The sequence below is a fragment of the Tauraco erythrolophus genome, chromosome 2, assembly GCF_009769465.1.
Source record: "Tauraco erythrolophus isolate bTauEry1 chromosome 2, bTauEry1.pri, whole genome shotgun sequence".
Lineage (NCBI taxonomy): Eukaryota > Metazoa > Chordata > Aves > Musophagiformes > Musophagidae > Tauraco > Tauraco erythrolophus.
In genome coordinates, this window is record NC_141466.1 from 131,990,154 (window position 1) to 132,268,091 (window position 277,938).

Below are 277,938 nucleotides of genomic sequence, written 5' to 3' on the forward strand. Positions count from 1 at the left end.
GAACTGAAGGGGAGGGAAGGGGCTGCTGGGGGTGAGATGATTTTTTCTCTGCTCATGGCCCCTAAAATCAAGGCAGAGCCCGGCGATGTGCGAGGCGAGCCCCGGGGTTCTGGTGTGCCTGGGCTTCAAAAAAGCCTCCGCCCGCCGCCGCTGCAAAGGTTAAGCAGTTTTCCTACCGAAACCCCGAGTGTGGGCTGTGAAAGAACACGGTAATGAAGAAAATTTCCCCAGGGCTGCTCTTTTATTATCACCAAAGCCATCGAGTTTCAGTTTGAGTTATTTGTATTTATTTATAAAAACAAAGATTAAATAAGCAGCACGAAAACAAAAAACCTCATCCTAATTTCTGAGCCAACCTCGATTTTATTCGAACAAAGAGTTTCTCGCCCTCCACCGCCAAAGCCTTCCCCTTCGCTTTGAGAAAAAAATGCGTGTGTTTAAGGTTAAGAAAAGCCAAATTCAACCATTCAGCTGCCCCCGTTGGCTGCAAAAATGAAGATTTAAAGGCAGCAGGATGGAGGGGGGTGACGGTGCCGCCGGCCGGGGCAGGCGCAGGTTCGGCCGGTGGGTTTGGGCCACGGTTTGGTGAAGGATCATCTGGTTGAAGGGAGGAGGGAGGGCAAAAAAAAATAAAAATAAGAATAATAAAAAAAAAAAAGGCATTCTCTTGGTCGTGTGTTTTCATTTCCATTGCGAGAGAACAGGTTAAAAAGGGAAAACAAACCCAAAACACACGCACGAAAAAAGCCCTTCAGTGGTCTCGTAGCCTTTACGGTGTTGTTTTTCTACATATTTTATGTTGTTGGCTTTTGTTATCAGCCTCATCTGCAATTTGTGGCCAATTCTGTCGTGCTTTACGCAGACATCTTGTTCCCAAAACTGTTTGCAACCTTTCAGCCGCGGGTACGAGCCTCGGCGACGGGCGCAGAAAAGCCACAGCACAACGAGAAAAAGGGCACATTTAACCCCAAAACGATCCTTTGCCCGGATTCGTGCCCCCAAGGCAGGGACGAGGCCCTGGGCAGCCGGGAGCTCATCCCAGCCCACCCCCCCCGGCCCAACACCCCACTTTAATTCCAATTATTTCCATCGCCCCGTCCCAGGAGAAGCCCAACTCATCCCTACAGAACCCCTGGGATTTTTCCCGGTGCCCGATGGCGTTTCCCGCCGTATTTTCCCGGCGGTTGGCACGAAGCCATCCCGGCCGAGCCCCCTTTTTCGGAGCACGGAGTGGATTCAATCACTTGAGCTGCTCTTTTACCACCGAAAACAAACGCCGCCGATCCGGCACCTCTTCGATATTAATAGCGAAACCAAAAAAAGCAAATTAATACCGCAGGATCGAAGGCGATTTTATTTTTTTTTAATTTTTTTTTTTTCTTTTCTTCGAATAGATAAAACGAAAGTCAGCTGAGCGCCCGACGGACTCGGCGAGCGACGCCGGAGCGCGGGAGCCCGTTTTGGCCACCGCCAGCCCTCGTGGGCTATCAGGGCAGCTTAAATTGGGAATTTTTTTTTTTGGGGGGGGTGGTTAAATTGAAAGGCAAGGCTGGCAGAGCCGTTCCCCCTGCCCATGTGCACGGGGCAGCGCGCCGCTTTCCCCGGGGATGCCGGCGAGGGAAGCGATGCTCGCCGTCCCCGCCCGAAACCCCCACCCCGCCTTCGAAATAACCAATTTTTGGGGTTTTTTCAGCGAAGCGGCGCCGCGCGGCGGGGGCAGCCCGGCCGGGGGAGGAATGAGCCATTGTGAAACCCAGCTCCTTTTCCTGAGGCTGCCGCCGCCGGCAGCGCCCCAGCCCCGGCCCTGCCCGCAATAAAGCTCCCAACGGTTTCCCGGAGCGGAGGTGCCCGCGGGGCGCTCGCCCCTCGCCGCCACCTCCCACAATTTCGGCCTCCCCGCCGCGGGGGACGGCCACCGGATGCCCCCCTGCCAAGGGCTGCCTTCCTCTGCCAGACCACCGCAGCCCCGGGATGCTCGGGAAGGGGGTCCCGCCACCCCGCTCCCCCCCCCCCCCCCCGGCCAAATTCACCCCCTTTTTACGACGTCCGCGGATACGTCGTGTTTTGGGGGCCGGAATAGATCTCTAAATATATATATTTTAAAGTCAATCTCACAGGGCTCTCCCAACGCTCTCTCCACTTCCTGTGACAAAACAAAACACGCCGCGCTCGAGACTTATTCTTCCTCTATTTCGCGCCGAGAAAAATGACCAAAAGAGCCCAAAATATGAAAAAAATTCCGCCCCGCGCCCGGCCGTCCCGTCCTGGCATCCAGCAGGAAAAGAATCACCGCTGGAGATATTTCATTTCAAATCCAAGGGCTGGATGTGGAGCCCAAGGTGAATTCCCACCGCGCTATTTTCGTCCCCTCCCCTCTTAAAACCGGAATGAAAAAGTGGCGAAAATAAGTGCGGTTCTGAGAAATTCCCAGTTTGACTCAGCCGTTTCCCAGCGGCGCCATCCGACACGCCGGCGGGGCGCGGGAATATTCACCGCTCGGCGAAGGGGAGCGTTCACCCCCCCAACATATACCCCCTCGTGAGATTGAGAGAAGAAGAGAAAAAAAAAAAAATATTCATTTTTTGACTCATGTGGAAAGAGGTGAACCACAGAGAGTGCCCCGAAATCGGCTTTTCCCTCCCCGCGCGCGCAGAAACCGGAATATTGGACAATTTCGGGCTGTGATTTAATCTCCACGAACGTGTTTGAGCAGCGGGTGAAAGAAATGGGGGAAAAAAAAATGAATTTGTGGCCCGTCCCGTTTGGCTCCGTTGGAATTTTTCACGCGCCGCTCGGTGTGTTTTGGGGAGGGGGCGGATGTCGGAGATGGGGTTTTAACCCGCCGTTGGTAGAACAGGTGACAGCTGCCCTGAAAAAATGAAACCCACCTGGAAAAATCCTACGGGGACCTATGGGTGGGTTGGGGATTTGTCTCCCTGGGAATTCATTAAAAAAAAAAAATTATAATCTGGGGGAAAAAAGAATTAATCTAGAAAAAAAAATTAATCTAGGAAAAAAAAGGAATTAATCTAGAAAAAATTAATCTAGAAAAAATTAATCTAGGAAAAAAATTAATCTAGAAAAAAAAGAATTAATAAATGAGCCTCGAGAGGAAATTTTGGGGTTGGGTGATGCCCAAGCCTGGAGGGCAGAACGTGGGGGTTTTCCTGAGCCCCCGGCGAGGCGGATGCCATGGGAAACCCGCTCCCCGCTCCGGCGGGATGAGTGTGGAGCACTGGGGGAGCGGTTCCCGCGGCGTGCCCGGCGCATCGCCCGGCTCAGCCTGTCGCCGCCGCCCGAGCCCGGAGATGCCAATCTCTTCATCAAAGCTGGCTGAAAACAAAACTGAGAAACACCTTGTGGTTTGAGAAGAATGTATTTACATAAAAATATCTATTTTTTTTTTGTCAGAAAAAACCAACCAGGCAGCCTTTGGGGCCGGGGAGAGAAGGCGCTGGCGGTGTTTGCGCCGTCCCTGACATTTCAGCGCGGCCCCCACGTGTCACCCACGCCGAGCCCCACGTGGCAGCTGCCACCAAACCTCCTCCTCCTCCTCCTCCTCCGGCCCCGCTTCGATTCAGAAAAGCTTTTGCCTGTCTCCTCGTCCCATCCAGGACAAACGGGCATGGGGGGCAGCAAGGGATGGGCTCCCAGGCGTGCAGGAGATCCGTTTCCTTACATTCCAGCCCCAAAAAAAGCCAACCCCACCAAACCAACCCAAAGCTGCAGTTTTGGCTGCTCGCCTGCTTGGCACTGCCATGGTTACTGCAATGGTGCACGTCAAATACAGGTGTATGTGTGTTCGTTTGCCAGGCTGGCATCTGGTTGCAATGCTTTGATTTGTTTGCAATCCTTGTTTTTGTTTGTAATGCATGGATTTTGCAATTCTTGTGAGTGTTTGCAGTGCATGGATTTGTTTGCAATGCATGGATTTGTTTGCAATATTTGTGTTTGTTTGCAATGCATGGATTTGTTGCAATACTTGAGTGTGTTTGCAATGCATGGATTTGTTTCCAATATTTGTGTTGTTTGCAATGCATGGATTTGTTTGCAATACTTGGGTTTGTTTGCAGTGCATGGATTGTTTGCAATGCCTGTGTGTGTTTGCAATGCATGGATTTGTTTGCAAACTTTATTTGCAATGCATGGATTTGTTTGCAATATTGTGTTTGTTTGCAGTGCATGGACTTGTTTGCAATACTTGTGAGTGTTTGCATGCATGGATTGTTTTGCAGTGCATGGATTCGTTCCAAATACTTGCATTTGTTTGCAGTGTGCGCATTTATTGCAACACTTGTGTTTGTTTGCAAAGTTTGCGTCTGTTCCCAAAGTTTGTGTTTTTTGCAAAGTTTGCGTTTTTTTCCAAAGTTTGCCTTAGTTTGCCGTGCCTGTATTTGCCTGCCAGCATCAAATCCTTCGCTTTCCAGAAAAAAAAAACAACCAGAGGGTGAGAAGGCGGTGCCCAAACCCGGCGAGGTGGGCAGAGGCCGGCGCGGTGCCCGCTGCCCATCCGCTGGCGGGAGCCCCGGGCGAGCCCTGCCCCGGCTCCGGGTTCTCCCGGCGAGCGATTCCCTCTTTTCTGAGTCATTCGAGATCACGCCACGTCTCCAGCGCGTGGGCAGCAAACTCCGCGCTCTCCGAGTGCCACGTGGCAGAGCCAGCTGTGTGGCGGCACGTGCCGGTGGTGGCACCCCTCCGGCACTCCCAGTGTCCCTTCTTCACCTCCAACATCCCTCCTGCACCCCACAGTGTCCCTTCTTCACCTCCAACATCCCTCCTGCACCCCGGCACCTCTCCGGCACTGGGAGTTGCGGGAAGTGTGTGACGCTGCTCCCAGAGCTGCCGCTCCATCCCCCAGGGACCCGGCTCCGGTGGGCATCGGGGGTGCGAGCTGGGGGGAACGGGCCATGAGCCGGGGTGTCACCGCCACCATTCTCAGTGGAGCATCGCTCCGGAGCGGTGAGCGTGCCGATGGCGCGGCTCACATGTGCCCGGCCAACAGCCCACCTGCCCTCCAGCAGCGAGCACCCAACGCCCACCCCCATGCCAAACCCTACGGAGACGCCAACGTTGAGGCTGGGCGCAGTGGCATTGGCGGCTCCGGCAAGCACCCGACACCCATCCAATGCCAAACCCTACGGAGACGCCAACGATGAGGCTTGGCGTGGTGGCATTGGCAGCGCCAGCGATGAGCGCCCAACGCCCATCCAATGCCAAACCCTACGGAGACGCCAACGATGAGGCTTGGGCGTGGTGGCATTGGCAGCGCCAGCGAGCGCCCAACGCCCATCCAATGCCAAACCCTACAGAGACGCCAACATTGAGGCCTTGGCACGGTGGCATTGGCCGGTGCCAGCCAGGCGCCCGACGCCCATCCAATGCCAAACCCTACGGAGACACCAACGTTGAGGCCTCGGCATGGTGGCATTGGCGGTGCCAGCCAGCGCCTGACGCCCATCCAATGCCAAAACCCTACGGAGACACCAACGTTTGAGGCCTTGGCGCAGGCGGCATCAGCCGGTGCCAGCGATGCGCCCAACACCCATCCAATGCCAAACCCTACAGAGACGCCAACGTTGAGACCTTGGCGTGGTGGCATTGGCAGCGCCAGCAAGCGCCCGACACCCATCCAATGCCAAACCCTACGGAGACGCCAACGTTGAGACCTTGGCGCGGGTGGTATTGGCAGCGCCAGCGAGCGCCCAACGCCCATCCAATGCCAAACCCTATGAGACGCCAACGTTGAGGCCTTGGCACGGTGGCATCGGTGGCGCACGGGAACCGGACGGCAGCAGGATGGGCTGTGGGCATTGGCGGCTCAATCGGGCGCATCCCACCTCCCATCGCCCAATTTTAGGGGGATTTTCGGCAGCCACGAGGAAAAGATGGAGAAGGGGGAAAAAAATGGGAAAGATGGAAAACGTTAAAATATGTTGAAAGCGTTGGATATGTTAAAAATATTAAAAATCTGTTGAAAATGTTGACAAGGTAGGTGTTGAAAATGTTTAAAAAGATTAAAAATCTGTTGAAAGCGCTGAAAATGTTAAAAATGTGAAGAGGAATAAAAGATATTTTGAAAATGTCAAAAATGTAGAAGCTGTTGAAAATGTTGAAAATATTACAGATATTCAAAATATCTACAAATACCTTGAAAATGTTAAAGGTTTAAAATTATTAAAAATGTTGACAATCTTAAAGATTTTAAAAATATGTTGGAAAATATTGAAAATATTAAAAATATTTTGAAAATGTCAGGAATAGTAAATATATTAAAATATTTGTAAAGTGTTGAAAATGTTGAAAAAATGAACAATATGAGAAATATAAAGACAAAAATATTTTGAAGATGTCGCTGATATTAAAGAGATGTTGAAAGTGCTACAAATATTAAGACATTAAAATATGAAACCTCTTTTGAGAAACGTTATAAAGATGGTGAAAATGGTGAAAAAAGTAAAAAGATTTTTAAATATTTAAATGGTGAAAAAATTTCCTTCCTACCAACCCCCCCTGCAGCCCTCGGCGGGAACTGCCCCCGCGCACGAACCGCAGGAAACACAAGTTTCCAAAACCGGACCCCAAAACCAGGAAATAAACCCAAAGCAGCTTTCCCCATTTTTTTTTTTCCATTGTCAAATAATATATTTTTTTTTCCATCATCAAAATAATCCTTTTTTTTCATTGTCAAAATAATTTTTTTTTCTATTGACAAAATAATTTTTTTCCCATTCTCAAATAAATTTTTTTTTCCCATTCTCAAAATATTTTTTTTTTCCCATTCCCAAAATTACATTTTATTTCTTTTTCTAAATATATATATATATTTTTAATTATAAACCCCACCTGGCTTAATTTACACACCTGTTTATAAGGATGTAGGGTACCTTGGCACTAAAAAAAAACCCTTAATGAGCTGGTTTAATTAAGACAGCACTGGAGCAGACGTTGCGATATAAGATGGGGCTGACGAAGCCACAACTTTATACAGGAATAAATGAAATTTTTCCAATATTTTTTCAGCTCATTTTTTCCCCGAGCTGCCCTTATTTCAAGTCTCTCCAGGAGAAAAATCGGTCGGAGTAGTTGTGCGTAACCAACAGCAATGGGGGAAAAAAAGAAAATAAAATCTGACAGTCTGGTACGAGTGAGGCGAACCAGGAAAACGCATCCAAAGAAGATCCCTGCGTCCCGTAAAATCGATATTATGGATCAAAAATAGGTGTGTCGGGACATGCCCTGATGGAACGCGTTGAGCGAGGAAAACGGAGGGACTCATCCAGCCCAGCACGTAAATCGATAAAAAAGCCATAAACTCTCCTATAGGAAATAAAAAAAATAATAAACAAAATGAAATAATAAAAATAAAATAAAAAAACAAAAACAAAATAATAAAATAAAATAAATAAAATAAAATAAAATAAAATAAAATAAAATAAAATAGAATAATAAAATAAAATAAAATAAAATAAATAAAATAAAATAAAATAAATAAAATAAAACAAAATAAAATAAAATAAAAGCTTGGCAGGGGCTGGGCTGGAAACTCCACGTTGCCGCCGGCAGAGAATCCCCACCTCCGGCGAGCGTTCGTTTCGGTTTCGCGGCGCAGCGAACGGCCCGGCACCGGCGCCGGCTCTTTTCCCGTTTCTCCGCATCAACCACCCACCACCGCCCGTTTTTCCGCCAGCCCCCAGACACAGGGATGCCTGGGTGCTGCCCAATGAGGGAAAATCAGGGCTTTCCCAAAGGCCACGGGGATGGGCACCCCCTCTTGCACCCATGCAGCCGCTCTGACCCCGGCAGCACCTGCGTCGGGCTCCTTCTCTGCAGGAGGACCAGGGCAGAGCAGGGCAGCGGCCAAAGCGGACGCCCCGGTGAGATGCTGCATCCCTGCACAGCCCCGCACAGCACCACCAGCAGCACCAGCAGCACCAGCAGCATCACCATCACCTGCATCACCAACACCACCTGCAGCTCCAGCATCACCAGCAGCATCGCCACCAGCATCACCACCAGCAGCACCAGAATATCAGAAGCATCAGAAGCATCAGCAGCACCACCAACACCAGCAGCACCACCAACACCAGCAGCACCAGCAACACCAGCAGCACCAGCAGCACCACCAGAATATCAGAAGCACCAGCAGCATCACCAACACCAGCACCAGAGTATCAGAAGCATCAGCAGCACCAGCAACACCAGCAGCGCCAGCACCACCAGCAGCGCCAGCACCACCAGCACCAGCACCACCATCACCAGTAGCACCACCAGCAGCACCACCACCATCACCAGTAGCACCACCACCATCAGCAGCACCACCACCAGCACCACCAGCAGCACCACCACCATCAGCAGCACCACCACCAACAGCCCCAGCAGTATCAGCAGCACCACCACCACCAGCACCACCAGCAGCAGCACCACCAGCAGCACCAGCAGCACCAGCAGCACCAGCAGAACCACCAGCAGCACCAGCACTGCCAGCACCACAGCAGCACTGCCAGCACCACAGCAGCACCACCAGCCCAAGCAGCCGCGCTTGCCGCTGACTCATTTTTGGCCAGTGAGCCCACGCGAGGCCCAGCACCTCCCGCCGCTCCGTGGGTTGGGTTTTTTTTTTTTCCCCTTTTCTTCTTCTTCGTCAAACAGGCGCCAATTTACCAAAACCCTTCGTCACGTGGCCGCGACACGGCGGCTCTGCTTTCATTTACTGGAACTCGAAAAAACACAAGTTTCCAGCAGCCGAGCCGGGCCCCTGGCACTCTCGGAGGGTCCTGGACTGGGAGCTCCTGGCAGTGCCCGCAGCCCCCTCCCCGGCACCGCGGCTTGGACCGGCCACCCAGGTAAGGAGCTGCTGCGCGGGTGGGGTCCCCATCTGAGTGGTCCCCATCCCAGTCTTGGTGCCTTTCGGGGTGCAGCGGGCACCCCAAGGTGCCCATCCCGAAGCCGTGCCGCCCGCCCCACGGAGACGCTCACCCGAATCGCGGCTCCGTCCCCGCGCCCTCCGGAGCCAGCGCCTGCGACGGGGAGAGAAAACGCCAACGTCACTTATTTCCCACCGTTAGGTGATGGTGACCAAAATAATTGGGAGGGGAAATAAAAACCCACCCCGACCCCCCGCCCCGGGCTCTGCTCGTCCTCACTCACCCGCCGCTGCCTCGTCCAGCCGCGGGTCTCCGAGCTCCGCCGGGCAGCCCGCCTCCACGATCCCCCCGGTGGGAAAAACGGCCTTTTTTTATCATTTATGCTGGTTGGAAAAAATCCCTTCTTCTGTTTCAGCCACGGGCTGGGGGAATGCCTGCGGAGGAACGAGATCCTCGTTAGCCCGACGGGAATGCCCGACGCGGGACTCTGCTTCACCCCCTCGCTTCCCGGGTTCTGCCGGCACCGTTTTGTGCCGTAGGGTGGAAATCTCCCGGGGCAGGATGCTTTGTCCCAGGGATTCACCCCTGCGCTTCCCCTTTTAGGGCGTTTTGGGGTTTGAGATCTACTTCTCTGGGAAAAAGCCGCAGCCCAAACCCGCGCGGTTTCTGCGTGAACGCCGTTATCGCGTAATATTTCAGCATTACTGGAAATAACGGCGGGAATGCCGGGGAAACCGAGGAAAGCCGGGCTGCAGCATCCTCCCGGGGCTGCCGGAGCAGTCCGCACCGGGCAGGAGCCGGCACGTGTCCTCGGGGTGGATAAAAAATCCATTGGCCGGAGCAAATTGCAGCTTCCCAAGTGCAGGTGCACCCTCCCGTACCAAACCTCCAGCGTGGCCGTTTCCATGGATCCCTCACACCTCCTGGACCGTAACGAATCCATCAGCCGTCCCACCCAGCCTCTCCTCGCCGCAGCTCCCAGCCCGGGATGGGATGTGCTGGTGGGTTTATACGGCCCCGTCACCCCCCGCCGAGGCGCGGGGCCGGGAGAGTTTTCCCACGGCCGACGGGAGCTCCTGCTTCCCTCGAAGCGGCCGCTGGACCCCTCGGGAAAGGCTCGGGGGGGGGAGTTTCTCATCGGAAAGGGCCTTTGCTGGGAAAGGTCTCGTTTCCCAGGGCTCGCAGCCAAAGCCACTGGGATGGCGGTGGCGGCAGGAGGGGACTGGGGAGGAGATGAGACTCAGACACCAAAATCCACTGTCCCGGGGGAGTGGGAGGCTCTGCCGAGTGGCCCCCGACTCTCCGGGTGACGCACCCCCAGCCTGAGATGCTCTTCCTGCCGGGAAGCTCACTGGGTTTTCCCCCCATCCATCATCAGACGGGCTAAAAAAAGCCGTGCCCTCTGCGCAGACCTCGTGGGAAAGGCTCTGGGCTGCCGCGCGGGCGCTGGAAACCGCCCCCATTCCGCAGGGAACGGCTCCGGCACGCACCCATCCGGGCTACTCGCCCCGCTCCCAGCCCTTTCCCTCTGCCCCGCTGCGGGGTGGCGGCCGGGTACCCCGCTCGTGTCCCACCCTTTGGGTTTTTCCCACTAAATCTCTGTTTTGCACCGTTTCGGCGTGGCGGGCAGGAGGGTTCTGACGCGTTTGAAGAAAACAAGCGACCCGAAAAGGGCTTCCCGGCAGGTCGGGGCTGCCTGAGTCAGCCGGAGCGCCGGGATGAGTCAGCCGCCGCCGCCACGATCAGCCTTTCGCAAATTCACGTTCATCAAAAAAAAAAAACAGGTTGGTGGCACCGGAGTGGCTGCAGCAGCGGCTTGGGACCAGCAGTGCCGGGCACCCTGTGGCCGTGCCACCCCGCCAGGGCTCCGCCGAGCATCCCGCGGAGCATCCGCAACCCGGACCCTCGATGCCTCCAGGTGTCCCCCAGCATCCCCAGTGCTCGCTGGTGGCTCTAACCCTTCCAGCGCTGCCACCACCAGCTCCTAACCTCAAGTTCGCTGCGGTCGCTTCGGTGCAGCCGCAGCGCCGGGGCGAACCCGCCGCCAGCCGTGCCCGAGGGATCGCCAGCGCCCGTGGGCCAGGGAAAAACACCAAAACACCCAATCGCCAGCCCCTTCGTGTTCTCCTCCGTGGCTTTCACCGGTTTCTCACGGCCTGAGCCGAGAGGGGAGCGGGGCGAGGGTCCGGCACATCGTCCCTCCTCCCGAATTCTTTCCGTGGGAGCCCGGTGCTGGAAGCGACGCGCTGTTCCGTGGCCAACTTGGCTGGTTCTCGAGGGATTATGAGCCCCCAAGGGAAGCCAGGAGCTGCGGAGAGCTGGAGGCGGCGGAGCCCGACGTCGGCTGCTCGGCACCAGCATCAGGGATGGTGGGAGAAACAACCCCATGAGCATCCCACGGGCAGGAGGAAGCGGAGGGGGAGGAGGGCCAGGACACACGCACACTGTCGGAAAACTCTCGTCCCGCTCCCCTCCCACCTCCTTCCCCCCAAATATCACAACAAAACCAGAAAAGGTACTGGTTGCCATTAGCAGCTCCCTGGAAAAAGCTGGTTTGCTGGCCTGGCTGCAAAATCCAGTTTGCCAGAAAGCCTGGCCCTCACCAGCCCGTGCCCGCCCACTCCGCGGAAAGACGGAGTTTTCTGCGGGAAGTGGCGTATAGGGTGGTTTTTGATAAAGTTTTTGTCATCGTCCAAAAAATAATATCCAATTTTCCTTCTGAAAAGAAAATAAGAAGCCCCGAAGGGGTGGAAACCTGGGTGAAAAACCCCAGGTGGCACAGGGAAGAGGGTGGCATGAGCCAGTGTCAGCCACTCAGGGAAACCTCTGGATTCGTGGAGCTCCGGCCTTTGCAGCGTCGTGGGATGGGGAGGAAAAATAACAGCCTGAGAAGAAAATGAGTGGAAAAAAAAAGAAAAAAAAGAAAACCAAACCTGGAAATGTTGCCCTGGCTTTGTTTTTCTGCCAAACCCCACAGCAAGGGAGCAGGGTGCCAGGGCAGCACCTTGGAGGGAGCTGCAGCAAGAGGTTTGGCTTTATCTCTTCTTTTTGGCACTGGTGGGTGTGTTTTTGGAGCACGAAGCCCTGCAGATGAATCCTTCTGAGCTGGATCTTCCCGGTGGGACCGAGCGCCCGGCGGTGCCGCAGGGATGCTCGGTCCCAGCTGCCACCGCGCTCCGGGGAGATGCAGTTCCCAAGGGACCACGTGCCATGAGATGCCACCGGCTGCATCATCTGTGGGGTTCAGCTGCAGAAATCAGCACGGGCAAGAGCGACGACCCCGAAACGTCCCAGCAGCCAGCTGGGATGCCGCGGCACAGCCGGGATGCCGCGGGCCGGCCGCTTTGCCGGGCATGCCGGCACCTGCCTTCCCCGCGGAGCGAAAAAAACAAGTCGCTAAGTCACAGCAAAACCATGAAAGCAAAACCACAGAGCCCCAAAGTGCCTCTGAGTCACTCCCCCGGCCGCCGCCGCGGCCCCACAGCCCTCCAAACTCGCCGCCACCTGCAGCCGGCCCCGAGCTGAGCCACGCTTGGCCCGCCGCCGCGGCATGGCACGGCATGGCACGGCCCCCACAGGGCTGCCACACGGGTGGCAGCGAAGCCCCTGGGGCACGGGCAGCAATCGCCGTCTCCCGGATGGAATAGCAGAGGATGGAGAAGAGCGGTGGTGACCGGTCGCACCGGCTCAGCATCCTTCGCCGAGCCAAAACCCACCCAGCAGCCCCCGCTCGCCGGCACGGCTTCGCAGCCAAAACACTTTCTTCCCCTCTTTCCTGTAAAACAGCCCGTATTTTTTTTTTTTTTGTTATTATTATTTTAAATCGCGAAAAATACTCATTTGAAACGTGAATGGAGATGAAACGTTCGCAGAAAGTGCTCCCGGGATTAGTCACCGGTTGTAACATCTCTGTTTACATGAGTCATGGAGGTCGGCCCGCGCGGCTCAAATTAAATCCCCGCCGGGTTTTCGGTTTTTGGGCTGTCCTCGGGAGACCTTTCGGTAACTTTTCTCCAGTTCTGAGCAGAGCTGGCAGCTGCCTCCCGGCACACGTGCTCACCAAAACACCGGCGGTCGCGGCTGCGACGGCTTTGCCGTGCGATTCCGCGGCAGCCGGGGCCAGGGGCGATGCTGGGAGGGCAGGATTCGGCCCCGCTAACCAAATAATTTCCCCTTTTTGTGCCAAGGATGGAAGAGGGAGCGAGGTGGGAGGTAGCGGTGGGGTGATGGATGGGCAGGATGCAGCCGGAGGATGGCGGGGGCCAAACCGGTGGCACCGGGCCCCGGCGGCGGCGGTGATGCCGACAGAGGTCACTGTTGCCGAAAAACTCCGCGCCCCAGTCAAAAAAGGGAACTTGGTGGGGAAGGCGGCCATGGGGCCTGGGTTTGAAGAGGCGCCGTGCTCCAGTGGCCACCATGCCGGGGACCTGTGTCCCCACTGCCGGGGGCGAAGCCGCGGGGCAACCGAGCCGGCACGGTGGTCCACGGGATGGGCTGGAGAAGCCACGTTCTCCCCCATGGCCGCATCGGGGACCTCCGAGGGCACCGACTGAATGAGATTAAAAGTGAAAAAAAAAGAACAAAGAGGGAAGGGAAGAGTCGCTGCGTGGGGCTGGAGAGGGAACGTGCTGCCATGGGACGTGCCCGAGGCCGGAAGCCGAGCGATGGAAGGGGCAGAGGGGGAACCCCTGGGCTCTGAAATCCACCCCGTTCCAGGACAGCTGTAGGGAATCAGGAGTAGACCCCAAGCAAGTGCGGTTTGGGATGCATTGGATGGATGTATTTGTTTCCCATGGCAAAAAAAGGGCAGGAGCTGGGCGGTGGGACCCCGGGGGTGGCAGGAGGACGCCTCTCCGCCACCTTCCCTCGCCCGGAGCCTGCAGGAGACCGAGCAAAGAGCTCGCGAGCGCAGCGTAAAAATAAAACCCCAGAAAGGTGACTAAGCACTCCGGGTACCGAGGCGTGACGCCAGAGCAGCCCCAGCCCCCGTCCCCGGCTGTGCCAGGCTCCCGCCAGGAGCTGCCGCCCGCAGTCATCCGGGCACAGGACCCCGGCGTGGGAGGGAGAGCTCCAGGGGTGCTGCTGAGGGGTGGCAGAGAGCTTTTCCATGGCCCATCTCCCCCCCTCATCCCCAAGCAGCTCTGCCCAAAGTCCCCCAAGGTGTCAAGGAACCCTGGACCCCCCTAGGCTGGGGCTTGCCGGGGGGCTGCATGGCATCCTCTTGCCAGCGGGGTGCTCGCCCACCCACAGCAGGGGCAAGTGGGAGCCTGCAAGGGAGCTGGGGGGGGGGGCTTTGAGGTGCTGGGATGGTGGGTGCTGCAGGGGGGGACCCCTCTTAGCCAGGCAGAGCAGGGGTCCCCGCGTGCTGAGCCTGCCCCTGCCTCATCCCCCCCAAAGCCTTCCCCCACCCCACCCCTCCCCAAGCTGAGCCCCCCCAGCCTGGGGGGCAGCACACCCTCCACGGGTGCTCCGGGACCCGCAGCGGGATGAGGCAAAGCCCGGAGCCCCCCCAGCAGCCAGCGCTCGCCCTTCCAACCCGGAAAATTTAAAACGCCCACCCCGTGCCGAGGGCGGGAGCCGGGCGCCGAGCCACGCGCAGCTGCGCAAAATCTATCGCAAATATATATATATATTTTTTTTTTTTTTGGCAATTCACAGCCAGCAGCCGAAGCAAACGGCTCGCAAAAGCCTCTCCCGTGGCAGCGAGCAGCACCTTACCCTGGCAGGCCGGGGGGTCCGCGGGGTGGCGGGGGGCTCCACGCGGGAATGGCAGAGCCGGGTGCCGTTGGTAACGGGCGCCGGGCACCCCGAGCCGAAACTCCCCCGCCGCTCTGCCCACATCATTGGTCCAGGTCGCGGCGGCGGCTGCTTTCAAATTCTGTTAAAACTTAAAAAGGAAACAGGAAGCCTCTCGGCTCCCGCTGGGTGCAGCTCGAGCGGCTCGCACCCGCGCTCGCACACGCACCCGCGCGCTCTCCCTTCCCACCGCCGAGGCCGAAGGCACGGCAGGAGGGTGCTGGCCAGCTGGCAGAGCCACGTCCCGCTCCCGGCGTCGGGTTGGAGCCACGAGCATCCAAGCCTGGCGAGATGCTTCCTCCAGCCCCGGGGAAGCCGTGTTTTTGCACCTCCTTGCAGGGGTTTGCTCAAAGCCTGCTCTGCTTTTCCGTTTGGTTTGTGGCCAAACGCAGCTGGGTCCTTCCAGCCCGCCGGGAGCTCCTGGACCACGGACCTCCAAAACTCCTCGGAACGTAGGACAAAACCCTCTTTTGTTCAGCAGGAGAGCAAGAGGCGTTTGCACACCTTCAGTTCAGGTTTCTCAGCTTTTCACTCAACACAGGGCAAAAAAAGTAAGAGACAAACCCCCACAAGTCCTTCCATGTTTGTGGTAGAGGCTTTAGGAGGCTAAAAAAAAACCCCAAAAACGTTTGTCCTCATAAAAGTCCTGGGTGAGAGCAGGAGGAAGCAGAGTTTCTTTCACTTTGGGAAGTGAGTGCTTAGTGCTTCACATTTCTCCAACAACTCCCCCAAGCTGCGACCGAAGGAGGAGTTCCGCACCCCGGCACCCACCACGCACCCATCCCCAGGAAGGAGCAGCCAAGAGCTCACCACCCAAGGGGGGGGTTTCCATACTTGTTAAACGGGTTTATTTAATTCAACACAAAGAAGGTTTGTTTGGTTTGTGTTTATTTTTTTAAAAAACCTAAACCTGAACTGTCTCTGGGCTCCATGTTTCAGAGAAGCACTGCAAGGAGCTCCCATTCCTTTCCAAAATCTCCAGCGCAAATCTGTCTCCGTGTCCTGGAGGCATCTTCCCTCAGGACACATCCGATTTCCTCTTGCCCTCACCCTCCAGAGCTACAGCTCCAAAGCAGCTGCCTTCCAGCTCTTTGTCCATCGTGTTGGATAAAGACTTAACCCCTCTGAAACGAAATGCTGACTTTCCTACGTGGGTGCTCAAGGAAATTAGATCAACTTCTGAACAGCTTATAAAAAAAAAATCTGGAGGGGGATAAGATTTGTGAGGGGCTCCACATGGTTGCCACTCAGGTCCTTGTTCAGTACATCTTAAGCCACTGAAAACGTTGGACACGTTCTTTTTAACAATGTTTAGAAGGTCTGTAAGATTTCTCTACTTTTGCTTTCTTCATTATCGCTCCGAGTTGTCTCCCTCCATCCATACGTCCCCTCCCTAAAATCCTTTGGCTCCTCTACTTGAAAACAAAAGGGGACCAAGATCAGCACAAGTCCCACAGAATAAGATCAAATTTTCAACTTTGGAACAAAGGGAGTCCAGCAGCTTGGCTCTGGCTGCTTTTTTAGTAGTAATCATTCAACCTCTGGCTGCTTTTATTGGAGTAACTCCACCTGGTTTATGAAAAATTAAGTGCCTGGCCTGCCCAGAACAAACACAGAACCAGCCACGCTCCAAGTTCACCGCTCTGAGGAAGCACCTAAGGCAGCGTAGCAGAGCTGAAGGAAACACAAACGAGTGCCCAATTATTTAAATTGCCTGTAAGCAGTTTCAGTTCTTGCCCAGACATACCGTACCGTGGCGGTGGCAGGTGTTTTCTCAGCAGCCACTGACTAATTGCAGAACAAAGATTAGAAAAGAAAAGAAAAAAAAAAAAAAAAAGATGTAAACAGTGCAGGAGGGAGTCTGTCGCCGGCGAGTCGGAGCAGAGCAATTTACACGTACGGAGCGCGATCGCTTCTGGAGGAGAGATGCACAAAACATGGCATGAGTGAGACTGAAAGATGATGCCAGCTCTTGAAAAGCGTGCTTGGCACGACGTGAGCGGCACGGCAGGTGGTTTTGCTTTGCCTTCCAGCCTCAGACCCAAGAGGAAAAGCAAGTTTGGAGTCTTCTGGGCTGCCTATCTCCCAAAATCTACAGTGCTTTGTGGAAGCGGATTTAGATACACCACAAACAAAGAAGTTAACAAAAACAAGGAAACCGTACCGCTCCCAGCTGAGGTCTTTCCAGAATCCACCACAGAAAGACATATTTGTAGACAATCCTTAGTTACAAAAGTAAATTTATTATTAGTTCACTTTTACAACTTTTCTTTTTTTACCATTCACTGTAACAATTTATAAATAACTCCTGGTCGCAGTCACCACACCTGGGGCCGAGGTTGAAGCTTACGTTGTTTGAGAAGTTACCAAGTCGAGCACGTTTTACCTGGATGGTTTTGAAAAGCATGAAATGACACACGGTGGGCTCCGTAACCACCCGTGGAACGACGGCTGCGGCACTCCGTGCCAGCGTGCCTACAGCACCATGGACTGTGGGTTTCTAAGCAACAGAGGAGCGAGCCTCAGCAGCGCACGCACCGGCATATTCAACTGCTTGAACTTCAACAGCAGCTCCGAGAAGTTGGTGCTTCCTAAAGAGGTTAAGGAAAGAAAGAAAATGAGCACGTGCCGGTGCGCCGCTTGCCCAACACAAGAACTGTCACTAGAGGAAGGAGAGCCAGCTGGCACGCGGGGTGTATCTCTGGAGACCTGCTCACTGCTCTTCACTTTGTTGTGATGCTGGTTAAAAAGTAAATTTTTACATTAGAACTTCAAAAAAAAAATCTCACATTCAATTAATGTGGCGAGAACTCCCAGAACAGAGGTGTGTAACACGCAGAGAGGACACAAAAAAAACAAGGATTAGGGGCAATGGATTTAAACTGAAAGAGGGCAGATTTAGGTTAGATATAAGAAAGAAGTTCTTTACATTGAGGGTGGTGAGGCACTGGAACAGGTTGCCCAGAGAAGCTGAGGATGCCCCATCCCTGGAAGTGTTCAAGGCCAGGTTGGATGAGGCTTTGGGCAACCTGGTGTAGTGGAGGGTGTCCCTGCCCATGGCAGGGGGGTTGGAACTGGATGATCTTTGAGGTCCCGTCCAACCCAAACCATTCTATGATTCTATGATTTCCATAAAGGTCTTTTGACCTCATCGGATACTCAGGCACCTGATCAGAAAATGCCCAAGACACACCAGTCCATAAGCTCAGGGTGCCAACACCTGCACAGGACTTGGGCTGGGGGCTGTGGCCTTTGTGGAGCCTTCAGCAACACATTCCTCCCACCACTGAGGTGGTGACATCCATGTCACGCCCCTAAGCAAGCCACAGAGCTCCTCAAATCAAAGTCCAGCTGCGTTTCTTTAGCACCCTGGGAAACCTCAGGCAGGCAGAGGACTGGTACATCCCCAGGCTGGGCTGACGGAAGGCAAGAGAAAAGTGAAAGGGCCCAGAATTTCCCTGGATCCCAAACAGGGAAAGATCACCTGGAAAAGCAGGTGATCACTCTGACTAAGTACTTATAAGAAAGAGATTTAAATATTTGGGATACGACTAGCCCAGCAAAAAGAGTATTTTCCCTATTACAGCCTGTCTTATCTGGTCCTGCTGCCTGTGAGAACATCACTGCCTGCAGGTCAGGAGAAAGCCAAGACTTCTTCAGTGCTGCATAAAGTCTCTACCTTTTATGTCCAGATTCGAGACAACTAACAAAGGACAGAAATTGATGGAACAGCTTTTGGAGGAAATGCACACTGCCGTATCATTTACAGGACATATTCCCTTTAGCATGCAAGGCCAAAGCCAGGAGCGTGCGCCCACGCAAGCTCGGAGTGCTGGACTGCACTCCAGCCCTACCTTCCAAGCCTCCAGCTGCCAGCTGACCCGGTGTTGGGACAGAGTGGTAAATAAGGAAGCAAGCCAGCATGCTCAGCTGAGATTCCTCCGTGGGCTGCCCGCTCAGGTAGGAATGGAGAGAGACGTCCCCTCCAGCTGTAACACACAAGACACTCTGATGGAATTTAGGGAGCGTTTGTGGGAGGAAACAGAAAGGCAAGACAACAGCATTTCCACAGAAAAAGCCAGCTGAAAAATCTCCATCTCCCCACAGAAGGTGGGCTCGGGGTTTGCTTGCAAACCTCCTTCCTTCTGCCACGGCCACCCTACGCCCTGTTGGCCGCTGTGGTCACCCCTCGCTTTTGCTCCTGGAAAATTCTCCCAGTGCGTTATTAGGAAAGCATTTTCTCTGGGAAAACCTCCCACGTTAACTGAACTTCCCACCAATGCAGTCAAACATAATTCTTCAGTGAACGTTTCACGCCAAACGCACTAAACTGATGCTAATGTGCAAATGCCTTCCCTTCAGGTACCATTTTCCAGTACTTTGGAAGCAAAAGTCGACCCGGAGCAGTAAGGCGACAAGAACGCTAAATTGTGATCACGGCTGCAGGATTAAAGTTATCTTCTCCATACCTTGGAGCCACTGATCCAAAGCGTTATCGATAGTGCACTTCATCACGGGCAGAAATTCAGAGTTCATGAAGAGTCCTCGGTTTGGATTCCTGCTCATCCTCTCCTGGTGACTTCTGGAACTGAAAAATTCTAACACCAGCTTTATCTGCCACAGCTCAAACGTCTCGGACATTTCTCTTCTCTCTAATCTCCTCACAGCCTAGAGGGGAAACACAAAGTGACTGTGAGAACGTGAACTGGAGAAGGAAAGAGACGTTGCTGCCAGAAACATGAATCCCCAAACCCCACCTTGCCAGGGGCTGCTCTTCCCAGCCCCGACTGGGAAAAACTGCCAGCTAACGCTTCTCGTGCAATTTCAGTTCCCATTACCTTAGGCTTTTCCAAATGGCTTTTAAAATCCCTGCTATCTCCCCGTGAGCTCACTGATCCGTCTCCCCTTCTTCCTTTCTGTCCTCTACAAAAGCGCGCGCGACGACCAACGCTCTTTGCCAAAGCGTCGCTTTCAAACAGAAAAAAAAAAAAGTGTTTGCTCCACCTGGTCTATCGCTATGTACGTGGGCAGCATCTCTGGATTCTCCTGGGTCACACACTCGTAAAGAATCGAAGAGAAAAGATCCAGGATTTCCTGTTTCTGAGAAAAGACACATGTTTAACAAAGCAGACTGCTAGGGACAATTTATTTAGGTTCTTGCATTGCTCACGTTTGCTTCCATTAGAGTTAACCCACGCACTGACACTGGGAGTATATTTCACTCCCTCCCTTAAGTCATTTTGTGCAAAGTCCAGCACAAAACACCCTAACCCTTCTGCAGTGGCTCCACCTAAATGCTTCAGGACACTGAACAGGGCTCTAGGTATTTGTCAAACACGTCCTGCAATGAGTACAACTGGTGTAGACAACTAGCAGCCACTGATGTAACCAGTAGGAAAAAAAACCCAAACAAAACCAACACAAAGCCTAGGATCAACGCTGTTTTACAGCTTCGTGTTACGAAACTTCCCTTAGAATATTCCCTGCCCCACTACCCGAGGAACTGAATTCTGGTCCTCAGTTTAACGAAGGATTTTCCCACCTTTTATTCATGCAAGCAAGAAATCACGCTAGTCCACACCTAGGTGTCATACCTGGCCCATGTTCACAGTTGGTTTGCAGAAATAATCAGCGAATGAAAACAGAGCAGGATCAGAAGTGAAAGCTGAAATTGCTTCTGGCTAAAAAACAGATTAAGACACGCTCTTAAAGTTAACTTTTTGGTTTTATTGCACAAATGTAAAAGCAATTTATACCCAACCCTTCCTTCCCCAGCAGGCAAATGAGAAGATTGTACCCTACATAAAGCACATCACGGGCAAAACGTGTCCCATGCTTTCGTCTGCCCACGACAAACACGCATTCACGTAGCTGCTCTTAGCGTAAGCTCATCGCATGCCCTGGGAAAGCCACCAGACTTCCTTTCCCTCAAGCAAGGCAAGTAACTGCAGTACTCATCACCAGGTGGCAGAGCTAGGTGCTGGAGATAAGTACCACAGCACGACTGTCCTTCCCTCAGCCCGTCTAGAGGCAGCGTTCCTGGCAGGAAAAGTTTGGGAGCGATACCTTGAACGCCCGAGCTTCAGAGTTTCGGTGGGTAACGGTCTGCGCTAAGAGACTGCGCCAGCCCATCGGGTCCTCCTTGTAGGAGAGCTGCCCAGCTCTCAGCTTCACGTACAAGACTCCACCCTTTGAAAGAATTGATCTGAAATAACAACAGTTGTTTGGTTTAAATCAATACACAACGAGGCAGACCTGCAAAGGAGCCGTGAACTCCCAACAGTTCAGATATGGCAACATCCCCATTTAGGCTTTGTCCTGAATATTTAGACCCTGCTCCATTTGGGTGTACACGGAAGTCTTGGTATCTTCAGGGCAGGCTGCTATCAAACAGGGATGTGCTGGCAGGTGATGGTGATGAAAAAGGGATGAGCCCTACAGATATAAGGAATATAGCTTCCTGAAGCCATTGCAGGCTCTTGTTAGACTCTTCAAGGATGAGCTCCCAGCACCAAGAAAGACCATGCAAGTTGGTATCCACAGCTTTAAAGGCATCCTCCTGATGGTCCTTTCTCAATGTAAAAAAAAAAAACAAACCCAAAACCCACAAACCAGAACAACAAAACCCCACTATTCCTGACCAAGCCTACAAACAGAAGCGTGCAGCAGTTCGAAGTTACACTATTGCAAAGCAGCTGCGTGTTTACCTGATTCAGAGTATCAGTTGCACCATTAACCATAGGCACTGGGCATCCTTAAAATAACTAAATTATCTGTACTGAAACCGACTGCTTAGCATAACAATAGAGCAGCAAGTCCCACGTAGTAAGATAAGGAAAATCATTTCTCACGTGTGCATTTATCTCCAAAACACTACCAGCCAGGTCCCTACTGTTTCAAAGGTCTGGGGACAAGACGATACGGTCAGCGTTGCGACACGAGGGCTCACCGATCTGGAGCCAGTTCCTCAGTCACCCACACTGGTTTCTGCCACGGCAGCACGGGAAGGCTCTTTTGGACAAACGAGTGCTCAAGCGTGGCAAAGGCTGAAGGCAGAAGGACTGCAAAAGCTGGTGCCTGCTAGCTGAACCAACGTGCCTCCTGGGCTGGAGGACCCTGCACTCTGCCACGCTCCTGTTCCGTGTCTTTAACGACGTGGAGCGATAGCTGCTGCACTGCAGTGCCTAATTTCATCTCCATAGTGGCACTGGAAATAACTAGAGAAAACATGTTACTGGTAGAGAGACGTGGCTGGCTGCTTCTGTACTGCTCACGGTGGCAAGTTACCCCGTAGGCTGTTGAGGAGGGCGAAGATGAGCATGATTTCACCCACAGAGACCGTATTCCGGTAAGATTTCTGTTTTTCAGTCGTTAAAATGCAGAAAGCAGTACTTTGTATACTTCACGTAACGTGAGAAAAATGGTACTCCCCAAAGCAGTAACAGTTAGCTAACTACTGCATCAACAGGCTGGGAAACATGACATCACGTCCACTCAAAACTAAACTAAAACCATGAGTTTACGATGGTTTCTGGTACTGCTCAATCCCACTGCCAATATCTGCGGTTTTTACTATCAGGTTTTCCCCTGCCCTGTTTTTGCATGAATTATTCACATCAATAGGTGAAACCAACTACGCAGTTTCTTTCTTCACCCTGCAGAGCTGTCAGATGCACAACGGCGAAGCGATCAAAACCAGACTTCTTTCCAAATCGTAGGTGTTACGAGTACAGGAGAATTCTTTTTTTTAAAAAAAAGTATTACTACAAGATCATTATTCAGTTAAGCATTACAAAGAATACTTACTTTAGATGATTCGTTCCCTTGCTTAAATCTATTAATAATTCCCAGTACCGTGGCCCCTTCACTCTGATCTGTCAATATAAGCATTTTTATTACTAGATACAACCAGAATCGTAAAATTAAGATTTTCTACACAAGTCTACAGTTCTTTCTGGGCCCTTACAAGAGCATGTGGCCCTTTTATAGTGCTACCCACCCAGAAAACTCAGAGGGAAGGGCACCTAGCTTTGTCTCTCCCTACAGTGAAGCTTTCTGGAACAGGAAGCTCCTTGCTACATCAGATCTTGAAAGTGTTATGATCAAGCTCAAAGAGAAGCACGTGGCATGATCTAACATGTGCTCCATAGTGACAGAATTGTCTTCAGAGCCATTCTATGGGTCAGTGTTGTCCAGAGCCTGGCTAAGGTTGGACAGAGAATCAAAGAAAAGTCACTAAGTCCCTGTTATTGCACTGTTTGTGACAAAAACTGGGTGATTAAATTCTTCAGTTAAATGGAGACTTCCTTTACCTGCTTCAGCAAGTGAAGCTCTGGAAGAAGCGTGGGTGCCATCAGTTCCTCGGTGGCTTCTGCGTACCACTGCGTGCCCTTCAAAACGCCACCAGTATTCACATTATTAGCAAAGCTCATTTTCATGTGAAAAGAAAAGAAAACGTGCACCTCATTTGTAACAACTCCCTCGGCAGAGGTCAGTGGGTTTCTGCTCCTGAGTTCTGAGTAAACACATGACTTTAACATCAGGAAACAGAAGCCTGACTTAAAGGTATGTTTCCCATGGATGGATCAACACGTAACACCGTGCAAGCCAAGCACGCTTCAACTGAAACCTGAAGCTATGAGAAGTGAACCGTGTTACGAACATGCAGAACCCTCTGCCAGAGCCACAAGGGATCCATGCTGCACCTCTTCTCCCCCAAAATCCCAAGAACTCTTTCTTTAGTCCATTCACGAGCATCACCTCTCTCACATAAGCCTGCACAAAATAAATCCTGCAGAAAGAACTCTTCCCCAAAAGACACATAATTCAAGCACCAAGGAGAAACACTAAGTTGCCTGTTTCAGCAGAATTAGAAGGCTGGTTCCAACCACCTCTGCGCCTTTGAAAGTCCTTCCTCTTTAGAAAGAGGAGAACTATGACCCTGGGTCAGTCATGACACGCTTGACTGTTTGAAGACGTCGTGGTGCCTCTTACTCGTCCTGTATTCTGCTCTCAAGGTGACATCAAAGCACACGTAAGGTGTGAGTGGGCTGAGCACAGCCCTTCCATTTTTTGTGCAGAATTCGGCTTGCCTCCACCACGACTTGAAAACAACCCCGAGGCTGCTGGCCACGACAATGAAAACCAGCGTGCCCTGGGCATGTCAGAGTCTTCTCCCACCCTTTGCTGGTCACTGCCTCCCAGACACATCACCTTGTAGGTAACTTCTATCAGGGCGTAACAAGGCGTGTTGGAATCCACATCGACGGGCGTTAAGAGCCTCGGTTCTGCCGCCAGCACGTACAGGTGACGCAAAGCCTGGAGGTGGTACCTGCACGGGGGAAACGAGGAATTCAGCACAGCGTGGTGCAGGCAGGGAGTAATCCCCAAATACCAAACTACACTCAGCTCAATAACCAAATACAGCTGTTGGTTAAACTGAAGAGAAGCCTGTAGTAAGGCAGTACCTTTTATTTTCATTTTTTAACACGTACGGGCTAGCTAACAGAACAGGACTTAACGAATTGTAACTGAAACTGAGTCGTAAACGGACAGATCTTGCACGAAAATCTTTTCAGCTGAGTAAACTGGAACAGTTCAGTCACAGGAGCACAGCGCAGAGCCTCAGGAAACCCGCTTACATTTCCTCACTGATTAAAGATCACTACCATCATCTTACGTCTTCACTCATTTCTTCTAACTTTTTTTTATTAAAACCTCAAAAATAAAATTCATTGAGAGGGTGCCCAGGTAAAAATTCTAGCTCATTTGCCTCTAGATGACCTCTTTTGTAAGATGATTTAGCTTAAAGAAACGCAAACCCTAGCAAACGCTCACCGATTGTCCGTGCTGTGAACAGGGAAGTGAGGGTACAGAGCACAAAGGAGAGCAGCAATTGAAGAATTTGAAGTGCTCAGTGAGTACCTGTAGAAAAACATCACCTATTAGTTTCAGTGCTAACAAAGGCTGGCCACTAGCAAAGGTGTTCAAAATATTTTGGTGTCCCAGGGAAGGGAAGGACAGTAGCAAAGTGTATACAAGCAAGGAATTCACAAACGTGTTCCTATAGCAGTCAAAATTAACATCCTCCTTGTTTTCTAGATGCTACTTTACTCGAATGCCATAGGAATGTTTCTGGCTTGTGTTTGTTTCCTTCTGCTACATGTTTATGTGCAATATCAAAGTGTCTTTATGCATCCATATGTTATTAAAAAAAAAAAAAAAACAAACAAGAAAAATACTCAAGTAAATTGCACACTGCTCCAGCTTCTGCAGGAGAGGTGAAAGAAACAAAAACCTGCCTTTGGAAGTGGCAAGTTACCTTCCTCCTCCCAGAAAGAGAAGCCCCAAAGCCATGTGGTGAGCCAGGTGGAACCCATAGTTCATCTCTCCGCCCGTCTTCTTGTGCATGAAACGGCAAAGCTGAAGGACTTTCAGGTTTCCAGAGCCAGCCATCACCATGGCCAGGGCCAGCAGCAAGACGCTCAGGCATGTTTCGAGATTATAGTGACCTGTCTTTGAGCAGAAGAGAGGCATTATTACACTTCTGTGCTCAAAGGCACACTTCTGGTCGGTCTACCAGGCAGCTTTCTACCCCAGAGTTCGAAACCACATTCCACAGAAAGAGGGAGAGCACACAACGAGCAAAGTCCTTAACGAAAATCCATATTGTATAAATAGTTTGCAATATAGAAAAGTAAAAGGGATGTTTTGTTTCCATTCAGGTTTTGGTGAGGGTAACCAAAGTACGTTACACAACAAAGCCTCCTTTCCATTGAGCGAAAACTAGAAAGAACTTACTACTGAAGCTGTTGGTGCTGACAAACACTTCAGGAAATCTGTTGCATATTTGTACTGGAAAGAAAAGAAACACATACTAAATATAGCTGTAAAAGATAAGTTACAGCTCTTATGGAAATTGAAGGGAAAAAATAAAAACCTCTTACCAAGCACTTAAACGCTGCCAGATTTTCTGAACCGGCAAATCGAAATCCCAGCGACAAACACGCTCCAGCAATGATGTAGACATGAGCTTGCCTAATAAGCAACACAAACAGGAAATGACTAACTGTTTCTCTTTTCCTAATCTGAATACACATCACAAACTCCTTTATAATTTAAAAAAAAAAGGGAAAATTGAAAAGAAACACTTATCCTTTACAGAAAACGGAGAATAAATTCCCTAAGCATCAAGGGAGAGATTTTTTTGCATACTGGTATCTCTATAAAATAGAGTTCAGCTGCATTTTTCAAAAGAATTTTTTACGTGTTACTTACGCCAGCGTTTCTAAACTCAGGTCTTCAGACGAAGGCAGCTCTGTTGCATGAAGAGATATGCTGTTCTCTCTTATGATCTACAAAAAGTGTAAGAGAGAAGAATTAATCCAGGGGAAACTGATTAATCCACTGATGCACTGAGGTTCATAAGCGATACAAAACAGGTCTGTTTCACAGACATATAAAAGCTGGGGTTTCTTCCACATACTATTGCTCCATTGTCCTTCTGATCCAACAGGGACACCTTTCAATGCTCCTGGATCCGGTCCCTTAAAGATTTCTAAAACAGCAGCAAGGCTGTGTCAGAAGCACAACGTTGCTGTACGTACTCAAGTATGAGAGAAAACCAGAACAGGATGAGACCTGAAGAGGCTAAGAGGTCCATCAGCATCCTGCGTTCCTGATAGATAGCTCTCCAAGTTATTCGTAACGCTCAACCGAAACCTCCTCGCAGCAATTTTGCACCTGGCTTCCTACTTGGGCAACGTGGAGGAAAGTTTAATCCCTTTCTCTGGCACCGTTTTGTGTCTTGAGCAGCTGCATCTCTCCTCAATTCTCTCCTCTCTAGCACGACAGGATGGGAGTCCCCAGTGCTCCCACAACAGTCCAGGAATTCAATGTAACCATCATCTCTGCCACGTTAACGTGATAAATGTACATTTTCTTGTGCAGTTCATGCGACTGAGGAAATGTTCACATGCAGAACAACCCAGGCAGATGTAAAACTGGGAAGCAAACACATTAAGTGTAAATACCTACTTGAGGCACGTTGCTATTAACCCACTTGGAATTGGGCAGGATGTCATCCCACAAAATCAGGCATCGAGCCAAGGTCTAAAAGAGTGAGAAAGTCAAAACATAAGGAAGAAAAAAAAAAAAACCCAAACCCATGAACACAAAATGACAATTTTTTTTAATGTACTAAATGCATCCAGAAACACAGACAATCCAGCTACCCACGCAGCTTCTTCACTGTTTCTCAGCCTTTAGATCAGAAATGACAGTATCTCTTTTATTTTAAGAGATGCAAATTCTGCTTGCAGAAGAAAGAACCACAGAAGAAATCCTTGCTGAATCTTTAGCTGGTAAACTGAGATGAAAATTCACTATGTACTTATAACCGATGCTGAGGCCTAACTTATTTTTTATCTGTGAAATTAAGTTGGGAAAAGCCATAAAAATTTACCTAAACATTACATTTAACATTCCACATAAAACGTATCAATCAAATACCTCTTACTCAGGTCTGTCTCTAGTGCTGCATGACAAGCTAGCTGCCTTACTACAAGCAGAAATTGTTTGAAGGCATGAGTTTGGCTGGCAAGCAAAAGGGTTACCAGCTATCTAAAGGATTCTGCACAATAGGCCTGTGTGCTGGATGAAAAATAATTAAAAAACCCAACTAAGTTGTTTTGTATCATTAAATACACTGAGAAAGGAAACAAAAGAAAACCTTACCCTCAATAAAAGGAACTCTGGTTTTACGAAGTCCAGCAAATACATGGTATCTGGTGCTTGAAGCCAGTCAGCAATGGATCTGCAGAGCACAGTAAAGGAACAGGGTTTCCAGATCGTGTTTCAGCAACGCACAAAACTGAGCAGGCCACCCAAAACAGAGCCAACACTGCAGCAGTTTAAACTGCTATCACAAGTCACTGCAAAGTGTCTGAGCAATTGCAAGGTGAATACCTGTTATTAGTCTTTAGGTAGATCATAGCAAGTGCAAGTGTGGCACCCGGGCAAGTAACATCCACGTTTATGGTGTCTCCCTCCTGTGAAAACACAACACTGGTACTTTCAGACCAGTTGACTACAAAGGCAGCAGCCAATCGTGATGGGTACACGAATCCAAAGTCACCTGGTGCATCAAGACACACACCTCAGACCTCTAACCATTGCTATTTGCGGCTTAAATGAGAAAAAAAAAAAAAATCATCAACACGTACTTTGATTTGATAACTGGGAGACTTGTGCTTCTCTCTGTGCATTCCTGCTTGGAACCGCCTGTGACCCCCAACCATGTACTGGTAAAGCTGCTCAGGAACGTTGAGGTCTGACATGCCTATCAAATTACTGCCGTGCTAAGGAATGAAGAGGAGAAGAAATAATATGGAAGTGCCTTCCTATACAAGGAAAAAAATAAAACCAACACGCTTTTGGCCAAAGGCATTTGAGAGTCAAGGATGAAACAGCTCTTATTACCCAATCCCAATATATAATGATTCTTCTACTAATTGCAGCTGAAGTGAAGAGAGGCACCTACCCCTAGGCAAACCATGCCCAAGGCCAGCCCAGATGCAAGTGAATAGGACTCTCTGTCTGTGCAGTACTCCATTTCTGGTCCAGGGGGACGTCCTGGAGAAAACGAAACGGTGAAATTAATCTTTTAAGATTCCAGCTAAGCAAACATCATTTAATTAAGCACTACATTCCTAATGAAATGAGAGAAAAAAAAAAAAAAATCTGTCCCTTCTCAAGAAAGTCAGGAAATTTCTCAGTGGAATTACAAGTAATTGTCACTTAACCCATCCATCACCAAACGGCCAACCCCCCCAGAAGCAACACATATTGCTAAGTGATATGGCTGGAGTTCAGAGACACAGTGAAAATGCCATGAGAAAATTCCATACTCTTTAAGACCTCTGAACCTATCCAAATGCTGTCAGCAGAGTTCGAAAGCTGTTGCTAGAAAAGACTGCACATATCAAATTACCAGAGACACAACAGATACAATTTCACCCTTAAAATTCATCCCATTCTCTATCTGATAAACCATACAGTCTCTTTTATCTAAAGTTAGATATAAACATGAGTAAGAACTGTTACAAATAAACTCAGAACAACTACGGATAGAACGAGGACAAAATTCAGATCAGAAGTTTCCTGTTCAGAACCAGCTCTGTAAGACTACTGTTTAGAAAGCCTTAAATAAAATTTGGAAGAGGAGAATTCAGGACACAATGGCTGTACTTCCACCAACCCAGTGAGCCGAAAAGACTGTCCTTGCAAGAGGAAAGCATTTTTTCCCCATCCAGTGCCTCTGGCTGGTTTCTACGGTGGCAGCTACCTCATGGACAGACTTTTCCCAGACATTTGTTGTTTCTCACACCAGATGTGTTGGGTATACAGCGTGCAACAGAGCTGCCCAGCAGCTGCAGAGGGTCAGGATCTGTGCAGACACGGCATCTGAGCCAGGAGGAACGCGTAGCAGTAAAAGCAGTCCTTTTACCAAGTAGGTGGCAACCCCAGAAACCCCTGATCAGCTCTCATCAGACAATATTTCCAGGTGGAAAAAGTATCTAGGTCCAGCAATGGTGCTGCTACATTTCTCCTACTAAATTCAATGATTTTTCTATGCCATACACAGAGTTCACGGTAACTTCTGTGAACTTTGGAAAATGAGGTTTGGAAAACGAGAGGTTAACATTAAGGTGGGAGATGCACAGTTAAAAGAAACGTTAAAATTCTCAGCTCCCTGACACATTGGATGAGGCTTTGAGCAACCTGGTGTAGTGGAGGGTGTCCCTGCCAATGGCAGGGGGGTTGGAACTGGATGATCTTTGAGGTCCCATCCAACCCAAACCATTCTGTGATTGTGCAAATCACTCGTGCGTCGTGACTCTCCCAGTCCACATCCCATTTTTTTCCAGGGTTAGGCACCTACCTATTTCAGCCAGCAGAACCTCAGCCGTGTGCCTGTGAGCGGTGCCCTGGTAGACGAGGCCTATTCCTATCACAGCAGCCACCTGCACGTTGTGGGGGACATCCAGCTCCGTTGAAGTCGGCGGCAGGAGGGCAGGGATGTGGATGCTGAGGAGGCGCGTGATGGCCATATCCATCGTGCCCAGCTTGGCAGCAGAAACGCCAAGCAACAGCCCAATACTTGTCATCTCATGGCCCTAAGAGAAGGAAAACAAACATAGAATCATAGAATGGTTAGGGTTGGAAGGGACCTCAAACATCAGCGAGCAAAGCAAGCAGACGTGTGCAGAAAAGGAAAGACACTTGTGCAAGCAGCTCATACAAGTCTTACATTCTTGAATATACACAGCAGCTAAACTTTTTTGATCCACTTCTTCAGGAAAACGAAGACACTAGCTGTTATGTTTAGTTTCAAAAAAAAAAAAACAACCACCCCAAAACATTTGGGTTGTCCTAAAAACAGAACCTGGAGTTTTTGCTTTAAAAGGATCTTATCTATCTCCTTGGTAGTCCTTTATCTGAGCCACACGTATCACTTCCTGGTGTTCAAGTTTACAAGTAATTGTGTATTCACAACTTCTCACAATTTAAGGTGAGATTCCACAACTTCTCACAATTTAAGGTGAGATTTCAAGAGCATGTACAATTTTCAGCCTTTTAATGCTAAAGTCCATAAAATCTTGACATCCTGGCTCTAACTCTGTAACGGAAATATTAACAACAAAATTTTTATAGAAATTGAGCAGAAGTAATTCAGAGCATTCACCTGTCCCAATGAGCTTTGCACAGCACAGAAAGATTTAGAGTTAAAACTGCTGAAAATCTGTCAAACAGAAATAGTAGTCAAATGCACTACTAACATGAATGAAGCAACTCTGATATCCTCCCACACTAGGAGACTTCCAATTCAGGGTTTCGAAGAAATCTGCTGACTTTTACTTCTTGTTTTGTTTAAAGAATTCAGGTCCTACAGATATTTTTCTCCGTTGCCTAGGAAAGAAGGCCTCACCTTTGTTAGGTAGTCATGTATATTGAGCGTGGCAAGTTTCGTGAGATGCCCGTTGAGACCCAGAGCCATAAGGAAGCCCGCGTATTCATTCGCTAGCTCAGCAATTTTGGGCTTGTTATAGACAATCCAAGCAGAGTCTATCTGTGAAGCAGGTGCTATCTTCAGGCCAGCAGCTACCCCGTTGTGAAAGCTGGCCCAGCAAGCCATGTTAGGAGGCACATCGATGTTCCCACTGTTCAGATCAACAGTAGTGTTCCGGGGAGGAGCACGGCCTGCCAATGAGAGAATCATTAAAAGCAATTAGGTAAATCCAAACCACTTCAGAAACAGCTCTTGACTTAGTAGGGTGCCAAGTGAACAAACTGACAGCATGCTGGGTAGCACTTCTGAGCTGAAGACAGGCTTGGATATCTGTCAGAAGACAGAAGCACAGCATAGGAGATAAACCAACAACGTGGACTTGGCAGTATCTGTGTCCTGCACGACACGAACACGGATCAGCTGCGTGCCCCCAGGCAATTTATTTCACTTCTCCCTGCTTCTCAGAACGTACCTGACATACGGTCTCAGTGTCAGACAACAATAACAAGAAGCTAGTAGGTGACAGAGTCAAAACAAAAAGAGCTACTTCTTCACAAAAAGCACACTTAAGCTTTGGAACTCTTTGCAGAGAGACACGGAAGATGCTATAAAAATTATGAGAGGTTCAGAAAGAGACAGAGTAACAACCGAAAGAAGCTCCGACCAACGTACCAGTTAGATTCAGCTTAGGGATGGGCAACTGCTCCGTTGGAACAGGATGATATGAGAACAAAGTGAACATTCCTCGTCCAACAGGTAGTGCCATGGTTCGCTGGCACAGCTGTAACAACCTGTTGGGGAGGTGATGGAAAAAACAAGCCAGTTGCTTAACACAGAAAATTTTTCCAAATACAGGATACAAAACGAACCTACAGACAATGGGCACTGGACAGACTGTTTTTTCCTGAATATGAGATAGCATGTTGTCTCTTTTTTTTTTTCCCCCTCTTTTCAGTAGGCTAAACTTTTGAGCCAAATCTTTGGTCCTTACAAGATTAATCTCAAAGATAGACTTTAGCTGACATCATGTTGAAACTTGTCTCTCTTTTTCCCCTTAAAGCTAGGTGCTAGTTAAACAAGTCTGTGCTACGGACGATTTAGAAGCCGTATCGGAAAGAAGGTGAAAGGAGAAAGCAAAACAAAGCTGATTGCTGTATGGGATCCTGCTATGACTAGTGATCACATCTAGTAAGAACCCGTGTGCAGAACTAATAACGTGCTTCCAAGAATGCTGACCACAATTCTCTATGATTTACTCTGGAAACACTTTCTAGACTTGTTAGATTACTCAGCTTGTTAGGTCAGACAATAATTCGACGCATTCCTTCAGCTTCCTACTTCTGCAGAGTGTTTTGCAGGTTAATGCTGTTCTGACGTTTGCTTTTTTCTTTTGTTTTTTTAAAGAAGATACTTTTAACACTTCCAAAATGAGTGATTGAAGAGGCCATCGCGAGGCTACTGGGCATACAATGGCTCCAATAGGAGATGTCAAACGAGAGAGGGATGGGACAGTCAATTAGCTTTCTGCAGAATTAATTAGGTCTCCTGACCAAAGCCTTGCTTAGACCTAAGATCAGCCCTGAACAAAGCACTCTCCAGTTTAGGGTAGGGTGTGGATGATGTTTTGTTCTCCACGGAGGTATTTTCTCTACAGTGCAGCTCCTGATTATATTTCCTAACTTTTCAGGTGGGGGAAAAAAAAAAAAAGCTACAATCTCCTTTCAAACCCTGACTGATCTCAACGTGCCGTTTGGGGTTCAAACTAACAATCTCTCCCACAGGCTGCTCCGATCCAGAGAGCCCCCCAACTCAAACACAGCTGAGTTTTGACATACGCTGAGCTTCAAAGACTTGGATTATGGAATCCAACCCTCTTCTGTGTGTGTCTCCTTCACTCAGGCCTGCCTACCTTCATGTTCGGTTCAGACTAAAACACATTGCACTCTTTGGATAGACATACTGCACTTCAAGCCACCAAAAATATTCAGTTTTTCACTGGAGTGAGACTCTTAATGAAATACTGCTAGAAACAGGAGATGGTTTTTACCGGTTTTCTTTCTCCTCTATGTATTCATGGTCGCTAGCTTCTGGCATCTGCACGACGTTGACGCGTACGGGACGGGCGCTCTGAAGGAGTCTGCGTACTTCCTGCACCCTCAAATCCTCGCTCCAGATCAGCGACATCACTTCCTCGTTCATGTCGTTCATGCCATCCTCATCCTCTTCCGATTCCGTTCCAGAGGGAATATCGGAGGACAGCACCGGGCCCACAGACTGCAAGGGAAAGAGAAAGGAGAGAAGTCGTTTCCAGTAGTGCACATGGATACTGCTCACTCTCAAAGCCAGCAGATACCAGCACCACAACCTGGATGAGCTCGGCACGATTTCCTGCACTGAGACGGGTCTGTGAATAGAACGGTCTGAGACTCGTGCAATCGTGAACAACACTGTTCACTCGCTCCTCACGCTCATCTGGGAGGCCACGAGGAGCTCTCAACATTGCAATCAACACCTGAATGGGTTAAATAGCTACCAAGACAGGAGGAGATGACATCTCAAGCGGGTCAAAGACGTAGCAAAGGCTGTTGAACGAGGACTGACAACCAGGAGCTTGAAGAGGTGACAGATGAAATAGTTATCTTCCTTTCAAAATTATTTCTTGTTTCGGACCAGTTGTAGGAAAGGGCTTTCCCCTCCCTGCCTACACAGTTATCTATGACAGCTATGAAAACATGCATGTTTTTTTCTTCAAGTTCAGCAGTGAAAAACAGAAACCCAGAGGAGCATTTCCATGTATATTAAAACAGGTTAAGCTCTGGAAGGCACAAACATAGCTCCCTGGTGACAACCTGCTTTTAGAAGTGCCGGCACTTACTGACTCTCTTTATTGTCCTCATCACCGACGTTTTCACAAATCAGGGTTTTAATTTGGACCACCCCCTGCAACAGCCTTGGAAAAAATGAGCTCCCTATTAAAATAAACGGTCAGCCAGCATGGCAGTAAATTCCAAATGTCTGTTGCCATCTGCTAACCTGGGTCTTATCGCAGTACCTGAACGTTTTTTGGCCTTGCATACCAGAGCTACACGACCAGAAAAAACACTGAAGCACTTCATTGCTTAGAAGCACTGTAGTAAAGCTCTCTTTCTGTGCAAGATTTATGAAATCCTTGCCTGAGACTCTGTCCTCCCGTTTATCCACATCGCGCGAGCAATGCACAGGCCCCCTGACAAGCATGGTCAGGATAGCGTAGGTCGGGATGCCACACAGCATGCCCACAGTCTGCTTGCCCTACCCTTGCTTCAGAGAAGGTTGTCACTCTGCATGAAGCATGGTCATTTTATTTTTAATATAAGCTTTCCTGCAGAATAGACAGTTTACTTATGGTCTGACGAACCAATTTGGATATTGACCCGAGGGGGAGCCAGTATATTCCTCTTTCTTTTCCATCTTTCACAGATGAGAGATTACTTTAAAAAAAAATAACAAGGCAAGCAATGACAAATATTAATATGATAACTCTAGGAACAAAAAAAACCCTCCACCTCTCTCTAAACTGGTCATTTTTCCTGTTCTATACCTCAGAATTTCAGCGAGCTGGAAGATACAGAATCACACAGACTGGATCAAACACAGGGTCTTCCCAAGGCTCGCTGGTAACACATGACACCGAGAGTAGAAGGAAATTACCAGCTGATGAATGAAAACCAATTTCTTCTGATAAATATGCACCAAATCTCAATACATAACTGCACCACCCATATAGCCAGCGTCCGTTTTGAAACAGGAAACTCCACCCTGCCCTCCTGAGAAATGACAAACAATTTGGTGTTTGAAGATCACTTTAGCCTTTTAAGGTAACATATATTCGAGGCATTGTTATAAAGTCAGTGATAAAATCAAATTTATCAGCATTTTAAGGTTCAGTGCTGTTACAGTTGGGCAAAACTTCACCAGTAGAAAATAAAATGGATTTTTAATGAAAGGTGGGACATCAGATTTGAATATGTAGTTTGTTTACTTTTCTGATATATGAATTTTTTAAAAAATTAGTTTTTTTGATACGCAGTTAATCATGAAGCCTCTGTTACAAAAAATTGGAATAATTTAAGTATCATTTCCAAAGCTAAGACAGTGAAAAGGTTCTTGACTAAGATGGGCTTGACACTGCAAGTCCTTCTTCCTGACTTCTGGAAAGGCTACGAAGAATCTCTCTGCTACTATTCAGTGCTTTTACACATGCCACCAGCCAGCTTTTAAGAACAGTTTTGGCTTCCAGAGCATTCTCACCAAAAGACACTTGAGTGAGCTACAACTCTGAGAAGCTAGTGATTCCCACTATCAGAAGAAAACATTTAAAAACACCACATGCTTTTTTTTTTATTTTACTTCAGGACACAAATAACTAAACCCTTCCCGAGTGGAAAAGAAACATGAAAAATGTATTTCTGAAAGGAATCCAAATCTTCCAGAGGAGAGGGAGATGCCAGCAGTAGAGTCTCTGGATGGAGTACCAAAACCTCTCTAACACCTCTCAAAGGTGCAGCAATTTTGGAGAGGAACAGGACTTACAGAGGCAATCAAATAGCTCTGTAAGCAAAATGTTGAGCACTGTGCCTAAATTAAGTGTAAAACCTGTTTTATATTGACAGTTTCCACAGCTATGCACGTACTCTTCCTGTGCCGGATGCTGGTTTTTATACCGAAACCCTCATGTGCATGTAAACCCTGTGTTGCCCTCAATCTTGCATTCTGCACCTTCTGATGCCCTGAGCATCAGCAGATGGTGGAGAAGTTTCTGAACAGTGAGCTCTGCCCGACACCCAGTATTGTGAAATCCATCTCTGGCCATACTCACAGATTTCCCCTTTTGCAGGTTCCCTTCACACGCCTGTTTGGAGAGATCCTGGCGCCCGATCAGGAGACAAACGGCTTCTGGCCAGTCTGAGGCAGGCTGCTCCCGGCAATAATAGATGGCATCTCTAATGGGAAGAGCGACACCAAAGGGGAGAGACTCCAGATCTCTTAAGGTGAAACCTTAAAATTAATGAGGAAAAAAAAAAAACAACCTGCTTCATCAAAACTAGATAAAGCGTATTTCACGTTCTGCAAGCACAAGACCGTTCCTGACGATCGTTACCGTTTTGCACAACGAGAAAAGCTGCTCTTACCAACATCAGTCATCCAAATAACTAGCTTTTCAGCCAGGCTGGAAACAGATGTGCTGTGTCTGAAACCACATCTGTAAAACAAAGGGGAATAAAGGAGAAGCCAAGAAAAGCTCGTCCAAAACTCAGCAGAAAGTCAAAAACTCAAAGTTTAAAATAATACTAAAAGAAGCTCGTACCGATTGTCATCTTGGTCTACTTGCTGTTTTCGTTGTCCTAGGAAAGACAAGGCCGTGTTATTCCCGTGTTCTTCAAGCGAAAGGACAGCAGAAACCAAACACAAGGCACTGGAAGACACCATGATGGCATCAAAGTGTCATTACCTGACGTGATCTTGTCCAAATAATGGGAGGCTTCGTTGGATACGGCGCTCTCGTCACCGAGGACATACAGAGCCACACTCTGGAGAGGAGAGGGACACCGTAACAGAGTCACTTCGTGTGCAGCTATCGCTACGCTGCCTCTTAAAACAAGCAGAAAATAATTTAATAACTCCAACAGTGGGACGGGTTTATGAGGAAAACATTGTTAGTAAAAGGAGATTGAAACAACTGAAGCAAGTAACGAGCTTTTATGCTTTATAGACTTCTGTCTCCAAGTTTGGAAAAAATAAATCCTGAAACAATTAACTGAATCTTCCTTAATAATGGCTTCAAAGTAAAAAGGAGAGACATCTCCTAAACACGTTCCTGGCCCTCTTTCCCATCTTTTTCACGTTTTATGGAATTTCTCTTGCAGCATCTACAGACAGCGTTTTTTCCACTCCGTTTCCTCCACAGCTTGAATCCTGGCTACTTCGTGGAGGCTCCGAGTGACAAGTTCCCCATTCAAAGCAGGGCCCACTTCAGCTCTGCAGCCACCGAAATCAAAGTGACCTGTCACCTGTTTACTTTTTGATACTGGCAGACAAGCCAGCATGCCCAACGCAAAAATCACACCCAGGTAAAATTCTTTTGTGTTTGCCATGAAGATCTTCCGCCGAGCCGCACCGCTGACGTGTCGGATCTGACCTCCACGTGGGCACGTCAGGCGGAGGCAGGAGCAAAGGCAGGGCTGGACAGACACGGGTGATTGTTCAAGGGAAAGGCTCGGCTCTGAAGAGTGGTGAGTGCAGGGACAAGTTTTAAAGGAAAGCATCAGCACTTTAAACAGTCTTAGTGCTGTTGCTCCAAGCCTCCGCGCTCTGAAGCAGACGACAGGCTGACTCCTGGCAGCTCGTATCAGAGACTCTGCAACTCATCTTGGACGTTTGGGTTGGAGCAGAGTCTCTCCTCCCTGTTTTTCTCTTCAGCCACCTCAGGCTCAACATCTCTGCTCCTGTACTGGCAGCTTTCTCCATCGATGCTTTGTGAATAAGCGAGCAAGGCTGACCAGGAGATAACATCAGCACTTGCAACTACTCACGCGACAAAATATTCATGTTGATACATGCCCAAGAAGAAAGCTGGGAAATTCTCGCTCACAAAATACAGTTAACTTTGAGTTACATTATTACTTTGCACATGCCACTACTACAAACCACAAAAAAAAACATAAGCAGTGAAGCATAGGCTACTCACTCTGCACTCACGAGCTCTCCCTCCCAACCTCAAATACCTCCTCCCACCTGTTAAAACCCATCCACACCCTCCAGTAATATTAAAGTAACAAAAGAGGGGACTCACAGGGATTTCTCTCTGCTAAATACACCCTATTCTCCCCGTGGAGGGGCTGACACTGCACAGTTTACTATCCTGCAGGGATATTCAAGAGAGTTTCATGCAGACAGATGAAGTGTACTCAGTACAGAGCAGCAACACGTGGAGATGCTTAAGTCTCCAAACAGTACAGCTACAGCAGAGTTATTTGTCACAGGCTCAGCACCCCTCCACCATGCTCCCGTTGCTCCACACCGTACGATTAATCCCTCTGTTATTTGACTTCCCACTGGGGACGCTTCACTCGCAGGAAATCAAGCAGCTGGGGCAAACCCCATCACAGTGCTGTGATGCTGACAGAATAAAACATATCCTTTTTACCAAAGTACCTACCAGTACTACCAGTTTGCTCCTTTCACAGATTCCTGGCAGGTAAGGATAAGGCTGCACTGCTTCTCCCTTCAGACAGGAGCTCAGCCACTGAAAGATACTTGGAGGCTCAGCAGAAAAAAATGAGGGATGGTGCATGAAACCTGTTTGGACTTAATCACATAAACAGCAATGACAACTGAGTTCAAAGCAAATGCACAATAATTCTCCATTATTCCAAAGCAAGCCCTACAGGACTTCTTTTAGCAACAAAAATATTTCCCCAAATATTTTAGCAACAAAAGTATTTCCCCAAGATCACATCTCCCTCCTGTTAGATGGAAGTTTATAGCTAGGCAGTAATGAAAACTTGAGACACCTCCTTGTCTTCTAAGAACAAAAAATATCTCAGCCCACGGTGAAAAGGAATAAATATAATGAGTAATTCTCAAAAGTCTCACTGGAACGGTCTTGTAATCCAACAACATTAAACTGCTTAAGTGAGAGGACAACCTAACCACAACCTCTTTACCTTCTCTGTCCACAAACACGAGTAGCAAAGCCCCAGCAATGCTATGAGATGTTATTTTTTTGGTCAGGAGAAACAGTAGTTTATCTTAAAGGACTAGTAAGTTTAAGCTGGTAGGATGCTAAACAGGTGCACAAACAATGTATGACCCTATTTTAAAGCTTTGTGGGTTTAGCTCTGATTTAGTTTTTAGGAATTTCAAACCAAGAGCCTGCCAGCCTAGCAAGACTTTCCACAAGAGAGGCACATCTCACTACCAGGCTTTTCCACAGTTGTCTGCTAAGATTTCCCAGCCAGCCTGAGCTGGGAGCTCGCCAAGATGACACCATCATTCCCTCCCAAGTCCTTGTTCAGTGGAGTGTCCCACTGGACTGGAGGCACCAGCTCATCACTATGCTATGCCAATGTCACTCCAGTCTTCTTAGGAAGCTATTAAAAAGAAAGGAACACGGCCACCTCAGCACTATGAGCACAGTTTTGCATACTGGGATTAAGTCCTGACCAGCTTTAAATGGAACAGTTACCAACATGCTCGGTATGAGAGGTAACCTGCACATCATTATCACTGAATATCCAGCTTCGCAAAGCCTTAAACTCACCTTGATCAATTACACAAGTCTGTCTGGAGGTTTTTACAAGGGCTGGATAGTCTCTGTAGTAATAATCTATATAAGCTTCAAGTTTTAAGTCCCTAGAATGAGAGAAGTGAGTCACATTAGAGGGGGAAAAATAAAACTCCACCTTCCTGCATTTCTGTGACATTTTCTGTTGATTTTTTTTAATGCTTTTTATGTGCTATAAGGAGGGAAGTTATGACTTCCTTGACTAAGGCCGTTCATGGGCACTGCCCACTCCCTACGCAGTGCATCTGTAGGCTTAATCTGCCCACTCCCTCCAGTGCACTTCTCTTGGGCTGTTCTGTCTCCACCATCACCTAAGGTGTGACCACTGTCACTACAGTTTTCTCCAAATTCCAATTGTTAAAGCTAGACAAGCCACATGTAACAGGTGCCAGCCTCAAAAGACACACAGTCTTTCAATTCAGACTTGCTTCTTGTTGGCACGACAGAATAGAGGACAGGCCAGCCTTTTCAGCACTAGGGACTGGTTGCCACTTCTGGGAACCATTTAGCTCGTCAGCTATAGCAGGAGCTACTGGGGAAGAACCTATAGTCATAGAAAAAAAATGGCTAGAAATAGTAAATACAACTCTAAGAGATGTTACCAGGCCTTTTACTTAAACATACATCTGTATCTATCTATCTGTATGCCCTCGATGCAACTTGAAGGTGGCTGTAGAGGACATAAAGATGCAGTCACTAGCTGCAGTGAAGATGCCACAACAAACAAGAATATTTGACAGCTCTCACCAGCTGAGCTATGACAATACAGCAAACACAAGCTGCAGCATTTGAGAACCGTGAATCACACTGACATTGGGAAGCAGCCAGAACCATGTAAGAGATGTGCTAGAGTGAATAGCTTTAAGCACAGTAAGGTTTTAAACATTTGTTCATTTTCTTAAAATGCATGAAAAGTCTACACCGTGTTGGAAAGTCCCCAAACTCCCCATAAAAAAATAAAATAAATAAATCTACAAGCATCACTAAGAGACACTGCACAACATCCAGTATCTGTGATTTGTCTGTTGGGCATACCTGGCCAGCTGAACCAGAAGAACAACAAGCGAACGAATTCCTTCTCCCATTAGACTATTCAGCTTGAGCTCCTCATAGATCAGATGAAGAACAAAGAAAATAGCAGGAATATGGGTGAAAAGGAGGGTTGAGGAATCCAAACTAAGGCTCTGTGAAAAGTCATCCTTCGGAGCCAGAAATTCCAGAGGGTCCAGTCGCAAAGCTTTGGCAACAGGATGAGACTCAAAATTCCTATGGTAATCAGAGCTCAAGAGGTATTCCCAGTCCTAGACCACACAAACAGGAAAGAGAGGCAGAGGTTCCACAGTGAACGTAACCATCCGGCAAGAGAACTCCAAAGTGCTGTTACAGAGGAGGGTTTTCCCCCCCCACAAACCACTGCAAATGTGAGTGTTGTGTGGCAAACCTGCTGCACAAACCCTGCAAGCCACAGCAATTCAATTGTTAAGTTCCATCCTTTTTTTTCCAATCCCCTGTTCATAACAGAATCAAAGCCGTATATTTAAGAGAACAACAGGAAAGAAAGGTGAGAGTGCCTTCTTTCACCAATATTCCGCACGGGAGACCTCACTGAGTATTTATGCAATTCACCTCGTGCTCCCAGCCTTCTTCATACCTCCCCTTCCACAGCACATCAGGCATCAGATCCTGAGCTTTGTTCCATGCAGGCTGTAGTCCATAATCCCACGGGCTCGCTGAGCTGTCAACCCGCAAAAAACTAACAGCACAACTGGACCACCACAGCTTGTGAGCCTCTTAGGATAGGAGGATAGTAATTTTTCCACTTTACTGTTCAGCTACGTAAAAACTTCCTATTCCTGTCTAGTCAAACCCAGTGAATCAATCCTGAACACTCCACTAAGTTTGGTGAGAATCGGTGCATTCAGTGAAGCATGCAATTTGATGCCCCTAACGTGCTAAAGGTGCTGAGTAGCCAGGGGAGCGAGACTTCATTTCAAAGGGATGAAACATCTAGGAGAGAGTTGACTTTGTCAGAAGAATGACTAGGATTGCTTTGTGATCCATATTCAATTCATTCCCGAGTCCAGCTTCTCCAGAAATGAGACCCTGACAAGCAAGGTCACACCACACGCCCACTGCACAGGGCAAAATAACTTCTCTTCCCCCAAAGGCTTGTAATCTCATATGAGCTCAGACGAAATGCACTACTCAGAGGGCGTTTCCTCTGGTTTGCCTTTAAAAAAAACCCACCCAAGGCTCTTATTTATAACAGAAAACCATTTCTTACTTCATCTGACCCTGTTTCTGACGGTCTTGCCTTCTTTGGAGCAATAACTGGTGAAAGTGAGCCTTCGAAATCAAGCTGCAAGAAATAAAAAGATCAGAAGTAGCTCAGTACTGAAACTCCCATGGTTGCATAAGTGAATCACCAATCATAACATCTGAATTCAAACCAAGCAGCACACGACATTGCTTGAGATGCTTCTCTACTTTGCTTTCATATAAAAAATACTGCAATTAGATTCTTCTATACTATTCTAGTATATGGTGCATGACTTCACAGTTCGACCGCCTAACATCTGGTATGCACCAGGACAGAGGAAAAGCTGTGGATGAGCTAATGCTAGTGATGCAGATATTCTGTAATTGCTTTCATCTCAGTTTTACACATATCCTTGCTGGTTTCCTTTTCCTGCAAGTATTGCAAACGCACTTGCTAGCAGGAAACCCACTTAGAGAAAACTCCAAATCAATTCAGTAAAACAGTTGGGAAAAAAATAGAGCTTTAAACTTTGTAATTCCAAAACCACAGGAGAAATCCTCTTTAGGAAACAGGAATCTGAGTTGTGACCTGCGTGCCTAATGAAAACAGGCTTAGTATGGATTAGGTGAACCAAATCCTTAATGCACCAGTGTTAGTCATGACGCAGAGTAAAATCTTCATAATCTATTTTTACTTGACTAAGGCAGTTGGTGGTAAGGACCTTATAAATGTATTTCATGATCAACACAGACTAAAGCATACACCTGAAATTTACACATACAGCATTTATTTGATGGCACCTTGTGATTTAAGACAAGACACAGTCTGTTTCTGACTTTGGTGTCTCTCTAATCATTTTGAACCTTGAAGAATTACCAGCAACGTTAACGTAAGCTAGGAAAACAAAAACATATGGCATTGCTTACATTACGTGTCCAGGACAGCCTCTCTGTGTTGTAACCCATCATATTCATGAGACATGTTACAAATAAATTCCATTCTGAGTGATAGCTTGGTCCTCCTGGAGCATTATAAGCATTGTACCACTTGACAAGCATCTGTACCGCTATCTCCTTGGGCAGGATAGCTTTGACGCCTTGCAGACATCTTTTCACTGTTGGAAAGAAATAAAAAAAAAAAAAAAAAGGTGTGTTTTCCATCCTACCCTCCAGTACTTCTTCCTATCAGTGCTCTAAATCTCTGCAGTTCTTGGACCTCCTTTTAACTCTCTGGAAACTCCTTCAAATAAAAGCCACACCATACAAACCCCAGCTGTTTCTTTAGTTAAACTTGAGCACTGCTCCTTTAATTCACCATAGAAAGGAGGGAGGAAAAAAGTTGCTTTTGCTCATTACTGAAACCAACTTTTGTCTGAACTGACATCTCAGCCCTTCCTCAAGCAATAATATACACAACAGTAGAGAGTAAAGCAACCTAAGGAACAAAGGAAGCTCTAAGAGTGCAGCAGGCGAAGCACTGAAAGCCACCAAGAACGCCTAAACAAACGGTGGCAGCTCTAGAAGATGAGTTACTAGAGCTTGGAATATGTGGTACTGAATCACTACAGTCTAAGCTATTCATAAACTAATTCAGAAAGGAATCCTTGAAAATTATGGACCATATTTCACATGATGGATTCTGGATCATACCTAGTTCGGAAGTGGCAATTTCAGGAATTGTAATCCGAACCATCGTATTACTGCTGAGTTCCTGAAAAAAATAATAATAAAAAAAAAAAGGTAAGAGTCTCGAATTCTGAAATGCATTTTTACGTAAAGACACAGTCCTTTTCCATCAACTCAGATTCCTGTATTTCCATCAACTCAGATTCCTGTACTAAGCATATTCCTAATTCTTGGCTCTCTGCTGCACTAAAGATCTGCAGCCTCACATGCTAGCTCCATGGAATACTCAAAACGGATCCTGAGCTGAATCACTTGAGGGAATCAATTTAATTCTGTGACTTCAAGAGTTTTCTAAAAAAGGAAAAAACATGGAGGCACCAAAGCAGGTGTGATATTTTGCTGTTGGTCAGGAGCTGCTAGCAATGCCTTACTGTGCAGCAGAAGTAAACTTGACCCTCACTTTGCTTTGCTAACAAAGCGTTGACTCAAATTACAGGATTATACTCACTAAAGTTACTCTGTTGTGGACAGGATCTCTCAGAGCGTGAATGAATGTCCCAAGCTGCTGAAAAGTACAGTCTTCAATGTACGTTGAGTCGTGAATCTTGGAAGAATCCCTCAGCTCTGGAACTGGTGACAAAAGCACACCCTGAAAAGTGGTGAAAATGATTGCTTAGAATTGTTGAAATAAGAAGATCTGAGCAAAGGACAGCTAAAACTGCCATTTTTAATGTCCTAATAAGTATTTTGAAAGTAGATCTTTCCAATCTCTGCCTCAGAAGTTTTACAGAAATCCCAAATAAATAAATAAGGCAGCACTAAACAGATCTTCTTTAAACACTGTTTATTCAGGGGATTTCAAAAGAAAAATAAAAGATTTAGCTCCAAAAGACGCCTTGATAGTTAAAAAATAATCAACCAACCATTTGAAGCTGTGACAACTAAACCCTTTCCAAGGTGGGACTTTCTCCTTACCTCTTCTAGGAGCCCCAGATGCTTACTCAAACTCTTGGATGGAGTGCTGACACTATCCAAGGGAGTACTTGGCCGAGGCATCTGGTTGGACATTGTCAGGGATGGAGCAGGCAGTCCAGGAATAAAAACCTTCCCCACCTTTTTGGGAACAACATATAGGAAAACAAACAGTTGGTTTTCATGCCTGCGCTTCCAGAAGCTTGCTTACATACAGACATTATCAGGTTTTAACATCTTAAAGAAAAAATATGAAGAAAAGTGGCTATGTACTTAAACTAAAGTCTCTGAAGAGAAGACTAAAGACTACTTCACGTAAGTACTTTCTTCAGATGATGACAACACTAAAAAACTACCATACATGGTCAGTATTGTACATTATTGCTATAGGTCTGCTCCCACTAAAAGTTCTAGCAGGGCTTCACTGAATGCTCTACTTTCAGAGAGCATACTTTTTTTATATACATACATATATACATGTGTGTGTGTTTATACACACACACGCACATAAACGTGTGTACACACACGTACAAACTGCAGTGTCCAAGGTTTCTGCATACACAGAGAGAGCACAGGGCACCTCTACAGAATTTAAGAAAAAGTTTTCATTATTCTGGATGAATCGTGCCCATCCTAATAACAGCCCTTTGTAAAGCAAAATAATTTGACATCTGAAACCATCTGGCATGCTACAGAGAAGCCTGACAGTTTTTTGTTCAGGAACAATTCTTATTTTCCATATTCTTGAAGTTTTCTTTCCTTGAAAGCATTTTATTACTTTAGTATTTCACTATCACTGAAAATAAGCTCAAGAGATTAAAATGACACCTTGTGAGGTACAATGCAGAGAGGATCCCTCTGTATAGCCCAGCTTGCAACCAAAGATTCAAAAACATCTATTTTGGGGATAGAAAAACTGTTACTCACCCGAACCACTCCAGAATAAAGCACTAGATTTCCACTGCCTTCCAGAACCAGCAGCATATCAATGCCCTGCAAGGATCAAGCAGCATATTCACCTTCTTGTATTTAAACAAAAAGACAACAGTTGGATGACAAGCCACAAAGCAGGACACTTCACAGTTAAGAGTCCATATAAAACCACGGACCTGCACTGGAGCTGCATCCTTTGCTTGAATATTGGTAACAGAACCAAAGATCAGCTGCGACTTATCGTTGCTCTCTTGAAATTTTACACACCTAGAGATTTGAGAAAACAACAGGAAACTTAAAAGGACTGTCCTATCTGTTGTTAGGGAAAGAAGACAGAAAATTCAAACCACGTCGCACAGCGCAGTCACTTTTATTGTGGTACACTGGGTTCCTTCCTCCTTCCTTTGCTCGTTTTGCCCCGCTAGTTAACTTAGTTTTACTCTGCCAGTCTTGTTAAAACCCCCAATGTACTTCTAAAGGGTAAAGACGAGGATAAATAAGAACATCACTCGAATTACAGTGAATGTCCTCTTGCAGCTTCAGTTTCACTCAAACAGCCCAATTCACCTACGCTCCCACAGTTAAAAACACGTCATGCAAGAGTCAGCAACGTACCACACGTTGACACAACAGATTCCACTACCTGGAGGAAGAAGTATGTTAAAACCCCCTATCTAGGTTGCAGTTTCTAGAGTGCTCTTCTTTGTTCACCTGTCCCCGAGGCAAGGATGCTCACCGCAGCTGGAGCTGGGATTCCACTAAAAAGCACAAGAACTTCTGCCCACAAAGGTCAGTGGTAATAAATACTTTTGAAGCTTGGGAATTCTTCTCTCTGTAAAAGAGACACACCGATCAGCACACTGCTTGGTCTACTTCATAGCAGGCCTTCGTTTTAATGAAGGAAAACACAGCATCCACAAGCTGTAGCGTCACACTGGATTTCAATCAGCGGTGCGTCAAGTTGCCAGAACGCACCAGTCTCAGTTTCAGTCATTACTCTTGAAATTCATTTTCTAGCACTCCAATCTCCACATTCCCCACTTTTTGGCGTACAGAGCACATGCTCTTTGGCTTTGTTCTCTTGTTCAGTCTCAGGGTTTATGCTGTGTTTTGCCTCTTTTGATGGTAACAGAGAAAGAGAGACCCCCTAGAAGACGAAAAAAACCCCAAAGCAGTGACCAGGTTAGAATCTGCTGTGCTTTAGAGATCTCATGAAGCCATTCTCCCTGCTCAGAGGGCCACAGATAACAACAAGCAAAACTGTTCCAATTGCCCAACTCTCTTTTGAAGGGAGCAAGGCACCTGGTGAGCATCTTTTTTTTTTTTAAAAATTAGGAAGTACGAGTCCATGAATCTACTTTAAAGTGGCACCATTTGCAGAAAATACACACTAAAATAAGCTGTCGTTTTACTTTATTCCCCACGCCGATGGAAATCCAGAACTTCTCACATCCCAACACAAGCATCTCACCTCGTGCTTGTGAGGCTTTCCGTCCACAGGTGATCTATGCACAGCTCAGGAACAATGGGTTCAGTTTCCGGTACCAGGAAGGAGTCACTGGAAGTGCTGTTTGGTGAATGGGTCATGCTGTGCCGTCTCGGTGACTGGGTGTTACTGGAGAAGTTGAACCTCTGCACTCCTGAGAAAGAATGCACTCCCAGGGCAGGGGAATGAGAGCGGCTGCAAGCAAGGACATAGGGCACCACTGAAAAGTGGACTTTCAGAATCATGTACAGAGTCCCAGGGAGCTCTACACTGGCAGAGACTTCAAAAACAAACCAAAACCACCCTAAACCACCACATAGTTCAGTATTAATTCCCTGTAGCAATACACTCCAGTACAGGAAAACAATTCTCTAATTAATTTCCAGTCATCTCTATTAGAATCCAACAGATAAGATTTCAAAAGTAAAAAAACCCAACGTTTTAAGCTGCTTGGTCAATTCCATCAACAATATCTCCCAACCTCTTCCCTCTAAACATGACTTCCTTCAAAAAAGCTAACTGAAAACACTCCTGGGACTCAAACGACCTGCAGGTAGTTCTTGACTCCACTACAGACTGGATGTCTTGACAGAACAACCTCTGACTCTTGCACACCAATTATCCTCCTGTGCTCTAGGGATAACAGCACTCCGAACGCCACCAGAGCATTCCGAGAAGGCTTTCAGGTGCTATAACAGAAGCAGCACCTGCATCTTAGACTTGTAATGGTAGAGACAGACAGACAGCAATACCAGATGTCCATCCTGTTCCAGAGCTTGTACTCTTTGGTGTCGCCTGCCCACGCACCACGCTGAGCACCCACCTCAAAGCAGCCATGTTGGAGATGGACGGCGAGCGGGACTGCATGCTGGGCGACGACACTGATCTGCTCTGGCTGTGGATAGAGGAGTAGTTCTGGAAAGGGGAGCCCACAGGGGAGTCTCCTTTCGAGAGGCTTCTGAGGTGAGCAGTCAAAGAGCTGCTAGTGGCCATGTGCTGCGGTGTGCCCATCTGCTCCGAGAACTTCAGCACCGTGTTCTGCTCCTGGGAGAGAAAACAGAGCTGTCCATACACAAGCAGCACATGGGCAATAACGGCCAGGAAGAGGCTCAAATAGCTTGTTTTGTCAGTTAGGTGATAAAAATTTATGCCTAGGTAGGTGCTCAGCCTAAGAAATTTTTCCTACCAACCATGGTCTCTCATTCCCAGTCACAGAAACTACTCCTATGGTTTTCATGGCACTAAGTTGTCACTTTTCTTACAGAACACAACAGTTTTCTTTAAGTAGAGTCCAAACCTTCTGGTACAACATAAGGAATATCACGATAAGCACAGTGTGCTTCGTGACCATCACCATCATGGGAGCTCTCTGGCTGTGGTTCAGGCAAATACATGAAAGAAATAGTTTTTAAAAAAAAACAAAACATGACATCAAACATCTTAGCCTCTTTATAAATAAAATAAATTACAAACCCAGGCATTTCTAACACACACAGCCATAAGGGCACATAAACACACACGCAAATTTTTTTACAATGATATTTAATCAACAATAAATTTGTACCTCTGGCTTCACTCTCCGAAGGGCCCAAACGGTGTGTAAACTCTGCACAGTGTCATAGGTCATCACAATGGAAGGATCAGCATCAAGAAACACGATCCTCATGGTGTAATCAGCAACATACTGCACTCTAGCAGAACCAAACACGCCTGCTAAGGAAGCAGTTAATGTCCGTTAAGGCAAAAGGATCACTTCTACAGCAGCGTTACCAGTTACAGGGTCAGCATTTCTCACACCCTCTTTCTTCTGAAATCTGTTTTGTTTTTTTTCCTGAACAGTTTCCCTGTTCAGGAAGCAGCTAAAACAACCCACTTCTGAATTCCTGAAAGAGCGATTATTGGCAAATTTTGCAGAACGAAACGCTCAAGCGACACATGAAGCGTTTGATGCCGTACTGATGGACCCCAGGCAAGAGATCTAAAGATGTAAACCTACCTCCAGACTTACAGACGAGAGGTGTGATCTCATCCAACGGGTGCAGCATGCTGAACATCGTAGGCAAAGGCTCTCTAGAAAGAAACCAACAAAGCACGTTCAAAAAACAAACGCTACCAAGCACAACTGTTCTCTCTTGTAGCTGGTACATGTGCTGTGATCCCAAAACAGCTCCTCAGACCTGAACAAATCAGAGCCTGAAATCCAACAATAGAGACATATATTCCGCTCCCAGAAGCTCCCTGGATTAACTGAGTCGAGTCAAAGGCTGGTGTATCAAACGAGATGGTCAGGTCTTCTTTTGCAACTCAGAGCACTCGAGAATGACCCCACCTGGTGGTCACACCACAGACTTTGGCTGGCCCGAGTGAACGGAGCAGGCACCAGCTGAGTGAGGAGAACAAGGAGAAAGCCTTTAACTCAGACTCAGCTTAAGAGTGCAGGTCCCATAGCTCCCAGGCCCCAGACAAGCAGACAGCCATCAGATCATTCGTATCCATCACAGAGCAGCAACCAAAGCCACGCATCTGTGGTGGCAGGAGCAAGAGGAAGAATTTTCATGGAAGGCTAGCTTGACTAGGGTCAATGATGATTTTTGCAACGCACCCTCTTGAACGTTTTCAGGGCCTCTGTTTCTAATCTCAGCTTTTCTGAGGACTAGAGAATCACGAGTGTCTGGAACAAAGCCTAAGTGAGAGCACGTGGCTGTACTAAGAGCTGCTCATCAGCACGCCACTGACCTCCTTACTCTGCTTCTCAGCTGTATGCCCAGCCATACAGCACAGGGTCTGTGATCCTCACCAAACAGGCAACAGGATGCTCTGCGCATTTAGTGCATCCTGCAGCTGAGAGAAAATGTCTCCAGGACAATCCCTCAGTGAATCTCCCAGTCTGTCACCACAGCCTGGAACCAATTTGCTGGACAAACCTTAATGGAATCTGGCTAGTCACACCCATATTGTGCCTCCCACACCCTATTCCCAGCATCACCGCTCCAACTAGTTCTTAAGACAAGCCAGTGTCAGAGGAATATCACGATTTGTCAGTGTTCAGCCTCTTCCTGCTATTTCCCAATGTTTCACCCGATATCACCTGTCCCTGTCAGGAACACCCAGACCCTTGCATTATTGCTCTCCAACTCTTGCACTCCAGTATGAGATCAGCAAACAGCCCATAACAAAACAATCAAAGCCACCCATTGCATACCTGGGTGGGCTGGGGGGCACTTCATGTGAAGAACTGCTGCGCTCAAATAACAAACCATATTTTGTCGGCCAGACGTTTGCGACCTATAGAAAAATAACAAATGGATTTATGACCAAAAAAGATAAAGATCAAGTACTTACTGTATTGATGATGTTTCATGCTTGAGCATCTTATTATAGCAAAATAAGATGCTTAGGCCTTTTCTTGAGAGAGGGATAATGTAAATAGGAGCAGATTCTCAGACTACAAAGCAAGCTTCCAACCAGCTGCCACTATTTCCAGCAGCATTCAACGCCCTGACCACACGGCCAGACTTTTGTCACCTTCGTTGCTTTCACCCATGGAGTAAAGAACTCGGGCAGCCACCACAACCAGCAGTGCTTTAGGCACACCTCCCCACTCCAACGCAGCGTGCAAACAGATAACAACCCCATTAGTAGACACACAAAAAAAAAGGGACAGCACTTACCTGAAAAGGCAAAGCAGCAATGTAATCCTTTCCCTCTATGCTATGCACATTTATACAGGAGTTCTGCAATATGCAGATACATTTCTCTACTATTTCATCACTGCCTGAAATCAGGGAAAAAAAAACAAACAAACAACACACAGTGAAGTTTCTCTCTTTCCTTAGACATCCTCTACACACAAAATGCAGACTCGAGAGGTGGCAGCTGCCTTAGGACAGCAAGCCTTGACGAGTAAACACCTCGTGCCAAGAGAGCTGCACTCAAAGCATTTGCCTGGCGTTACGATACGCACGAAACTCACCACCAGCTTTTTCAGCTTTTTCCTGGGGTATAGTGAAGTCGCACCACAAGGCCTGAAACCAAACACAGCAGAATTATTTCTGAAGAACGAGCTGATGCTACTGCACAGTCTCACCTTTCCCTGTCTCCCCAAATAAACCGCAGTAGTTTCCAAACACTGTTTGAAAACAGCCAGTGAGCATTTTTTAGCTAACGCCCATAGCAGGGGGGCTGGAACTGGGTGATCTTTGAGGTCCCTTCCAACCCAAACCGTTCTGTGATTCTCTGATTCCTTTGGTCACCACCTTCCCGCGTTTCCACACCTGCAGAACGGGGCTGTCGACAGTGAACGCCTTATAGACGGCAGACGCCTGGCTTCTGCTCCCTTTGCTCCAAACCACCACATTGCTGGCCACGTACAGCTCCTCGTCGTAGTCCGCTTCTTCCCCGACCTCGCTGACGCCTTTCCTCAGCTGCCAGCTTTCCTGAAAGCCAAGATTTTTTTGAAGGAAGCGTTACGAGACCCGCCAGCGCGACCACAACAGCCTGTCGCGATGCGGGGAGGCCGCACCGCCGGGCCCGGCCCCGCCGCGCTGCCCCGTACCCGCTGCCGCTCGTGGATCGTCACCTCGCGGAGGGACCCCACCAGCCCGGCCGCCCCATCGGAGGAGCAGAGCTCGGGGGCGGGCTGCAGCCGCCGCAGCTGCAGGCTGAGGGCGCTGGGGTGGCGCCGGCAGTGCCCGCGGCCCCGCGGCGCGAACTCCTGCAGGTCGCCGGCCGCAATCATCGTCGCCCTCTCGTCAGAGTGGTCCGACATGGGGGCCCGATATCCTCATTATTTCCGGGACGGACGGACGCACACCCGCGGGAAGCGGCAGCGCGGCTAAGGGGGGAGGAGGAGGGCGAGAGCGAGCGCGGGGCACCGGCGGCGGCTCCTCACACGGGCGCAGCCATCTTGTCGCTCCCGCCCTGCCGCGCGGCGCCGCGCAGGGGACGGCGGGAGGGAAATGGCGGAGGGCGGCGGCGCGGCGGGAGCTGGTCGGGCGCTGCAGGCGGCTTCCGCCGCCCCCGGGGGCGTTCGGCCGCGTCTCCTGAGAGGAATCCCCGTTCAAAACGCCGGTTTGGCGTGGTACGGTCGCAAAAGCAGCCGGTGCGTGGGTGCGGGCGGGCCCTGGGCCGCCTCAGCCCCCTTCCCGCGGCGCTTTCCTCAGGAGCTCGGAGCTGCCTCACCCCTCACGGACGGAACTGTCACTCAGCGCCGCCTTTTCAGTCTGCAGCCAGCGAGCAGGCCTGCGGCTAAACCCCCCCTCACAGCCAGGCCTGTGTTTCTGCAGTTTAGTGTCGCAGCTGCTACGGTGACGCCTCAGTGTCTTTTTGCTTTGAGGCAAAAAGCTCACACAGCGTGGAATCCATTCACCTGTGCAGTGTGGGCAGCATGGGTGAGCACTTACATCCACACCCGCTCCTGAGCAGGCGCAGGGACAGGCTGCCAGCTTGTCCAGGGCAAAGCCAAGGGGGCCAAAAGCTTCGCAGCTGCATCCCTGACTGCCAGCACGAGGTGTCGGGCAGTTAGCCTGGCTTTTCTGATGAGAACCGCCAGGTTTGGCCCAAGGACTGGCACCTGGAGGTGCATTTCTGTGCAAGCAGATGTCCTCCGTGTGTAACTGGGTTGTTTGGGTTCCAGCATCGGCTGTTCTGCCTCGGTCGCGGTGTCACGGCAAAATGCGCAGAAATAGTGCTCTGGGGTGTCCTCAGCTGCCAAAATCTGGTGAGACAATCAGATTATTCTTGTTCTTTGAAGAACAAGTTTAACGGATGAGATCAGCACCGCGCTGTCAACCTGCCCATCTCACAGGCGCCGGGGCGCACGCAGGCATCTGTGCCACGCAGACGTGTTGCAGTAAGCAAGCTTGTCCTGTGGTCTTTTCAACCATCCACACGTTGCAAAATAAACTCTTTTCTCTGCCTCTCACCGTCATAATTGCTCACCTAAACAAGAGGGCGTTGCTAGCTACAGATCACAGCCAGATATTGGCTTTCAGCATAGGGCCATTGCTGCAACAACGTACTTTCTCCATTTGCGTCCAAGTAGCACACCACAAAATGCCTTTTTTAAAACATATTTTTTATTAGCACCTGTGGTGTGAAGCACAAAAGGGGCCTGTGTTTGTCTAACAGGCAATAATCATAGAATCACAGAATGGTTTGCATTGGAAGGGACCTCAAAGATCATCCAGTTCCAACCCCCCTGCCATGGGCAGGGACACCCTCCACTACACCAGGTTGCCCAAAGCCTCATCCAACCTGGCCTTCAACACTTCCAGGGACGAGGCAGCCACAGCTCCTCTGGGCAACCTGTGCCAGTGCCTCACCGCCCTCACAGTGAAGAATTTCTTCCTTATATCCAAACTAAATCTCCCCTCTTTCAGTTTAAAGCCATTGCCCCGTGTTCTATCACTACATGCCTTTGTCCAAAGCCCCTCTCCAGCTTTCCTGTAGCCCCCTTTAGGTACTGGAAGGCTGCAATAAGATCACCCCGGAGCCTTCTCTTCTCCAGGCTGAACAGCCCCAACTCTCTCAGCCTGTCTCCAGAGCAGAGGTGCTCCAGCCCTCGGATCATCTTCGTGGCCTCCTCTGGACCCACTCCAGCAGCTCCATGTCCTTCTTGTGTATGAAGTACCCTGATGGGAACTGGAAGGGTAGTGCTTTCTGATGAGGATGATTTTTTTTCAAGATATTAGTTTCACATGAGAAATCAAAGGAGGAGGGAGAAGCTGAAGAAGAATTGAAAATATATATGAAACCGTAGTTCCAGCGTGTGGTTTGGGGAATCCGTGGTTCAAGTCCTGACAAGAAGCACCATCATTTTCTCAGAAATGAGAAGAAGCCTGCTGGGGAAAGCCAAGTTTAGGAGAAGCACGAATTCACTGAGCTGCTGAGTGCTTTCAGATTGTATCACAGCTCCTGGCAGGAAGAGAACCGGAAGAAATGGTAGCTCGGATCTACCAAATTTCCATAATGGGGGTATTTACACAAATAAGGCTCTGAAATACAAACAGCAGTTTTGTGGGCAGGTAAGAATGCCAAGGGCTCAAACTGAGGAAGGTTCAAGCCAGTGTCCAACCGTTAGAGACGGCTTCCTGCTTTTTGTGAAAAAATCTGCAGGCCAGGAGAGACTGCCCTGGGAAGAAGCAGCTGAGCCAAGGCACAGGATGTGCCTGGTAAGAGACGTCGCGTGTACCATGTGCCCAGAGAAGGCAGCACGAGGAAAAAAGGCATTTTAGTAGCACCACAAAATGTTCAGTTTTCTCTGCAAATTGTTTGCCAGCTGCATCCTGCGGCCGGGCTGTAACGTTCCACACAAACGGGCCATCTGCCTTCGGCTAAAAACGTGTTGCCACAAGAATTTGGTATTGGAAAGAACAGGAGCCCCTGCAAATAGAAATAAGAATAGGCACAAAGAGGAAGAAGAAATAAAAGAAAGAAGATATTTAGCAAAATGAAAACAAAAATACAGAAACAGCAAAGAGGGAAAAACTCTCAGCGGATAACAGCCCAAAGCCTGACTGCGGATGCTCTTTCTGCTAAATGGTGTGGTTCCACGAGTTTTACATTGTCTCCGAAGCCGCTGGATAGTCTTGTGCAGAAATAGTGTCAATGCTCTGAAATGAAACTGCAAAAAAAAACTAAAAAGGGTCAAGTTGAGGCTCTAGCCTGGCACCGCGGCGCTCCGGGGTGCCTCTGAGGGAACTCACAACGCTCGCCGGGATCCTGCTGAGAATGCCTGTGGAGCTGCTGAAGTTCATGGGAAGGGGATTGTAGCTTCTCATCCGGGCAGGAGAAGCCCGGGATGATAAAGACGGGCATCTCCGCGCTCACGAGCAGGACTCCGCATGCATACGGTGGGAAAACATGGACCCAAAGCAGTGGCCCCTCCTTGGAGGGATGTCCTGGGCGATGGATCCGAGAAGCTTTGCGCTGGAGCTCAGAAACAGCCGGTCCCTGCCCTCTGCTCTGCCCTCCTCCTTTGGAAGGGCAGAGGTGGGTGCTCCCTCCAGTGTGGTCTGATCTGGGCTACAGCACCCGGAGAGCCACGAGCACGACTGGTTTAGCTGGTTCAGGGTCGGATCCTGGCGCTCAGGCGGAAGAGACAGGCATGTTTCAAATTAAAGGTTCTCCCTTTGTTTCGGACCCCCTTCCTTTGTTGTGAGTTGGGATTTTTCCCCTCTCCCACTGCCCTGGCAGGGCTGCGAGGTGTTTCCAGGGCCAAATGCTGGCTGATGCCCGGCCCCAGGCAGCGGGAACAGTTTCTCCTCTGGTTTCCCTGCTTCTTCCTCCCCCCTCCATACACCAGCCTCTTCCTCACATCAAGCTGTGCTCCAATGCACTGCCACAAACCCTACGGCGCCGGAGACCAGTTCACACCAGCGCTGAGCAGAAACCAACCTGCTGTGAAGACGTGACCCAAATTAGGGGATTTTAGAGAGCTGCCTAAATCCTCTTTACCTGTTCCCACTGTTTATTTTTTTTCCTCCTCTCGTAGAACTTGCTTCTGCTTCCTCACCCAGTGTTCCAAGGGGCAATTATGGGACATTATCCTGGTGTGAGGGGCTGTTTCCACTCTGCGGCCCGCAAAGCCCAAAGGCCTTTCCATCTCTTTGATCCCGAAAATCACAAAGCCAGCAGCAACGGGGAACGTAGCCAGCCCAAAGTGCAGCAAAGGCTGACTGCAAATGTACCAACGGCCTGCCTGGAAAGACGGAGGGACAAATGCCTGTCCCCCGCTCTCCTCCTACTCCCTGAGTGACGCTGGATGCACGGGAATGCGCTCGAAATCTGGAGAAAAAGCGGCGCTGCCGGAGCTGCAGGGAAGGCGCTGGCTCTTGGGCACCGCTGAAGATGCTCCATCTTCTCGCAGCAGCATCGGTACGTTTTCCTTCTCCCCTTTCATCAGGGCCTCCGGCGACACGCGCCCTTCCTGAGCTGCTGATCACTTCAAGATGTGGGAAGCTGGTGGGGAGCGAGAGGCAGCGAGGAGGGAATTCAATCTCTCTCCCCGAGGCCTGAGAATGTGCAGTGAATAAGCAGCTTTGCAAGTCAAAGAAATCTGGGAGCCGTTTGCTTTTTTTTCACTCAAGACTTTTTTTTTTTTTTCCCTTCCCAGTTGGGAGAGATTTCAGGCTGGATTTCGTACGGTTCTTTTCTTTCTAACAGCCTGAGAAGTTATAAATTACACCCAGAAATGAGCAGCTCCAACACAGAGCTCTCTTCTCGTCCATCTCTGCTTCCACAGTGCGCCGGCGCTTACCTAGCCCTAATCGGACAGAATTTACATCTCTTCTCCTAACTTCATTCTTCTGCTGGACTTTGGGAAGACTATAATGGGCTGCTGGGAAAAAAACGTTACACTTGTGTCACAGTTTTGAGGAATTTTTTGTGCAGGGAGCAGAATGGTTTCAGCAGAGAAATACACTGAGTTATGTCAAGTCGTAATCCCAATTTCTTTCCGTTTGTGGTGGGGAAAACGCCGGTGGCCTCAATTTGGTTTGGTCCCAATTGGTCCCACACCTCTCTGGGCATGACCAGCGCTCGGATCAGGTTCTGAATATCCCGAAACTCCCTCGTTTCCGTCCCGTGCCATCGGGAGACTTGTTGTTTCACTTATATTAAACAGCTTGTTTTGCACGTTGGTTTCGCTTGGGTCGTTCTCCTTTTCTCCCTGTGCCTTGGTTTCATCTCCTTCCCCTCTCATCCTGCTATTCTGGTCCGGGCAAACGAGGAGGAGCGGGAGCACCACAGGGTTCCGGCCCCGGCCCCCCCAGTGGCAGCGATGTCCCCACCGCCTCGGCTTTGCGGGAAGGGGATGCTGGCAGGAGTGGAGCTGGTGCTCCCAACACAACGCACAGCCCCGAACCACCTTCCCGGAGGTTCCCCCTCCATCCCTGGAGAACCCAAGGACGTGGAGAACCCAAGCGCAAGCTCTTCCCCTCGGCAGCACCCATCGCACCCAGCACCTTCCCGGGGCCACCGGCCCGCAGCCCGCAGCGCCGCTCGCCGTGCCCCGGTGCTGCCCCGTCCCCGCCCCGCGCCGGGGCCCCGCGGGCGGGAGGCGGGTCGGTGCCGGGCCGGGGCGGGCCGGGGCGGGGCGGAGCGCGGCGGAGCGGAGCGGAGCGGAGCCGGTGCCGGTGGCGGCGGCGGCGGGCGATGGGCGGCGGGCGATGGGCGCTGCTCTGGGCGCTGCTGGCGGCCCTGCGCCCGTCCCGCGGCGGGGCCGGTGAGTCGGCGGGGAGCTGCGCGGTGGGGCGGGCTCCCGGGCTGCGCTGGGGTGCGGGGGGGGGCACCCTCGGGGGTCCGGCGAGGGGTTTTTGGCACGGGGAGCGTTTTACCGACAAGTGCTGCTGCGTTTCGCCCTGCCAGTGGCCGGGGTGTTGCATGGGGCACCTCAGTGCCCCCCCGGCACCCTTCTCCTGCTCGGTGGGCCTGCGGACCTCGGCAAAGCTTGAAATCCTGGGGGGAAGCTCCCAGCAGGGATTTCACTGTGTGCCAGCCCTGGAGAGAAGCGGGTTTTGGTGTCCTGGGACACAGCTCCGCGTCCGCGGCGTGGCCGTGTGCCAACGCTTCGCTGGGTGATGTGTCTCTGCTCGCCGGGGATATCGCGACAGGCTGGGACCAAAAGATGCCACGCATCGGTGGGTCTGGGATTTGTCCCGTGAGCCAGCTGCGTGCCGGTGCTGGGAACGGTCACTGGGAACGGCTGCGGGTTTTTGGCCCAGGGACGCGCTGCGCGGTGCTGTCAGTCTGCGGGTGTTGGAGCTCCACGTGCTTAGTTACGTGCAAAAAGAGGCAAAAGTAGGTTTTGGGCTTAAAACGTGCCGTTGTCGGGGCTGCCCCACGCTTGGTCGCGGGCTGCGAGCTGCTGGGGATTTGTGGTCCCTGCTCCAGGGTGCTGAGGGGTCTCGGAGTCGTGTGCGGATGGGGTTTAGGAGGGAGGGCAGGAATGTGAGTGTTTGCTTTGGGCAGGATGGAGTTAAAAGCCTTGACTGTAACAGCAGGAATCTGCAGCGAGGGGACCTCACTGTGGATTTAACCAGGAATCCTGGGCTGGTTTATACAAAAGGTGTTTGAACCCCGAGAGTCCCCCCCTGGTCCTGGGGGAAATTCCCTTCCGACAGCTCCCAGGGGATGGGGAGGCAGGAAACCCCACAGGTGGGGGCTCTTCGTTCCCCCTGCCCTGTCCCGGGGGCGAGGATACGCTCAGCAAGTGCCTGAGCAGAACGCTGTTGTCAGCAGGTGAACTTCTTCCAGTAATGGGAATTCCAGGGCTGGGGATGTAGGGAGCTTTTTTGGCAGCCCTGGCTGTTTTCTAATACCTTCCTCACTGGGACGGCAGCAGAACGGTGCACCGTCTCCGTCGTGGGGTGGGCAACTCCCTGCTTTTTGTTTGCTTCCCTAATAAAGTGTCTTGCCTCTAATAGCGGGCAGGTTTTCTCGTTATAAAACTCCGTTCTCCAGGAGAGTCACGGAGAAGGCACGTGGGACCTGCCGGGCTGCACGGGTAAGATCTATCTGTGCCAGCACTTCGGATTCGCTGTGATCCCGGTGTTTCAGGAGTACAGCAGTGTGCTCGTGCGTGGATTTATTTCCACGCCAGCTTTTCCCTCGGGCCGAGCTGCGGTAAGCCAGGCGGGCACCCACGCAGGAACCAGGAACGCCGGCTCTCGGCTCCAGCGTGGGCTTTTGGAGCCAGCCTGAAGCAAATCGTTCCGGGCGTAGGGAAGGGGTGTCCCGCCGCGTGGGGTAAATCCCTTCGAAGGCAGCGTGGAGACAGCCTCATCCCAAATGGCTGGGGGTGGAAGGGGTACCCAAAGGCAGAGCGAGGTCTGAGAAATTCCTGTTGTCACATGAGTCAGAGAGGAAAGTATTTCATTCCCGGGCCGGCAAACACCTCGTTCCACTTAATGGGTAGAGAAAACGAGGCTGAGGTCACCTTTGCTCTTTGCCCTTTAACTTGAAGCAGCCTGGGGTGAGCAAAAATCATCCCGGGGCAGGCGGAACGCTTGCCGAGGACAGGGATCGCAGGGACCGCAGGCACGACGCCGTGTCCTCCCCGGCCGGGGGTCCCCACGGAGGGAAACTGCTCCGGCCGGAGCTGGGAAGCTCCAAAACGGAGCGTGAAAACAGCTGTTTGGGGTTGGACTGTGCCAGGCAGCGAGCGGCTCCGGCCTGGGTAACCTCCGGGAACAGCAGGGGAGGGAAGGGGATTTGGGATCGCCTGCGTGTTGGCATTCGGCAGATCTTTTCGGAGCTGCCTGGCAGTTTGGGAGCTGGCGACCCAGCCCGCAAGTAAACAGCAGTCGGCTGCGTTTTGCAGCAGTCACGTGGGCTTTGTTTGTGTTGGGATGGGAAAGCTTAGGAAGCAGGTTTGGAAAAGCTTCGGGTCGTTTATTTTTTTTCTTACTGAAAGGGAAACCCATTGTTTGGTGGGAGAGCCAGGGAGAGCCTCGCGCTTCCCTCCGCACCGCCAGACCGGGCGGAACTTGCAATCCCATTTCTGTCTAGAAGCGGCATTTCTGGAGGGTTAAAAATAGTGAGCAATTTAGCAAAGGGCCACATCCAGCCTCAAAATTAGGTTGTGTTTCTTGGCTCTGGGGAAGGCACGCTGGGCTCACGCTCCGTTACTCACGACGGTAGTGACGTAGTTGTACAAACTTGTCGTTTGATGTCGCAGGACCAAGACCTGCCGCAAAAAAAATAACTCCGCTGAGCTCTGCCTAAACCAAAAAGTTGCGCCTTCTACCTGCGGGATTATCCTTTGATTTGTGAATAGGGTTTTGGGGTGGGTTTTTTGGGGGAAGAGAGGAATTAGTTTAGCTGAAATTCCTGTCTGGCACCGTGCCTTTGCTTGTTGAAAGCAGCAAGGGAGATTTCCCACTCGGCTCAGGATTTCTGTCTGACTGGGAGAGCCTCGGGAAGCTCGGGAACGGTCTAGGAGAAGCGTCTGCTTGTGATATATTCCCTAGAATTTACATCTTCCAAACAGACGGGTTTTTTTGGGGTGGGGGGAATTGCTTTACATGGAGATGCTCTTTGTCTTGTTGGTGGCTGGGGTGGGAAGCGCTGGCAGGGATGTGGGGAACGCCGTTACAGGATGGGTTGTGAAGTGATTAGTAAGTGGGGGCACGAAGCCCTCGGGAGGAGCTGGTAAATAACCTTCCCTTGGGAAAAAAGGCTGGGAAGAGACCCTGGAGAGCAACGCTAAGCAGCAGCCTGCTCCCACACGCTGTCTGAAGGCGTTTCTTCAGCCGTCTGCAGCTGTTTTCCCGAGAAAAGCGGCTCGGCGGGGGCACTCAGCTTGGCAGGAGTGTTCGTGGCCGACTCAGCGAGCGTCCCGCTCCTTCGGAGCCACTCACCCCATCCTGGGACCACCCGAGAGCCTAACATCAGAGGAATCCCCGCCGGGGGACTCTCCATGTCCCAGCTGAAAATGCTTGAGCTGAGGCCCCTGCAAGGGATTTACTGGAGTAAAGTCCCAAATTCCTCCTGCCCAGGGATCCGTTTGTGTTCCAGTCCCGGGGGTGCGACGCAGCAGAAATAGCTCCTGCCTCTCCCCTGCCGAAAGAGAAGTGGCCGAGCGCTTTCTCCAGCCTGGGCTGCTCCAGTTGGTTTGAAAAAGTCTTTTTTTGGAGGTGCTGCTCACACACGCTCGGTCTTGAGCCAGCCCCCAGCTCCGTTTTTCCTCCTCAGGGCTCTTACGGGAGGTCTCAGAGATTTTGGGATTTCGAAGCATCTGTAGATGACCTGCCTTTAATTATTCACGGAAGCGGTGGGGCTTTGCAGGGTTTTGGGAGGGGGTGTTTGCTGCCTGGTGGTGACAAAGCCAAGGTCTTCTCTTGCAGATGGTGCTGAGCGAAGTGGAGGTGTAAAGCCGTACGTGTCGGCAGAGTCCCACCGCCCCGAGCGGAGCGTGGCCGCCGTTGGTCCCAGAGAGGAGCCCTCCGCCGCCTCTCCACGGCAGATTAAGTTTAACCCCACGGTGCGACACATTGTGATTAACGAGCACAAGGACGTCACGTTTAATTGCTCCATCAAAGTACCGCAGCTTCTGCTCCGGCCGGACACGCCGGGCATATCCTTATGGAAGGATGGGAGGGAGCTGCACGTGCTGGACCGCATCGCCACCAGCCACTTCGAGATCTCTGACGAGGAGGAGGTGGCAATGACCTCCACCTTCAGGTAACTGCCGCCCTCCTTCCCGGAGGGATGCCCTACACCGTGGCTCCCGGGGAGAGACGGGAGGCCGGCAGCTCGCTGGGGCTTAGGACTGGGTCTGGGATGGGCAGGTGCTCCCAGGCCCCCCAAAGCACAGCATCCGTTCTCTCCGGCAGCATCATCGCCACCCAGCGCTCGGATAACGGCTCCTACGTCTGCAAACTCAACATCTCTGGCACGGAGGTGGTGTCGGATCCGATCTTGGTGCAGCTGGAAGGTGAGCTGGCGGAGGTGCGGAGCGTTGTGCCCTGGCTGAGCTGCAGCCCCAGGGATCGTGAGCTGGGAGCTGTCCTCCAGAAACGGGGAGTCCTGGATGGGAAGGGGCTTTTTGCTGGAGCTGGACATAGCCTGTGGCAGGACGGTTTGGGGTTGCCGATAGGGCTGCGTTGCTGAGCTCCCTGAATCCCTTGCTTCTCTGCTCGTGTCCGTGCAGGGCTCCCGCACTTCATCCGTCAGCCCGAGAAGCTGAACGTCACCAAGAACAGTCCCTTCAACCTCACGTGCCAAGCCGTGGGCCCGCCGGAGCCTGTGGAGATCTACTGGTTTCGCAACAACATCCAAGTCAACGAGAAGCCCCACATCTCCCCGTCGGTCCTGACCGTGCCAGGTGAGCCAGGCAGCAACCTCGCCACGGCTGCCTGGGGCACCTCTCTGCGGCTACTGGGAAGGGCAGGGTGGGAAAGGAAAGAGCCTCGTGCCTTCTTGCAGCCCATCCCCTTGGCCTCACACCTCCTGTTAGGCGGGGGCCGTGTTCCCACGGGCCGTCGCGAGGCTGTCGCAGCCGGCACCGGCTTCGTCTCTGTGCGGCACCGCGCGTTGCTGACGCTGGCACGGGTGGATTTCCCAGGAGGTTTGGCATAAAATGCGGCCGTCGAGTTGTATGCGGTGGGACGCGGGGGTCCAGCTCTGCCAAAGAGCTGCCACGGAGGTACCAGTTTGCAAACATGAGCCCCAGCCTGTTACTGCTCCATCCTCACCGCTCTGCCCGGCACCGTCCGTGCCGCTCGTTCAGGAGCACTGGGGACCGCTCTGCCAGGGATGGTCTGGGGGCAGGAACCCCCGTCCGACCCCCTCTGGCTGCTGCCAGAAATTCCTTCCTCGGAGGAGGCAGGACGCTCGAAATGCTCTTTCCTAAGCAAGAAGCAGATTTTTCCTCCAGCCTGTGGCCATGCCAGCAAGTGCACTGCTGCTCTTCTGGGCAGTTACGCTGCTCTTAGTGTCTCTGGAAGACGTTGGGTTGGCCCCTGCAGCACGTCTCCATGCCAGCCTGGTGGAGCACAGGGAGAAAAGTCCTTCCTGTAACATAAAACCCATCATGGTTTTGCTGCAGAGGCAAAAGAGAGGAGGGATTTCTCGATGCGCTCACAAGGAGAAGGCCAGACCATAACCGCCTTGCCTTGGCGTCCAAAGGCTGGCTGTAAAAGGCAGTGAAAGCCGGAAGAAGTGACTCATCCCTCTTGGATGTTCTTCCATCCGGCTGGCACACGCCGGGTCGGGTCACTTGAGCGGTGCCTCTCCTGGCCCAGGCGCCCCGTTGCCCCGAGAGCCGCCGCCGCTGGTGCGAGCGAGCGCTCGGCGTGTCCCGTGTGCCGCGGCGAGCCCTCCGCCTCCCTTGGCACCCAGCGACGTGCCCGGGAGGGACAGCTCCTCACCTCCCCGAAATTCCTTTTGCACCAGACAGAAGTGCTGAGCACTGTTGGTGCCCCGAGTTCGTCTCGCACCGGCCATGCCGACAACCCAGGGGAAGCGAGCAGCCGTCCGCGCTCGGGTATTTCCAGCGGCCCCCGAAAGCAGCCATCCTCCCTAATCAGCCGGGAGATTTGAGCAATCTCCAAAAAAAAAAAAATCATCTGATTCCAGCCATGGCAGTGGGCTCTTCTGCTTTCTGCCTTTCCCTTTTTGAACACAGCAAAGCACGTGCTTACTCGGGAGGTTGTGCAACGGTGCCGTAGAAACGCACGGTCCTGCCCGCTGTGCCCCGGCCGGCGGCACGCTCGTGGCACGGAAGGTGGGTGGGCTGGGTGGCGGGGGTCACCCCGGGCAGTCCTCACGGGAACGCCGCGGAGGGAAGCGGTGGGCGCAGAATAAAAAGTCTCCCTGTGTTGCCGGAAAAAAAAAAGAAAGCGACCGCGCAAGAAAGGGAGCGGAAGGGCTTTCCGTGGGCAGCAGGTGGAGAAACGGTGGGATTTGGGCGTTTTGTGCAGGTGCAGTGAAGGGGTCCTTGATTTTCTCTCTGCAGGTCTTGAGGAAGCGGCTCTGTTCAGCTGCGAGGCTCACAACAGCAAAGGGCTCACCGCCTCCAACCCGGGAAAGGTCAACGTCAAAGGTGAGCGGCAACGTCGCCTCCGGAGCACGTGTGTCCCAGCAGGACCACTCTCCATCTCCACCCTTCCCAGCCATCGTTCTACGCAAGCTGAAGGAGATGCTTTTGGGACTCCCATACTTATTTTCCCTCGTTTTAAAATATATCCAACTTATAATTTAATTAATACATAATTTAAAATCGAGCGGGATGCGCGTGGTTGCGCGGTGCTGGCATCCCGGTATCGCCGCCGTGGGAGGAAGCACCAAAAGGCACGTTTGAAAGCAGAGCTGTCAGCCCCCGAGCGGGTTTCGGAAGGGCTGTATCACTCTTTTCCTTCCTCCACAACCAGGGCGGTGCTCACAATTTTCCATAGGAAACGGCGGAAATTCTCGACATTCCTGCCGGGAGCCGCTCCGGCGATGCGAGGAAGGTGTTCCCCAAAATATGTCGTAGCCTCTAAGCAACCCCGAGTGCCGTTTCATCTCACAAATATAGAACTTGGACAAAATAGTCCTGCGAATGACTTTTTTTTCCTGCTTCCCCGTCCAGCGGTCCGAAGCATCGGCAGTACGCCCATAGGGAATGCCGAGGATGCCGCAGCGGTGGCAGCCAGGGCAGTACCCGGGGCTCACGCGCGGGCGGTCGGAGCCCCAGGAGCTGCCCGGGGGTGTCCAGACATGCCACGTTGGCCTGTGGCTCACTGCCCTTGGCTTCTCCCTGCAGGAACACCGTCCGCTCCCGCCAGCGTGCGTGTCCTCAACAGAACGGCCCACGCTATCGGGATATCCTGGGTGCCAGGCTTCGATGCCTACTCTGCCTTTAACAGCTGCAGGGTTCAGGTAAGCACCCACAACCCTGCTCCCACAGATGCTCCGAGGTGGGTGGGAATGGGTGTCATTGGGCACGCACCGCACGGATGCAACCAGGCTATTGAGTTGGGCAAATCGAGTTGGATTTTCCCACCTGCGCTCCAAGCGCTGGGGACTTTGCAGCGGCACGACGTCGAGGAGGCCGAGTTGAACAGTGAGCAGAGGCCCCAGGTGTTGGGATTTGGGGCAGCTGGAGCACCACCGAGGTGGACAGGAGGCTTGGAAGATGCCTGGAGGAGCCTGTTTGGGCTCGTGCCTATGAAGCGCGCGGGAGCGAGCCGCGAGAATCCCTCCCCTCGGGCGAGACAGCCGAGTTGTTGGATCTCTTCATGGAGAGATGCCCGGGAGTGCTCCAAGTAGGTCTTTGGAAGCCTCAAGTTGCCGCAGGCATGTGCTTATCCCTGCTTTTACCTCCTGGCCAAGCACTTCCCAAGCCAGCAGCCTTCTCACTGGGCTTTGGAGGTGGAGGTTTCTCTTCGGCTCTCCGCTCCTGGTGAGTACTGGGAAGGAGCTGAGGGGTTGCCTGGCTCCTGGAGAGAGGCAATGTTTGAAGCCAGGTAAAAGTGAAAGGAGTCGCAGGGAGGAGAGGTACCGGAGCTAATATTAGCACCACGTCCACCGCTGCCTTCCAGCTGGAGCTCGGGAAGTGGGGTGGAGAGCCAAGGGATTTCCTATGACTTAACCTTCACGGTCTGTCAGTAGGAAACAACCCTTGGAATTGGAAAACAAGACGTGGTCTCCGGCAAGAACACAGCTGTGACTAAGGCTTTTTGCTCCTGTCCCCTTCGATAATCCCCTCGCTGGGGCGGCGTGGCCCCCGCTGGCCAAGTGACTCATGGCCGAGCGCGCCGGAGCTTAGAAGGGAAGCCGGTGCTGTCGCACCTGCCAAGTTCAAACTCTTCAAGTTTGCAAAAAGCCTGTTTTTTTAGGAAAAAATGCGTTAATCTGATGGACTCTCTCCAGAGGATGAGTTGAGATAGCTGAGCTGGGCGCGATGCTCTCTGGGCAGGGACGTGCCAGTGCGCCGGCCGGTGTTGGGATGGGGAGCAGGGCTCTGGATCCTGTTTACCGACGTGAAATTCCTGCCACGGGTCGCTGCTGACTAATCCCTGTTTTTCAATGAAGGTGGAGGAAGCCGTTCCACGAAGCAACGTCTCACTTCTGCTCTTCCGCACCTCGGTGCCTCCCCACGTGTATCACATCCAGCAGCTGGAGCCCATGGCCGACTACAACATCCGCGTTTCCTGCAGGAATGAAGTTGGCTGGTCGGCGTTTAGCCCCTGGATAACGGCCAGCACCACCGAGGGAGGTGGGAAATGAGTAGTGAAGACTGAGAAGGGTTCCCCCACCTGGCTTGCGCAGCTGAGCTTTGGGCAGGTCTCTCTGGAGGAGATGCTGGTCAAGAGTCACGGCGGCTTATGGGGTGGGACATCTCCACCTAGTGGAGTCACCACACCTGGAAGTGTTCAAAAAACGTGTACATGTGGCACTTCAGGCCGTGGCTTTTAGTGGGCATGGTGGTATTGGGTTGGTGGTTGGACTTGATGATCTTAGAGGTCCTTTCCAACCTTAATGATTCTATGACTCTGTTGGTTGGGGAAAGGAAATTTACCCACAGGCTGTCACCTGCTGGAAGTATTAGAGGCTGTAGGAAATACCACGTGCTTTCTGGTGGTGCTATAGCTCGTTTTCCATCAGCCTCCCATGTCCCTGCACCCCTCACCTTCTTTCTTGTTGATTCCTGCAGCTCCGACCACCCCGCCACTGAACATCACGGTGTCGTTCAATGAATCCAGCTCCTCCCTGGAGATCCGATGGGTGAAGCCGCCCCTGGAGCGGATCCACGGGGAACTGCAGGGCTATCACATCTGGTACTGGTGGCGGAACTCCAAGGGGTTGGTAAGTCACCAGGGAAATGGGGAAGAATGGCTAAAGCCTAGAAAAAATCCCGGCAGGCATCAAGCAGAGATGTCCTGTTTGGTCTTGGTGCTTCCATATATTTTTCCTGAGCTTATTTGTCTGCTGTCTTGTGCTCTCAGCTGGGCTTTTTTAATACAAGCGGCCTCTCTCACACGTGTTCGTGGAACTCATGGGAATGCCCTAAGTCCTTCATGTTGGGAAGAAGCAGTTGTGCTGGAAGGAGGCAAGAGGGTTGTCAGCATGGCTCCCATTCTCTAAAATAGGAGAAGTGAGATGCTCTTCCCGGTGTTGACAATCTTTGGTGTGGCCTTTGGAGTGGCAATCATGGTTTGGCAGCACCTCTTGGCACTTTTAGCAACAGAGTCACTCCTAAGGTGTCCGGGAGAGTTTGTTCCCTGGGATTCGAGTCGTTCCTTACTCGGATGGGATTTATTCCCTCATCTGCAAACCCACGGCACAGACTTTCGCAGCTCAAGGAACATTTTGGGGCTGAGGACCTGCCTGTGAGTGCATGAAGCCACCTGGCACAGCCTCGCTTGCCTTTCCCAGGATTTGAGAAGTAGCTGTTGGGCGTTCCCTAGGGTGAGGCTGGCCTGACCTCTTGGGCAGCCTTGGCTCATCTCAGCTGCTGGGCACAGGAGCAGCGCGTCCGGACTCTGCCAGGGCTCGGGGAGCCACCGGATAATCGGGCAGTTGTATCCCGCCGTCGCCTCCGCGCTGTGGTTTGGTCTTCCTCTGCCCCAGGCTGGAGGCACGGAGAGGCACCAAGAGCCTGAACCCAGTGTGGAAAAAGTGACTCACCCCCTATTTTTTTTGTAGGATGCTGCATTTTCTGTTCTCCTTTTGCGCCTCGGAAAAGGGCACGTAGCGATCCAGACCGAACGAAGCCAGGGAGACAATATTATGGTCTTGTGACTGGCACGGAAGTAAAAAACGCTGACACGTTTGTCACCTCTCAGCAGAAAGCAAAAATCAGCATTTGCCCTTTAAACCCTGGGAGACTGTCTTTTTTTTTTTTTCATTGTTGTTTTTTTTTATAAGTTTTCCCTGGTCAAACGCTTACGGGGGGTGAAAATTCTCCTTGGCTTCTTGAGGAATAACTGTTCTTGTTAATGCTGGTTTTCGGGAGGCTCCAGACACCCATCCGGTGGGGAGTTGCGTGGAGGAGGGAGGTGGCTGCGGAAGGGACACGGGGTTTTTGGGGATGGAAGGCAGCCCTTGGGTTTTCGGGAGGCAGGACCGCGTGCCAGAGCCAGCCGGGGGCTGTCGAGCGGAGCTCTGATTTCTCCAAGTCTCCCAGTTTTTGGCCCTGGACAGGCTGGATATGAAACATCCCAAAATAGCCGTGGGTTTAGCAACACCAGGGCAATGCGGGCGGGGGATCCCGTATTTCTGGGTCAGCAGGGCCACCTGCAGGCGTCTTCTCTACAACCAGCCTCAAAACTACTCTCAAACCTTCAGGAAAGTTGGTTTATTTTATTCTGGAACCAGCAGCTCGTGTTTGAGCCGAGGCTGCCGGAGCTGGGACGCGGAGAAATTCCTCCACTACCGCAAGACTCGTCAAAAAACCCCATGAACTTTGGCAGCGGTGTCTTGGCTTCGCCGACGGGCTCGTGCTCTCCACGGGCTGGTTGCTCCCAGCTGGGCTCTGTCCTCGGATGACACAGCGGAGCCGTCCGCCGCGCGGAAGGGATCCCGGGGCGGTTTCAGGCTGGCGGTAGGGAAAGGATCTCGTGTGCGTTTCTGGGGCGTTTCACATCATTTCTGGGTTTTTTTTTACGGCTGCCGACGCAGACAGGTTCCCTTGGAGCAGCTGGTTTCCTCCTCCGAGCCCCCCTGGCTGCTGCTCTTGCTCAGCCGGGGCCAGGAGCCGGGCTCTGCCGGCCACAGCAGCCTGCCAGATGTTTTGGACGCCACCAGGCAGCTGTTTTGCAGCTGGGGGTTGGCAGGGAGCAGCAGCAGCGGGCACTTTCTCCCCTGAAGAAGACCAGGAAATGACAGGGAATTCGCAGGGAAAGACTCACTGGTGTTTTTCCCAAGGAAAAACATCTGTGCCACGGGGCACGCTGCCTCCTGCCACGTCTCCGAGCAAGGAAAGGCGCCCTTAAAAGTGGAAATATTATTAGCTCGACGCAAAAACCACAGTCAGAAAGTATCTACTTTCTGTGGTGGGGTGCTGGAGCGATCAAACTGGGAGCGCTGCAGCTGGGAGCTGCTGGAGATGCTCTGCCAGGAGCTGGTATCCACCATAAATCACTTGCTACTGCGTTTCCTCTGGGCTTGTAAAAGCAAAGCAACAGGGAATGGGGACAAGGGGACAATTCCCAATAAACCCCTGAGTTTCCCTCCTGCTGTCTCCTCCAGCCTAGGCTTTTTTTCCCTTCCTCTCTCCAGCAGAACGTCTCCGCCGAAGCCCGGCAGAACAGCAGCGTGGCCGTCCTGCCCGTGGTGGCCACCAACGCCACCTGCTCCGTGCGCGTGGCTGCCGTCACCAAGGGGGGAGTGGGACCTTTCAGCAGCCCGGTGGAGGTCTTCATCCCTGGCAGCGGTAAGGAGATGCCCGTCCCTGCCGGCGTGGCGTGGGCGCAGGGGAGGATGGTGGGGAAGCTTGCAGGGTGTGCTTTGCTTGCCCGGCCAAGGCCGTTTGCCATCCCTCCATCCTCATACAATCACAGAATGGGTTGGGTTGGAAGGGGTTTGGGTTAAACATCATCTAGTTCCAACCCCCCTGCCATGGGCAGGGACACCCTCCACTACACCAGGTTGCCCAAAGCCTCATCCAACCTGGCCTTGAACACTGCCAGGGATGGGGCAGCCTCAGCCTGCACCAGACATTTTCCTGTTGGCCAGGCTGTCGGCCAAGAATCTGGGATTTTCAGCCAGCTTTGGTAGCCAGGAGAGGTTTGCTCTCCACGTGCAGCCTCGGTCCTCATGCCCTCTCCTCCCGTGGAACCCTTTGGGTTTGGTTCCACGCCCTGGGAAATCCTTCCCCGAGCCCTGGGTGCCACGGGCTGACTCCTCCACCGCCTCCATTGATGGGATGTTTCCTCAGGATCAGTAACCTCAGCCCCCTCTTCGACTCCAGCCTCCGAGAACGCGGACTCCTTCGTCGTAGCCCTGGGCTTTATCTGCGGCACCGTTGCCGTCGGGCTGATCCTCTGCTTGTCCGTGGTCATCCAGAAAAGATGCGTGGAGACAAAATACGGGTAAGCTGGAGGGAAAACAGCTGGCAGAGGTGCCCCAGGCTGGGTGGGTCGCAGGCACATGGGGCACGGGCAGATGGAGGGGGTGACCAGCAGCCCACCTGGACGGCCAGCAGCCCACCTGGACATGGGGGGAAAACTTCTGCCCCCAGTACTGACGTCATTCCCACAAATGGCAATTTTTTTATGCCCGGGGTGAGGGACTGGGGGTGTTTTTTCCGCAGCGGTGGTACTTCCCCCTCCCTGCCCCAGCCGGGCAGTTCACCTTTCGCTCGCTATTCCTGTTTTTAAAGGGAAGTAAACTCGTGCAGCGTGGCGTGGGAGGGTGGCCTCGGCGTTTGGACACCGAGGTGAGAGAGCAGAGGTGTACCATGTCCTGTGGCCTGGAGAAACCCCCGCCTCTGCCTCATCACCCACCACATCTGTGGTAGTCCGATGGCTTAGTGCAGCACCAGCCCTGCCAGGCAGAGATGGCCATGGGGCCACGTAAGTGGTGTTTTGGCCACGTAAGTGGTGTTTTGGCCACGTAAGTGGTGTTTTAACGACGTGGATGAAGGGCTGTTCTGTGCCATGATAAGCCAACGCTTCTCACTCGCCCTCGTGACTTTCTAACTGGCGTTTAACTGCCCCGTGCTCCCGTTTTCGCTCAACAGTTGGGGCACCAGCAGCTTTTCTTATGAGTGCCATCACTTGAGTGTCCACTGCCAAGCGGGACGTGTGATATAACCAGCTCCTTTGGAAGAGCTTTGTTTCAGTAAGGGAGTTTATTGAGCTGGGGACGGAATCCCACCTACTCTGATCACCCACAACCGCACCCTCATCCCAGTCTGGAGACTGGGAGTACGTACAGGTCCCTTTCGTAACCGGCGTAGCGAGCTCCCTGGGGGCTCCTGACTATCTGCTGTGGTTTTGTTCCCCGGAGCTGGAGCTCCTGTACCGGAGGGACCGCATGGCATCTCCCAGCACCATGCCCATCACCACCGTTCTGCCACGACACTCCCTTGAGTTTCCTTTTGGCTGAAGGATGGTGGTTGCACGTGCTAACCGAGCGTGTTGATGAGCTGCAGCGGTGGTTCCTTCTTCTTCGGAGAAGCAGCCGCACGTCTCCCAGCAGCGTCTCTCTGTCCCACCAGGAATGCTTTCAGCAGGAACGACTCGGAGCTGGTGGTGACCTACACGGCCAAGAAGTCCTACTGCCGGAGAGCCGTCGGACTGACGCGTGAGTGCATTTCTTCATCCCTCTGCGAGGAGATTGGTGGGGATGTGGTGGGTTGGAGGTGACCTGAGCTCCTGTCCCTCTCTCCCACAGTGGGCAGCCTGGGCGTCAGCAGCGAGCTCCAGCAGAAGCTGCAGGACGTTGTCGTGGACAGAAACGCCCTCAGCCTGGGGAAAGTCCTGGGAGAAGGTGAGTGCTGGAGAGCTGGGGACGGACAGATGGGGCAGGGGCTGCCGCTGGTACCCCCAGCTCCAGGCCCAGGGGATGTGGGGCAGGTGTTGGGTCAAGACAACGGAGGGCCAGGACCTCTGAGTTTGTGTCCTCCTGCTGCTGCTGAGGCATGAGCCTCCCCCGGTAGCCTTTTGGGGATGAGGTCTCCATCTCAGAGCGTTTCAGATCTTCAGGGACACAGTGGTGTCTTCAAAGGGCTGTGGATAAAGTGCTTCTTTCCCGCGGCGCAGGGGAGTTTGGGTCGGTGATGGAGGGACGTCTCAGCCAGCCCGAAGGCACCCCGCAGAAGGTGGCTGTGAAGACCATGAAGTGTAAGTCATCACCGTGGTCTCGCAGAGCTTGGCCACCTCGGTGGGTGCTGGAGCTCCTGCTACCTGTCTCGTGGCAGAGACATCCCGCTGGTGCCTTCCCCCGGGCCCAGGCAGGAGCTGTGCTGCGAAGGGCAGATGGCAGCAGCGATCTGGGGAGTTAAAGCTTCTGGGGTCTTGAACCTCCTCCTTCTTCTCTCCTTCCCAGTGGATAACTTTTCCCAAAGGGAGATAGAAGAGTTCCTCAGCGAAGCAGCATGCATGAAGGACTTCGACCATCCCAATGTCATCAAGCTCCTCGGTACGGGCTGTCACTCCCCAGCCTCCAGCTGGGATTTGGGCTGGGGAGCTGGAGCAGGGGGCACTTGGGTCCCCAGAAAGGTGTCTGGGGGCGGTGGGGGGAGCGCGGTGCCTTTGCCCGGGGGGCTGTGCGACCTGTCCGTGTTCTCCAGGCGTGTGCATCGAGCTGAGCTCCCAGCGGGTGCCCAAGCCCATGGTGATTCTCCCGTTCATGAAATACGGCGACCTGCACAGCTTCCTCCTGCGCTCGCGGCTGGAGATGGCCCCCCAGGTAACAGGAGCAGTGGGGAGCGAGGTGGGGTCATGCCCCTTTTGGGGACAAAGCTGCCTATGGGTTTTGAGAGCGTAAGAGGACTTGGTTGTCGTCCTGCTTCCTGCCTTTGTCAGGTGGCAGCAGTGGGATCCAGCTCCACAAAAGCCTGGGGGATTCTCACCTTCCCTTCTCTGGGCTGAACAAGTGCAGTTGTCTCAGCTTCTCCTCCATCTCCTCCAGCCTCATCTTAGTGGTCTCCTGCAGGCTTGCTCCAACGTGTCTTTCTCCTACCGAGGAGCCCCAAATGGGACACAGCGTCCAGCTGTGGCCTCGCCCATGCCAAATTCAGGGGAAGAATAGTTCCTCTGGCCCTGCTGGCTGCTCTCGTGCTCCTGCAGCCTGCTCCAATGTTGGCCGTCATTGGCACAAAGGCGGGCAGCTGGACCACCATCAGCTCGCTCTACACCAGGCTCCTTTTCTGCAGAGCTGCTTTCTAGCCAAAAATATGGGATCTGCAGGCAGGGAGTGGGAAAGGCACGAAGGAGGCAAGGTCTAGGTGCAGGCTGCATTCCAGAGAGGTGGAAGGAGGAGATGGGGAGTGGGAAAGCCCCTGGAATGGGCTCTTCTGGGCAGTGGCACAGCCTGGCAAGCAGTGCTGGGGGCTATTGCTGAAACAACCGCCTAACCCACACCTTCCCCGCCCAGTTTGTGCCCCTGCAGACGCTGGTGAAGTTCATGGTCGACATCGCCCTGGGGATGGAATATCTGAGCAGTCGGCACTTTCTCCACAGGGATTTGGCAGCTCGAAACTGCATGTGAGTTGGTTTTCCTCTGGTTCGTCCCGGAGAGATGGGCACCAGCGGAAGCCCTGTGGCTTTACAGGTTGCCCAGAGAAGCTGTGGCTGCTCCATCCCTGGAGGTGTCCAGGGCCACGTTGGATGAGGCTTTGAGCAACCTGGTGTAGTGGAGGGTGTCCCTGCCCATGGCAGGGGGGTTGGAACTGGATGATCTTTGAGGTCCCTTCCAACCCAAACCATTCCATGATTCTATGATTCTATAACTTGGCTTCCTCCAATAAAACCTCCCTGGCTCTTGAGAGACGTGGGAAAAGAGCTCAGCCTCCGCCTTCTCTTTCAGAATTTGGCCCATCCAACTTTTCTGTCTTGTCGCCCCTGTTTCCTCCCGGCAGGTTGCGGGACGACATGACGGTGTGCGTGGCAGACTTCGGCTTGTCCAAGAAGATTTACAGCGGCGATTACTACCGCCAGGGCCGAATAGCCAAAATGCCGGTGAAGTGGATCGCCATCGAGTCCCTGGCTGACCGCGTCTACACCACCAAGAGCGACGTGGTAGGTCCACGTGGCCGGGCCAGCGGGCAGCGGGCGGCGAGAGCTGGGGCTCGATCCCTGGGCTGAGCCATCCGCCTTTGTTACGGTTGTTCCCGTGCCCCGGAATCACAACGCCGGCGGAGCGGGAGGCCGTCAGCGACGGGACGCGCTGACCTTTCGCTGCCTACCCAGCGTCCTGGGGGAGATGCGCTGAGCGGGATGCTCGCCCCTTCCGTGGCATTGTTCTTATTCCCAGTTCTGGGGAAGGGCAGGACCGGAGCGACAACTCCGAGCGTTGTGCGAGGGCCCGGCGGTGACCTTTTGCCGTGAAAAGGCTCATTCATTCCTCCTGGAAACGTCCTTTCAGTGTGCTTTCCCTTTGTCCTGGCAGTGGGCGTTCGGCGTTACCATGTGGGAGATCGCCACGCGCGGGATGACGCCCTACCCGGGGGTGCAGAACCACGAGATCTACGAGTACCTTTTCCACGGGCAGCGCCTGAAAAAGCCGGAGGACTGCTTGGATGAGCTGTGAGTGTTGGAACCGTGATTCCGGGCCGTGGCACAGCCTCGGAGGAAGGCTGCCCCGAGTAAGGAGGCGGCTCAGATTTGAAATTAAAGTGTCACGTCAACAAAAACTTCGAAACTTCGATATCTGCATCACCTCCCAAGTTTTGACGTGCCTAAGAAAAGCCGGATCCCAGAGCAGCGCATCGCCCAGGGAGGAAAAAGCATCTTAATTCCAGACAAATGGGCGCACAGAAATCCCAACAGAGGGAGAAGGCGATGGTTTGCAGGGCTGGCGCTGAGGCTGACACGCTGGACTGGCGGTGGGAAGTGCCCAGGGCACCTCGCTGGGTCCTGCGGGGACGGGAGCAGTGCCCTCTGCACCAGGAATCAGGCTTTTGATTATTCTATTTACTATTTTTTTTTAATTAAGATGGTTTTGACCAGAAGGTTTTGGCTGGTGATGCTCTTCACTGCCCCACCAAACTCCCTCTAGTTACTCAGGGCCCTTCGGTGCCTAAAAACTGCGCACCTGGAAAGGGAAAACGTGGAAACCTCAAAGCTTTGTGTTTCCAAGCAGCTCAGGTTTTTCTCCTGAGTTTTCTTCCTGAGTTTTTGTCTGATGCCATTACAGCTGGAAATGTTTAACCCCTCCGTGGCTAAGAGCTGAAAATACAAAAACGGTTAAACTAGCAAAGCTGCTCAGAGTCGCACAGTCGTTACTGGAAGGCGGAGGAGATGGCACGTGCCCAGCACTGACATGCTTGCACGGAGGTGCTGGGCATTTCCAGTGTGCCCCGACATCCAGCCTGGGAACAGGGACCTGCAGGAGGGACGGGAGAAGGATTTGGTGTCCCTGGAGCAGAACTGGGGTGTTCCCAGGGCTGCCTCTGCCCAACTCTTAGCTAGTGCCAGGCACTGGAAGAGGCTTCCAACAGCAGCCTGGGCTGATAAATCCCTGCAGTTTGGGCCAACAGCCTAAGGGGGGAGTGAGTTTTGCTTCGTTTCAATGTGAAGCAGCTCAAGATGTAAGGAAGAAATTTTTTACACTGAGGTTGGTGAGGCACTGGAACAGGTTGCCCAGAGAAGCTGTGGCTGCCTCATCCCTGGAAGTGTTCAAGGCCAGGTTGGATGAGGCTTTGGGCAACCTGGTGTAGTGGAGGGTGTCCCTGCCCATGGCAGGGGGTTTGGAACTGGATGATCTTTGAGGTCCCTTCCAACCCAACCCATTCTGTGATTCTAAGGCTTGCACAGTTGGGAGGGAAGGAGGGGATGGTCCCCCCGAACATCCCATAGCCCAGCGCCTCGCAACATCCTCCGCAATAACCACACTCCTCTCCCGATTTCCAGGTACGAAATAATGTCCGCATGCTGGAGAACCGACCCCGCCGCCCGCCCGACCTTCTCGCAGCTGAAAGCCCGCCTGGAGAAGCTGCTGGAAAACCTGCCCGCTGTCGGGCGATCCCGAGACATCATCTACATCAACACCAGCCTGCCCGAGGAGAGCCCGGACTCCACCCAGGATTCGGGCTTCCCCCAAGCGGACTCAGATTTGGAGCCCGGGGAGGTGGCCGAGCCCCGCTCCCCTGGAGCCGAGGCGGCACTGGTGGCTGTGGACGTCCACCACCACGAACCATGGGGGACCAGGTACGTCCTGGAGGAGCAGCTCAGCAGCCCCACGGAGGAAGCCTACGTCCCGCTGCTGCCCGCCGGGGCGGCCACCGAGGGCTCGGCGTGGAGCCGGGCTGGCACGTTGCCCGCCGGCGGCTTGCTCGTGCCAGGGCTGCCATGCACCGACGGATGCGTGGAAGACTCCGAAGTGCTGCTGTGAAAAGGAGGGGAGCCTGTGGCTCCGAGGAAAGGACAGTGAGGGTGTATTTTAATAAAGTCGTCTGTTTTAGTTCTTCCTGCGTTATTTCCGCAGCAGAGTCGGGCCCTTCCCAGGAGCTCTTTCCTGGGCTGAAGTCGCGGAGGTTTGTGATGAAATTCTGGTTTTTTTCTGAACTGGGAGGCTTTGGTGTCTGAGCGGCCGGCGGCTCACAGGGAAGGGGCAGCCCCTGTCCCCCCCGGGGGTGATGGAGCGTGGCGGGGACGCACGGTGCCGAGATGTGGGGGCACACGGTGGGCACAGACGGAGCCTCCCACGGAGCTGGCTTCTCACCATCCAGGCACCGAACGGCGAGGGTGCAGCCAGCCTCGGGTGGCCTTTTTCGTGGTTTTTTTGTTTGTTTTTTTTTTCCCCTTTTTCACCATTTGTTGTGGCTTTTGCAGTGGGCAGCCTGACGGGTGGTCTGGGCTCCTGCCTGCTGGGGGGTTCCATGCTGCGAGGTACCCCCATGGAAGTGGAGCCCAAACAGGAGCAGCAGGTGCTTCAGAACCCCCTTGTCCCCGACCGCAGGTGTCCGTCTGTCCGGCCGTGTGCCAAGAAAACCATCAGTCCTCTTGCAACAATGGGGAAACGGGAATCCATAGGAGCGTGCCCGCAGTGATGGAGCCGCCCGAGATGGCCTGGCCCTTCCCAGGGTCCCGTCTCCTTTCGCGGGGGGGGGCAATTTTGCTCTTTCCATGGCAGGGGCTGCTCGACAGCAACCGGCCGGCCCCGCCGTGCCCAGCAGATGGAGCCGGGACCCGCGCACCGCCCGGCCGCCTCCCGCCTCCCCGGCGGGGTGCCGGGCTGGGGAGGGGGGGCAGGTGCTTGGGAGGGGGGTACCTGGCTAGGAAAGGAGATATCTGGCTGGGGAAGGGGCGCAAGGGCTGAGGAGGGGGTGCAGGAGCTGGGGAGAGGGATACCTGGCTGGGAAAGGGGTGCAGGGGCTGGGGACGGGGAGCTTGGACTGGGATACCTAGCTGGGCACGAGATGCCGGGCTGGGAGGGGTATGCAGGGGCTGGGGAAGGGGTGCAGGGGCTGGGGAGAAGGGTATCTGGCTGGGAAAGGGGATATCTGGCTGAGGAAGGGGTGCGAGGGCTGAGGAGGGGGTGCAGGGGCTGGGAAGAGGGGTACCTGGCTGGGAAAGGGGATATCTGGCTGGGGAAGGGGTGCAGGGGCTGGGAACGGGGGGCTTGGGCTGGGGTACCTAGCTGGGGAGGGAGTGCCGAGCTGGGAGGGGGATGCAGGGGCTGGGGAAGGGGTGCAAGGGCTGAGGAGGGGGTGCAGGGGCTGAGGAGGGGGGTCCCGGCCCAGCGGGAACGGGGGGCTGGCGGTGATGAGCATCCGCACGGCAGCGGCACAAAACCCCACCTTTTTCTGCCAAAAAAAACCCACCCCAAAACACCGGCGAGAGAGCATCGTGTCGGGGGGGGGGGGTCGAGACTTTGTTTTTTGGGGGGGGAACTGTGCGGGGGGTGGTACCACGCGAGGCCGGGGGGTGCCGGCCGCGGGCTCAGGCCCTGCCGGGCGTCCCTCGGGGGGGCGGCCGCAGCATCCCACCCCCCCGGAAAGGGCCGGCGCCGGGGCGGGGGGTCCCGGCAGCCTTGGGGCGGGGGGGGACGGGGGGGGACCCGGCTCCCCGGGGCGGGGAAGCGCCGCGTCCCGCTCCACGGGGGAGCGCGGCCGCGCGTGGGGCGGGGGCGGCGGGGGAGGGAGAGCTCGGCCGCGGCCGGGGCGGGGAGAGGCGGCTGCCGGCGCCCGGGAGAGCCCTTCCTCGGCGGACGAGAGCCGCGGCGGCCGCCGGACCATGCCGGGGGCTCGGGGCCGCCCCCCGCTGCTGCTGCTGCCGCTGCTGCTGCTGCTGCTGCCGGCCGCGCCGGCGCCCCAGGTGAGCGGGGAGGGGGGGTGTCCCCTCGGATGGGTTTTCTGGGGTGGGGGGGGCGAGGTCTCCTCTCCTCCTTCCTTTCCCTCCCCGCCCCCCCGAGGTGCGCTGCCGCTGCCCGGTGCGGCGGTGCGGACCGTGCTCCCGCCCTGGCCCCGGCAAACAGGTGGGCAAAGCCTTGGAGGGGGGCGAAGGGGTTAAACAGGGCTTAATCCGGGCTCTTTCTTTTGGGGTCTTTATTTTTTTTCCCTTCTTTCCCCGCACCGAGCGCCCCGGGGTGGGGAAGAGCCCTCCCGGTTCGGCGGCGGAGCGGGGCTTTGCTCCGGCTCAGCATCCCGCCGGGAGCTCACGCTGGCTCTTGGAGCTAAAACCAGCTCTTGGAGTTAACACCAGCCCCAACAAAGAGCTGTTTAGCAAAGCGAGCTCCGTGCCAGGCATCTGTTTGCTTTCGCCTCCCTCCCTCTCGGTGCGGGGCACCCCAGAGAGGCTCATCCCCACCGGCACCCCGTGACCCCCCAAAAAACTGCGCCAAGGGAAGCAGAGGATGGCACGGCTTTTATTGCTTCTTCATAAACCCCCAGTCGCTGTTCGGAAGGGAGAATAACTTCACCTCTGCACAGCGTGGCTGGTGCAGAAAGAAATCCCCTGGCCCAGGTGGGCCGGTGCCTGGCAGCTCTGCTCGCCCTCCTTTGCCCCCAGCCCCATGCCACCCAGAGCAGCCCCCGTGTGCCCTGTGCCCCGTGCGCTCTGCGAACCTCCGAGCTCTAAAACCAGCTCGGCTTTGCCCAGCTCTCGCTCTTTCTCTCCGGTTCTAAGCCAATCCCGCAGGAAACCTCCGCTAACGGTGCCCGTCTCCTGCGTGAGTCAGCCCCGTGGTAGCGGCTGGTTTGCGGGCAGGAGGCCCACCAGCTTTCCTGGCCCCAGCAGGACTCACAAGACAGCTGTTTTCCTCTTATTTTGTAATGTGGAAGTGGGACGGGGCTCCAGCTCCAGCTCCAGCAGGATGGAACACGAGTTATGGCACCTCTCCCAGGGCGAAGGGAGCGATCGCAGCCCTGCCCGTAGCGCTGCCTTACCCGTCCGGACGCAGCAGAGCACGCCTCGGCTACGGGCTTCTTGCACAGCCTAAAAAAACTCCTGCCTTGGGGCAAACGGGGGAAAAAAAACCCTAAAATTGGGATTTCTGGGGACCTTCGATGCCGCAGAGCTCCTGCATGGGCATCCCCCTGCGCAGCAGGTTGGGTAGTGGCTGTGGCAGCAGGATGGGGGCCAGAGCAACGTCCCCCCACCCTGAGCAGCCACCCCGTCCCCGCAGAGCTGCCTGAGCAGGCAGCAGCTCCTGGCTGCCATCCGGCAGATGCAGCAGCTGCTGAAGGGGCAGGAGACGCGCTTCGCCGAGGGCCTCCGTGCCATGAAGAGCCGGCTGAGCACCCTGCACGCCTCCCTGGCCAAAGCTGCCCCTGAGCCACCGGCCGGTGAGTCCTCCCTCTGTCCCACCGGTGCTTGGAGGATGCCAGGGTGGGCAGATCGGGACGCTCGGGGATGTGACGGGTGTTGGTTTGGGCATCTCAACGGATGGAGATACCTGTTCCCATGTCGGTGAGTCGTGCTTGTGAATTCGTGCGCTTCTCCAGGCGAGTGGGCTGGAAAACTGTGTCTCCAGCAAAAAAGCCCCAGTCCCATGCTGGGAGCATGAGACGGGTGGCAAAAGTGCCACCAAACCCGCTGCTGGTGATGCTCAGCCCCAGCATCCCTGCTGCCAGGCTGGGTGTTACCGATGAACCGCTGCGGGCCAGTATCCACGGAAAATAACAGCTAAAGAGGAGGTCTCGGAGGAACTGGGTGGGAGAACAGGAAAGTTGGTGGTCTCCCAAAGCACCCTCCTGACCGCTGCCCCCCTCCCCGTGGTGCTCCCGCAGCCTCCTGCCCTGCCCTGCAAGCCCCCGCCGACGGGAGGAAGTTCGGCACCAAATATTTGGCGGAGCACGAGGTTCACTTCACCTGCGACCCGGGCTTCCAGCTCCTGGGCTCCAGCACGCGGACGTGCCAGGCCAACGGCAGCTGGACCGGGCAGGAGCCCCGCTGTGCAGGTACCGCTCCGGGCTGCCTTCCAGTGGCCGCGGTCGTAGGGCCACTCCGTGCCCGCGGATGGCTTGTGCAAGAGTGGGATGCGATTTGGGTTTATTTAAAATGGGAGATTATTGGGGTGCACCAAACGTGGAGGTGTCGAGGCTGTGTCCCAGCTGGCCAACATACCATGGATGCCGCAGCTCCCATGGCTGGTGATTCGGGGTTTCTCGTCCTCAAGGAAAGCTGGGAATGGCAGCCGGAGCCTCGCCCGGAGCTCGTGGGGAACCTTTGCACCGGGGCAGCCGGTGCCCGAGTTTGGCAAAATCCGTGGTCGCGGTGTGCCAGGGGGTACCCAAATCGGCCCGGGGTGTGCGGCGTTCCTGCGGCTTGCTTCCCAAAATAAAATCCAACCAAATGTGGCTGCTTTTTTTTTTATTCACAGAGATCAGCGAGTGCTCGAGCAGCCCCTGCCAGAACGGCGGGACGTGCCTGGAGGGGCTCAACCAGTACAAGTGCCTCTGCCCCCAGCAATGGACCGGAGCCACCTGCCAGTACCAGGCACAGACGGGTGGGTGACCCCCACGCCGAGGTGGGTGACCCCCACGCCGAGGTGGGTGACCCGCCACCCTCCAGGCATTATTTCGGCACCCCACCTCGTTTCCAACCCCGTCCCACGGTTGCGTGTCCCCCTCCAGCTCCCCCCGCCTGGAGCGTCACCGACGACCCGGCGTTCAGCCGCCAGCCCCGCTGCGCCCAGATCGACCGGACCCAGCACTGCAGCTGCGAACCCGGCTTCCACATGAGTGGCACAGCTGCCAACGGCCTCTGCCAGGGTGAGCCGCGCCGGCGGCGGGACACGGGGACGCGGTTCGGTGGGTTTCGGGGTCTCGGCTGGGCACCCGCTCCCCTCCTCTCTCCGCAGACCTCAACGAGTGCGAGGTGTACAAGCGGGACGGGGGTCCCCGGCTCTGCGCCCACGCCTGCGTCAACCTCCCCGGCTCCTACCGCTGCGCCTGCCCCAGCGGGTACATCCTCCTGGGCGACGGCAAGAGCTGCGAAGGTGAGGAGGGGGAGAGGCTGGAAACGCCTTTTCCCAACTCGCACCGTTGCTTTTTTGCCTTTTTTTTCCCCTTTTTTCTCCTTCTTCGCACGCAAAAATCTCGGCGGGTTCGCCTGGAGCAGTGGTGCCCGGGCTGGGCGCGGAGGGGGCAGAAACCACGGAGGGTTCGAGCGCTGGCAAAGACGTGCGATGCTTTGGGGCTGCAGCTCACCGAAAAAGAGCACGGGAGCGCCGCCGCGGTGGTGGGGCTGGCGTCACCCACTGGGACGTCCTCGAGGAGAAACACAAACAGCCTTAAACCCCAGGAATGAGGGTCGAACCCCAAGAATGAGGGTTAAAACTCAAGAATAAGAGTTAAAAGCCAAGAATGGGGGTTAAAACCCAAGAATTAGTGTTAAAAAACAAGAATGGGGGTTAAAAAAACAAGAATTAGGGTTAAAAAACAAGAATGAGGGTTAAAACCCAAGAATAAGAGTTAAAACCCAAGAATGAGAGTTAAAACCCAAGAATAAGGGTTACAACCCAAGAATAAGAGTTAAAAAATAAGAATGAGGGTTAAAACCCAATAATAAAGGTTAAAACACCAAAATAAGAGTTAAACCCCAAGAATAAGGGTTAAAACCCAAGAATTAGGGTTAAAAAATAAGAATGAGGGTTAAAACCCAATAATAAAGGTTAAAACATCAAAATAAGAGTTAAAAAGCAAGTATGAGGGTTAAACTCCAAGAATTAGGGTTAAAAAACAAGAATGAGGGTTAAAACCCAAGAATAAGAGTTAAAACCCAAGAATGAGGGTTAAAACCCAAGAATAAAGGTTAAAACCCCAAAATAAGAGTTAAAACCCAAGACTGAGAGTTAAACCCCAAGAATTAGGTGGCATGGGGTCAGCTCCGGAGGGGAGCCGGGATGCGGGTTGAGGGCAAAGCAAAGCGGCTGCGGGTGGGGATGGTGGGGGGCCAGGACCACTCCTATGAAATCTCCTCCTGAAAATCAGGGATTTTTTTTTTTTTTATTCTATAAAGTGTGGATTATTGTGAGTCATGGTGGGAAAGCTCCCATTTTCTCCTTTTCTCCCCGATTTCGGTGGGTTTCCCGGCAGCGTGCCAAGGCTCCCAGCCTCTATCTGCCTTCGAGGTGCCCCCGATTCTACTGCCAGGTATCTTCCTGGCTCCAGGGGGGTTTAGTAAATAAAAAGAAATGGTGTTTTCAAACAATTCGGCAGAAAGTTAAGAAAATAAGCTGCCCTGCTGTGAGAGCACTGCCGTTAACCCTTGCTGGCCCAGAGATGGGGGAGAGGCAAGCGGGCGCAGAACGGGATTTCAGCCCGTTTAGGTGTTTTCAGCTGTACTCTCGTACTTTTTTTGATCATATTTGCTGTCTGACCCATTTCAAGGGGCTTTTACCTTTTTCCTGCCAAAAAGAACCCCGCGACGGGGTGGGCAGGGGGTCTGTGGTGACCTTGACCCGCTGCCCGCCCCTGTTTTGCAGACATCGACGAGTGTGCCCTGTCCCAGGATAACTGCACCAGGGGCACCACCTGCATCAACACAGGGGGGGGCTTCCAGTGCGTCAGCCCCCAGTGCCCCCCACCCGCCGCCAACGTCACCTACGTCAAAACATCCCCCTTGTAAGTGTGCTGGAGGTGCAAAACCCATCCCCGTGCTTGGGTTTTCGGGTCCCAAAACCACGTCTGGAGCATCCACACGGATGTGGGGGGCACGGATCCCTGGAGCTCCCTGAAAACCTCACACCCCCCCCGCCCCCAACTTTTGTCTTTGCAGCCAGTGTGAGCGCAACCCCTGCCCGATGGAGAGCCGGTCATGCCACCAAGCACCCAAAACCATCTCCTTCCACTACCTTCCCTTGCCCTCCAACCTGCTGACACCCACCCCGCTCTTCCGCATGGCCACGGCGGCGGCTCCCGGCCGGCCGGGACCCGACAGCCTGCGCTTCGGCATCGTGGGAGGCAACAACCGCGGCCACTTCGTGATGCAGCGATCGGACCGGCAAACCGGGGAGCTCATCCTGGTGCAGAGCCTCAAGGGGCCCCAGACCATCCAGGTGGACGTGGACATGTCCGAATACCTGGATCGTGTCTTCCAGGCCAAGCACGTGTCCAAAATCACCGTCTTCGTCTCCGCCTATGAGTTTTAGGGGAGATGGCAGCCAGGGGGGAACTGCCCCACCAGCGACGGTCCCCGCTTGGCATCGGTCCCCGCTCAGCATCCTTCCCCAGCAAGCGCCAGCCCTGGAGGCAGGCGTGTAATGGGAGCTCCGGGCGACGTCCCGCTGCCACCGCAGCCCCCCCCCAGCCCCCCCGTCCTCCCCTCTGCCTTCACGTTACTCTGCCCCGGCGGCTTTTACACCCACCTACATGGAGGGGAAGAAAAAAAAATAATAAATAAAGCAAACGAGGTGCAAAAGCGATGAGATGCAGCGGTCACCCGCTCGCCGGGGCGCGGAGAGCATCGTCCCCAACCGGCGCTCCGGAAGGCCGGTGTCCCGCGGCCTCGGCACCTGCACAGCACAGAAAACAGCGGAGAGAAACCAAAACCATGGCCCTTGAGTCCTTTTTAATTCCTTTTTTTTTTTTTTGATGTAGGAAAGCAGTTAAGCTGGTGCGTGCCAGAGGAGGGAGGCTGGGCATGCCGGGAAAACCCACGGCAGCCTGCGGGGAGGGAGCTGATCCGGCATCTCCATCCCCCAGGATTGAGCAGGAGCGGAAAAATCCCTGCACATCCTTCCCTACAGGCACCGGCTGGCTCTCGGTGCCCTCCTCGGCAAGCGGGACGCAGCCGGTGGGCAACGGCCGAGTCCCAGTGCCAGCAGACGAGCGCTGGCCATGGATTGGGGCCATCCCGTGCTTCACCCCGTGGGCAGCAGCTCCTCAAACCCCCTGGACTGGGGCGCACGGGGGGATCCCCCCCCGCCTCCACCAGCGCCAGGACCTCGGGGAGGGCTTCGGCCGCGCGTGGTGCTGGCGTCGAGGGAGCTCGAGGTGTGAATATTTCGTGTTTCGACGGAAAGCCGGGCGTCAGCAGCTCCAGGAATCGCTGGGGTTCGGCCGTAGGGCGTGCTGGGGTGGGGGGACACGACCCCCCCACCCCGGTCTCGCACCCTTCCCCGTCGGTCCCTGCTCCGCGGCGCTCGTGCACGTTACCCACAACACCCCGGCGTTATGCATGTTCCTCCGTTACGCGGGTTTTCGCGCAATTAAAGGACGATATATCCTGGGAGCGGCTGCGGAGCGTGGTGAAGGACCCCCCCGGAGCCGGCCAGGGGGGGTCCGGGGCTGGGGGGCAAGAATCCATCTCCTTTATTATTATTTTTCTGCCTGATGTTGCTGGGAAGGGGCTGGCTGGTGGCGAGCGGCTCATCCCTGAGCATCCTTCCCCGCGAGCATCCTCCAGAGGCCTTGAGGAAGAGGAGCCTGCTGTTCCGCCCCCCCCCCCAAAAAAAAAGGCATATCCCCCTCGGGGGGCTGCACTGCACCCACTAAAACCCTCCCCCACTCATTGCCCCAAGGGAAGAGACTTCACGAGACCGATTTGGGCTGTAGCCTTTGGGGGATCGAGCTGCCAGAATTTTTTTTGGGGGTATGGCTTTTCCACGGGAGCTGGGAAGGGGGGGGCAGGATGTCTCCCCGCAGAACAAGGAGGGACATTCAGCGCCTGCTCCTCGCCGCCGCCGGAGCGGAGCTGCCGCAGCCCGGGCACGCGGATGGAGGATGTTTGGGTTGGCGGGCGCTCCGGCTGGACGGCGGAGCTGGGCAGGGAAATACATCCCAGGGTTGTGCTGGGGGAGGGAAATTAAAACCCAACGGGCTCGCTTCTCCGCTTAGGAAACAAAAAAAAAATAAAATAAAATGCTTTTCTGGAAATGTAGCTGCTTTCGAGAGCGGGTGGCAGTGGGGCAGCAGTCCTGGGGGCTGCCCACCTTCAGCTGGGGGTGGTGAAGATCCGCAGGGAAAGCCCCCCCAGCTCCAGGAGGACAAAGCCCAGGAGGAGCACGCCTGGGGAAAACCACTCGTCCTTTCTCCCACCGGGATGCTCCAGGGGATATCCCGCACATGCCAGCTCCCTGCACATCCGGGGCTGCCATCAGAGGACGATGCCGGGCATCATCATCGGAGAGACAGGGCACGGGCAGGATGCGCCACTGGACTTCTCTGCCATGTGCCTGCATCCCGGGATGCCCTGGAACAGCAGGAGATGCTGAGTTTTTCCTCGGAGCTACCCAGAGCCCGGCCAAGCGGCATTGGTCCAGGAAAGGGAGCAGTTATCCGCCGTGCACCCAGCCCGGCGTGTGTTTTAAATTAGCGCCTCCGATAAGAGAGCGGCGCTGCGGAGGCGGCTGGCGGCATCCTCGGACGCCACCGAAAACCGCTGCCGGGAGACAAAAGCCGTTAAGGGGAAAGGAAGCCGAGCTGAAACGAGGAGGAGCATTTTATTTTGGTTTTGTTTTTTTTAGGAAAAGCTGAGGATGGACAGACAGCTTTGGGGAAAAAAAAAAAAAAAAGAAAACAATACAAAAGTTTTGAGACAGAAGGCTACGGAGCGGGCAGAGTTTGCCGGAGGCACTGCCGCGGTTGCCCGGCCGGGTTGGATGTGCTGCTGCAGCACGCCGTTACGTTTTTGGGATGATGAAGAAATCCCTGCGCTTGCGGCCGTGCTCCTCCACGAGATGCAGGAGAGGCGGCCGGGCAGGTGCCAGGAGCAGCCGGGGTGGTGCCAGGAGCAGCCTGGCATTCCCATCACCCTCCGATGGGGGAACGACACGTTTGATCATTGACTTTATCCCCCCCAGTGCTTTGCTGGGCTCTGGGAGCCAAAAACCAGGAGCTGGTAAGAGGATAAGTCCTTAACGAGGCAGAATAGTTTCCGTCTGATGCTTTAACCAGCTAATGAGGCTGGAGACGGGCGCTTGGACCTTCGCACTGGAGGCTCTTCCTCGCAGCACGGCCCCGAACCGACAACATTTTCCTAATTCCCGAGGCCAGGGTGAACCGGTTTCTCCTCTCCGGGACGGACTGGCGTGCCGCCGGGGCTTGCGAAGCCGTGCCGTGCCCGTCCTCCCAGCCGCTTCTCGCCCGCCTCGAGGGCCGGGGCCGGAGTCAGGAAGCTCATCCGCCTCTCCCAGCGTTAGCTGGCTGCACGTCTCCTTTTCATCCCAAAAACGTTTAAGGTCGGCTCTCCGGCGTCTGGACGGGGCTGCAAACCTCTGGCCAGCATTTGAGCTGACTAAAGGAGTTTTTTTTTCCCCCCTCTCCCAGAGCGGCCACTCCGGCATCTCGCAGACTTCCCGAGCCTGGAATGTGTGGAGAGAGGCTCTTCTGGCCCGGGTAAATACAACTTCTCTTTGGGATAATCATATTTCGGAGCCCAAAAAATAGCTGGTTTGCCTCTGCCCCCCTTCCGCGGGCTGAAGGCAGGCGGTTCCCCGGCACGGCCGACTCCAGATGCGCTCCGCGTGCCCCGGGAGGGGTCGGCCGCCCTGCCCGAGCCCCAAACGACCGAGGGTGAGGATGCCAAGGATGCCAAGACTGCAGACGGTGAGGATGCCAAGGATGCCAAGGCTGCAGATGTTGCGGAGGCAGCCTCAGAGGGAGGCTACGGCAGCACCCGCCGAGGTGCCGGGAGAGAAACACGGCGCCTTCGGATTTCTGGGGTCCGCGTGGGAAAGCGCTCCCTCTCCTCCTCATCCCAGGGGAGGAGACAACCCCCAGCCTCCGGGCGGGGGTGACCACAGCTTCGTGTCCCATTTTCTCCTCCTACTCGTCATCCTCCTTCCAAAACGCATCCCTGACGGGCCTTGCCCTGCCGAGCATCCCGAGTCCTGAGCATCCCCGTGCTTCTCCTGGCCTTCAGTCCGAGACACATCCCAGCAAAAAATTACCTCTCTAAAACACCAGAGAACACCAGGTTAAAAAAAAAATCTGAATTTTTTTTATTACTTATTACTCCTGCTAGGGGCTTTGAGGAAGAGCCGGAGCACATTTGTGTTTGTTATGGTTGCTAGGTTGGTTGCTACGCTCTCCATACCCCAGCTCCCAGTATACGGGTGATATCCGGGAGCGCGGACTGGGGAATTTGGTTTAGCTGCTATTGCCAAAATTATACTTTGAAAAACAAAGCAGAGCTGTTCAGGAGCGCCTCGGAAGCGATCCTTCTTCCCCGACAACAGGATCACGCGCCGGGATGTTTAGGCAAACAGCTGCCCGCCGCTCCTGCCGGCGCAGTTTGGTGTAAAATGGATTTTTACACCCGCACGCACCGCAAGAAAAGCAGGAGCCAGGCTTCTACGCCGAGTTTGAAATCCTTTTTTTTTTTTTTGGCCCATCGCCTGGGGAGATGGTGCTGAGCCCCGTGGGCTCCGGGGCTGTGCACCACACTGAGATGCTCACATGCTGGTGGGACTAATTAGCCTTAATTAGCCCTAATGGCACCCACCAGCCCCACCTGAGGCCAGCACCCACCCCCCCTCCCATGCTCCCTGGAGCCCTATTTTAGCTCCGGAGCTGGAGCAGTGCTGGTTTCTTGGCTTGACTTTGGATTTGTCCCATCTCTGCGAGCTTCTGCGGTGGTCTGAACCCTTGGTTGAACTTGGCCATGGTCTCCTGCCCTGCTCGTCTTGCTCAGGGACCTGGTGTGTGAGTGTGGAGCGAGCGCTCGCTCCGTCTTCACGGACACGAGGCCACGCTCCGCCTCTGCGCAAGGGGAAAAAGGTCCCTCCTGGATGGGATCTGATGTGGGTGCTCTCTCTTTTTCTTGATTTTATTTTTTTTTCCTAGGATCGCTGGCACTGGAAAAAGAGAGTCAGATGTCCTGAAAAGCCCTGTGAGCCAGGGAGACTTGCCTGTAAAGGAAAATAAGTTGATGTAACTTCCTTGGGGCTTTTCCAGAAAGTTTCGACAAGGTCCCTCAAAAGCCAACGCTAAAGGAAAGATGGTTAAAATGGTCGGAAAACAACAAAAAAGCTTCTCCGGGGGCCTCTGAACTGCTGAGTCAGCAAAACCGGGGCAGGAACAAACAGCCAGCGCTCCAGTGTGGAGTCGAGCAAGTGGGATATGTCCCTCGTGGTGCCAGCGTCGTGGTAAACAGCCACATAAAATTCATGGAAGAACCGATGAGCCACGAGGCAACAACATTCCCAGCGGATGCTACTCCAGTTGAGACAGGACCATCCGGAGGTGAAGGTACCGGACTCGGGAGCCGCGGCGCCGCGGGAGAGGATGGAACACACCGGAAAAGTGCGCAGGAAGCGACATGGAGGGCGTTGTTTGGTTATGGAGCAGTGGGAACACTGGGAATGTCAGCCTCCAGCGGGCTGCGATCCAGCAGGAGCTGCCGCAGGCACAAAGTTCATCTTCTTATCACGGAATTATCAGCGTGAACGGGACAAATGTGGGTTTTTTCCCTCACTCCTGGCTTCAAAAACGCTCCTTGTACGTTGTTCCGTAGCTCCGTTAGGGATTTCTCAGCGAGTTTGGGATTTCCTCCTCTTTAATAAAAGCACAGCCACACTTCTGTCACCATCACCGCAGTGTTTTCCTTAATCCCAGTTTTGTACAGGTTTACTGTCCCTTAACCTCTGTAATACTGGTTTTTACTGGTGCTTTGTCACTTTCGTCACCCTCACTGCAGTGTTTTCTCCTTAATCCCAGTTTTGTACAGGTTTAGTGTCCCTTAACCTCTGTAATACTGGTTTTTACTGGTATTTTGCCACCACCACTGCAGTGTTTTCCCCTTAATCTCTGTTTTGAACAGGTTTACTGTCCCTTAACCTATAGTGTTTTCTCCTTAATCCCAGTTTTGTACAGGTTTACTGTCCCTTAACCTCTGTAATACTGGTTTTTACTGGTGTTCTGTCACTATCACTGCAGTGTTTTCCCCTTAATCCCCGTTTTTTACCGGTTTACTGTCCCTTAACCTCTTCGATGCCGTTTTTTACTGGTATTTTGTCACTTTTGTCTCCATCACCACAGTGTTTTTCCCTTAATCCCCATTTTGTACAGATTTACTCTCCCTTAACCTCTGTAAAACTGGTTTTTACTGGTGTTTTGTCACTATCACTGCAGTGTTTCCCCCTTAGTCCCCATTTTGTACCAGTTTACTGCCCCTTAACCTCAGTAATACTGGTTTTTACTGGTATTTTGTCACCATCACCGCAGTGTTTTCCCCTTAATCCCTGTTTTTTACCGGTTTACTGTCCCTTAACCTCTTCATTGCCAGTTTTTACCACGCCCTGGCCAGTAACCCCTTCTCCAAGTGACAAATTTATTACCCCATTTTTCGGGGCTCCTCGTTCCTAACGGTGCCCGCCCTGAGGCGGGGACAGCCTCCACCGGGGGACACCGACGGGCCTCACAGCCGCCCTGGGGAGAGAAACACTTGCATTAATTAGAAATGCCGATTAATTTATTACTTAATGAACCGCCCGGGCCCGGCGTTCCCCCGAGAAGCGAAGAGGCGGCTGGACCCCGCAACGGCAGCACCGGGGAGGAGAACGGCGGCGGAAGCGGGCGCCGGTCTCGGCTCTCGCGAGGCGGCGCGGGGCGGAAGCGGCCCCCGGAGGGGCGGCCCGGAAGCGCCGTGACGGTCGACGTCCGCCATAACGGCCGGCGGGGCGGCCACGTGACGCCGGCCCGCGCGCGGCGGGGCGGGGCCCCGCCCCCTTGCGCGCGCACGTCGGGGCGGCGGCGGCGGCGGCGGCGGCGGGGGGGGGGAAGGGAGGGGCGGGGCCCGCCGTGCTCACGCGACGTCACGGGCGGCGCGGCGCCGCCAATGGCCGCGCGCGGTGACGCGGGACGGGGCGGGGCGGCGGCGCGGCGGGCGGCGGCGGCGGAGGAGGAGGAGCGTGTTGGCGGCGGCGGCAGCGGCGGCGCGGCCAGCGCGAGGCGACGCGACGCCATCGCATCGCGGCCCCGACGGGCGCGGAAGACGCAGTGGTGGCGGCGGCGCGGGTCGGGCCGCGGCCGCTGAGCTCGGCTGGGGGGCGAGCGCCGGGGGTCGCTGCCGCCGCTGCCGCCTTTCTCCTTCTTCTCTTCCTCCTCCTCCTTCTCCTCCTCGTCCGCCGCTGCCGCCGCCATTTTGTGAGAGTGCCTCGAGCGGGCGCCATGTTTGTAAGGAAGAATTAGGGCAGCCATCTCCGGCCACCAGCACCTCCCTTCCCCCGTGTGTGTGTCCTCCCGCTCTCCTGTGCCCCGGGCCTGCTCCTCCGAGCCGCCGCCGCCGCCGCCGCCGCCTCCTCCCGCCCGCGCGGGGCGGCCGGGCTCAGCCGGTGCAGCCTCGCCCTGCACTGAGTGCCCGTTAGTGTCCCACTAAGTAACCGTGAGTGAAACCTTCATCGCTGATCTCTCCTCACTGAGGGACCCGACCCTCCTCCTCACCGAGCCGCCCCCAGAGCGGCCGTGCGCGCCGCCGCCGCCGCCTCCTCCCTCCGCACCACGGGCAGCGGCGGTGTCCTGCCTTCCTCCACCTCCTCCTCCTCCCCACACCACAGCCAGCACCATGGCCTTTGAAAGCCTGTTCTCCAAACCCCCAAACCCAGTTCTTGACCCAAACATGCCCGACTCTGACAGGCAACATGCAGGGGACGAAAGGTCGAGTAACATTCTTCTCTCTCTCTCCGCTTCTCATAATGGTGATAGTCGTGGGGTGATGATGATGATGATGATGATGATGCTGTGTGTTAATGTGCCGAGGGGGTTAACGGTGTTTTTGTGGGGGCAGGTCACCTTCAGGCTGGGGGGTGGTGGGGAACGCAGGGAGGGACGGGGGGTGTCACTGAATTAGAAGTGCATTATTAGCAGGGTTTTATTTTGGGGGGGATGCATGCGTTTTTACATCTTCCATTTATTTATTCTGGCTGGGAAGGGGGGCTGTTTTCCATTTCTTTCCATAAATGCACTTTCCAGCGGGTGTCTGTTGAATGTCACCATTGTTCTCTTTCTCCCCCGCCCTGGCGCTGCTAGTCGGGCAGGAAAGGGTGCTTTGGAGTTGCTTTTGTTGGTTGTGTTCATACGAGAATCTCTCACTAGATCCATATTTAACGTCATTTTCTTGCCAGATTACACCTTACACGTTTAACTGGATCTTTTTTTTATGCAGATTAAGGTCTGACTGACGTTATCTTTGCCACCTCTCAATCCCCATGCGCAGAAAACCAGAGTCCTGTTCCTGGTGAAAGGACCTCTGTTCCCTCCCTCCCTCCCTTCCTCCCTCCCTTTCTCTCCTGCAGCTGATGGAAATTCAAATCCTTTCTCCAGGCAGCCCTGGCCTCCCTAACTAGTTCCAAAAATACTGTGCCAGGGTGACAGCTTCCAGTCCTTCAGCTACCAGTCCTTCAGTCTACATCTACTCAGAGCATTTGTGACACGACCGCAGGAGTTAAAAGCGCTGGGTTTCGGTGGTTGGGCTCCAGTCCGTCCTCCCCACACAGCTCCACCAGCCCTGCTTGGTACTCGCTTCAGAGGACTGGAAAATCCTGAAAAAAAAAGGGCTGGTGAGAGAACGTAACCGTTCCCTCGCTGGAGAGAGAGTCACTAATTCTGTCTTACAAATTGGGAAGTGGAGGGCCACACGAGATGACCGACCAGTCCGAAAATCGGACTGTGATTTAGTAACAGGCTCAGAGCAGACCCCAGAGCTGCTGGTTCTTGTTTTCACCTTCGTGCTTTTAATTGTGAAATAGTGGAAGTTGTGTCATGCTGTACGCTCCGAAAAGAGGGCTGTGTAAAAAGCAAACTGGTAATCCACTGGGATTGCTGAAGATAGGGCATAACTGCTGACTCAAACTGGGCAGCAGTAGCAGGTGAAGCGTTTCAGCCTTCCTGGAGTTAGTAAGTCTGTGACTTTTTACTGTTTCAGGGATGGAAAATACTTTGTGTCTTAAAGCCCTCCTCCAGGGCAAGCCCAAGTTACTCACTCTTTTGCTGGAAGCAGAGTTTTTCTGACTTGGAGTTACTCATGCAATGCTGACAAGCAGAGTTCCTCTAACCAGTTGTTCTCCCCAGTACGCCTGTTGTTACACTGCTAAATTATGAAATAGAATAAATAGGTACTGCCTGAGAGTCTAATGTACTTTTAATACAGTCTAACTTATAACCATGGCTTTGTAACATTTTAATTTCAGAAGACTCTAAAAATAAACACGTTTACCTGTTAATGCTTTTTTTGAACAGGACTTTTATAAAATTCTGGTCCCCTCTGCTCTGAGGCGTGTGTAGTAAAGTGTATTCTTAACACACCTAGAGCATCGTTAAAAGGAAAAAAAAGCCCCAAATATAAGTCTTTGTGTTATATTAGGTGTGCAAATGTAATCCTGTCAAAGTGTAGTGTTTTAACTCTGTGGATTATTAAGATTCCCCTACCAGCTGGTGACTGGGAAGGCCTAAAGAGAAACAAAAGTCTTTCCTGTCCGCAGAGAACATGGTTGACTGGCCAAGGGGAGGGGCAGCACGGCTGTAACTACAAATGATTTTCAGTGCTGGGTTGGTTTTGTCCAGCCCCTGTTGCAGTCAGCTGAAAAACAAGTTGTAAGTTCTCCGGAGAAGATGCAGGTACCTGGGACGCCTGTGTCCGGGGCTGCCTTGAACTGGAGGCTCCTGGAATACTAGTTTGGTATTTTAGAATTAACACGTCTGGTTTCCATGCGTTTTATCTTGCAGTCAGTTTTGTCTCAGTAGGACTAGTTTACTGCAGGTACAGCCCATAATAGGAAGCTGCTGAACTCGTTTAACGGATTAGATCAATTTGTGCAGCATTAATGAATAGCATCGCTGTCAACGTTTAATTAGTTTGATTTTTGAACTGATCTGTAGAATCATAAAGGAGTCAGTTAGTGTTTTGGAGCAGCAGAAAACAGCAAGAAGCCTTGTCTGTCCACGCTTGGAATATTCCAAGGTGGAAGAGTGTTTTAATCCAGCCTTTATTTTCTTGGTTTACAGATGGGACGCCTGATTAAGTGAGGAAGGTTTTGGATTCTTTAAATATTTTTAGTGAACTGATTGAAGAGACATTGTCTTTGATGAAGTATTTGAGACTTTCTGTACATGCAGATAACAGGTGTCTAAAATTTTTCAAGTTTTTCCTGGAAGGGGAGGTTTTATTAAGGATTGCTCGTTATGGAGGTAATCTTCCATAGGGTAAGAAGGAAAGTCCGAGGCAGGGTGCAGGCAAACTCCCTCACAGCAAGTAAATACACAGATGTCTGTGAATGTGCAAATTATTGCAGAGGTCAGCAAGGTCTGATTGCTCGTGGTAGTTTGGGGTTGCTCTTACCATCGTCTGCAGGACGGGGCGCTTCGTGGTTCCCTTAAACTCTCTCTTTTTTGTCCGTCGTCCCCCCTGTACATCGTACCGTAGTTGAACGTTCATGCCTAAGGAAAGGGCTAAACCCTTGTCACCAATATAGGAGAATTCAGTCCTCATGCAGGCTTCCTTGGGCTTTGATTTTGTGGCTAACAGCGAGCCGTTACAGGCAGGAGAAGGACTCGGTTGGTTCTGCACTCGAATTCAGTGCCAGATTTACAGTTGCCAGAAACTTTGGAAAATAACTTGGGGGTTCATTTATGTTTAAAATCTAAAAGGTTAGGTGGGTACTGATACTTTCTGCTGGCTGTCTCTGCTTTACTGTCATTTAATCTCCAGACCTGGAGATTTCTTGTACCATTATCTGCTGTAAAAATAGGTCTAATGATAGGTCTGCACACCGGGATGCAAACTCACGGATCACGGAGGTGCCGTAACGCTTCTGTACCCAGCATGGTCTTCGGAGTTGCGCTGCAGGCGTAAGGATCAGGCCCCTTTTGACGTGCTCGTGGTGTACTCGAGGTAGTTCTAGATCAGAGAGAGCTCTCTGACAGACACCCGAGTGGCCTCTGTGAAGTTTCTTTCGAAAATTGTCCTGAATTTTTTGCAGAGGATGTTTGGAAGTGCCACTTCCAAGCTGGGCTTGTCTGTCGCGTGTCAGGTCCCTTTTCCTGAGAACCGTGCCGATCCTCATTGTATGCTTTTTTCGTTGTGTTTGATAGGATTTTTACATTCAAAATTAAATTGGTGCAGCCAGTTTTTCAGGATAAACTGATTGGGGTTTTCTGAAGCAGAGCTGAAGTGTTTGGTTGCTGCCCACTTCTAGCTGTGCTGCTGCTCTCCCAAAGCCTCTCCTTCGCCAGCGCTGTGTTCCCGGTGTACATCCAGACAAACCAGGTGAACAGAGACTCCACTCAGCCACCCCTTTGTTTTTTATTTTATTTTCCCAGTTCCCTCTTCCAGCTGTCTTAGGGATTGCCTGCTCCCTTTCCGTGTACCAGTTGCGCGCTCCCGTCTCCGGCGAGCGTGGTTTACACTCTGCTGCTCGAACAGGTCCGTCTGGTTCACCGTGGTGGAGACCTGCTCTGCTGAATCACAGCCGGTGGCAAGTCAAGGGAAAAATGCAGGTGGTGGGTTGTGACCAAGCCGAGTAACAGCAAATTGTCACCTGTAGCATGTACCTTAGTTGTACATTTTCTCCGTTATGTTGTTTCTCCACTATGTTTGCCTGCATCCTGTCTCCATCCACACGGCTCCTCCGCTCCGTGAAGCACCGTAGCATTGCAGATCAGGGAAGCATTTGTGGAGCAGAAGGGCTAAAGATCTCCTCTAATCTGCAGTTGTGTTGTCCAGCCTGACTGGTCTCCCAGTTTCCCTTGCCATAAGGCTTCCATCCAGCTTTTTTAGTTAAACTCGACGGCGTAAACGTGTCTCTCTTCTCCCTGGTGCTTTAATGCTGTCTGTCCACATATGCATAGTTTGGTTTGAAAATGTTCACTTATAGCTGTTTTTAGAGATTTTTTTTTTTTTTTACTTTTTAGTAATAGTTAATCACCAAAGAATGCGTTCATGTTGAGTTAAAGTTGGTTGTGATCACAGAATGAAGCCTTGGGGTGATTTATTGGTTTTGAGCATGATTTCAAAACTTGCTTTGACATTAAGAAAACTAGGAAGTGAAGAGATAATCGCTCCCAAATATGCCCCGTGGGCAAACAAGGCTTGCTTGCCATCCAGCAAACATTGCAGGAGAGGCAAAAACGCAGCTGGCTGGTCCTGGTCTTCCTGGGGAGGAGGAGGTGGTCTGTGTGAATTTCTGTAATTCCTCCTACAGTAATACACCCCAGAGAGTGGGGCTGGTTAGGGGGCACGGCGAGAAGGTGGGCTTTCCAGAAGGTGCTCCTTGGCCTCCGGTACCACCACAGGAAGCTATTTTTTGGCATGCCTCCCTGCTACCTTTCTCATTTCCTTCCCCCATTTCATGGGAACACGGTGTCTGTTAAAGCCAGCCCTGGGGATAAAAGCAAACCAGGTAAAAAACTCCCGAGCAGTCTGGTCTGTAACTTTTCATGATGCAGTTTCACTGCCTGGCTGTCGATTAAAATCACGTAACGTTTGCAGAGTGGTCAAAACTAACAGGCAGCTCTGAAGTGCCGTTAAGTGACGTGTTAACTGCAACACCACCACCTGGTTTTGGCCTTCTTTTGTAATAAATTAATAAATTCGTCTCTCTCCCTTGCCTCCTGTGTCCTTATCACAGGCACTCAGAGGTCAGCAGAACAGGTGTATGATGCTGTTACCAGCCCCTTGAAATGAAGGGCTGTTAACGTACCATTTCTATATGAGAAGGTGAGTTTTTGGACATCCTGGATGTTCTCTGACAACCTATCTCTTCTAGAACTGATCGCAGAAAAAAAGAGGTTAAGGTTTAACCCTGCGCTCACTTTAGGAAGAAGTAGATCTTATTTTCTTTTTGGACAGTAATATTCAGTTATCACCAGAAATGAGTAGCTTCTTACAAAAATAATTTATTACTTAGTGTGTTAGAGATCTGCTTGTGTATAAAGTTTGCATTCTTGCTACTGTGTCCTTTCTCTATGTCTACAGGAAGTAAAAGGGAGATGTTTGCAGCCTTTAATTTTTTTCTGCTATATGCTTTTTCTAGTCTTGGTAGTGCTTTTGGAAAATCTTGGCTATTAATGTTCTCTTTAAGGCTTGTTCTAATAAATACAGTCAAAAGAATTGCATTGTAAAAAAAAAAAGAGTAATTATTTTTAAAGGAGGCCTTTCCTCACCTGTGAAGCAAACCTATCAAAAATGGACTCAAAGGAAAATAGCGTTTGGTAGTAGAGATTCCCGTTTTTGTTGAACGATTTCATTCATGTAAATTCTTAAAACAGACAGAAGTGTGGTTCTCGTGTAGCACCTGCTGTACCTGCAAGTATGCAAAGTTCTCCTGTTAGGAAGATTGGAAAAACAGTCCCACAGGGAAAACCCCTTTATTTTCTTAAAATATTTCAGAGCTCCGATCGTCAGCGTACTGAGAAAACGTATCTTGGACTTAAGGAGCTTGAGTTGTAAATCTTCTTTGAAGATAAAGAATGCTATTTTTAAAAATGACTCGGACTCAGGGCAAGAAAAGTAGGTTAAAGCCGAGTTTGCATGTTGGAAATCAATCTGTAACCACTGGAGTAACGGTGAGTTACTTGAAGGGTGGACTTCTGGTTTTGCTAACCAAATATTTACCTAACTGCTCTTTTGATTTCACCAGACTGATTCTCCCTGAAAAATAATTTGGCTTCTGTGCCTTCAAATCCGTTTTGGAGACGCTCTAGAAATACACTTGGGGCAGCAGAAGCGCTTTCTGGCTTTGGTTTCACGTAGCCATCAAGCTCGAAGTATCTGGAGATGGCGGGAAGAGGAGCGGCCCATCAGCAATTTTGGTTCCTCCTCTGGCATTTGGAGATGAACCAGTTTTCTGTGTGTGTTCCCAGTCCCTGCACAGGAAGGGTCACGGCCAGCCCGCTGCCTTTTGCTGAGTTAGGATGTGTTAGTCCAGGTGATGTTACTTCGTTGTGCATCTCCTGGGTGCTGGGTTGCAAGATGGTGCTTCCTGTCTCCCGTGGGTTATGAGGGAACAGCAGTGCCATATGGCAACTGTTTTAATCATCCCAGTCTTCCGGGGCTCGTTATGAAGGAGTTCCAGCAGGTCAGGAGCTGGTAGCTGAACACTTCTAAGCAAATTAAACTGGGTATTTAATGAAGGTGCTGTTGTTTCTCTTCTAAAAGGACTTCAGCTGCTCTAGGATGGGAAGGGCTTGAGCTGAGATCTCTGGTTAGAGGTGAGTTAACCTCTTCCGCTGTTTTCCACGCCGGAATTTTCTACAGGTCTGCACTGTCACAGGTCAGGGATTAACTTCTGTTAATCTGAAGATGCATCAGATTTAGCTCAGCCTTTGGAAATATACCTATAGAATCGAAGAAAGCAGCACGTGGCCGAAGTTAAAAATTGCCAGGGTTTGTTCCTTGGGCGCAGAGGCTGTGTTTCTGACCCCGAGGTGCGCGTCGTGGGGGCATCCAAGCTATCCTCCCCCCAGCTTGTTGGCATTATTGCAGCAAAGATTGCTTTTGTGGGGTAAGGTGGGTGAAAAAGAAGTGAATCTTGGAAAAAGACAACAAAATTACACTCCTTTGCTTTTCTAGATGGAGAAAACGTTGGGTTTTGTGTGTCGGGTGTTGCCAGCAGTAACGGAAGCATATTCGGATATTCCTTTAGCAAGAAGCTGTACTTTGGGAAACAGCAGTTCGTGTTGTCTCCGGTTGGGTCAGCGTTGGGATGTGCTTGATATCTGCCAAAGGGAGAGCAGCCTGAGACTCGGACATGTTTCCTAGAAAATCAGCTGCTGGCCGTGTTTTTTCCAGCCCACATCTGTTCGTTGACTTTTGTTACTCGTAGTGGAGCGGGAGTCTCGGTTCGCGTCGCTGAAAGCCCTTCCCAAAGCTGCTTGCCATAGCCAAGTCCGTGGAATAAATTTAGGAAGTGAATTTTGGAAAGGGCTGGGTTCTGCACTCACTTCCTAGCGTACTGCTCCAGTTTGGATTTTAAACGGGAAAAAAATGCCTATAAAACAGAAGATAATTTTTGCCCTATCACTTCCATTAAACTTTTTTTAAAAAAATAAATTATTTCCCAGAAACGACACATTTTTGACCATTATATTTTCAAATCATACTTATGTTTGGGTTGATGTGTTTTTTTTTTCTTTGTTTGTTTTTACATTCTTGAAGTTCAGTGCTTGGAAAATTCTATGATGTTGTGGAAAGAATTTAGGTATGTGGGGATTAGAGGACTTCTGTAATCTTACCTTTGAAATGCAATCCAGAGGATAGTATTACTGAGATTCTGCCCAATGGTTTTACCTAGAAAGTTATTCAAGTCCTGGATGCATCCCAGAAGTCTAAATATATGATGGTAGTTAGTAAAAGGAACTGGTAACTGGTAAATACCTTGCTTCCCAAAGAGCATTTTCCGTAGGTATTTTACTTCAGAGGATATTTGAATTGAGTAAGACATCTTTGAGAGCTAACTTTGTCAAAATGTGAAATATTTTCTAATAGCTGCAGGTGTTTTGGAAATATTTGTGTTTCAGTTTTATTAATCAAATATCTCCTGGAAAGATGTGACAAATGCTTTCTTGGGATATTCTATGAATATCTGTTTTCCTATTGTAAAAAAATCACCTAAAAATGGGTGCAGAAGCTGCCCCTGTACTTCACCTTTGATACCCACTTGGTAGGGGACACACCGTTAGTGTTACTAACTTCCATTACTCGATCAAAAGCTAATTTTGACTTCATGGCTTCCCATTGTTTTATAGTTGCACTGAAAAATAAGCTCCTTTTCAAAATGTGTCCAAATAAATGTTTAAGGCTATGAGCAAAACCAGCGACGATGGCGTTTGCGGTGTAGACAAACTTAAGACGTAGGAGTTAAGCAGTTTTTCTTACTTCTTTCGGAGTTCCCTTTGGTTTTCCCAGTGCCCCCAGCTGTGTTTGGTGTGCTGAAGGGAACAGCCATGCCTTTAGTGGGCTGATTTTCTGCAAATTCATCCAGTCCCTTTCCCCTTCGAGTCCTCCAAGTCCACCCGCCACCCGCTGTGAACTTTCTTTTTGCTGCCCATTAGTGTGAATGGTGGGCTTTAAATGGCACTTTCCAGAGCAGAATCTTTTATTCAGATTAAATCTGTCTTTTTATACCTACTTTTTCATATTTTGACATTGGAAAACTACTTATAAAGTTGCCTTCTTTCCAGCCCTGTTACTTCATGCTCCTTAGCAAAACAAAACTGTCTTCACTACTTGTCGAGAAGATTATTTTCTCCCATATTCCAGAGTATTTTGTTCAATTGCTAGGCAGGCTAGCTGCCCTGGTGCCTTGCTTAGGAATGTTCCTAGAATCCCCTTCTGGAACGTGTAGCACAGAGAAATGTGTTGGTGAGGCAGAGATGTGTAACTGGTGTAACTGGTCTTTATGTGGAGCAGCAGGGCTGCCACGAGGCCACAGGAAAGTGTTGTGGTTGCTGTAGATATGCTGTAGGTTCCCAGTAGTTGGGAATTAAAGGTGATGAGGTGGTACCTTGAAATGGATGCATTTCCTTAGTTTTTCTCAAAAAAAACCCTTGTGAAAGTCGATAATCTGAATGTGGGGTTTGTTTCCTTCCATTTTTCGGTTGACTAGTGATCCATAATCATGTGTTGCTGGTGTTGTTTTTGTTTAGTTTAGTGTTGTTTTTTTTTTTATTAGTGGGTTTTTTTGTGTGTGTTTTGGTTTTTTTTCTGTGGTTTATTTTTTCCCTCCCTCTGTGATTGCTAAGAGCATTTTATTCTCTGAAGTTGCAGGAGATAGAAGGTGATAATACAGCAGTAGTGTCTTCCCCCCTTTTCTTCTCCCTGGCATATCCATCTACTTCTTTTACAAAAAGTCAGAACTTTGGGTTGCTTCTAACTTCTTAACTGCTGTTTTTTTACTGTGGAGGCTTGGGTCTTTGGCTTCCTGGTGAGTTCTTCCCCTTCCTACTCTTTGCAGTCCCTTGAAGTAGACGGGGTTGATCATCAGGTTGGCTAATACGATGTGGATATCAGACTGAGGAGGACAAATTGTAAAGCAGTTTAATGTAACCTAATTACTACTTTTGTCCTAATACTTTCTACTGCTCCCAGCACCAGTTTGATCTTGTTTATTTGTTTTTTTAAATTATTTATGTAGTTTTCTAGTATCTACAGGTGTTTCCCCTTGCTGGCCCCACCATCTGCTGGATCGGATACATTCATAGGGTGAGTTAACACCAAAGGGTGATTTAAAAACCAAAAATACTAACACAAAATGTAACATTTTAAGTACTCGTAGACTAAATAACAGAAAGGACTGATGGCATTTTTAAGCAATCTCCATGTGAAAATTCACAAATCAGTTGCTATAAGTTTCCACGATCCCTGCAAAGGCTGAATTCCTGAACCAGTGGTGATGTGGAAATAATTATATACAGGCAATTCTAAATGTTTAAAAGCAGGGAATTCTTCCACACCCAAAGCCCAGCAAATACCAAATAGGAGAAGGGGAGCTGAGATTGCCTCCGCAGTGTGTCTGAAGCAGGGATGAGAAACAGGTTAGCTGGTGTTTTGTCAAAAGGTTTCTTTGGTGGCAAAATATTCTCAGGGTTGTTGTTGTTTGGGTCCGTAGACAAAACTTTAAATAAAGTCATATGTAATCATAGAAACTTTTTTTCCCCTACTGATAGGCGTAATCACAAGCCTTTCTGTTATTTAGTCTACAAGTACTGAAAATGTTACATTTTGTGTTAGTATTTGTGTTTTTTAAGTCATCCTTTGGTGTTAACTCCAATTTGAAGACTTTTGAGAGTCATGTTTGTACGCAGAAGTTACGTTCACGTGCAGATTGTTCCGTTTACAGTATTTATTGATGTATGGAACAAGCCCCTACAAATGTCCGTGTTACAAATTCAAAAAAAGAAAAAAAAAAACACTCTGGGTAGCTTAGAAAAAAATAGCATAATCGGGTGTGTGGTTTCCGTCAGTTTTTAGATTCTAGCAAGTGAAATTCAAATGTTAACTCCTTTCTTGTCAACTGCTATCACTAATTTCTTTTGAAGAATCCACTTAACCACCAAATTAATTCTTCTTTTTCGAATTGCTCATCACTTTGGCCGTTACACCCTGGATCCTACAGACTCATCCTCAGTTCCAGGAGCTGGCGTGTTGACGGAGCCGTGTTTGTGTTGCTACGCGTTGATTTTCCTGCAGCGTCCAGCTGCTCGTTTTCAGGATTGCTCCTCTTTAACTGTGTGATTTTCAGGGAGTTTTAATTGCCTTCCACCTCTGTTCTGCAAACACAGCACCGTAAAGGCACGTAGTAGCAGTGGAGTAGAAGTATTTCTAGCAATGATTAAACTGCCTCTTCAGTTTGAAATGTGTTTAGGGGCAGCAGAGTGCTTTATGTTGAAGCAGGGTTGTTTTTTTATCTAGGTTGGAGAAGACTGTGTAAGAAGAGAAGACCTTTGTTCTGAGAAGTAAAATAAACACATAGTTTTTAAACTTTTTAGCTTCGCAGTACAATTCAAGGCCACTTCATGGCTTGCATTCCACTTTAGCTAGAAAAGAAAATGCTAAAATCCTAGTAGTTCTTGGGGTTTTACATGCATTAACACCTATATGCACGTTTATAAAAATGTAACTGGTGGACAGAAATACTGAGTGTGTTTGGTTTTACTGTGCTGTTGGACAGATGAGATGGATAGTAACGTGTAATTTTATTGTGTTGGTATTTTTCCTCCTACAGAGAAGATGGAGAGCTAGAAGATGGTGAAATAGATGATGCAGCCTATGAAGACGTGAAAGAACATGGTACAAAAGGTGACGATAAACAGAAAAATGAAAAAGGACATAGAAAATCGCGGAAGAAACGCAAAAAAGAAAAAGAAAAGAAAAAATCAAAGAGGAGGCGACGGGATAAGCATAAGGTTAGGAAATGCAAACCAAAATACTGGAGGTGCTGGTTTTGATTCCAGGTTTCCAGGTTTAGACAAGAATCCAGGGAATTAGAGAGGAAATGGAAAATGGTTTTATTGCTATTTAGGCAATCTTCGGTCTCTGAGGGCAGGTTTTAGGATTCCTGTCTTACCAGTGCACTTCAATGATAAATAATTTGTTTAAATAGACTTTCAACACATGGAAGGAACATTCCCACGTTTCAGTAACAGTTTTTGTGGGGTAAGAGACAATAAACCATTAAATAATCCAGGCATAGCACATTTCAAATGGTAGTTTGGAAACTTGCTTGTTAGCTTTGCCTAAATAAGCTTGGTTTTCATCTGGTTGTGTTTAAAAGGAGCACAAAATCAGACTGTGGGTATAACTACGCTATTTGTTACACACATCTTCATCGGATGCTCATTTATTTCAATATTTCTATTAATAGCAGTGTACAAAATACTGACATTTATGAGCATTTTCCTCTCTGCCGTTAAGCAGCGGTGTAAGTTAAGCCCTGGCCACTGACAACAGTAATGGTAGCTGAACCATAGAGATTTGAGAGTTTTTTAGGATAAGAGGCAATTTATCAGTTTCACTTTTTGTGCTAATTGTCATATTTATGGAAAGAAAAGATTTCGTGCTAGTGAAGCGAACTCTTTAGTAAAATTCATTAAGATAATGTGTCTATATATTTTAATTGACTTAAATAAATGCAAGAGGCTTATAAAATTTTAACCTAGAAAGTTAAACCTGATGGTCCTTTTTTAAAAATCACAGAAATACAGAATTCTCACGTGGTTTCCCTCTAAATTTTCTGCCAAAAAGTGAATCTAAATAAAACACTTGTAACGCAGTACTGCTGAGTTTTCTCCCGGGCAAAATGACAGGATGCCAATCATTTCCACGGTCACATGCAAGTTCCTAGCCATCTCCCAGATTCGTTAGCCTGCCAGAAGCATCCCTGCTGTGCCACAAAGAAGCAGGGCTCAAAGGGACCCGTAGGAAGCTGATATAACCCGACGAAACCACGTAGCCCTCGGTGCACGCAGAAGCCTCCTCAGATCAGATCTCTTTCTCTGATAAAAAGAGCAGGTCATCAAAGAGTGTGCTTTCTTTAGCTTCCCCCAGAAGCAGAGCTTCGTGAGAATTAAGAGAATATTTTCATTTATTGGGCTAATGCTTCCTTTGAGTACACACACAGCAGACCAGTTACACACGGAATTATACAAGAACGTTTGAGAGAGCTATTTTCTTTTTTTTTTTTTCAGCATAACTCCCCCTCCAGTGATGACAGTTCAGACTACAGCCATGACTCTGATATTGAGCGTGCAGAAAGACCACATAAAAAGAGTAGCAGCTCTTCATACAGAGATTATGATTCTTCGTTCAGTCAGGTAGTATCGTTTGAAACTCATTTCTCATGTTCTTTGTTTAGGTGGGATTTAAAAACCGCAAAGGTCAATGATGCAGGTTTTGAAGGCTGACTTCATCACGGGGCTCGTGCTCACACGTTTCAGGAAACACGTCAAGTTCTCGTCTCCTTGGGTAGATTTCCAAATGTAAAGCATTATCTGTGGCATGAGTGTAGGTGGTGTAAACAAGCCTGATGCTTTTTTTTTCCTCCGTCAGGCAACAATTAAGATATCTTTGTTATCGCCTGCATTGGATTTAGACTGTACTGAGAGGAAACAGCTCTTGAAAAGCTGACTTTAAATATCTAGAGATGATTCTGCTTTCTGATAGTTCATTCTGTCCTGGCTTTTCTGAGTCCTCTGGGTGAAATAGAATGCCATTCTCTAAAGCTGCGATAGAGTATCTAGAGGCTTGATGAAACTCTGGTGCTTCAGAGGAGAGAAGACTTCTCCTTTTAGCCTGAAACCACTCCAGAAACCTCTAAGCCAGCCTAATTTATTAACGAACTGAAGATCCTGTCTGCAGAAATTGGAGAAGGCACAGTGCTGGCTTAGGAGAGGTCATAAGCAGTGTTTCATCCTGGCTGATGGAGACAGGACAGATTGCATCGTCTGTGTCCAAGATTGTCAAGATATTGAGATGATGAAGGGAAAGATTTTATTTTAATTGTATTTCATCTAAGTAGCACGTAGCACACTTAGGACTGCATACGTTAAAAATGCTTTGTCAGCCCCACTGCAAAGTTTTCTGGAGTATAGATGCTGTTCTTTTTTATCTTTTTTTCCTATTTTGATGCATTCGGAATCAAAAGTAGTAGTTTTTACTGAGTAACTGATTTTCATTGTGCAGCATCGATGCCTGCTTCTGCAAATCTGGTGGACAGCATGACATAAACCAGCGTAAAAGCACTTGGTTTTGTAGAGGAGTTTGGAGGGGTGTTTTTTGAAATACTGAGTTGCTTCTAAACAATGCAATCCCTTTCATGCAGCATGGACACGTATCAGGAAATTACATGAGTTCACAGAAAATGCAACATAAAAAACCTGTAAAAAGTAAGGAGTATGACGACTACAGTCATTACAGTGATGAAAACTTTGGGAATTATAATGAGGAAGAAAAGGACGAAGATTTTGCTGATCAGCTTAAACAGTACAGGCAAGCTAAAGAGACCTCCAGTACTGATTTAGGACCTCCGTTCCCGAAAGAACCCCTGAAAAAACAGGGGATGAAGGGGATCCAGAAAGGTAAGGCACTTTGAATCGTTCACTGTAGTAGTGGGTGGTGGCAGCAGTTGTGTCGTGCATCGTTTCAGGATGTTTGTCTCGAGCGCTGAATGAAGCGAGCTGCCAGTGGTGGCTTTCCTCTGAGCTGGCACCTCCCATCAGTAAGTGATAACCTTGTTCATCGTGAAGGAGTAACGTCCTGTGTTCACGCTGATGCCCATATTGGAGAAGGATTTAATGTGTACGTAGTAAATAAAGAAGTTGCAGCCTTCCAGTACTTAAAGGCGGCCTACAGGAAAGCTGGAGAGGGACTTTTTCCAAGGGTGTGTAGTGATAGGACACGGGGAAATGGCTTTAAACTGACAGAGGGGAGATTTCGATTAGTTAATAAGGAAGAAATTCTTCTCTCTGAGGGTGGTGAGGCACTGGCACAGGTTGCCCAGAGAAGTTGTAGCTGCCTCATCCCTGGCAGTGTTCAAGGCCAGGTTGGATGAGGCTTTGGGCAACCTGGTGTAGCGGAGGGTGTCCCTGCCCATGGCAGGGTGGTTGGAACTGGATGATCTTTGAGGTCCCTTCCAACCCAAACCGTTCTGTGATTCTATGATTCTAAGTAAAACCCTTGTAAAAAGCCAAGATCTTTGTTATGCAACTGCTTGAGTAAGAAATCATAGGGCCGTAGAGTGACTTTCTGGTGTAGTTTATGAAAGTCTGAAATGGGACCCGATTAGGGGGAGGAATGTAAATATATCAATTCCAAAACCTCATTTAGACCCCTGCTAAAAAAATGAAGCACCTAGGAATTTTGATAGGTGCCTGAGTACTTTTATTAGTATGTCCCTCAAGTGTACTCGTATCCTTTTATTTTTTTTTTCCCAACTTTTCTTGCATTCAAAGTTGGGCCGATACAAATGCTGGTGAAAAAGTATTCCTCTTAAGCAACGTATTCCTAAAAGAGTCCTGCTGCCCTTATTTCATGCCTTGCTGAAGCAAGCCTAGTTATGGAAACGTTCTTCCTTGCACCTTTCATTTGGTGTCGGAGCGTTTCCTTGCCGTGGTAGTGCAGTTCGCTGGGCCACTTTTTGTCTCTGGCCTCCGTATTGGGAAGGGAATTTCTGACGACCCGGTCGTCTGGGTCAGGCGACGGAGGCAGTGTGTGCCATGGACAAACGTAGCCTGATCCACCATCTAGAAACGCTTAACTTGTTCTCATCTCTTTTTCTGTGAGATCAAGTTCTTCCTTCAGAAACCGCTGCTTCAATTTGCAAAATTCTCTCCCTTTAATCGTGGCTAAAGGTTTGTCTCCCAGGCAAAATTTGGGCAGGGTTTTGTATGACAGTGTGAATACCTCACCAGTTCTCGGGAAGATCCTGCGTGCTACACAAAGCTGTCTTTCATTTACTACAGTGAAGATTTATTGGATGCTGGTTGGGTTCACAGTAAAATGAATTGGCAAAAGATGGGCAGAATCTTTTTAGCAGAGACAAAAGTGGCTTTTGATGTGCTGCTTGGCAATACTGCTTCAAAATCTTGTGTCTGCAAATCACCTGAGATGAAGTCGAGGTGTTTTTGCTGGAATCAGCCTTGCTGCCGCCTGAAGCGAGCGTGATGTCCGCAGGACTTTCTAACTGGTTTTCTTTGGGTTTAAATTGATGACAAAGCAGACACTGTCTCGGGGGTTTTAGTGGAGACCATGACTCCAGGCATGCTGGTAGCTGGATAATTACCCTCTTGAGGCTTCCAAACAGTTACCAGTAAACCATTAATACCATTAATATTCAGTTTGTCAGCCTGCTATTGATCTGGAGAGCTTTTTGGAGAGCAGGTCGCACAGAATTACAGTGGGCTGGTGTAGTTGCGCTTGCCACCTGGTGATTCCGACTGCAAGAAGGTGGATGTTCAGTTTGTTGGATGTCACTAGGGAACCGTTTGTCTTTACTTTCTGAGGGTGTTCAAAGAGGTTGTTGCTGTTTTTCAGGTATTTCTCAAAGAGGTAATAATTACAATGTCGGCCGAGGGCGCGGAATGCAGAAGAAATTGAAGCGTAAAGATCGTGGAAGGGGAAGAGGGGGCAATAAAGGATCCGATGGCTTTCACGAGGTATGTGGAATTAAAGTTGGATTCCTAATGTAGTTGTTTCAAGTCACTGGATGCTTTGCTTTAATGGAGGAGTATTGAAAAATAGCTTTAAACTTTCTTTAAAAAATATATTTAATAGAAAAAATATTTTTAAAAAATATCTTTAAACTTTTTTCTCTTACCTAGGAAATTCCCAGAATTTTCCAGCACTTGATGTACAAAGTAGGGTTGATAACTTAATACATAATTTTCTCGTTTTTCTTGGAAATATGGAAAAACTAACAGAAAGTGGTTTATGAGCTCTGGTTTTGAATGATGCATGAACTTCAATGTTAACTTTATCTGAAATAAGTTGTTTTGCTACTACCAGTTCACCGCAGATTTTTCAGCAAAGAAAATGGATGCCTTCACAGCTTTTGCCAATTTTTGTCTGAATCATCAAGAACTCTCCTTCTCTTTCCAAAGCTGTGACTGGGGAAATATATACGACCTTGATTTTCATTTAGTAATTTTTTGCGCAGGAGCGAGAGAAGACACAGTGTTCAGCATTGCCACAGTGTTTGTAAATTCCTCACTCCAGTCTTCATTTAAATGAAAACCAATACAAAATTGATGATTAATGGATCAAATCCATCCGTGGCTGGAAACCATTATTGAAGCTAAATGGTATTTAAGTCTGTATAGTGCAACTCAGCTGTCTGTGGTTCTCCTCCCTCCTGCACCCAAGAATGCACACGGCTGCCGTCTCGCTGATGCGGTGGTGGATGATTCAGCCCTGTTAATTTTCCCCGTGTTCTCCAGCTGGCCCAGCTCTCTGGGGCTCCTGGGTGGTCCCCATCAGATGTTCCCTACCCTGCCCTCCATGTGGTAGGGAAAAGGGCAGCTGTTTGATCTCCCAGCACCATGCCTGTTTGTAGGACTCCTCCTTCCTGATGCTGTAGAGCGTGCCCTGTCGACCAGTGCTTCTCCTGAGCCATAGGGAAGGCTGGAGGGGAGGAGGCAGCTGCAGGCAGGTCCCAGCAGGACTGAGAGGCGGGATACAAAAACCTGGGCTTCTGGCTCCAGCGAAACAACGATGCGGATGCTGTGCGGTGCGGTGGGGTAACCACCAAGACTCTCGAGCCGCACGGTGACGTCCCTGGGATTCTTGGAGACACGGTGGGAGCGTTTCAGCCTTCCTCGGGCCATTGTTTCAAGTGCTGTGTGGCATGGGACAGCACTGGTTTGCAATCCTGCCAGAGAGACTTGTGGCATCGTGTCCGTGTGATGTTTGCATTAATCTTTGAAGAGCATCAGTTATTAGGTTCGAAGCTGCTGTGTCTGAAGCAGCTGAGGTTTCTCTGGCATTAATGTGTTCAGAGTAGAAAATGGATGTTGACTGATCCAGGAATGGCATTTCTAGCTCGAAGACTTCTGCTTCTCAATGTCAACAAATTCCGCTCGTCATTCTTAGTGTTAATGTTCTGTGACATTGCTTAATTTGCCGAGCAGAACGAGACCGGGGGCTTGATGTGCTGCGGATGGTGTGTGCTCACCATGCGGTGTGGTGACTGTGGACAACCACATCCGCTCCGTTTGAGAAGTCCCTACCCAGCAGTCAGATCCCTGCTCGTTTTCGGGAAAACGGGAAATGGGAATGGGCCGTTTCCTGCTATCACCGGGTCAGTAGGCAACACCTGGCACTGCACAGAAGACATTCCCTGCTTCCCTCTGTTGCAGTGTCACAGACATCAGTTTGTTAAAGGCCATCTACTTCCACGGCCTCAGGAGCTCTGCCAGGCCCCCTCAGCACCCCTCCCAGACTCTCTGGTCAGAGAGGTGGTGGATGCTCCATCCCTGGAGACATTCAAGGCCAGGTTGGACGAGGCCCTGAGCAACCTGATCTAGTTGGAGATATCCCTGTTCCTTGCAGGGGGGTTGGACTAGATGACCTTTGAAGGTCTCTTCCAGCCCTAACCATTCTATGAGTTTACTGCAGTTTCTTTAGTTTATCTCGAGTGCAGATGCCACATGGGAGTCAAATCATAAGAGGGAACAATAATTTGCCTCACCAGGTACATCATAATTCCTGCACGTTAGGTCATGACTGAATCGTGCCTCCTCTCTGCTTTGTCTCACGCTGCAAGCAAACGGGTTATTTTTCTTCTGCCTGGAAGCCTGGGTGATTGCTCAGCTCCTGGCTGGCTGCAGAGGTGCCCTTCATCTGCTTTGTGGGTGCCCTGGGGCCAGCCCTGCGTTCCGGCGTTGGCAGATGAAGTTATTTGTGTTCTGTTGGATTGGAAGAAGTTTCTGATTTCGTTGCATTTATAAAAAAGACTCTGTATTAAAGCAGCTAAGAAAAAGTGTGTGTATTTACCTTTACTTCGAGCTGTGGGTATAATCGTTTTAAGAACTTAAATCACGGTGTAGTTAACCACATTTTGGGGTAATTAGTGCACCAAGTACACTCTAAAATTTTTGCAACTCTGCTTAATAAGCGTGCATCAGTCAGATGTTCATTTCTCTTACAGGATGGCAAACCAGTGAAGAAATGGGTTAATATGAGTCAGGAGTTCATCAATCAGCATACAGTGGAACACAAAGGCAAACAAATTTGTAAATACTTCCTTGAGGGGAGGTGTATCAAGGTAATTACGCGCCGCGTCTGTCGGTTGTCTTTGCTGTGCGGAGGGGGAGAATATGCTCCGTTCTTTTCTGACTTCAGCTGATGGGAAGAGAACTTGTATGTTGAAACTCGGTGTTTTGTGTGTTTGTAGATAAATGCCAACAGAAGTACTTGTGGAAAAACGTCCCCTTCTGTTACGCGTTTGGAATTATAACAAAATGAATGTGTTTGCTTATTAGTGTGTACGGTTAAAACATCTGTGATAGTATCATAAACTTGCACTGACAATGTATCATATGGAAACACACAAATCATACAAGTACAAAGTCTGTAAATAGGCAATGCTTTCTGAATGTCTTAGATTATTTCTCTTTTATGTGCTAATGCTAATTTCGAAACATTGAAGGAATTGCTTAATTATGCCAAATTATTTCTCCCTCTCAAGTGAAAAATGGGGTTGTAGTAATAGTTCCCCTACCAAAGAATCGTCTTCCTTCAGGCAGCAAGTGGAAGGCAGCAGAAAGAAGAGAATGCTTTTCAGAGCAGTCAGCTGTCAAGCAAAAGCTCTAGCAAGATAGTCTCTTATTACATAAAAATAATTTGCTGTTGCTTCGTTTTGAAGCTTATGCTGCTGTGGAGTTGAGTCCTCCGATGTGAGACTAGTTGAGTCAGTTATAAAACACACTTAGGAAAAGCTGCCTGCTTCCCGAAGAAGTGAGTGCACCATTTACGTTTGGTTCCTCGGTGTGTTTAGAGGTGGAAGAGTTTCCTTTCGTTTTCAAACAGTCAAAGTGAAAATGAGTGTGCTTTTTTCCCCAAGCCAGGGGGAAACTGGGAACAATGCATTTGTTGCTGCTTTTGTATATTTTAGTGTACCTTGCTCAGTGAGATGAGTATTTGCTGCCACCTTCAGTTTTAAACAAGTGGCTGAAAGAGCACTTAGTGTGTTGTTCATGAAAATAAATACAAAAAACACGCAAAAAACCTCTCCAGCTAATGTATAACATGATACGGTTGATATAAACTTGAGATTATTTGGACTCTATTTTTCCTACGTGGAAGAGTCTTAAGAGTTTGCTTGTTGGACTTTTAAATTCTCACACACACCCGTAAAACAGAATCAGGTTTTCCATTTATTTGGAAAAGAATTTCAGTAAAGTATTTGTTTAAATGCTTTTTTGATGCAAATTGCTAGGTGGAGGCAGAGGAGAGAACTGGTATTGTAAGGCCAGCTTGTTTTCTGTGACCACTACAGATATTCCTGGCTGAATCCCGATTCAGGAATTGTTTCTCTTTGTCCAGGCCCCCCTATTCACAGTTTTTAGGGACACGCTTATGATGCAGTGCTGTGTTAGTAAAGATAAAAAGTTTAAATTCAGCTGAGGAGGATGTTTTTCTTTAAATATGAAATGGAATTACTCTGTGTTTCGGATGGATAATGTTTTTTCTTGTGTTTTTTTTTGTTTGTTTGTAGGGAGAGCAGTGTAAATTTGATCATGACGCAGAGATTGAAAAGAAAAAGGAAATCTGCAAGTTTTACATACAGGGTTACTGCACCAAAGGAGAGAACTGCATTTATTTGCACAATATCCTTTAAAAAAAACCCCAACTTGAATTAAACTGAAATTTATATTTACTCTTAGTTGATGTAAGTTATTTTTAAGGGTAGCTATTTCTTTTCTTAAGAGACTATACCAAAAACTATGTCAATTTACCCCAAGAAGATTATTTCTCTGCTCAAATACTTAGGAGGAGAAAATATGTATAAAATTGCTGGTTTGTTTTTGGTTTTAAGATTTTTGGATGTTTTAAAAGATAAAACCCCTTAAAGTTAGATGATGCATTTGTCCACGTACTTTTAAAACTCTGACCTGTTCTTGTTGTATAGCGCTTGTGTTTTATTCCAGGATTGAGACCTTCATCTTTTTAATCACAATTTTAGAATTAAGTCAAAAAGTAATGTTAAAGCCACAATAATGTAATTGTTAGTAGAATGTTAAATGATACTAAGTAAGTTGGTTGTTAGCTTTCAAAGTTCTTAACCATATTCTTCACCAGTACTTAATCTTTGGGAAGTTTATGTACTGGTGAAGAACTGAAGGAGAGTCGACAGCTGAATTTCATAAACTTGCCCAATGGTGCAAACTGGGAATCCTTAACACATTGCTTACATGAATTCCCTTGCAAGTTCTACCATACAGGAGCCAAGTGCTATCAAGGAGATAAGTGCAAATTTTCTCATGCTCCCCTGACTGCAGAAACAAAAGAGCTGCTGGATAAGGTGAGTGATTCGTAGTCTGTAAAGACAAGGTTTGTTGCTAGAAAGAATAGGGGAGAGGTTGCTGGGAATTTCCGTGGGATTCTTGAGGAGTGTGATGGTAAACAGTTAATGATGTTGAGCTTCCTTGGGAGTCTGTGGGCAGGTTCGATACCAGGAATTCCATTTGCCATCACTTGTTCAGTTATTTTTCAGCTGTATCAGACTTTTTTTATTTTCACAACTCAAGTTTCTGCCCATGAGCTTTCTTTTGCGTCCCTTTCTGTGGAAGTCTTCGTGTACTCTCTAAAAAGGAGTGTGGCTTCTGTGCTGTCTGCCTTCAGCTGTTAGATACCATCTGACTGACTGCTGCACGCAGGGTGGAGAAAGGAATGAGGTGCCTCCTCTGAATGATTCATGAAATCTTCACCTTTATGTTAAGCAGGATATTTGTGTCTCTCTCCAGTTACTGTAGCACAAGCCTTAACAGAAAAGTGGCCTGAATTTAACACTAGGAACGTTATGAATCTGAAGTCCTTCAATTTCTGTCACTTAAAATTACTATTTGAAGGAAAGAGACTTGGGTGAAATTGTCCTTTCCTGCCTACAGGAATAGTTTTCTTTCTGGCAGTGAATCGGTGTCCTGTGGAACAAGTAACAATAGATTTATAATTCATCTGAGTTTGGTGTCCATACATAGCAGTATTGTAGCAGGTAATTGTATTTAAATGGAATGTGCAAGACTAAATTGGATTGCATAGACTGCAAAATTAGCGAGGTGTTTGCTGCGTTGCTTTGTTCTAGGTTTTGAATACGGAGGAGGAACCCCAAAATGAAGATGAGAAAGAACTGGAGGAACTCAGAAAGCGTGGCATCGTTCCTCTCCCTAAGCCACCACCAGGCGTTGGACTTCTGCCAACCCCACCAGAGCAATATCCGTTTTCTGAGTCTGATCTAGAAAACTATCAAGATCCTTCAGGAGACTACAAGAAAATCCCATCTCTCTTCGAAATAGTTGTGAAGCCCACTGTGGATTTAGCACACAAAATTGGAAAAAAGTAGGTGTTAGAATTTTGCATAGAACTCTCCATAAAACATGGCTGCATAAATACTTAAACAATTCTCATCATTTCCGTCAGAGGTATCTGCTTCTGAGTATATTGCTAAGTTAATCATCTGTCAGAATTATTTACTTATTTCATGCTTTCCATAGAAGAGAACTTACTGAGCCGTGACCTTCCAGAAAGTCACTCCGTTGGCTCTTGGTTTTGGCTCTTGGTTGAGCGATGTCCATTCTCTTCTGAACTCTTCATACAGTTAGCTCGTTCTTGACCGAAGCCAATCGACGCTTCTGATGGAGACTGTTGGCCTTGGGGTGGTCATAACTCGTAGTTGCAGCAAATGTCCAGTTCTGCATGTGCTAATACTGAAAAAACGTTCTACTTCAGACAGCTCTGTCAAGTGTAACGTAGATAGTTACTCTCTTTTAAAATTATTTTGCTTCTTTCAGATTTTTATCCAACTTAAGGTCAAATAAGTACGAACAGACATCCGTAAGAGTGAGGAGGGGAAGCAGATGGCTAATTGGGTTTTGATCTTTGTAGGTGCAGAGTTTGACCCGCTAATTTTTTTTTGCCTGCAGGCCACCGACCTTCTACAACAGTGCATCGCCACCACGACCACCGTTTCAGGGAAACGACCCACATTCTCAACATATGTACAATCCAGGTTCGAGTCCAGGGCCAGGACCCGGCATGTCACAAGGACATAACGGGCCGCCGATGCACCCAGGTTCTCCCGGACACCATCCCTGCGGAGGGCCTCAAGGCCCGGGAATGCCACAGAGCCCCCCCATGCAGGGCGTTCCGCCAGGCTTCCTCGGGCCGCAGAGCCAGACTGGTATGCCAATGCAAGGGCAGCAAGGCGGGCCGCCTCTCACGCCGCCGGGGCTCGGTGGATCGTACAACGCCCCGGGAGTTCAAGGACATATGGTGAATATGCCGAGGGAGAATCACTGCCCTCCGGGGCCGCAGTACCAGCAGATTCCCGGGGAACGGCAGCCCAATATGAGTTACGAGCCCATTCAGAACCCGGCTGATTTCTATGACAATTACTACTCCCATCAAGCTGTCCATAACTTCCAGCCAGCTAATAACTCCGGTGGTAAGGACACTGAAAAATTGTTGTTCCTTGGTACGGTTGCTTTGCGGTTGTGTGCGGTATCAAAACATCATGGCTCCAGAGCTGAGCAGCAGCTGGAAGAATTTTGGATAGAAAGCCAAACCTCCTGGAATGTCTTCAGCGCATAGGCTTTTTCAGCTGATGCTTTTTTCCTCTGCTATGGAGACAGGCTGAGAGAGTTGGGGCTGTTCAGCCTGGAGAAGAGAAGGCTCCGGGGTGATCTTATTGCAGCTTTCCAGTGCTTAAAGGGGCTACAGGAAAGCTGGAGAGGGACATTTTCCAAGGGCTTGTAGCGACAGGACAAGGGGCAATGGATTTAAACTGAAAGAGTGGAGATTTAGATTGGATATAAGGAAGAAATTCTTCCCTCTGAGGGTGGTGAGGCACTGGAACAGGTTGCCCAGAGAAGCTGTGGCTGCCCCATCCCTGGCAGTGTTCAAGGCCAGGCTGGATGAGGCTTTGGGCAACCTGGTGTAGTGGAGGGTGTCCCTGCCCATGGCAGGGGGGTTGGAACTAGATTGTCTTTGAGGTCCCTTCCAACCCAAACCGTTCTGTGATTCTATGATGCTTTCCAGTCGTGTGACAGAAGTCACATTAGTTTTGCTCGGTTGTGTTTTATGTTTTATCTCCTCTGCTGTAACAGCTTGCACGGGTTAGCTGCTAACTGGGTGTTTTCGTACTGCAGATGGAACATGGCATGGAGAATTTACAGATCACCAGGCTCACCTCATGGCTCAGGAGTCGCACCAAGGTGGAAGCGAGTCAGACTGCATGGGCAGCCACATGGGCCATAAACCAGCCATTAACGTCCCGGATTTTCTTCCAGCAATGCAGAAGGCCCTCTATGTAAGGCTCAGTCAAAAGCATCAAAGAGATGGAGACTCTGTCAGCAGCCAGGGTCAGAGGGCAATGAGCAAAGACGAAGGTAACGATCATTTTGTTAGAGTTCTAAACGTGCTTACTGACTGTGGGTGAGCCTGGAACAAACCCCTCGACTTGGATTTTCATCACGTTACCGTTCACAATTGCCGTGAACGTGCAAGTTCCCAGCTTGTTCCAGGATTTTAGTATACGCTTAGTTGCTGTGTTCTGGTTCCAACTAGAAAGATCTGTGGATAATTTTTGGATACAGTTCACACTTTTAAAAGGTTCTGTTGTTGATAACTCAATTACTTCCTAAAATCCCTGATTGAAACAGAAGGGGGGTTGTTTCTAACTGCCAGGACTGCAAGTGCAGCTTGGATTCTGTTTATTCAGTTATGCCTCTTGATCTTTTCTGCACGTTCCGTTTCTCTAGAGGAGCACTTTTCCTCTGTGATATCCGAAATTTGCAGTGTTTAATCTGAATGTCTCTTCTGTGACCTGGATAACGGAGAGCACCGAGCCTGCAGATTGGATTCAGCCGCACAGCATCCGCTTGTCCCTTGGCCAGCTCCCTGCTGCACCCTTCTCTTGAGGCTGCTGGGTTGTGTGACCAGAAATGCATCTTCTGTGTTACCAAAAGGCAGTTGCCATGTGAAATGGTTTCGAGGGCGTTGCCAATATAATTCTTATCAAACGATGAGAGAAATCTGGAGGTGCAGCCCTTCAGGCTACGTGCAAAACCAGGGTGACCCAGAGTAATCTGCTCTGAACTGAAGGCTTCTCACCAGTGCTTTAGAGAGAGTGGTCCTCCCGTCTAGAGGGCTTTCGGAAAGCAGAGTAACGGAAAAACCTTCCTGTTCGCTGCCTCCAGCAACGTGTCGCTCCCTGTTGTTGAATATTTGTGTGGTACAAGAAGTGCTGAGGAAACGTGCGTTGTTGTGCGTGAGATGGTGGTGATGCTGGTGGGCTTCGCCTTCGTTTCTCGTTTTTCCGAGCCAGAATAAACCACCAGTCCCCTTCAGAGAGTAGGCGAGTTCAGGGTGTGGACCTGAGCGCACAGCTTCCCACTAGATTGCAGAAGGCAGTTGAAAATTGATCCTTCAAAATTAAGTATTCTTATTTCTTCCCTTTCTGAATCTTGACCTCTCCCCAAAACCTTGTGATCTGGATTGTAAGAGGGCAGCAAGTTCTGCATTTGTCATGTATCTGGTTTTAAGACTACTGTAAGGTGCCATGTTACTTTTTGTCCTATCATCCCACAATGAAGGTCGTTTTCATCAAGACTCAGATTTTAAATGTGTGGGGGTTTTGTTTTCATTTATTTATTTGTTTATTTTACTAGTCCTGGTAGAAATAATTGTTTGAAAGCAAGTTGTTTTCTGAGATTAACATTGACAGAGAGCTATGTGGAAAGAATGCAGCAGAGTTTGGGAGTATCTCAACTAGCTACAGTTTTTTCTGTTATGTCAGTTCTTCATTGAAATTGATTTTTTGTCATTTTAGATGATGGTCGTTATAATAATACAGGGAGTGATGTTTTAATATCAGGGCTTTTCAGTTGGATTTTACTGAGAAGTTGTGCTTTACGTGTGTAAACGTGTTGTATTCCCTAGTGATCTTTGCTTGAATAATTTTTTTTTTTTTTTTTTTTTTTTTTAAGATGACAACGTCAACTGGTATTCCAGTAGTGAAGAGGAGGAGGGGAGCAGCGTTAAATCAATACTAAAAACCTTAAAGAAACAAAGTGAAAATTTTAGGAATCGGCAGCAACATTCCACAGAGCAGCACATGCTCGGTATTCCTACTGATCCGAGGCTGGCAAAAGAAAAAGGCGCAGTGTCTCAGGCTGCTGACCCGAGACTTCGGGCCTCTCCAAGGTCCAACCCCAGGAAGCCGTCAGAATCCTCATCCTTGGACCCCCGGCTCGTCCGAGACCCCAGGATGCACAAGGTCAGTGAGGGTGGCCATGCCAGCTCGTCCCTTGGGGGAGCGAAGCTAGATTTACACCACGCCCACGCCGGGGTTAAAGTCAAGCAGAAAGGGATGGATGATGATGAAGAGGACTCGGAAAGAGAACTGAGAGAACGAGCTTTCCTGATACCGTTGGAACCTTTGCCCGGTGTGACGTTAAGGGATCCCCGATCTCAGCTGAGGCAGTTCAGCCACATCAAAATGGATGTTACCCTGATGAAACCAAACTTCGCCAAGCACATCGTGTGGGCGCCCGAGGACTTGCTCCCAATCCCTCTGCCTAAGCCTGACCCCGTCTCTTCGATCAATTTACCTCTTCCTCCTCTCATCGCTGACCAGAGACTTAATAAACTGCGGAATCTGAAGAACGATCCCCATCCCGGCGCGATGCCAGCCGACCCGCGACTGGCTGCGAAGGCGAAAAACAGCTTGGCGAGCAGGAGCGGCTACTTGGATCCGTCGGCGGATTCGCACGCCAGTAGCTCGAGCAAACTGGGAGATCCCCGCTTACAAAAAAACGTCGATCCCAGGCTCCACAGACTGTCGAGCGCGGAGACGCACCACGGAGCCGGGAAGGATTCCCACCCGCCCAAGTTTGACCCCCGCCTCGCCAGAGCTGCCGCCGGCTCCTCGCAGCCCTCGGAGAGCGCCGCTGCGAAAGCCGACCCGGATGCTCTGCCTCCGTACGCGCCCAAGTTGTCGTCGAGCGGTGTCCGGCTGGGAACTCCGGGCTCCATCCTGAGCGGTATTAGTTTGTACGATCCGAGAGATCACGGCTCGTCGTCGGACGCGGCGCCGGCTACTTCGGGAGAGAACGGAGAGAACCAGAAAAAAAAGTATTTTGAAAAACTCCGGTAAAAACGAACCCAGTCTCTCGGAAGACGCTTCGCTGCAGAAGGCTGCCTCGAACGTGGAGAAGAATCCGGAAGGATCAGCGGAAGCTCCTGCAGATAAAGCAAACAGCACCAGTAAATCTCAGGCTAAACACTCCAGCGCTGCCCCGGCGGTGCATAATCTCCCGATCCAAGCGCTGTCGGGATTGATCAGACCGCAGTACAGCGACCCGAGGCAGGTCAGGCAGCCGGGACAGGCCGCGCAGGCGCAGGAGAGCGATCCCGACGGGGAGTCGGATGATAAATCCTTAAAAGATGTTTTCAAGACTTTCGATCCAACCGCTTCACCGTTTTGTTAGCAATTGGTTTTAAGTCTTTTTACCGTTGTGAATATTGCAGTTTTCTGCTGGTTTTGTAACTGGTTTACCTCTTTGCTTTATTTATTTTTAAATTATAATTATCGACACTTTTCAGCTGCTAATCTCGGAACCACATGCAGTTCGACAGTACGCTATAGTGTTTGCAAAGCTGTGGTATTTTCTATATAATACTTTTCCAATTTCAGGGAGACTAATAATTGACCTGTAGAAACGCCCCCATGTATTGTGTTAGAGCTGATAAAAGCACTTTCATTGTAAATAAGTCATGAGGAAAGCCCGGAGCCCTGTATATGTGTGAGCTGTCTCTTTCCTAACCAACATTTAGACATGATTGCCACGTTTGTATGATTGTATAGACACAAGCAATATTATGTACATTACTGTGAGAGACGCTGTTGGACAAGGATTGTCTGCCGCATCAAGCCAAACCTACCAACTGATTGAAATCCTGCGCAAATGATTTCCAAGGAAAACGTTGATCCTCCTTTTCTGATCAGTTGATGTAAGACATGGACAGTTTTTATTCATGCAGTCAATATTCTTAGTGTAAAAGAGACCTATATCGCATATTGAGGATTAAAAATGTCATATCTTTTAAAAGTATTTTATTCTATGCTGTATATAGAAGAAATTGTGAAGTACATAACTAGAAGAAAGTTACTGTTAAAAGTGGAGAATACCTAAGTTGTCTAATACAAAAAAGGTTTTTATTTAATTTTTTTCACGCATACACGATTCTGATTAGTGCTATGAGTTACGTTGTGGTGTTCATGTATTTCAATGTATTTTTGTATTCAGCTGCTTAATTTGTATTGCTTTTTTTGTATCGATGTAACTGCAGTACTTGTATTCATGGTGTCTTTATGACATTTTTAACAAAAAAATTAAAAAGGGTACAGTTAAAGCCTGGTAACGACTGTGGTGTTGACACGTTGGCAGCTAGTTCAGCGTTGGGGAAGGAGCAGTGGGGGTGTCTGGAGGACGAAGGTGACTAAACCTGTCCCAGTACAGCTTTGCCATCAGATGGAGGTGGGTTTTTAAACTAACCTTGTGCTGAATCCAGACGGAGTCCGTGTGCCGCGCGGTTCCAGGATCAGGCTGCCGATTCGGAGAGAGTCGTCATCGTTCTCCTGCTACGGTCAGCAGCATCGCTGTGAGAAATGTCGTGCATGTTCTTTAGGTTCTGAAGATGTTGCATGCCGAGAGCACAACTGTCCTCAAAGCCTCTCTCGTTTTGCCTTTTGGGTTGCTTTTTCTATAGAGGAAATGTAGTCATACCTCGCTAGCTACGTTGACAATAAAAATTTGCCGTCTGCTCGATTGCCATCTGGTTCCCGCCCACTTGGAATGTTTCTTTGCATTAAGTCTCTTCCTCGGTGGACGTTGTCCTCTTTGGTTTGGTCTCTTGGCCCAAGTGATGCTTGTGACTGGGACGGTGTAACGTTGATCGCAAATTTCCGTGGGTTTGGTTCCTTGCGCCTGTGAGACAAACGGTAATCCAGGCAGGAACTGCGAGGGTCTCGCACGGATGAGCAGAGCTTGGAAGAACGGAGGGAAGCTGCTGACTTCTACCCGTGCAAAACATGGCAGAGGAGACGTTGCTGAAGGCAATGATGGTTTCAATTTGCCCTCCTGACTCCCCAGAGTATAACTTGTATTAATTTTACGATGTTTTGAATCACGCTCACTCAATTGAAAACTAGATAACTAGCCATGAAACTTGGTTGTTATTTTGGAGTCATCTAGTAGAGCCCTGTATTTAGTTCTTATTAATTCTCCATCTGGTGACAAGTTTGGCTGTTCAAGGATTTCATAAAAAAAACAAACCAGCAGATCTGGACAGCAGGGAAAAATGAAAATAATTTGGAAACAGCACATGGGTTGTGAGGGGAACAAAGAGAACAAGTGATGGTGTTGAAGCCAAAGGTGTGGTTTCACATTTAGATGTGGAAAGTGCTTGTAGGATGCGCGGCTCTAACCCGAAGGTGCAACTTCTTGTAGGGTGGTGATGATGTCATCACTGAATTCTGGATTCTGTGTGATTTTTTTGGAAAGTACTGGAGAAATAAAGAGCCAAAGGAAAAGCTTTGATACCAAGAGCAGAAATGACATGCTTTACGATCGAGATAACTGACAAATCTCGGGTGGTTCGCTGTCGGTGGGGTTATGGACCCATTTTGGAGTTGCAGGTGAAAACGGGGCGCGTTCTGGTAGGAGGAGGCAGGGCACTGGTTTCTAACCCTGGCGATCCACCGCCCTCTCCGTGTCTTTAATACAATACAGCTCTGTATTTTGGAAAAGAGGGGGTGCAAAGTAAGGAGGAAAGGTAATTTGAAAGGGGCTAGCTAGTCCTTGCAGCTTGTTGTCTCCGTGCGTAACCACCTCCTTCCTTCTTCCCAGATCCAGCCGTACCCAGCCGGCAGGTCCCCGTGCGCGGAGCAAACGTGGAGGAGACTCATTGCTACAGCGCAAGTACGAAACTACCTGACACGGGGAGGGTGCTGGGGGTGTCGGGGGGCCAGGGGCAGGTGGGGACAGTCCTGCCACACCGAGGTGGGCTGGAATGGTGTGGGTTCGTTTTGCCTTTCGCAGGAGAGGTTCGGTTCCGTCTCTTCCGCAAGCGCAGCGTGCTGGCACGGAGCGGCGTTTCCTTCGGACACTGGGAACTCAGACGCCCCAGGCTGTGAAGCTGTGGAGAGCAGTGATGGGAGCAGCTGGTATCGTTGGTCCTGGACACTCTGGAAGCCTGTAGCTGCGTGGTGGGTGATCATCAGCATCGAATGAGTAAAAGAGTCCTGGGGCTGAGAGGGATTTGGGGAGAAAAGTCTTTTTTTTCTGCAGGCTGCAGGACCTGCTGAGTCAGGGGCAGCAGATGAGACAAAAAGCTCCCCACTCCAGCTTCCTTTGGAGATGGGAAAGGGTCAAATGTTTGTCTCTGATCCTGCCTGCTCTCTGCAGGACTGAGCATGGCTAGATCACCACCTGGTGTGGGCTGCCCCATGAGAAAAATACTCGCAGGGAGATTGCTAGTCTCCCTAGGTAGCCTGTTGGAATAATTTTTCCACTCTAACGTGAATCCTTCTTATTGCAAAGTAAACCAGTTTATCCTTGCGAAGTCGAGAATACTTAATTCCACTCCCGTTTTGCGTTTCAAAAGTCAGTGATCCTGTCCCTTGGTCTTCCTTCTCATTCAGTTCTTCTTTCCTCCAGCTGTTGTATTTTGCGTGTTACCCTCCAAATTTGTATTTTGCGTACGAGCCCCACTTGGTGCGCTGGCTCTTCTGCAGGGTTATGTACTTCTGCCTGCCCCTGCTGTGCAGTATTTAGGATTGCTACCCCTACAAGAAAAGGTGATGGTTGCTAAAAAGATGCTGGTTGCAAAAAAGCTTGATAGCGTGCTAAAGTTCAGAGTTTGAGAAAGACCTCCCAGCTCTGAGGCTTTCTTGGGCAGGAGAGGAGCAATTCAGTCATTTACAGAAGCCCCTGGACCTTCCCTCCAGCTGGTGCTGCTGCAAGCGCGTTCCTGCGTCCTTCTGATCATGTCTTGAGCAGAAGAACTGGCAGTTACTGGAAGTAATATAATGAAAATACCTCATCACATGCTGTCTTCCCTATATCAGTGTTTGCCAAAGGAAAAAAAAAAAGCCTGACCGACAACGTAAGAGGCAGAGCTGGCTCACAGCTGGACAGGGGTATGCAGTATATAAATATAAGGAATTTAATTCCCATGTAGCCTCACTTGGGGCCACTGAATCAAGAGTAATGGTTTCAGAGTGACTCCCGTGCCAGGTAACAAACAGCAGTGAATGCTACTTTACTGAACAGGGAAACCTCAGTTTTCCCTTGGAGTGGGTCTTAAAACTCTTCCCCAACTTCTGCAGAAGTCCCTGTTTTTAGAGGTGGCTGTCTGGAATTGGACGTCCTTCAACAGGTTTTGGGGGTGTTCTTGGGCTGAGGTGATTGTTCTTGCACCAGAGCTGTCAGAGTGGGCTCAGCCCTTGCCCGAGTCTTGCGGAGCCCCAATTCATCCCTGTCTGAGTTTAAAGACTCCTTGGCTCTGTGCCACAGCAGGTTTTTTCTCCACTGCATGCAAAAAGCAGCTACTTCTTCTTCTTCTTCTTCAGAGTCAGGCGGGGGCTGTCGCAAACCCTGTTAGACAAAACATATGCATGCTTTAATACATTGTTGTCCATAAACTTGTTTAAAATATCTTAAATTACATATAAAAGGCTGTGCATACCCATGTGTGTGTGACCAATGTGGCATCTCTACCTGTTAGTGCTTTAAAAATGCTTAAAATGCTTAAAAGTGCTTAAAAACCTGCTTACAGAGTGATAAAAGGGAAAAGTTTACTGACAAGCAGGGAAATTTCCAAAGAGAAGAAGCCAGGTGGTCAAGGACTATGTAACCTAGGCAATCGAGATAAAAGAATGGCTAGTTACTTCAGGCTGACATCAGCAAAGTAAAAAACGGACAAATGTAGTAAGTTTTTGACAGTGTGGGCAATTCACCGCAGGAGGAGCTTCTTCACCTCCTTGGCTGATTGTTCATCGAACAGGATTCTAAAAAAAAAACTGTGTCTCTTTCAAAAAGACGTGCTGAAGCTCAGCAGAAGTTGTAGCATTCCACGGGAGGCTGGGGCACGCGGTGGAAAACTGCATCAACCATGAGTCTGGTTGGTTTTGGGCTTGTTTCCTGAGTGCTTTTGGTTAAAATCTGCTCCATCACAAGTTGGATCAATCAGCCATCGTCGGCAGCTGCCAAGGGAAGCTCTTGGGAGTTTGGATCAAAGCTCGTCTTGAGACGACAGAAAGGCTAGGAGTGAGGTGGACTATTTCCAAATAAAGGCCTCCAAAGAGATTCTGCTGCTCTCCTGTCCAAAACCGAAACGGGAAACGACCCAGCTAGAGATGGCTCCGGAGCTGGGAGCAGCGACGGAGCGGATGCAGTGCCTGGAAAGGTGCAGGCTTTGGAAACGAGACAGAAAGGCATAAAATAAAACCATCGCAGGAAGAATCTTTACCCCTGGCTGGAGCTGACAGAGGTCCCACCTCCCGTAGGAGCTGCAGGAGCTCTCCCAGCGCGGATGCACCTTCCCAAACCTGTTTGGTGCCATCAGCGGTGACTTACTTTGACGCACGCTGCCTCGGCCGCCCTCAGGACCTGCAAAACCGCTTGAATGAGGTTCTGCGCGTTGCTCACCAGCAGCTCAGAAGAGGACTTGCTCTCTGCAGTGACTGCTTTTACCCTTAAAAGACATTTTAAAGGATTTTACTGGAGGAGCATCAGACAGCGTGCCTCCCTTGTGAGGCCAGAACTGGGTCGGTTACTCCAACGCCGGATTGTCCCCTGCACTATCAGAGCAGGTTTCCATGGAGGCAGACAAACCAGGGGAGAAGAGGGAGCCCTCTGAACTGTAACTGGACTCTAAGGGCTACACCCCAACCCGACAAGGACCCCCCCTGGAGACCACCACACACATCTCTGTGAGAAAAGGGCCACCAGCCTTGGGAGAGGTTGTCCTTGACGCCGGCAGCCCACCTGGCCACGATGCCGAGCTGGCTGCTGATGGTGTGGGTCTGCTCTGCGGCGCACAGCAGCTCCGCGGAGCATCTCTTGTCCAGGCAGTGCTTCGCAACCACGCGGCCGAATTTCACCACCACCTGCCCGTCGGAAGCCATGTGCCTCGCGCAGGAGACAAGCTGGTCCTTGCTCTAAAACAAAACAGAAATAAACGTGTTTGGGGAGAGGAGGAGAAAAAAGACCATTTTTCCTGGAAGACGGGAGCGTCCGGAAGCTCAGATACATTCTGAAACAAGGAAAGGACTGGACACCAGGTTCCCATCTACTCAGGAGCAAGTAATTTCTAGTGCTTTGCATGAATGCAGCAGGTGCCACGCTCACAAGAGCGGGGTAATGCAGGGTGTCAGCAGGCGCGGGGCAGCCCTGTCACTGGCTTTGGCCAGTGAAAAATTCCTTGAGGAAAAAAAATACTTTTTTTATGCCTATTAAAGTGCTGGGGTGGAGGGGGTGAAACACTCCGTACCATGATGGGGCCCTTCCTCCTCAGGAACTGAGTCATGTGAAGCATCCTGGTTGCCATGTCCGTGGTGACCTGGGACATCTTGCTGGGGCCACCCTGCCACGTCTCACCGTCTCCTCTCTCATGCTTCGCAGGGCTGCTGGCAAGGGGGATGCCGGGAGGACCGTCCTGGTGCTGTCGAGACAATAACTGAACAGATGTGAAGTCTGGAGCTTGCAGATGCACCAATGCTGGGAATTCTCTGCCTGAGTGTTTCTGGAGCAGTTTTTGGTGAGTAAAGGAGACGAGAGAGCTGCCCGCCGCCTCACTGGGTCTGCTCTGCCCTCCCAGCCCGCCCTCTTCTCCCCTGCCTTCACCCGCAGTGGGACTACCAAATCCAAACGCCCCGTGCCGTCGTCTCCTGGAGCTGTCTCCAGATGGGTGGTGGCTGTCACGTGAGCTGACAGCGCCCACAGTTGGGTTTAGGTGCCCTAAACCACTCCGCTGAGTGGTCTGGATCGTGTTGCTGAAGCCTTTGGCAGCTCCTGACAGCCGCGAGCAGTAGCTGCGGGAGTGGGGTTGCTGGTACTCCCAGAGGGTGCTCGGGAGGTGGAGAGGTGAGGAGCTGAGCAGAGACAGGAGGTGTTTCTGGGGAGGGAGGGCAGTACAGCCCTCTGCTCCTCAGAAACAGCGTTTTGGAGATGGCTTTAGTTATGCAGGAGGGTCTGTCAGATCAGATAGCCAGAACTCAGCCGAACGGGGCAGCTGGCAACCTGATCTAACTTTGAAGGTGGCCAGGAGGTTGGACTATTGACCTCCAGAGGTGCCTGCCAGCATCACTTACCTTAATGCTCCGTGGTGCGGGGAACAGGGCTGACTGGCAGCCCTGACCGTCGCCCTGCAGGAAGCGGTGGTGGGGGAAAAAGCTACTGTACCGTTTGACGTGCCTCCCCGGCAGCGCCGCTTGCTTGTCCGCTCCCGCTGGGGCAAGTTTCTGCCGACTTGGCATGGCTGGGAGCATCAGGCCCTGGGCCTGGGGAGAGCTTGGCTGTGCTGCCAGGCTGTCTCGGAGAGCACTGGTCCCCTTCGTTGTGCAGGCGTTGGCTGATGAGCTGCAGAACACGTCGGCTGACGCCCTGGGCAGCCCGAAGCTGTGTGAGCAGGTAGTGTGCCATGGCTGACCAGCACCAGACCATACTGTCTAGGTGGAGATGCCCTCTGTCCTGTTGGCTCTGGAAGAGCTGGCTGGCGCTGCCCACCGCCTCAGACGTGAGGACCAGGAGGTGGTCTGCGACGGAGAGCAGGTTCGCCCGCCGTTGCGGTTGGGTGCTGGCCTCCAGGACGTCGTGGAGGGTGGTTTTGACCCACTGAACGTTGGCCACTAACCGACTTGCCTTCTCTTCAAAGGCCTCTTTTCTCCTCTCCCTGTCCTCTGGAGAGAGGGGACACAGGGCTGGTCCAACGACGTCTCGGATGACCCGCAGGTGTTCGGTATTGACCACTTCCAGGTGGAGCAATAATGCCTTGGCCCTGAGGGCCAAATCTCTCTGCAGGAGCTCAAAGCGAATGTACAAGCTGGCAGTAGGCAGTGGAGAGACTGAGAGGGTATTGGAGACATCCAGCAACGCTTCCATCAGCACCTTTATCTCCTCTCTGAGCGCCAGGATCTCACTGTGACCACAGTCTTCGGGGCAGGACAGGTAAGAGAGCCGGGCGGCCTCCTGCAGCCTCAAGGAGTTCTCGGACGCGGCAGCCAAGAGGCTCTGAGAGCAAAGCTTGTTCTTCACGGCGCTCCTCAGCTCCCTCAGGAACAGGACGTCCCTGCCCACGAACCGATCCACAGTGCCCAGCAGGACGTGCATGCTGACGGCCCACTGGACGCAGTGCAGCTCCAGGCTGGCCTCTCCCACCCTGCAGGAGCCCTCGAAGGACGCCGCTCTCTCAAGGAGCACTTTGGTGTTCATCTGAGCACGTGAAAACTTGGCTTGGACCTGCAGGAGGCTTTCCCAGACATCAAGGGAAATGAGATTTCCCGTACTACAGGCCATGCTTGCAATGTCTCCTGCGAGCTGAACCGCTCCTGCTAAACCCTCCATGATCTCTTCCAAAGCCTGTTTGCCCCTCAGAAAGTCATCAGACAAGACAAAGCCAAGTACTTGCTGAGACAGACTGTACCAAGAGCCTGCCACGGCTGCCAGGCACTCTTTGGTCTCACGGATCCTTTCTGAGAGGGCGAGCGCCATTTGGAGAAGCCTGCTTGGACAACGGAGCTGCCTCGGGGCGGTTTCCCTGGCCAGGCTGATAACACACGGCGTCAGTAACGCGATCTTCTGGTGCTGCCCCAGCGTCTCCATCTGGGACGGCTCAGCCACGGGCAGCGCTTCCTTTGCCGCGCCGATACAGCCGTTGGAGAGCTCAAGCAAGGCGGAGCAGGCCGCGTTGACGGCTGCCGTATCACGAGCTCTCGTCGCCACCAGGAGAGCCGTGATGACCGGGTGCGTATCTCCTTCCCTTGGGACAACATCCGGCTGTAAGCGACCTGGTCGTGAAGACGGACGACTTAAGAGGTCTTCTTGCAAGGCAGCCTCATCCATGGTGGTTTTCAGCCCGGCACACAACGGGCTGAGTTCAAGCACCTTTGCAACGTCAGTGCTTCGCACGTGTTCGCGGAGAGGGCTGAGGATATCTGGGTGGTTGGACCCATCCAGCCCGTCTCGGACGTGGCAAGCGGCATCCACCAGGCATCTCGCTGCCTTTGAAAAGACATCCCGAGTTTGGAGGTGGGAGAGTCCCTCTGGAAAAAGGGCTGTGACTGCTTTCAGCTCCAGGATGGAGCTGGCCAGTTGCTCAACCCAAACCAGCAAGCCGTTCCGGAAAATGGGGTCTGTGGCTCTGTCCACGTACCTGGTGGTAGCTCCAACCACCCAGCGAGCCCAACTGGTGAGGTGAGCTGCGTGCCCAGAGAGCATCTCAGGGTCCTGACTTTCCAGGGCCTTTTTACACCATTCCCTGTGCTTGGCCATTTCCTGAACGGACAGCTTAAGGAATTCCCGCGTGCTGACCATCTCCTCAAAACACCGCAGGAGGCGTTCCGTTGTTGCAGCCCACGCGCGGTGCAAGGACTGCAGTCGCTCTGCAGCGCTGGTCTGGGCGGTGGTTCTACTGGTTTCTGCCAGCAGCGCAGGCAGACTGGCGAGGAGTCTCTTCAGATCCTCCACCCGCTCTCCGATTTCCCTCGTGGTTTGGGTTTCGGTGCACCTGGCCAGAACAAAGTCTGCCGCTCTGAGCACCTGCTGGGTGTGTGTGAAGAAGGTGGCAGTGACGGGCTGAAGCTCCTTCAAAAATCCTCCTGGTCCTGCTGGAAAACACCCTGTACCAGCAAGGTTAAGGGCGTCTTCAACTAGCTGCCTCAGGGGCTCCTTGCCCTCAAAGAAGGTGTTGAGGATTTGGCACAGAGTGGCTGTGAGCACTGCCTGGTCAAGAGCCTCCACCTCCTCTCGCAAGGTGTGACATTCCTTCTCCAGGCTGCTTTCTCCCCAGCTTTGCCCTGGCCATCCCTCCTGCCTGCTTATGAGGCTGCAGATGCTCTTTCGCAGCCGTAGGAGAACCCAGCAACGTTTTACCAGATCCAGCTTCAGATCTGACCTGGAGGAGTCTGCCAGAAGCATGCAGTAGAAGACGACCGCTTCCACGTGAGTGCTGAACTCGCCGTTGGAGAGGCGCGCTGGGTCTGGGTGAGAGAGGAGAGCCAGCAGCCTGCTCACGTGCTGGGAGAAGGTCCCGTTTCTGTCCCGTGGCTCCTTGCTGCCCGTGTTGCCAACGAGCAGGGAAGTGAGCTCTTTGACAGTCCTCTCTGTCAGCTGGAACGCGTAGTCTTTGGAGAGGTCGGCTTGCCGATGCCCGGAGTGTTTAAGATGGCTGTGCTTGGCTGCATGGAGCAAAGGAACGCACTTCTGGAGGAGCTGCAACGTTTGGGCCAAGCTCTTCTGTCGAGGACAATCTCGGAGTTCCTCGAGGTGCTTTGCTGTCAGATGGCTCAGCAGAAGCAAGGCCTCCGAAAAGGCCCGGAAAGCAGCCAGCAGTCCTGGCACGTCCCCTGCATCCCGCAGCACGCTCAGGCACTCCAGAAGCCAGCTGGCAGCCTGAATTATCCTCCTCACCCCAGCAGCATCTTCGGCCTGAAGGATCTAACCAGAAAAAAAAACAGCACAAAAGCTGGTCAGAGCGGCGAAGGCTCCAGAATCCCTGTTTTTCCCCCCATGCAGCCAAGACGACCCCCCAGCCCTGGCAGGGAGGAGAAGAGGTGCGTTTTGCTCAGCAGACCTGCCCCGGTGAGCCCCTGGTGAAGAAACAACCGTTGCTCCAGCTGGAGCTTCCCCCAGCCCCTGTCCTGGTGGAGGGCAGCTCTCGTCCCTCCTCCAGCTGCACCCTTACCCACCGCTGCCTCCCTGCCCGCTCCGGGACCGTCCCCTCCGCCGGTACCTTCGCCGTCTCCATCAAGACCCTCTTGGCCGCCGCAGCCAGCTCCTCCCGGCAGCTGCGGTTGTCCGGCTGCCCCCGGAGCCTGCGGGCCGCCCGCAGCACGCCCTTCCCTGCCAGGACGAGGGACTCGGCTGCGGGACGCATCTCCTCCTGGCACACCTCGTCGCCGGACTCCTTGGCCAGCCTGGAACACACACCACGGGGCTCAGCTGGTCGCCAGCCCGTGGACGCCGGCCCCGGTGGGTGGCACACACCGGTCCGGGGTGTTATCCCAACAATCAGCCATGCCAGACCCTGGCGGGGCTCGGACTGGTTTTAGTGGTGTTTGCAAACTGTTTCAGCACCTTTTGTGGTGGCGGCAGTTTGTGTTAAGGTGGGGTGTCTGCTGGCTGCCAGCTGTGACAGCAGAACAGCCCGGTGGCCAGTGCCTCATCCAGGGATTCAGGCTCCAGCTTACTGGAGCATTCAGTCAGTTCACCGAAACATTCCATCAACTGCCCAACGATTTCTTTTAAGATGTGTTTAGATAAATGTTGCTTCTTGAGGTTTTGCTTACTCTGCCTCTCCCTTCCCAGCGCGTATCCCTGCTTTCTCCCATCTCTCCTTTCCCCTTCCTAATCCTGTTCCTCCCCTCACGTTCCCCATCCCTTCCTCCTCACGTTCCCACTTCTCCAGCAGGGTGTGGGAAGGCGGGCTCGGTGCCAGTTTCTTTGCCATCCCTTCCTCCTCCTTCCCAGCCCCCAGATCTGCCCGGGAGACACCCGGCAAACTCACCTTCTGCCAACAGAGGCGAGTTCTTCTGTGGCTTTGGCTAATCGCTCCGCGTTCTCCTCTAAATTGGGAAAGGCCTGACAAATCCCGTCCTCCCATTCCAAGGCGAGGATGAGGTGGCAGAGCTGCGCGGCCATGGGGCAGAGGATCCTTTGAATGGCTTTGTTTTCTGTTAGGAGCCCGAGGTCATGGAGAGAGAAAGGCTCCATTGCGTCCTGCCTGGAAAAGGGGAAGCGAACCCTGGGATTATCTGGGATCCTTTGCAACCCGTAACCATTATTGGGTTTAGCAGCCACCTTGGGATCGGATGGCAACTTCTGCCTTTGGAAACGCCACTGGGTTTAGTTTCTTCCAGCCCTGCAGCGAGGTCAGCACCCCGCAGTGGGCTTGTGCCGCAGCTTTCCCGGCGCGGACCCCCGGCTGCGCCGTCTGGGGAGTCTCGGGGGGGCCCAGCCCCATCCCACGGTCCCGGGCGTGCACCCACGCGGCTGCCACCCTTCCTGAGCCCGGGTGTCTCCCCCGGAGGGGCCCGCGGACCGGCGCTGGGGAGGGGGCCGTGGGCTGCTCCCCGCAGGGGGACCCGCTTGGGACATGGGGGCGGGCGGGGACGGACCCCACGGGGGAGGGCCGGGGAAGGGGGGGTTAATTACACCGTAATTACCGTAACGCGTGTTCGCGCCGCGGAGGCGGAGAAGGGGCGCGCTCCGCCCGGGGGTGGGCAGGGGGGCGGCACCCCCGGGGCTCCCTCCGGTCCCCCCCGCGCTTGCGAGGCCGGCGCCGTTTCCGGGGGCCGCCTCAGCGCCGGGGTGCTCCCCCCGGGGGTCCGCCGGGCAGCCCGGAACGGGGGAGGGGGGGGGCGCGTCTGTGCGAGAGGCCGCGGTTAGGCCGCGCCGCCGTCGCCATGGAGACGCCGCGGGCGGAAGGCAGTAGGAGTCGCGCGGCGATGACGCCATCGCGGCGCGCGCGGGCGCGGGGCACGCTGGGAGCTGTAGTCCGGCGCGGTGGCGGCCGCCTGAACGGGCGGCGGCGGTTCGCGCCGCTCAGTCCGGCCCTTTTCTGCCTCCTCTCACGACTTTTCCCGTGTAAGGACACTTTTTCCCGTGCACTTCCCGCGGAATTCCCGCTGGGAATGCCCGCCCTTCTCCTGGGAGCCCGCGCTGCAGCTCCACCTCCGCCTTGGAGGAACTCGGTGGGAATTCCGAGAGGAACGTGAGCCAAAGCAGAGTCGGAGCTGATAAAAAACAACAAAAACCCGTTCAGTTCGGGATAATTCCCCTTTTTCTCCTGGATTTGTGCCTAAGAAAGCGCTGGGGCTGCATCCCGCCCCGATTCCCAGTACTTCCAGCACTCCCGCTCCAGCGGCGGCTGGTTTCCGCAGGTTTCCAGGCTGGACCATGATTGTGCAACGTGCCCCGTGCAACACGAGTTGTGCAAGGTGCGACGTGCATCTCGCAATGCAGATCGTGCACCGTGATTGTGCAACGTGCACTGTGCAACACGGATTGTGTGAGGTGCAATGTGCATCTTGCAACGTGGATCATGCACCATGCGATGTGATTGTGCAACGTGCCCCGTGCAACACGAACTGTGCGAGGTGCAACGTGCATCTTGCAACGTGGATCATGCACCGTGCAACGTGATTGTGCGACGTGCCCCATGCAACATGAATTGTGCAAGGTGCAATGTGCATCTTGCAACGTGGATTGTGCACCGTGCGACACAGATTGTGCAAGGTGCGACGTGCATCTTGCAACGCGGATCGTGCAATGTGATTGTGCAACGTGTGCCGTGCAACATGAACTGTGCAAGGCGCGATGTGCATCTTGCAACGTGGATCGTGCACTGTGCACCGTGATTGTGCAACATGCACCGTGCAACACGAACTGCGCAAGGTGCGATGTGCATCTTGCAACGCGGATCGTGCACCGTGCAACGTGATTGTGCAACGTGCAACATGCATCTCCTAACGCAGATCATGCACCGTGCGACGCGATTGTGCAACGTGCCCCGTGCAACACGAGTTGTGCAAGGTGTGACGTGCATCTTGCAATGCAGATCGCGCACCGTGATTGTGCAACGTGCCCCGTGCAACACGAACTGTGCGAGGTGCGACGTGCATCCTGCAACGCGGATCGCGCACCGTGATTGTGCAACGTGCCCCGTGCAACACGGATGGTGCAAGGAGCACCGTGCAACCTGCAGCGCGCGTCCTGCGCCGTGCACGCGCCCCGCCCCCGTGCCCGCGCCCGCCGCCGCCCTCCCCGTCCGTGCCCGCGCCCGCCGGTGCAGCGCCGGCGGCGGCGGAGGAGGAGGAGGAGGAGGAGGAGGAGACCGAAGCAGGCCCGGCGCCGCCATGGACAGCACGGGGAAGGAGCGGGAGGCCGTGCAGCTGATGGCGGAGGCCGAGAAGCGGGTGAAGGGGTCGCACTCCTTCCTGCGGGGGCTCTTCGGGTGAGCGGGGAGGGGGGGGGGGGGGTGTGTGCGAAGGGAGGGGGGTGCAAATGGGGGGGGGGGGGGGGCAGGTGTGCAAAGTGGGGGGCTTGTAAGGTGAGAAGGGGGGGGCTGCAAAAAGGGGGGGCTGTGCGAAGGGGGGGCTGCAAAAAGGGGGTGATGGGGGGGTGAAGGGAGGGGCTGCAAAAAGGGGGGGGTGTGCGAAGGGGGGGCTGCAAAAAGGGAGGCTGCAAAAAGGAGGGGGGGTGCGAAGGGGGGGGCTGCAAAAAGGGGGGTGCGGGTGTGCGAAGGGAGCTGGGTGCTGCGCTTGCGTTCTTGCAGGGGGGCAGCTCCTGCCCCTCCCCCTGGGTGCTGTGCCCCCCCACCAGTGTGGGCGAGGGTCTCCCTGCGCCTCTGCAGCGGGTGGGCTGCGTTAGGGCACGGGGGGGGGGGGGTAGGCACAGCCCCCCCGGGCGCTGCCTCCTGCAGCTGCCCGTGGGCACCGTGGGCACAGCGGTGTGATGAGCTCGCTCGAGCCTCTGCAGCTCGGGGCGCCCGCCTGTGCCCCCCCTCCGCGTGTAACCCACTGGGGGGGGGTGGCCCTTGGACCAGCTCATCCCAGCTTTATCCCAGTAAATCCTCTCCCGCCGCCGCGTCACCGGGGTTCGCCCCGGCGAGAGGCGGCCTCTGCATCCCCGAGCATCCTCACCCCGAGGATGAGGATGAGCTTCATTTTTCCGGGGGCTTTTGGTTCCAAAGTGGATATTCCTGGGGGTGCGAGAGCTGTGCCCGGAAGGGTTGGGAAAAACCGGCAGTTTCAGCCACCTCAATCCAATCTTGGTTTTTTGTTTTTTTTTTTTGATGATTTCAAGAAAAGAGCATTTGGAGGTCCCGATGCTGCTAAATAACAGCCTGGAAAAATCTGGTGCCCGCAGCTCCGAAAGCACAAGTTTCATAAATAAATTCCTCCCCGGCCTCGGGCAGATTAATCGGGCAGGGCGTGCGCCAGGGGCGTAATCCGGGCGGCAAAGCACCGAAAATCCTCGGAGCAAACGGGCAGAGATTTCGAGAGGGGAAATTTCTCATTTCTTGGGCTAAAAATAGATGCAAGAAAAAAAAAAAAAAGGCTTTTAAAATGGAAGGAAAAGCGGTGGGTGACTTTGCTCTTGGCATCCTCCTGGTGACAGGGGGTGCCCAGGCTGCAAGTGCCCGGCCAAGAGCGTTATCCGCAGCCGGGCTTTTTCCTGAAGAGCTCCATTAGCTCACACAAATGCTTTCCTTTTTTTTTTTTTTTAAATTTTTTTTTTGAGACTAAAAGGCTGAAAACCGCCCGGTTTTGGGCTCCTGGCGGGGTGTCGCGTTACCGGGCTGCTTCCTTTGGCTCGAATTCCCGCAAAAGGTGGCTGTCAAGGGCAAGGAGCCGTCCAAAAATCCCGCCTGGGTCTAGAGGGAATGTGGTCAGCTGCCAAAAGAAGGAAGGAGAGGGGAAAAAAGAAAAAAAAAAAAAAGGCAATAAAAAACATTATCGCTTCCCGTTCTCCCGCCTTTCCGGGGTCAGCAGCACCGAGCTTGCAGGAATAAATCCGTGAAAAAAATCTATGTTTAATTAACAAAAATATTGTAACTTCTCAAGATAAATTAATCATGAGTCATCCAGGGTTTTTTGTTGGGAAGAAGAGAGTGTGCCCGCGTTTGATCGGCCCCGTCGAGCCCACGGGGGCTGGGGGGCACGTGGGGGGGGCACGTGGGGCCGCAGCGCCCCGGAGCCTGTGCCAGCCCCCCGTTCCGCTCCGGCTGGCATCAGGGGCGCTCTCGCTGCGTTTGCAGGGGCAACACCCGGGTGGAGGAAGCCTGCGAGATGTACACCAGGGCTGCCAACATGTTCAAGATCGCCAAAAACTGGAGCGGTGAGTCCGGCCCCCGCCGCTGCCGGGGGGGGCTGCGTGGGGGGTTCCAATCCACGAGCACCCCGGCCTCTTCCCATCGGAGCAGGGTGTTACATCCCAGGCTGTTTCCATGGGGACGGTGCCAGGGGCGATGCAGTTCCTCTGCTTTCCCTGGCCCTGCGATGGTTTAAATATTGGGAGGGTGGGCACGGGGTGGGTGGGGGGCGACCTGAACGTTCCTGCTGTTGAATGAGCTGGGGTGCAACTTTTTTGGGATGAAAGCTCCGAAGGCTGCTGAAAGGGCTTTGCTCATCGGGCAAGGAAAGACCTTTGGGGTGCGATGCCAAATGGGATGGGTTGCGAGATGCCAGGGATCCCCCCTTGCTGACCCCGCAGATGCGGGCGCAGCCCGGAGCGAGGATGAACGTGGGTTGCCAGGGATGAGCGGGCGGGTGGGATACCCCCCTGGGGGGACGGGCACAGCGCCTGGCAGACGAGCCAGCGCCCAGATACCGACAATTTGGGCTCTCCTTGGGTCTCTAAACCTCTCCGGGTCCTGGGATGCGGCGGCGCTTTGCCATCCCGCGGCGGTGCCGGGATGGGGTACACGGGGCCGGCGCGTGCTTCTCTCCCAGCCGCAGGAAACGCGTTTTGCCAGGCGGCCAAGCTGCACATGCAGCTGCAGAGCAAACACGACTCGGCCACCAGCTTCGTGGACGCCGGCAACGCCTACAAAAAAGCCGACCCGCAAGGTAAGGGCGGCGAAATCCGGCGTCGTTCCTTGGGGGGACGCGCGGAGGCTTGCGGTAGTCACCGGGGCTGCGGGGACTCGCTGGTGGCTACTCAAAAGCCGGAGTATCTCCTGCATTTCTGCTTCCCCGAAATGGGCATTGAGAGGATGCGAGCTGGTCGGCTCGGTGTGCCGTATGGATCGGGACGCGTAGGGTGACGGCTGGCGCTTCGGCGTACGCTGCAGCGCGTTGGTTGTGACCTCGGTAGCTCCCTTCCGACTTCCTTCGATTTTTCCCTTGACTTTAGGGAAATCCTTACTTCTTAAGGAACACTTAAGGCAGGTCTCGGGACTGGATCGCAGTGGATCCCTGCCCTTAGCCCCAGCCCCGTTCCCAGGGGTTTCCCCGAGGCAGGAGGAAAATGGACCGACCTTTGGCGGGATGAGGATACAGGATCTGGATTCTTCAAATCCGGTGGCACAGAGGAGGGTTGTGGTTTTGTGGAAGACTCCGATTCCCCTTATCCCAGCTGGGCATTGGGAAACACACTGAGCAGCCCACCAGCACTGCCCGTGCTTTCCTGTCCCGGGGGGCTGAAGAAACTAACTCGGGGCCGATAATACTGTTTTATAATCGTAAACCCCCCACATTTCCTAGAAAACAGACAGTCCCCGCGTGTTTGGGAGATGAGCATTTTGGAATTTTGCTCTGTTTGAGGACGCAGCCCCACAAACCTGGCCTACAAGTCGTTTATATTTTGCCCATCCTGATTTTTGACTGTTCCTCGTCAGCGTCAGAGTTTTTTCCCAGCGCACCGGCGGGCGGTTGGTGGGATCCGGGCTGTTTGGAGTGGGTGAATTGGGATCAGATCCTCAGATGGAAAAACGCAGAGGATGTCACGTCTGTAGGTCTTAGGGGTTGAAAATGCTGGTTGTTCCCAACAGAGAGACGGACACGTGTGAGAAGGTGCTTACTGAGGAGGCTGGTTTGTGGTCTGGTGATGAGAAACGTGACCGAGATCCGACGTTTGAAGGGAGGGGGGCGGGTCTTGGGCTGGGAATTCCATGGTGCTGGCTGACTTTGTTGTTTTTCCCGAACGCTCATGCTGCAGAGGCCATCAACTGCTTAAATGCAGCTATCGATATCTACACCGACATGGTAAGAGGCTGCGCCGGCAGCTCGCGGGGCCGGTGTCCTCGTGAGAGATGCAGCTCGGAAAACGCCGTGCGTGCGGGGCGGAGGGGGAGCCCCCACCTCACGGGCACCCTCTGCCTTCTCTAGGGGCGGTTCACCATCGCTGCCAAGCACCACATCACCATTGCCGAGATCTATGAGGCCGAGCTGGTGGACATTGAGAAGGTGAGGCTGCCCGGCGCTGCCGGAGCTGCTCTGCAGCTGCATTTCCTTTCCCAGCCGGAGCAGCGCCGAGCTCGGCGCGGCCGGTAAAGCCCCTCTCCCATCCAAGTCACCCCTAAGCTGAAGTTGGCGTTACTGGGGCGAGCGATGGTTTTTCCCGGCACGGGTCTCTGGTGGGGCAGTCCCGACTCTTCCATGTGCCCCTGTGCTGAGCAGCACCGTGGCAGGAACACCCCGGGGAGAAACCTCCTCGACCGGAGTGGTGTTTCACAGCTGAAAAGCACTTTGGGGCAGTTTCATGGCTGGTTTGGGATGCACCTGAAGGAAGCTGCTGCACAGACCCCCTCTTGTTCCCATAACTGAGGTCCCTCAGCAGGAATCCAGCGGCAGCAGCTGAACTAGCTGCAGATCTTCTCCTTGAAGTTTGCAGAACAAAAGTTTGTGGTTTCTAGGTGTCATTTTCTAGGTGATGGTTTGCTTCCTCGGCTCCACTCCCCGGGATCCCGTCTGTCTCTGTTCATGACCCGCCTCTCCGTGTGCAGCCCCACTTAAATCAATCCCCGCCACGTCCGTTAAGCGACTGATTCCACGTGGCAAACGTGGCAGAAGCCTCCTCATAGTCATTCCTCCAGAGTAGTGCCACCTGCGCTGAACCCGCCCTGGAGTTGGGGACTTGTTTAATTCAAGTTCACAGTTGAATTTCCGAGGGCAGCCCCGTGTTCTCGGTGTGCAGAATGGAAAAGCTTTTGGGAACGCGGTCGCTGTAGGCTTATAGAATCATAGAATCACAGAATGGTTGGGTTGGGTTGGAAGGGACCTCAGAGACCATCCAGTTCCAACCTCCCTGCCATGGGCAGGGACACCCTCCACTACACCAGGTTGCCCAAAGCCCCATCCAACCTGGCCTTGAACACTTCCAGGGATGGGGCAGCCACAGCTTCTCTGGGCAACCTGTGCCAGTGTCTCACCACCCTCAGAGGGAAGAATTTCTTCCTTATATCCAATCTAAATCTCCCCTCTTTCAGTTTAAAGCCATTGCCCCGTGTCCTATCACTACACGCTCTTGTAAAAAGTCCCTCTCCAGCTTTCCTGTAGGCCCTTTAGGTACTTGAAGGCTGCAATAAGATCACCCCGGAGCCTTCTCTTCTCCAGGCTGAACAGCCCCAACTCTCTCAGCCTGTCTCCATAGCAGAGGTGCTCCAGCGCTCGGATCATCTTTGTGACCTCCTCTGGCCCCGCTCCAGCAGCTCCATGTCCTTGTGTTGGGGACTGTTTTTTTGCTTGTCGAGCCAAAGCTGTGCTCGCGGAGCGGCGTCCGAGCGCGCTGTTTCTGTCCGCAGGCCATCGCGCACTACGAGCAGGCTGCCGACTACTACAAGGGCGAGGAGTCCAACAGGCAAGTGCTCTTTGGGAAGGGCTGGAGACGGGGGTTTGTCCTGGGTGGCCCATGCGTGTGCCGGCCTCCTCCGAAACGTCCTCCGATGGGATGCCCCAGCCCTGCTGGCCTTTCTGTTCCAGGTTCTCATCCCGCACGCAGGCGGGTCTGGTTTGGGGTGCCCGTTTTGGGGGCAGAGAAAGCACGGAGGGGCTGAACAGTATCCGACACCGGCTCCGTGCTGAGCTGAAGGTCTTGGTGCCTTTCCGTCTGTTTTAATTTTGGCTCATTTGCAGGAAATTCCCTCATTTGCAGCTTTTGGGTCCCACCTTTATGTATGTTAAGTAGCACAGGTAGCGCTCGGAGGTCCCAGGGCATGGATTTGTTTTTCCCCGGGACACCATTCCTCACTTTCGCGCTGTTTGGTCGTAGCTCAGCCAACAAGTGTCTGCTGAAGGTGGCTGCCTACGCCGCGCAGCTGGAGCAGTACCAGAAGGCGATAGAAATCTACGAGCAGGTGAGGCTGCGTTTCCAATTTTTTCCTGGAAACGAAAAGTGGCTCCGGGTGTCGGGCTCCGGGTGTTGCTGGCCCCTTGTGCATCAGCCAGGACGTCCCGAGGTGCCAGCGTGGTGCCCCGGAGCTGCTGCAGCAGCTCCCAGCAGGATGGGCTGCGGGGGCTGCGCTCTTGCAGCTGCATCCAGGTTTCTGACCTTGCTTGGGATTAGTTAAAAATCCGCCTGGCTTCCCTGTAGCTTCTCATACGGACGCTGGCGTTTTTCCCGTGGTCTTTACTGGCATTGTGGTGCTGTGTGTAATTTTCCTCAGCTGTCCTGTTGTCAGTTCAGTTCCGAACGATGTGTTTTTCTTTCCCGACTCTAACAGTGCCTGTCTGTGCCTAGGTCGGAACAAACACGATGGATAATCCTTTGCTCAAGTACAGCGCGAAAGAGTATTTCTTCAAAGCCACTCTGTGCCACTTCATCGTGGATGAGCTGAACGCGAAGGTCAGTGGGCTCAGAGTGGTTATCCCAAACTTTTTGCATCCATCTTAGTCCTCCTTTTCCGGCTGAGACGCGTTGTTGGCGTGCAGGGATTCGCACGGCTGTTGCACGGACTGAAGCCTGAAGCGCCGTAGTGTCCAACTGGGTTTACTGTGAACGCTTCCCCAAGCTCTCGGTGCGGTTTTGGGACTGGAAGGCAAAAACTGAAACAAAAAGCAGGTGGTTTCGTGTGAAGCGAGCGTAAGGGTCGTCTTCTGTCTTTCAGCTGGCGCTGGAGAAGTACGAGGAAATGTTCCCAGCGTTCACAGACTCACGGGAGTGCAAGCTGTTGAAAGTGAGTAAAGCCAGTACTCAAGTCACGCGTGAAAACGCGTGCTGCCCTTCGCGTCGTGCTTTTCCCCGTGCTGTGTGCTTGGAAATTTGTTGGAATGTTGCAGGGGACGTCACGCTCGCTTCACGTTGGGTTTATACCGGACTTGTGGAAGCAGCTGCAGCAGAAAGATGATTATTGTAACTGACTTAAAAAGAGAAAAAAAAAAAAAAAAACAAACAACAAACCGTTTTTGTTTGGGAGCACACAGTAACGAGAGGGTGTTCTGATTTTTAACGGTGTTTTCCTAGAAACTGCTGGAAGCCCACGAGGAGCAGAACAGCGAGGCGTACACCGAGGCGGTAAGTACTCAGGAATTGGCTACGCCGCTCTCGGGGATGGCGAGTTGTTCCTTTTTGACCTTATTTTTGGGGCGTGTGTGCTGTGAAGTGTTGGGGAACTGGTTGCCTGAGCTCCGAGCGCTGCGACCGAGTCCAGCAGGGCAAAACCCCGGGCGCTTCCCCGCTTGAACTGCCCTGCCACGGAGCGACCGCGGGAGAGACGGACGTTGGCAGAGCTGCTTCCCGCCTGTGCCTGGGCAACTCCCAAACTTACCGCCTTCAAACGACCAGTTCATCCTTGAGAGTTCAGTAAAGATCCTGCCTGGTTTCGTTCCAGCCCCTTTCGGTGTTTGACAGTGGCTGAAAGTGCTCTGTGTGTTTTTGGATAGATAGGTTTTTAATTTTATTTAATTAAATTAAATTTTTAATTTTAAATTTTTAATTTTTAATTTTAATTTTTTGATTTTAAATTTTAAATTTTTAATTTTTAATTTCAAAATTCAAATTTTTAATTTTTATTTTTTAATTTTTAATTTTAAATTTTAAATTTTTAAATTTTAATTTTTAATTTAATTTTATTTTTTTTCTCTGGGAAGATAATAGAAGTTCTAAAAGGCCACTCTTCAAAAGCTGCAGAATGCTGCTTTTGCAGCAATCTCGTTTGCTTTCCAGTACCTTAAACTGTTTTGTTTTTTTTTTAAATTTTCCCGACAGGTGAAAGAATTCGATTCGATATCGCGGTTGGATCAGTGGCTTACAACCATGTTGCTCCGCATCAAGAAGTCGATCCAAGGAGAAGGGGACGGGGACCTGAAGTGAGCCGTGCGTGGCGTTCGTGGCATGCAGCCTGCGTGATCCGTTCTTGTGCTACAGCCAAGGACCTCCACGGGACACGTGATCCAATATCCCGCGTTATTCCGTTGCTTACAAGCCCGTGTGTTCCGTTAGTAGCCTGCTCTTTGTCGTGCCAGCGGGGGTGGATGGGAAGCGATGCCCTGGCTGTCGCTGGCGGATCTTTCCGAGGCGAAAGGCGCGCTTCTGGCAGAAACCCTTCCTCGGTTTTGTTAGCTGTGAACCCAAAGTCTCCGCTTGCCGCTGCCAGTTTTTCCTGCTCGTCTGTCTTCAGGCTCAGAACCATTGATTCCAGCATGTAAATATGTTGTGCGCACCAGTACGGTACGAATAATCACTCCTGATCTGTAGCTGTGTTGTTGCTGTTTTCCGTTTCTCAGTGGATCTGTCGGATATGTTTGGATCTTGGGGTTGGTTTTTTTTTGAGCTTTTTTAACGGTGCTAGTGAAAGGCTGCGTGGCCCTGACGTGCAGAATGCACGTGTGTGCCTGCACATCCTACACAGATACGCGTGGAAGTAGAGAACACGTAAGGAGCCAGCACTGGGGGCAGGACGGCGCAGATCCGTGTCCGCCCTCCGGACAGTCACTTGTCCCGAGCAGACCTAGTCCGTGGTGTATTTTGTATTTCAGATCTAAATATAGAATGTAAGGTTCTTCTCTATTTTCTTGGATCTATTTTTCCACCGACTTCATTTCGTGGCGCATCCCGTCCCTCCTACCCCCGAGATGACTTGACCCGAGTAATAATCTATTTTTCTAACTTTTCCTTTACACAAACTCCTGCTGCTCTGTCTCTACTACAGGTGTTGCGTGCGCCGGGCACTACCCCGTAGTTCCTGCCCTCTCTGCAGGCACTTCCCTTTAACTAGAGGTGATTAAGCTTCCTACTGTTTCCTGCTGAATTATATGGAGGAAGACTCGGGAGCCCCCGCAGTTTGGCAGGGGGAGTTGTCACGCAGTAGTTCTCTGGTTTTCAGCCCCTGCTCATCCGCTGCGTTTTGTGCCGCTCTCCCGTTTTTCATCTGGATGTTTAGGGTGGAACACAGTTTGGCTTGTTGCTCTAAGGGGTTTAGTGCTATTAAAGGGGTACTTTTATCTCTACCACTGGCTCGTGCTATAACCAAAAACTGCTCCTCATGCCAAATTATGGTGATGATTTTGTTTTCCGGACCGATCTCACTGGTCACTTGTTTTCCATGGCCTGTTCTGCGCATCTTAAGAGAAAAAGACCCGGGAGCTGTGCAGAGCTGGGAAGGTGAGTGCATTAAAAAAGCCTGGAGGATGCTCGTCCTTCCAAGCACCTTCAGTTTCTTCACTTAGTTGTGGTTTTTAAGGGCACTCACCGCTCACCACCAGCCTCTGTCCGCAGCAAAACCAGTGCTTTAACTGGGACACTGTGTGTGTCACCTCTGTCCTTCCCACAAAACTTGGCAAAGAAATACTTTAATTCTGTTTAGTGCTGCTCGAGATGCTCTGAGGCAGGTGGACACCTCGGCTTGTCGGGACCGAGGCCCGACAGACATTTTCCGAGGGTGTCCCGTTCCTGAACCAGAGTCCGTCGCGTGCTCGTGCCCCCTGTGCCAAGCAGAGGCAGTACTGGGTTCGGGAGGTGGTTAGGTAGGTAATCCTACAGCTAACGTTGGATTAGCTGCAGGTTCCATCTCATCTTGGACAGGACAGCCCAAAGATTTAACTGCTGAACATCCCTGGGGTAGAAGGATGGGACTGGAATGTTTTTTGTTTGATTTACCTGTTTCCTGAGCGAGCAAAGACCCGTCACTGGTGGCTGGGCACCTCTGGGTGAGGGGAAGCGTAGGTGGTGCAGGTTCCTGTTCCCGGTGGCACGCAGAACCGAGGCCAGTGGTTTATGCCTTTTTTCGTTCCCTTTCCCAGTCGTCAGTATCGTGCACAGTTTTAGTAATGCTGATGGAGCTGGTGGGCCAGAAGCCCCTACCCATGGGGTTGTGTGGTCTTGTTCCTGTGCTCTGGAGTAATCCCATTAAAACCCCACCGTTCGCTCCATGTCAGTAGGCTACAGCATGTCCCCCAGCGTGTCCGTGGTAAATTGTGACGGTTTCAAAATGACAATCTGCCACTCTGCTGTGTTCCCCCCACCCCCCAGTACACAACTCTGAACTATGGAAACTTATTAATGAAATGGCCTTAGCAAGAATATCATGTTTTGTGTGAATCCGTACGTGAATAAAGTGAAAATCATGGATGTGAGGAGCGAGCAGTGTCCTTTTCTGGGAAACAAAAGTGGCAGGCTGAGGCTGGAGCCTCTGTGTGATGGTAAGAGCCAGTGCACAGTGCTTCCCTCGGGCCACTGTGGCAAGCTGTTAAGGTGTATCCTAAGGGTAAATATCCTCTAGGAAAGCACAGGCTGATCCTTTTACACGCTGTCACCTGGAGGAAAGCAGAATGCCTCAAAGTGTCACATTTCCTATTTTTTTAGGAGCGTTTTTTAGTAAGCATCTCTTAAAGAGACCGCCGCGGAGAGGTGAGGTGTTGCCCCGGCTCCGGCAGCGCAGGGCCGGAGGAAGAGGAGCAGCACCCGACAGCTTCAGGGCTGCAGGAGAGCTGAGTCAGGACTCACCCCACTCTCAGGGCATTCACGGCGACGGGGGCCTATGGATTATGTGGAAGAAACATTTGATGCGGTCATCAAGTCACGGGAAGGGTCAGGCTTAAGATTTGAATATTTTAATAAGAACAGTTCAGACGAGTAACTCACTTCCGTACATTCCCGGAGTACAAAAGTTTCCCTGGCTACAGGTACTAACGCTCAGACTTTAAATATATGGACAGACTCTTTACATGGGTCATTGGGAATACTGAGCTTCCACGGGAACGCCCTGCTTGAATAAATATTTCAAATATAACCTCTTGGAAATGTTCTCTTTAAAAAAATTCCCTTTCTACAGATTAAGTTAGTTTTGATTCCGCGGTGACACATCAGACATCCCTCGAAGGTTCAAAAATAGCTCTGTGCCACAGTTTGGGCATCTATTGCTTTGCCAACCCCGAAGCCTTAGAACGGGCCCTGCACGGCTCGGTTGTGCTTACCTTTACGCTAATGCAATCTGTCAGAAAGCTTTTCTCACAGCTGCAGCCGAGAAAGTTTCTGTGGAAACACTACATTTAATATTAGAGAAACAGAAAAGCAAAACTGAAAAAAAAATGAACTGGAAAAAAAAAGCTCCAGATTTTTACAGGTGGCACTGGGGAACCTGCTCCTGAGTTTGAAGCGTTAACCATACCGGCAAGTTGCTGTTGATTCACAGCTGCTCCCAAAAACACGAGTCATCCCAAGTCAGGTGTCTCAAAGGTTCCTTCCCTGCACAGGGAAAACACCCCAAATCCTCCTGGGTGCTCCAGTGAGGTTAACATGAAGTCCACCAAAGTAACTAACTTTCTCGTTCCAGCTCAGCTTCGATGTTAGGAAAACACTCAGCCAGGGTGGAAACTTGAGTCTCCCCCTGTAACAGCTCTCCCAGCTGCTGGACGGGAATGGGGAGAACAGGGGGATGTACTCCCTGGGGAAGGGGAGGAGACGTGAAGGAAAGATCTTGCTGTCTTGGTAAGAAATGCCCAAACAGAAGCATGATTCCCATGGCGACGGGATCCAAACCCTGCCAAGCTGAGGTTTTGGAGCGTGGGCTGAGCAGAAGCCACACTGGGGACTCGGTCCCTGTCCTCGCTTTGTCGTGTTTCCTTATTGAAAACAAACTAAAAAAGATGCATTACCAGGGTTATGCTACCAAAATTTAGCAGCAGATGATCATCACTTAAAGCCTTTGAACTGTAAGTTTATTCATCACAGCCTGCCTCTTACCACCTCCCTGGGGACAGACGGACAGCGGGCAGATTCCAACACTGTCCTACAGGCAAAGCGTTCACAATCTGGGAAATAAAGACCTCAATCCCTTCAACAGGCCAGTACCTTTTTCACTTATTTGCATCTTTTTATGCCATTAGTCAGATCAACCCAGACTGCCTCCCGTTTGTAAGGGAATTTACCTCTGGAGACTCTGGTGAGGGTGGAATTAGTTGTAGCAACTCGACAGCAACACAGTAATTAACTTTTCCCACCAGAGTATTAATTGGAAAGTAGGTCTGCAGTTCGGAGCAACCACCCAGTGCTGCCTGAGTGAGTTATGGTGGAGAAAAGAGCATCGCTGACCCACCTGCACCAGCAGAAACCAGCTCAGGTAAATACAAGTTAACAGGAAAACGGCCATCAGCTGGTTTTCCCGCACTACTTTTCACCAATATTTGTGCAGGAGATGTTCTGGTTTCTGAATTGCCAAGTCCTACCTAAGCTGGAGTGGCCAGAAGGTGAAGAGTGTCTGACTGAGTGCAAGTGTCAAACTGCACCAGTAAAACGTAAAAATACCACCAGCACTCAGCTCCCACTTCCCCGTTCCGCTACTAGAGAATCAAAACTCCTGGAACGAAACCTTTCCGAAACTAGCTCCCACCTGTATTCCCAAGGAGCGAGCTGGCTCGCTGCTTGGATCTTTGGCAAAAGCAGAGATAACCCAACATTTCCTGAAAAGCAACTGGGTAAAACTTTTTTTTTTTTTAACGTATGAATTTCCACTACGGAAAATGCAATTTCACTGAGCTACTGGGCTGAGAACCACGACGTCATTTCTCTGGATTGTACGTGTGTCACCAAATCACCGGCAAATCCAACTCACACCTTCTTTGTAACCCATCTCGATGCAGGTGCCTTCTCTGCAGGCCAGAAAAACGAGCCAAACGACACCCTTTTATTTGCAGGGAAGAAACTTCCTGGGGTTCTGCCTCCTCTACCCTGGCGTGGTGTAACGCTGGGTTTCAGGAGACGGAGCGGTACGCAATGACTTTTTGGGGGAAATTCTGGAAATCCAGTGCGTGTCTCATGGCTAGCCCTGCTTCCTTGTTAGAGCTTCTCCTAGTTCCCTCAGTAGGTTACTGGCAAAGTCAAAGGACTATACAAAGGGTGCGGCTTAAACTGGATTTGTAAAGAACCGAATTATTCCATGTTCACCAGAGCGTGAAGCTGTGGCTGCACGGAGTCTGTCTGCGTCTGCAGCACGGTCAGCTCGCTCAGAGTGGTGGCTATAAGGGCTTCCTGGGGTCCCGGGGTCCTGTCTGACTTACGGTCCGTTCCCGTGGCAGATCCGCCGTCGTGCAGCGCCGTCGCGCTCCCCGCGACAGCAGTGACGTTCTGATAGTGGCCGTTCTCCGAGAAAGACAGCAGCTTCTCGGGTATTTTAGGTGACACGTCGTACTCCTCGTCGGGAAGCTCTGTTTTGTGACCTTCGTCGTTCTTAGATGCTCCTTCCACAATGACGAGGAAGGACTTCCAGGGTGTGTTCTTATCGTGTATCTGGAAAAAAAAAAAACAACCCAGAGGGTTGAACGCACGATGGCTGTGTGGGAGGCGAAAGCCTGGATCCAGCTCACACCTGCTGCTGGGAGGGAAGGTCTCTCTTTTCATCCCAGAACTAGGTCAGTATACATCTGTGCACTAATGGGTGTCCCTGGTGAGCTTTCTGCTTTCACAAAGCACCTAACAGGTCCAGCAGGAAGCCTGGCCCAGAAAATGAATTCTCCTGTCCTTTGCCATTCGCAGGGGAAGACGCTCGGAGGAACAAATCATAGAATCACAGACTGGTTTGGGTTGGAAGGGACCTCAAAGATCATCCAGTTCCAACCCCCTGCCATGGGCAGGGACACCCTCCACTACACCAGGTTGCCCAAAGCCTCATCCAACCTGGCCTTGAACACTTCCAGGGATGGGGCAGCCACAGCTTCTCTGGGCCACCTGGTCCAGTGCCTCATCACCCTCAGAGGGAAGAATTTCTTCCTTACCTCTGATGTAAATCTCCCCTCTTTCACTTTAAATCCATTGCCCCTTGTCCTATCACTACACACCCTTGTAAAAAGTCCCTCTCCAAATCTGTGACTGAACATGCAGGTCACGCCACCATGGATGAGGAATGGCTTAAACACAGTCTCAGGACTGAACAAAATCCATTTGAGTATTTTAGTGCCACGCCAGAGAACCAACGTGCTAAACCCAACAAAAACAGGACAGAAGTCCCCCCCGGGCCTGACAAAGCTGACATGTCAACACGTGGCCACGGAGGAAGGCTCTGGGGCTCCAAGGCAGTGAGGCTGACGGGTTCTTACCGACGTGTGCCGGCGGAGGGTGGACTTGTCGGTGAAGGTTCGCCCGCAGGCGTTGCACATGAAGGGCTTCTCGCCGGTGTGGATGCGGTGGTGCCGCTGCAGCGCGTTGAGCTGCGTGAACTGCTTGCCACACTGGTCGCAGCAGTAGGGCCGCTCACCTGGACGCAGAGGACAGCGTTAAAGGGGTGGTGGTGGGGTGTTACCAGTGCTGCTCAATGGGGAGCCTCCAGTAACCCCTGTGGTTCATCAAACGATACGGTACGCGCGAGCATCCTCAGAAACACAACAAGGTGTTTTCAGAGTTCTCAGAGTTGGGTACATTTTGACATATCTGAAGTAAGCAGATACATAGAGTAAGGGCTAGACCCATAGCCTGCATAAATCCACACAACCACTGTGAAGCCTCCACGTTTTTTCCATGTATTTTCCTTTAGCAACTGAAGTGCTGCCCCAGAAGACCAGTTTTCCTGTTTCCAAGGTACGTTCTGTGAGCATGAACACCATGGTGCCTCATCACCACTAGGTTACCTCCAAACACATCCCAAACCGTCTTGCTATGCTTACTGTATTAAACACTGCTTGAAACAACCAGAGGGCTGGAGAGCCTCCTGTTTACTCCCTCCTTGGCTAAGGCAGAAAAAGGGATCTTGAAAAACTTTCTAACAGATGCAAGTGGTGTCACAGAGAGAGGGATGACATTCCAGACCAGGAGTTAACACCGTTAACATCAGCACTGCCATGCCCATGTCCCCTGCTCTCCTTACGGTAACGCCACGCTAGACACAGAGGTGCAGGGAGTAAAGATGGAGCAAGGCACGGCAGCCAAATAGGAATTTTACTAACAGGGAATACTGGCAAGGACAGGGTGGTGCTGGATAAGGAAGTGTGGTATTTATTATGTAATGAAAGGAGCCTGATTGTTTGCAACCTGCCGTATTGCTGAATAACGTGGACTTTGAGAGAACGAGCAAGAAAACTGAAAAGAGAAAGAGTGTCTAAGATTCTCTGGGAGGGATGAAATTGAGAGCTGTGCTGGCAAGAACCGGAGAGTGCTGTCTCTCTAAGGAGGCAAAGTAAGAGAACGTACACAGCTGCTCACTCAGGGAAGAGAATTCAAGGGAAAAAGGGAAGGAGACTTGTGGGTTGAGATAAGAACAATTTAGTAATAATAAAAAGAAATGGATATATATATAATAATAATATAGACAAGCAAGTGATGCACAGTGTCGTTGCTGACCACCTGGTGACCAGCAGCAGTCCTGTCCCAGCAAACGGTCCCCAAACAGGTGAAGTCCCAACACCGCAATCCCAGATGAGCCAGAGGCCCAAAAGCAAAAGAGAAGGAGCGTTGAGTGCTCCGAGAGCCTGAGAGAGACCCTGGAAGGGCAAAAGCCCTTCTTCTCGGTCAACCCTCATCTGTCTATACACTGGGCATGATGTTGCAGCATATGGAATGCTTCATTGGCCAAATTAGCCCTCAATCCTAAATCTAAGCTCGAATCCTAAAGGCAGTTGTGGGCTCTGTCCCGGCCGTGCTTCCCCCACCCTGCTGTGCTCCTGCACATGGGCAAAAACACGGGAAGCTGAAATGTCCTTGAGGCCTCAGTGCCAACTCAGTGCGCTATCAACGTTCTTCTCACAACGAATCTTGGACTAAAACCAAACCAGAGAGCTCTTCCAGCTGCTAAAAAGAGAAACTTACTCTGTCCCAGTCCAAACCAGGACACACAAAGCCCAGGTGACACTGACAGCACCACTGGAAAGTCAGTGTTACAGTACCTATGGTCACTGCTTTCTACCCAAAACCAGAGGAGCAGGTGGGAATCAAACTGACCCTGAAGAGAAAATCCAAGCAGGAGAGAACGCAAACATGAGAGGTGGGCATGCGGACAAGGACGAGATCAGCACTGCAGCACGTGGCTCAAAGCTAAACCAGACACAGTTCTTCGGTCACCAACAATCCTGGCAGCATCAGGAACAGGATCTGCACAGCTCTTGGGGTACTCCAGAGAACTGCTGGAACTCAGCAAGCAGCACAGGAAGCAGCAGGAGAAGGGAAGTGGAGGAAAGAACACACTGCGTCAGGAATCAGAACGTGCAAGCAGGGTAGGAACTGAAGGATTGGGAAATCCTGGTTGAGAAATTCCGTGTCTGAACTATGCACCTGTGAGGTCTACAGCTTTACACCGCGGTGGTTTGGTTTCAACCAGAAGAGCACCTCTTACCTGTGTGCACTTTTATGTGCTGGTACAGCGAGTTCCTCTGCGCAAACGTTCGGAAGCAAACTTCGCACTTGAACGGTTTGGATCCCGTGTGGATCCTGTTGTGGTGTTTCAGGTACTCCTTGGAGGCGAAGCTCTTCCCGCACGTCTCGCACATAAAAGGCCTCTCCCCTACAGCGAGGGCAGAAAGGAGAGTGACACCAACGCGTTACACGGTGTGTGACACATCTGCAGCTAGCTGGCTGCTCACCGCCTGGCGAGTTTCCTGGCTGACTCCTCACAAACCCAGCGCTGCACACCTCCGAGGAAAGGCTCCCACCTGGAAGCGGCCAATTTTAGGCACAGTTTGGAATTACGTGCTGTTTTCATTGCAGTTTTCATGTTTTCTGCTCTCTACATTTAGGGACGAGTTACCAGCAGAACGCAGACCGGTTTAAGACTGGTCAATTAAGGGACGCAGGAGTACCCCACGCAACTCGCAGGTGGCACGAAAGGTCAGTTCAAACCACGGATTTATACTACGAGGGAAATCCTTAAAAAGATTTCTTTGCAGATGAGGATAAGCCAAGACCGCTGTGTTATATTCCTTGGGCTAACTGTTCCAGACTCACAGAGAAATAACTTTTCTCTTCAGAATTCAGCTAGACCTTTTGTTGATGACAGTCTTTGGATATTACAGACTATCCAAAGCGGCCTCAGACGTCGGATCCCACCCAGATGGGAACTCCTTTTCTCTTTAACCAGCTCCTTTTACTCTCTCCACTGTCTGCCTAGTCACCTATGGGAACCTCTCTCAGTAAAATCATGCCCAGGGATGCGAACATCTGATTTGATGTAAAACCCACCACCACCAAAGACACGTTTTCCGAGCGCAAACAAGATCTCCTGGTTCCGCAGCAGGCTGCCTCCTCCTCCTCCTCCTCCTCCTCCTCCTCCTCTACGCAGTGCCTGGCAAAAGCGAGCCTTACCTGTGTGACACCGCTTGTGATAGATAAGCATGTGGTTCTGAGTGAACCTGGCACCACACTCATCACAGACAAAAGGTTTTTCACCCGTGTGGATTCTGAAATGAGAAAGCAACATTAAAGCAGCGAGGTGTATCTCCTTCCCTGCGGCACAACGCAAGCTCTCTTCACTTTGGAGCTGCTCTCCGAAAAGGGGCCGGATCCCTGCGCAAGATCTTAGTTTCTTTTAGAAACACCTTCAGCTGGGCCAAATTCTGCACTGTGGTTCCTGCAGTGCTGCTTTTACTGCTCCATCGCGCAGAGATTCAGCAACTTCTTAGGGTAAAACCAAATTTTTCAAAGGTAAAAAAACTGAATAAAGTTTAGAAAACTTGTACACAGACAGACTGAAAGAAAAACTGCCAATTAAATATTCCACGCAGAACGTGGGCGACGCGTTCCCCGGCACGCTGCTTGTGCAGAACCACCAAGGAGTCACTTGCTGCTGCACAAGTGGCACTCGAGGAGCGGAATAAAAAGATGGACACAGTCATTTTTCCTGCTGTCACCCCGTCCTTGTGGAGTGATCTCCTGGGGAAGGCTGTGTGTCCACAAAGGGCAGTTTTCGTGGGGACACACATCAACGGGAAGAGCAGAGATGTAAAAATAAAAACAAAAAGATGAGGAAATCCCACCACAGACTGTCGCGATACACGAATTAGGAGTTTCCAGTATTGGACAAGCTCATTGAATAGTCATCGTGGTACACAACGGAGGAGAAACTCCTCTTATGCCAAACCCCAATTTTTTCAAGCAGCACGAAGCAGTTTTTGGCAGTTAGGAGAGGACAGGTGATGAAAGAGAGATTGCATCAGCAATCACATCCGAGGAGCACTCTAGCAAAAGTTAGGCTTCTGGATGTGCTTCCTACTACTGGGAGTAAACCCCCTGGCTTCGAAAGGGGCAGTGAAACAAAGCAGTGTTCCTGAACCCTTCCACCCTGCAGGAAACACCACCCAGGAACACGCTGCCTTCTCTTTCTGGATACGGGCAGTAGTACTTTGGGATATTTCTTCTGTGCCTCCCTCTCCACATTTACTCCCTGGCTATGACCTCAACTTCAGTTGCAGATGGCTGCTTTTTTAGCCTGATAAAGCCCTTAACAGCTGGAATTTTTGCCTTGATAAAAACATCCCTCCCATGAACTTTCAAGGCCGTGTTTTTCCACCTCTGAGTCTCTCCGCGACACACGCGCTACAACTGATCTCGCCGGCTCCGCGTAGGCGCCTTCGACGCTTCACCCACCTCCAGACAGTGACACCTCAGCCCGTTTCTCATCACACATCAGTTGTTTTCTAAAAAAAAAAACCCACCCAAATCTGAGGTTTAGCACCCAAATCTGGTGTTCTTGAATTTAACGTGCGGCCAAATCTTTTTAGAATATTTTCATCCTCATCGCGTAACGTTTTTCTATCGACTGTAAAGAGGCATCGAATCAGCTGAAATAATTACAGCCCTAATCCTGCAAATAATTTGGTGCATGGGGGTTCTTTTCTCCCGTGAAACACCCTATTGACTCTTAGTAGGTCTGTTCCCATGAGAAAAGTTAACTGGGCTTCAGCAGCAGCCCAGGCACCTCTGCTTTAGCTTAAAGAAAATGACAGCAACTCCCTTAACCTGAAAAGCAAAGGGGGGGAAGAAAAAAAACAACGAAACAAAAAAAAAAATAAACAAGAAAAAAGGAAATACGGACACTTTCCAGCCAGTCACGTTTTACATCCCCACTTCACTTGAAGGCTCAAGGTGTGCTCCAGGGGATTCTGCTGCTCCCCCCAGAACCTCACAAGGCCAGTTAAGTCTGTTCATACCTCATGTGTGTTTTAAGTGCAGAAGGCTGAGAAAATTTAGCCTCACACTCTGTGCACCCATAAGGCTTGTCGCCTGTATGCGTCCTTTCATGGAGCCTCAAGGCAGTTTTGGAGCTCAACCCCTTTCCACACTGCTGGCACTGATGACGCTCCCCACCACCCTCATGAACCTGGAGAATGTGCCTCTTGACGTCCTTCTTCCTCTTGAACTTCTTACCGCAGAGCTCACAAGGGAAGTGGCGCTCGCTGCTGTGGACGTGGCGCTGGTGGCTTTTGAGGTTGCACCGGTTGGCAAAGGTCTGACTGCAGGTGTCACACCGGTAAACGATCTCGGCCGCCATGCCGTGGCTGTGCTTGATGTGCTTGAGGAAGCTTTTCTCGTACAGGAACTCCTTCTCGCACGTGCTGCACTTGAAGTTACTGCCTCGTTTCTTTTTATCCTCTTCGGATTTTCTCAGGTTTTCTTCCGACTCAAAGTTGCCATCGCGTTCTTCGCTTTCGGGTTTGACGTCGTTCTCCGCCTGCTCCTCCTCTCTCTCCATCTCACACACCTCCTGATCCTGAGGGTATCTGTTTTCTTCGACAGCGACCTCTGCGTTCTTCTGCTGCTCTCTCAGCCGCCTGGTGTATTTCTTCTTGGGGATTTCCACAAACACTTTCCTCCCAGCCAGCCTCCCACTTGCCCTTCTGATTTTGGCGTAAGGAGGCTTCATCATTTCCTTCTTTTTGTCCGTTTTCTCTTTGGATTTGGTAGCCGGCACCTCGGGAGACATTCCACTGCTGGGCCTGTCTGCTGGGGAATCCAGAGGATCCAGAGGATGGTCTGCCTGCTCGGCTCCTGCCACAGCAGCTGCTTTGGACTCGAGCAGAACGCTTGGCTGGGTAGCGCTGTCTTCCTCGGAGTTCTGCGATTCCGAGAAGTTTTGCAACTCCAGCAGCACCGATTCGAGCATCTGCTTCTTTAACTGAAAGCAGGTTTCCGAGAGGTCCAAGCACTTCAGCTTCTCGGCTATTTCCAGCATGCGCTGCACTCTGTCTTCTTCCACTTCTACCTTAGCAGTATAAACAAACTCAAGAAACGAAGCAAAATCGGCGACCTGGACCTCGTTCAGGAACACGTTGGTCCTCGGGCCATCCATGCCCTTCTCGTTAAGGAACACCTCCTTGAAAAACTTGCTTGTTGCTGCCAACACAGCCTTGTGAGCAACAAACTCCGCCCGGACGCCTTGGTACTCCACGCTGACAGTCACGTCGCACAGGTGGCCCAGGAGACGCAGCTGATGCATTTCATTCAGCAGGTTGATAGGAGAGGACTTGGATTCCAGCAGAACTGCATTACTTTCCATCTTTCTTCTCTCTGCAAAAAGCTGTTAACAACATTGCGGCGTTAGCCATTTGCATGGAAGGAAGCTAACAAAAACCAAAGATTTCAGCTGCCAAAAGTCACGTCCAGACTTTGGAGAGTGCTTCACTTTGGACTGAAGCACTCAAGGTGCTTAAAGAGACCGGACTTTCAGAGGAGCACTGTGAAAAGCCTGGCTAGAAGTACGGCTTTCAAAAAGCGTCACCCCGAGCGGTCATGTCTAAAACCTGCCGCCAGACGCACACAGAGGATGCTCTGAAGTTAATTTGAGTTTAAATCTCAAGCCACCATCTTACCCAAAACACCAGAGACTATTAGAACCTGTAATAGGGACAAAGCAAACAGAGAAAGATCAAAAGAAACGTTCTCATTAAGGCACGAGGAATCAAGAAATTATTCTCCCTCCTAATCAGGCAATAAGAGAAAGGTAAGATTAAGGAGAAGTTAACTGCAATCCTGAATAAACACTTCCTTAAACAGGCTTTCCAGATAATGCTTTTAAACAAGACTCGGCTAAAATTCCAAATGCTTAATCGACCAAAGCACAGGAGATGGCATAACCCCGTTCTCGAACCGTAAACCTAAGAAATCATAAAACTTCCTCAAAGCCTTGTCTTTTTAAAAAAATTCATCACTCGAAATGGACTTACAGTCTCGAAATTCTGAACGCCATTTGCAGCCTCACGAGGGCTTCACCATTCCCACTGCCATTTTGGTTAGCCTGCACTTCCACGGAACATTTCAAACCGCTCCCACGTCCTCAAAAGAACTGAGGTTTTTTTAAAAAAAAACGTTTGATCCCAGAACAAATTACATTTCCGTGAACTCTGAAGACACTCAGAGCAACGACCCCTCTTCAAGCTGCTGAGTTTTGCTGTGTCTCTAACAGCTACGTACACGTGCATTCTGAATCTGAACCATTTCTTTCCACTTCCTAAAAGTTAACCACGGTTTCTTTTCTCTGCACGTGCTCAGGTACAAGACTTGCAGCCTACTATACATGGGACACTAGAAATCTTGCTCAGAAATACATATATATAAAAAAATAGTGCACAAATGGAACAAAATTTATATTAACGTAACAGTAAGGACGTCACATTAAGCACAAGAGACGCAAAAGTATATTCACAGCATCCAAAAGACATATTCTTTCTCCTCCCACAGAGCTATAAACTCAAATTTTAGTCCATCCTCCTTTCAACAACCCAAAAGCCAGACCTGCATCCCAAAACAATTTCCTCTTAGAACGGTTTTGACAAAATACATTCAGGAAACTGTAAAATGGAGAGCTCCAAAACACACAGATTCATGAAGCTTCTCAGTAGCCCTGTAAAACGATTTGGTACCACAGGAGGGAAAAGCCCCCGGGGCCCTGCCCCAAGGGGTTTACAAATAAGGCAGGCAGGACCCGAGGGCGCCCAACCTCATGGGCACCCAAACCCCGATCTTCAGAGCCTACAGAACACGGTTGTCCTCAGAGCCAAACCTTCCCTATTTCCTGGCCTTTGGCTCTTCAGCTCAGTACACCTACTCTGAAGATTTAAACAGTTCCATTAACATCATTCTAACAAATCCCTAACACCACTGTTCCCGAGTCACACGTAATCCAAAAGGCCCAGGAAGGGGACACGGAATGGCCTGGGCCAGCTTGGAGCTCAACAAGCGCCCCAAAACATTGTCCCCTTTACAAGCACACCCCGAGGCGACGCTTCAGCTTTGACAGAAGTTCTGTACGGATGAGAATGACGCAATTTGAGTCCCGACTGAAGGGCTGACTCCCACAAACTGGCATAACTCCCTTTCTCCATAGTCACTCTGCGATTTTTTTCCTCCCTGTTATTCAGCACGCTGGCACTCCCAACTATCTGAGGATGAATTAAGCAAAGGCTCGCTGAACGCTTTGTCAGAAACAATCACTGACCTAAAAACGTAACTTCTTCCCCCGGTACAATTATTTTTGAACTACTTATCACGTTATTTCACAACCATCCAGCTATTTGCCATGTGATCTCACAGCAAAAGCTGTGGTCACGTGTAGTCAGCAGCGATCCCCAGCAGGAAACAAGAACTCAAACCACAAACTTCTCCCCCCGGGGTGGACGAGTTCGGAGCTGCACTCGGCTCGTTCCAGGAGCTCACCGCACACGTGCGTGTTAACAGACACATCACGCCAATTCCTCTTTTCTTTGGGCTGCAAAACAGAAACCTCCTGCTCTTCCTACCGTAGCGTTTCACAGAATCATAGAATCATGGAATGGTTTGGGTTGGAAGGGACCTCAAAGATCACCCTGTTCCAACCCCCCTGCCATGGGCAGAGACACCCTCCACTACACCAGGTTGCCCAAAGCCTCATCCAACCTGGCCTTGAACACTTCCAGGGATGGGGCAGCCACAGCTTCTCTGGGCAGCCTGTGCCAGTGCCTCACCACCCTCGAGTGAAAAATTTCTTCCTTATATCCAATCTAAATCTCCCCTCTGTCAGTTTAAAGCCATTTCCCCCTGTCCTGTCACGACATGCCCTTGTTTGCAGAACCAAAAGCTGCAGCACACCCCCAGCATACCCAGCAGGAGCTGCAGGCGACGGGCTGGAACACCCACCGTAGCCCCTGTGAGGGCACGGGATGCTCGTGGCTCCCCAGGCCAGGAGACTCCCGCATGGAAAGCAGAGGGGGCACCGCAGCTCCGGTGACAAGGCCGGTCGCCCTCCTCCTCCTCCTCAGCCTCCCCCTCGGCCTGCCCCGCTTCCCTCAGCGGCCCAAGGTGGCCCTGGGGACGGGCCGCGGCCCGCACGGCCCCTCCCCGGCCAACGGCCCCCGGAGGGGAGCAGGGAGAGGGCGCCCAGCGGCGACCCGCCTCTAGGCCGGGCGGCGGGGCTCCGCACCGGCTGCTGAGGGGAGATTCCCTCCGGGAAAGGCCGCGGATCCCACGGGAGCGCGTCCCGCCGCCTCCCCACGACGGCCGGCCGCTCCCGGAGCGGAGCGGGCCGCGTACTCACCGGGCAGCCCCGCGGCGGAGCGGAGCGGGCCGCGCCGCGCGGCTCCTCAGCGCACAGCCCCGGGCGGCGGCCGGAACCAGCCCCGCCTCCCGCCCGTGCAGCGGCCGCGGGGCACGGCACGGCGCAGGCGCGGCGGCGACGCACAGGAAGTGGCGTCAAAACAGTGCGACGGGCGTTGCTAGGCAACGCGGCCCGGCACCGCAGCGCCCGCCGGCGGCAGCGCGTACGGAACCACCCGCGTCCTCATTAACAAATTAACGAGTCTCCTGCGAGAAATACAACAATAATAAATACTAATCAACCAGCTGGGGGACGGGCGGCCGCTTACATTGTGCGTCTTTATTAAAAAAAAAAACCCAAAACCGCAGAAATTCACAGCGACAGCACAGACACAAACCCGCATCCGCAGAGACGCCCCGTGACGCATTCGAGGCTTCGTCACAAATAAAACTCTGCACGGATCTAAAATCTAACCGGCACCAGCACTTGTAAGGAGAATCCCGAACCCCTTCTCCAATGGCGAGAATCCCAACCCCTTCTCCGATGGCGAGAATCCCGAACCCCTTCTCCGACGGCGAGAATCCCGACCCATTCTCTCTGTAATTCCAGCTCTCCCGCCTGAGGAACCCGTCACGCCGTGGAGCGTAACGAGGCAGCTGCAACGAGCGTTCGAGATGATTTGGCTCGTTATGACCTGGAGAGACGACAGTTTCCTGGCAGGAACGGACGTCACAAGCACAAGAGGGAGCGTTCGGCCTCTTCCGCGCTACCGACACCAGATGGCACGTGTTGTGTTTTTTTAAGGATAACGCTTTCCGGTTTGTAAAGTTTACCTCGGTCAACTGACCAAACCTCCGGCACGGAGTCTCCACCCACACAAACTTCTGAGAACGGTTCTATTTTGGACCAGTTGTGGTCTTTTTTGGTTGTAAGATCTATTAAGAAACTTCTCCAGTGAGCATTCCGGTCATGAATCTAGAAAAAACGGGAAAAAATAATGACATCTGAGTTTTTTTTCTAACACCAACTTCAAAAACTGAGTATTTAAGCCGGTGCAAAACGAAATAGCATCACGGTTAACCCCGTGACATTGTGCTCAAATACATAAGCTGAACTCTGAAACGCGCTGATTTTCTGGCTCCGCTCTCAGGGAATGCTCCCAAAAGCCATTGGAATTTTAGCATTCGGGCAAACATTAACCCAAAAGCTTGTAATTGGAAAAAAACCCCTTATGTTCTGTCTGAGTAGTCGCTTCAAGGACCCAAAGGTCCCTCACAGCAGCTAAGCTCAGCAATCCATTTTTTCAGCATATCGCAACGCTGGAAACACAAAATCCTATTAATCTACAGCACAAAGATGTTATAAATGTTGTTATGGCCTCTAGGAAGAGCCTTAAAACACTGTAGTAACACAAAATGTGGTACTGTTCCTTTTCCAAGAAAAGGGTTTCATCAGTAATAAGCATTTGAAGCAACCACTAAGATCCAATTTTCCTTCTGAAGACAATAATAGAAGTATTGGGGTTTGACAGCTGGTATTGGCAGCTGCTGTGCTCAGGGATGGAGGAAAATTCTACACGTTTCAGAAATATATTTTCAAAAGCTGCGTGTAGAAGGTAGATCCATCCCCCCAACCCTAAAATCCATTCCTCCTCAATTTCTGTTCCATAAAGATGGGACTTGAGCACCAACGTGAACCCTCATGAAGGCAAGAAGCTTCCCTCAGCAGTTCAGTGCCCCCAGGGCCACACACCGCCCGCGGAGCGGCGTACCGACACGTGTCTGCGCAGGGTGGACATGTCGGTGAAGGTCCTCTCGCAAGCACGGCACTGGTACGGCTTCTCCCCGGTGTGGATGCGCTGGTGGCGCCGGAGGGCACCCTGCTGGGTGAACGTCTTCCCGCACTGCTCGCAGAAATACCGACGGGTCTCTGAAAAACAGCCCGGGAAGCACGGAGTTAGCAGGTGGGGTCTTTCGGCCATCGTTTCAGCAGATAAAAAAAGCAAGAATGTTTAAAAGATAGAATTATAGAATCACAGAGGTTTGGGTTGGAAGGGACCTCAAAGATCATCCAGTTCCAACCCCCCTGCCATGGGCAGGGACACCTTCCACTACACCAGGTTGCCCAAAGCCCCATCCAGTCTGGCCTTGAACACTGCCAGGGATGGAGCAGCCACACCTTCTCTGGGCAACCTGTGCCAGTGCCTCACCACCCTCAGAGGGAAGAATTTCTTCCTTATATCCAATCTAAATCTCCCCCCTTTCAGTTTAAAGCCATTTCCCCGTGTCCTGTCGCTACAAGCCCTTGGAAAAAGTCTCTCTCCAGCTTTCCTGTAGGCTCCCTTTAAGTACCCCTTTAAGATAAAGTGGTGTACGTAGGAGGTATGTGCTGGAGGTTCTGGTTTTTAAGGTTATGTGTTAAAAGTTTCTTGGCTGCCTTTTCTCAAGGAAAGTCTGAGAACAGCTCTCACAAGGGGAACGGCAGCAACTACAGCCGCCCTCTGCTCCGACATCCTTCAGCAGCACAAACAAGGCCTCAGTTTTCCAGGCAAGCATCATCCGACACGACGCAAGGCAATATTGTGCCCTGCTCAGCAAGCCAGGACCAGGATGAGCCCTGCTTCTCCTCACCACCTGATTCAAGGAGCTTCTAAAAGTGGTTCTGGAATAAAACGTCACCAGCCAAACTGGGAAGTGCTTCGGACCCAAGCTTCCAGCTTATTTTCCCACCCTGCAGAGTCTGTTTTGTTACCTGCGTGGACGTTGCTGTGCTGGGCGAGCGAGGCTCGCAGTCCAAAGGTCTTCCCACAAACCTCGCACTTGTAGGGCTTGGCACCCATGTGGCACCGTTTATGGCATTTCAAGTATTCGTTGGTGGCAAAATGCTTCCCACACACATCGCATCTGAAGAGGCGCTCTCCTGAGTAAAGAGAAAAAGGCACTGTGAATTCTTGCAGCAGAATTTTGCACTCCAGAGTTGGTTTTCAAATGTCTTTCTAGCCCTAGCAGCTCCTTCCTGCGAGTTACAAAATCAAACGTGCACCTTTTCCGAATCCCGACTGGCCCTCTTCTAGCAGCACAACGGGAGGTGGTGGGAGGAACCAGGTGGAAGGTGCCTACCTGTGTGGGTCCTTTTGTGGCCAGTGAGTTTGCCTTTATCAGCAAAGCAAGCCCCACAGTCCTCACAAATGTATGGCTTTTCCCCTGTATGGGACCTAAACGAAGTCAAACATAAATTAATATTAACAAACCAGCTCTTGTAGTGGTTCTTAAAATAATAAATTTGAAATTACATTTTACACACTACTGTCAACATGCTTCAGCTTTTAAACAAAGAGGAAAAAAGTACGTTCTGCTCAGTCAGGAAATGAGAGTTTGCCGGTAGAGGCGCTGCACTAAAGCACTAAAATTCCCACTCAAGGTTTCCCTTTTCCTCACCCTCAGGCCCTACAAAACCCACCTTTCCTTCACAAGTTCTAGCTCATCAAATCAGTGTCAGAAGGGTGAAGGCAGGGAGGATGACAAGCTGTTGCTGTGCTAGAGACTGAATGTGCATCCAGACTGTCCCCAGCATGATGCCAGCAGCAGATCCCTCGGGACGCTGCGGGCCACGTTCTTGGCTTCGGCGATCCCTCAGCCTCACGGCCGCTGGCCTGCAAACCTGAACTGGCAGGATATTCCCAATTTTCAGACAAAAGGCACTAAGGAAAGTCAGGCAAGCAGTATTTCTGAATGCATGCTGGACATCTGATTTTAAACCAGCTCAAATCAGAGAACGTCTGAGCCTAGTGTTTGGTATTAACACTGTGCCCACTTCCTGTATTCCAACACAAACAGTACGATGGGCAAAAAACATGGATAATTTTGAGCTGCCAGGCAAAACACTACAAAAATGAGACAGCCAGTTACCCAACGAACCCCATGAGTCACTGTTTTGTTGCAGTCATACCGCATCTTACACGCAGTGCAGCTCTGCTGCGTCAGCTGGCAGAGATCATCCTGGCGTTCCCGATGTTTTGCCCATGCCAGCATCCCTCACCAGTTGTGAAATCGCTCTAAGAACACTTGGGAGACAGGAGAAACCTGCTGTCCCCATCGTGTGGGTCCACAGTCTCCAGTAACAGGGTTTCTCTCACCTCGTTCAGCCCTCCATCAGCTAACGTCCTATTATAAGCTATCTGCTAGGCTCTCCGTACGGAGAAAGATGGGAAATTCCATGGGATGATTCACCCCCTCCTGGGAGAGGACACATTCAACACAGACACCACCAGAGAGCAATTCATCCAGCCTGGCTCCAGTGACTCCAGAGGGAGCCCAGATGAGAAGTGCAGCTTTTGGATTGCATCCAGACCCCGGAATCCCACACCAATGACTACCTCAGAGTGAGCAGGGCTCAGCATCGGGGGCTCTGAGGCCCTGGACTCACTCTTCAGCCTGTGCTACTCTTCCTCAGCGAAGGCCATCAGCTGTTCTGAAGGCTGTCTCAAGTGACTGGCATTTGTTACACGTTCGGACAGAGTATCTGTTTCAAAATCCTTACTGAAACTGATGCAATGACCAGCTGCAGACAAAGCCTTTGCGTAAAAGAATTAATCACAGACACTACAGAACAAACGATATCCCAGTGTTCCCATTACAAGGGCATGCAAGGTGAATGATTCAGAACGGGGAGGTTAGAAGGGGGAAAAAGAAGTGCTGAGGGCCACTGGGCACGCAGGGAGTGGTAAGGGGAGAGGCAGTGCCGTGGGCTGACCTGGTGTGGATCTTAAGCTGCGACGGCTGAGCGAATTTTGCGTGACAAATGCCACATTCGTAGGGTTTTTCCCCCGTGTGCGTCCGCATGTGGAACACCAGTGCTGTCCGGGAGCTGAGGATCTTCCCGCAGACAGAGCAGAGAGGACGTCTGACTCTGCCTTCGTGCTTCCGCACGCAGTGCGTCCTCACGTCCCTCTTCCTTTTAAACGTGGCACTGCACAGGGTGCAGGCGAACCGCCGCTCCTCGCTGTGCACGCACGCCCGGTGCTCCTTCCAGCTGTTGGAGCTGGCGAACGACTTGCCGCAGACGTCACACCGATAGACCTTACCGGGCAAGCACTGGTGGACGTCTCTGCAGTGATCCACGTACTTCTTCCGGGAAACAAACTGCTCCTTACACTTGTCACACGTTATCACATAGGCGGATTTGTTATTCACCTCGCTTTTATTTACTGTCTTTATTTTAAACTCTCCATCTGACTCATGCTCCTCACCATCCTTCTCGTTAGAGTACTCATCCTCCTCATCATCCTCCTCAGTGCAGACCTCCTCATTATCTCTACTGTCTTCAGCTTCCGAACACCCCGCCTTGTAATCCACCTCCTCCTCTCCCTTCACGCTCATTCCACCTTCATCTTCACTCCCTTCTTCACTCGTTTTTTCACTTCTTGCTCCAGCTTCCTTGTATTCCTGTTTCCGTTGCTCTTGCTCATTGCTGCAGTCTGCTTTGGTAACAGCTGTACCCCCGGGTTCTTCCTCACCACTTGTGGCCTCTCCATGCCTCGCACATTTCCGTTGTTCAGCCTCCGATGTCCCATCCCACTCGTCTCCGTCAGGATCTCTGTCACGGCTCGCTGCGTTCGGTCTACGCGCAGGTGGAACTACCATCCAATAGACAGGCATAAGCTTCCTTTCTTGCCCAGCCTCGTGGATTTTTCTGTTAAAATAAATAAAAAAAAAAACAGAGCATAACTTCAACAGGTTTAATTGTTTCAACTCAGATGTGTTTGCCTCAGAGGAAGAGTCGTTTCCTTTTCATTGTTTTTCACACCATGGAAGAAATTAAAAGCATGCTTGGAGAGCTGAACAACAGGGAAAATTTGTGTAGAGTTGGACCAGATAATTAAAGAAAATTAAAAAGCCTCCTTTTGTCTAGGATGGAGCCTCTCAAGTACACGTATTTGTCATCTGACCACTAACATAGGACGGACCATCAATTTTCCTCTAGGGCCATGGTGAACAGGATAGGAAACGCTGAGCTCAAACCCAAAGGAAATACAGATGGAAAACCAAACCAGAGCTCCTTGGAAGCCACCAACTGCAGGGGTTAACCCCACTCATCGCTGCTCAGCGTGTGGAACAAGCTACGCCACTGCGCTCGCGACACATCTGGAATGGTTTTGCTGCCACTCAACCAAATTTTGCCATTTTTTAAAAGGGAAGCTGGGATCCAGTAGAAACCCACCTATCTCCTGTACCGCGCAGGCAGGATAGGGAGATATTTGAGGTGTGTGGTGGCTTTTGCAGCTCTGCAAACTACTGTGCAGTTTCAACATCTTGTTTTCAGTCAGGCAGGGCTTAACAAACCCATCTGGAAGCTCGTGCTCCCCAGCAAAACAGCACGCAGGATATCTAGCCCAGGAAGAGCGTATTAAAAAGCACCACCACACTGCCCTGACGTTTACCAAATGGGCATTTTCTTATGCACTTTAAACAGATGCTGGTTCTTTCCAACCTCCTATTTAAAACCCGAAACCTGAGGTTTCCAAAATCACCTAAGATTTTGGTTGCACAAGTCCTCTTTGATTCAACGGGAAACGTTCGCCTAAATTCCCAGTCTGGGAGACCTCCATCCAGTAGCTGAACTGAGAGCTTGGTAAGGTCAACAGAAAAAGATCTGTGACAATTTCAACACACTTCCCATGAGGAATTCTGAGACCCCACCTGGAATACTGCATTCAGCTCTGGACTCCCCAACACAAGAAGGACATGAAGCTGCTGGAGCGGGTCCAGAGGAGGTCATGAAGATGATCTGAGGGCTGGAGCACCTCTGCTCTGGAGACAGGCTGAGAGAGTTGGGGCTCTTCAGCCTGGAGAAGAGAAGGCTCCGGGGTGATCTTAGTGCAGCCTTCCAGTGCCTAAAGGGGGCCTACAGGAAAGCTGGAGAGGGGCTTTGGACAAGGGCGTGTAGTGACAGGACACAGGGCAATGGCTTTAAACTGAAAGAGGGGAGATTTACATTGGATATAAGGAAGAAATTCTTCCCTCTGAGGGTGGTGAGGCACTGGCACAGGTTGCCCAGAGAAGGTGTGGCTGCCCCATCCCTGGAAGCGTTCAAGGTCAGGTTGGTTGAGGCTTTGGGCAACCTGGTGTAGCGGAGGGTGTCCCTGCCCATGGCAGGGGGGTTGGAACTGGATGATCTTTGAGGTCCCTTCCAACCCAACCCACTCTATGATTCTGTAATTCTGCAACTAAAGCAGTGAGGACTTCAGGAACGCTCTGATCCTGGTGCCGAGAAAGAACCCCCATTTTCCTGCACACACACAGACACCCCCCCCACGGAACGCCGTACCTCACGTGAGCGCTGTACGCGGACCTCTGCGCGAAGCTGGCGGGGCAGCGCTCGCACCTGTAAGGTTTCTCCCCAGCGTGCGTTCGGAGGTGGGCCGGCAGGCCGCACTGGGAGCTGATGACCTTGCGGCAGAACGGGCAGGCCTGGGCATCCCGCTGCTTCCCGTGCACCCTGCGGATGTGGCCGCTGGCGTCCTTCCGGCGCTCAAACCTCTCGTTACAGAGCACACAGGAGAAGCCCCGTGCGTGGTTGTGAGCGGTGCGGCGGTGCTGCCGGGGGCTTTGGGGAGCAGAGCAGACCTGCTCGTGGCTGTGAGCGGTGCGGCGGTGCTGCCGGGGGTTTTGGGGAGCAGAGCAGAGCTGCTCGTGGCTGGGAGCTGTGCGGCGGTGCTGCCGGGGGTTTTGGGGAGCGGAGCAGAGCTGCTGGCAGGCGGCGCAGCCGTACGTGACGGCCAGACCGCCGTCATGGCCGAGCTCCATGTGTGACCGGTACTGCTCGAGAACGTGGAACGACTCGTTGCACTTCTTGCACGCCATCTGCGGCGAGGCTTTCGCCACTTGCCGCAGCGATTTCCTGCGTTCGGTTTTACTGGAAAATTTGGAAATTAAACCGGTTTCATCTTCCCACTGCTCAGGCAGCATGTTCCCAATCACTACGCAGGCTTCCTTTGACTCAGTCTGACCTAGGAGAGAAGGACTCGTCTCGTTTTCCAGGCTGAGTTTGTTTCTGGCATCTGCCTTGTTACATTTCAGTAGCTTTGCTGTCCTGGATTTTGGACCTGGAAAAGCAGTGTCCTCTTGCTCCAGCCTTGCTGCCTGGCCTTCAACGAGATCATGGCCAGCCAGCAACCTTTTATGTTTTTGCCTATCCCAAAGTTTCCTCTGCATGGGCATTGCCACAACCTGGGAGGAGGAGTTACTCCGTTTGCGGATCCCCTCTTGCTGGACACGAGGCCACTGCGGCGCACCGTTTTCACACAGCTGACCTTTCAGATGGAGGCTCAAATCCAAACCCTTCCTGCCCTCTGCTTTCACTTCTTCACAAATGTCAAGCAAATCCTTGCATTCAAGTCTTTCGGCTATTTCTTTCATCCGTTGCAGTTTCTCTGCTTCAATCTCCACTTCTGCAGTGTAAATAAACTCCAGGAAGGAGGTGAACTCCTCCGTGTAAATGTCTTGCAGAGTCACTGTGCAGTTCTTGGTGTCCAGCATCTCATCGTGCAGGAAAAGCCCCTTGAAATAATTGCTGGAAGCTGCCAAGACAGCCTTGTGAACCAGAAACTCCTCCTGAATTCCTAGATGTTGTGTGTGAACCGTCACGTCACAGAGGTGGCCGAACCGGTACAGAGAATGCAGTGCCCTCAAGAGGTTGGGAGCAGCAACCTTGGATTTCATCAGAATTTTCTTTTTCTCCATCCTGCCAGAAAAACAGACAAAGGTTGAATGCCTGCTCTCCCTCTTCCATGAGCTACCTTTTCATTCACGCATGGCACCAATCACTTAAGAAAAAGCTCAGATCTGTGTTCTAACTCCTAATTTGCAAGATGTGGAGAAGACCTCCAGGTTACTTCTATCAACACAACCGTCACCAGCAAACGCTCTTGGTTTATTCCAGTCACAGAGTCAGATGGATACACTGCAGGATAACCCTTCGGAGTGAATATTCTGCAGCACAGATGGCAACAGTGATGAAACATGAGTAACATGATTGGCCCAGCTTAATAATAAAACATTCTTCATACCAGCACTTTTCAACAGCAGAGGTCACAACAAATGACGGTGGAAACAAGCACCTTTCCCCACTTTGGAACAAAGAGGGAGCTGAAGCACAGCAGTCGCTTCACTTCGACTCTTTTCCAGGCTGCTGCTGAAACAGAGCCCGTGTTTTCACCACCCCGCAGCAGGCTCTGCTGCCTGTGCCAAAGCTGGGGGATAAATCTTTGGGTCCGGTGCAGTTTTGTTGCTGCTTTATTCCCCCACGTAAACAATCAGACCTCGGGGTTGATAACGATAGTTTCTAAGGCTTTATTGTATTTAGCCACTTAAATAACAATATACAGGGGAAAACTACCTATCTATAAACAGCTACAATTTTTTTTGAGGAAATCATAGTGTTTTATTTGAAAAATATTTCAAAACTGGCTCGTCTCAATCAACAAGCAGAGGGGTCAGAAGTTTACTGACATTTTCAGAAAGCACAATCTGTGTTTCGCCACCAGCTCGAGAGACAGACACTAGCTATTATTCCAATCAATCCGATGCCTGAGGACTCCGGGGCTTTCCTGTCTCAACCCACACCACTGGAACAAGAAGTCTCATTTACCCTTGTCCATAAAGCACAACAATGCCGTGGACCTCGCTGAGGCCTTTAGATGCTCTGATCTGATCCTCTAAGCTGATATTCTAAGATCTAGCCTCAGTTTTAAACGTCTGTTATTTAGCACATGCTTACAACAGCTCTGTAATCAAGGGAAGAACATCAGGCCAAAATAAACGGAGGAACCAGCCTGTTATTGCTTAAAGGCTCCACTTAAACTCGGGTTGCTGTGCCTCCCTCTCACAGTAATAATGGTTGGCAGTAAATGACAGCACATTGTACTTTCACTTCTCATCTAAATTACATTTGACATTATATTAAATACATTCCTGGCAGATGGAAATTGTCTGATTAAGAAGACAAATGTGTCTTCAGCATAAAGCACCAGGAAGTCTAATACAATGCGTAGTCTGGAGTGCACAGGTTTGAATAGCAAGCTGAAGGGACAGCTTTGAGAACACTCTTCCTGTTGCAAGCTACGGCAGCAAGCACTGCAGAAGATAATCATCTTCTAATCCGCGAGGCGTAAGTCATTCGATGGTTGTCACCCCCCAGATAATGTTTTTAAAACTGCATTTGAAGGTTTAATCTGATTTTCTAATGACCCCATTGCGTGCCGCTGGAAAGCGTACTTCTGGGTTTCTGGAAACGGACAGGACTTCTACCAGATGTAAAATGTCTGTGGGTTTGAGTTATGCAGAACCTCAAATATTTGTACTGAACTGGGGGGTTGATCCTGACTACTTGATGAGCGAGAAGTCCCACCCCAATCACTGGGACTGCTCGGGATTTCAGCCTTCCCACCCGGCTGGGGCAGAACCTCCTCGCTGCTGCACTCCTCACTGCTGGCAAGTTCAAAGATGTTCACTCAGAGAAGAAAAAAAAACCAAAAATGTTACTTCAGGAAACATCCCTAGAAAAAGTAACTAGAAGAAAAAGACAAACAAAGCATGTGTTGAAACACCCCACAGAAGCTGGAAATCAAGGAGGGGAATATCTAAAATAGAATTTAGACAGAAAAGAGCTGCCCACAGGATGTGGACTCCTACAAATGCACAATCATTCTCCCAGCCTCTGCCTGACGAATTCTGGCCAGCAGACATCTCTAAAACCCTCCCAACTCCACATCTGCCAACTATTATTCCCTACCAATAATCACCAGCTATCTGGAGACACAACCCTAACGGCTCCTATGGCACGCTCGCGGGCTGCAGGCAGAAGTGCAGATCCGGAGGTTAATACCAAATTCAGCCCACAAATTCACAAAAGCTTCCACTTAATCTGTCCCCTGGCTTGCCCTGCGTGATGTTTTCCAACAAGATATCCTTCTTCATTTCCGTGCAGGACTGACCCCAGCGTTGGGAAGCTCCCTGATCGGTAGCGCTTAGAGAAATCAATGAGCAGAGCAAGTGTTAATTTCCTCCTGCTTTTTAAGATCCTCATCGGCGATAAACTCTGGATACGCGCTCCCATGTGAGCTCTACTAACACTAGCAGCTGCTACTAAGCCGAACGGAGAGGTACGTGCCAGCATCACCTCTTTAGTTCAGCTGGTTCTAGCTTAAATCAGCCCAGGAACGGTTTACTGAAATGTCTTTCCAGTGAAAAATGCCACAAATTAATCAATTCCCTTTTTTTTTTTTTTTCCCTTCAGAAAAAATGAGGCTGTACTTTTTGTTACTATTTGGAGAGGAAATCAATCTTTAGTCTTCCAAAGTGGTGTTTATGAATAGAGTTTGTTTTACAGTTTCATAAGGTTGAGAGTAGAACACAGTGTTTCAGGGGTATAAAAAAGTACGTAAGATTTTTTTTTTTTTTTTTTCCCCAAAACAAGTTCAGCTATAGAAGCTTTCCAAGTATTTTGCTTTCATTTTGGGGGTAAGGAAGCAGCTTCTTATACCCGATAGATCAGGAAAGCTATTTTCTTCTTATTTTTTTACACATTGGTAACACTTAATGACCAGAGAAGACTCTTGAGGAATTCCCATCCAGAGCAACAGGAATGAGGAGGACAAACATTGCAGTAAATCATCCAGTTGTTGAATCAAAGAGAAGGACATATTTTGTTCAAATCGCAGGTTAATGTTGGCTTGAAATAAACACCAATAATTGAATAGGAAAAACAACGATAACATCATTAAGAGGTTTAATTATCCCTCCATTCATGAACACAAGGCAGCCTGGTCTTCATAATCCTAACTTTTGCTCCCACCTGCATCCACCACGAACCCGTTACCACCTGCAAGACCAGCACCCAAAAGGGAGCTGGGTAGAGGTTACCAGCCCTAACCAGTATCATTCTGCTGTTCCCTGAAAGCAACAAGTCACCGAGACACTGACTTCAATAGGAAGATTTAAATGAAAACAACATTTTTTCCCACATACTGCATTTTATGGGTTTGTTTGTAACGTTTTTCAGCTATTTGCCCAGTAATGAGGGAATAAATACTTTAAAGAATTCGCACATATGCAAGATTTATAGAAAACATAATTAATTTAACAGAACCACTGCAAAAGTCAAAATATACTTCACTTCAATCACAGTTCCCAGTAAGGCTGCTGGAATAAGCACAGCTGTTTTCAAAACCAAAGCCCAACACTGGCTTCCAATCTCCAAGAAGAGATTTATATTTGCTCTGTACTACAGTGCTTTTTTTTTTGTGTGGTTTTTTTTTTTTATGATGCAACAACATAGTCAATAGCAGCTCTCTAATTCAGGATAATTAACACAGTAAACGAAGATGTTTGTAAGAAGGGCAGTAAATATTTCCAAAACATGTTTGTTTCTTGGACTTTCACTATTCACACCTACTTTGCAACTTCTACGGGCCAGAGCCTTAACTGATGCCATACAGTACAGCCCTTTGGAAGTGAAGACGGTGAAGGCACGCTGATTTATGCATCCAAGAATCTGGGGGAAAAAGCCAGCAGGTCAAAGAAAGTGAACTGCATACTTCTCGAAAAGTCTGTTATTTCACATAAATATGTCCTGCTTTTTGCAAAGCACAGATAATCTTTGATGGCTTGATTTTCCCCAACCCTTTCCAATTAGAACTTAAGTCTCTTTTCAGAGAAGCGAGGAAGAAATTCTTCCTTATTTTCCCAGGAAGAGTTCCTTTAAACTCTCAACAGCTGCATGTACACTTGCAGTGAAGGGCCCTGACAGTGATCAAAATGAGAACCCTTGAAATATCAATAGTGTTAAAGGGCAAAAAATAATAAAAACAAAAAGAGTCCTGGTATGCTCTTACATGATCATCTTTACTCTCAGCAGAAACTTCCCAAATTCCTCTTTGAAGTGCTGATAGGGTGTAGGAGCACGTAGTTGCTGCCCTTGATGCCTAGGCAGCCCCTTGGCAAAACAAGCCCAACATGGGTAGATCACAACAGCAGTGCAGCACCTCAGATCCCGACCGATAAAACGAACTGCACAAGAGATCAGATCAGACAACCGGAGCTGCCGGACAACAGGCAGAATATTTAAGACCACCCAAACTGCCCTAAGTAAAGGGCAATAAGGCTCACTGCCACAGATGCGTGAACTTGGCATCAGTCCTCAAAAGAGCCACAATGGTGACGTTTTTTCTGATTTTTGTGCTTGTTTTTTCTGTAATGTTTGCCTGTCTTAAAAGACTGTGATGACAGAATACATTAATGACGGGGCGATAACAAGCTAACACAGATGAAATAGGGTCAGGAGAGTTATGAGAACATAAGTAACTGCTGGAGTTACTCCACTGTATTAATCACCTGGGAAATCGAGCTTATTCCCATCCAGTGCAGACACAAAGCATTAGGTAGGTCAGGACCCCGAGGGAATAGTAACAACTCCACCCCTCCCGCCCCAGTTTCTGGCCTGTTTGTGCACTGCTGAGTGGGCTGTGGAACTGCCATCCAGAGCATCTCAATTATCTTACCGGGCACTGTGGGCCAAATCCTTCCAAGAGTTATTGAATCATGGAATGGTTTGCGTTGGAAGTGACCTCAAAGATCATCCAGTTCCAACCCCCCTGCCATGGGCAGGGACACCCTCTGCTACACCAGGTTGCCCAAAGCCTCATCCAACCTGGCCTGGAACACTTCCAGGGATGGGGCAGCCACAGCTTCTCTGGGCAACCTGTTCCAGTGCCTCACCACCCTCAGAGGGAAGAATTCCTTCCTTATATCCAATCTAAATCTCCCCTCTTTCAGTTTAAAGCCATTGCCCCGTGTCCTGTCACTACACGCCCTTGTCCAAAGCCCCTCTCCAGCTTTCCTGTAGGCCCTTTAGGCACTGGAAGGCTGCAAGAAGATCACCCCGGAGCCTTCTCCTCTCCAGGCTGAACAGCCCCAACCCTCTCAGCCTGAAGGGTTTATTTTTTTGTAAAGATACAGAACTCTGGATACTGCCTTGCTAAAAAAAAACACATTACCTTACGAGACACAACCAGAAACGCTGTTCCTGTGAGGAAACCAAAGCTGACCACGCTTCACGGGTGCAGCAGCCCCGCCACTCTCAACCCTACGGGACAACCACCGCACCGTGTCGTTCCTCACGCCACTGACGCCACCACGGCTGCGATCGTTTTTCGGTTTTTACCGCGCAGCCAACACATTTCTGCGTGCGCGATGGCCGCCCCCCGCCTCACCCCGAGCCCTGCAGGGAAATCACAAACCCAATTTTCCCCGCGCTCGACAGCGGCGTGACTCCTCACGCCGTGCAGGCGGCCGCAGCCCCGCGCAGCACCGGCGCGGAGCCGCGGGGCGGCCCGGCCGCCATCTCCCTCCCGCCGAGGGGACCGGCCGCCCCGGGCTCGGCCGCCGCCCGGCCCCAGCGGCCCCTCCCGGGTCCCGCCCGGCCTTACCCTGCCAGGCGAGGCGAGGCGCCCCCCGCTCCCGCCTCCGCCGCGATCCTCCCGTCCCCTCCTCGGCGGAATGGTGCGGCGCGGCGAAGGCCCGCCTGGCACGACCCTGCTGCCCGAAAGCAACATGGCCGCCGCATCGGCCGCCTGTCTTTGGCAGCCATCTTGAGTGAGGGAGGCGGCGGGCCGGGAGCCGGCAGCCATCTTGGGTGTTCCCGCGCGCCCAGAGGAGAGGCGCTGCGGGGCACTCAAAATTCCTCAAAATTCCTCAAAATTGCAGGCGGGGGTTGGTTGTACCCCGTTAATTGGAGTGCTTCCTGTATGCTTTTAATTATTTTTTCTCAATAAACTGCAGCAACTCCCCCATTGGTCAGGAATACCGCAGGGTGCCAGGCCTCCATCTTGTCTGTGTGTGTATAGACCTGCCCCTAGATTTAATTTGGGGAGGGTAGGAAGGAAATCGCAGATCTCTCTGCGAGTTTTCTTTTTATTCTTGTGAGAAGGTGAGCCAGCTTTGCCCCAGTCTCCCAGCAGAGCAGGTTGCAGGGCCCCGGAGCTGAAAAGCGATCCAAGCTGGCCGCCGGGGCTCCGCTCGCTCCGCTGTGGTACAGTGCTGTGTCTCTATGTCTCCAGACTGGATTACAGTAAAATTAACAATTTCTGTGAGGGCTTTGTTTTCCAGTCATCACCCACATCTTCGCTAGGAAGGGTTGATTGAAAGAAAACAGTGAATTTACGTGGTTTTTGCTTAAGTGCTTCTATAAAACTGAAAAAATATTCCAATTGGGTCAAAGCAGTTTGCTTTCCCGTTTGCGGAGTGTGGTGTTGCAGTGTTTGATCAGGTTAAGTCGCTCCTGTTGCCAACAGCAATGGTGGCACCCAATATGGTGCCACCCAACATGGTGGGTTCGTTCCTCAGGCTCAAGAAATGACTTTGCTCGTCTCAGAGCCCGGTTTGCTCCGTCAGCTGGATCCAGCTCCGCACCATCTCCCAGGACGGATACTGGCAGATTATTTCCAGTGTAAAGAGAGATGTTATAGGATCTAACTTAAGGGTCTGAGCTTTGGTGGGGTAAACCTGGACTTAGGTGAAGCACAAGCAGAGTCCTATGTTTCCCAGAACCACTGTTCCAACAGGACAAGCTGCTGTTTCTCCCTGGAGACCCCATATTGCTGTCATTTATCACGTGAAATGACTTTAAACAGCCGACGGATGGGACAAGTCATTCCGTAGGCTGCCAAGTCCTTTAAAAACACGCAGATCTTGTTTCCAAGACAAATCACAGATAAATTCCTCCTTGGAAGCATTTTTTTTACTTAAGTGCAGGTTTTAATCTTTAAATTTTAACGGCTTGTAAAAATGTTGGATGATGATTGTAATTCCTCGAGATAATGTAAAATAAATTGCTCCGTTAAAAAAATCGGGAAGAGGCAGGCATGAGTACAAGTTAATACACTATTCACCTTCCTTTTCTATACTTTGGTCATACAAATTTGAACCTGGATCATATAATTATCAGGCTGCTGGCCAGATATTAGAAAGTGCTTACATATTTATGGGAAACGGAGACTACTGGAGGAAAAACAGAGTAAAAATACTGAGAATAAAAATAACTAGTGCAAACTCAACTTTCTTAGTCTCGTACAGGGCAGGAGCAAATCTAGCCTGACAGCTGCCACCGAGGAGCGCACGCTTCCACCGTGAATTTGGTTTTCAACCCTGATTATTTTGTTTGTATTCGGGGAATGTTTCTATTGTCAAGGCACAGCTCTAGGAGCGGCGAGAACGAGCAGCAATATGAGTGATCCATGCTAAAATGTCAGGATAATATTCCTGTATCTTAGCGCAAGGGAGTGGTGTTTGCTTTTACTTTATCGGAAACCTGGTCCGCTCAACGGTTCTCACCCAGAGGAGTTGGGAGAGAAGATGAAGTGCAGGCTCCGGGCCAATTTAGTCTTGCTTTCATAAGGATTGAGTGAATTGCTGCAGAAGTTGGCAGCGCTGCTGCGCTGGGTTCTGCCGGCGTGTCAATCTTTGCGGAGCTGCCCGGGGAGGGATTCTCCCCACGCTCCTTCGGCACGTCACTCCAGGCTGGATTTCACGCTACCCTCTTGCCACCGGTCTCGTTTCTTGGGCTGGAGGAGATGAACTTGATTCCCCAAAGGTCCCAGGTGCTCGGATGCGCTTCAGGGGTGAACGTTACCCTGCGGCTTGCTAGAGCAGAAGGTTGAGCTCTGTCTCCCTCATCCCTGATGAGTCTCCTGATTGCTGGAGGGGAAGAGAGGGAGGGAAGGGTGTCTTATTCGCTCTCTCTGAATCATTAATTCTTTCCTGCGCAGTTTCAACAGGAGGGATGGGACAGTTGGGAAGCAGCAGACAATCCTCTCAGGCTGAGGAAGATGCCGAACCCGGGTGCCCCGTGTACGGGGCAAGCGCTCCAGACGCAGGACTGTTGCAATAAAACGGGACACAGTGACCTGCTTTGCCCTTTAAGCCAAAACACAGCAAAGTCCAGGAAAGAATCGCAGCCTGGGAACCCAGATTTTATCAGAGTACTTCCTTTGGCCGGGAGTGAAGGAACGGCTCGGGCTTTGATCCTGGTGGCTAAGACCAGGAAAAGAGGAGAACCTGGGAAGCAGCTCTGCCAGCGACATTACTCCACTCTTGGATGCAGGTTCTGCTTCTGCGGCACCGAACCGTCGGAAATTTGGAGACACGTGCCCAGGGTCAGCCGGGACATCTGCAGCAAAGCAAGGAACAGAAAGGCAGTCCCCAAATCCCAGGCTGACGGCTGGGCTGCCTCTTCCACTCTGGAGCACAGCAGGTAGCTCCCCATACGCAGCTCCCGCTGGTCGGCATTGGGGTGTTTGGGATTTCGGTTCTTCCCGGTGGTGTTGCTGATGAGCGAAGCTGGGATAGGTTTTCAGAGGCCCCAGACCCTGCCCTGGCAATGCAAGATGAAACCTGGTCGTTCCTCTCCCTTGGATGGCCATCCTTTCTTTGTGGCTCCGCCAGAGGATGCTGCAGACTTCAAAAAGAGCAGCCCAGATTGCAGCCCTGCTCACTCACCCTTTCCAGGATCCAGAGATCCGCAGCTAGCGGATCCACTTGCTGACATAACCTCGGCTTCCTTGCACGCAAGATGAATATGACTTTCAATGTGTTTGGAATCAAACCCACAGCTTTGCTTGGGGTCACCACCAGCTTCTGCTGGCCTTTCCCAACCAACTTATGGCATTGGTCCCACCAGCTGCGTGGCAGCCGCTCCGGCGCACCGGCAGCATTGCCACATTGGCTGGCAGGCAGGGAATGCCCACTGGACTCGGAGCCTTGGGAGAGGGGATGGAGATGAGCAGTGAAAGGTGTCCTTACGTGACAGCCTTCCAGCAGGAGCACGGTCTGTGCGGCCCCTTTGCCCGGGGGAAGGAAAAAGACGGGTTAAAAGGAGCCTGGAGTGAAAATATTCTGGGAAGGGTAGAAAAAAAGCCGGTTTGAATAGTTTCCCTTGGTGGAGAAATTCATTCCCCGTGCTGTTCAGCTGACGCTTGCATCGGGAGGAACCCAGCCACGTGTCTGCAGAGCCTTTGAGGAGGAGAGGGCTTCAAAATGCATTTTTCCCAAGTTCGGGACTGGTGAAACTGAAGCTCTCCTGAACGGGGGCCAAGCCACCACTCAGCAAACCTTAGTGTTGTCCCCAAAACAGAGACAGAGCTTTCAGCATAGTCTAAAAATGCAAATTCCAGACAAAATCCTAATGAAAAGCAAACAGCAGGCTCTTGGTCTGTATGTCAGTGGTTAGCCTCTAACGCTACTCTGCAGAATACATTTTGGCAGATGATTTTTGCTACAAATCAAACATACCACATAGACTCCGCCTCATGCTGCTTCTATGTTAAGTCTCAAGAAGCAGGAGTTACGTATATTTTGGCAAAAAATTCCAAGGTCTTAGTGTCACTTGAAAAACACACGAATTAATAAATGTTCTTACACATTTTTGGTCTTAAAAATGAGATATTGCAATGCTAAAGAGAAGTAAAATTTAATCCTTAGCAAGGTACAGTGTTTCGCTGGAGAGAGACTGGCCGCTGGTGCAAACCAAAAAGAAATAGTGGCTTCTTCATCTCCAGGTGATTTCAAGCTTCCAGAGGGAAAGCTTTAGGTAGGCACAACTGCAGTCAGTACTGGGGGAACGTTGTGTGGCTGGTGGTAAACGAGGTCAGACGAGATGGACCAACAGCTTTAAAAATCTGCAAATGTCTAAATGATGTAGATTGTCTAAGACCTGTGGTGTTCTCCAAGTCTATGCTAGAGGAGTTGGTTCAACTGGGTGGTTAAAATCATGATCCCTTCCTACTCAAGGCTTGGCTCCACCATGAGAACTTGGGGCTTTGCAGAGCTGGTGACCTTAATGTCTACCTTCGTCTGGTGCCAAGACGGTGAAGAATCCTTTCTTAAGTTGTCATTTAGAGAAAATAACAGCGTTTGTCACCTTTCTGATATGGGACTATTAGATAGTTTAGTGCACGTTCCTGCTGTGGGGCTTACTTTAACCGATGCAGCAGACAATTTTGGGTGCTGCTAAACGATCCCTGGGTTTGTGCAGAGAGGCCCGGCATGCCGGAGCGCTGGGAAAAGCTCTTTTCACCACTTCGCTTGTTCCCTTGTGCTATTAGCTTCGTGTTGCTGATGTGGGGGACGCATCCAAAATCTGTAAAAGCCACTGGAAGGGCTCCCACCAAGGTCAAGGGCCCTGGGCAAGACCCTCGTTTGAGAAGGTCTCTCCAGAATGAACTGGGAGCCGGGTCAGCAGCATCCAATTGGCATTATGGAGTCTGCGAGTTTGGCTCTCGCCCGTGAATTACTGGTGCAGAGCAGCACTTTTCCCACCTAATTTTTCTCTGGAGCTCATTCCTGCGTTCAGGCGTTTGCGATAGGATACGTTCCCACAGCTTTGAGTTAATTCCCTGCAGTTCCAACACCGCGCTCTTGACGACCCTCCGCTGATGCTCCTCTTCCGTTTGGTTTTCCATCGACATAACAGGTCTCCCTTTGTGACCAAATAAATCCCCCGCACAGCTCGTTCCTTACATGCCCATGTTTATTGCACATCTTTAAGCTGTTGGCACCTTGTAAACTTCTGGTTCTCCCCGTGCCTCCCAGAGAAGCAAAATATTTTAACCCGTGCTAAACCAAAGGCATCAAAACCAGCAATTGCCTTTGGAAGCCGTATGATTTTCCATCACCTTCCAGGAAATATTGAAGGGCTGATGTGGCTCTGGAGAGCTCAGGCAAGGTTTCCTTCTGTATGCAAAAATTTTTTTTTAATTCTGTAACTCTTCACATTTCCAGTCAAGCCTGTGTTCAAATAGTTTGCTGAGTCTGAGGGTTTGGGAAAGATTATAAAGATCTCGTTTCTCGGTCAAGAATCTGGAAAACAGGTGGATGATGTTTAGTTTCTGGCTAACGGACACTGCTGATATCTGCAGGATGCTAGAGCTTTCTCCTCTTGGAAACAAACTGCCTCCTCTTTAGTTACGGGCACTTAAATATATAAAAAAATATGCAATCAGCAGAAGGGCAAAAAAAAAAGTGTGTTTTATTTTTCTCTCCTACTTAAGGCCGAATGGATTGCAGAGGATCGCAGAGAATAAATTAATATTAGCACCTTGCTCCCAGCCAAAAGAAATAAAGCAAGAAAACCAAAAGTTATTCTTAATGGCAGGAAAGTAGCAATTTCTGGCCAGATTTGCAGTCCCAGCCTTACACTGCTGATGTTACCGTCTTTTATTTTGTTCAAGACTTCTATTAAAATAGCCATGGATTTGATGAGGGTGATGCCAGACAAGCTCCAGCTGATCCCAGCTGTTGACTGATGAGAATTTTAAAGACGTTAAGTCCAAACACGTTGGACCAGGGCTCTTTTGCAGTGACTAGCTGTATGTCCCCTTGGTCCTCAGAAAGTAGCCTCGCCTTGCAAGACCCCAAACTCACTGAAATCAGTGCAAAACCCCTCCTGCGAAGCCCAGTCAAATGGCAAAGCATCCCTGGTGCCTCCAGGCTACACCTGGCATCACATTCCCTGCTGTGCTCCAACATCGATCCCCAAAAGCTCGGCTACTGCCAGGTGATTGCAGGGCAAGCCAAGACCTAGCTGCCTTCCTGCAGCTCTTAGAGAAGCCCCTTGACTTCTAGACACCTGAGTTAGCCCGTAAATTTTTTTTTAATACGTGCACATTTCCTGTCTTCACAGAGATAATACCTTTTTTTTCCCCACAGTGATTATTTTCCGTAGTGACAGGCCCTCATTGCGATCGGAGAATCCAAATCATTTGGAAGAAGATAAGAATTTAGATTTGCATCTGGTCGCTCTCTTTGGAGGGGTGGATCCAATGTCCTGGACCCGAGTGTCTTCAGGGAGCTATGATCCAGCTCCGAATTTTTTCCGTGGGTGTATTTGTACCTCCAGCTGCTATTGTTTGTTCCCTGCCTGGGATGAGAAAATGCCCTTTTTATCACCAGATCGGGTATGGAGTCTTCGCCTGCGATGAGTAAACGTGCAGAAGACAGCTGCCTGGAGAAACAAACACCTGGCAAAATATTTTTGGAGATTTCACCATTAGTCATCGTCTGCGCGGTCCGTGAAGGTCGGACCCCAGCTGCGCGGCATGCGTTCCCGGAGGCTGCGTCTGTAGGCGACAGGTTTTATCCATTAACACAGCTTTGGTTTTCCAGCATGGATACTGGACTAAAGACGTCCCTTCCCTACATCAGTTGGCGGTACCTTTGGGGAGCAAACCGTCGCGAGACAACGGAGGTGTCTTGGTTAAGAGCAGATGGACTGATGCTGTTGGTCAGAGTGCATTTGCATGAATTTACATGTGTGTAAATTGCCCGATTGCGGAATCATAGAATCATGGAATGGTTTGGGTTGGAAGGGACCTCAAAGATCATCCAGTTCCAATTCTCCTGCCATGGGCAGGGACACCCTCCACTACACCAGGTTGCCCAAAGCCCCATCCAACCTGGCTTGAACACTTCCAGGGATGGAGCAGCCACAGCTTCTCTGGGCAACCTGTCCCAGTGCCTCACCACCCTCTGAGTGAAAAATTTCTTCCTTATATCCAATCTAAATCTCCCCTCTTTCAGTTTAAATCCATTGCCCCGTGTCCTGTCACTACACGCCCTTGTAGAAAGCCCCTTTCCAGCTTTCCTGTAGGCCCTTTAAGTACTTGAAGGCTGCAATAAGATCACCCCAGAGCCTTCTCTTCTCCAGGCTGAAGAGCCCCAACTCTCCCAGCCTGTCTTCGTAGCAGAGGTGCTCCAGCCCTCAGATCATCTTCGTGGCCTCCTTTGGACCCGCTTCAGCAGCTCCATGTCCTTCTTGTGTTGGGGATTCCAGAGCTGAATGCAGTATTCCAGGTTGGGTCTCACAAGAGCAGAGCAGAATCACCTCCCTCGCCCTGCTGCCCACGCTGCTCTGGGTGCAGCCCAGGACACGGGTGGCTTTCTGGGCTGCCAGTGCACGGTGCCGGCTCATGTTGAGCTTCTCATGCACCAGCACTCCCAAGCCCTTTTCCTCAGGGCTGCTCTCAATCCATTCTCCGCCCAGCCTGTACTTGTGCTTGGGATTTCCCCGATGTGCAGAACCTTGCACTTGGTCTTGTTGAACTTCATGAGGTTCTCACATCCCTCAATCCCTGTGAGGAGGTGTGGATGGGCCTGAAGGTACAACCACCTGAAAATATGCAAGTACGTCTTGCGTATGAAAACAAAGTGCGTGGCCGAGGACTTGCTGAGGCACGGCAGGTACGGACTTTAGCTACTAAATGCATCTGAAACGTCATCCGAGGGTTGCTCTGGGGTTTGAGCAGCTCCCTCCAAAGCAGATGGCAACCCTTCCGTGGTGGGCATCCAAAATACTGGGTGGGAAGTGGTCATTGTCATCTGACAATCCCTGGTCGTAACTCCCAGGTCCTCCAGTGCCACGTTCTTCCCTTGGCCAGAAATCTGGGTTAAAGTCAGCGCAAGTAGCCACATGTGGAGCTCTGGGATGTCGTCCAAGAAACCTGATACGTGTATTTTGAAATACAAATAAACAAGCACGCTGCAGACTGCGCAAAAAGAGACAGCGCAGAGGAGACACGCCAGGAGAAGGAGATGCTACAGCAGAGAAAGAGAGGGAGAAGTTGCTGCACAGTCTCCATCCTTGGAGATATTCAAAAGGCATGAGGACATGGTCCTGGAAACCAGCCCTGGGTGACCCTGCTTGAGCAGGGGTTGGAGTTGGTTCAAGGAATAAACCAACTATTTACGTACCAGTATATATTTATATACCAGTATCACCTCTGTGTTCACTGCCTCGAGAAAGCTGCACCAGGTGGGGCTGGTGGGCTTCACCCAGCCGCACACCGGCAAGACGCAGCCTGAAAACCCCAGTTTTTATGGACACGAGATACCTGTGAATCAGGTAGATCTGCCACCTCACAGCTGCAACTGGAGACCAGAGGCATTCGCTGTCAGACCCGGAGAACGCTCTTCCTGCTCGTAAACCTGCGGATAAATGGGATCTCCCGTTGCTCCTCGCTCCAGAGGGACAATTCTGTGGCAAATCACAGCGGCTTTGCAAAGGCAGCAACGGGAATTCTTGGCAACAAATTGCTGTGCATGCCGTGGCCGCTCGTGAAGCACGTTTACCGGCATCGGACTGGGAATGAAGCCTGCCTTTTAAACACGATCCATGTGGATACCGAGCAGCCTCTGCCTTCGTTTTCAACAATTTATCAAATCACCTGTCAAGCCTAACCCCGGAGTTTTTGGAATTTGCAGTGTCTCTCACTCCAGCACTGGGCTAAAAACATCCTTGGGCTACTTAATTTTGGCTGCTTCCCATGGTGATAATTAGATAACGGACTAATAGAAACAGAAGCATGTGATGCGTTTAGTCTAGCTGCAATACTTCACTAGTGTGAAGCCTTGGCTGAGGTTTCTTAGATGCAGAATTATTATTTTTTTTTCTCATCTCCCTTCATCTTTTAGTCCTTCTTTATGTTCTCCGTTCGGCTGTCCTGCCTGGAGAAGGGCCGCACCGAGACCCATCCTCATCATCGCTAAAAGAACGCTCCGACGACGGAACGTCGCGATCTCTGCACGGTCCGCTGCGAGCTTCGCTTGCTGCGCGAGTGGAATGTTGGAGCTCGTTAAAAACACAATTAATCCCCTTTTAACCATCAATATTTGTTCCCAGCACGGTCATTAAACACAGAGAGGAGGGAAGTTTTGTGCTGGAAGTTAACAAATTGGTTGTTTTTGGACTCCTCCCAGAGAGTTTTGCTTTTCCCCAAAGGCCTCCTTGCCCTCTCCAGTCCCCAAGGCTCCGTGCTTGGATGGGAAATAATTCATTATTTCGCTCGTAGCGTAAGAGCAAAGAGGAGTAAAGGAAATAAATGAGAGCGTTGCTCTGCTTGATGAGGAGGGAGGGTAGGAACAGGCAGTCCTGGTCATGGTGGAGCTGCAGTGACGTCCCACTTCTGCAGGAGCTCCTCCTGATGGGCCGTTTGCTCTTGCAGATATTAATTATGATAAAAACGGGCGCAATCGCAGATTACCGCCTTTCCTGGATGGCAAGAAAAGCTTAAAAACTCCAAGCTGGGGAACGAGGCTTGGACGTGCCCAAAGTCCCACCTGTGTGGGAGACGGAGAGGTTGGTGGCGCAGACACAGGTTGCTCCCGCCGTGGGCCAAGGTCTATCAGCACAATTAAATTGCTAATTAACCAGCACAGCCTGAGAGTCTTAAGGCTTCGACAGTGCAAGCGGGAAGATGGCATGGGGCATATCCATCTTGTGGGCACGGTGCCCGTCTGTCGCTCAAGGTTATGCCAACCTCAGAGTTGAAAGACCAGGTTGGGGAGGGCACCTCTGGCTCTTTGGTTCTCTGAGCTCTGCTGTCGTTTTGCCTCTTTTCCCGTTGTTTTTACGGCTCGTATCCTTGGCTATAACCCCACTGATTGTTCGCCCCGCTCGCCACCCGTCCACGGGGTCACGCTGCCTGAGCATGGAATAATTAATAAAAAGGATTGATGCAAATGAGGAGATTAACAAGGGGTCAGCGAGACGCGGCGTAGTCTCCGCAGGAGTTAATGGACTGAACGAGCGGAACGACAGCTGGAACGGCAAACTGGTTTTCACATCTGGTTTTCTCGAGATACGGCTTGCTTGGTAAATTGTGAAAGTCAAAATTAATCCACATCCGAGGCGAGGGGCTTTATTAGCTCCAGCTGAAGGAGGAGGAGAAGGGCTTTTTTCCCTGAGGTCGCAGTAATTTACTAGCTTTGTGCTTATTTCTAATAATTCCCTGGTACTAAATCTCAGGGAGGGTTCTCGTTGCTGGGAGCAGGACCGAGCGTAAGCTCAGCCGAGACCTGCAGCTCTACGGCAGAACAACGGCCACCTTGCTCTTCAAACATGTCAAATAAATATACAGAAAAGGTTTCCAGATGAATAACTGGTATTTTTAAAAAGAACGTTTCCCCAACTACCATTAAAAAAAAAATAATATTCATAAATAGCAATAGGGCTAGTAAGTGGCCACGTATCCTTCGTTCTAGCAGCGGTGACTTTTGTTCAGGCCCTGAGCTCTTTGTTAAAAGCATCTGCTTTTACTTCAGGGTATTTAATTGATCGTAGGGCGCCAGAAACACACAAATTCAAGAGCTGTAGAAACGCCAGGGCGGAGAAAGTAAAAAAATATTCCTTGGGGCGGAGTTTGAGTTGACAAAGGTTTACTTCACCTTAATTAAAATCCCAGGACATTGTGCACTGATGGGCTTTTGCGTGCTCGTTTCATTACTCTTTATATGATTATAAACCAGAATTTGCAGCGAAATAAGAAAACAGTGTTGCTGCGAACACGGTCTCACGGGGACAGCGACGGGAGCCTAAACTTTTTGTACCTGTAGGAGGAACTGTGCCATGTATATGTGGTGGAGCTCAGCTACCCCTGCTCGGGGCAGCCGGGCGCCGGGATGGAGAAGACTCCGAGCAAGGTTTTCACTGGAACAGGCACAGGCAAAACCCAACTCTAGCACCTAAAGGTACAGCTCCGACCCCTCCTATGCTGAGCACCATCCTTCCATCTCCCTCACCCCAGACAAAACACATTTGTAGGGAAAAAGCAATTTCTCTGAGCGTGAACCCGTTTTGCACGCGTAGGCGTGCTGAGCGAGCGGGCACGCCGCTGCCGGTGTGGCTTGGCTGCTTAATCCCGCGTATCAACACACAAAAGCGGAGTCGGTCCCTGGATTGTGCTGCCTGGAGACTGTAAACAAACTGAGGGAAGACGATGTCAGACAAGGGCACGAGCAACGCCGCAGCGCACTGGGGATGGCACCGCGGGCGCTGAGTTTTGCAGGGAGAGAGTTGAAATGCGTACAGAAACGGATTTACTGGAATTCCTCCGTGATGAGGACCTGTAGGTACGGTCACAGTTCATAGACTCATAGAATCATAGAATGGTTTGGGTTGGAAGGGACCTCAAAGATCATCCAGTTCCAACCCCCCTGCCATGGGCAGGGACACCCTCCACTACACCAGGTTGCCCGAAGCCTCATACAGCCTGGCCTGGAACACTTCCAGGGATGGGGCAGGGACGGGGCTGGGGTGGGATAGGGATGGGAGCCAAGGAGCGCTGAGCAATTACAGAAACTGTGGCCATGATCAGGCATCTCTCTACCCCATAGCCAACGCCCATCACTTCATTAGTCTGCTCTGCTTAATTGGAAGATGAACCATTACCCCCTGTGCAGCTTGGAAACTCCTGCTTTTTCACCGGTTGGAAAAAAGAAAAAAAGAAAAATCAGAGGGGAGGGGAGGTTAGATCATAGAATCATAGAATCATAGAATGGTTAGGGCTGGAAGGGACCTTCAAAGGTCATCTAGTCCAACCCCCCTGCAAGGGACAGGGATATCTCCAACTAGATCAGGTTGCTCAGGGCCTCGTCCAACCGGGCCTTGAACGTCTCCAGGGATGGAGCATCCACCACCTCTCTGGGCAACCTGTGCCAGTGTTCTACAACTCTCATGGTAAAAAATTTTTTCCTAATATCCAACCTGAATCTACCTCCCTCTATTTTAAAACCATTACCCCTTGTCCTATCACAACTGGCCCTCCTGAACAGCCTCTCCCCATCTTTCTCGTAGGCCCCCTTGAGGTACTGGAAGACCGCTATAAGGTCACCCGGAGCCTCCTCTTCTCCAGGCTGAACAGCCCCAACTCTTTCAGCCTGTCCTCATAGGAAAGGTGCTCCAGCCCTCTTATCATCTTCGTGGCCCTCCTCTGGACCCTCTCCAAGTGGTCCATGTCCTTCTTATGTTGGGGACTCCAGAACTGGACACAATACTCCAAGTGAGGTCTCACGAGGGCAGAGTAGAGGGGGAGAATCACCTCCCTCGACCTGCTGGCCACACTCCTCTTGACGCAGCCAGATGGAGCAACACTGGCTCATATCGGGCTGAGGTTTCTGGTTTTATTTTGCGAATGTGCACGGCACCTCGGAGCTGTGGCTTGCTTAATTTCTCCGTTACTGCTTTTCTAAAACAATCGAAAATAAAACTCCCTGCCAGAAGCTCTGAAATAAAGCCGAGGCCAGCCATCTCGTTCACCCTCCCGCGCTGCGCCGGCCCGTCTCCCTCCTCGGGTCCAGCCCCGCGCTCAGCCAACGCACCGTTTGTATAAATCCATATGGCACAGCGGACGTGCCCAAGGATTCTAACGAGCTGCAGCCCCCCAGACGTACTCAAAACCTCGGCTGGATCCGGTTTGATTTATTTCTAGGTGCCCTCGGAAACGGGGCGAATACTGGGGCTTCTGGTGACCGACGACTAGGCGCGCCGTCTTCCCACCGCTCCTCTCCACCTTCCCAGCCATCCAGGGCAGCAGGGAAGCACTTGGATGCCAGCGGGAGGCTCTGCCAGCAGTTGTGCCACTTGCTGAAAATGTATTTTTAATCGCTGCGCGGTCCTGGGGAGCGCAATTATCTCGTTGCTTGAAAACCGTAAAAATTACATTAAGAATCTGGATAAATCAGCTGGAATTACCAGTTCCTGGAGGAGCCGGACGCTGTAATGAAGCTGCTGGAGGGGAAAAAGACGTTTTATACTGGCTTGCAGAACAGAGCAGGCCTGACAAAGGACATCTATTTACACCAAAACTTTGGGGTTTTTTTGGAAAGGCAGAGATACTGGATCCCCACCAGTGCCTGGAAGGTTAGAAAGAAAGGCAGGTGATGTTTTTTGCATCTATTTTCGCAGCTCAGAAGTTGTCAGAGCATGCAGCTTCAGAGGAACATGTCAGGTCAAGAGGATTTCCAGCGGCTGGAGAGCTGCCCCCCCGTACCTGCCATCTCAGGATCAGGGTGAGGTGGAAGTGGAGACGTGCCAGGCAATGCCATGGCCTCCAGGAATGATGGACCTCCCCTGGAGCTGTGCTGCTCCTACTCCAGGAGGCTCTCCAAGCGTGTTAAGTAGAGTGTTTTTATGTAGAGGAAGAAAATTTTCACCTATCGTGCTGAAACATAATGAAGATTAATTAGGTCGTGGTTGCGAAGCACTCCTGGTGCCAGGCACCTGCTGCTAGTGTAATGACATTTATTACGGCTGTGCCAAAGCATCCCAACTGCTCGTACACAGAGGGCCCGACGATGGATTTATGGAGCACTTTTTATGCCAACAGAGCATCCCAAAATTGCTCTTTCAGCCTGCAGAGGTTTTGCGAGGAGGGATGCTCCTGGGCGTGCACAGCACCTGAGCCATGGAGAGCATTGCCATCCCGAGCCATGGAGAGTATCCCCATCCTGAGCCACGGAGAGCATCGCCATCCCGAGCCACGGAGAGCATCCCCATCCCGAGCCACGGAGAGCATCCCCATCCTGAGCCATGGAGAGCATCCCCATCCTGAGCCATGGAGAGCATCCCCATCCCGAGCCAGCCATGCACCATCACCACGCAGCTGAGGGGGATGAGCCTTTCAAAACCCCGACTGGTGAGGAAGAAGAGGAAACTCGGCCATCTTTCCCCACTGGCAGCCAAGCTGCGGAAGCACTGCGGCACGGCACGGCGAGGGCTTTCCACCTCTCTCCGGCGGTTACAGGCTGTTGCCACTCACGATGCCACCTTGTGCAGAGTCGTATCATGTCAAAGATGGATCCCTGGTGACTTTTGTGCTCCCGAAAGACAAAGGAGGTGGAATGCCAGCGGGAGCGGGCGATCCCCACCGCAGCCTCTCCGGCTCGCAGGGGTCCGCTGCTCCATGCAGGTATTTTACCATTATAAATACCAATATTTCCATGATTTTACCATTATAAATACCAATATTTCCATTATTTTACCATTATAAATACCAATATTTCCATTATTTTACCATTACCGGCCAGCAGAAAGCAGAGGAAACTATTAACGTGCTTTGTCACGGAGGAGCTGGCAGCTCTGCTTTCCCTTTCCAAAACCCACCGCGGTTTTCCTGGGGGGCCTGGCTCCCAGCTCAGCTGCCAGCTCCCAGTTTTGGGAGACCCCAGTGAGGATAGCAGCAGGGCCAGGACGTTGTGTAAGACAGGCGGGACGGGAGGAAGGGCAGGGTGTTCTCACCTATCCTTTTTTTTTAAAAAAAAAAGAGAACAGGCTGTATCCTTAAAGCGTCAGAGAAAAATCTGGCACAAACCAGAATGCCTTAGCGAGGCTCAGAAGCCAAAAAGCAGCGAAAAAGACCCAAAACTACTTTTTAAACTAATCCCCTGAGTCGTGGCAGCTCGGCCAGAGACCTCATTTAAAGCTCCCTCAATATCAGTCTCTTATTTTTAAGCCAGTCTCGCGTGGATGGACTCAGCCCGTCTGCCTCCAGACCTTTCCTCGCCCCAGGAGACGTGGCGGACGCACAACGAGATGTTCAAAACTTCCCGAGGGAACGGCGCGCTCGGCGGCGGAGGTTATGGAAAAGTTTATGAGCGGATCCGTGCGAACACGGCTCTGCAAACAGCACCTTCCTCTCCGGAGCAGGAGGTTGGGAGTTCAAGACACACACCTGGAACCATGAGGTGAGCAAACAGCCGTTTGCAGGTGGACCTCCGCCTCTCCGGCAGGGATGGAGCGGAGGCGGATGGCTTGGCATGCTCCCCTCCCCTCCTCTGAACTTTCGAAACGGGGCTGGAAAAAGTTATTTCGCTGGGAAAGGCAAATGGGAAAGAGAAAAGCAAGAGGCTGGAGCATCCCTGCAGAAAGAGCCCAGCAGCCGCTCGCTTCCGAAATGCTCGCGGCGGATGTTGGGAAAGCGCGTTCCTCAGGGCTGCTGTTCCCACTGTGGTGGCTGGGGGGTCGCTCAGGCAGGGACCCCCCTCCCAGAGGACCCTTCTTCCCTCGAGCAGCAGCGGCACAACCGCGCTGCTTCCAAAGACGAAGCCTGGGAGACTAAGACAACATCATTTCTTTTCCCAAAAAACACCACTGGAAAAGCCCGCCTCGCCGTCCTGGAACCTCTGCAAACCCACCTGGCAGGAGCGGGCAGAGAAGGGGTGACCGACAGATCCCACCTGGCATCCAGCATCAGGCTGGTGCCACATCCCGGAGACAACAGGGATACTTGAATACCGGAGCACGTCCTCATTTCGCGATTTTTCCGGCCCCTTTGCCAGTTTAAAGGCGTTTTCACAGATGCCCAAAAATAACCTCGTTTTTCTAGCGTGATCCTGGGACCTCGTGTCGGAGAAAGGGGTAACGAGAGCCCGTGAGAGCGGCCCGAAACGGAGCAGGTCACTTGCTGTGGAATTGTGGCTAACGAGGATAAAGAAGGCAGCTGGCTTATTAATAAAAATATTTTACTCACAGACATCAAGATTCTCCCAGTTTCCCCCAAAGGTGCTACCATCCTGAGCCCAATTTTGGGGGGACTTTTTTCACCTCTCTAAAGGCAAGAATGTGCACCAGGAAGGGGTGGATTTGCCTCTGGCCCCTTCCTCCGAGCTCCTAATTCGGGACACCCCTCCTGCCTTCATCTCTGGGCTCCTTTTTTCTGGCAGACCCAGGGCGGTGCAGCTCGATCTGCTCGCTGCCTCGTTAACCAAACGAGATCTGCGATTCCCCTGCCCCGGCTGGGGCAGATGGCAGCTCCTTGGGAAAGCAGGCAAAGCATGGATGACCCGATCCGGGCTCCGCTGATGTAAACGGAGAGCTCGTTGCCATGGCAACGAGAGCAGAGGACCACAACATGTATTTTTCCGGCGTGATCTCAGCAGCTCCCGATTCGCAGCAGAGAGCCGGTTCTCACGGGGCTGCGGGGCTTTGGCCTCTCCCCGCTTTGGCACCGGGAGCTGCCGAGGCAGCCGACGTGCTTCAAGCCGTGGGGCACGGAGAAAGTTCCTTGATAAGGGAAGAACATCCCAGCCAGCCTGCTAGGAAAGGAGGAATAACTCAACCCAGGGCAAGTGCATGAACAGGGAGGGGAAAAAAAAGAAAAGAAAGTACATTTCAGGGATGCTTTCCACCTAGTTTCCATGGGAATGCTCATAGGGTCGGGATCCTGTAGAGCCTGAAATTCAGAAACATCAAAGCTTCAGCCAGCCAGCCAGCCTTCCTTCCTTTCTTCCTTCCTTCCTTCCACGTTCATGATGAGTTCCAGTTAGGCACTGGCACAGGTTGCCCAGAGAAGTTGTGGCTGCCCCATCCCTGGAAGTGTTCAAGGCCAGGCTGGATGAGGCTTTGGGCAACCTGGTGTAGTGAAGGGTGTCCCTGCCCATGGCAGGGGGGTTGGAACTGGATGATCTTTGAGGTCCCTTCCAACCCAAACCATTCTGTGATTCTATGATTTATGCAAAGAAAGATGCTGTGTGCCCCGTCGACAAAATAGGAGTTTGCTCCGTGCCAGCAGCGAATGGCATGGGCAGGATTCAGGCCGTTGCGTGGCACCAGCCATCCCCAGACACGTGTGCCGGTGCTGTCAGCGAGCGGCTGCAGCTGGAACACCTGGAAGCAGACGCTGGGGCCCACGCGTGCGGATCGGTCGCACACAAATGGAACGCTCCTTCCTCTTCTCCCCCTTCACTGGAGCTGCTGCCGTTTCCCCCCAAGACTCATCGTCCTGGGATGCGGTGGATTCTCCACCTTTCCCGTGTTTTAATCTAGATCAGCTGGATTTTTAAAGCTGGGCGGGCGTTCAGACTCCCGTTATTCCCGCTCAGCGCCAAAACCGCCGGGTGAAATTTATAGCCCGAGTTCCAGGGGAGGTCAGGCCGGAACGCTGCGGACTCCGAGGCACACGTACGAGCCAGATCGTATCCGAGACTCCGGCTGCGGCGTTACGATGCATCCAGTGATTTGTAGGGTTCGGCGGGGCTGCAGGAATCCGCTCGGGTGAGCCAAGCTGGGAATTCGCTGAGAATAAATGAGTACTGTCTTATGTTAAACCCCTCTCTTTCTCAGAAAACACACAGATGGGATCGTAAAGGGGTTGTAATTCCAGCAGGCGGAATTTGTCATTGCCTCGATGGGAATTTGCGATTTGGATGGGGCTCTGGTACTGACTTGGCTGCTGGGGAACAGCGGGACGTCACCGGGAGCGGCGTCACGTCACTGGGAGCAGCGTCATGCCGTCGCCCCATGGCTTTGCTTGTTTGGGTGCCACCTTTTAATAGTAAAAAGGATAAATAAATCCCCGCGCCGAGCCGCCCAGGATGAGCTGGTTAACAGGGAAGCCCGGCCTCGGCACGGTGCTTTCGCCTGGTCCCAAAGGGCAGCCTCGGGGGGAAAATATAGAATTTGCAACTTTTAATTTGGGAGGATGCTGATCCCCAGGCTTCCCCTAGCGGAGGGCAGTCAGCTCGGCAACAGCCCCTGTCTCAGTAGGAGCCCTTGTAGGGTCTCGGCAGCAGGAGAAATCATGGAATGGTTTGGGTTGGAAGGGACCTTAAAGATCATTTTAGAGAATTCAGTACCAAATGCCAAGAGAGCTTTGGGAACGGGCTTTAGGCACAGGTTCATGGCATTTCACTGCAGTTTTTCCTTAAATTCTTCTGCATGGCCAGTCTTGCATTCCCCTGTCCTTTCCTTCCTGCAAAAACAGTGGCAGGGAGAGAGGGAGGGAATGTTTCCCCAGTGAGGTCAGTGGAAAGGCTGCACTTGCCTCCAGCTGGGGCTGGATCAGGCCAGGGCATGCAGGTGTCTGGGAGGGACGAGGCATGGCTGGGATTTTTCCTTTTGCATCCCCCTCCAAGGGCTCACAGCCGTTTGCAACCCCCCCTGTGGCAGCACCAGGACCATCCCTTGTTCCTCCCCGCTGCTCCTTTTCGGATAACAATTGCAGGATCCAGATGCTTATCTGCAGGGCTCTTCCCTTCCAGCCATGCTCGGGTGCTCGCCCATCTCTGGACCACGCCGTCCTTCACCGAAATCCACGCGGATGCTCCGAAAGCACCCACAGATAGACCCTGCAGATAACAGAGGTCCTGGGAACAATGAAAAAGTCCGGGATGTATGGCGGGAGAGGGAACGCCCAAGACATCTACGGGATTTCTTATGCATCTCAGCCAAATTATAAACGGGAGAATTGGGTGAGGTTGGCCAATATTTGGGCAGATGGCACTGAATTCCCATACCAGGGATTCTTCCCTTCCCTCATTTCCCCTTCCCAAAGCTGTGACAGGACATCTCTCTGTCGCGTCGACACCTGAGTAGGATTTGGAAACGATAGCGGCATCGCAGCATCTCTGGAGACGGGGGCTGGAGCCCGACCCGTCTCACTTGTCACCATTGAGGTTTTTCACCTGGTGCCAGCAGTCTCAGGACACAAACCCCATCAAAGCCCCAAAACCCCGGTGACCTGAGCCCCCAGCTCCGTTCACCAGCCGGCCCCGCCGCAAGCCGACGGAGCGGCGGATGCCCAGAAGACACATGTTTATCCCAGCGCAGGGGATGAGCCCGCCGATGGGGACGCGAATAAATACTGCTGTAGAAGAGATAAAGGTCTTTGTTTTAAACCCCTGAGTAAGCACTTTCTTCACCTCTTTTGGCAGTTCAGGATGGGAGGGTGATGGCGAAAAAAATAACCGGAACTGGCTCCAGAGGCTTTCCTCCGGCTGAGACGCACCCTGAAGCCCAGCACTTCTCCCTCCCCAGCTCAGAGCCCCTAGTCACTTTATTAATATTTTTTTATTTTTTTTTTGGCTCAAGAGGCCATGTCTCGGCGCAGGCACCTACCCCCAGGCAGCCAGCACGTCCCCTGGCACCGGTGCCCAGCTCCTGCCACGCGGCGATAAGGATGGAGGAAGGCGGAGACCGGATGGAGGGTACGCGTCCCGCCGGACAATAATCCGGACGGGCTTTGCACGACCTTTCCAGCTCTTATCTTTACACCCCCCCGGTATGGACAATCGCCACGTCCCTGTCTTTTATTTATGTAAAGTTCTTATCCCGAAGGTTCCTAACGATAACGATAAAAACGCCCTTGGATGCGCTCACGTGGGATGCAGCCAAGTCTGAGCTCAGCAGGGATGTAGGACGCTGCGCCCCAAGAGCCGGAGCAGCAGCTCAAAAATAAAATCTACTCTGCCTTAATAATTATTATTATTATTTTTGAAGGAGTTGCAATTGTTATAGCAACGGCAAAAAACACATAACACCCTCCCCTCTCTCCCTGCTCCAATGGTGCCCGTGGCGGGTCCCGGCCCCGACCGTGTGCCGGGAGGCACGGAAGGACCCGGGATGCAGGAGCAAAGTAGTGCCCGAGTGCTGACCGCAGAAAACTGCTGATCTTTTCCTGTATTGTGGGGTCCCTCCCTGCAGGAAATCGTGCATTGTCCTGGGGAGCGCCTGGCTTTCCTGCGGAATCCCGGTGGGGATGGGTTGGGGGCCACCCCTCGCCTCTGCCCTCCGCCACCAGCACCGCCAAAAATACGTATAAATAAATAAAAAAATAAAAGAGGTTTCACCTTGTCCACGGAGGGAGGGGGGAAAAAATAAATAAAAGCAGCAGGAGCCTCGCTTCCCAAAGCAGCACTGCCAAGGAAACCCTTGGAGGTGGGTTTGGTGCCTCCGAGCACCCCGGGGCCGGGACCTGGGCCGTATTCATGCCCAAATCGACACCGGTGCTGAGCAAAGGGCACCTCGTACCAGCATCGGCCCAGGAAGACCTGAGATCCCAGCAGCCCTTCAAACGAGGTGGGATTTGCTTCCGCCCGGAGTCAAAGCAAGAAAATAAAACCTTTTCCCGGTGATTTTAGAGATAACTCTTTTTTCTTCTTCCCCAACATGTCCCGAATTCCCGGCCGTCGCTTTGCCCTGGGGCACGAGCTTGGCACGAGGTGCTCCAGCTCCAGGGATGCCCTTTGTCCAAACCCTCCGTTATTTTTGCAGCTGGGGGGGTGGTGATGGGGAGGCAGCCCTGCTCAGGAGCCAGCACTCCTGTGTCCTATCCGAAGGTACGGAAGCACCTTGAGATCAACGACGGCTGCGGAGGTCGGACTTTTCGGTGGGCAGCGATGCCGCGAGGGGCTCGGCAGCTCCCACCTTTCTGCCATTGAAACACCGAGCGGCCTCGTTTCCGTGGGTAAATACGAGAGGAAAGAGTTAAACAGGGAAAAAAAAAAATAAGAAAAAGACAAAGGAAAGAAAACTTGGACCAACTCGAGCACACGGACAATGAAAACCACGTTGGAATTGCTCTGTATATTCCACGAGGTCACGGCAGCTCCCAAGCTCCACTCAGGAGTGTGACTCAAAGTGTTCAAAATTTCCTTTTTTTATATATATATTCATTTTTTATGTGATTCCAGGGACTGAGATGTGAAGGAAATATTTACTTACGTCTTTATTTTGGCCTGGGTGGGAACAGACATTTATTTCCCACTTGGCAAAACCTCCGCAGCTCGTCGCTTGCCGGCGGTTTGACGCGATGCTCGCCCCGTGGCCGATCGCGGCCGGCAGGGAAACGGCTAATTTTGGGATTTCCATGCGTTTGAGAAGGGGTCGGACTTTCCCTTTCCACGTGGTTATATTACGAGACCGTGCACTTTCCCAGAACCTAATTCTGAACTTGCAAAGAAATGAGGGGAAAAAAAAAAAAAAAAACAACTAACATCGTTAGCGGAAAGGAAAACGGATTTTCCATGGGGTTGCTGCCCCGTCACTGGAATGGCAAGTGCTCCCAGGGCAAACCGAAGGCACCTGCCCCATCCTCCTCCTCCTCCTCTTTTGAAGATGAAGGTTTGCTGGGTATAACTAAGGAAACAGCCTCGAGACGAGCCCAAGGCTGGCACAAATCACCATGCTCCGGGCGAGAGCCGTCCCCGCGGAGCTCGGATCCGCTCCTTCTGCACGGGGTCCCCGGGGGGATGACCTCAGTGTTTGCATGTGCGCCGAGATACTTTTCTGCCAATTTTTTTGTTTGTTTTTTTTTTTTTAAAAAAAAAACATTGGAGCTTTAGGCTCATCTTCCTTATTAACACCCCCCCCACCAGGACCCCTTCTTGGGGGCAGACAGGGAGAGGGGCTGGGGTGCCCGTGTCCCGTCAGCCTCCTTGCACCCCCTTGGCACCTCCAGCCTCCCTAATTACCAACATCTGGTCCCCTTCCCTTTTTCTATAGGGTCTCTGTTCCCCCCACACCGAAAACCCCCCCAAAGCGACCACGCATCCAGCCCAAGTCTTCCAAACTTTTTTTTGGGGGGACAGAAGATGCTCTGGCAGGCTGGGGAGGTTGCAGGGGGATCCTCGGAGGATTCCCACCCTCCCTTTCCTTCCAGCTATTGCCGCCCGAGCAGGGTCAACACCCACCCCTCCCCGAGCCCCCCGCTTTGTTTACAGCCCTGCCTTTTCCTTCTCATTTCCCTCGGGCACATTTCGGCCGCTTCCAAAGCCGTCTCCTTGGTGGGAGGTAACGCAGCTGGGCTGGGACGGCAAAATGAAAAATAATGAAAAAAAAATAATAGAAAAATAAGGAAGAAGCCAGCTGGGCGTGTTGGGTTTGGAGGTGGAGGGACAGCTGAGTCACACCAGTGCCTCCCGGGTGCAGGAATCCCGAGTAAATCCCGCTGAGCTCAGCAGTGTTGGAGTTGGGAAGGCAGAGCGAGCCCGCACCCCGTTTCAAGGTGGTTTGTGCCACCCAAATTCTTTCCCATCCCCAAATTTCGTGCAGGAAACCTCGGCCGGGGAACTTTTTTTTTTTGGGGGGGAAAAAAAAAAAATCTACAAACACAGAAAGTCTTAACAGGAGGGCGAGGGAAAGCCGGCAGGAAATTGTGTGTTATGAGGGAGCAGTCTATAAAGGGAGGAAATTAATATTTAATAGAAAAAGCCCACCGCTCCCATGGCTCGGCTCCAGAAAGGAAGCCGCGGATGTTTGGAGACACCTTCATTTATGCACGTGCGTGACTGTCCTCAACGCCAACAATGGCCTCCCAGAACCTCCACCCTGGCCCCCACCGCCCATTCCAGACCTGACCATCCCCACCAGTGGTATCTCACACGCTGTGGAGGCTGGATCTGCGAGCGCGAGGGATGGTGGTGCTTCCCTTGGGATTCTCCCTCTGGCACCGCAGGGGGAGGACATAGAGTATGGGTGACCACCTTATTTCTGCCTGAATTCAGTATTTAGTCAGGTAGTGACTCGCCCACCCACATTCACCCTCCCTACCTGGGCTGGTTTGCGACAGCTCCAGGTGATCAGTGCTGGACATCCACCAGCGCAGGAGAACCATCAGATCCACACCAGAAAAAGCCATTTGACATGAAACACGTCATCATCATCTAGCAGTAACGAGAGCTAATTAGGACAGCGCTTGGTCCACTGGGCTTTTAGGCAGGGTTGGTAGAGAAGGTGCTGCCCCATGTCCATACACCACGCTCACTGTGGGAACGCAGCGGTGTTGACCGCTGCAGCTCCTGGTCAACGTGTTTTATTCATCTATTTCCCTCGCTATACCAGAGAATAACTGCTTTAAAAGTAATGCTTTTTACCACAGAAAACCTCAGCTTTGAGCCCATCATCTTCAGTTTCACTGAAGTTTTTGGTGGTTTTGGTTTTTTACCTCTCCCTTGAAATTGTAAAGAGCAACAAAAACTTTAGAAAAAAAAACAAAAAACCACTTCAGCAAAGCCGTTTCTCCCCACAGAGACCAAAGCAAACGCGGGAGACTCCAACGTTTTCCAAGCAAAGCAAAGCTTTGCCTCTTATTTTGCAACGTGTCGTATCACTGTTGGAACATCATCGCTGTCAACTGCCGTGACCTTGTGCCACAGGGAGCTGGAGCAGTGGGGTTGTGGTGGATCACCCCTCCACGTGAGAGGAGCTGGATGGGGGAAAGGAGCTGCAGAGCAGGGAAAGCATTGGCCAAAATTAGGGCTAACGAAGGCCCCTCCATGGAGGAAGCCTGTGGATCCGTGCTTGGGCTCCACATTAGCCAGGAACCACAGCAACATCCTCACCCAGACACACTTGTTTGTTTGGGGTTGTGTTGGGTGGGGCTTGTTTTGAGTTGGGTTGTGTTGGGCTTGTCCTTTTGAGTTGGGTTTGTCATGTTGGGTTGGATGTGTTGGGTGGGGCTTGTCATGTTGGATTGGGTTGGATGTGTTGGGTGGGGCTTGTTTTGGGTGGGGATGGGTTGGGTTGGGTTGGATTGGATGCGTTGGGTTGGGGGGTTGTCATGTTGGGTTGGGGGGTTGTCATGTTGGGTTGGGGGGTTGTCATGTTGGGTTGGGGGGGATTTTTTTTGGTTTTGATGTTTTTTGGGGTTTTTTTGTTTAGTGGTTTTGGGGTGTTTTTTTTTATTAAATATGAGTCCCAATGTTGCACGAGGGCTGCTGTGGAGAGGCACACATCTGAATTTCCACTATCCATATCACTACTTCACAGTCCTCGCTCTGAGCATTTAATAACCTTATTCATTTGCACTGGGGAAAAGAAAAAAAAAAAACACCAAACCACAAAACACCACAGCCACCAAACAGAAGGAACTAAAATGGAAATCCCTCCCAGAATTTTCTATTGACGGGGGAGAATCCCAAGCTATGCCAAAACAAAAAAAAAGGCATTAGACTACACTAAAAGTGTTTTCTCCCCACAAAGACCAGACACGCAGCTTCCCCATGCCTTTGCAATGAGCCATTATCTTGCACCAGTTTGTATTTTGGGGCCAATAATCCAATAAAGAGCAGATGAAACGATAAAATGGCCCCAATTTCCCTTGGCTTGGGCAGCCCTTGGTTGGGAAGGCGCATCACAATCCCCTCCAGTCACATCGCTCCGGGGGCTACATCAAAGAGGATGAGGAGCACAACCCTCCCTGCCTTCCCAAATTATCTAGTGGCTCGCCCAGCAAAGCTGACCACCGGGATATATCATGAGATTTGGGAATAACAGGGTACTGGGCAGAGCTGAAGAATTCTCGGTGCAACCCGGCTCTCCCGCACTCCAAGCATCGGAAGGTCCCACCCCACCATCCAAGGAAGGGAAAGGAACACGGAGCAGATAACCAAATTGTGAGCCGTCAGCAGGCAAAATACCACCCGCTCCGAGCTCAAAATCCCAGACTGAACTTCACGGGATGGATCAGATCCTTTGGGCCCTAGAAATCCCGCCGTTTATTTTCGCAGCTGGAGTTCACCAGGTGTCCTGGTGGGATTCCAACAGTATTATCCCTAAATCTCCCTCTGAAATTAAAAGAAAGGGTTGTTGGGCTTTTTTTTTTTATTATTTTGAAAAACATCTGTCCTCTTCTTCACCTCCTCCCCTCCTACCACATCACAGGCTTTTGGGCACTGCGAAAAATTATTTTTTTTTAAAAAAAATAACACTAACAAAAAGTTACAGCAAGAAGTTAAGAGGCAAAACATCCCTTGGTGCAAGTCGATTGGGACTCTGCCCTTCAAGGTGTTTCCTTGGCAGGAGCCTGGGGCTCCCACGAGGCCAGTCCCCAGCTCCAGGAGCATTCCCAGGATGAACACCCACTCGTGTCCTCTTGCCATAAGCATTTGTGGAGTTTTTCCTTTCGCTCAGATTTGTGTGTAAACAAATCTGTGCCGACAAGGAGCTTTGCCAGCTTTATTATGGCTCTCAGGGTAATCACTTTCTAATTTTCTTAATGCCTCTGCTGCTACCAGGTCGTTTCTATGAGAGCACAATGTCCCAGCGATGGTCCAGTCCTTCCACTCACAGTGCCCTGATTACATCTGCTTCCAGGAAAGTTAAAAAAAAAAAACAAAAACAACAAAACTAAACAAACCAAACCACCCAGCCTTCCCCCCAGCTTTAGCCTGAAAGTTGCTCCAACTTTGGAGAAACATTGACAAGAGCGAGAAATTGCAAAAGCTGATCAAAGCTGCAGGGAGGGTCCTTCAATCGCACGCTGCCAGGATTAAAAAAAAATAATAATAAAAAAGAGCCCATAAATCTGGACTGTCATGCAAATAGCAAATCCACCCTTCTCCTCTGACAAAACAAACAGAAAAAGGGAGGCACGGAGAGATGCGAAGCGAGAGGACATCTGGGTGGGGACGGCTCCTTCTGCTCCTTGCTCACCCCTTCCCTCCATCCAGGCAGGCGTTTCACTTAATCCATCAAAAACGTCACCTCCGCTGGACAATTTATGGGATTTAGGAAGAGTTTTCCAAACAGGGGGTGAAAAGGACCGAAGGAGAACGCTCTCTGTACGAGCTGGTTTGGAACAGCACAGCAACTGGAGAGCACAACGTGCCCCCACCAGAGACAGGGCAGCTCCAGGAGCCCCCCACTGTGCCCTCAAAACCCCCTCTCCATATCCTGAGCCCCCCCAACCCCAAGAGATTTACTCCAAAATACAATTATTTTTAATTATTATCTTTTGTCCTTTAGCAAGATGTTATTTTCCGCAGTAGAAAACCATATGAAACATTGATTTTTTTTTTTTTTTTTTTGCTGTACAGCTGGGAGCCCACAAAAAATACGTGGTCGAGGCTCCGTTCCCCCCACGTGTTCCCAAGCAGCACGTTCTCCAAGACAATGACCCAACACACCGACAGTGAGGATTTAACCAGCAACAGGCAACTCCTTTTCCTGTGGCCCCCAAGCACAAAACAGCACTAGCCAGCACCCTTGCCAAGGGCAAACCCACCAGGGAGATGACCAGATCGCTTCGGCTGCCTTCTCCTTGGGAGAGGCTGGTACTGTTGGCCACAGAGCATGGCTCTGGGTTGGGGCTCTCCCAAGAAAAAGCCACCACAGCCCTCAGTAGGTCACCGCATGCCAGGGTAAGCCTTGCCCATTGCCCTAAGGCAACGATCAGTCTGGTAGCCAAGGCTAAGAACACCTCCAAGGCCATGGTGCTCCAGGACACACCAGTCTCATGGCAACCTCCACCGAAACATCTTCTTGGGAATTACCAACCAGCAGCTACAGCACTACCAGAGCCAAGACAAAACTACCATTGAGGAGCTTCACCAGACCATCTAGCAACATGCACTTCACCCCTTACCTGCTGTAGCAAAACCCGCAGATGCCCCTGGAGTCTGCAGGACCAACACACGTTGAATTTGGAGCACTATTTGATGCACGGCACAGAGAAGATCCTCACAGCCCAAGCTCTCAGAAGAAGCATGATGGAGGAACAGCCGGGTGAAATAGCTGTAGCCGAACAAGCCTGATGCCCATCAAGCCCTAACGATGCCCATCCCCTGGGGAAGGGGCTCCACCCAGGAGCTCCCATCCCTAATCCCCACGTGCCTCCGCTCGTTGAAGCGGGGGCCATCCTGAACACCGAGCCGCTGGTGAACGACGTGGGGAAAGGTGCCGCAGGTGAGAAGAAGAGGAAGAAGAGGAGGAGGAGGAGGAAGATGCTCGATAACAGCAATCATCCTCAGTCCCCTGGGAGAGTCGTGCTGTGGAAAGCAAACAGCGATGCGCCGGGGCGAGGGGAAGGTGAAGCTGGAGATGTTGGGCCGTGATAGTGCCGCTCTCTAAATGGGGAGTAAAAGGAAATCTTTATCTGCGGAGCGCACAGCCCGGGGAGATGGAGATAACGCGGCTCCGTTGCGTGGCGGTGTGCGATACCAACCCAGCCTTTCTTCTCATTGCCCCCGTTTCTGCTGAATTTAATTGGAAAACAAACAAGCAGGAGCCTTTAGAAGGAGAAGCAAGCGGAAGGTGTCCACCCAGAGAGATTAATGACATCGATCTGCCCTAATGATGTCCACCCCGAATGATACAGCCCCCAGTTTGACGGGCGGCCGAAGGTGTGACCGGAATCACGTCCCTGCCACCTTGGTTCTTTCTTTAGGTAGTGAGGAATGAGCCCTCCAGCTACCACTCAGGGAGCCCCGCGGAAGGAAAAGGAATGCCTACGAGGCTGCGAGGTGAGGTAGAAAGTCCTTGTCAAAAAAAGTGGAAAAGTGCACAATTCCATTGTAAATTATTGCTCACGTAGGAGCACGGGTACAGAAATCCCAGCAGGAGATGGAGAGCAGCGAGACCTCACCATCAACGGTGCGTGCGTGGGAAATATGGCTCCATGTGTTATCCAGGCTCAGGGCTCCTTCCCGACGGACCCAGCCGCTCGTTGCGGGTATCACCTGGATGAAACAAGCTTCGGAGTCGGTCCCAAGGGGAGAACTCACAAATCCTCTCACTCGGGGAAGGAAAAAGTAAATTGAGTGGCTTTAGCCTTGCCGAAGCGATCGATCGTTGTGTTGCTCCTGAAAAACAGGGGAGCCCGGGAAAAAGAAGAGCGTGGAGGAAGGCACGGCAGCACCCAGGCAACCGCCTTACAGCTGGGGAGATGTGAGCACGTGGTGTCCCCTCGCCCAGCCCACCATTCCCTCCTCGCTTCGTAAATCCATAATGCCTGGAGAGGTTTGGGGGTTTTGGTTTGCTTGTTTGTTTTTTTTTTCTCTCCAAAAATTTCCTAGGATCACAGCTCATTGAAATCAGACTCTCCCTGAGTCTGGGATTCCCGTTTCTGTGCAGTTTTCCAGAAGCGACGTGAGGATGGAGCTCTGGATGCCGCGCGGGCAGGGATGCGCGTCCGCGGAAGAGACTCGCCGCTGCCGCCCGCATCCGCGTAGGCAAATTGTTCCTCGTGGAATAGGGCCGGCTCGCCAAGCCACAGGAACTGCTCCAAGGAAATGTCATTTTAGAGGATTTCATTTGCTCTGGAAAAGGGATCTTTGCGGAAGGGGATGAAGAGCAGAGCAGGCTGCTGCGGCAATCCCTTCCGCAGGAGGAGGGGAAAAAGTGTTTCTGAACCTGGAAAAAAACCCATCCCAGGGAATGGTGGTTTTTCCCAGAAGAGTGGCAAGGGCTGGCTAGGAAAACTGACAGCACGAAAAGAAGGGCTTAGGAAAACAATTCGGAGCGATTACCGCTAAAGAACATGAAATATTTCCATTTGCTTCTCTTATAAAGTTGACTTTGTCGCCCTTATTCACGGGGAGGATTTTCCTTTTGCTGTGTAAAAGCTCCTGCAAAAATCCTGGGAGGATTTGCGGGGCCTGGTATTGCTCAGCCAGACTAAGGGGAACCTGTTGCAGGATCCCTTCTGTGGACGGCCCAGAGTCATGACCATACACCAATATGGTTAGAAGATCATGCTCGTTTATTACAACCAACACGCAGGTTATAGAGCGGAATGTGGCGTGACACGACTACATTCTACAATTGGCTTGCTCAGCGTAAACACACTCTCGTGGGCTATAGTGGTAGGGCAGCGCTAGCAGACCACAGGTAATAAGCTCATCCCTTTGGTCTCCTCATTGCGGTCATCGGAGAGGCGTGCATCTTGGCAGGCAATCAATCTACGTTTCCTTTTAAGGCCGTTAGGCTAACTTGAAGGACAGGAGTAATCTAGCTGGTAACCTTGTGCTCTGGGGCCCAAACAGGGATTGTCCATACCCGAGAGAATATTATGGCCAGTCTCAGAAAGGAACTCCTCCACACTTCCCCCTTTTCTGTTTTTGGACCATCCATAGTCCTGGCATTGCTTTAAGGAGGACCCGAGAGGCGCACTTCAGGACACACCCTGCTAAGAGAATCATAAACAGCAATGCAACTAATATCGTCATGCCTTATATGATTAATCCTTTTATCCAACCTGGTATGTTCCAACTACTGAACCAGTTTGAGAATGGGTCATCTTGTGTCATGATATGATGTATGTTACTTTGGAGGTTTGCAAGTTGCTTATGAATGCTTTGAGAGTGGTCAGATAGATTCATACAACACATGCCTTCAAAGTCAGTACAACCATGGCCTTGAGCTAACAATGAAAAATCAATAGCAGCGCAATTTTGCAATACAGCATGCTGGATATCATCTACAGCAAGCAATAGAGAAGTGAGAATATCAGAGGTAAGATTAAATTGTTTCAATGCCCAACAAGCAAGCTTAGCCAACTGACTATTAGCATTGCTGTCAGAGGCTCCTAGAAGGAAGACAGATAGTGCTGCTATTTCAGCTGGACTCAGCAGCTGCACGTTGTCATTACAAGTGCCGTCAAATTCTTTTAGGCTCCTCTTACCCCAACTTGTTCGGGTTGTTCGTTCAACTAGAAAATCATGAATGCTAGGGGCAAAGAGAGTTAGGCAACCCAAATAGCAAGGACCACCGATAGCTCCTTGTGGAATTCTGGTCCAGGCACGATCTCCACAGATCAGAAAAATTCCGGGGGGCAGGAGCGTATCGTGTGTAAATACTTTCCCAATGAGTGCTCCGGTTTTTACATCTCCCCACATCGATGTGCCGGACACATTCCATCACGGTTTGTCTTGGAAGAAAAAGCTGCGTCCTAATTTAGCCTGATAGGCTTGCTTCAGCGTTTGGAACCAAACCACTCCAGAGCCATTTAGAAGTTGCACAGGAGGGCGAATGGTTTTACATATCGCGTCGTGGCTCATCAACTGGTTCCATAAGCCAGAAACATTTTTCCATGTCCCTGGTAACAAGCTACCTAGAAGATCAAGTTCTTGCAGTCCTATGGGGATGGTCACATTGAGTGATCTAATCAAGGCAGCTTGGACTTCCGATCCCACATCGAAAGGCCAATCCCACCCACTGCAGATCCGTCTCATGCCACTGGGTTGTTGGTATGAGAGGGCAGAGGTATTGACGAATCTTTGAACTCTGTTATGTTTGTGCTATTATTTGGCCAAAGTATTGGCACACCAATAAGGCACGTGCGAAATGGGTCAGAGGCACTTTGCATAGATAAACAGAATTGTGAGACGTTGGTTTTGTTAGCCCAAGTGACCCAACTTATACATTCCTAAAGTCTCTATAGTACATAGATCTCCCCTTATATGCGAAGGAATACCCTAAGCTCTACTATAGACCTACAGAAGCAGTTACTGGCATTTTGTTTCCCTTTCTGGGAGTCTTACCATCTCGACTATGCCCAAGATTCCGCTGAGCAGGAGGTTGTCAATCAACAGGGTCATCATGGAGAAGGGAGGCAGGCACAGCACCTTCAGGGCGTCCCGTTTATCCACACAGTGTGCTCTGCAGCCTCCTTCTGCTCCGCTCTGAGCCATCCTTCTTACACCCTCAGCAGAGTCTATGACAAAGGTACTGACACGGCGTTGCCGCACGCGTGGCCAGTGCGTGCAACAAGGCTGCCCAGTATGTGCTCTGCTGGCCGACAGCGGCTTTTGCGAATCACAACATGTTTTTTAATAACAATCCTCCCAACTTCCTTTTTCAAAGTTACGCGCTCACAACTAAGTCTAGTTTGTAATTCTTTGTCATTAATTCGGTACCAGTTAATTCTTCTCCCTCCAGTAGTTATGGGTGGAATCCATACACCTTCCGATCGGAAAAAAACACACAAGGCATATATACAAGCAACTTTCACACACATAATATACCTAACAATGAGAAACATAAGAACAGTTGATATATTAACATGAAATCTCCTATTACAAGTCTGTCCATTTGAAACATTCTCCTCATTCGGCGTTTCTGTGATCTCTGCTTGCTCTGCTAATTCTTGGATCTCCCTTCCTCTATTTGTAGTTTCAAAAGTCCTGGTTGGCTTTAGGTTTCTTGCTGGTAACCAGTATGGACCTGTGGGAAAGAGAACACGAGCATACCCTCTTCCCCATGCAAGCAGAGACACAGGGCCGTCCCATGAGTTGAGTCCAGTTTCTTAGAACATGCTGTTGATCTTTCTGCAAAAATGGCACTGGGTTTAAAATTGTGATCCGCAGCCGTAGTATGTTGCCTAGAAGCAGACAAATTAAGAAGATTTAAAACATATGTGGCTTCGTCCAAGGATTCTTGCGGGGAAATATACGGAAGACTCCCCCTTTTTTGTTTATCAAGCATTTGTTTTAACATTAAATGAGTTCGTTCAATAACAGCTTGTCCCGTAGGCAAATGAGGGATACTGGTAGTGTGAGTCACTCCCTGATCCTATAAAAAGGCACCATACTGGATCACTGTCTGTCCCGATTTTCTTTGGTACTCCCGTGGTTTTCTTCAGTGTGAGCAGTAGCAACAACAATGGCAGAAAACATATCAACAGTTACATGGACATATATAGATCAAAGAAACGACTGAATATAAGTAATAAGAGTTTGCCATAATTCATTGACACATAAACCTTTTGGATTTACTCCTGCTGGAGCATTTGAAGGCACAATACGCTGACGGTCAGGGCAGGCGTGTACAATCTGCTGAGCTTGATCTGCTGTCGGACCTGATGGGAAGTATCATCAACCACCAATTGACAAACTGTAGGACTAATCATCATTCCTTGAGGCAGTACAGTCCAATGATATTGTTGCGTGGGTCGTTCATTGTTAAGCACTGGAACTGAAAAGGCAAATCTAGGACAGTCGTTAGGGTGTAAATAAATAAAAAAGTAAAAAAGTAAAAAAAACCCAGTCTTTTAAATCAATCACCATCAAATGCTAACATTCTGGAATCATAGTAGGATTTGATACACCCGGTTGTAATGCACCCATTGGTGAAATGATTGCATTAATAGCTCTTAAACCTTTTAACGTAAATCTCCATTTTCCTGATTTCTTTGGGTTAGCAAATATTGGAGTATTCCATAGGGTAGTGGAGGGAATTATATGTCCTAATTTGAGCTGTTCATCGCCTAATTTTTGAGCCCACATTCTGACACCCTTTATTAAATCTGCAATTGTTTTTGCCCGATTTCTGATAGGATCAAGAGCTCGCCTGTGCAAAAAGTATTCATTTGATTCATGTCAGTGTGGGACAATGGATGTGCAAATAGGTGGCGAGGAGTAGGGTGTGCTATTCAAGATAAGTGATTGTCTTAGTTTAAGATCTCTGTGAAATCCAAAAACGTAAACCTGCGAAATGCCTCATGATGCTGCCGACCACCAGAGTGATACACAGAATGCTCTGTCACTGCAGAGCAGAGAACTCTGGTGACAGTTCATCATGATGCAAAACGAAATAAAACGAAATTGTAAAAAGGTAGAAAAGGATGGAGAGCATAGATGCTGAGAAGCACTCCTTAGATGGTCACCTTCCGCTTCAGGATTTTTCAGCCATCTAAAACATCCTGCTACAACACTGCCCATAGCTACAGCTGCCCCAATATTGTCACCAACACTGCTGTATACATGGGCTTGGCACGTGCTTAAGAGGATCTCTTCAATGCACAAAATGCCATATCAATCAGGAAACTTACGCAAGTAAAGGGATTTACTTGATCCACTAAAAAAAAAAGGGGGGACTGATGGAGGGAATATAGGAATAGACATCAGTGAAATGTTGGAAGTTTTGAAATACTTAACTACCCAAGGAGGAGGCTGGGGTGGATTCTGAGGCGGGGACCATGGAAATGATTTCCTGGGAGAGACTGACCTTCTGAGGGGATTTATGAGTATGTCTGTATAAATACAAGAAAAACTGCTATGGTGGGTGTGTGTCTTGGTGGAGCAGAGACTCCTGGCACACCTAGCACTGTTTGCTTGCTTTTATTCACCTAATAAATTGTAAACTTTAATTGGGGTTCTGTTTGGGACTCACTCATCCATCACACCAGCAGTCTGCATTAGCATCTTCAATTGCTAACTGGAATAGCAAAACATCTGCAGCAGCTGGATTTTCTGTTTGTCTCTGAACTGCTGTTTGCAGCCAATCAAGGAAATGCTCATAAGGTTCCTGTGCTCCCTGCCGGATGGAAGCAAAGGAAACCTCCCCTGTCCCAAAAATCAGGGACACGTCTTAATGCTCTCATAGCCAATTCAGTCAGTTGTTGGAAAGGCACTTGCTGTAACCCTGCCTGTGCCTGATTTTGACATGTGTGACATTTTATTCATCCCAAAATGTTTAGCTCTCGATTTAAGAAATTTAACACCTATAACACTTTAGCTATTGTTTCATTGGGAGATTTCCCTGTCATTCCCCCTTTTTGTTTTAAAAGCATATTCTCCAAAGTGCCATGTGAGTATCCTATGATCGGTTGCCCAGCAGGATTGTAAGGAATACCAGTAACATGCTCAATACCTCATGATGACAAAAATACGTATGTCTGATAAGAAGTGTGTGCCAAAGTTCCTGCAAACGTAAACCACGAGTGTTATAGGTTAATTTCAATAGTTTGGCGAGAAAATGATTCTCAACAGCCAATAACTGTAAAATTAATAGTTAAAATTTATTTAGGGCAAGCAAGCAAACAGCGCTGGGTGCGCCGGGAGTCTCCGCTCCACCAAGACGCACACCCGCTGTGGCAGTTTTCTTGTATTTATACAAACACACTCATAGCCCCCCCAAAAGGTCAGTCTCTCCCAGGAAATCATTTCCATAGTCCCCGCCTCAGGATCCGCCTCAGGCTCCTCCTCGACACGCCTCCTGGTGGTCGTGGGCAGGGGTCTTCAGGATGAAGGCCAGAGGTCTTCCTCACGTGGGCAGGGGTCTTCAGGATGAAGGCTGGAGGTCTTCCTCACTGTGTACTTTTCACCTCTTCCCTAAAATCTCTGATTTGGCTGAGGTTGCAGAGCCAAACTGGTTCCAGCCTGGTCTGTCCTTGAGTGGACATCTGATCGCGTTACCTGTCACTATCTGAAGACAAACGTTAGTTTTTATTAGCCCTTATCTTTCCTACTTGGGCCAGTTTCTGTGCATCCCTTCCTCCCTGCAGAGGTGTGAGACGTGAGTCACAGCCTTGCCAGAGTCCGTCTGATCTGTCTTTGCTTTTCTCACCAGCCTCCTCCTGGGCAGCTAGTATTTTACAGCAGGGACTAGCACTTTACAACTTCTAACATTTTACAGCAATAACCCATACAACAGTTGATGTAACAGTTAGTATTTAAACTGCCCAGAGAGGTGGTGGGTGCTCCATCCCTGGAGATGTTCAAGGCCAGGTTGGACGAGGCCCTGAGCAACCTGATCTAGTTGGAGATATCCCTGTTCCTTGCAGGGGGGTTGGACTAGATGACCTTTGAAGGTCCCTTCCAGCCCTAACCATTCTATGATTCTATGATTCTATGATTCTATGATAATTGGTTATTATTTAATATTTAAACAATAACTAATATATATCTTAGCTAGTTCCTGAGAGGTGGTGGTTTCTATTTGATTGGCAAATTCTAATATATTACTTATTACAACGAGGATTACCACCGTTCATTGGTGACATGACCATATTTTAACAGCTAGTACACAATTGTACGATTGAGCGGGCTTGTTGTCGTGTTAAACCAAATTGTCACCTAGTAGTGTCAGCATTCTGATGGTAGAAGTCATGCAAGATTTTGCCTGCATTAACGAGTTTGGTACCAGAGCTGCACTCGTGAGAGGCTCAGCTCGCCCGTTCCCTTCTGCTATAGGGGGCAGCTCGGTGTGCGCTCGCAGATGTACCATGGAATATGCACGTTTACAGTTTTGCAACACTGATATCAACTGTTCAAATTGCTGGAACAAAGGAGGATTAGTTATTTCCCGCGATGTCGATCGAGACGATCCAAGTTAAGATGTGCTGTCTCGTGGGAAAACCCGGGCGGCTGGGGGGCGGGGGGGCGGGGTGGGGACGACGACCCAGCCGCCCCGTGCCGGCCGCCCCCCTTGATGTTGCTGTTGCTGTCGTTGTTGTCGTTGTCGCGGCTCCGGCCGCTCGCGCTCCGTAACCGCTGCCAACCCGTCCCGCCGAGGACCATCAGCTGCAAAAGAACCGGCACGCCAGAGGAGGGCAAAGCAGGGTTAAGTTTTGGGTGGCAGGAGGCTCCTCCTTGGCCCGACGACAGCGATGACGCGGCTGTACAGTCACCACCCCCCGAGTTCCCTTGGGCTGGCACTTCTGGTTTGAGCTCAGTTGGCGCTGGAGGGGCGGCGGGCGCTTCGTCTGTTGTCCCTGAGCAGGCTGGGGGCCCCGCAGGCTCTTTACGCTTTTTTCTTTTTTTTCGCTGAGCTTTCATCTCCCGCAAGGTGTTAATTACGACATGCCACGTCCGTCCCACTTCTTTTGCTGTTTTTTCCTCTTTTTCCTCCCGCTAAGGTGGTCTCCCAGAGATGTTCCCCCACTTCACGCCATTCATCAACATTAAAGAGTAGCGGAGAGGTTTTACAATGTCCATTTGCTTTCACCCACTTAATGAGGTTTCTATCTCCTTAGGGTTAACCGTTTCTCCTCTCTTAGAGAGTATAATGGTTAACGACTTGATTGCTGCATCCGTATCCGTTTCCATCGCGGTCTTACCTTGCAGGGGTTCGCTCGGCCGCTGCGAAACTTCCAGGCTCCGGCGATTCTCTTCATCCCGTGCCCTTCCCTGCTGCACGTCCACAGGCTCCCAATACCGTATTCACGATGCTATGGAGACTTCCACATTTAAGCGAGTTTATCCGCATTTAAGTGAGTTTAGGGTCCCTGCTCATGTGCCACTTGTTGCAGGATCCCTTCTGCAGACGGCCCAGAGTCATGACCATACACCAATATGGTTAGAAGATCATGCTCGTTTATTACAACCAACACACAGGTTATAGAGCGGAATGTGGCGTGACACGACTACATTCTGCATTGGCTTGCTCAGCGTAAACACACTCTCGTGGGCTATAGTGGTAGGGCAGCGCTAGCAGACCACAGGTAATAAGCTCATCCCTTTGGTCTCCTCGTTGCGGTCATCGGAGAGGCGTCCGGGAGGCATGCGTCTTGGCAGGCAATCAATCTACGTTTCCTTTTAAGGCCGTTAGGCTAACTTGAAGGACAGGAGTAATCTAGCTGGTAACCTTGTGCTCTGGGGCCCAAACAGGGATTGTCCATACCCGAGAGAATATTATGGCCAGTCTCAGAAAGGAACTCGTCCACAGGAACCTACTGTAGCCCCGAGGGATTTGTAATGTACCTGTTGACGAAAACAGGTAGGATAAGGCTGGTAAATCTGTGGATGCAGTATGCTTATGTGTCTGTATTATTGTCCTATACGGAGATATATAAAAATAAATTATTATTATGATCTTACAGCAGCCTTCCAGTACTTAAAGGGGCTACAGGAAAGCTGGAGAGGGACCTTTTACAAGGGCATGTAGTGACAGGACAAGGGGAAATGGATTTAAACTGAAAGAGGGGAGATTTAGATTGGATATAAGGAAGGAATTTTTCACTCAGAGGGTGGTGAGGCACTGGAACAGGTTGCCCAGAGAAGCTGTGGCTGCCCCATCCCTGGAAGTGTTCAAGGCCAGGTTGGATGAGGCTTTGGGCAACCTGGGGTAGTGGAAGGTGTCCCTGCCCATGGCAGGGGGGTTGGAACTGGATGATCTTTGAGGTCCCTTCCAACCCAAACCATTCCATAATTCTATGATTCTATTGATGGGGGTATGTATGTCCTGCAGAGACTAGTATTACATTAAAGAATAAACCAAGTCCCGTTGTGACCGAGCCGTGTCCCCCCCTGCAGTGCCCTGGGGCGACGCAGCTCACCAGGCCTTGTGCTGCCTCTGCGACTCGAGAAGAAGACTACGAGGACACGGCAGCAACCTGGTGCAAAGGGCCCCCCCCTCTCTGAGGGCGAGACCCCACGTGTTCCCCTCCCATGGATTTTTCCCAGTCGCTGGCTGTGGTGCTCGTGGCTGTTTGCAAAGCTTTTCTCCATCCCTCCCATTACGCTCTGCACTTTGGAAGTGTGGGTTTTTTTATATTTTCCTGCTCCCCTCCTGTCGGAGTGCAGATCCTTGAAGAGACTGCACGAAGAAAATCCTGTGTAAATAAGGACTGGAGCTCTAAAGTTAGGCCTCAAGGGCAGAATGCCCTTGAAGTTAAGGATAAGAAAACTATGCAGCATGATAAGGGAGTAGTGTTTGCTTAGAGCAGAGCTTCGCTAGGCGGGTGTCTGTTTGAAATAAGCTGTTAAATATGACAAGCATATGTATCATCCAATAATGGTGTAGAAAAGGTGTGGTCTCAGGATTATTGGCAAATACTGTCTATATAAGCAATAAGAACTGCGCAATAAACGAGACTTCCTGCAGCTAACTCATATTGAGTCGTCTCAGTACTTCTCCAAATCCCTTCTCCGCATTATGGCGCCCGAACAGGGACGGGAAAAAATGAGCTGGACTCATCGTTTCACTCGGGACATTTATTACTTGTTTTGAACGAGTGTTATTTTAGCGGAGAAGGGACGGCGACCTCAGGCGGCCCATCGGGGAAAGCCGGGCGGATCTACCCAGGCGGCCTATACAGGAAAGCCGACGATCCGCAGGATCCATTAAGGCGGCCCATCGGGGAAAGCCGTGCAGATCTACATACAGGCGGCCTATAGGGGAAAGCCGGAAGATCTGTAGGATCCACTGTCGCGGTAAGACGATGGAACGGGACGTTGCATTGTCGTTGTTGGGAAGCTTCTTAGAGAAGCGTGGATTAAAACTTGGAAAAAGATATTGGCCCCCCCTGATTGCAGGGGGGTATGCAAAAGATATTATCGTGAAACACGAAGAATTAGGAACCAAAGGAAAGAAGAAGTAAGCGACTGAAGAAAAAAAACAAGCGACAACTGCCTCAACAGGAGGAGGTAAGCGACTGGGAACAATGGGAAGCATGGCTTTAACAGAACATAAGTCTGTAGTTAAAGTGCTGACAAAGTGCTAGAGAAACCAGCACTATTAACAGTTCTGACTTGATAAAACTCCCGGTACTCCTGGTTTGGGTATCAGCCCATGTACCGGAGGCAAGCTCTTCAAATATATACATGACAAGGACTTGGGACACTATAGACGTTAAACTTTGGCGTGCAGCCACCTGTGGGGATGCTGCTGGCCTGGAAAAGTCATCATCGAATCTTTTGATCCAGGGCCCCGAACGAAAGAGAGACTTATTTCTTTTCCCCTCTTCCAACGAAGTCGGTACACCGGCACCCCCGCGCCGCACCGCCCACCGCGCCCGGCGGCGCCCCGGGAACGCCGCTGCTGCTGCCGGCCGGGGCCGCGGGCGGCGTTTGCCTCGGCGCTGCCGCCCGTGCGCGGAGCGAGCCGCGGCTGGACGGGACGGAGACGCGCGGCGGGCCCCGCTGCGCCGGTTCGTTCGCAGCTGATGGTCCCTCGGCGGGAGGGGGCGGCGGCGGTTACGGAGCGCGAGCGGCCGGAGCTGCGACAACAACAACAACAACGACAACAAGGGGGGGCCGGCACAGGGCTGCTGGGTCGTCATCGCCACCCTGCCCCCCCGCCCGGCTGAGGCGAGGGAGGGCTGACCCCCCCCCCCCCCCCGCCCCCCCCCCCCCCCCCCCCCCCCCGCCGCTGCTGCCCCCCCGCCTGCCGGCCGCGCCTGGCGAGCGGCCGCTTGGCCCCGCCCCCCCGCCCGGCTGAGGCCCGGGGCCCAGGTTATACCGAGAGACAGCGCATCGTAACTTGGATCATCTCGATCGGCATTGCGGGAAATAACTAATCCTTTTCTGTTCCAGCAATTTGAACAGTTAATATCAGTGTTGCAAAACCGTAAACGTGCATATTCCATTGTACATCTGCGAGCGCACACCACGCTGCCAGGGCCTATAGCAGAAGGGAACAGGCGAGCTGAGCCTCTCACGAGTGCAGCTCTGGTACCAAACTCGCTCATGCAGGCAAAATCTTGCATGACTGCTACCATCAGACTGCTAATGCTATTAGGTGACAATTTGGTATAACAAGAGAGTAAGCCCGCTCAATTGTACAATTGTGTAGTACCTGTCAAAATACGATCATGCCACCAGTGAATGGTGTTAATCCTCGTGGTTTACGCTCGCAGGAACTTTGGCATACACTTCTTATCAGACGTATTTTTGTCATCATAAGGTATTGAGCATGTTGCTGGTATTTCTTACAATCCTACTGGGCAACTGATCATAGAATATGTACATGGTACTTTGGAGAATATGCTTTTAAAACAGGAATGATGGGGAAATCTCCCAATGAAACAATAGCTAAAGTGTTATAGGTGTTAAATCTCTAAAATCGAGAGCTAAATATTTTGGGATGAATAAAATGTCACTCATGTCAAAATCAGGCACAGGCAGGGTTACAGCAAGTAGCTTTCCAACAACTGACTGAACTGACTAAGAGAGCATTAAGACATGTCCCTGATTTTTGGGACAGGGGAAGCTTCCTTTGCTTCCATTCGGCAGGGAGCACAGGAACCTTATGAGCATTTCCTTGATCAACTACAAATGGCAGTTCAGAGATAAACAGAAAATCCGGCTACTGCAGATGTGTTGGTATTCCAGTTAGCCATTGAAAATGCTAACACAGACTGCCAACAAGCTCTTGATCTTATCAGAAATCGGGCAAAAAACGATTGCAGATTTAGTAAAGGCGTGTCAGAATGTGGTCTCGGAACACTATAAAGCAGAGATATTGGCAGCTAAATGTTTTGGTCAACAGTAATCACTGACACGTTGGTGCATTTAATTCCTACTGGTGTCTTTGGTCTTATATCACAAGGATTATGTGCACTATTGCTGGGACGATCATCCACCACAAAATTAGGATTGTTTGTACTCCCAAGGGTAATTGATCCTGCGGAAAAAAAAAAAAAAAAAAAAAAAAAAAAAAAAAAAAAAAAAAAAAAAAAAAAAAAAAAAAAAAAAAAAAAAAGCCAAACAAACAAACAAAACACCAAAATGCTAGTAACTGCTTCTGCAGGGCTATAGTAGAGCTTAGGGTATTCCTTTGCATATAAAGGGAGATCCATGTACTATAGGGACTTCAAGAATGTATTTCCCTAACACCACCATGAACCTAAGTCATAGACACACCCAGAATAGCTGCAGCGCGCATGCTTATGATAGCTAGTGCGATTCCAGAGCAGAATTTTGGGAACCAGCTAAAATCATTGCAGCTTCAATATTTGCACCAGGAGTTGGAGTGGCACAGGCGTTAACTATACTGAGTAAGTTGGGTTGTTGGCTTACAAAACAAACTAATGCTACAGCTTTTGCTTTATCAATGTTTTTAATTGACAGGATGGTTAAAATCTCTAGTAAAGCAGACATTATATTGCTAGTAGTTCTTTTATGCATAGTAATAATCACCCCCTGCCTATTGTTATGCTCCCAGCAAACGGTACAGAGTATGGTTCATCAAGTAATGGTCATAGAAAAACAAAAAAGGGGAATTGTGGCATCATACACACAGCTACAGTTGAGGTTTCACCTTGATGATTTAAGCCTGTGCTCTTTTCTGAAGTTGGGAAACACCGATAACGAGGGTGAGAAAGAGAAGGGAGTGTGAACAGCTGGCACAGGGAGTGTGAGAAGCTGACATGGGAGTTTGGGAAGTTGATATAGAGTGTATGAGAAAATGATGTTTAGTTTAGCAAGTAAAAAATAGCTCCTTTTTAGGCATAGCCAATAGTAAAGTTAAAATAGGTGCGTGCACTATTGTTTGTAATCAATCACAGCTGGGTAAGGGGCGCGTGGACACATCGTGGCTAGAGTAATAATCTATAAAACCTGCCTGTATAACAACAATAAAGGCCACTCTGCTATCACAAAAGAATTTTGGACACAGACAGTCACAGCTGCACAGCCTCCTTTAACAGTAATCATTAATGGGAAGGCTTTTCTGGCCTAGTTGACACAGGAGCTGATGTATCTATAATGAAAAATCCTGACTGGCCGCCCTCTCGGCCTCTGATACAAGCCCTGGCAGCTGTGGTCGGAGTAGGTGGAACACAGATCCCACAGCAGAGTGCACAGACCTCGTTAGTAGTAGGCCCAGGTAACAAACAAGCTATTTTGAAACCATATGTTTTTGATGTCCCATATACATTATGAGGTCGGGTTTTGTTGAATCACTGGAATGTGAGGCTAACCTCAAATTTCTAGCACGTCACTGATGTCCAGCCCTGACTCAAGCTGGCAAGCCGGTCTGGGTCGATCAGTGGCCATTAAAAAGCGAGCGGCTGGAGTGAGCTCAAAAATTAGTCGACGAACAGCTCAAATTAGGACATATAATTCTCTCCACTAGCCCATAGAATACTCCGATAAATGTTATCTCAAAGAAATCAGGAAAGTGGAGACTTATGTTAAAAGATTTAAGAGCTATTAATGCAATCATTTCACCGATGGGTGCTTTACAACCGGGTGTACCAAATCCTACTATGATTCCAGAATGTTAGCATTTGATGGTGATTGATTTAAAAGATTGGGTTATTTCACCTTTTTACTTTTTTATTTATTTGCACCCTAACGATTGTCCTAGATTTGCCTTTTCAGTTCCAGTGCTTAACAATGAACGACCCACGCAACAATATCATTGGATTGTACTGCTTCAAGGAATGATGAATAGTCCTACAGTTTGTCAATTGGTGGTAGGTGATGCTCTCTGTCAGGTCAGACAGCAGATCAGGCTCAGCAGATTGCAGGTGCCTGCCCTGACCGTCAACGTATTGTGCCTTCAAATACTCCAGCAGGAGTAAATCCAACAGGTTTATGTGCCAATGAATTATGGCAAACTGATATTACTTATAGTCAATCGTTTAATCGATCTATATATGCGCATGTAACTGTTGATATGTTTTCTGCCTTTGCTGTTGCTACTGCTCACACTGAAGAAAACCATGGGAGTACCAAAGAAAATTGGGACAGACAGTGATCCAGTATGGTGCCTTTTTACAGGATTGGGGAGTGAATCACATTACCGGTATCCCTCATTTCACCTACGGGACAAGCTGTTATTGAATGAACTCATTTAACGTTAAAACAAATGCTTGATAAACAAAAAAGGGGCAGTCTTCCGTATATTTCCCCACAAGAGTTAAATTTATTAGGACCAAAATTTGTAGGTAGGGCCAGCAACAACCACGTTACACAAACGTTGTTTTAATCTAAGTGACCATGGTGAGTCCATCCACGAACAATTGCAATGGTTTGGAGAGCATTCGGGGAGAATTGTGGTAGAGGATTGTATATTGATATGTAAACTGTTTTCATGTTTTCTTATTGTTTGGTATATTACGTGTGTGAAAGTTGCTTGTATATATGCTTTGTGTGTTTTTCCGATCGGAAGGTGTATGGATTCCACCCGTAGCTACTGGAAAGAAAAGAATTGACTGGTACCAAATTAATGACAAAGAATTACTAACTAGACTTAGTTGTGAGCACGTAACTTTGAAAAAAGGAAGCTAGGAGGATTGTTATTGAACAACATGTTGCGATTTGCAAAATCCGCTGTTGGCCAGCAGAGCACATACTGGGCAGCCTTGTTGCACGCACTGGCCATGCGTGCAGCAACGCCGTGTCAGTGCCTATTTCATAGACTCTGCTGAGGGTGTAAAAGGGATGGCTCAGAGCGGAGCGGAAAGAGGCTGCAGAGCACACTGTGTGGATAAACAGGGGACGCCCTGAAGGTGCCGTGCCTGCCTCTCTTCTCTGCGATGACCCTGCTGAGTGACACCCTCCTGCTCAGCGGAATCTTGGGTATAACGGAAATAGTAAAGCCCTCAGAAAGGGAAGTAGTATGCTAGAAACTGCTTTGCAAGGCTGTACCAAAACAACATGCTAGTAACTGGGGTTGACGGTCTCGTGCACAGGGTCTTCTTCGTGCAAGAAAAGAAAGGGGGATTTGTCGGAGTGCAGATCCTTGAAGAGACTGCACGAAGAAAATCCTGTGTAAATAAGGACTGGAGCTCTAAAGTTAGGCCTCAAGGGCAGAATGCCTTGAAGTTAAGGATAAGAAAACTATGCAGCATGATAAGGGAGTAGTGTTTGCTTAGAGCAGAGCTTCGCTAGGCGGGTGTCTGTTTGAAATAAGCTGTTAAATATGACAAGCATATGTATCATCCAATAATGGTGTAGAAAAGGTGTGGTCTCAGGATTATTGGCAAATACTGTCTATATAAGCAATAAGAACTGCGCAATAAACGAGACTTCCTGCAGCTAACTCATATTGAGTCGTCTCAGTACTTCTCCAAATCCCTTCTCCGCACCCTCCCTCTTTGCATTCAATGTTGTTTGCTTTTCTGCTTCCTTCCAGGCATTTTTAAACGGCTCACAGGGTCTCCCGCAGCTTGGCTAAAGCCATAAAGCCCTGGGCAGCTCCCGGGGCTCCGCTGACCCCACGGGGAGGGCAAAGCCAGAAGAATGGGCACGGGGAAGGAGGAACATCTCCCCGTACCCAGCTGCCTCTGAAAAGCATGGCAGAAATAGCCGCTTTGAGTCGCTGAACGAGCCGCCTGCCGACGTGCCACGGCTTCATCCTTAGGAGACCCTTAACAAAAATCGGTATTTTTCTTTACCCGCCCGCAAGACCTGCGAGAAAACGCACCTACTGTTGCCAAAAATATAATAATAATGACACTGACAGTTAGAAACCGCATAAAGCAACGTCCTCTTCCTGCTACTTTGGACTTTTTTTTTTTGTTTCCGTTACAGCCCCGCTGATTCCTGCTTCTTAGCAAGGGACTGCGCCGCCGGCCTCTGCTCGTCGTCCTTCCAAAACATCTCGTTGGAAAAGGTTCCAGTCGGCTCTGACAGCATAAAGATTTTCTTATTCTAAAAGCAGATGATAAAAATCTTAATATCCAACCAGGTGTTGCTGGAAATGATCAAAACTGAGGTGCGCACGCGCAGCAGCCTCTCCGGTGCCCGCGCTTGGCATCGGCAGGAGCCAACCCAGCTCCGCGTTGCCCCAATTCCCCAAAATTTCGCGAGCAAAAAATGTTACCCCGTGCCAAGAGGCTGGCGGCTGCGCTGGGGCTGCCTGGCCCCCTCCTCGATGGCCTTGGGGACGTCCCCAGAGGAAGCCCAGTTCCTCCAATTCTTCTCCGGCTCCTGCTGGTGCAGGTGTCCCCCCCCTCCAGCCCCATTGTCCCTCGTCCCAGCCTTGGGGCTTTGCACAAACAGCTCTTGCTGATGTCAAGCAGACGGATCATGTTTCCTTCTTCGGCCTCGGAGAAACATTTTTTTAACCAGTTCCTTCAGCAAGCCGATTTTTAAAATTTTTTTAATTTAATTTCATATTTTTTTTTAAGCGCCCCACGCCATTCGGCAGGATTTCTGGTCTCCAGAAGATGATTTGAGGTTGATTATTAGCTGAAACTGGGTTTTATAGACGTGTTCAGCCGTGAGGGGTGGACAAACAAAACACCTTTTAACTTAGGAACCAGGACTTTGATGGATTTTCCAACGGGAACTTTAGCCCAGCTGAGAAGAAAATGTAAATAGCATGACGTATTTAATCAAAAACAATAGAAGCACGATGTGTTTTTAAGTTACCAAAAACTACTTTCTTGCCAAAACTGTGGGTAAAAATATAAGCATAAGCTTTGCAGATGAAGATCTCCCTAAAAAGTGGGGGGGGACAATTCTGCCTGTGAAATTGTAACCAGCTGGTAAACATTCAAACATTTATCGGGGAAAAACAAATAAAAAGCTGCTGGAAAAAGTTATTAGCTATGTTCTCGCAAATCAAAGGAAAGGATCTGACACCACAGTCTAGAAAAAGAAGTTCTCTTCTCTGGGACAGGAGCCCTGACTTCTGATTAGACCTCGTCCCCATCCTGATGAAGAGTATCACCACCAATTCATTAATTACTCTGCTGGATCGACCTCTTAAAAATAATTTCTAGCTGCATATCGAAGGATTTTTCGTTTTGTCCATAACCCCAGCTCGGAAATGTCTGGAGGAGCTGTAGTTAGAACTGGTCATGTTTTGTCCATGGTCCTCATTTGGACAAAAAACACTCATTTGGGTCACCGAACCAAACTGTCAGCGGAGCACTCAGCTCATCCAACCATTTCAGCTGGAAAGACAAAACTCAGGGTTTGTATAAAAGCAAAGACACGCATGGCTTTAGCAGAAAGGAAATGTTTTTGTGTCAAACTCTCTTATTTTCTTCAAGTCGAAAGAAAATTCCTTCCATTTCTTCCAGTAGGGAATTCTGAATAAAACCAGCTCGAGATGGCATCCAAGTATTTTCTTCCTTGGCATGCAGTTTGGGAGTGTTAGCTGGGGCTCCCTGCATCTTATCCCAAAGGATGCTTCTCTCCTCCTTTGCATCAAAGGTCTTTGCAACCTTCAGGTGTGCCAAGACTCAAACCCCAGCCCCAGTCGGTGGGGTTGGGTCCGACTGGGGACCCAATTCCTGTACCATTCTTCCAGGAATGCTGTACATAAACAGCTCTGGGGAAGAAGAGCTGAAATCGATAGTCTTCAGTATTGAGGTTTTTGGTGACTTTTCTGTTTAGGGTATGAAGGAGGGGAGCAACCCAGGGGGTTCTTGTCTCGGTTCCTCAATTGGATGGCTGTAGCTCACTACCACGACAAAAACCAGGTAAATGGACAAATTGGAAGATTGCTGAAGTGAACATTGAATTTGCGGTTACGACGGATGCCTGTTAAGCATGAAAAGACAAGACAGACTCGCAGGTCAAGGGGTTAAAGTCTGAGTTGGCTGCTGAGAGGGAAGCTCCAGGAGATGCTCCCAGGATGCAGAAGGGCGGGCGGACCATCAGCGAGGAAACTGGGATTTGCTTTTTTTAAAACCCGTTCACTTTTTTGCTTGTTTGCGAGCCCAGCAAGTGGAAGGAGCGAGGAGGACCGTGTCTGGATTGCCTCTCCCGCAGTCCTCCTTTTTCTGGGATGCTCTGCTGACCTTCACCCTCCGCAACGCTGCCACCACCCTTCCCTCTCCGCAGGCGCTGCTCGAGAGCCCACTCGAGGAGGACAGCTTTCCAGCAAAACAAAACCAGTGGGTCCGAGCCAGGACGTGCACGAGGGTGCTCAGGCTCACGGAACACCGGTTTGCGTACGTGCCACGGCCGGTTCTGTGCACGTGAGCGTGCCCGGCGCGGCGCGGTGGCAGAAGAAAAGTCACCACGGCGCTTGGCATCCCCTGGAAAAACGATAACCACAGCGAGTTCTGCTTAATTTAAATAAAATAAAAATATTTACACTTCAATCACACGGCTAGAATGCTGCTGGCCAAGCCCAGCTCATTCTCTGCACCGCACCGGCTCGGGGTCAAGTGATTAACGAATTATTAACGTGGAGCATCGCAGCATCGACCATCATCCACGTGCTGCCGGGGCAGCCGCCAGCTGGCACTTCTCCTGGCACAGCGGGTTTGCTCCGGACGGCGTCGGGGCCCGGCTGAGCTCGGCTCCGACCTGGCAGCCTGGACCTTCCCACGACCCAGCTCCTATTTCGGGGCCCGTTCATCTATTTAAAGCACACGAAGAAGGGGAAAAATGCGCTGGAAGCGTAGCACGCGCCCGAGACACCGCGCCAAATATTCGGTTGCTTTCAGAGGCTGATAGCGAGGGATCCCACGGCTTTCTGTTTCATTTTATTTATTTTTTTTTTTCTCCCCCTTTTAGCAAAACATTCTGGGAAACGATCAGGCCCTATTAGGGATTAGAAAAAATCATCCGCTGGGTGAGCGAGCGAGTAGATCAAGCCCTGGAAAACCAAAAGGAAAACCAAAAAAAGCAGGAACCTGGCTGGTTTCTCCTGCAGAAAAGCGTTGCCGGCCGTGGCGAAGCTTTGGGACGGGAGCGAGGAGCCCGCTGCTCTGGGAGGAAGGGGAAGACAGCGCGGCGACCGCCCGGGCCACCGGCAACACGCGGCCGGCAGGACCACGCTACAGGAAGCCGTAGCCTCCGGTGATAAATAGGAGACGCGGCCGCACAGGATGCGCGCAGGGCGAGCTCGGCGGGACGAGGGGATGTGAGGGGCGGCGGACGGCCTTCCTCCCTCCATCCGTCTCTCCGTGCTCCAGCCGGCGGGATGGCCGTCGCCCGGCTGCTGCTGCTGCTGCTGCCGCTGCTGCCACTGGGATCCGTCGGGGAAGACGCCGAGGTGGTGTGCGCCGGCACCGCCTGCTACACCCTGCACCGCGCCGAGCTGGGCTGGAGCGTCGCCCGGGACCGCTGCCGGAACGACGGTGGCGACCTGGCCCCGGTACGCGGTCCCGCCGAAGCCAAGCGGCTACAGGAGCTGCTGGCGGTGGCCAGCTGGCCGGGACCCGCCTGGATCGGGCTGTGGCTACCGCGGGGCCGCTGCGTCCAGCCGCAGGAGCCGCTGCGTGGCTTCACCTGGGCGGCTGGCGGCGAGCCGGGCAACTACTCGGCGTGGCTGTCCGAGCCCACCGTCACCTGCCTGGGTGCCCGCTGTGCCAGCCTGCGCTCCGCCGGACCCTCCGGCCCCGCCGGCTGGGCTGACCGCTCCTGCCGGGCGCTGCTGCCAGCTTTCCTCTGCAAGTTCAGCTTCCGCGGGATGTGCGCGCCGCTGCCGCTGGCCGGACCCGGCCGCGTCGCCTATGCCACCCCCTTCGGGGTGCGCAGCGCCCGGCTGGCGGCCGTGCCCTTCGGCACGCTGGCGGAGGTCGAGTGCGAGGAGGGTGAGGGTCCAGCCTTCGCCCTCTGCAAGGGGCCGCTGGAGGGGGGCGGCTACGCCTGGCACCCCCCTGGGCCGCTCTGCCCTGCCTCCTGTGCCCACAGCAACGGGGGCTGCCAGCACCGCTGCCTGGAGGTGCCAGGGGAGCCCCGGCACTGCGCCTGCCATCCTGGCTACACCTTGGCGCCCGACATGGCGTCCTGCCTGCCCGAGGACGCCTGCCACCCCAACCCCTGCCAGGGCACCTGCCAGACGCGGCCAGGTGGCTTCGAGTGTGGCTGCGAAGCTGGGTACGCCCTGGCACCTGATGGCCGCCACTGCCTGGACGTGGATGAGTGCCTGGACAGGCCCTGCCAGCACGAGTGCCGCAACACAGCTGGCAGCTTCATCTGCCTCTGCCGGCCCGGCTACCGGCCGGCGGGGCCGGCTGGCCACCAGTGCCGCGACGAGGACGAGTGTGCCCAGCCTGACGTCTGCTCCCAGCTTTGCCTCAACGTCCCCGGCTCCTTCCACTGCGCTTGCCGGCCTGGCTACCAGCGCCAGCCTGGTGGCGATGCCTGCCTGGACGTGGACGAGTGCCTGCGGGACCCCTGCCCGGGGCCCTGCCACAACCTGCCCGGCAGCTTCCAGTGCCTCTGCCCACCTGGCTTCCTCCTGCATGAGGACGGACACGGCTGCCGTGCTGCGCCCACCGCTGGAGAGGAGCCCGCAGGGGTCCCCAACAGCACCCCGCGGACCACAGGCATCCCACGGACCACCAGCGCCCCGCGGACCACGGGCATCCTCCAGACCACGGGTGCCCCATGGACCACGGGCACCCCCAGACCGTGAGCGTTCCCATCAGGGTGCCACCGCCAGCCCCCACGGCAGCAGGGTCGGCACCCGGTGCCGAGCACAGCGCCGACGGCCCCAGGCTGCTCCTCTACTACATCCTGGGCAGCCTGGTAGCCATCCTGCTGCTGCTGGCTGTTGCCCTGGCTGTGCTGGCCTGCAGGAGGAGGGCGGCCAAGCGGGAGAAGCAGCCAGCCAAAAGCGCAGCAGACAACTACTGCTGGGTGCCCGAGCAGCCGGAGAGCCACGGGGCGGGCGGCGAGCGCAGGTAACGGTGCCCGGGGCAGCCGGGGGGGAGGCAGAGCCGCTGGCAGCAGAGAGTGTTTCTGCCAATTCAAGAGAATAAATGGAAAGGAGAGGGGGGGATGCTGTCTGTTGGATGTGGGTTGGCATGAGAGCCCATCCAGGGCTTCCTTGCGGAGCGGGAGCCAATGTCCCGGTGCGGGGTGGGAGGCAGCCTGGGTCACTCCCGGGGTTTGGAAACCAGCCACAGAGGGTTGGCAGGGAGCGGGGGGGCACGGGCTCGAATTCGCCTCTGCCACACCTCATCCTGCTTAGAAATAGCCCATTGTAAGTGTTGGTTTGCATTCCCGAAGGAAAACTTAATGTCATTCCTCGTTGGGGCTCCCCTGCCTGCGTTTGAAACGCCGACACGCAAACGCAGCAGCGTCCCTGCCCCATCCCTGCAGCCCCCCCGACCCTTTGCCATCCCAAAAGCGATGCCAGTCGTCGTCCCCCCCGCTCCGCCTGCCGCCTGCGTTCCACCCCCACTTATGCCTCCTTCTCCTTTAATGGGTTTGAAATTTGGGTTTCCCCAGGGCGAGAACTGGTGTCTGCAGCCACGCGCAGGTTTCGGTTTTTAAATTTTGTTTATTTAAAAAAACAACAAAAACACACCAAACAAAACAAGCAGCTGTTACATCAGAGGTGATGGAATAAACATTTAACAGAGTGTGGGTTTAAAAGCCTGGAAAAGCTCAGTTTAGAAGAACCACCTACCCCTTGCCAGTGGATTGGGTTTAAAACCGCTTGCAGGCTCCGGAAAACAACGCTGTCCTTCAGACGCAGCCGGATGGGAGAGTGGGCTTTTCCTGTATTTTTTGGGTGGGACCCCCTTCCCGAGTGCCTGGCTGAGCGCATCCTCCGCTCCTCCCCCTGTAAGGAATACACTGGATGCTGTATATTTGCTCCTTGTTCTCCGGCCGTGCTCTGCAAGGCAAAAAGGTGCTAGAAAAGAACAGGCGTGTGGTGCGATGGGTGCCTCAGTTTCCTGAAGTTCCTGCTGGTTTTATTGTGTACTTGAGGCTTAACTGCTACAGAAATGGGAACCGAACACAAAGGAGTTCGCTGTGGGCAGCGACCTGCATCCTGTTCTTCCATGTGCGGAGGAAAACCCTTTCCTGCTGTTTTTTTCTTCCCCGTTTCTCCATTGTAAAATTAAAAAAAAAATAATAATAAAAAAATAACAAAACCAACTCGCAAAACAGGAGAGGAAAATGTCGCTGGCAGAAATGTTTTTCAGGCTCTGTCCGCGCTTCCTTTTCTCCGCGCAGCGGCTGGGAGAAGCTGGGAACGCAGCAGCGGCGTTCTTGGAAGCTCCCGCGGAAAACTGCCTGTCTGACAAGCCAGCAAAGCGTTCTGAACGCAGGAATCAATTCAGCAAATAAATTATCCTACTGAAATCAGTGGGACAACCTAAATACCTAAAGCGACGCCGGGTCCGGGCGGGGAAAAGGCAGTCCCAGCGCCGTGCTGGGACGGCTTGGGTGACTTTATTGAGAGCTGAGGTGTTTTCCAGATGTTAACAGCCTCGGGAGCACTTATTCCGCTGGGAAAAAGGGAAAAGGAAGCACGAGTGCAGACTCAGGGCTGGTACCAATCTTATTCCTGGGTCATTTATCCCAGCAATCCCTCAGTAAAACCCATAATCCTGATTTCTGTTACGACCTTGGTGTATCCCGGTACGCATACAGTATTCCCGATGGAGTGTCATAGCGAGTCCAACCAAGGGAAGACACTGATTTGTCCCTGGGTTCTTTCTGGTGGGGTATTTCCTGACGTAGCATCCTTCACCCCAGAGCAAGGACACCTGGATAATCTCATGTCTCCTTTTCTTCCTGCCACGCGCCCAGCAGGAACGTTCCCATCCGTGTTCTCGTTAGGGAGTTATCCATGGCCCAGTGAATCCCGTGGGCTACAGCAAATAGGAATGGGACCAGATAGGTCGTCCCTGTTTGCCCCCTGTTCCTGATGGATACACGAGGTGCTGTTACAAGCAAGGTCTGTAACTCTCCTGCTGCCAGCAGATGCATCTGGAATGCTTCGTGCATATCCACCGGCTTGTGATGAAGCAGGTGTTACGTTTTTGATGGTCCAGGATTGAGTCTCACCTCACCCTTTGTGGAAATGGCACGTCGGGACCGAGTCTGGCTTTGCCCTCCACACGGCACTGGCACCGCTCCGCAGCCTCGCGGTGCCTTCGGCTGGAAGAGCGCGGTCATCCCACGCGCGGAGTGACGGTGTGCGTTGCTTTGCTGATGAAACACCGATAAAACCTAAACAGAATGTGTCTTTGGTGGGTTTTAATAAATATATACGGCATCAAAACCTATTGATGTGGCACAGGTAATCCTTCCATGTTCTGCGGTGTGGATGGTGCTGATAAGTCCTCTGTCGGTGCTCATCTGCTGGTAGTGACATCAGTGGGGTCTCAGTCTTTCAAGCGATGGCCATTCGCTCCACGACTACCGAAGCCATGGGCTGGGGACACGGGGGTGATCTCGGTTAGATCCTAAATCCACAAGCAAGGTCCTAAACCCATGAGCAAAGTCCTAAACCCATGAGCGAAGTCCTAAACCCACAAGCAAGGTCCTAAACCCATGAGCAAAGTCCTAAACCCATGAGCAAAGTCCTAAACCCACAAGCAAGGTCCTAAGCCCATGAGCAAGGTCCTAAACTCACGAGCGAGGTCCTAAACTCATGAGCAAAGTTCTAAGGCCACAAAGCAAGATCCTAAACCCATGAGCAAAGTTCTAAGGCCACAAAGCAAGATCCTAAACCCATGAGCAAAGTTCTAAACCCACAAGCAAGGTCCTAAACCCATGAGCAAGGTCCTAAACCCATGAGCAAATTCCTAAACCCATGAGCAAGGTCCTAAACCCATGAGCAAGGTCCGAAACCCACGAGCAAGTTCCTAAACCCATGAGCAAGGTCCTAAGCCCACAAGCAATCCCACCGGTTTCCGCGTGGCTCTGTACGAGGGCAGAGCTCTGCTTCAACCACCGTGCACCGAAGTCCCTCGATGAATTCCAACTGCAGGACTGCCGGTGGCTAGAGCTGCCTCCACAACACATGCCACCAAAGAAAGGCCGTCCTCGAAAGGGAAAAGGTCACAAAAGCAGGAGAAAAAACCTCAATGACACAAACCCCCCCACTCATATCACCCCTGTCTGCACCGGCATTCATGCGGTGTCTTATCAGCCGTCGACATTTGCCTTAAATAGTGTTTAAAACCAAGAAAACCCTTGGAAAAAAAAAACCAAAAAGGGCACTACATCTCAAAGGGCACTACATCTCAGGATGGATGTTTGGTGCCTCCACCCATCCAACCACAAAGAACATTCCCAGGGTTGTTCCGCCTGCCCTGGGAAGGGCCCCATGGGGATAAGCCACCGGCTGCCCGACATTTGTTGGTGCAGGGAGCAGGAAGGGGGTGCAGGGAGCAGGAAGGGGTCCCAGGCGATGGCAAGGAGCTGCCGAGGGCGGGATGATGCTTATATGATGATGAGAAACATTGCTTGCAGCCAGAGCAAGCCTGCTCTCGCCTCTAATCCCATTTATTTTGCCCTGCTGAGCTTGGGACACGTTGGATGGAGTTTGCCCCCTGGCACAAGCCTGATGGCTAACCTGATTGCCCAAAGCAAAGGAGCCCAGCCTGGTAATAACACCTCCAGGGATAATTCTTCCCCATTTCTGGGAAAGGTGCTGCAAGGGGACAGCCTCCCCCAGAAAAATTTAGAGAAAAGGTACCGACTGGCGTTAAAGCACCATCCACGAAATACCGTGCTCCTTCCTTCAAATTCCACACGGAGCCGGCCGCTGCGAAAACAAATGCTTGAACCTTCTGCTCATTTCCTCTTTTTATTATCTTTCAAATATTTCTCGGCGGTTGGCTGAGCCCTCTCAAGGCTGCTGAGCGAAGCCGATGTCTGGCCGAGCCGCGCCGGTGACGCCGCGCCGGAGGCAACGAGCCAGCCGGTGGCGGAGGAACGATCCGCCGGGAAAACCCGGCCTCGGGTGGCTCGAGCATCTCGGAGACGTCGCGAGGCTCAACAGAAAGCTCACGGAGAACCAGAAAGAGTCTGATGCTCCTAAATAAGCAAAAAACTTCCAATATTTTTTCCCTGCTGGCATCGCGAGAAGGTTCGTCCAGCGGAGCGCGAGGGTGTAAGCCAGCGCTTGCGGAAAATATTGATTAATTCCACCACGCTGGCACAGGGCAGGGGCAGAGGCAGGTGGGCAGTGGGTGAAGGTGATGGTGGGAGGAGAAGTCCCACGCTTGCCACGCCGGATATCACAAGTGCCCAGCCCGGGGAGGCTTTAATCCCTGTGGGAAACAGCACCAGCAGCTTTCCCTGGTTGTAGGCCAAGAATTGACATATAACTATGAGCAAGAGGGAAAAAAAAAAGTACCAAACCCACTTGGCAGACCCGGCTCAGCCTGACTGCCACTCTCAAATTGTATTTTTTCACCCAAACTGAAAATGGTGGCTAGAACAGACCATGGGCAGCGGCAGAACTTATTTTCCCAGAAATTAAGAAGGCTCACTCACGCCAGCCTGTATTACACTACAGCACATTAAAACTGAAAACTCTTTAAACTAACAAAGGGGAGATTTCCATGGGATCTAAGGAATAAATTCTTCCCTCTGAGGGTGCTGAGGCACTGGAACAGGTTGCCCAGAGAAGCTGTGGCTACCCCATCCCTGGAAGTGTCCAAGGGCAGGCTGAATGAGGCTTTGGGCAACCTGGTGTAGTGGAGGGTGTCCCTGCCCATGGCAGGGGGGTTGGAACTGGATGATCTTTGAGGTCCCTTCCAACCCAACACATTCTGTGGTTCTGTGATTAATCCTATATATTCTATTCTATTCTATTCTATTCTATTCTATTCTATTCTATTCTATTCTATTCTATTCTATTCTATTCCATTCCATTCTACTCTACTATAATATACTGTAATATACCATAATATACTGTAATATACTATAGTACCCCCCCAACTTCAGGTCAAAGGAACTATTTGACGTTCCTGCTCTCTGCAGTCCCCCAGCCCAAGGGTGACCATGACATTTCAGATGAGTCAGGTCCCAGCGGAGCGAGAGGTCCCTGTTCCATCCGCGCCCCGGCATCCCGCGGTCCTTCTGCCCAGCGGAGGAGCGTGATTAATCGGCTCTGGGAAAAGCCAAGGGGTACGTCAGCAGGAAGGGCAGCGCCGCGGCTCTGAGTCAGCCCGGCGGGGCCGCATCGGCTGCCGCCTGCCGTGCTGGGAGGCCACGCGGGGGAAAGGGTGTCAGAGTGAAAAAGAGTTATTAAACCACGATTCGCCCCGTTTCGGCCGCCCGCGTTATCTCTCCCTTCTACCGGCGTGGTCGACCCTGCGAGCTGCGGTCGGCGGGCCAAGGACATCAGTGCAACGATGCGATAAATTGTTGTTGTGGGGTGATGTACATTTTCCTGGAAATTTTCAAAATATTTCTCATCACGCAGCCTTGAAAAGGAAATTTTGATCTGTTTATGTAATTACTTTATTACAAAAAAGAAAAAAAGGAACGGAAATCTATTGGTGTTCTTTTTTCTTTTTCACACTTTATAGTCCTCTTTTTTCTTCTTCCGTTGTTTGCCCTGACCTTTCCCCCCTTATTTTGCTGTTTGATGTCTGAAAACAGAAGAAGAAGAAGAAGAAGAAGAAGAAGAAGAAGAGAAGAAGAAGAAGAAGAAGAAGAAGAAGAAGAAGAAGAAGAAGAAGAAGAAGAAGAAGAGAAAGAAAAAGAAGAGAAAGAAAAAGAAGAGAAAGAAAAAGAAGAGAAAAAGAAGAGAAAATAGAAAAAGAAAAGGAAAGGAAAAGGAAAAGGAAAAGGAAAAGGAAAAATAAAAAAAAGAAAAAGAAATAATAATAAAAAGATCTATAATAATAATAATAAAAAGATAACACTAGAAACAAAAAACTGAAATGAAAACTGGGGAACCAATAGGTTTTACTGAGGCAAAGAAAGGTTGGCATTACCAAGTCTTCCAGGAAACTTCTGGGAATTCTCCTATTTACACGTTTTGTGGCGACGAAGAGCAACTGAGCTCTTCTTGGGTGAGTGATGGACCTACAGGCCACGGGTCACCCAGGAGGAGCCGACAGCCTTGGGCTGAGACTGGGGGACCCTGGCCGGAGCCCAGCCCTTGCCCTGCCCTTCATCGGCGGAGAAGAGGAGGTGAAACGATCGATGGGAACGCTCCGTAGGCTGAGATCGGAGCCCTCCGCCGCTCTCCCGCCCTCTGAGCAGAAAATGGGATTTCCTCCAGATTCCCCCACCCAGAGAGGCGATGGATGAAGGTGGGAAAGACAGGCAGGGGGAAGGTGTCTGGTGAAGAGCACGAGGGCTGATTGCAGCAACTGAGGCTTCTGGTAGGAACACCGCCCTCGAAATTGAAAAAAAAAAAAAGGGTCAAATACCCTTTGTTTGAGTGGCAAGGCTTTGGAAGTTTGCTTTTCGTTTTTATTTTGCTCTTGGCTACGTTCTGACGGCAGAGGCACATCCCGCAAAGATAAAGCCATGGAAAGTGCAGAGCTGTTCTGCCAACCGCAGCCGAGGTGCCCGCGAGGATGGGGAGCCGACGCTGAGACCCCCCGGCTGGGCAGGAGCATGTAGCTGTGGTGTAGGAGCCAGGATGCTGTCCTGAAGCAGGGCACAGCCTCTCCACACCGATTTTCTCCAATTTCCAGAGCAAACGATGGGAAGGGGCCAAGGGGTGAGCAGGCACGTACAGCCCCCGGCCCTGGCTGCCTTGGCGGTGGTCCCGCAGCTGAGCCGCAGCCTCCCGTGGGAATAACTGGTGGAAAATTGGGGAATGACTGGTGGAAAATTGGGATGCCGACACTCAGAGAGGCAGGGGATGAGCAGGGACGTTTAGGCTGGAAGGGCCAACCGTTGGGCCCTGACGGAGCATCCGGAGCGGGGCTGCTCCCGGTGCTGCTGCCATCGCTGTCTCACGTCAGCTTCAAGGGCTACTTCGGGGGCTACTTTGGGGCTACTTCGGCGGCTACGTAGGCTTTGGGATGGCGCTGGCTGCGGCGAAGCCGAGACGGGCAGCCTGACAAGGGGGGCTCGGACCCCACGGGGCTCGGCCGCCTCCCTGCCCCCCCGGGGTGCCCTCTAGCGCTCGCTCCCCCTTTGCACAGAAGAAAACAATTATTTTTCCCGGCCCACGTCCCAGCCGTCCCTGGAGCATCCCGAGGGGCACCTCCCAACTCCCTGCCCGCTTCCCAGCCCCTCTCCTCCCCGCCCGGCAGCGGCTCGGAGCACCCCCGCCCCGGGCGGGACCAGCCCCCAGCTCGGCGGGGAGGAGCCGGTAGAAGGAGCGGGAGGCGGAGGAGGGGAAGGGCGGGGGGGGACGGGTGGGAGCGGCTGGACGGCTGCCCTATCCCCGGGGCCGCGATTTACCCACCGCCGGGGCCGCCCCCGCCTCAATCACTCCGCACAGCGGCGGCGGCGGCGGCGGCGGGGCCCGTCCCCGGAGGCGCTTCCTTCCTGCGGCGGGGAGGGCCGGAGCGTTTATAAACGGGGCGGGCGGCGGCGGCGGCATGCCAGAGATTTGCCGCACCGGCCGGCCCCTCCGCTGCCCGCCATGCGGCGGCTGCCGCTGCTGCTGGCCGGGCTGGGACTGGGGCTGGGGCTGGGGCTCGGGCTGGGGCTCGGACTGGGGCTCCGCGGGGAGCCGGAGCGGGAACCGGAGCGGATGGAAGCGGAGGCGGCCGCCCCGTCGGGCGCGCAGTGCCTGGAGCACGACTGCTTCGGCGTTTTCTGGGCGGCGCGGCCGTTCGCGGAGGCGAGCGCGGAGTGCCAGCGGGGCGGCGGGCACCTGATGACCGTCCGCTCCACCGTGGCCGAAGACGCCATCGCCCTCCTGCTGCAGAACCGCAGCGGGCGGCTGTGGCTGGGGCTGCACCTGCTCTCCCCCTGCACCGAACCCACCCGCCGCCTCCGCGGCTTCCAGTGGGTGACGGGCGACGGGCACACCGACTACTCCAACTGGGCATCGTCGCGGCGGCGGTGCGGGGAGCGCTGCGTGACCGTGTCGCGGGAGCTGCGCTGGGAGGAGCGGCGCTGCAAGGAGCCGGCCGACGGCTTCCTCTGCGAGTACAACTACGCGGGCAGCTGCCCGCGCCTGCCCGCCGTCGAGGGGCTGCCCGTCACCTACATCACCCCCTTCGGAGCCCGCAGCGGGGAGTTCCTGGCCCTGCCGCCCCTCACCACCGCCGTCATCCCGGCCGCGAAGCTGGAGCTGCGCTGCAGGGAGGAGGGTGACGGCGAGGGGCTGCGGTGGGGCCACGCCACCCCGGGAGCCTGGCCCTGCCGCCTGGCCGGCGGGGGCTGCCAAGGGGCTTGTGGCGAGGAGGGTGGGTCGCCGCGCTGCTCCTGCCCCGACGGTGAGGTGCTGGGCCCCGACGGGCGCAGCTGCCGCTCGCCCTGCGCCGGGGCGCCCTGCCAGCACCACTGCATCGTCGACGGCAGCGGCTTCGTCTGCATGTGCGACGCCGGCTACCACCTGGCCGCCGACGGCAGCAGCTGCCAGGACGACGACGACTGCGCCGTGGTGCCCGCGCTGTGCGAGCAGGTCTGCGTCAACACCGAGGGCGGCTTCGAGTGCCGCTGCCACGGCGGCTACGAGATGGTGGACGGGCGCTGCCGGCTCGTCTCCCGCTGCCACGAGGCGCTCTGCGAGCAGCAGTGCGAGGACGTGCCCGGCGGCTACCGCTGCAGCTGCTACCCCGGCTACACCATCGACCCGCAGGTGCCCACCCGCTGCTGGCTGCACTGCAACCACAGCCAGTGCCCGGCCCATTGCGACCAGGGCAACCAGTCCTGCGAGTGCCCCGATGGCTTCGTGCTGGACGGCGATGCCGAGGGCAGGCCGGTCTGCGTGGACATCGACGAGTGCGACATGAACTACTGCCAGCAGAACTGCACCAACCTCCCTGGCAGCTACGAGTGCCACTGCCAGGAGGGCTACAAGCTGTTCAGCAAGAACCACTGTGTCAAAATCCCAGAGGAGGAGAGGGATGAAGCGTACTCGGGGGATTTCGGGCCCGGACCCCAGACGCCTGTCCCCAGCTGGACCCCACCGAAGGCAGAGCGCCTTCACCCCGGTGCGCTGGTGGGCATTGCCATGGGCGTCGTCTCCGTGGCCCTGGCCCTGCTGGCCCTGGGCTACCACCTGGCAAAGAAGCGCTGCAGACCCCCGGCCACCATGGATTACAAGTGCAACGGCCCCCATGAAAAGGAGATGGGACTTCAGCCGGTCACCTCGGGGTGTGCTGCCCCCAGCCAGAAACTGTAGGGACACCGGGATGGACGGAGAGAGGGAGGTGGACGGAACTGGGTAACATTTACTCCCTCCCCCCCTACCGCCCCCGTCGATTTTTTAATGATAAAGAGAATTCGGGAAAAGCTGTGATCACCCCCGCTCCCAAAAATACTCACTGCTTTCCAGCCGACTCTTGGAATACTCACGCCGGAGAGCAGGGAAGGTGGAAGGTGCGGAGCGCCGCTCCATTCCTGCTCCCTTCGCCGGCAGCCGTTCCGCTTTCCTTTTCCCAAGGTAGCAGCTGGGGGGGCTTTGAGGGAGAACCGTGCGTGTGTTACAGGAGGGGTGTCTCCAGCTGGAACCGACTGTTGAAATGGGCATTGCCGCGGGGCGAGGGCACGCGTGCCACGGCCGGCCGAGTCGTCGCCAGCCGCTGAAGGTCACCCGGCCCCGATTTCCCCTCTCCTGGGGCGGGAAGCGTGCCGCTGGGCCGGAGGCGATGGTTTCCCCGGGGTGGCGAGGGGCTGGGGTGCTCCCGCCTTGGTCTGCGTTCCGTTTAGTTTCTTCCAGCTGATGGGGGATGGAAGAAGGAGCAGAGATCCCGCGGTCGGTGCTTTGCCTCACTCCTCTGCCCCCTTCATGGGCAGAAATCTGGGTTTCGGGGTGTGTCCCCCCATATTTTGCCCCTCGCTCCTGGCAGCTGAGCACTTTTCACCTTACATCACGAGTGATGGTGGGGGCCCTGCGGAGCGTCATCGTGGCGGGGCTAAAATGCCTGATTTCTATTCCCTCTTACCGTTTTGGGGCTTTTCTTCGGGGGCGCGGACGTTAAACGGGGATACCGAGGCTGCCGGGGGAATTTTTTCCGCGGTAGGGAAGGTCCTTTGCCTCGTGTTCCCCACAGAGTTTCTTCCATGATTTTCCACCGTCGTTGGGTTAAACCGTTTGGGTTTTGTGTTTTTTATTTTTATCAAACCCGCTTACCCAACCCCTCCTATCCACAGGGTTTTTTCCCATTTTTCCTTTAGTCTTGCCCAGGGCTGAGTCTAATCCGTGTTGAAGCTCAGGGCAAAACTTTGCCGGGGAGCAGGATCTGACCTGCTGTTTACTTTCCAGCCATGGATTTTGGGGGGGTAAATCTGGAAACATTGTGCTTTTTTCCAGCTCCGTGGTTTGGTGGGGGGACGAGCGGCAGCTCCACCAAGCCGGCACGCTGCTGGGCAGAGCCGGAGGGGCTGGGAAGGGGGGGGGGGTTGTCCTGCGTTGGCAGCCGTGGTGGGGTGAAGCCGTTGGGCACGGGGCAGGCAGCGGAGCGGGTGCCAACAGCTTTATGCCCGTGAAATATTCAGCTGGCAGCAGCGCTTGGTTTTCCCCGTGGGAAGGTTTGCGAGGCCGGGATCAGGGCTTGGGAGGGCTGGGAGCCACAGAGGGGCTGCTGCAGAACTCGGGGGGGGGTCCTTATGTCCCCCTTACATCACACAGCTTTTCCCCCCTCCCGCTCCGACAGAGCCGCGCCGCAGCCTCCGAGGGAAAGCAGAGGATAAGCGGCGCAGGAAATGTAGCTTTCCTCATGGAAGTGCTTCAACCCGCTGTTTTATACGCCCTGCACGTTTGTAAATCCTTATTTATTTATTGGAAATATACCCTCCGCGATGCACAATCACATGGTGATTTCGTGTGTAAGACCAATAAAGCTTTGACACTCTGGTTTATAGAAAGCCGCTGATGAAATGTTCTTTTCTTCCCCCCCTCCTTAAAAATGACCGGTTTTCCTCCGTCTCCGGGAAGCTCCAGGAGTTCACAAACGCGGCTGGAGCGAAGGAAGGAGCCGGGGGCTCGCGGCGGAGCGCCGGGCTGGCGCCGGACCCTGCCCGTTAATTCACCAGGGTGATGAAAATAGAAGGAACGAGCCATAAATAACAGGGAACAGGGATAACGTTAAACAGACAAAATTAAAATTAAGCTGGAAATGGCTAATTTAGTGCTACGTCAGGGCGGCCAAGGCGGTGCAGCCCCCGTGCTGCTCTCCAGCTCCAGTTTTTTGGAGCGGGGGGGTGTTTCAAATCCCACCCAAGGTGCTGGTTACCTGCGGTGCAGGGCGCAGGGTTCGGTTCTCCTGGGTTTTCTTGCGGAAAATGAGGATTTTGGTGCTGTGTGTGCGAAAATCCCTTTGCCCGGAGATGCGGGGGGAGGTTTTGCGGCAGGCCTGAAGTTTTTCCTCGTCGTCTCCGACGCCAGCGGAGGCTCCTCGCTGGCCAAGGTAATGGCAATAATTAATTGGTCGGCGTAATTAATCGTGTCGCGGGCCAGTCTTATGGCTTTTTATTTTGTCACTGGTGCAAGTGGGCGCCGGCGGCACGGGGCACGACGGTTGGCCCCTTCTCCGGCCGGGGTCCCCTTCTTCCATGCCCGGCGGAGATGCCCATCTGGGGGCCGGCGAGGCGCGAGGGCACCCTAGAAGGGGGTGGTCTTTGTGAGGAGGGGTCCGGGCTTGCAGCAGGGCTCGAGGTGCACGGGTTCCTGCTGGCACGGCAAGGGTGGGCACATGCAGCCCTTGCCCTTGTCGTCCCCCCGGGGAACGGCGCAGTAGTCGAGGGGCTCTTCCTCCTCCTCCTCCTCCTCCGTGTCGGCCCCGTCCCTGGTGTGGCAGCAGCAGAGGCTGGCATCGAGGCAGCGGCGCAGGACGCCGTGGAAGGAGTGGCGGAAATTTTCGGAGAGGAAGCCGTAGAGGATGGGGTTGGCGCAGCTGTTGGAGTAGCTGAGGATGAGGGAGGCGTTGTTGACGGTGGCGTCCAGGCGGCCGGGCAGCAGCAGGTTGACCAGTTGCACCACGTAGAAGGGCATCCAGCAGACGACGAACATGGCGACCACCATCAGCACCAGGCGTGTCAGCTTGCCCTCGGAGCGCCGGCGCTGCTGCCAGCCCACCCGCTGCGCCACCGCCCGCATCTTGCCCACGATCAGCAGGTAGCACAGCCCCATGGCCAACACCGGCAGCAAGAAGCCCAGCAAGGTGGTGTAGACCACGAAGGCGGCCGACCAGGCCGGGCTCGGCCACAGGAGGTTGCAGGCCACCGCTTGGCCGTCGTGGGTGGTTGCCGTACCAGCGAAGATGGGGATGGGCGAGGTCACCAGCAAGGAAAGGAGCCACACGCCCCCATTGACCATCTTGGCCACCCGTGGACGGCGATAGGTGGCCGCCCGCAGCGGGTGCACCACCGCGATGTAGCGGTCCAGGCTGAGGACGGTCAAGCAGAAGACGCTGGTGAACATGTTGAGCCCGTCGACGCCCAGCACGGTGCGGCACAGGGCCCGGCCGAAGGGCCAGTGGTGCAGGGCGGCCGACGTGGCCACGAAGGGGATGCTGAGCATGAAGAGTTCGTCGGCGATGGCCAGGTTGAGCAGGTAGATGTTGGTGGCCGTCTTCATCTTGGCGTAACGCAGGATGACGAAGATGACCAGGGAGTTGCCCAGCAGCCCCAGCAGGCACACCAGGGCGTAGATGCACTGGATCACCACCATGCCCACCATCTCGCCCGCCTCGCTGCCCCGCTCTGCCTGCCCCTGCTGCCGGCCGGCCTCCCCTGCAGCCGCGCTGCTGTTGGGGGGCACCTCGGAGGCAGCCCAGCTGGATACAGTCCAGAGGGGCACAGCGGCTGCCCGGGCCCCTGCCGGGAGCTGCTCGGCATCGGCACTCATGCTGGGAGGTGGTCCATGGACGGGATGGCGCCGGGGCCGGGGGCCAGCCTGCGGGCAGGACATGGGCAGAGAGAGAAGGGGCTGAGTGCTGCCGCACGTGGCAGATCCAGAGCACGCTCCCCTGCCTGCCCTGGCATTGTGGCCACGTGCGTGGGGTGGCTCCGGCCGTGGCCCACTGCTGCTCCCTCCATCCACCCCCCTCCCTGCTCAGGGAACCTTCACATCGCTCCTCCGGGCAGCAGCATCTCTCTCCAAGGCCGGAGCATCCCAGCTGCTTGCGGTCTCGGGGGTCTCGGGCATGAGATGCAGGCATGGGATGTGGGTTAAGCATGGGTGGGGGTGGCACAGTGATGGCGTGGCCTGGGAACCGCCATCCGCCTTTAACGAACCCCTGCAAATCCCAAAGGTTTCGCTATCCCTGCGGGAAAGGGGAGCGGAAGGAGAAGCCGAGCAGGAGATGTTTTACCTCTCAGTCCTGCGGGATGGCAGGAGCCCCCCGCCTCCGTCCCGGGGGGCAGCAACAGGAGCTGGAGGCCGCTCCGGTGGGATGCGCCGGCTGTCGCCACCGCCAAGTCCCGCTGGACCCCAATCAGATGACCAGGAGGATCCGGAGCTTTTAAAGCGAAAGAAATAGAAATCATCCCGGGTTCCCATTTCCGCTTTTTTTTTTTTTTTTTTCTGGAAAATAAAGCCGCGGACGTTACCTTTCCCCGTTCTCCCCCCGCCGGCAGCTGCTCTGCCCGCGGCGACCGGACGCACCGTCCTCCGAGCGCTCCCGCCGCCCCGGCCGGTACCGCGGCCCGGCCCCGGCGCTGCGGCGGGGACCCCCCCCCGGGCATCATCCCCCTAGCAGCGGCGGGTCCCTGCGGGGGCCAGGCGGGAGATGGCGGCAGGTTGCCCTGGCGACTGCCCGCCCCCCTCTTCCCCCCCCCCCGCATCCTTTCCGCGCATCCCCGCTTCCCCCCGCCCAGCGCTTCCCCGCCGCAAGGCTCGGTGATGGGGGGGGAGGGGGGTGGCGGCAGGGATCCCGGGCTGCCCGGCGGCCACCCCCCTTCTTTGACGGGGGCGGGGGGCAGCACCGGGGGTCCCGAATCCCGGGGTCGGGGTGGGGAGGGGGTGAGGAGCCGCCCCGCAGCAGGTTACGCACTGAAAATCTCACCCCAAATCAAAGTCTGCGCCGCATTTCGTGACGCAACGAGCAAAAAGAGGCAGAGATTGCATCTTTTTTGAATTTTTTTTTTTTTTTTTTTTTTTAGGCAGCTACCGTGTAGGGGCTTTCGGTGGTTTTTTGCTTATTTTTTTTGATGAGAAGGGTCAAGGACATCTTTGCACCAAGACATCGCGGACGGTGCCTCGGCTCGGCGACTGCCCGGGCGAGGACCGCTCGTGGTTGTCTGTGGGGCTGGGGGCTTTCTGATGGTGCAGCCCTCACCCCCCCCAATCCCAGCGTGGGCCATCAAGCGATGGAGCAAAGGACCTTCTCTTCTCGGCTGCCCGCATCTCATGCTCCCAAATCATGGCATGGGGTGAGGGCCTGGGGGGGTCATGGAGGTTTTGGGCAGCTGGGGTGGAGCTGGGAGCCGAACGAGCTCCTTTGTGCGAGGAGGGGTCCTGACCACAGGGGTGGGAGTATAGATAAACACAGATATTATATTATTATTATATTAATATTATTATTATGCTCGATGTGCATGGGAAAGCAGGTGCATTTTTCTTCTCAGTGCTTAAATATCCAACCAGAGTTAATGGTGCAGCTGGCAAAGACCTTCTGGCTGTGACATCCCGCCTTAAATACCATGGACATGGAGAAGAACAGAAAGTGCTGGTGCCCGGAGCTGCAGGGACCGTGGCACCAGGAGCCGAGCACCCCGTCTCCGCACGCTGCTTTCCCCCCACCCATCTCCATGGGGTGTTTTACTGCAGGGATGGGGGGGAAAATGACACCCCAGTCCGCTGCGATGACACAAAGGTCCCCAGCGCCAGCGGGTGCCAGGCTGGGCGTGGGGGCCTGGGAGGGACGTGGTGCTCCGGGGGTTCCTGTTGCAGTTGGCCTCCGGAAAAATGTGTCATAAAACAATGAAAGCGCCCGCAGATTGCACTGACCCCCTCCACCTCCCAGGAGGAGCAGGAAACTTTTAAATGCTCTTTTACTGTAAAGGAGGAAACTCCTTGGCGGTGAGCAGGACTTTTGCCCGCCTTGTACTGCTGGTACCAGTCTTTCCATGGAAAAGTGTTGGGTGGGGAGAAGCAGGGGTGAATAGCGACCGCGTTGGCTGCCAGGGAGCGTTTGGTGGTGGCTGGTGCCACCAGAACCTCCCCGTAGGTGGCCGAGGGTGCCCTGACCTGGGGCAGTTTGTTACTTCCCCGGCAAGTCCCGCTCCGGCGGCTTGGGAGCCACTCTCCTGCTCGGGGGGGCGGATTTCCCAGGAGATCCTGCCCCCCGTGCCTGCAAAAAGTGGGGGTTTCTAAGGCAAAGTGGTCCCTGGGGCTGGTGGGATGCCCAGCACTAATGGCTGGAGACCCTTTTCTGGTGCCGCCCTCCAGGACGAGCCAACGAGCGTTTACCTTCCCTCCCTCCTTCCTTCCCAATCTCCTGGAGCCCAGAGATCGGAGATGAGAGACCCTTCGCCAGAGATTTCTTCCCCCCCCCGCCCCCCCTGCTGCAATGAAAAAAAAAATCCACCTCGGAATATGGTCAAAGAGTTAAAAACGGCCAAAGAAAATGCTGTGTTCTCTGATCAAAATGAAAATTCAACGATATATAATGCTGGGCAGAATAGCCTGTAGGTTTTTTTTTTCCTTTTAAGTTTTTTGTTGTTGTTTTTTTTTTTATCTTTTCCTTAAAAAAAGAAATGTGATTTCGAAATGGAACAGGTGGAATATTCCAGTTTGAAAATGCTGGGAAAATACCCTTTAAAATAGCACCCAGCTGTTATCCCAGGGTGTAAAGGGGGTCTCCAGCCCATGCTGGGCCGTTTGTCACAAAGTGCTGCTGCTCCATCAGCACCCAGGAGATGCTTTCTCAGCTAGAAGATGCTAATCCCTGCAGCAGGAGCCGAATTTCTGTGTGGGATTGGCCATTGCACTGCACATCCCACCCTTTCCTGCAGGGCAAACACGCATCCTCTCCCTTTATTCCTTCCAAAGAGTTGACAGAAAATGAGTTGAAACCCATGAAATTCAGCTATGGGTTCTGGGCTTCTGATTGCAGAGCAACCATCCAAAAATCTCTGGCTCTTACAGAGCAGGTGTGAGATGATGCCCCACCAGAGATGTGAGATGATGCTCCACTAGAGCAGATATGAGATGACATTCCACCAGAGCAGATGTGAGGTGCCCCACCAGGGCAGATGTGAGATGCCCTATTAGAGCAGATGTGAGATGCCTCACCAGGGCAGATGTGAGATGCCTCAGCAGGGCAGATGTGAGATGCCTCATCAGAGCAGATATGAGATGCTCCACCAGGGCAGATGTGAGATGATGCTCCACCAGAGTAGATGCGAGATGAGATTTGGCCTTGCGCAGGTGGGGAGGTGGGTGCTGGGGGGTCCCCGCCCGAGGGCAGCACGTTTCCATGTGCACTGGCTTTCCTGCCCCAGCTCTGTGCTGAAAACATCATTATTCTATTCTATTCTATTCTATTCTATTCTATTCTATTCTATTCTATTCTATTCTATTCTATTCTATTCTATTCTATTCTATTCTATTAATGGTGGCTGGGGAACCCCAAACCATGTTTCAGTGCTGCTCCTGATCTGAACAACTGCTTGGGTGAGATAGAAAAGGAAATTCCGCACTTTCTAATGACGGCCGTTAGCCACTCGGAGGAAAAACGTGGAGGGAAAGTCCCTTTTTCAGAAAAAAAAAAAAGAATAAAATAGCCTTTGGCTCCAGACAAGCTTTCACTTTCATACAAGGTGGGGAAAAGTGGGATGGGAGCCCGGAAGGGGTTCTGGAAACCATGGAAATGGAACGCTGGGTGACAGTAGGTGCTAAACATTGCTCCTGCTTTCGCTGGGCTGTGTTTGGCCATGTACGTGAGCAAAAGCGCAAGGAACTGGGATGAACTGGAAACCAGGGACTGCTTGGGACCGCAGCCTCAGCAGTGGCTCGTTATTCCACGTAGGGGAGGGGGCCTCCATCGGCCTTTTAGGGAAAAAAAAAAAGAAAAAAAAGAGAAAAAGAAAACCTGATTTTCCTGATATTGTTTCGCAACTTTAAAGGAAATTCCAGGACTGGGAACCTTGAGGGAAACAATGAGCGGGGCTGGGGGCGAAGGTGGGCTGCCCCAGCTCGGCGTGGTCACATTCCCAAATTCCAAGCCCAGATTCCCGAGCGAGCAGGATGCGTTGGGATGCTCCCCGCAGCCACAGTGGTAGAAGGAGGGTTCAAAGCAGCACGAGCTATTTTGTGGCCAAAAAGGAAGGAAAAAAAAAAGAAAAACCCTGCTTGTATTTCGGATTTCTGACAGCGCTTACGCCTTCACGGCCAAACTGGAAAGAAAACAAACCCAGAGTTCAATGACTTCAAAAAAATGCTTGATTTGCTAAATAGGGCGAAGTACCTTCCTCTAGGGGGGGTGGGGGGGAGCTGGCGGGGGCCCAGGGCATCCCTCCCTCCTTCCCAAATAGCTCGAGTTATCAAAAAAAGCCAGAAAAAAAATTGTTTTCAGCTGAATCAGAACAGTTCCTGGCAGCCGGCGCGATGTTGCTCAGCAGTAAAACATCCTGGAGCAGACACATCCCACCGGCCCCGATGTCGGCGCCGTTCGGGTGACGGTGACACGACCCCACCATCCCATCGCATCCCCTCCAGGGAAGGTGCTGCCGCGGGCTGGGGGCTGCTGGGCCCCTTGGCTGGGGTCTCTCCCCCCTCCCCGTGCTGCGCCGCTGCCTCCAGCAACACCTGGGAATCGCCTGGGGTCTTCCTAACCCACAAGAGTTATGGGTTTGGGGTCTTTTTTAGATGTTACAGCATAATAATACGATTATTAGGGTCACAATTTGGTAGGGAGAAGAAAATCTGCCCTGTCATAGGAATTTTCTGAACTCTACCTAATCCATGGAAACATCCTTACGCTGAATCTTTGAATTCCCCCCAAACAGCTGGCTCGTAGGGCCTGCTCCGGTGCCAAGGGAAAAGCCTGGATCGCTGGCAGGGACACCGCAAATCCCGGGATCACCGCTCCGGGGTTTTTAAGGTTTGCAGCAGCCGGTGTTTGTAGGAAACCTCCAAGTCAACAAGGAAATGGTCCTGGGGTTTTATGTGTATACATGGTTTTAAGCCTCGTGCAGTGTTAGGAAACTGCCCTTATCCTGTGTTTTGCCCTCTCGTCCCTAGGTGCAGTGAACCCCTCCAGCACCCACTGGCAGCAGACACCCCCCCTCCTGCTCCCCCACCACAGCTGGACCCCGAATCCACAGCCCCAGGTGGGAAAAGAGTCTGTGGATACCCAGGGAATGGCAAAGGGCAGAGCTGGGGCGTTAATTAACGGCTAAACGAGGACTCCCCAGGTGGGGGTGATCGGGGGGAGCTCCTATTTAAAGGGTGCTAAGGGCTTCTTCTTAGGATGGAGGTGTCTTTGGTAGAGGTGAGTGCTGGGGGGGTTGGGTCCCTGGGTGGGATTATTCAGTGGGGCTGGGGGGGAGCAGAAAGCTGGCTGTGCTTTTTTGCTGTTATAAGGTGTTATATATTTATAAAAGGTGCTTTTTTTTTTTTACTCTTTGCCTGGTTAATGCTGGTGGTGGGGCTATGCCCTCCCTTCCCATGGCAGCTGAGGGGCACAGGGCACGAGTGAGGCTGGCTTCACCTTGCCATGGTTTTGTTGCTGATGTGGTATTTCATGGGCAGAGGATGTTTTTGGGATTATTATAGAAACCCAGGTCTCCTACAGATGACTGTTGCCTGCTTTTATTAGCTGCCGTGCTACAATTCTAGGTTTTCTCCCCAAAACCTGCTGGGTTCCCTGTGACTGTGCTGGGTGAGGAGGGTGGTGAGCTGCTGATGAAGCTGGGGGAGATGTGCAGCAACTGCTGCTCGTGCTTTTTATCGCGTTTAATGCTTTGTATCGTCCTTAATCACGGCCAGGGCAGCTTCTGCCTCCTGCGCATGGGCTGCTGCTGCAAAACCCTGCCAGGCTGCAGCCAGGCTTGGCTAAGCCAGGCTTTGCTGATGCCCTCTCATGTTTGCTGATGCCTACTCATGTTTGCTGCCCTCTCGGCGTGGTCTTGAGGGCCGGTGACGAAACCCCTCGCCCACCCCCCTGATTCCCTGCCTGCCCCCCATCCCGCTCTGCAGCCCCTCTCCAGCCGCCGAGCCCCATACGCGAAGCTCTGCTGCCCTCTCCTGTCGGCTCTGCCTGTGACCCCCCCCCAGGAGCCGACACTGGGGTTTCGGGGGGGTCCGGGTGTGTTTCCAGCCTTGGCTGGCGAACCCGAGCCAGGGAAGGTACCAAATTTCATCATTTGGATGAAATTCAGAGGGAATTTCCCACCTGCCATAACCAGGGCGATGGAGGTTTTGCTGGATGGTTGGTCTGCGGGGCTCAAACCCCCCAGCACCTCCAACCCAAAAGGCAGCCTGGCTCCAGCCAGAGCCAGTTATTTTATTTTCATACTTTATGAGTTTTTTTTCTAATTTCACTTGTGATCTCAAAGCAGAAAGTCATTTCCAGTGAAGAAAACTTCCATTTAAGAAGCATCAGGGTTGCATCCTTCCAAGATGCCAAACGAGCAGGTCCTGACCAAGTTTAAAACCTCCTAAAATAATGTGTTATTGGGTCATGGGGTAAAACTGCACCTTTGATTAGAAACAGTTTTTCTGGCCCAAATGTAATGGGTTAGAGGTGTTTGACCAGTGCAGTTAATGGGCATCTTCAGCACAGCTGCTGCTGCCTTGTTTTCCGGAAAATAATCTCTTCAAACTCTTGCCCCTCTTAACTTTGGGGGTTCTGCTACCTCCTGGGGAATTTTTTTGGGGGAAAGCAACTTTTTTTTAGCAAATAAAGATGGAGTTTCTTTTTGTTAATGCCTTTAAAAGCCATCTTGCTGCTGGAGAAGTGTTTTGGGAGAGTCTTCAGCGTTTGCATCCCTGTATGAATAGTAAAGAAAAAGGCCTTTATTGTGTTTTTTGTGTTTATAAACTGAATATCTCAATGAGGGGAAGCCCAGATGAAGCCTGGAAGGTTGGTGGTCTCCCCCAAGGCCCCCCTACTCCTACTGTCAGCGTGTGCCACAGTACTGATGTGGGTCCTGCATGGGGGTGGCTGCAGCTGCCCCCTCCTCAGCCCTGCTCCCAGGCAGGTTGCTGGCACCTCCCAGGGTGGTTTGGTGCCGCTTTATTCCCTGGAATACCTGGATGGTACATAAATACGTTATCCCTGCTTGTAGAGAGGGATGGAGGTGGGGGCTCCATGTGTCTCCCCGCTGCCAGCTGGGGCGCTGGGCCGAGCAGGTATTTGTTGACACGGTCTGGGGAACCACAGTGCTGTTACTTATTCCTGCCCTGGCTGGTGTCCCGGCTGCTGGCAGCTCGGCGGTGCCGGCCGGGAGCGCGGCAGACACTGCTGCGTTTCACAGCCCCGCTCAATGCCCCTGTGTCTGCGCCTCCAAATATTCACACCTTCCACGGGAGCCTGGGGATGGGGGAGACGCTGGGATGGGGGATGAGTGCAGGACTACAGGGATGTCCCCGAATCTCCACTTTCCTGGACCCCTCTAATTTGCAAGCTGTTGTGGAGGGGGGATGCGGCACTGGTCCGGCCGCCAGTTTAGGCTGGGGTGGTGGCCAAGGTACACAGGCCACGTCTCGGAGCGAGCAGTGGCCAGGGTCGGCTCGCTGCGCCCCGTCTCACCCTGCTGCTTCATCTGGATGCCTCTCGCATCCTCCCCGTGGGCTGGGAGACGTGGCATAGCCAGGCTGCGGGGCGCAGCGCTGGAGTGCCCTGCCTGCACCCATTCTTTCCCATCCCCAAGCCCCTCTTGCTAAGGGGTCTCGAGTCCAACCCTCACTCTTACCTGCTCATACCTTGGGGTTGTGTTTGCACCATCAAAGCATGTTCCAACCCAGATCACCTAAAACCAGACCAACTTTCTGACTTGGGCAGCTGAGGATGGAGAGGGCAGTAATTGAGCTAATTACCTATTGCCCTGTGCTGGTCCCATCCTTGTGGTGAGGGCTTTGCCAGGCTCCTCAGCTCTCCAGGGGTCTGGGGGATTCATCCCCCGGCACCTGCCTGCTTTTGCCATAAACCTACTCAAAAAAAGTCCCCTGGGTTTGGAGGGATGAAAGCTGTTTGAAAGGATACATGTGATGCACTGGGTGAGAAATCTTAATTAATATTGAAATAGCGTGGTGGAATTTGTCTAAATCCTGCAAGATTAAGTGCAGGAATGGTAACGGATCAGCTTGGATTTCCCATGGAAGCTGCAGCAAGCTGTGCTACGTGGAAAATACAGTGGCCAAACGAGCGCTCAGGAGCTACAGCACCTTCAGGATCTGGGTGCTCGATCCCTTAACATTCCCCAATTTTTCCCTGGGTGCGTGCGTTCTCAGTCTTGGGCTAGAACTTTTTTTGCTGTGCCTTTTTTCCAGCCCAGCCAGGATGTTTTCTGGAAGAGGGGGATGAAGCCAGGACAGAGGGATGCATTTATCTCCCTCACCGCTTGCTGTAAGGCCCTGGTGACATCACTTTGCCGGTCGCTCACACCATATTAATTTAGCTGCGCCTTATTTTGGAGAGCTGGAGCCTGAGGCTTTGCCATTTCCGATGGTCTCCTCGAGCCGGCCGAGGTTTCCTGGCTGCCAGGCTGGAGAAGCGGGCGGCTTTGCTGGTGGGGCACCGCCGAAACCCGCCGGGGGATGAATAGAGCCCAGAAATAGAAAACCTGGAGCTGCTCCCCTCGCGGAGCGGCGCTGCCCGGCCACTCTCCGACTGCAGGAAACCAGGGAGCTGGAAAACATCTCGCCCTGCCCGTGGTCCCCCCCGGCCAGGTGGGCCAGTTTGGCAGGGTTGGTGGCCATGGAGATGGGCTGTGATGCCTGGCTGCGGGGTCTCGTGGGGCTCTGCACCCCCTGGCCCCCTCTTTGTGTTGGGGTGCTGCTTTTGGATTGGGATTTCTTATTTTAATATGGTCAGACTGAAGGATTGGGGAGGGATGGGGGGCTGCCACTCTTGCCAGGGTGCCCGGAGCACGGGCCGGCCGCACGTCTCCTCGTTGGCACTGGGTAAGGAAGTACCCGCTGTGCTCCCTCGGCTCTCTGGCACTGGGAGAGGAAGGCCGCCACCACCTCAAAACCATTTGCAAACAGCTTCTGTTTGCTCACACAAACACTGAAAAAAAAAAAAAAAATTATTTTTTTTCCTCGTTCTCGCAGTAATGTGTTTATTGCCCTCTGTGCTTCAGCATGGGCTCAGCCCCTGGGTGCCCTGGGCACCATTTCTAATTGTCTGTGTTCACACCAGCCGGGGTTTCAGCAGTTGGTGTCCTCCAAGTGCTGCAAACGCTGCCCTTAAACCTGATTTTTCCGTGCTCTGCTCCATCTCCAACCCACCTGCGGAGAGCGGGTCGGTGAGGAACCATCCATGTCGTTTAAGCTGATACAAACTGGGCTGGAGGGGGTCCCCCTCTGGCTTTCCCAGGACACAGGGATGGGATGCTGGTGCATCTTGTGAGCCCCCTGCCCGGATCTGGTTCTGTGCTCCACGGAGATCCTGGGAATGTGCTTGGATCCAGGCTCAGCGTGGAAGCACGAGCTCAGCATCCATTGACTCGCAGGCTTTGCTTACTGTATGCACAGCTGGAGGGGGGGGGAAAAAATAACTCGCTGGTGAATGCCCCACCTGAGGAAATGGGTTTTTTCCTGCCCGAAGCCGGCGCGAGGTCTGGCAGCCGGGTTGGCGGAAAGGGGCCTTAAGGCTGAGCTGCTGTTTGCTCAAACCAACAGCTGCGGCGGGGTCGGATGTTTCCAGGTCCCTCCGGTGGCTTCTCAGCATCCCGGTGCTGCTGGGGAAGGCAGGAGGTGCCCGCTCCTCCCTGTTCCGTGTTCGGCATCACCCGCGCTACGGAAGGCGAGCGTGTGCGATGCGGCTCCTTTTGCGGGGGGGAAGGTGTCTGTGTGCCCCCTAAATCCCTGGGGTGTGTTCCTACTGCCACTCCGGCTCCGCCGTGCCTCCACCAGCCTGTTCAGCTCACTGATCCACTGGGAAAAGGTGGCTCTGCCGCCGGTGTCGTGGGTCAGAGCAGCCGGAGAGATGGTGGTGTGGGCAGAGGGGTTGAATCCCGTGGGCAAAAGCCGGAGTATTCCCCCGCCGTGGGGCTGGGGTGCCCGTGAGCTGAAGGAAACGGGATTTTATTTGTTTTTCTTTTAACCAAACAGTGAATCGTGGGGTGTTTATAGCCCCAGGTGAAAGGCAGGGTCCAGAGTGTTGGCCCGTCCTGGCTCTGCCGATGGTCCCGGCTTCTCTGGACCTCAGTTCCTTCATCTGCCGGTGGGCACGATGCCGATGGGCACATACCAGGTATCCCCAATATGGATTATCATGATACTGTGTGGTTGGATGTGTGAATTTGGAATGCTTCCCTGACAAACATCACTCAGATACAGTAAAACTCCGAGTTTTCCTGTTAGTATGTCAGAGGTTTCAAGGGAGTTTGAGTTTTACCAAATCCCGCAGAATTTCAGCGGGTTTTGGGAAAGGAGTCTCTTAAATCCCAGTGAAAGGGGTTTCTGCAATAGCAGTGGCGTTTCTTCCCTCTTCTCACTTTCATGGAGCGGGTGGATAAATAAAAACAATGGGGAAAGGACCAGGAAGGATGCTGGAAGGGGCAGGAGGCTGGTATCGGAGCTGTGTTATTACAGAGAGAATGACCTGGCACTGCAAGAATTAAAATAATGTCATTCCTGTTTGCTCTGGCTTGGTTTTAATACGCCAGTCACCTTGACATTTCTAAAAGAATTTTTCAAGTATGTAAGTTCAAAAAAAAAAAAAAAAAAAAATTATGCAACTTGACAAAAGCGAGGGGGATATTTGAGGCCGGTGGAATAAATTGGGAGCTGGAGGCAGTACGTGACCCGTGTCCCATGTGGGGGGTGATGCTGGTGCGAGCTGGGCTGGATGGGACCCGTTCTGGCACCCGTGACTGGGGAGACAGGGAGGTGTAAAGGGGCGAGATGAGGGGATGGGACAACTTGGGGCTGTCTGTGTGCCCGTGCTGGGCAAACTGGGGCTGTTTGCTGGTGTCGCTGCGGTGGTTGCCAGCCTAGCCCAGCTTTTCTAGGGATGCTTTGGATTTTTAAGGCATCACAATTAAAAAAAGTGGTGTGTGAGAGCAAAACCAGCCGGAAGGACGATGTAAGGGGCAGGAGGCTGGTATCTAAGCTGAACTGGAGTAGTGGGGCCAGGGACTGGATCCGCACCCCCACGGCCTGGGTTGAAGCTGGGTGATTGCTCCTGCGGAAGCCACGGAGATCATTTGCCCGGGTAATTGTATGCTTTGCTGTTAAGCGTATTGATTCTGAAAAGTTAATCGGACAATTTGGAGGTGCTATATCTAAAAAACACAGAATCCCATTAAACTGATTAAATTAAAACGGAATCCATCTTAAATAACCCCACGCAACTTAAAACTGTTGAAACAGCGTATTGTATTCAAATAAAATTATTTCAGTCAAACAAGGCTGCCAGGAGCTCGCGCCCGCCGGTGCCTCGCGCATCTCGGCGAGCGCCGGGAGCTGCGTGCAGGGGTCCCCCCCCCCACCATGCCAGCTGTGTTTTGGGATCCAGGTGATGTTGGTGAGGCTCTCCCCGAGCCAAATCCCAGGGTGGTGACGCTGGGGATGGGGTGTGGGATGTGGCATGGCCTTGGTGGCCTTCTCCTGCGGGGAGAGCGATGCTTAGCCCCCCAGGAACGTCGCTGTTTGGGGGTCTGCTCGCCAGCTCGGGTGTCAGAAGGACTTTGGTGTGGATGACATCAGCTGGTGTGGCCAGATAACCTCTGATGAGGTCAGTGCTTCTCCAAAGGGGTGCCCGCTCTTGATGCCAGGCACCCAGCTTTGGAAACAGCCCCCAGGCTCTGCTGAGACGCCGATGTGGGTATGGAGCAGACATGGCAGCAGGAGCCTATTTCAGCTGTCTGAGGGAAAAGAAAAGGTTTTATCTGGCGAGAGACGAGTTCGGGCCGTCTCTGATTGCATCACTCAGCGAAGCCTGAGAGCAGGATGCCATGTATCGCCCGAGTGATGTTATCGGCTGGCACCCAGTGAAGCGGGGCTTGTGACTCGCAGATAAGTGGAGGATTGCTCAGGTAGTTCACTTCCAAATTTGTTTATTTTCCCCTTTCCAAGTCTTCCAATCCCGAGCCAGCCTCTATCAATTTGTCAAGAAAATGCTCCTTTTCCCCTTCTCAGGGGAGCAGGAGCAGAAACAACTGCATCCCTGGGAGGGGGGGATGAGCACTGGCTCCCACCCACCCTAGTGAGGAGCTTTGTGCAGGGACCCATCCATAGTGGGGGCTTCCCAAGCATCCCACTGCAGCTGACCTGCGGCTTGCGACCAAAGCCCCATGTGTTGGCATGGTCCATGGGCACACAGGCTCACCGGGAGCTGGGAAAAGGGCTTCCCATAGGCTTTTTCCGTTGGCAAACTGCATCGTGTCACCCATAAAAACTCTGAGGGTGGTCGCAGGTGGCTCGGGACCCTGTGTGGGTGGGTTGAAGGTGTTTGGAAGGACCAGAGGGCTTCTATCCTTGCGGGGATGGAACAGACAGAACAAGTGGCAGGGGTGAGGGCTGGGGGTGCTTTTCTCCAGGCCCTGGCTGATGTTTCCACCTGAACAGAACTCGTGCAATTCCCCAAGCAAGAGCTTCTGTTTCCCTTCGCTGTCCCGGAGAAGCGGGCAGGGGAGGAATCATTCCAGCCCTGACCTCTGCCGTGCTGCCACGCTGCTTTATCTCCTCCGCATCCCGGGGGCCGCTTCTCGCAGCATCCCTGGCAAAGCACGCGCCGTTTTTCACCGCCTCGTTCATGGCTGCGAGCTGCCACCGGAGAATAAATCCTCTGTGTGTGTGTCCTGGTCCCCCCCGCCCCCTCCACCAGCAGCAGGGAACCTTCCTCCCAAGGCTGTCGGGTGGGTACCAGCGGTGAAGCCCCCCACTCTGGGCCTAATCCCAGGGCACAGGGAGAGGAGGGGAAGCTGGTGCCCTTCTGCAGAGGAGGGGTGGGGGGGCCAGGACACACACGGGGATAATGGGGATCCCATTAGCATCTGTATGTGCGGGGGCTTGGGGAGCAGCAGGGCGCAGGGGGGGCTTCCTGAATCCACATCCTGGCATCCCTGCTCTGCCAGCTGCTGTTTGCCCACCCCAGATGCTGGGAGCGGGAGGCAGCTGTGCCCCCAGGGGCCAGGAAGCATCCTCCTCCTCCTTCCCCCTGCCCCGGGGGCTCTGCATCACAAGGCCCGGGGTATTTCCTCGACGGGGCGGGTGGTGTTTGCCGGGGTCCCCGGGGAGCTGATGAGGTGTTAATGCGAGGGGCTGCCGGTGGCTTTTCAGCCGGTGAACCCCCCGTGGAGCCGGGAGAGGGGGGGCAAGGGGGTGAGGAGGTCACCCCCATTGCAAACACCCCACATCAGAGGGGAGGAGCAGGGAAACAGCCTCATTTTGTGGTGGGATAAACGCGAGGGTGGGGGGTGTCCACTCCCGGGGGGGTGGGAATGGCCTCTGTGGATTGGGAAACGGGGACTGGGAGTGCGGCTTTTGTGATGGAAGTGGAAGGGAGGAGAAAGGGAGGGCAGTTAGTGAAAGTTGCGGTGAAAGTCGTTGATGATGGTCGGTGGGCTTGGGCTGCACGGGTGGGGGGCTACCGGGGTCCCAGCCTGGCAAAAGCCTCCAGCAAGAGCAGGCTTCCCTGCCCGTGTGTGACGTCAGCCCATCGGGTGGCATCACTGCGGGTGGCCACTGCCCACGGGCTTCGGCTGGACACGGCTCGGACCCATCTGTCTTGGTGGTGGGCGAAGTGGGGGGAACTGGTAGCAGTGGGCAGCACCCGTTGGTGCGGGCAGGCTGGGATGGGCACTGGGAGCAGGGGGTGCAGGCACCTGGCAAATCCCGCTGGCACCAGCACAACCAGCCCTCGGCAGTGCTGGGGACTGGTGGAAGGAGGTCTGGCCCAGGAAGGTCTGTGGGCTCCCCCCTTTCCCTTCCCCACCGGACATGAGAGCAAGAGAGACCCCGACTCCAAGGGCTCAGGAGAATTCGTGCCTGTTTCTTTCCTTTTGATCTTTTTTTAGCTTTTTTGCGGTCTGTTCCTGGGTTTTTTTCTGGTCTGTTCCCACCACTCCACTCTCCCATCTTTAGTTCTTATTGGAGAACAAACCCTTTCTCTGGGGCGTCTTTCGATATCGGAATAGACATGATGTGCCCAGCTTTTTTTTTTTGGTAGATATCTCTTTTCCAAGCTATAATCATTTGGGTACTGATGAAAAATCAATAAAAATAATTCAGAACTCGTGGATGCTCAGGTGGTCCGACACATGGCTTTACCTCCGTGGGACTGGCATCAGCCACGGAGACTCGCCGAAGCCACCAGACCCTGCGAGGAGCTGCCAGCTCATGGGCCCACGTGCGTGCCACGTGCGGCCGAAATCCCCCTGGCACACCCCTGGGCAGGGTGGGGGGGCCGCCACTGCCGCGCTCCCCAACGGGCGCTGCTACAGCGATGGAAATAGCAGCTGCTCTGTTGATTTACAACCACAGCCCTGACTTTAATGGGCTGGTTTTGCTCCCCAACAGCTACGGGTTCGGTCTTTTTTCTAACAAGCCTCTCTTTTTTTTTCCTATTTTTTTAAATTTTGTTTAGTGTTTCTTATTATTATATTTATTTTTTTTACCCCTGCATGCAACCCATGAGCTCCTCGACCCCACAGTGTGCAGGGAGGCAAGGGTTTGCCCCACATGCCGGGGGCACACGTGTCCCACTCTCATCCCCCTGTTGGGAAAAACCCAGAACTGAATCCTTTGAGCATAAAAAGCCTTTGTCTGCAGTGGTCCCTGCTCCCTTGGGAGACGCTGGCGGGTGCCGTCGGCAGCCCTGGGCGCCCCAGCCACGCCACAGGGTGCTGCCTCCCTACACCAGCTCCGGCAGGAATGTTTGCTGTCACCGCAGCCCGCGGCGAGGAAATATTTTCCAAGCCAAGCCAAAAAAAAAAAAAAATAATAAAAAAAAAAAAGGCCTCCCAGTGTATTTCGCGCCGGCGGCTTCCAGCAGCCCTCTGTAGCCGTCTTGTTCTGCCGCTGCCGGGACACCGACCGGGAGGAAGAGAGGAGGCGAAGGTGGGAGAGCTTTAAAAAGCTCTGGTTAAGCTTGTTCCACCCTGGCCATCCCCTTTGGAGGCTGCAAAACACCCGGTGGCTGCTCGGGGAGGGGACTGGTGGTTTCCCCATCCGCCCGGGATGCTCGAACCCCCCCCTGCCCAGTGTCACGTCCTGGGGGAGCGGAGGAGATGCGGGGTCCTGGGCGTCTCCAGGGATGCTCCGTATGTAGGTCAAAGCCCTCCCCTCCCCGAAATCCGGTGACGGTGGTGGTGTTACAGGTTGGGCTGAAATATGTACCTCCGGGTCTTTACTCTGGCAGTGAAACAAAACGTACTCAGAGAACTCCGAAAAAATAAACCCGGTTTGGGAATGCAGCGGATTGGAAGTTTTTCCAGCAGAAAGCGCCGCCCGACCCGTGTAAAATCGTTCCTGGGGCGCGTGTTGATTTGGGCAATGTTTCCTCCCGGAAAAAAAAAAAAAAAAAACCAGAGTGTGGGGAGGAGAAATGTTTGGGGAGAGCCGGAGCCGCCTTCAGCGGAGCTTTTCCATCCCCGCTGTGGAGTGGCTCTCCCTTGGAAATGCACTTTATTTAGCAGCCTGCTACGTGAAAAAATGGGATTGAGTTTTACTGGGAGGGAAACTCCGGCTTAAGGGGTTCTTTTGGAGGCAAAAGGGTCTGGGCAGCAGCCTAGGAGAAAGGCCGGCTGGGCCGAGTGGTGCCGAGGGCATCGTGCTGGGACGGGCAGCCTGCCCTCGCTGGCTGCTTTTCCCAAAAAATGCTCCATTTCCCACCAGTCTCATCCCAGCCATTTTCGGGGCTGAGAGCAGGTGCCCAACGCTCGTCTTCCAGTCGGGGTGGGGTTTTTTTTCCATTGGAAAGATTTATTTTTATTTTTTTTCCTGAACTTAAAGGCAAGATTTCTGAGCCAGGTGAACATTTGTTTGGCAAAAATCGAGCCAATCCTGCAGCCAAAGCTTTCCCGGATCCGAATGGGACAGGTCGAGATGAAAGTTTTTTGCCTGGAAATGAGCGGGATGGAATTAAAACGTCGTGGCAGGTGGCAGCAACCCGTAGCCATAGGGATGGGTGTTGCTGGCTCATGGCAGAGGTGGGTGCCTGTGGGATGGGGTGCCCATCCTAGACCAAAAAATGCCACCGTAACCTTGGCCGAGCTCCGGGCGATGGGGGTACGGATGTCCTGGCACCCCTGAGCTCATCCCATCGGGATGGCGCCCGGAGCCGACTCTGCATCCCGCTCATGGCACAGAAACGGGCTTGTGTGCCCGCGGCCGACCCCGACGGATTTATGGGGTGATCCCAGGCTGTTATTAGTGGTCAGGGAACCGCAGGCTCGCAGACAGGGTCTGAGTCCCAGGCGAGCTCCGATGTTTTTACGGAGCAGAAATCTCCGCTCCGGCTGTTTTGCTGGCGGCTCTGCCAGGGACACCTTGTTCCCACGAGCCGCCGGCTCCAGATGGGGGGGATGGGATCCCCTGGGAGCAGCGGGCTCCCCCGCTCCCATCCCCACCCTAGGGGTGATGCTGGGGGGGTGGGTGACTCCGGGGGTCCGAGCGAAGCGTGTCGCCTGGTTCCCCGCGCCCGGAGGAGCCGTCGCGCTCTCCGAGCGGTTCGCCCTGCTATTTATACCCGCCGCGCGCGAGAGAGGAGCCTTTCAGTATAAATGAAGCTATTTTAAAGGTCTTGGCCAGGTATAACTGGTTTAAACAGGGCCGGTAATGACTCAGAGGGCTATAAATGTCCGTCAGAGCCCTCGGCAGAGCTGTCGGGGATTGATCTCCCCGGCAGCAGCCTCCCGCTGCCGTGCGAAATCCCGCGCACGCTCCCGGCCCCGTGCTCCCACACCGGCCCCGCCGACAGCACCCCTGCAAACTCCCTTCGCCCGCAGCCCCGGGGTCCAGGGATGCGGTTCCCTGTGGATATTTTGGGCTGTATTTGGCACCGTGGTCCCCCTCTCTCCGGTCGGAGGTGGCGCGGTGGCATCCCTGTCGCAGGCTGGGCACCGGCAGCTCCCGACGGGCGTGGTGGGATGCTCCAGCGACTGGTTGGACCAGTCACATCTCTTGGGTCTTATGGGATGTTTTAAGTCTTTTGTGAGTGAGTCTCTGTTTTAGGGGATGGGGGCGATGCGCCGGACCCCCTCGGGTGTTCCTCCTCCCTCGGTCTTTGTGGGGACCGAAGCACCTTCTGACGATGCCAGGCTGGGAGGTTTCCAGCTGAAATGGGTTTTGTTGGGAAATAACAGGGAGTTTTTAAAAAGAGGAGGTTTTGGGGAGGAGTGCCTCTGTTCAGTTTTTTCTGTTTGTTTTCTTATTGTAAAACCAAAGGCTTTTCAGTTTTCAGAAACTGATCATTAAACATCAAAAAAAATACATGTTTCCCCTGAAGGAACCCAAAACCTGAATACTTTGGTCAGCCAGGTGAAAATTCCGCTGTCTGCCAGGGCCTTTGGGGACAAAGCTAATGGGAACGGCCACGGCAGGACTTTCCTGGGAGCCGAGCAAGACTTTCTTTTTTTCCTTACTTTTTCCATCTGGAGAGCCAGCGTCACCGGGCATCGCCCTCTTCGGCACCATCATCTCCCTCCGCCATGTGAGAGCCAGGGAACCGGAGCGGCCCCGCACACTGGGATGAATCTCTCAGCTCCAGGTTTTTCACACCAAGCCTTCTACCCCTTGGAACAGCATTCCAGATGCCAGTGCATCTCGTTTACCCAGCAAAAACGTGTTCACGGCGAAAACCAGCTGCGGTCCCACCGGTGCCCGTCCCACCATCCCTGGATGGATCCTTACCTTGGACTGTCGTCGCATCCAGGTTCTTCAGTTGATTCTTGGGAACTTGTTGTCTCCATGGGTACCATGGCTGATGCTCCCTGAGCATCCCACCCACACCGGTGAGCCAGGAGAGACCTTATCCATCCCCTTGGGACAATAATGGGACGTTGTTTCCCCCCCCACCCCGTGACATTCTTCAGGCACTTCCAGGGTTTTATTTTACCTCGTGGTGCCAACCACCAGCTCCAGCAGCTCATTACCTTCGCTGGCCCATTGAATAATTACAGAGTGGGGAGGAACGTTAAAATAGCATCCGGAGGTCTGAATATGCCCAAAATAGCCGCGCCGGCCGTGTCCCGGCCAGCCAGATCCATGGATACGCTTGTGGATGGAGTGAGTTCGTCTGGGGCAGGGTCCCTGAGAACCTGGGACCGGGGGACGTCACTCTGGTATTAGAAAGGTCGATAGCCTCAGGCTCCTGATCAAAGTGACAAAAATTTTGCCTACTCCGCCGACTCTTCCTTTGTTAGACTTGTTAAAGCCTCGGAAAATATTTCCGCGAATTAAGAAGCCCCATTAAATGTCGAATCTCATTAGGAGAGGCTCGGCCGTAGAGTTCTTCAAACAGTTGAGTCAATATTATTCGGTGTAATCGTGGTAATTCCCCGGCGGTGCCGCAGCCGCCGACGGCCCGTTTTAGCGCGTCGGTAACTCCGCGGGTGGGGGAAAAGCTCTCCCCGCCATGGAACGTCGCTTATTCCAATGGTTCCCATCGGGAAACCTTGACTGAGCGGAGGGTGTTGTTTCCTGACGTGCCCCATGGATGTTATGGGAACTCCGGAGGCACCCTCGGGAGCGGGGCCCTGGGGTGTCTTACCGCACCGGCACCCAGCGTGGCCTTGGGATCGCGCCGTGCGGGAGAGCCCGGCTGCTGTTAGCTCTGCCGTGGGACTATCCGGAGGGCTTTGGAGAAGACGCTCAACCTCTCTCCAGGATATTTGCCCAGCTCAGAAATGTGTATCATCATCATCCTCACCATCACCATCATCATCCTCATCATCCTCCAGTTGTCTGTTCTCCTTAAGTGAAAGCTCCCGGCCCCACAGGGCCCCTTGACCTTACCAAAAGCTCCCAAGGATCCCAAAGATCCCAGGGATCCCAAAGGCACAACCAGGAATAAAGCTGGCGAGAAGGCCTGGCGCAGGCAGCACGCGGCACAGAGCCAACGGCAGCGCCCCAGCTCCACCTTCACCCTTCCCTCTCCTGCCTCGGACCCAACTGCTGCCACCTCATGTACCTCCGTCCATCGATTGATCCATAATTTTCATGTTAATTACCCCGGTTGTTGTCAAGAACAAGATAAAGGGTTCTTTTTTGGATGGAGACAGCCAAAAACTACCACGGCTGCTGGCAAAACCTCGTGCCGGTCACCGGCCTCCCACCCCCGGGAAGGGAGAGGGGGCTCCTGGAGTTGGGGCTCCTAATGCAAACAGGAACGTAATTTGGAAATTAAATTTAAAATCAACATTGGTTAAATATTAAAGAGAAGAAATCATTTTTAAACGGCCAGTGTGTCTCTCAGTACCCCAGCCAGGTGTGTTTAAATAAGACACGGCGGAAAAATTTCAATTTTTATCATCCTAGGTATTTTAAAAAACGTTTCTTCTAAGGCAAGCGCAGATGTTTTGCCTCTTCTTTTCTACTCTCTTAAGAAATACGGATTTTAGCAGGTTTTCTTGGACTGGCAGCATGGAAGGCTACCTGGATGCAAGAAGGGAGAAGGAGGTGGTGGCTGCAGGAGCCGAGTTATTTGCAGGAGCCAAGATCCCCGTTGGGTTGGTCCCACATCCAGCCACCTTTGGCCAACCCGCCATCCCTTCCTAGCCACGTTTCCGAGCTCCAAAAGCCCCTGTCCCTGCCTGACAGAGACAAAGCCTTTGTCTGAGGATGAGGATGTGGTCGCCACGGTCCATCCTTGGCACCGTGTCCCCATGTCATGCGTGCCAACGATGCTCGGGGCACGCGGAGTGGGAGGGATGCCACCGTTCCTTGTGACATGGGAGGGATGCCACCGTTCCTTGTGACACAGGGGACATGTTGGACAAGGATATCTTCTCCTTGTCCAACACATGGTGCATGGAAGTTCCTTCATGTCCCAGGCAGGGCGAGAGAGTCGGATTGTGGGACAGAGCGCAGGGTGTGACAGCAGACCAAGGAGGCCAAATTGGGTTTAAGCGTTGGGGTTGGAGCACTGGCAGTAGGAGCATCCTTGGTAGCTGAGGAGTGGCCTTGAGTGAACGTTTTGGGTCAAAACCCAAGCGAACAGGACTCTCCTGAGGGCAGCTCTCCTTTGCCGCTCCACAGCTTCCCGTCCACGCATGGATGGAGGGTGGCGAGAGGTGGAAAGCCCTCATCCTTGGTGGCACCAAAATTCCGAGTCCCGCTGCCCTGAGGGGGAACGGGCACTTCCCGAGGAGCATCTGCCAGGGAGCCAGATGTGCTCGGAGCACGCTCACATCTGTGCAGCTGTGGGATGAAGGCCTGGGAGTGGGCGAGTTTGTCCCACGGGGAAATTCTCCTCGCGGCCTCTCTCCCGCTCCCGTGGAGCTCACCGGGAGCTTCCGCGCGGAATCCAGCCGTGCCAAAAAACACGCGCTCACCTCCCGCACCTCATCCTTGGGGGGAGAATGTGCACCTAAACTGAGGAGCTGAGGGATTTGGGGGGTGACCATAAACCAGTGGGAGCAGCAGGGTGCTCCCACCGCTCCCTGGGGAATAGCCTCTCCCCCCCCCCTTGCACAGATTGGGGTGCCTGAGCCGTTCGGAACGAGACCCCCACCCCGGGGGATGCGGCACCCGCACAGCAGCCCCCGGGGGTCCCCGGGGTGTTGTCCCCCCCCCCCGGATCCGGGGACAGCAGGCGACAGGGGGCGCCCCACCACCGCTTTTGGGCAGCGGGGCGGGCCCCTCCTGGCCGGGGGGGGGGCACAGCCTCTCCCCTCGCTTTTGGGGGTACCCCCTTCCCGGCGGGGGCAGCTCCCCTCGGGTCATACCGCAGCCAACCCCCAAATCGCCTAAATAGGGGTTGGGGGAGTGTTGGGGGGAGGCGGGCTGGTACTGTCGCCGCGGCTATCGCGATAGGAGCGTGTCCAGCTGGGGCCGGGGGGGGGTTATTTTCGTTTGGCGATGACTCCTGAGGGTGCTGGAGCGCGGGGGGGGGGGGGTGGAGGGGGAGTCCCGCGGGAGGTGCGGGGATCCTCCCGCAGCGGGGGAGGGGAAATCCTGCTCCCCGGTGGGTTTGTGATAATGTTTGAAAAAAACTATCGCCAGCCGTCGCCGATCGATGGGGGTTGTTTCCTCCGCTCTCGGGAGCGAGGAATAAATTGGAAAAATAAAATGAAATGATAAAATGCAATGAAATGAAATGATGAAATGAAATGAAATGATAAAATAAAATGAAATTATAAAATAAAATAAAATAAAATAAAATAATATAAAATAAAATAAAATAAAATAAAATAAAATAAAATAAAATAAAATAAAATAAAATAAAAGTCAATGGGCGGTTTCTGGGTGGTTTTGAAGGTGGGTAGATGTAGATGGGGATCTATGAAAGAGGCGAAGCCAACTCCCCGGGCGCGGCGGAGGCGGCCGGGGCCGGGCGCCGCAGCCCGGCGCCGGGGGGGGGCAGGCAGGGATGGTGCCGGGGGAGGCCTGGCCCCAGCCCGGGAGGTGCGTGGAGGTAGAGGGAAGCCCTCCGCCTCCTCCGCTCCCTCCTCTCCCTCCCGCCCGGGGAGCAGCCGCGCTCCGTCCCCCTCCGCTGGCCGGACGCCGCCGGGAGCCGACGTGCCCGCAGCGCCGACGGGGCGGGCGGCGAAGCCGGGTGGGTTTTGGAGCCGGGTGATTTTTGTCGTCCGTCTGTCCGTCCTTCCTTCCTTCTTCCCCCTCCCCGTCCGAGGCTGCCGGGGCGTCTGGGCAGCGGGAGCGGCGGCGGCGCTGCCCCGACGGCGCCCACCGGGACCCCGCACCGCCCGGCCCGGCGCCGGGGGAGCCCCCGGGCGCCCGACGGCGCTTCTCCGCACCGCCCCCCCCGCCCTCCCCGTTTGTTTTAGTTACGAATCTGTTGTAGGTACCTGAGCCGGAGCCCGGGGAAGAGCCAGAGCGGCGGCGACCGGGCCCGCCGATGGGGCAGAGCCGGGGCACGGCCGGGCGGGCGGCGGCCTGAGCCCCGGGGCCGGGGGCTCCGCCGAGCAGCCGCGGGGAGAGAAGGTGCGTGGGGATGGGCTGGGCTGGGGGCTGCCTCCCGTGGGGGTGCGGGTGGGGTGGGGGGAACAACAGCTCCCGTCGGGGGTGCCTGGGGTGGGGGGGGGGGTGGGTGGAAATCGGCTCCCGCAGGATCCCTCTGCAAAGTCGTGGGGGGAACGCGGGTACGGGGGGGGGGGGGGGGGGGGCGCGTCCCGGGGTGCTGCCGAGAGCCCCCCGTGCGGGGCGGCGGGGTGCGGAGAGGTGCGCGGGGGGCCGCGGAGGAGCCTCTCCCGCTTAGGTGTGAGCTGATTATTCAAATGGGCAGCCGAGGACCTGGGGATTGGAGGCTCGCCCGGCCGCTCCGTGCTATATCACTCGGGCACCCACGTCACTGCAGCACTTGTCCTCCTCTTCCTCCTCCTCCTCTTCTTCCTCCCTCCTCCCTCCTCCTCCTCCTCCTCCGGCTCCTCCATCGCCTCCGGGCGACTCTTCGCCGCGAAGCGCTGCGAAAACCCACCCAAGGAGCCGCGGCGAGGAAAAAAAAAACGCCCCAGCCCCAGCGCTGCTCGATCCCCCCCTCCTCTTCCTCCCTCCCTCCTCTTCCTCCTCCTCCAGAGGCTCCGACGGAGGGGAGGGAGGGCTGGGGACTTTTTTTTTTTTTTTTTTTTTTTTTTTGGGTTGCTCTCTGTCGTCGTTTGTTGTGGCTGTTAAATTTTAAACTGCCATGCACTCCACTTCCAGTATGCTGGGAGCGGTGAAAATGGAAGGCCATGAGCACACGGACTGGAGCAACTACTACGGGGAGCCCGAGGTAAGGAGGGGACACCGGGACACCCCCCCCCGGGGGTCCCCCCGCCGTGCCAGCCCCGGGACAGCGTTAACTTTGGCATCAGACCCCGGCTCGGGGGCTCCGCGCCGGCTGCGGGCAGGGGCGCGGCGGCGCGGCCGGGGGGTCCCGGGGGGTCGGGGGGAACGGGGTGTCGAGGGGCGGCGGTTCGCTGTTTTTTCCTTCTCCCCCCCCACTCCTCCCACCTCCCCCCCCGGGTATTTTTTTGGCTGCGGACAGGGATGTCCCTTCCCCTTCCTCCAGCTCCCTGTTCCAGGACGGAGACGCCGATCCCGCTGCCGTCCTCTCGCTTTTTTAATCTCTCTCTCTCTATATATATTTGTTTTTCATTAACGAGAAAAACAACCCCCCCGGCCCGGGATTTAACCCTTCCCGCCCCACGGGGCGCGGAGCCCCGGGGCTGCAGAGGCTCTCGCCGGCGGCGATCCGGGCTGGGCTGGGGGTGCCCCCCCCACCGCTCCCTGCTCGCTGGGCTACCATCGGCCCCGACGGGCCTACCCACCTGCCTCCTCCCCGTCCCCCCCCCCCAATCTCCCTCCTCTTTCTCGCTTGCCCCTGCAGAGCTATTCCTCGGTGAGCAACATGAACGCGGGGCTGGGCATGAACAGCATGAACACGTACATGACTATGTCGGCCATGAGCACCACGGCCAACATGACGGCCGCCACCTCCATGAACATGTCCTACGCCAACACGGGCATGAGCCCCTCGCTCACTGGCATGTCCCCGGGCGCGGGGGCCATGCCCGGCATGGGCTCGGCTGGCGTGGCGGGGATGGGCACCCACCTGAGCCCCAGCATGAGCCCCATGGGGGGCCAAGCGGGCTCCATGAACGCCCTGGCCCCCTACACCAACATGAACTCCATGAGCCCCATCTACGGGCAGTCCAACCTCAACCGCTCGCGGGACCCCAAGACCTACCGGCGGAGCTACACGCACGCCAAGCCGCCCTACTCCTACATCTCCCTCATCACCATGGCCATCCAGCAGTCGCCCAACAAGATGCTGACGCTGAGCGAGATCTACCAGTGGATCATGGACCTCTTCCCCTTCTACCGCCAGAACCAGCAGCGCTGGCAGAACAGCATCCGCCACTCGCTCTCCTTCAACGACTGCTTCCTCAAGGTGCCCCGCTCCCCGGATAAGCCGGGCAAAGGCTCCTTCTGGACACTGCACCCCGATTCGGGCAACATGTTCGAGAACGGCTGCTACCTGCGCCGCCAGAAGCGCTTCAAGTGCGAGAAGCAGCTGGCTGCCAAGGACGGCGGCGGGGCGGGCGGCGGGGCGGGCGGTGGGGGCAAGAAGGGGCCCGGGCAGCCCCCCAGCCAGCCCCTGGGGGAAGGCAGCTCCTCGGGGGGCTCCGAGGGCTCAGCCGGCGCCGAGTCCCCGGCCAGCGCCTCGCCGTGCCAGGACCACAAGCGTGCCCTGGCCGACTTGAAGGGCGCGCCGGGGCTGAGCCCCGGGGAGCCAGCGGCCTCGCCGGCCCAGCACCTCCTGGCCCCCCCGCACGCTGGCCTGCCCCACGACGCCCACCTCAAGCCCGAGCACCACTACGCCTTCAACCACCCCTTCTCCATCAACAACCTGATGTCCTCCTCCGAGCAGCAGCACCACCACCCGCACCACCACCACCACCACCACCACCACAAAATGGACCTGAAGGCCTACGAGCAGGTGATGCACTACTCGGGCTACGCCTCGCCCATGCCTGGTAGCCTGGCCATGGGGCCCGTAACGAACAAAAACGCCTTAGAGTCCTCCCCTTTAGCTGGAGAGACTTCTTACTACCAAGGTGTGTATTCCCGGCCCATCATGAACTCCTCCTAAAAGGGGCGAGGGGAAAACCTCCCCCCCGGCGAGGGGGCAAAGCCCCCTGTGCCCCCCCGCAGCCCCGTAGCAGAGCGATGGACTATGAACGCTGTCGAGCACGGTACATATACATATATATATCTTTTTTTTTTTTTTTTTCTTTTTCCCGTTGGCTCCAGATGTTTGCATCCGGTCGGGAAACAGCAGCCGTGTGTCTCGCAAGCATCTCGACCCGCGCCAAGGGCGGGTGTGTCGGGCATCTGGGCATCCCCCCCACCCCGACCCAAAGCCACCCGTGCCCCCTTGGTGTGTGTATGTGTGGGGGGGGCTGCGATTCCCTTGGTTTGCCTTGTGGGGTGGTTTGTTTCGGTGGGGAGGGGCGGGTTGGGGGCGAGGGGATGGGGAGAGGGGGGTTTCTGTTGGGCTTAATTTTTTTTTTTTCGTTGTCGTTGTCGCAAGGAGGTATAAATATATCTATATTTTTTGTGTGGAAGTGACGGGAAAAAAAAAAAAAAAACGCAAACAAAACGAACCCCTCCTTCAGTGTGAAACCCATCCTAGTTTTGAATCCGAGGACCAAAAGTCTTGTAACGTTGTAAACAGGGGGAAAAGAGGGGAGGGGAAAAAAAAAAAAAGAGAAAAAAAAACGACGAAAAAAATTAAAAATGAAAAAAAAAAAAAAGTCAGGATAGATCGTTGTAATTGAAGCAAACGCTTGATGTTACCGGGAGAGTAAACTACTTGGATCTGATTAATTTATCGTTTCTGTATGCTTTATTTATGGCTTATAAATGTGTATTCTGGTAGCGACTAGCCAGATTTTCACAGAACTATATTAAAGTGTTATTGGCGGTTTTTTTCCCCCCTGCATCTCTGTTCCGCCGGGACTCGCCCGTCTCCGCCGCCAGCCCCGGCCCCGACGGCGCGGCGGGACCGGCCCGGGGGTCCCCGCCGCTGCCCCTCGGAGGGGCTCGGCCCGATGCGAAGTCAGCCCGGGTTGGGGTGGGGGGGTGCGGAGATGGACGGCCCGGGGGGGTCGGGGAGCCGCTGTCCCCCCGCAAAGCCTGGGGGGGGACCCCCTTTCTCTCGGGGTCGACACGGAACAGCGCAGTCGGCTTCGCCGCGGGACCCCCGGTCCCGAAATCACCGGGGGCGGGGGGGGGGGGGGGAGTCGGGGGTCGGGGCTCGGAGAGGCAGCGCATCCCTGCCCTTCCCTTCCCCGGGGGGGACATCGAGGATCTCGGAGCGGGGGGGGATAAACGGGCGGCGAAAAAGCGGAGAGCTTTTGCCTTCGCCTTTCCGACACCTCCCGGCCCCGGGAGCGGAGCCCACCGGCCGCCCCACCGACACCCCCCGGAGCACCCCCGCCGGGCTCATTTTCATGTATTTCAGCCCCCCCTCCCCACCCTAAATACCCCGCCCGTCTCCCCAACCACTTGTTGTTTTTCCCACGCGGTTACGGCAGCCGTGGATGTTACTTTCCGAACCAACACTCAAATCCTTCTTAAAATTCCGCATTGTCCGCGGGAAGAGAAAAGGGGAGAAAAGGGGGAATTGGGGGAAAAAAAAAAAAAAAAAACCAAAAAAAACTCCCAAAAAAAGCAACAAAACAGGGATCCGGCCAGAAATCTGTCCGTCTCGGTACGGGAAGGACACACACGTTGTGAACCGAGGCGTGCGATGCGTTTCATTAGCACATAAAAGGCTCCCGCGGGGAAGGAGCACGGGCGCGGGGGTGCCGCCCCCCCGCCGCCCCCCGGCCCCGGCCCCGGCCCCGGCCCGACGAGGTGCCGTTTTTGGTGCCCGCTCCCGAAACAGGTCTTCCCACCACCGCTATTTATTTTTTTTTTTTCCCCCGTCCTCTGGCTTGGTTCACGCTGAAACGGAAGGACGGGGACTTGAAGGAGAGGGGGGGGGGGGGGAAGAGGAAAAAAAAAAAAAAAATTAAAAATCCCCACGCTAGACGGTATTTCTTTTTCTTTCAACCCCCCCTCTCCCCACACACCTCGCCCGCCCCCGGCCTCGCTGCAAGTGCATTCTGCTCCCGCCGGTTTAAGCAACCGTGATCTGTGAATAAACAAAGTCAGTAAACAAAAAAAAAAAAAAAAAAGAAGAAGAAAAAAAAAGAAAAAAAGAAAAAAAAAAAAGGGGGGGGGGGGAGAAATCTAGATCCAAATTCCAGGAGGGTAAACTTTCAACACCACGTCATACTTCAGCAAATTTACACAGATATTATATTGCGTCCCTTTCCTTCCCCCCCCACCCCGCCCCCCGCCCCGCTCTCCTTTTGAGCCATTGTGCTTAACTGAATTTTATAAAGCTGATCGATATCTTGGTAAAATATTCATTTTTAAACTAGCGGGCAGCGAAATCTTTGCTTTGTGCTAAAGTCAACACCGGCAGAGTTTCAGCTCCAATAAATGCGGGGATGCTCCCGGCTCCCGCAGAGCCGGGGCGCGGCGGGCCGGGCCGGCGGCCGGGGCGCAGGTAGGTGACACCGGCCGCTCCTTCTCCCGCTTCTCCTTCTCCTTCAGCTCCCACCTTCGGCTTCTCTTCCAGCCCTTCCTCCCTCCCTCCTCCTCCTCCTCCTCCTCCTCAGCTCGCCGTCGAGCCGGCGGGGAGAGCGGGGCGCGGGAAGCGGCCCGGCCGGGGAGGCGGCGGGGGCCCGGGGGGGTGGTGGGGGGCGGTGGGGGGGATGGATGCTCCTCACCCCCGGGTTTTGGGGGGGATCCTGACCCCGCCGCACCTCTGGCAGCCGAGGAGCCGTTTCCGTAGGGAAAAGCGCGATGCCGAGCCGGGGAGGGGAGAGAAGGGGTGTTCTTCGGGGGTGCGGGGGGGTGACCGTGCGGGAGCGGGGTGCGGCCGGGGCCGGGCCGGCTCGGAGCGCCGGGCCGGCCCGTTCCAGCACCAAAAAACCCTCGTTGGGGGGGTGAGTCGTTGTGGATCACTCGGAGGAAGGTGGGAGAAGGACGGGGACGTGAGGGGCTCCACTTCCGCCCTTCTCACCCTCCTCCGAGCCCGACATTTGTTTTTTTTTTAATTAATTTTTATTCTTACTATTATTTTGGTTTTTATTTCCCCCCCCTTTTTTTTTTTCCCTGCCGTTGTGCCCCCTCCCCGGCTCCGTGACACTCTTTTGTTCCGGGCTGGGAGCGACCGCGCCGTGTCCGACCCGCGAAGGGACATTTCTCCCGTGTCCGGGACACCGGGAAAGCGCCGCTGCCGCTGCCGCTGCCCGGTACCGGCGGGCAGGGCACGGCCTGAACCGGCAGGACCCTGCCCGCCTGCCCGCACCCGCGTGGGCGAGAAAAAATGGGGGGGGAAATCGTTATTTCCTCGATAGACGGGAAAACGGGAATTGCGGCGGGGGCGGCGGCCCTTCCGCAGGCGCGCCCGCTCTGCGCGCCCGCACCGGACGCGGGCACGAGTGGCATCGCCCTCGGTGGAAAGGACCGGGATGCTTCCCGCGGGGGTGCGGGGCTCGGGGAGGTGGCACGGCCCCGAGAAGAGGGCAAGGCGCCCGGCGGCTCGTGGCCTCTCAATAATTCATCACAGCCCGGCCCGCTCCTAATGCCGCTCCGCGCGCTCGCTAATTACTTGTCATTAAACGCCTGTCGCCCGCGCGGGGAGGGGGACGCGAGTGGGAAGGGCCCCGCCGTGGGCTCGGCCCCGGCATCCCGGAGCATCCCGGAGCATCCCGGAGCATCCTTCCCCGGCGGTGCCGAGCGGGACCGGGCAGGGCGATGTCCCCCGCTCCCCGTGCACCGATACCTGCAGGGGATGGTGGGGGGGAGAGGGGGGCTCTGCCTTTCTGCCCGCGACCCCCGGCTGGCTTTTTCCCCCTATTCCTGCAACCGGGCCCCCCCAGCCTCCTCAAGCCCCCCGGCTCGCCTTTCCCCGGCTAACGGCGGGGCAAAGCGCCGGGCTCCCTTTCGGCCGTTAATTCTCCCCAAATACAGCATTTATTTTTTTTTTTTTTTGGGGGGGGGGTGGTTAGGACACCGAGTGGCATCCGATGGCGGAGAGCTGAGCCGGATCGGGCAGGGCGGCTGCGGACCGGGGGGGTACACCAGGCACCTCCGCGGCCACGGGACTCGCCGGCCTGAGCCCCCAAACCAGCCCTGGTCCATCCACTCGCCCTCCCTCAATTAATTATACTATTTATTTTTTTTTATCCTGACCCGCGGGGAGAGGTGAGGTGGTGGGGTGTGTGTGTGTGTGGGGGGGGGGGGGGTTAAGGCACTTCTTTTAATTGTTCGAGCCCCTAATGACATGCAGCGATGGCTCCAAAGACATCAAAGCACAAAGGAGATGGCACAGGCGGTTCGATGGCGAAGCCCACGGTGGGCAACGGAGGGTTCGTCGCCCCGGCGGCCCCCGAACCTGCCTCCTTCCCGGGATACCGGCGGTGCGGGAAGCTGCCGGCCCTGCCTGCCCTGCCCGCACCCGTCGGCGGCACCGCAGGCAAAAAAAAAAAGTGCATTTATTAATTGTATTAAAAAAAAACCCCAACAACAACAACAAACCAAAACTGAAAAAAAACTCAACCCGACCAGAAAAACAAAACCAAAAAAACCCCAAACCGGACAACTCGGGGGTGAGATGAGTCTAATTATTGCTGGTTCTAAAAAGAGCTGGAACACCCAAGTAGGGCTTAACTCGTCTCCTGGGAAACTGATGGAGCCCTATTTTACAAGCTGTAATTCTGCTTTAGACTCTTGCAGGCTCAAGGCAGTTCACACTATCCTCTTTCTTCTAGAAATAGTCCTAATCCTGTATTTCGGCCGGGCAAAGTCCGCTCCTGCTCCGCACTAGATTAATCCAGAAACCACATAAAACCAGGTAGGGAAGAGGATGGAAAAGGGGAGGAGGAGGAGGAGGAGGGAAAAAAAAAAAATCGTTGAAAGTTTGTTCCCTCTGCCCTGCCTAACCTTCAAAAAGAGTCAATATTAAAGGATGATGCAGAGTCTGCCGGCTCCTTATTTACGGGACAGCTAAAAACGGGGCTCCGGGGCCGGCGGGTTTGGGGGGGCGGGGGAGGAAGAGGAGTTTGGGTTTATTTTTTCTCTCTTTCGCTGCGGTCGTTTTTCAGGCTCGGGCTCTCGCGGCGGCGAGAGAAATATTTCTCCTTTCCCGGCGGAGCCGGGCGCGGGGGGGAGAAGGTGATTCGGTAGGTAGTTATTTTTATTGGAGGAAAAAAAACCAACAAAACAAAACAGACACCAAAAAAAAAAAAAAAAAAGAAGAAGAAGAAACAAAAACAAAAAGAAAAAAGAAAAAAGAAAGGAAAAAAACCCCAAACCAAACCCGACTCCGCTCGCAGCCCCGGCCGGGCACCGCGATCGCGTTGGGTTTTTTTTTTTTTCTTTCCCGTTCAACTATTCTTTAAGGAGCGCCCGTGTCCCGGGGGGTCGGGCTGCCCGCGGGGGCACAGGGCCTGCGGAGCGCCCCGGTAAACCCGGGGCTCGGCTCCAAATAACCGGGGGAGGCTGTTTCGGCGGTCGGGGGGGCGCGTCGTGCCGCGCACCTGAGCGGCCGAGGGCCCGGTGAGGCACCGCCGGGAGCGGGGGGAGATGCCCGGGCAGAGCCCGGGGGGGCGAACCGGGGCCGTGGGGACGGGAAAAACTGCACCGAGCCCGGGACGTTTGTTCTGGGAGGGTGAAGGGATGGGGGGAGAGAGAGAGAGAAGGAGGGATGCAGGGATTCATGGACGGAGGAGTGGATGGATGGAGGAATGGATGGGTGGACTGAGGAAGGGATGGATGGATGGATGGATAAATGGAGGAACGAATGGATGAATAAGGGGATGGATGAATGGAGGGATGGATAGATGGATAAATGGAGGGATAGATGGATAAATGGGTAAATGAGGGATAGATGGATAAATGGAGGGATGGATGGATGGATAAATGGGTAAATGGAGGGATAGATAGATAAATGGATAAATGGAGGGATGGATGGATAAATAGAGGGATGGATAAATGGAGAGATAGGTGGATAAATGGAGGGATGGATAAAAGGATATATGGAAGGATGGATAAATGGAGGGATAGATGGATAAATAGAGAGATGGGTGGATAAATGGAGGGGTGAATGGATGAACGGAAGGATGGATGGGTGAACGGAGGGATGGATGGAGGGACGGAGGGATGGATGGAGGGACGGACAGCGTTTGTCCAGCCGCTCCTGCCCGCAGGGCCCGGACCCCTCCAGGCCGTAGGGCTGCGGGGAGGAGGCGGGAGAGCCTGGCAGTGGCACGGGCAGGGCTAAGGGAAGGGTCCCCGGACGGGCCGGGAAGCCGGCGGGAGGGCGCGGGGCTCGGCTGCCGGAGGCGGGGGGGGTTCGGGGGGGGCGGCTCTGCCGGGCCGTTATGTTTGCAGGTGCAGCCGGGCGTGAAATTGAGTGTTAAAAAAAAAAAAAAAAGAAAAAGTTTTTACAAAACGCAAATGACGCCCAGGCGGCTCCTCGGGGGGGGCCGCAGGAGCGGGGCAGGGGAGGGGGGGCCCTGCTCCCACCCAACCCATCCCACCCACCCCACCCCGCCCGGAGCGGGGGTTTCGTTCGCACACAGCCCTCCTCCGCCTCGCGTTTCGCGGGATTCTTCTCTTCCCATTCCTGTCCTTTTTTTCTTCCATTTTATTTTCCTTTCTTGCCTTTTATTTCCTTTTCTTCTCTTTCCCTTTCTTTCTTTTTTTTCCCATTTTTTCCCTTTTCTTTTCTTTTTCTTTTCCTTTTCCTTCTTTTCATTTCCTTTTCTTTTAAGTTATTCCCTCGCCTTTTTTCCCCATCTCTTTTCTTTACCTTTCCTTTCTTTCCCCATTTTCAGTTTCTTTCCCTTTTCCCCTTCCTTCCTTTTCCCCCTTTCTTTCCTTTTCCCCCATTGTTTTCATTTTTTTCCAGTTTTTCCCTTTTTCTCCTTTATTTCCCTTTTCTCCCTTTCTTTCCCTCCTTTCTTCCCTTTTTCCTTATTTTTCCTTTTTCTTATTTCTTTCTCTTTTTTTTTTAGTTTGTTTCCCTTTCCCCCTTCCTTTCCTCTTTTCCCCTTTCTTCCTCTTCTTTCCTTTTCCCCTATTATTTCCCTTTTTCCAGTTTCTTCCCATTTCCCTTTTCTTTCTCCTTTTCCACTTTCGTTCCTTTTTCGCTTTTCTTTCCTTTTCCCCCATTGCTTCCTTTTTTTTCAGTTTGTGTCCCTTTTCCCCCTTTCTTTGCTCTTTTCCCCTTTTTTCCCTTTTCTTCATTATTTCCCTTTTTTCAGTTTCTTCCCGTTTTTTCCCTTTTCCCCTTTCTTTTCCTTTTCCCTTTTTCTTTCCCTTTCCTCCTCCCGCAATCCCCACAGCTCACCCCTCCCCACAGCCCCCTCATCCCCCCTCCACCCTCCCCAGTTCCCCCCAGCCTTGGAGTCCCTTTCCAGGGGAGCGGGGCTGTTGCTCCAGCCAGGGCTGGGAAAAGGCACAGAGCAGCCGGGTGAGGTTGGGGGCAGCCCCGCTGCCACGGGGATGGGCACTGGGTGAGAAGCACAGCAGCAGGTCTCTCCTCCTGTCTCCCACCTGCCAGAGGATGGGTTGTTTTAATTTTTTAGAGACCATGGGGGCCTGAAAGCCCTCGACATTCCGCTTGCTGCTGGCAGCGTGGGTTTCCGCAGCTGGATCCTTGCTGCTGGAGGATCTCTACCTGTCCAAACCCTCCGTTGCTGCCGGCACCATCCACGTAAGGCCAGAGCACGGTGCCCACCCCTGGTTTTCTGCGGGTTTTTGACTCACATAAGCAATAAAAAGAACGAGCCTCACCCGTCTGCGGCGGGAAAACGGCTACCGAGTGCCAGCAGCACGGAGAAGCATAAATGTGTTGATTTCAATTCCCACCCCAGTACCGAAGGCATCGATATTGCAGGATTTGGGAGACCTTGACAGGCTTCGCTCGCCACCGACAGCTTCGCTGCCCGCCCGCCCTCACCCCCCCTTGGCTCTCCTCTATTTATTTTAACAACAGCACAAGGAGTCGGTGTCAGGGGTAGCCGGGGCGAACTTCTGGGCTTCACCGAGCGCGCTGCCGCCGCGTACGCATCCCTTATTAAAGCCGCAGATTCCCATCTCCGATTGCCTCTTTGTGCCTGTTCTTGTGCGCGATACCTGTGTCACGCTCCAGCGGTTCCCGGCGGGAACGGGCAGAAGCATTAGCCCAGCCTGCGGGAAGCTCAAGAAGGGGTTTTGCCAGGATGGATCTTTTTTAGGCTCCAAGGAAATAGGGGGGAAAAAAATTTAAATAAAATCATAAAAGCACCCTGAGGAAGTTGAGGTGTGAATTAATTTGTGGAGCTTTTTGAGGGACGCAATTGGATACGAGCGAGCTCGGGAAGGGCTTGGGAGAGGAGAACACCCTCCGACGGCCGAAAATACCCCCAAAATGATGATTAACCCCCTTCCTGCTCCACAGCTCTTCCACCGTGCCCCACCTCAGGGCTCCCATCTCTTCCTTCGCACCCAGCGCTCCTGGGATGCGGCGTGGGTGTTTCCGTCCCCAGTGTCCCAGGATGGGGGGACGCAAACCCAGTGGTGGGAGGCAAAAGGTGAGGCTGGTTTCCAAAGGGGTTGCCAGGATTTTCTGTCACCCCTGGGTCCAATCCAGGACATCATTAGCAGACTAATAAAATAGCTGCAGATGTTGAGCCACCGGCAGAATGTGTTTCTCGGGAGCATCCTGACAAACTCTTCGCTTCGGGAAGTCACCAAGTCTTTGTTCCATCTCCTTTCCCACCCTCCTCCCACATCGCTTCCCTCCAGGCTGGATTTTTAGGGTCAGAAGGAGGAAAAAAGGCTGGAAAGGGCCTTTCACATAAGGAAAGGCAAAAATCCGACACCTGACCCGGAGAAATGCCAGGGCCAGGAGGCGTGTGGGGACCCCCCGAAGAAATAAAATCAGTGGGAAGCAGGTGCTTCCCTGCCCGTCGGCTGCGTTTCCCCGGAACGAGGGTGCTGGGGGCGGGGGGAATCCATCAAGGAGGGTGATGGGCTGTGCTGCTGCGGGAACGGAGCCGGGGTTTCTGCGGAAATAAGAACCCCCGTGCTCAGGAGGGGGTTGTGTCTGCTGAAGTGCCTCTTAACCTTTTCTATATCCTGTCACTAAAAGGGAAAAAAAAAAAATAAAAATCACGAGGAGTTGCTGCCTCTTTGCTGGCCATAAAAAAAAAGAAAATAAAAATTAAAAAAAATTTACTGGGGGTGCTGAGGCTGCTTGAGCAAAATCTGTGCTCATTGATGTTTTTTTGGGCTTTTTTTTTTTTTTTTTTTTTTTTTTTAAATTAAGGACATTTTGCTTGTGCTGTGCTATGTCCCCTGCTCCCGCGCCCCAGAAATGACACCCCAGTTTGTGTGTTAACCTGATGCATTAGAGCTGATCTCCCCACCCCACAGAAATACTCTTCACCTGGGTGAAATTGGGGATATTTTGGGTTAGGGATGGTTTGTGCAGGGGCGAGGCAAGGGTGAGACATCCCAGCATGCCAGCGGCCGAAGTGGTGGGATGCTGTCGTAGGCAAGGCCAGGAGGAAGGAGCAAGGGCGCTGGGATGTGGCAGGGTTTGGGATGCTGCAGGGTTTGGGATGCCGTGGGGTTTAGGATGCTGCAGGATTTGGGATGCAGCAGGGTTTAGGATGCTGCAGGATTTGGGATGCAGTGGGGTTTAGGATGCTGCAGGGTTAGGGATGCAGTGGGGTTTGGGATGCTGCAGGATTTGGGATGCTGCAGAGTTTGGAATGCAGCTGTGTTTGTGATGCAGCAGGGTTTGGGATACTGGAGGGTTAGGGATGCAGCAGGATTTGGGATGCAGCGGGGTTTGGGATACTGCACGATTTGGAATTCAGCGGGGTTTGGGATGCGGCAGGGTTTGGGATGCGAAAGCTCTTGAGATGCCGATACGCCCTGGGGTTCCCAGGCTTCCTGGGGGGGGTGCAGGGAGTCAGTCCTCACTCTGCTGCCTCTTCCACCTTCCTTCTAACCTGCTCCACCTTGAAGGGCCCTGCAAGTGTGTCCGGGCTCTGCCCGGCATCCAGCCCGTGGCGGGGACAGACAAGCGACGGGTCGGTGCGACAGCAGGGAGCGACGAGAGAGCCGGCATATTTTTTCCCCGAGTTACTTATTAACCACTGTTCATTTGACAGGATCGATATTTCAAGCGAGGGAGTAAACACTTAAGAAGCACCACTCCGCTTTGCTCTCTTTTCCTCTGCAAAATGATTTATTTTCTAAAATGCATCTGCCTGGAGAAGGAGGCAGCGCCTGGAGCCCGGCGGCTTTTATCCGCGGGATATGCAAAGCACATTTATTTCGTCTTTTATCTCTCATATTGCATGTTGATCCCATACATATAGATTGATTTTGTTCAGGTAGATAATGAAAAGTCAAGTGGAAAATTTACACAAAGGCACTCAGGATCTCGACTTTCTATTGGTATATAAATTGGTTTATTACTTCATTCCCTTAAACGGGGACTTTCACACTGGGGAGCACTTTAAAATATATCGTGTTTAAACACAAACCCATTTACCTTTCATGTGTTTTTTTTCCACCGGTAATTTCCTCGCCACTTTTGTTAATTACCAAAGATATTTGTGTTTAAACAAGGGCTCGCTCCTTCTCCATCCCTCCAGCGACTCATCCTCCTCCTCCTCCTCTCCTTCCCATCACCCAAAAAGTCCTAACGGGAGGTTTCCAAGCCGTGCCGACACGGCGAGTGTCGAGACCGATGATACCTCCGGAGTTTTTATTCATTCCCTATAAGCGGATTTCATTTCGCCATCCTCACCCGGCATCGGGCTCGTCGCAGAATAGAGGGCACGATATGGGAGAGCACAGCTTGGAAGGGGGGAGAAAAGCCCCCTCAAAACCCCCTGAAACCCCGAGATGTTTGTTATTAATAAACATCTTCTGGACATTTGGTGGCTGGTATAGGCTGCTCCAGCTTAAAGCAATTAATTCAGGATACTGACATAAACTCTCCAGCTCGTTGACAGCTTGGAGCTGAAATAAAAATGCTAGTTCTCCAGGGAAAAGGAGAGGATAGTTGGCTCTTTTCTGGACTGTTTGCTTATAGGCCCAGGGAGCAATCTTCCTCGCGGAATGAAATGCAAGGACACAAACAATGTACCAGGGAGAGAATAGGAGATGGGAATGAACAGTTTGAACTATTTGCTCAGCAGAAGGGCAGCCACAATGCTCGGCCAATGGCTTTCCCATGCATCAACCCGCCTTCTTAGCCCCTTTTGTTGTTTGGCCTCTTCCTCCGGCCAGATAAGAGCACAGCTGCGGCGGCGCGGCTAAGTCGGGTCTTCTACTTATCCACCCGCATCTCGGCTCGCCTTCCCTCTGTTCCCCCCACCCTCCCCACCAAACACCCTCCCCGGTGTGTCGGGTGTGGGTTCGTCCCCTGTGGCTTGCTTTGGCTCCTTGGAGGATGGCCAGCAGAGCCTTTTCGGGCACCTGACCTCGTCACTACGTCCCCTGCTTGGGTCTCCTTTCTTCCATCGGTTTGTATCGGGCTGTCTGGCTGGGATAGAAGCCCAAGGAACCGTCCACGGAGCTTGGCACACCTTTCCTTGTGTGTGCCCCCATCCATCCTCTCGCACACTCAACACAATCGCACACGCAACGCAATGGTGGCCTCAACGCGATCACACACTCAACACAATCACACACGCAACGTCATCGCACGCTCAACGCAATCGCATGCTCAACGTCATCGCACACGCAACGCAATCATGTACTCAACATCATCACACACTCAACGCAATCATGTACTCAACATCATCGCACACGCAACGCAATCGCGTACTCAACGTCATCGCGCACTCAGCGCAATCGCACACGCAACGCAATCGCACACGCAACGCACTCACACACACAACACAGTCACACGTGTGTGCAGTCGCACCCTCGTTCGGAGCAAGCAGCCCCGGCTCCCGAAGAGCCGTGCTCCAGAAGATAAAGGCTGTTGCCATGAGGGTTGGGGACACAGAGCTGCACGCCGCAGGATTTCATGTTTCTATAGGGCCAAACCAGCCCTGGGGGTTGTTTGTACCCTGCCACCTGGGTACAAGCGATGGCAACATCCTCACGGGAGCAGATCCGCCTCTGGTCCCCTTCCCTGCCCACGCTCGGGGTTCCTGCAGATCACCAGCCCTCCTCTAATCTGCCCAGGCCGCCGCTCACATTGCAGCAATGACGTCATTGCCGCTGGAATTAAAAATAAACAGGTAGCAAGGTTGGATGCTACGGCGCAGGCTGGTCTCACCGCTCGCACTAAGCGCTGATGCCCACGGGGACACTTTGCTATTTTTAGTCTTTGTCCTACCCCGGGCTGTTGGTTCTGGGAGCCGGGCTGCACCGCACCGTTCCGGCGTGATCAGCTCTATTTAGCTTGAAAGGGATTTATGAGGCAAAAGGCAAAATACTGAGGACTAAAGAAACACCTGCCTGGCCGGCAGCACATCCTGCGCAGGGGTGGACAGAGCACACCTGCAGGAACCACTGCTTCACTCACCAAGATCTGAGCCATCCACGGTGCTTTTTGTGGTTGTTTTTGTGGGTTGTTGGTTGATTGGTTGGTTGTTTTCCCTTTTCCCCCTTCTTCCATGGTGGTTGGCCAGGAAGACGGGCTTCGATTGTCGCCTCTCTGCATTAAGAGCCCACCCCGTGGGTCTCCAAAGTCGCTGAGCATCCAACTGCGCCCTGCTCTGGGACGGCAGCCTCGCACCGATGGGATGGACGGTGGCCGTCCAGAGGTGCCCAGCTGGGAAATCCCACAAGAAATGAGTTTTTATGCCTTCATGGCAGAAGCACTTTTATGCCCCAGTGGTATCTTCTAACCCGCCATGGTTGGGGTACTGGTTTATTTAATTGTATTGGGATTTCATGGAGTATCTCACATCAGAAGGGACCTGTAGGGATCGCCGGCTCCAACGCCATGTCCATGTTGAAGGCACAACCCTACGGAAGAATGGACTCCCGTGCTCGTTTTAGGATGCTCAGGCTCTGCTGTTTCACCCGTGGCTCAAGCATCGTACCCGACAGCTACAACCACAGCCCCCTAAAATGGGACCAACCCCCCAGCACCAAGCCAAGCCCACCGCGCGCTCCGTGCCGGAGCGATGCCGGCAGCTCGCGGCTGGGCAGCACCTCTCGCCCACCTCGGGCCCTCCATCTGCTCCCGGCCCAGACGGGTTAATTAATGAGACGTTAAAGAGGCGGAATGACACTTCCCACCGCTCACTTACGGCGCTAATTTCCGAACCGCTCCGCCATAGACAAAGAGAAAGTGCGGCGAGTGCAGAGTAATTTGCGCCGTGTTCCCGGCGAATGAATTTAGGGGAGCAAATATAGTTATGCGGAATTTAAATTAAAGTTGACACTAATGTAAATACAGCAATGCAACTGCATGTTTAAGAAAAATGATGAGGCTACGGTTTTAATCAGGTCCTTTTAACTCAGGTGGCATTTTAAATCCTCGCCATTTAAATTGGATCAAATCCGTAAGCTGGGAGGGAAAGTCGGTGGGTTTGGCTGCTGAGGGCGGATGGGCTCTGCCCCAGCTCCTTCCTCAGGAGTGCCCGGGGTGCAGGAGGGGTACAGGGGCTCAGGGGACACCGTGGAAGCGGTTGGAGGGAACATCCATCCCAGGGTAGCGACTAGGAATGCCATGCCTGGCTCAGGAGACTTCCTCGCCTGGAGAAGGGTGAGGAGAACATCCCCACGACCCTCCTGCATCCATCGCATCGGCATTTCATGGCGGCACCGATGCTCCCCGCTCCTGTCCAGGTCATCCGAAATATGACGTAGACCCAACAATCAGAGCCTGGAGCATCCTGAACCAGAGCCAAGGTTTCTGGTGTCCCCCTCACCCCTGCGTGGCACAAATTCGAGGTGGGGGCTGGTTTGCTGAGTTTCCCCTTGCAGGCTCTGCTTCCAGCCCAAATCAGAGCCTGGGGGCTTTGGGGCGGGAAAAAAAAAAACAGAAAGAAAGGGGAAAAATGGGCAAAGAGGAAAGAGCAGGGCCCACCTCACCTACTTCAAAGCGGGGTGATCCCGAACAGGCTTGGCATGAACACTTGGCATTAAGCGCGACGCGGCAGGAGCTGCTGGACAGGAGCTCTGCAACCTGGCGAGACCCAGAGCCGTTCCTGTTACAGTTACTGGAACAATCTACTTGGCAATTGAATTCTTCTGTGGGCTTTTTTTGTGTTTTTTTTTTCTTCCCCCAAGCGAATCTAATGCCCCTGGCATAAAACAAGCTGGGACGTGTCCGTGTGTCCCCCCGGACCCCCCGCCCGGGGCTGGGGCCAGGCTGCAGCAAGCCAGGGCAGAGCTGCGCTGGGGCACGCTGCTGCTTTCCCCGGGTCACCGTGCTCCTGGGGCTCCGGCAGCTCCTGCCGATGCCACGGAGGTCGGGAGCGGTGGGAGCAGCCGGCCGCGGTGAAGAGATGCCCACTGAAATGGCATCAGCCATCCTTTGTGTCGAGCCATCCAGTGCGTCCCATTGGCAGGAACAGGGCTCAAGGGCTTCGCCTCCACCCGCTTACCCCTAGGAGCGTGGCTGGGATGGACGGTGGAGACGACAGCGGAGAAACAGCCCTCGGCACGTATTTTCCTATATTTTTCCAAAGGTGTTGGTGTTAACCAAACAGCAGATGCTTCATGCAGTGATTCCATGAGCCGAGCTGGCTGGCTTGGGGAAGAAGAGAAGCCCGTGATGCGCACCCACGTAGCTCCGTTAACCTTCCTCCTCCTCTTCCCCATTGAAGCCAAGGAAGGGAAGGGGCCCATGGCATGGCCAAGCAGGTTGGAGCTCCTCGTCTCCCAGTCCCGTGCACCCGTGGGCTGATGGTATCGGCTGTTCCAGAGGGGTCAAACCGGTCCCCCTGGCAAAATGGGAACCGAGGAAGCCAAGTGTCTGTCCGTGCTGGGGGCGTTCTGCTGCCAGACCAAAATAATAACAGTGAGAGTAGCGATGATAACAAAGTAACAACAAAAAAAATAACAATGACGGAGTAACAGCAACATAATGACAATTATATGACAACAATAACGTATCAACAGCAACATAATGACAAGAAGAACAATAACATAAACATAATAACAATATCAATAAAAATAACAGTAATAACAATATCACCAACTAACCTTTGGGAAAAAAACTCTTTTTCTTGGGGTTTTTGGAGAGCCTACACGGAATTACTGGCTGCCTCCAGGCACATGTGATGCCTGAGCCCGAGGCAGCACTGGGCGGGTGTGAAGTCCGAGCACCCCGGATCTGGCCCGAGGTGTCGGGGGGGTGCAGAGGAAACCCCAGGATTTAGGGGGGGGGGATCAGGATGGGTCACATATCACAAGTGTCCGATTTGTGGAAAAACACTGTGAAGGGCTCGAAGGAAGGGGGAAAACTGCCCTAAAAAGTGAGGGGAAAAGCCCTGGTGATGGGGCGATGTGCTCCTGCTCTCCAGGGACGGGACAAGGGTCGGGGGGGGGGCGGTGTTTACCCCGCGGCCATCCCCCGGCCTCTGGCCTGCACACAGATGCCTGTGTCCACAAACCCCCACCTCTCTGAAGGACTTAATGAGCTCCCAGACAGCTATTGTCTTGGCAAATCTGATTGAAACGAGCCGAGGAGTTCAAGGGTTGGGAGGGGGGGGGACATGCAGAGACAGGGCCACACCAGAAACCCCGGCTGGGTGGAAATCAGAATGGACTGGGGCTCCGACACGGGCACGAGCCCCTGAGACCTTTGGAGTGACGATAATTGATGCTGAAGAGCACCCGAGTGGCCCCGACGCGCCGTTCTTCGGCGGTTTAACTTCTGGCAGGGGGGATGCGGGGAAGGGAGAAGCAGAGAAGTTGATGAAGAAGCAGAGAAGTTGGTGGGATCTGCCCTGATTTTGCTGCCCAAGCACCCCCCAGCAGAGCCAGCTGCCCCTTCTGCTTGCAGGGAACAACAAACTTGACAATTTTGTTTGCAAAGTCCATTTTGTCCCTACTTTTTTTTTTTCTTTCCAGCTTTTAGGGAGAATTTCTTCCTCGGGCTGGACGGGCCCCCCGGGAAAAAGGTGCAGCAGGTCCCCGGGGAGGACGCCGAGCCCTTATCGAGAGGCTGGGGCAAAGTCCAGGTTGCTCAACACATTTTGGGCACTCCTTGGACCTTGCCTCATGCCTTCCAAAGGGGGAAGGTGGAGCGGAGGGCAGCGCTGCCACCACCCAAAATCACTCCTGTTCCCAAAACTGGGGAGCCCCCAGGTCAGCACCCCCCCCCAATCGGCTCCTATCTGCTCAGCGATGCTGGATGGGGGTTTTTCGTCCACCTCGAGACCAATGGGAATGTTTTCCGTGTGCATTCAAAATCCTGAAACCAGCTTCATCTCAGCAAGACCGACAGAGACGAGGAGTAGGGTTGAGGTTGGCTGGAATCAGCAGTCCCGGCTGCCGCACAAAGCCCCGGCTGCCGTTCGCGGTGACCAGGGAACGGCACCGGCGAGGTATGCCGGCAATGTTTAACAACCCATCCGTCTTCTACCTGGTCCTACTCGACACAAAAACCTTTGTTCCAAGCACGGGCCCGTTCGCTCACGCTGCCATCTGCTTGATGCCGAGATTAATCTGCTGCGTATCACCGGATTCATTTCAAAACCCGCCTTTATTATTCCACGGCAGGGCGAGGAGGCGTTTCTGCCACTGCCGGGCACGCCGGGCTACCTGGGCGCTCACCTTCCCATCAGCTTTTTTTTTTGGGGAGAAGGGGGGCTGCGTGTCCTGCGTCAGCCCCTGTGTCGCCCCGGAGCAACGGCTCGTGGTGAGGATGCTGCGGCCGGAGCATCCCTGCATCCCCGAGGGGTACCCGAAGATTGAGGGGGCACGAGGCCAGGGAGGGGTGTGGGGAGCGAGGCGGGTGACGGGGGGGGGGAGCAGGCCCCAAAATTCCTGGCAGAGCGCTGTGCACACAAGCCTTATCTCGCCCGGCCGTGTTTGCGCAGCGGGCAGCCGGTCGCCCAGGCGGGGAGGGAGTTGGGGGGGCAGCACCCACGGGAGCCCCCCAGCTCCGGTCCCTTCCATCCCCACTTCCAAGGGGGGGTCGCCAAGCTGTTTCACGCTCTGCTGGAGGCTTTTTAACACCATTTTGGGGTCTCCTGGTGTTTAACCGCCCTCGACGGACCTGCTCCCCGTGACCGGTCCCGTTGCCAGCATCGTGGAAGGTGCCGGTGCCATATCTCGTGGTGCCGAGGTCCACCCAAGCCCCTGTTATTTCCTACCCTGGCACCCTGCTGTTTTATTTGTGCCATCTGGTTCTCACGGCAGAAGGGTGGCACGTCACCGCACTGCATCCCCACATGCCTGGGAAACATCCCCTCTGGAAGGGGTCCACCGTGAAAGCATTGGTGCAACGCATAAAGCTGATCGGTGCCCACCTAAGGGTCCCCAAAATCGGCCCAGGCCTTTGTCCCCAGACCCAGTGGGGTGAAGGCGGGGGGGCACAGGGGACCCAGAGAGGGGTGGGCATCAGCTCAGGGTGCTGCAGGACGGAGTGGGTGGCCGTGACAACGTGACATCAGGTACATCCCCTCCTAGTGCAGAAAGGAGCTAAAAAACCCTTTATTTGAGCAAAACTGGCACGTTCCAGCAGCACACCCGTGCCATGTGCCCCCCCCTCTCTCCTGGCTGTAACGACCGCCATGGGAAATGTCCAGTGCTTTATTAAGGATAGAAGTTAGGACAGCTCAGGTGGACCTGCTGGCCACGATCCGGGCACGTGGCTCCTCCTGGCCTGCCTCGCTGTGTGGGCAAAGGGGCTTTTCCTCCCGGTAACTGAGCCAGAGGGTGCCAGGGACTCGGTGGCCGCTGGAAGCAGCCCCTCTGATTGCGTATTTATCCATCGGAGGAGGCTCTCATCATCTTGTCATCACGGGAGGTGGACCAGGCAGCTCTGGGCCACCGAGGATGCCACTAACGATGCGAGGAGGGATGAAGGTTCGCACCCCGCGGCGGGAGAAGCGGCCCCTTCACCTTCCCCCACCCGCGCCAGCTCTCGGGCCACGTCAAACAGCAGGCGCTGGCATGGGACAGAGGCTTCCCTGTCTGGATCCGGGATGGGGATTTCTGCGGCTGAAAGTGCCCTTGTTATTTTTCCAGGAACGCTTCCCGTTTGGCTGCCTTCGCCCCGGCCTGGGATGCAGGCGGAGAATCGGCCGTGGCGGAAAAATATGGAGCCAAGGAATTATGAATGAGCTTCGGTCCAGTGCTGGGAGAGTGGCTTCCTACCCCCGTGTGCAAACGGGAGCGAGTGACCTTGGAAGCCCAATCCCAGGCCCGGGAGTTCATTAAGAATGCCTCTTAGATTAGAGCCCTGTGGCCGAAGAGGGCCGTAATTAGTCCGCTGCGCTCGTTAATCACTCGTGCTACGGGCGAGCTATGCTCTGCTCCCAGTCCGGCCGTGTCCGGGAGCACCTCCTGCCCACTGCCTCCCACTTATCTTCTCCCCACTGGCTTAAGGAGCCTTTTAGCACCCGGGATTTTCTCCCGGGGGGCTGATCCGACACCACGGTCGAGTCATTCCTCAATGTTTCGGAGCAGTTTGACAGTGAGCCCAGGGTCCTGCCTCCACCCCACGTTGGCTCCTCGCTCCACCCTCGCCTTCACCTCCCGGCTCTCCCTGGCTCAGCATCCTCAGCCACTCGACGCAGCCCGCTCCAAGCTAAATCCTACAGGAAGCAATGGAAAAATCTTTCCTTTTGCTCCCGAAAAGCTTTAGCTCAGAGCAGAGCAGGCGGCAGCGCCTCGATAAGGGAGCGAGGAGGATGCAGGGGGCTATTTGCTGGCCAGGCAGAGAGGTCCAGAAGCCCTTTCCCACCTCCACAGGTCTGGGACTTTTGCAGAAGGGAGTGGGAAGAGCCCAGCCCTCCTCCCTTGGGCCAATCCCAGAGGGCCCCACCCTACAAAAAGGGCCTGGGCACCTTCACCCATCTGGGATGCAGCTGGTCCCTGTCCATGGGCTCTGAGCTGGGTGGATACAACTGTGAGTAGCAACAAGCACTGGGCTCTGGTTTGATGTTCTGGGGGGGAACCTCTGTCTTGCCCCACAGGGGGTAGTGCCTGGGTGCTCCCTGTGGCATGACTTTAACGTTCTTGAGTTTCTTTGGCTGTTTTGGAAAAGTTAAAGGGAGTAAATGAGCACAAGGGATTAAAGGGATGGATCCTGACCTAGCTCTGGGCACAAGCTGAGGGTGCAGGAGTGTGCTGAGCTTCATGGCTGCTGCTGGTGAGCCCTCAGCTGTGACGTGGGCATGCAGGGGAGGATGGGAGAGCCCTCCAAGATCTGGCCTCACAGGTGGCTTTATCCCCTCCAAGGGACACGAGCCGGCTCTTGGCTGTGCCAGAGTGTTTGGAGTTGGGTTCATTGTTGCAGCTGTTCTGCTGGACCTTTGGTGCAAAGCAGCTGTGCCTCCCCAGATGTTTCAAAAGGTGGAGACCAAAGGTGTTGGTGGCCTGGGGGCTGCGGTGTTTGCCTGGTTTTTGGGAGATCTGGCTGCAGACCCTGGTGCTGCTTGGAGTTCAGGATGTGTTGCCATGTACTTGGCATAAACGGTGGCGTGTGGGATCTCACACCAGGGGTGCTTCCATCTGAAGGATGTGTGCTGACGCCATAGGGACCTGTGCCAACACTGTAAGGATGTGTGCCGATGCCATAGGAACATACATTGAGAAAGGGATTGGTTATATCTATGGGGGCTATTGTGTACAAGAGCTCTCCTCCCTCTCTCAGACCTTGGGGTCTCTAGGTGTGACAACAAGCACTCGGGAGAAATACCACCGTGCGTACTCTGTCCTTCTAACCTTCTCTGGGTATCTGTCTACTACTGAAAGGCCAGCTATGGAGTATTTGTTTCCCTGGCCTGGCTAGACTGGGTCAGGGTCATGCTTATGTTCTTGCTCTTCCCTCACCTAAACCTACAAGGCCCCCTCTGAGCCCAGCAGTATGTCCCACACCCACATCACCTGCAGAATTAATGGTGCAGGTGCCTCATCACATGAGGGGTTTCATCCCACAAGGCATTGGAGACCTAAGCCAGCAGTGGGGTGCTCTCAGAATATCGGTGACCTTGGCTACTTCTCCAGACATGGCTCAGTCCCGTAGGCAGCCCGTGGCACCAGGTGTCCTTGAGAACTTTATCTCTGTGAGTCACCATTAGCTGGCCTTTAGAAATCTAGGACATTTAAGGGAGTTTCCTCCCTTGATCTGAAAAAACCTGGCACGAGGAGCTGGTGGCCTGGCCCCACATTCCTCTGGTGGCTTTGGGGCGTGCCAAGTTTGGGAGGAACGTGGTGGCAGGACTCCCTGGGCCAAAAACTGCTTGAGTAGAAACTTCTCGACTGCCTTGTGTCTCCTCTTGCCAGGAGGATGCTGTGGAGAGCAGTGCTCTCCATTGCCGGCAATCGAGTGAGGACACCCTCCTGCACTTGCTGATTGGGTGCAAGCTCTAGGTGATGGAGAGGGTGCTCAGGCCATGCCTGACCCCAAACAGCCCCAGGGCTCTTGTGATGTCCCCCGTTAGGTAGAGCAAGCGGAGTCAGGGCAGGGATGACCTTGGTTGCTTTGGGCATCACGGGGGAAGCAGCATGTAAATCCATGGGGTGAATGGAGGAACTTAACGTACTCTGTAGGCAGCCTCTGAGACCAGGAGGGACACAGGTGGCATCACTCAGCAGCTGGGGACCAAGGAGCTAAGGGAACCACCAAATTGCTCGTTAGGTCTGGCATTTGATATGCTTTCCATCTGCAAGAGGAAAACCTCACCTGTGTGGAGTCCTCACATGTCTGAACCTGGAGGTAACCACGGAAGGGCATTTATCCCTGCTCTGGCAGAGCAAAAGGCTTTTCCTGCTGGCCCATGTTCAAATCCAATATTGGGGCTCTGCGACACGCAGCTGCGGTCCATAGGAAGCCCTCGCTTCCCGGTTTGATCAGATTTCCATACCTGAGTGGTACAAACAAAGGGCTGAAGCCCTGAGAAGACCCTTGGTATGGTTCCCCCTCCATCACCGCACGGTTTCCGAGCGCCGTGTGCTGTCAGCGCTCACCAGAGTCAAGGGAAAAGTTCAAGCACCTTGGAGTTTGACTGTGATTCTCGTTGAAGCCAGCACAAATCACCCTCCCTCGGCAGCTTTACGGGGCCCTGCTGACCTGCCTGGCCTTTACGCTGCGGAACGAGGGGGTTTCTGCCCCAAACTGGCACCAACACACACGTTTTATTTGCCGAGTCAGAGGTGCCTTTATCAGCGCGGGGTGGTGGAGACCATCTGCTCTCCTCTTAAACCACCTCTCAAGAGGTTGAGGTCCTAAACCCCGCGTCCTCCTTCCCCCAGCACCTGGAAGAATGAGGCAATTTGGGGAAAAGAAACAGGGTGCAGAAAATATCGGAGCCCCTCGATGATGCGGATGGAGGGGAGGGGAACAGTCCGTGTCCCCCCCCCCCAGCCGTACGTTATCCGCGAGGGATTATTTGCTCAATGCAAGGTGCCGTATCCTGATGACCGATACGGAGCGTGGGAGCTGCCCCAGGTCTCAAAGGCGCTCATAACTCCTCATTTCCACCCCAAAAGGGGGGAAAAAATACTGGGAGCTCTCCAGTGCGGGCTGGGGCCGGCGGGAAAGAGGAGCTTCTATATAGGTGCCGGGGTGCAGGCGTACGGCCGGGCTCGGCGGTACCTGGGCACGGCCGCCGCCGGCCCCATGGCAAATATGAAATATCAAAGAGCCTGTCAGCGCTCCCGGCCGGGACAAAGAAAAGGAGCATTAATGATTAACTCCGCTAAAAGCTCCGGCTTTTTGATTCCCATGGCGCTGGGGCTCTCCGGCCGCCATGTGACATGCTCGGGCCATTTTCTAGCAGATTGGGGAAAGCTAGTGAGCAAACACAGGTGCTCTGGAGTCGGCAGCGCTGTCAGGGACAACCACAAACACCAGCAGCTATGTCTGCCTAAATTAGCTCCTGTGTTTGCCTCCAATTTCTTTTTTTTTTTTTTTTTTCCTTCCTGGAGATTTTACTTTCTAAAAGTCCGGCGTCTTTCGCTCCCGTCTTCGACTATTCACACGCAGTGTTAAAAAAAAAAAGAGGAAAGAAAAGAGAAGAAGGGGAGGGGGGGGAAAAAAAAGAAATATCCACAGAAAAAGGCTCTTTGAACCCGCGACGCTGCACGGGGACCCGAGGCGAAAGACCCGAGTAAACTAATTAAAACTACTCAGGTCTTTAACCGCAGAAACAAGACGCGTTTATCGTGCTCAAGTGGAATTATTTTAGTGATCCTCAACAAACACAACGTCTGGCCAACGCGCGCGGGTCGCTGCGACTGCGCCTTCCGATGAGTTTGGGGCAGCGCATCGTTGGTGTAGGGTGGGGAAGAGAAGGGGATGGGGTCTGGGGTAGCTGTGGAGGGGGTTTGCCATCGTTTGTTGGGGGTAACCCCCTGGCCGGTGCGTGTGACCTCCCCGGTGGTGCCACTATTCGGAGGGAAGGTCCCTCTAGTGGCATTATTGGTTTTAATTTATTCCTTCCATGGCGCGAATCAGACAGACTTTCTTTCCCTGTTCAAATATTTATACGTGCGCGCGTGTTATTGCGCTCCGCTCCGGCTCCTCGCAATCACGCCGGGGCAATAAAGAACAGACTATCAGCGGGCGACGATAAAGGTACTTTGAGTAAACAGCAGAAAATGAAATAAAGTTATAAAAGAAGAAGGCCTGGGATGGTATAAATGTCTACAAATAATCCCTGTATCAGCCTGCCTGATATTCAAGCAATTAATTAACAACGACGGGGGTTAAATTGTACCCAAGCTGTGCTATCGGATTTAAGCGCTGCATCTTCTTT

General features: G+C 52.3%; 12 protein-coding genes across 20 annotated transcripts; 7 read left to right on the plus strand and 5 right to left on the minus strand.

Moving 5' to 3' along the window:
* Positions 1–16,921: 16,921 nt before the first annotated feature.
* On the minus strand, positions 16,922–51,099 carry ANAPC1 (anaphase promoting complex subunit 1). 5 transcript variants are annotated; one of them, XM_086631933.1, is made up of 47 exons: positions 50,887–51,099; positions 50,606–50,767; positions 50,308–50,356; positions 50,003–50,106; positions 49,534–49,616; positions 48,328–48,401; positions 47,896–48,041; positions 47,155–47,375; positions 46,317–46,526; positions 45,582–45,677; positions 45,022–45,112; positions 44,840–44,905; positions 43,916–44,053; positions 43,449–43,589; positions 42,965–43,025; positions 42,242–42,429; positions 41,340–41,414; positions 40,091–40,356; positions 39,032–39,123; positions 37,928–38,076; positions 36,221–36,299; positions 36,077–36,113; positions 35,901–35,971; positions 35,588–35,766; positions 32,777–33,003; positions 31,402–31,520; positions 30,649–30,920; positions 29,602–29,836; positions 28,201–28,292; positions 27,884–28,018; positions 27,627–27,709; positions 27,396–27,474; positions 26,697–26,771; positions 25,938–26,014; positions 25,607–25,697; positions 25,461–25,514; positions 24,982–25,175; positions 24,498–24,584; positions 23,874–23,991; positions 22,973–23,050; positions 22,467–22,534; positions 20,727–20,865; positions 20,255–20,341; positions 19,665–19,760; positions 19,130–19,328; positions 18,515–18,649; positions 16,922–17,251 (listed from the first exon to the last, which is right to left on the minus strand). In XM_086631933.1, exons 1-47 carry the CDS (start codon positions 51,097–51,099, stop codon positions 17,136–17,138), a joined length of 5,847 nt encoding a protein of 1,948 aa, XP_086488059.1. In that variant the 3' UTR covers positions 16,922–17,135. The 5 variants fall into 5 exon arrangements, with proteins under 5 accessions (XP_086488059.1, XP_086488055.1, XP_086488057.1 ...); XM_086631929.1 differs by having other exon boundaries at positions 47,896–48,044; positions 50,003–50,157; XM_086631931.1 differs by having other exon boundaries at positions 47,896–48,044; positions 50,305–50,356.
* Positions 51,100–56,486: 5,387 nt separating this feature from the next.
* MERTK (MER proto-oncogene, tyrosine kinase) lies at positions 56,487–74,819 on the plus strand. 2 transcript variants are annotated; one of them, XM_086631158.1, is made up of 19 exons: positions 56,487–56,556; positions 60,179–60,515; positions 60,668–60,768; positions 60,985–61,158; positions 62,791–62,877; positions 63,580–63,695; positions 64,851–65,034; positions 65,473–65,624; positions 68,040–68,193; positions 68,698–68,851; positions 69,982–70,067; positions 70,158–70,253; positions 70,526–70,606; positions 70,812–70,904; positions 71,056–71,174; positions 71,862–71,971; positions 72,346–72,505; positions 72,876–73,012; positions 74,339–74,819. In XM_086631158.1, the coding sequence occupies exons 1-19, from the start codon at positions 56,487–56,489 to the stop codon at positions 74,817–74,819; spliced, it is 2,892 nt and encodes a 963-aa protein (XP_086487284.1). The 2 variants fall into 2 exon arrangements, with proteins under 2 accessions (XP_086487284.1, XP_086487285.1); XM_086631159.1 differs by having other exon boundaries at positions 68,713–68,851.
* Positions 74,820–76,663: 1,844 nt separating this feature from the next.
* Positions 76,664–82,022, plus strand: FBLN7 (fibulin 7). Its single transcript, XM_086631160.1, has 8 exons — positions 76,664–76,744; positions 78,054–78,213; positions 78,658–78,828; positions 79,251–79,376; positions 79,504–79,641; positions 79,731–79,868; positions 81,357–81,495; positions 81,650–82,022. The coding sequence occupies exons 1-8, from the start codon at positions 76,664–76,666 to the stop codon at positions 82,020–82,022; spliced, it is 1,326 nt and encodes a 441-aa protein (XP_086487286.1).
* A 7,284-nt stretch (positions 82,023–89,306) lies between these two features.
* Positions 89,307–117,565, plus strand: ZC3H6 (zinc finger CCCH-type containing 6). The gene is given in 13 exon segments (XM_086631934.1): positions 89,307–89,469; positions 100,533–100,713; positions 101,995–102,120; positions 103,128–103,383; positions 105,338–105,459; positions 107,949–108,065; positions 109,518–109,629; positions 110,215–110,324; positions 111,105–111,358; positions 111,943–112,463; positions 113,167–113,406; positions 115,006–116,144; positions 116,146–117,565. Coding segments are annotated over 13 exon segments (3,633 nt in total). The 5' UTR covers positions 89,307–89,377; the 3' UTR covers positions 116,509–117,565.
* A 4,079-nt stretch (positions 117,566–121,644) lies between these two features.
* Positions 121,645–128,497, minus strand: LOC147529327 (uncharacterized). The gene is made up of 7 exons (XM_086631935.1): positions 128,466–128,497; positions 127,808–128,023; positions 127,034–127,217; positions 123,487–126,738; positions 122,576–122,746; positions 122,071–122,243; positions 121,645–121,777 (listed from the first exon to the last, which is right to left on the minus strand). The coding sequence occupies exons 2-7, from the start codon at positions 128,011–128,013 to the stop codon at positions 121,645–121,647; spliced, it is 4,119 nt and encodes a 1,372-aa protein (XP_086488061.1). The 5' UTR covers positions 128,014–128,023; positions 128,466–128,497.
* A 1,660-nt stretch (positions 128,498–130,157) lies between these two features.
* Positions 130,158–138,068, plus strand: NAPB (NSF attachment protein beta). 3 transcript variants are annotated; one of them, XM_086631162.1, is made up of 11 exons: positions 130,158–130,255; positions 132,062–132,150; positions 132,756–132,872; positions 133,963–134,009; positions 134,133–134,210; positions 135,548–135,603; positions 136,015–136,099; positions 136,483–136,587; positions 136,850–136,918; positions 137,206–137,256; positions 137,950–138,068. In XM_086631162.1, exons 1-11 carry the CDS (start codon positions 130,158–130,160, stop codon positions 138,052–138,054), a joined length of 900 nt encoding a protein of 299 aa, XP_086487288.1. In that variant the 3' UTR covers positions 138,055–138,068. The 3 variants fall into 3 exon arrangements, with proteins under 3 accessions (XP_086487288.1, XP_086487289.1, XP_086487290.1); XM_086631163.1 differs by having other exon boundaries at positions 132,062–132,141; XM_086631164.1 differs by lacking the exon at positions 132,756–132,872 and having other exon boundaries at positions 132,062–132,141.
* A 3,640-nt stretch (positions 138,069–141,708) lies between these two features.
* GZF1 (GDNF inducible zinc finger protein 1) lies at positions 141,709–153,692 on the minus strand. 2 transcript variants are annotated; one of them, XM_086631937.1, is made up of 6 exons: positions 153,665–153,692; positions 149,307–150,673; positions 147,463–147,557; positions 146,498–146,665; positions 144,273–144,430; positions 141,709–143,466 (listed from the first exon to the last, which is right to left on the minus strand). In XM_086631937.1, exons 2-6 carry the CDS (start codon positions 150,650–150,652, stop codon positions 143,110–143,112), a joined length of 2,124 nt encoding a protein of 707 aa, XP_086488063.1. In that variant the 5' UTR covers positions 150,653–150,673; positions 153,665–153,692; the 3' UTR covers positions 141,709–143,109. The 2 variants fall into 2 exon arrangements, with proteins under 2 accessions (XP_086488063.1, XP_086488064.1); XM_086631938.1 differs by lacking the exon at positions 141,709–143,466 and having other exon boundaries at positions 144,393–144,430; positions 146,498–146,813.
* Positions 153,693–154,218: 526 nt separating this feature from the next.
* Positions 154,219–168,202, minus strand: LOC104372865 (uncharacterized). The gene is made up of 8 exons (XM_086631936.1): positions 168,150–168,202; positions 161,401–162,406; positions 160,991–161,289; positions 158,417–159,355; positions 156,784–156,878; positions 156,416–156,583; positions 155,436–155,593; positions 154,219–154,639 (listed from the first exon to the last, which is right to left on the minus strand). The coding sequence occupies exons 2-8, from the start codon at positions 162,403–162,405 to the stop codon at positions 154,394–154,396; spliced, it is 2,910 nt and encodes a 969-aa protein (XP_086488062.1). The 5' UTR covers position 162,406; positions 168,150–168,202; the 3' UTR covers positions 154,219–154,393.
* A 47,115-nt stretch (positions 168,203–215,317) lies between these two features.
* CD93 (CD93 molecule) lies at positions 215,318–217,029 on the plus strand. The gene is given in 2 exon segments (XM_086631165.1): positions 215,318–216,770; positions 216,773–217,029. Coding segments are annotated over 2 exon segments (1,710 nt in total).
* A 7,624-nt stretch (positions 217,030–224,653) lies between these two features.
* THBD (thrombomodulin) lies at positions 224,654–226,366 on the plus strand. The gene has a single exon (XM_086631166.1). It carries the CDS (start codon positions 224,654–224,656, stop codon positions 226,364–226,366), a length of 1,713 nt encoding a protein of 570 aa, XP_086487292.1.
* Positions 226,367–228,787: 2,421 nt separating this feature from the next.
* SSTR4 (somatostatin receptor 4) lies at positions 228,788–230,032 on the minus strand. The gene has a single exon (XM_086631167.1). The coding sequence runs from the start codon at positions 230,030–230,032 to the stop codon at positions 228,788–228,790; it is 1,245 nt and encodes a 414-aa protein (XP_086487293.1).
* A 23,074-nt stretch (positions 230,033–253,106) lies between these two features.
* On the plus strand, positions 253,107–255,056 carry FOXA2 (forkhead box A2). The gene is made up of 2 exons (XM_086631168.1): positions 253,107–253,193; positions 253,791–255,056. The coding sequence occupies exons 1-2, from the start codon at positions 253,107–253,109 to the stop codon at positions 255,054–255,056; spliced, it is 1,353 nt and encodes a 450-aa protein (XP_086487294.1).
* The last annotated feature ends 22,882 nt before the right edge of the window (positions 255,057–277,938 follow it).

What these genes read in the sequence shown, in the direction of transcription:
- ANAPC1 (XM_086631929.1), bottom strand. Translation starts at nt 51,099, where the DNA reads ATGTCGGACCACTCTGACGAGAGGGCGACGATGATTGCGGCCGGCGAC. An exon ending in TGGGCATGGTTTGCCTAGGG is followed by an intron (nt 28,019 to 28,200) that starts GTAGGTGCCTCT and finishes TTCATTCCTTAG; the next exon opens with CACGGCAGTAATTTGATAGG. An exon ending in CAGCACCAACAGCTTCAGTA is followed by an intron (nt 25,176 to 25,460) that starts GTAAGTTCTTTC and finishes TTCTGCTCAAAG; the next exon opens with ACAGGTCACTATAATCTCGA.
- MERTK (XM_086631158.1), top strand. Translation starts at nt 56,487, where the DNA reads ATGGGCGGCGGGCGATGGGCGCTGCTCTGGGCGCTGCTGGCGGCCCTG. An exon ending in CCCGTCCCGCGGCGGGGCCG is followed by an intron (nt 56,557 to 60,178) that starts GTGAGTCGGCGG and finishes CTTCTCTTGCAG; the next exon opens with ATGGTGCTGAGCGAAGTGGA. An exon ending in TTAACAGCTGCAGGGTTCAG is followed by an intron (nt 63,696 to 64,850) that starts GTAAGCACCCAC and finishes TTTTCAATGAAG; the next exon opens with GTGGAGGAAGCCGTTCCACG.
- FBLN7 (XM_086631160.1), top strand. Translation starts at nt 76,664, where the DNA reads ATGCCGGGGGCTCGGGGCCGCCCCCCGCTGCTGCTGCTGCCGCTGCTG. An exon ending in CGACGGCAAGAGCTGCGAAG is followed by an intron (nt 79,869 to 81,356) that starts GTGAGGAGGGGG and finishes CCTGTTTTGCAG; the next exon opens with ACATCGACGAGTGTGCCCTG. An exon ending in TACGTCAAAACATCCCCCTT is followed by an intron (nt 81,496 to 81,649) that starts GTAAGTGTGCTG and finishes TTGTCTTTGCAG; the next exon opens with CCAGTGTGAGCGCAACCCCT.
- LOC147529327 (XM_086631935.1), bottom strand. Translation starts at nt 128,013, where the DNA reads ATGGAGCCTTTCTCTCTCCATGACCTCGGGCTCCTAACAGAAAACAAA. An exon ending in CTCGCCTCTGTTGGCAGAAG is followed by an intron (nt 127,218 to 127,807) that starts GTGAGTTTGCCG and finishes TGTGTGTTCCAG; the next exon opens with GCTGGCCAAGGAGTCCGGCG. An exon ending in CCGGGGAGGCACGTCAAACG is followed by an intron (nt 122,747 to 123,486) that starts GTACAGTAGCTT and finishes TTGTCTCGACAG; the next exon opens with CACCAGGACGGTCCTCCCGG.
- NAPB (XM_086631162.1), top strand. Translation starts at nt 130,158, where the DNA reads ATGGACAGCACGGGGAAGGAGCGGGAGGCCGTGCAGCTGATGGCGGAG. An exon ending in AGCTGGTGGACATTGAGAAG is followed by an intron (nt 134,211 to 135,547) that starts GTGAGGCTGCCC and finishes TTCTGTCCGCAG; the next exon opens with GCCATCGCGCACTACGAGCA. An exon ending in GGGAGTGCAAGCTGTTGAAA is followed by an intron (nt 136,919 to 137,205) that starts GTGAGTAAAGCC and finishes GTGTTTTCCTAG; the next exon opens with AAACTGCTGGAAGCCCACGA.
- GZF1 (XM_086631937.1), bottom strand. Translation starts at nt 150,652, where the DNA reads ATGGAAAGTAATGCAGTTCTGCTGGAATCCAAGTCCTCTCCTATCAAC. An exon ending in GCACTTAAAACACACATGAG is followed by an intron (nt 147,558 to 149,306) that starts GTATGAACAGAC and finishes TTCTCATTTCAG; the next exon opens with AATCCACACGGGTGAAAAAC. An exon ending in GCACATAAAAGTGCACACAG is followed by an intron (nt 144,431 to 146,497) that starts GTAAGAGGTGCT and finishes CTCTGCGTCCAG; the next exon opens with GTGAGCGGCCCTACTGCTGC.
- LOC104372865 (XM_086631936.1), bottom strand. Translation starts at nt 162,405, where the DNA reads ATGGAGAAAAAGAAAATTCTGATGAAATCCAAGGTTGCTGCTCCCAAC. An exon ending in CCTGCCAGCAGCTCTGCTCC is followed by an intron (nt 161,290 to 161,400) that starts GCTCCCCAAAAC and finishes AGCCACGAGCAG; the next exon opens with GTCTGCTCTGCTCCCCAAAG. An exon ending in CCACAAAAGGACCCACACAG is followed by an intron (nt 156,584 to 156,783) that starts GTAGGCACCTTC and finishes CTCTTTACTCAG; the next exon opens with GAGAGCGCCTCTTCAGATGC.
- THBD (XM_086631166.1), top strand. Translation starts at nt 224,654, where the DNA reads ATGCGGCGGCTGCCGCTGCTGCTGGCCGGGCTGGGACTGGGGCTGGGG.
- SSTR4 (XM_086631167.1), bottom strand. Translation starts at nt 230,032, where the DNA reads ATGAGTGCCGATGCCGAGCAGCTCCCGGCAGGGGCCCGGGCAGCCGCT.
- FOXA2 (XM_086631168.1), top strand. Translation starts at nt 253,107, where the DNA reads ATGCACTCCACTTCCAGTATGCTGGGAGCGGTGAAAATGGAAGGCCAT. An exon ending in ACTACTACGGGGAGCCCGAG is followed by an intron (nt 253,194 to 253,790) that starts GTAAGGAGGGGA and finishes TTGCCCCTGCAG; the next exon opens with AGCTATTCCTCGGTGAGCAA.